The sequence below is a fragment of the Heterodontus francisci genome, chromosome 1 (assembly GCF_036365525.1).
Source record: "Heterodontus francisci isolate sHetFra1 chromosome 1, sHetFra1.hap1, whole genome shotgun sequence".
NCBI classification, from domain to species: Eukaryota; Metazoa; Chordata; class Chondrichthyes; order Heterodontiformes; family Heterodontidae; genus Heterodontus; species Heterodontus francisci.
The window spans coordinates 80,819,183-81,107,540 of NC_090371.1; the positions used below are offsets into that span (position 1 = coordinate 80,819,183).

At 42.9% G+C, this 288,358-nt stretch overlaps 1 protein-coding gene across 4 annotated transcripts; it reads left to right on the forward strand.

Annotated features, from left to right (window-relative positions):
* Positions 1–66,204: 66,204 nt before the first annotated feature.
* On the forward strand, positions 66,205–219,438 carry pik3c3 (phosphatidylinositol 3-kinase, catalytic subunit type 3). Of its 4 annotated transcripts, XM_068032629.1 has the most exons (25): positions 66,205–66,419; positions 76,913–77,101; positions 91,584–91,727; positions 96,128–96,257; positions 111,206–111,292; positions 111,852–111,947; positions 116,772–116,843; positions 137,458–137,562; positions 143,022–143,114; positions 143,726–143,911; positions 149,298–149,455; positions 151,425–151,515; positions 165,556–165,623; positions 171,995–172,100; positions 174,544–174,660; positions 177,420–177,551; positions 183,534–183,662; positions 186,813–186,882; positions 192,189–192,253; positions 197,617–197,701; positions 203,112–203,186; positions 205,740–205,908; positions 214,031–214,121; positions 218,228–218,353; positions 218,886–219,438. In XM_068032629.1, the coding sequence occupies exons 1-25, from the start codon at positions 66,352–66,354 to the stop codon at positions 218,898–218,900; spliced, it is 2,667 nt and encodes an 888-aa protein (XP_067888730.1). In that variant the 5' UTR covers positions 66,205–66,351; the 3' UTR covers positions 218,901–219,438. The 4 variants fall into 4 exon arrangements, with proteins under 4 accessions (XP_067888730.1, XP_067888737.1, XP_067888743.1 ...); XM_068032636.1 differs by lacking the exon at positions 91,584–91,727; XM_068032642.1 differs by lacking the exons at positions 66,205–66,419; positions 76,913–77,101; positions 91,584–91,727; positions 96,128–96,257 and adding an exon at positions 101,518–101,667.
* The last annotated feature ends 68,920 nt before the right edge of the window (positions 219,439–288,358 follow it).

The following is a 288,358-nucleotide window of genomic DNA, read 5'->3' on the forward strand; positions in this document are numbered from 1 at the left end:
ACCAATAAACTTGAGGATAAACTAATAAGAGAAGCAAAACATAAGGAATTAGAGAGCTGCAGAGAGTTTTGAGTTTATTCTGAGGTACCAGATAGGGGACAGCCAGCCTTGTCACACAGATGGATTTGTACTGAAAAAGTCCTTCCTGATGGAGTTTATAAGGCTAAAGCGAGGCTGGTTGCAAGGGGTTTTTAAGAGTGACTGAGTAATACCGATGTTAGATTGGACTCTCCTGCAGCTGGAAAAGTAATCTTGAAAACCTTTTTAGCTCTTTTGGCCACATATTCATGGGAGTGTAAATCCATTGACATAAAAACCGTATTTCTTCAAGGTGATACGTTTCCGAGAGAAATGTTTCTGAAACCACCCAAAGAGGCAACAGATGCAGAAGGAAAACTCTGAAAACTGAACAAATGCATCTATGGCCTTAATGATGCTTCCAGGATGTGGTGTTTCTCAATGAGATCAGTGTTGTTGAAAATTGGTTGTGTTCAACTAAAAGCAGATCCTGCAATGTTTTATTGATATCATAAAAGGAAACTTTCAGGCATCTTCATGATGCACATTGATGATATTTTATGCGGTGGTACTGTGGATTTTGAGAAATATATTATGAATAAGATAGTGCAGAATTTAAGGTTGGGAATCAGGCTTGTGAGGCCTTTAAATATATTGGTTTCGATATTAAGCAGACTAAGTCTGAAATAACTTTAAATCAGCTATCATATTTAGAGAGTGTTACCCTCATCCCAGTTAATCATGTGAGGTCATCACAGAAAGATGATGATATATCTAAAGCAGGGACTGAGAAATTGCAAAGCTTGATTGGTCAATTAAACTGGTTGTGCTCTCAGACTAGGCCTGATGCTAGTTTTGATGTGTTGGAGTTAAGCATGACGATGAAACATCCGAAATATGTTTTAAGGGCAAGTAAAACATTAAAAAAACTAAATCTGGAGAAATGTGTACTGAAGTTTCCATCCTTAAGTGACCCAAAGAACATGAAGCTTGTAATTTTTAGTGATGCTTCACATGCTCATATTGCTGATGGGTATTCGAGTGCAGCTTGTTTCATAATATTTCTGATGGGTGAAAATGGGAAATGTTGTCTTTTAACTTGGGAGGCTAAGAAAATAAAATGGGTCATTAAAAGCACTTAAGCTGCTGAAACACTGGGTCTTGTGGAGGCAGTGGATATGGGGTTCTATTTGTCAAACATTTTGAGTAAAATTCTGAACAAGGGACATACTGAAGATATGATACCCTTTGACTATTACGTGGATAATTGTTCTTTGTGGGATTGGAACAAATGCTGGAGAGAAATGAAATCTCCAAAATTAAATGCAAGTCATCAGCTGTCTGATTGTGTCACAAAAAGAGATGCAAGTACAAAGAAATTGTGAGGGGGACTAGAAGAGGGCATCTCGCAATGTAATACTTTGTACCCAATATGGAATATATTTTGATTTATTTTGAAATGTTCTTTGAGTATGTTAATAATTTGTGCATAATATGGAATTTAATTTGAAACATTGTTTGAGCAAGTTAATCCATGTATTATAAAAGAAAGAAGGGAAGCTGATAATCTTTTAATTATGTATCAATTGATTATATGCAGGTGGAGGGTGTTAATTGGGGGCTTACTTGAGCACTTATAAGCAGACACTTTCTGAGACTGGTGGAGGGTTTGAGTGAGGAGCTACATATTTGTAATCCTTTTACTCTGTACAGTAAATGTGAAACTGAGTAAAGATAGGCTCCAGCATTATCCTTCCATAACAAGCTTTCTGAAGTTTAACACTTGAGGACAGTGAGACCCAGGAAGGAGATAGATTACTGTGGGAGGAGCAGGAGGTGACAGAGAAAGAGAAAGAGGAGGCAGAGGGAGATGACACTGAACAGAGAGGTGCCCCGGCTGCACTAAGAGGTGGTGCGAATGGTGCGTCAGGATACCATGAATGTCAGGGGTCATCTGATTCAGGAGCGTTTCAACTGAGTCCCTCTGAGCCAGATCGAGGGGCATGGTATGGAATTGAGTCTGAGATACCTGTGTTAACACATCCATAGAAGACTCAGCCTGGAACATCCAATCATTTACCACAAATGAAGGAAGCACATCTGCCCAGAGGCTTTGCCCTCACCATGGAGGATCTCATTATTTCTTTCACCACCTCAAGCCACTTTTCCTGTCACAGCAACAAAAGGAGTCCCAGATGTGTGGCTTAAAGTGTCATCATTTACATAGTGCAAAGAGAGGAAAACAATAGACAGAGACAGTAAGAATACACCTCAGTGACTCACTTAGTTTGGCCACTCTTACACTGTACTTGCCTTGTGGCTTTGGAGGAGGTGGACGAAGCTTGCTCACTCCTATCGGCTTGGGCCTGAGATGCATGTGGCAGTTGTCCTTATCATGGAAGTGCCCGTGGGGGCATCTCCAGAGGCTGCTGCATCTGCATCATTGCAGGGGCAGCCTCTGTCACATGGCCCTGCTGCACAGATGGTCACTCATTCAGAGAAGCCAAGGTCCAAGGAGACCGAAGATGATGAGGGCACCCCATGAGAGCTGGCACCCTCATCCTCCTCTGTGACATCCTCAGCCTTTGCCAGCACTCCGGATGCCAAGAGGAGGACACCAATTGGAGCATAGCTGGCATCCCCTCCAAAGATCTCTGCACTATCAGCAACACTGACTGGTCCATGCTACACTACATCCATGCATCCTTTGAGCATCAGTGCACAGTTCCTGTATACCGTCAGAATGACGCCACATATGGCTGTCCAAGAGGTTGGCCACTGTCTCTATGGAGGAGCTCATACACTCATAGCCCTGAGCCATTGTTGTGTACATGAGGTAGATGTACTCCTCCATCTGTAATATTACTTGATCCTTTGGTGTGTGATCTATTGTAAGACTCACAGGACTACAAGTGATAACTAAAGTAAATGTGGGTTTTATTATACTCTAACTGAAACATTTATATACAAACAGTTACCGGATGAGCTACATCTAAACATGTCTTGCTCGGTTGAGCTGCACCCACAACTAACTGGTCATGTGTGACACAACATCACTTCCTCTGGTGATCTTCACTTACAGCCCCTTACAGTGGTTCCTTCTTAAAGTCAGTCCACAATGCCATCCTCTGCCTAAGACCTTGAACTGCCTCAGGGACTCCAACATGTGTGAGCACATCTCCTGCTACTGTTCAAGGTAGAGAATTCTTTCTAGTGACTCCTGAGGTCCTGCATCTGTGCTCAACTGAGTAGGACATTGTCTAACCTCCGTCCACCAAGAGGAACTGACCACAACTTCCTCTACCTCTGGCATCTCCTCCTGTCCACAAGTGCTGTGATCATCACCTTGTGCCACCCTCACTACACATATGTGTGGACTCATCAAGGTGAGTGTACCTGTGCTGGTCGACAGTGTGCTCATAAGGTATGATGGTGCTTCTTCATCTGCTTCTTGCTTCTCTGGGCCTGTGGAGGGAGGGGGTGAGGGTGCCCTGGGTTGGATGTCCGAACCTGTGGGAGACAGAAGATGAGATGATGAGAGCTAGCCTAGGAGACTACACGTCACTACAGTGCTGAGGCTACCCAATGTTGAGCAGTGTGCGACACACTATCGAACAGGGTGGAGTGCACTGTACCCACTTAATGGTCACTTTGCCATCTGTAATCTCCAGGTTCACCAAGAGATCCTTTTTCACCAGGCTCCTCTTAAACTATCCTGGCTTTCTCCATCACGGCCTGCTCCACTGGGGTGATGTGGTAGAAAAACAGCACCCCTCCTCCTGTCTGAGCCCACTCCCAGACATTGTGTGTCCGTTTCTCCTGCAAGGACAAAAGACAGTGAGATAAGGCACTGCTATCCTCTGTGGCCAATGTCATCTGCCCCTATCCATTAGGAGCTGTGTGTCTCAGTGATGGCAACTCCTCAGCAGTACTATGGCTGTAAATCATTCTGAGGGGTCAGAGTTCAGGAGCAGCATGCACCCTGAGGCTCCTCAGGTGGTGTGTCTACTGGAGAGTGCAAGCCCTGAGACTTGTCCTAAGGGTTAGGGGTTGTTCTCACCTTGCAAGAGCTTATGAGTTCATTGAACCTTTTACAGCACTGAATCCATGTTCATCTGGTCTCACTACTGCTGACGGTGGCAGCTATCTGAACCCAGGCCTCTTTAGTTTCAGCTGGTGGTCCCTCCAGGAAGAGGACTTCCCTCCTCTCCCTCACAGCTTCCAACATTAGATCCAGGTTAGCATTGCTGAGGCGAGGGTCAGCCTTACCCCGGGTGCCAGGCCTCTGGCTCTCTTGTGACATCTCGCTTCCATCTGGTGCTGTGGAAGGCTTTGGCACAATCAGCAGATTTTTCCTTTAGGACAACCAGCATCTTCAATGATAGCTGCTGTGGGGAGTCTAAATCAGTCCCACACTTCTTCTGATCTGCTACCGTTCCTTGACCCCACGGGTTCCAGTTGGACAGGGAACCTGTCTCCATATCATTTACAGGCTCATCCCCGTGGAAGAAGTGACATAAGTCAGTTTCCCAATGGAGGTGGGTTCAGGACACAAAAACAGTCCTAGTTTCTGTTTTCTGTCTCTGTAGGAAGAATTCAGCTCTATATGTGGGCTCCACACACCCACTTCCACTGAAGGCGTGGAGTGCTCTGGTTGGCACACAGCCACACCTGATAGGATGGCTCAGGGACTGAAGGAGAAGGTGCACAGGTTCTCCATGTGCCACTGGAGATCCTAGTGGAGGAGTTCAGAGGAGGAGGGATGCCCTGTACCCTCAGTTAGGGAGTAGGGGGAACGCGGAACACCACCTCACCATCCTTGCCCCAACCCCCTACCCCCAGTCCCTCTCTCCTGCAGCATCCGGTGTTGCTCTACCTGTCTCATGTCCTCCTCTCATTTTTTTGTCCAGGCCAAGGGGGACCCTTAGCAAGATGCCCATGACCAAGCACTTCATTTCTCCTGGTGACTCCTATATGCTGCCCAATAGGGTAGAGAAGCACAGCACTTACACTTTTTACATGAAGTCCCCAGAGATTTGTGGAATAAATGTTGCCCAAGTGGTGGTGAAATTTTGGCAAAATGTCCCAGAAAGTCTTTTGATGCGTATGAGGCCAGCTCTCTCCCACCTTCCTTAATTGGCCACCTCCCCTGCCTGATGGCCCTTGATGGCCTCTTCCTGGCAATATCACAGGGGGAGGTTCCACCTCCCTCCTGAGCATGCTGGCTACATGAAAAACTCCCCAATGTCGGAACTTTCACCCTTCGAGGAATATCCCACCCCAGTATGTGAAGGTCCACCGTGGGTACGCTAAACCTCACATACACGTTTGGCGGTATAGACGCTGTATGGCAAAGTATCATATTTTATACTAATTCTGTATCAAACAAGTGTATGCTAAACGTTCTGCATGCTAGTGAAATCTACTGTGTGAATAAATGGACTAGCAGAAAGTTATCTAATTCCAATATTCAGAGCCTAGAAGATTTTGCCAATCCAGATGAGCAAATTAAGGTAACAAGACCCATATGCAATGCAATGTGCAGGATACTGTGCATTATGAGTTTACACTTGCAAGGAGCTAAGGCGTGTCTGCATCAGTGGCCCTTGCTGCTGAATAAGAGAGAAATATCAATTGAACTTTTAAAGTCATAACACATCGCACTGGAGAATATTTGCCCAAATTGGCTATAACCATAACAGTAAACATCTTATTGAGAAATCCTGTTATGTTTGAATTAGGAATGGAAATATAAAAAGCAATGTCTTTGAAAATGCTTTACATTAACCCAGCACATTTTTTGGATTGTTTCTGACAGAGTTTTAAGTTTTTCTCGTGAGAATGCAGACAGTTCTAGCTGTTTGCTTCCTTTTCCTCTTAAAGGATTTTTTAGTGTATTTTCAAGAAACACACAACATTCCAGAGAAAACAAATGTTCATTGCGAAAGATTCTTAGTAATGTTTTCTGAGCCTCTTCTCAGAGTCAGTATTTATTCTTCTTACGACCACATTTCCAGTGGCAATGCTTCCAGTGAGTCAGAGGTTTTGTAAGAGTATCAGTGTTGTGCCAAGTAGTTTTACCAAGGACACTGACTTATCAGCTTTGGCAGAAATCCCAGGACCTTGAAGCACTGGGAAGTTTTTATGTAAAAAATGTTCTTAAACATCAAAATTGCTTCAGAAGGGAGAGATTGAAATAGGGAGCAGTAGTTGAAAAATAAGTATGTTCTCAACAAACAATTTCTTTCCTTTGTCTTCCAGTCATCAACAAAAAAAATTTAAAAGACTACGAGCCACTTTAGTTAAAAAAATACATTTCCATTCCTATTCTCAATAAGACAGTTAAAACTGTATATTTGTACAAAATAAAAAAAGTCTGATCTTTAGATTCAGTCATTGCTTGGCCACCACAAAGAAAGATCACTGGGGTCAAACCTACCAGATAAAAGGAAGGGTGCAAGTAATTTGTGAATGCAGATACCTCTAGCTATAAAGAATGTTGGACAGAGATTGGTGGAGACCATGGTGGGGTCAGCGGTTGCAGGAGCCGGAGGTTGCAGCAGTTGCAGAGGTTGGTGGTGCAGGGAAGCATGCAAATAGGCAAAAAGGGTGAAAAGCCTGAAAAATAGGGTTTTAAGCATGAGTTAAATGGGGAAAATCACCCAAACATTGGGAGTGATAGTCGCTACTCAGTTGGGAGCTAGAACTCAGAAATGGACTCCACTGCATCACGTTGCAACAACATTATAACAGGCAATTGCTGACATGAGAAATTGTAATTTTAATTGTCTGCACTTTGCAAATGTTAACTGGCATAAAAGCATTACTCAAAAATTGTGGCAATAGGAAAGCAAATGTCAGAACAAGAAATGAAAAACATATGCAAGACTTTTAATAATATAAAGATTGATATTTGTTTACAAATGATTAAACTCTGCAACAAAACACTTTTCCACCACTTAGTCCTTAAACATTATTATAAAATGATTCCGAAATAAAATATTCATTAAAAAGCATCAAAGCTAAAATAGCTATAAATTGGAATATTAAGCATATAGGATCTGGAGTAAACCACTTCTCCCCACAAAGTTAGCTTAGCCATTTTGTTAGCCAAGTCAGGTCAATCTTTTGAATCCCAGTTTCTTGGTCTTTTTTCATCCCTTACATGCTGTTACTTCCCAAATAAGTATCTATCTCTCTTCTAAATACTTTCGTTGATTCTGAACTTACGGCTTTCTTGGGCAGTACATTCCATATTCTGGCAACACTTTAGGGTTGATTTGAATTTTTGGGATGGCAGTAACCAGGAGATAACAGATCGACCACACTTTATACAGTCCGCTTGATTTTCCTTTCCACTGATGTCCACTATGACCCAATTTTGCCACTGCTGAAAGTTAAAATCTGCCTTGTTGTGTGAAGAATTTTTTTCTGTATTTGCTGTTTTCAAGGAATTTTCTCAACTTGGACAGTAGGACCGATTTTCAGATCACCAGATTGGGTCCCATTGGTTCAGATCATATTGGAACTCAAAATCTGCAGCCCTTCCAGCACACTCCATACAGAAGGGATGTAACATTAGGCCAAGATATGGCATAACTGGGTTCGAGCCTTATATCGGCAATTCCAGGACATCCTTTTTTTTTATTCACTGTTGGGATGTAGGCTACACCTACAATGGCACATTTATTGCCCATCCCGAATTTTCCTGAGAAAGTGGTGAACATTTCCTTGAACTGCTGCAATTCTTGTGCTGATGGTGCTCTCACAATGGTGTTAGGAAAGGAATTCAAGGGGAGATGGTTGTACTTTCTCTTGTACAAAATGGTCATTACTTATCACATATGTGGCGCAAATGCTACCAGCCATTTGTTAGCCCAAGCCTGTATATTGTTCAAATTCCACAGTAGACTGACATGGGCTGCTTCATTATCGGAGAAATTGTGAAAGGAGCTAAATGCTGTGGACTCATCAGTGAACAATCCCACTCTTGACTGGCAATGAAGAGAGGATCACTGATGGAGCAGCTGCAGGTGGTTAGGCCTGAAGATGTTATCCAGAGGAACTCCTACAATGATATCCTGGGGTTATGATGATTGTTCTTAGACCACCACAACCATAAGAAGAATTCAATTTTCATCTCTAATCAGTCCTACCTGTACTTTAATTATTCTTTTACTCCTTATATGTTTATAAAATTATTTATATTCACCTGTATTACCTTTCTTCATACCTACCCTTAGCCTTTCCAAACTTTTTTTAGTTTCATATTTGGCTTGATTCTCTTATGCATTAATAGCTCTAGATTTGTCATGTGTCTTTTTTAAGTCTTATTTTAGTTAGGGTGGCACAGTGGTTAGCACCGCAGCCTCACAGCTCCAGGGACCCGGGTTCGATTCCGGGTACTGCCTGTGTGGAGTTTGTAAGTTCTCCCTGTGTCTGTGTGGGTTTTCTCTGGGTGCTCCGGTTTCCTCGCACAAGCCAAAAAGACTTGCAGGTTGATAGGTAAATTGGCCATTATAAATTGTCACTAGTATAGGTAGGTGGTAGGGAAATATAGGGACAGGTGGGAATGTTTGGTAGGAATATGGGATTAGTGTAGGATTAGTATAAATGGGTGGTTGATGTTCGGCACAGACTCGGTGGGCCGAAGGGCCTGTTTCAGTGCTGTATATCTAATCTAATCTTATAATTTTTCTAGTCATCCAAGGAAGTTCAACTTCGCTTCTTCACATTTACATCGAATCTGTACACTAATTGCCCCCCCCATTTAAATATTTTCCACTGTTGGCAGGTGAAGGCACAGCTGCCAACAATGGAACTATTAAAATTGGGGGTGTTCAAGAGGAAAAAACTGGAGGAATGCAGATAGCTTAGAGGGTTGTAGGTCTGGAAGAGATTACAGAAATAGGGAGGGGCGAGGCCATGGAGGGTTTGAAAACAAGGATGAGAATTTTAAAATTGAGACATTGCTTAACCAGGGGCCAATGTAGGTCAGCGAGCACAGGGGTGATGGTTGGACAGGACTTAGTGTGAGTTAGGACACAGGCAGCAGAGTTTTGGATGACCTCAAGATTACAGAGGGTAGAATATGAGAGGCCAGACAGGAGTGCTTTGGAATAGTTAAATCTGGAGATAGCAAAGGCATGGCTGAGGGTTTTAGCAGCAGAGGAGCTGAGGAGGGCAGTGTCAGGAGATGTTACAGAGCTGGAAATAGAAGTATTAGTGATGGCGCAGTTATGTGGATGGAAACTCATCTCGGGGTCAAATATGAGACTAAGGTTGCAAGCAGTCTAGTTAAGTTTTAGACAGTTGCCAGGGAGAGGGATGGAGTTAGTGGCTAGTGAACAGAGTTTGTGGTGGGGACTTAAAAAATGGCTTCAGTCTTCCCAATATTTAGTTGGAGGAATTTCTGCTCATCCAGTATTGGATGTCAGAAAAGCAGCCTGACAATTTTGATAGTGGACGGGTCGAGAGGTAAGGTAGAGCTAGTTGTCGTCAGCTTACATGTGTAAACTAATGCCGTGCTTTCGGATGATGTCACTGAGGGGCAGCATGTAGATGAGAAATAGGAGTGGGTCAAGGATAGATCCCTGGGGGACACCAGATGTAATGGTGTGGGAGTGGGAAGAGAAGCCATTGCTGGTCATTCTCTTGCTACAACTGGATAGCTAAGAATGGAACCAAGCAAGTGCAGTTCCACCCAGCAGGACAATGGTAGAGAGGTGTTGGAGGAGGATGGTATGCATAACCTTGTCAAAAGCTACAGACAGGTTGAGAAGGACAAGGAGGGATAGTTTGCCTTTGTCATTATCACATAGGATTTAATTTGTGACATTGGTAAGAGCCATTCTGGTACTGTGGCAGGAGTGGAACACTGATTGGAGGGAAAGATGGGTACTGGTTTGGGAGGCAACAACACATTGAAGGACTTTGGAGAGGAAAGGGAGGTCAGGAATGCAGTGGCAGTTTGCAAGGATGGAAGGATATTTGAGGAGAGAGGCATGACGACAGATTTGAAAGAGAGAGGGACAGTACCCGAAAAGCAGGGAGCATTAATAATATCAGCTAAAATGAGAGCCAGGAGGGGAAGTTGGGTGGTTAGCAGTTTAGTGGGAATAGGGTCAAGCGAGCAGGGTTGGTTCCCATGGGCAAGATGAGCTTGGAGAGGGTATGAGGGGAGAAAGGAGCAAATGAGGCAAAGATCCAAGTTCAAGGCTAGAGCAGTGGGAAGCCTTAAAGTTTATCTGCATGACAGTTTATCTGTGTGAGTTCCCTATTTGGACTGAAATTAGCTTTTTTTTCCCAGTCAAGTTCCCTTAGATTTTATCTGGACCCTCTCCTTTTCAATTTTATATCAAAGTTAATTATCTATGGCCACTTTTTCCTCGGTATTTATATAAGGAACATATCTACAAGGGTCATTTCTCTCAATCTCTGATTTTTCTCGCTATACCAGGCTGATGGGTGTGACTGCATGTTGGGTTCAGCAAGATTTGTGGAATGAATCACTTGCCCACGCTTGGGGAATATTATGGTTTCTGTTTCCTGGATGTTCCCCTAACCTTACATTCCTCATTTGCCCCACATTATAGCCTAGAACTGGATCTAGTACTGCCTCTATCCTTATTGAACTAAAAACTTACTGACCCAAAAGCAGTCCTGGGAATATAAGATCAGAAGAACATAAGAAATAGGAGCAGGAGTAGGCCATTCAGCCCCTCGAGTCTGCTCCGCCATTCAACAAGATCATGGCTAATCTGATTGTGGCCTTATAGAATCACAGAATTGTTACAGTGCGGAAGGAGGCCATTTGACCATCATGTTCGCACCGGCTCTCTGAAAGAGCAACTTCCTCAGTTCCATTCCCCTGCCTTCTCCCCATAAACCTGCACATTCTTTCTTTTCATATAACTGTCGAATTCCCTTTTGAATGCTTCATTTGAACCTCCCTCCACCACACTCTTGCGCAGTGCATTCCAGACCTTAACCACTCGCTGCATGAAAAAGTATTTTCTCATGTCACTTTTGCCATTTCACCTTAACTCCACTTTCCCACCTGCTTGCATAACCCTTGAATCTCTTGTAGATCAAAAATCTGCCTAACTCAGCCTTGAATATATTCAATAAGCGAGCCTCCACTGCTTTCGAGCAAAAAGAATTCCAAAGATTAACAAGCCTCTGAGAGAAGAAATTCCTCCTCATCTCTGTCTTAAATGGGAGAGCCCTTATTTTTAAACTGTGGCCCCCAGTTCTAGAATACCTCATGAGGGGAAACATCCTCTCAACATCTACCCTGTCAAGCCCCCTCAGAATCCTATTTGTTTCAATAAGATCACCTCTTATTCTTCTAAACTCTAATGAATATAAGCCCAACCTGCTCACCCTTTCCTCATTAGAACACCCCTTCATCCCAGGAATCAGCCTCGTGAATCTTTCTCAACTGCCTCCAATTCAAGAATATCCATCCTTAAATAAAGAGACCAAAACTGTACGCAATACTGAACGTGCAGTCTCACCAATGCCTTGTACAGTTGTAGCAAGACTTCTCCACTTTTATACTCCATTCCCCTTTCAATAAAGGCCAACATTCCATTTGCCTTCCTAATTACTTGCTGTACCTGCATGCTAACTTTTTGTGATTCCTGTACAAGGACACACAGAACCTTCTGTACCGTAGCATTCTGCAGTCTCTCTCCATTTAAATTCTTCTGCATTTCTATGCTTCCCACCAAAGTGGTAACCCCACATTTTCCCACATTATACTCCATCTGCCAAATTTTATCCCACTCATTTAACTGATCTATATCCCTTTGCAGATGCCTGGTGTCCTCCTCACATCTTGCTTTCTTACCTATTTTTGTAACGTCAGCAAATTTGGCTGTAATACACTCAGTCCCTTCACCCAAGTCATTAATATAGCTCGTAAATAGTTGAGGTCCCAGCATTGATCCCTGAGGCACTTCACTAATTATAGTTTGCCAACCTGCAAATGACTCATTTATCCCAATTCTGTTTCCTGTCAGTTAACCAATCCTCTATCCAAGCTAATATATTACCCCCAACAACATAAGCTCTTATCTTGGACTAGTAAGTTTTTATGTGTCACCTTACTGAATGCATTCTGTAAATCCAAATACACTACACCTACTGGTTCCCCTTTATACACCCTGCTTATTACATTCTCAAAGAACTTGAATAAATTTGTCAAACACGATTTCCCTTTCATAAAACCATGTTGACTCTGCCTGATTGCATGATGTATTTCTAATGTCCTGCTACTACATCTTTATCAATAGGTTCCAGCATTTTTCCAATGACAGATGTCAGACTAACTGGCCAATAGTTCCCTTCTTTCTGTTTCCCTCCTTTCTTGAATAGCGGAGTTACATTTGCTATTTTCCAATGCACTGGAACCTTTCCAGAATCTAGGGAATTTTTTTTATTTGTTCATGGGATGTGGGCATCGCTGGCTAGGCCAGCATATATTGCCCATCCCTAATTGCACTTGAGAAGGTGGTGGTGAGCTGCCTTCTTGAACCACTGCAGTCCATGTGGGGTAGGTACACCTACAGTGTTGTTAGGAAGGGAACATAGAACATAAGAATATAAGAACTAGGAGCAGGAGTAGGCCGACCGGCCCCTCGAGCCTGCTCCGCCATTCAATAAGATCATGGCTGATCTTTTCGTGGACTCAGATCCACTTACCCGCTCTCTCACCGTATCCCTTAATTCCTTTATTGTTCAAAAAGATACCTACCTTAGCTTTAAAAACGTTTACTGAAGTAGCGTCAACTACTTCACTGGGCAAGGAATTCCATAGATTAACAACCCTCTGGGTGAAGAAGTTCCTTCTCAATTCAGTCCTAAATCTGCTCCCTCTAATCTTGAGGCTATGCCCTCTTGTCCTAGCTTCACCTGCCAGTGGAAACATCCTCTCTACTTGTATCTTATCTATTCCCTTCATAATTTTATATGTTTCTATAAGATCCCCCCTCATTCTTCTGAATTCCAATGAATATAATCCCAATCTACTCAGTCTCTCCTCATAAGCCAACCCCCTCAACTCCGGAATCAACCTAGTGAACCTCCTCTGCACCCCCTCCAGTGCCAGTACATCCTTTCTCAAGTAAGGAGACCAAAACTGCACACGGTACTCCAGGTGCAGCCTCACCAGTACCTTATACAGCTGCAACATAACCTCTCTGCTTTTAAACTCAATCCCTTTAGCAATGAAGGACAAAATTCCATTTGCCTTCCTAATTACTTACTGTACCTGCAGACCAACCTTCTGCGATTCATGCACAAGGACACCCAGGTCCCTCAGGTCCCTTGCAGCATGCTGCAACTTTTTACCATTCAAGTAATAATCCTTTTTACTGTTACTCCTACCGAAATGAATGACTTCACATTTATTAACATTGTATTCCATCTGCCAGACCTTTGCCCACTCACTCAATGTATCTCTGCAAAGTTTCACAGTCATCTGCACACTTTGCTCTGCCACTCATCTTAGTGTCATCTGCAAACTTTGACACCCTACATGTGGTCCCCAACTCCAAATCATCTATATAAATTGTAAATAATTGCGGTCCCAACACCGATCCCTGAGGCACACCACTAGTGACTGATTGCCAGCCAGAATAGCACTCATTTATCCCCACTCTCTGCTTCCTGTTAGTCAACCAATCCTCTATCCATGCTAATACTTTACCCCTAACGCCATGCATCCTTATCTTATGCAGCAGCCTCTTGTGCGGCACCTTGTCGAAGGCCTTTTGGAAATCTAGGTACACCACATCCACTGGGTCCCCATTGTCCACCTTGCTCGTAATGTCTTCATAGAATTCCAGTGACAGAGCAGGAACGGCAATATAGTTCCCAGTCGTGATGGTGTGTGAATTGGAGTGGAACTTGCAGGGGTTGGTGTTTCCATGCATCTGCTGCCCCTCTCCTTCTAGTTGGTAGAGGTCACGGGTATGGAAGGTTCTCTCTCAGGAGCATTGGTGCATTGCTGCAGTGCATCTTGTAGATGGGACACACTGCTGCTACTGTGCGTTTGTGGTAGAGGGAGTGAATGTTTGTGGATGGGTTGCCAATCAAGTGGGCTGCTATGTCCTGAATGGTGTCGAGTTTCTTGAGTGTTGTTGGAACTGCACCCATCTAGACAAGTGGAGAGTATTCCATCACACTCCTGACTTGTGCCTTGTAGATGGTGGAACAGCTTTGGGAACTCAGGAGGTGAGTTACTCGCCACAGGATTCCTAATCACTGACCTGCTGTTGTAGCCACGGTATTTATATGGCTACTCCAGTTCAGTTTCTGGTCAATGGTAAACCCGAGGATGTTGATAGTGGGGGATTCAGCGAACGTAATGCGATTGAATGTCAAGCGGAGATGGTCAGATTCTCTCTTGTTCGAGATGGTCATTGCCTGGCACTTGTGAGGCGCGAATGTTACTTGTTACTTATCAGCCCAAGCCTGGTTATTGTCCAGGTCTTGCTGCATTTTTACACGGACTGCTTCAGTCTCTGAGGAGTTGCAAATGGTGCTGAACATTGTGCAATCATCAGCGAACATCCCCACTTCTGACCTTATGATTGAAGGAAGGTCATTGACAAAGCAGCTGAAGATGGTTGCGCCTAGGACACTACCCTGAGGAACTCCTGCAGTGATGTCCTGGAGCTAAGCTGATTGACCTCCAACAACCACAACCATCTTCCTTTGCGCTAGGTATGATTACAACCAGCGGAGAGTTTTCCCCCTGATTCCCATTGACTCCAGTTTTGCTAGGATTCCATGATGCAATACTCGGTCAAATGCTGCCTTGATGTCAAGTGCAGTCATTCTCACCTTACTTCTTGAGTTCAGCTCTCTTGTCCATGTTTGAACCAAGACTGTAATGAGGTCAGGAGCTGACTGGCCCTGGTGGAACCCAAACCCAGCGTCACTGAGCAGGTGATTGCTAAGCAAGTGCTGCTGGAAAGAACTGTTGATGTCACCTTCCAGTGTCTTCTGTCATTTCTTGATATCACTTGGAGTGAATCGAATTGGCTGAAAATTGGAATCTGTGATGCAGGGGACTTCAGGAGGAGGCCGAGATGGATCGTCCACTCAGCACTTCTGGCTGAAGGTTGTTGCAAATGCTTCAGTCTTATCTTTTGATGATGCTGGGCTCCCCCATCATTGAGGATGGGGATATTTGCGGAGCCACCTCCTCCAGTTAGTTGTTTCATTGTCCACCACTATACACGACTGGATGTGGCAGAACTGCAGAGCTTAGATCTGATCCGTTGGTTGTGGGATTGCTTAGCTCCATCTATCGCCTGCTGCTTATGCTGTTTGGCATGCAAGTAATCCTGTATTGTAGCTTCATCAGGCTGACACCTCAGTTTGAGGTATGCCTGGTGCTGCTCCTGGCACGCTTTCCTGTACTGTTCATTGAACTAGTGTTGATCCCTGGCTTGATGGCAATGGTAGAGTGAGTTATATGCCAGGCCATGAGGTTACAGATTATGGTTGAGTACAATTATGCTGCTGCTGATGGCCCACATCGCCTCATGGATGTCCAATTTTGCGTAGCTAGATCATTTCAAAATCTACCACATTTAGCATGGTGGTAGTGCCACACAACACAATGGTGGGTATGTGAAGATGGGACTTTGTCTCCACAAGGACTGTGCGGTGGTCACTCCTATCAATACTGTCATGGATAGATGCAAATGCGACAGGCAGATCGGTGAGGACAAGGTCAAGTATGTTTTTCCCTCTTGTTGGTTCCCTCACCACCTGCTGTCGACCCAGTCTAGCAGCTATGTCCTTTAGGACTCTGCCAGCTCGGTCAGTAGTGGTGCTACCGAGCCACTCTTGGTGATGGACATTGAAGTCCCCCACCCAGAGTACATTCTGCGCCCTTGCCACCCTCAGTGCTTCCTCCAAATGGTGTTCAACATGGAGGAGTACTGACTCTTCAGCTGAGGAAGGGCAGTAGGTAATCAGCAGGAGGTTTCCTTGCCCATGTTTGACCTGATGCCATGAGACTTCGATGTTAAGGATTCCCAGGGCAACTCCTTCCCGACTATATACCACTGGGCTGCCACCTCTTGTGGGTCTGACCCACCTGTGGGACAGGATATACTCAAGGGATGGTGATGGCGGTGTCTGGGACATTGTCTGTAAGGTATGATTCGGTGAGTACGACTATGTCAGGCTGTTGCTTGACTAGGCTGTGGGACAGCTCTTACAACTTTGGCACAAGCTCCGATGTTAGTGAAGATGACTTTGCAGGATCAACAGGGCTGGGTTTGCCATTTCCGGTGCCTAGGTCAATGCCGGGTGGTCCGGTTTCATTCCTTATCGACTTTGTAGAGGTTTGATCCAACTGAGTGGCTTACTAGGCCATTTCAGAGGGCATTTAAGATTCAACCACATTGCTGTGGGCCTGAAGTCACATGTAGGTCAGACCAAGTAAGGACAGCAGATTTCCTTCCCTAAAGGACATTAGTGAACGAGATGGATCTTTATGACAATCGACAATGGTTTCGTGGCCAGCATTAGACAAGAAAGATTTTGGAAGATTGCAACCAATGCATTCACTATCTCTGCAGGAATTTCTTTTAAGACCCTAGGATACAGGCCATCAGATCCAGGGGACTTGTCAGCCTTTAGTCCCATTAATTTTCCTAGTACATTTTCTCTGGTGATAGTGATTGATTAAGTTCCTCCCTCCCTTTTGCCCCTTGACTTTCTACTATTCTTCGGATGCTTTTTGTGTCTTCTATTGTGAAGACAAATAGAAAATATTTGTTCAAAGTCTCTGCTTTTTCCTTGTTTTCCATTATTAATTCCCCAGTCTCACCCTTGAAGGGACCATTGCTTACATTAGCTACTCTTTTCCTTTTTATATACTTGTACAAGTCCCTCCCCCTCTTTGACACTTATCTTATTCTTACCTCAATCTATGAAACATTTGTTACTCTTCCAATAAGGATAATGGTCTCAGCCTTGTCTCGGTAAAGCTTGTCCCTCTTACCCAATACTTTTCGCAATGTCTGAGGATGCTGAGCCCTTTCCTCCTATACCATTTCACCAGCCATGTTTTTTGCTCCTTTACTTTATGATTCCTATGCTGACTCGACATGACACAGAAAATAATCCTGAGATTATTGCCCTGGAGATCCTGCTCTTTAATTTGTCTCCTAATTGTTGAAACTCCCTTTGCTGAAATTTCATTTCCTCCTATTTCACTAATTTCAACATGGACCACAGTGTTTTGCTGTTCCCTGCTCTCCCCAAACTCTTCTGCTGAGAGGCCTGCAGCAGTGTTAATGATCACTGGTCGCAGGACCTTCTGGCTGCTGTTTAGAAACAGAAATCAGAAAGCTTAGTGTTCAAAGATCTCTCTGGGTCCTGTAAAAGATAAAGTTCTATTTACCTGTATGGGTCTCCATAGACTTGAGGCCTGCTCTTCTAAGATCCTCTCAGGGCTCAAGGTGCTATTCTAGGTTCCCTTTCTAACATACATCTACCTGGTATACTTGCAATAAAGTGAGGTGTAAGATCCTTTTAGTGCCTTTCACCTCACTTGCATAGTTAACTAACGTTTTCTAAACTAATTCAGCAGGGGGATGGGAACCTAAATTGTAGTTCCAGTGTACAGGATGTTGAGAGTAGTGAGGTCAGGGATAAGGTTACAAGGACGCAAGAGGGCACTGGCAAGCAAGAACTTGGTTTAAAATGTGTCTACTTCAATGCCAGGAGCATCCGGAATAAGGTGGGTGAGCTTGCAGCATGGGTTGGTACCTGGGATCTCGATGTTGTGGCCATTTCGGAGACATGGGTAGAGCAGGGACAGGAATGGATGTTGCAGGTTCCGGGATTTAGATGTTTCAGTAAGAACAGAGAAGATGGTAAAAGAGGGGGGGGTGGTGTGGCATTGTTAATCAAGGAGAGTATTACGGCGGCAGAAAGTACGTTTGAGGACTCGTCTACTGAGGTAGCATGGGCCGAGGTTAGAAACAGGAGAGGAGAGGTCACCCTGTTGGGAGTTTTCTATAGACCTCCGAATAGTTCCAGAGATGTAGAGGAAAGGATAGCAAAGATGATTCTCGACAGGAGCGAGAGTAACAGGGACTTTAACTTTCCAAATATTGACTGGAAATACTATAGTTCGAGTACTTTAGCTGGGTCTGTTTTTGTCCAGTGTGTGCAGGAGGGTTTTCTGACACAGTATGTAGACAGGCCAACCAGGGGCGATGCCACATTGGATTTGGTACTGGGTAATGAACTCGGCCAGGTGTTAGATTTAGATGTAGGTGAGCACTTTGGTGATAGTGATCACAATTCGGTTAGGTTTACCTTAGCGGTGGGCAGGGACAGGTATATACCGCAGGGCAAGAATTATAGCTGGGGGAAAGGAAATTATGATGCGATTAGGCAAGATTTAGGATGCGTAGGATGGGGAAGGAAACTGCAGGGGATGGGCACAATCGAAATGTGGAGCTTATTCAAGGAGCAGCTACTGCGTGTCCTTGATAAGTATGTACCTGTCAGGCAGGGAGGAAGTTGTCGAGCGAGGGAGCCATGGTTTACTAAAGAAGTTGAAGCGCTTGTCAAGAGGAAGAAGAAGGCTTATGTTCGGATGAGACGTGAAGGCTCAGTTAGGGCGCTTGAGAGTTACAAGCTAGCCAGGAAGGATCTAAAGGGAGAGCTAAGAAGAGCGAGGAGAGGACACGAGAAGTCATTGGCGGATAGGATCAAGGAAAACCCTAAGGCTTTCTATAGGTATATCAGGAATAAAAGAATGACTAGAGTTAGATTAGGGTCAATCAAGGATAGTAGTGGTAAGTTGTGTGCGGAATCAGAGGAGATAGGGGAAGCGTTAAATGAATATTTTTCGTCAGTATTTACAGTGGAGAAAGAAAATGTTGTCGAGGAGAATACTGAGATACAGACTACTAGGCTAGATGGGATTGAGGTTCACAAGGAGGAGGTGTTAGCAATTTTGGAAAGTGTGAAAATAGATAAGTCCCCTGGGCCAGATGGGATTTATCCTAGGATTCTCTGGGTAGCCAGGGAGGAGATTGCAGAGCTTTTGTCCTTGATCTTTATGTCGTCATTGTCGACAGGAATAGTGTCGGAAGACTGGAGGATAGCAAATGTTGTCCCCTTGTTCAAGAAGGGGAGTAGAGACAGCCCTGGTAATTATAGACCTGTGAGCCTTACTTCGGTTGTGGGAAAAATGTTGGAAAATGTTATAAGAGATAGGATTTATAATCATCTTGAAAAGAATAAGTTCATTAGCGATAGTCAGCACGGTTTTGTGAAGGGTAGGTCGTGCCTCACAAACCTTATTGAGTTTTTCGAGAAGGTGACCAAACAGGTGGATGAGGGTAAAGCCGTGGATGTGGTGTATATGGATTTCAGTAAGGCGTTTGATAAGGTTCCCCACGGTAGGCTATTGCAGAAAATACGGAAGTATGGGATTGAAGGTGATTTAGAGCTTTGGATCAGAAATTGGCTAGCTGAAAGAAGACAGAGGGTGGTGGTTGATGGCAAATGTTCATCCTGGAGTTTAGTTACTAGTGGTGTACCACAAGGATCTGTTTTGGGGCCACTGCTGTTTGTCATTTTTATAAATGACCTGGAAGAGGGTGTAGAAGGGTGGGTTAGTAAATTTGCGGATGACACGAAGGTCGGTGGAGTTGTGGATAGTGCCGAAGGATGTTCTTGGTTACAGAGGGACATAGATAGGCTGCAGAGCTGGGCTGAGTGATGGCAAATGGAGTTTAATGCGGAAAAGTGTGAGGTGATTCACTTTGGAAGGAGTAACAGGAATGCAGAGTACTGGGCTAATGGGAAGATTCTTGGTAGTGTAGATGAGCAGAGAGATCTTGGTGTCCAGGTACGTAAATCCCTGAAAGTTGCCACCCAGGTTAATAGGGCTGTTAAGAAGGCATATGGTGTGTTAGCTTTTATTAGTAGGGGGATCGAGTTTCGGAGCCACGAGGTCATGCTGCAGCTGTACAAAACTCTGGTGAGACCGCACCTGGAGTATTGCGTGCAGTTCTGGTCACCGCATTATAGGAAGGATGTGGAAGCTTTGGAAAAGGTGCAGAGGAGATTTACTAGGATGTTGCCTGGTATGGAGGGAAGGTCTTACGAGGAACGGCTGAGGGACTTGAGGTTGTTTTCATTAGAGAGAAAGAGGAGGAGAGGTGACTTAATAGAGACATATAAGATAATCAGAGGGTTAGATAGGGTGGATAGTGAGAGTCTTTTTCCTCGGATGGTGATGGCAAACACGAGGGGACATAGCTTTAAGTTGAGGGGTGATAGATATAGGACAGATGTTAGAGGTAGTTTCTTTACTGAGAGAGTAGTAGGGGCGTGGAACGCCCTGCCTGCAACAGTAGTAGACTCGCCAACTTTAAGGGCATTTAAGTGGTCATTGGATAGACATATGGATGAAAATGGAATAGTGTAGGTCAGATGGTTTCACAGGTCGGCGCAACATCAAGGGCCCAAGGGCCTGTACTGCGCTGTTATGTTCTATGTTCTATGTTTTCACCCACTCCAGGCATAGGTATTCATCCCCTGCCATCCTGCTCTTGTGATCCCCATAATAAGGAGGAGGATAAGAAAGGAAGGGGGAGTGGCAATTTTGGCCAAAGAAACCTACAGCTGTGAGAGGGATGATATGTTGGAAGGTTCATCAAAAGAGGCCATATGGATTGAGCTAAGGAACAAAAAAGGGGCAATCACACTACTGGGAATATACAATAGACCCCCAAACAGTCAGAGGGAGATAGAAGAGCAGCTTTGTCAGCAAATCTCTGAGAAGTGAAGAACAATAGGGCAGTAATAGTAGGGGATTTTAACTACCCCAATATTAACTGGGATAGTTTTAGTGTGAAAGGAATTGAGGAAGCAGAATTTTTGATGTGCATTCAGGAGAACTTTTTTGGCTAGTTTGTAGCAAGTCCAACAAGAGAGGGTGCAGTTTTAGACTTAGTTTTAGGAAATGAAGATGGGCAGGTGGAAGGAGTGGCAGTGGGAGAGCATTTTGGTGGTCATGATCATAATTCAGTCAGTTTTAACATAATTATGGAAAAGGACAAGGATAGAACAGGAGTTAGAGTTCTCAATTGGGGCAAGGCCAATTTTACTAAACTGAGGAGTGATTTAGCGAAAGTGGACTGGAAACAGTTACTTAAAGGTGTTATGACCAGATGAGAAAGAGGTCTAGGGTTCCCTCTCAGCCTTCACCTGGTCTTACCGTAACAGGGTTTTATGTTAAACACACTGTGTTTTTAGCTCCCCCTTGGTGAATCCTTGTTCACTGCTTTCCATTTATAAGGCAAAGAAACCAGCACAAACAGGTGTTCTTAGGTTTAAAGAAAAAACGTTGAACTTTATTAAACTTAAACTCTAATTCGGTTAACATCTACGGATACACGACGCGCCCACACTAGCATGAATACACGATATACACATGCAGATAGAGACAGAAAAGAGCAGAAGAAATAAAGTGGAAAAGTTTGAGGCAATATCTGAAGATGGTTTTGGTTACTGTTCTTCGGAGCTCTCTGTAGAGTCCTTGACTGTAGGTAGATCTTGCTTTTTGTTGGGGCCCAGTATTCTTCGTAAACCTTGTTTGGTGTAGGAGACTTTTCTCTCTTGAGGTTCACGTCTTCAGTGGATTTGGAATTCCGTGAGAAAGAGATGGGAGCAGACAGGAGAGGCTGTGGCGAGCCAGCCAGGAGAGGTCTTTTCAGTCCAGGAGCAAACAGTATCTCTCTCTCAAACTGTCTGTACAATTCAGAAAAACTCAGGTTGCCAAGCAGGTTAGTCATGTGACTAGCTGGTTTGACCATGTCTCTTTGTGGATTCGGCCATCTTAGCAGTCATCCTGGAATGTCAGTTTCCTCACCTTCAATGTCTTGCGATCAAAGTCCATTGTGGGTTGAACGTGTCAGGGAATGGTCCTTTGTCTCCTCAAGCACTGTCTGTTAGTATGTAAATGTTTTTTCCAGCCACAGCTGATCTTCTTAACAAGTCATTTCCTCGCTCCAGCAACAATTAAAAATCAATGTTCATGTGGCAACATTAATATGCCTCATTCTTGGCAGGTGGGGGTCTTCATGACAAAGGTAAATCAGTGTCAGAGCAGTGGGAGGCACTCAAAGGGGAGATTCAAGGGGTTCAGTGTAAACATGTTCCCACAAAGAAAAAGGGTGGGACAGCCAAATCTAGAGCCCTATAAATGTCAAGCAGCTTACAGTGTAAAATAAGGCAGAAAAGGAAAGCTTATGCCTGACACAGAGAATTCAATACTCCAGAATGCCGAGAGGAGTATAGAAAGTGGAGAGGTGAAATCAAAAAGAAAATTAGGAAAGCAAAGAGAGGGCATGAATGAATATTGGCAAGCAAAATCAAGGTGAACCCAAAGATGTTTTATCAATACATTAAGAGTAAGAGGATAACTAAGAAAAGAGTAGGGCCCATAAAAGACCAAAAAGGTAACCTGCGTGTAGGGGGGTAAGATGTTGGTATGGTTCTTAATGAATACTTTGCGTCTGTCTTCACAGAAGAGGGGGACAATGCAGATATTGTAGTTAAGGAAGAGGGGTGTGAAGTGCTGGATGTGATCAACATCGGGAAAGAGGACGTATTAATGGGATTAGCATCCTTGAAAGCTGATAATCACCAGGGCCAGATGAAATGTACCCCAGGCTGTTAAAACAAGCAAGAGAGGAAATAGCAGAAGGTCTGACCATCATTTTCCAGACCTCACTGGATACAGATGTGGTGCCGAAGGATTGCGAGGAGGATAGCTGTAGGCTGCAAGAAGCTATTGATGGTCTGATCAGATGGGTAGAAAAGTGGCAAATGGAATTCAACCTGGAGAAGTGTGAGGTGATGCATTTGGGGAGGTCAAACAAGGCAATGAAATACACGATTAATGGGAAAATACTGAGAGGTGTAGAGGAGGTTAGGGACCTTGGATTAAATGTCCCCAGATCCCTGAATGTAGCAGGACAGGTTGATAAGGTGGTTAAGAAGATATATGGAATCTTTTCCTTTATTAGCTGAGGTACAGAATATAAGAGCAGGGAGGTTATGCTGGAACTGTATAAATCATTGGTTAGGCCAAAACTGGAGTACTGTGTGAAGTTCTGGATCCCGCATTACAGAAAGGATGTAATTGCACTAGAGAGGGTACAGAGGAGATTTACGAGGATGTTGCCAGGACTGGAAAAATGCAGCTATGAGGAAAGATTGGCTAGGCTGGGGTTGTTCTCCTTGGAACAGAGAAGGCTGAGGGGGGATCTGATTGAAATGTACAAAATTTTGAGGGGCTTGGATACAGTGGAGGTGGAGGACCTATTTATCTTAGCAGAGAGGTCAGTGATGAGGGGGAAAAGATGTAAAGTGATTGGTAGAAAAATTAGAGGGGAGATGAGGAACTGTTTTTCACCCAGAGGATGGTGATGGTCTGGAACTCACTGCCTGAAAGGGTAGTTGAGGCAGAAACCCTCAACGCATTCAAAAGGAGTCTGAATATGCACCTCAAGTGCTGTAATCTGCAGGGCTATGGACCAAATACTGGAAGGTAGGATTAGAATGGATGGAATGTTTTTCAGCTGGTACAAACATGATGGGTCAAGTGGCCTCTTTCTGTGCCGTAAACTTTCTATGATTCTATGATTCTATCCATGGACATCCAAAAGTAGGGGAGATCTGGCATTTCTGGCCTCTTCACTTTATTTGGAATTGCCAGCCTTGGTTCAGTGATATCACTCTTGTCTCAGAATTGGAAAAGTATGGGTTCAAGCCCATAATCTGCACTAACACTTCAGTGTAGCATAGCACGGCTTTGGGTGTCATCTTTTAAATGCAATGGTAAACCAAGGCCCTGTTCCAAGGCACTAAGAGCAAAGAAATTTCTTTGGTGTCCTGACCAACACTTACCCATCAAGTAAACAGATTCTGATAATTTATCTCAAAGCCGTTTATAGAACCTAGCTGACTACTTGATGTACCTTAAAAACAAAAATGGCTAGACTTCGATAGTAATTAATTCATCCTAAAGCACTTGGGGACATTCTGAGGACATGAAAAGTGTTATTTTTAACAGTTTCTTACCAGTTCCGAGCTCTAAAAGGCTAAAATGAAGTATATCAAAGCCAAAATACAACAAATAAGTACAGAATTCAGTACATGCCTTCATCACTCCCAATAAGACTAAACTCATCTCTGCTGATCCTTCACATTCATTTGGTTTCTCGTTGCTAAGTTTTGAAGGTCACATATGTTGGCACCCAACTGCTTCTTCACTGGTGTCTGAGTAAATATGAAACCTACATGGGCTTAGGTTTTGTTGGAAGTTTCCTTGGTTGATAAAATTTTCAGATACAAATGTAGTAGTTTCCGGTTTCAATAGCAGCTACAACGTTTGCCCCACAGCAATATAGACCTCCATGTTATTCTTTGAAAGAGTCGTGTGGTTGTCTGAGTGCTTCTCATGTGGGCTCAGTAACGTGTGCTTGGTTGATGGGAGACTGTTTATGGCATGATTCTTTTGCCTACTTAATTTGTCCAGGGAAATCTGTCTAGTAGTCTAACCTTGTCAGTTTTTCACAGGCTGGCAAACCTTCTCCTCATTTGCTGCCAGTTCTTCTTTATGTTAGAAACTGTGTTCAGACTCTTAGTTGCTTCCCTCCATGCAGTGCAAATGGCTCAGAAAGACTCAAACTTAGTCAGCTTCTTTTCCCCCATTTGCCATGGCAACACTCTAAAACTGCATTTGTCAATACTGCTCTTTGCCTATGTTCTTCCTTATGATACTCAAGGAAATGCTACAATTTCCTCCCAAAAGTTTCTTCCTGCTCCTGAACAATACATTTCCCCTTTAAATAGCAGTTGCCACAGCACAGGAAATCCCATAGCTGCATTAAGTGAGTTCTTAGCACTAGGCCCAATCCATATGACCATACGAATTAGGAACAGAAGTCGGCCATTCGGCCCATCAAGCCAGCTCCACCCTTCAATAAGATCATGGCTGATCTGTTTCTGTCTCGAATTCCACACTCCCATCTACCCCCGATAATCTTTGATTCCCTTGCCTAACAAGAATCTATTGACCCCTGCCTTAAAAATATTCAATGATCCTGCCTCCACTATCTTCTGAGGCAAAGAATTCCAAAGACACATAACCCTCTGAGAGAAAAAATTTCTCCTTGTCTCTGTCCTAAAATGGCAACCCCTAATTTTAAAACAGTGCCCCCTTGTTCTGGACTCACCCACAAGAGGAACCATCCTTTCCACATGCACCTTGTCAAGACTGTTCAGGATCTTATATACTTCAATCAAGTCTCCACTCACAGTTCCAAACTCCAGTGAAAACAAGCCCAGACTGTCCAACCTTCCCTCATAAGACAACCCACTCATTCCAGGTATCAATCTAGTAAACCTCCTCTGAACCGCCTCCAACGCATTTACATCCTTCCTTAAATAAGGAGATCAGAACTGCACACAGTATTCGACATGTGGTCTAACTGAAGCATAACATCCTTACTTTTATTTTCAATTCCTCTCGTAATAAAGAATAGTATTCCATTAGCCTTCTTTATTACTTGCTGTACCTGCATATTAACTTTTTGTGACTCATGCACTAGAACACCTAGATCCCTCTGCACCTCGGAATTCTGCAGTCATTCCCCGTTTAAAAAATATTCTGCTTTTTTACTCTTCCTGCCAAAGTGAACAACTTCACATTATCCCACGTTATACTCCTTCTGCCAGGTTTTTGCCCACGCACTCAACCTATCTATCTGCAACCTCCTTATGTCGTCTTCACAACATACATTCCTACCTATCTTTGTGTGATCTGCAAACTTAGCTACCATGCCATCACTTCCCTCATCTAAGTCATTGATATAAATTGCAAAAAGTTGAGTCCCCAACACAGACCCCTGCGGGACTCCACTCGTCACATCCTGCCAATCAGAAAAGGACCCATTTATGCATACTATCTGTTTTCTACCAGCCAGCCAATCTTCTATCCATGCTAATATGTAACCCCCTACACCATGAGCTCCTCTTTTCCTTCTTCTTCTTCTTTGGCCTCCTTGTCTCGAGAGACAATGGGTAAGCGCCTGGAGGTGGTCAGTGGTTTGTGAAGCAGCGCCTGGAGTGGCTATAAAGGCCAATTCTAGAGTGACGGACTCTTCCACAGGTGCTGCAGATAAAATTGGTTGTTGGGGCTGTTACACAGTTGGCTCTCCCCTTGCGCTTCTGTCTTTTTTCCTGCCAACTGCTAAGTCTCTTCGACCCACCACACTTAAGCCCCGCCTATATGGCTGCCCGCCAGCTCTGACGATCACTGGCAACTGACTCCCACGACTTGAGGTCAATGTCACATTACTTCATGTCATGTTTGCAGACATCTTTAAAGCGGAGACATGGACGGCCGATGGGTCTGATATCAGTGACGAGCTCACTGTACAATGTGTCCTTGGGGGTCCTGCTATCTGCCATGCGGCTCACATGGCCAAGCCATCTCAAGCGCCGCTGACTCAATAGTGTGTAAAAGCTGGGGATGTTGGCCGCCTCGAGGACTTCTGTGTTGGAGATACGGTCCTGCCACCTGATGCCAAGTATTCTCCGGAGGCAGCGAAGATGGAATGAATTGAGACGTCGCTCTTGGCTGACATACATTATCCAGGCCTCGCTGCCATAGAGCAGGGTACTGAGGACACAGGCTTGATACACTCGGACTTTTGTGTTTCGTGTCAGTGCGCCATTTTCCCATACTCTCTTGGCCAGTCTGAACATGGCAGTGGAAGCCTTTCCCATGCACTTGTTGATTTCTGCATCTAGAGACAGGTTACTGGTGATAGTTGAGCCTAGGTAGGTGAACTCTTGAACCACTTCCAGAGCGTGGTCGCCAATATTGATGGATGGAGCATTCCTGACGTCCTGTCCCATGATGTTCATTTTCTTGAGGCTGCTGGTTAGGCCAAATTCGTTGCAAGCAGCCGCAATCCTGTCGATGAGTCTCTGCAGACGCTCTTCAGTGTGACATGTTAATGCAGCATTGTCAGCAGAGAGGAGTTCCCTGATGAGGACTTTCCGTACTTTGATCTTCGCTCTAAGACGGGCAAGGTTGAACAACCTGCCCCCTGATCTTGTGTGGAGGAAAATTCCTTCCTCTGAAAACTTGAACACATGTGATAGCAGCAGGGAGAAGAAGATCCCAAACAGTGCAGGTGAGAGAACACAGCCCTGTTTCACGCCACTCAGGATAGAAAGGGGTCTGATGAGGCACTGCTATGCTGAATTGTGCCTTTCATACTGTCATGGATTGAGGTGATGATACTTAGTAGCTTTGGTGGACATCCGATCTTTGCTAGCAGTTTGAAGAGATCACATCTGCTGACGAGGTCAAAGGCTTTGGTGAGATCTATCAAAGCAACGTAGAGGGGCATCTGTTGTTCGTGGCATTTCTCCTGTAGCTGGCGAAGGGAGAACAGCATGTCAATGGTAGATCCCTCTGCTCGAAAGCCACACTGTGCCTCAGGATAGACACACTCAGCCAGCTTCTGGAGCCTGTTTAAAGCGACTCGAGCGAAGACTTTCCCCACTATGCTGAGCAGGGAGATTCACGGTAGTTGTTGCAGTCACCGCGGTCACCCTTGTTCTTGTAGAGGGTGATGATATTGGCATCGTGCATGTCCTGTGGTACTGCTCCCTTGTCCCAGCACAGGCAAAGCAATTCGTAGAGTGCTGAAAGTATAGCAGGCTTGACACTCTTGATTATTTCAGGGGTAATGTCGTCCTTCCCAGGGGCTTTTCCGCTGGCTAGAAAATCAATGGCATCACTGAGTTCCGATTTTGTTGGCTGTACGTCCAGCTCATCCATGACTGGGAGAGACTGGGCTGCATTGAGGGCGGTCTCAGTGACAACATTTTCCCTGGCGTACAGTTCTAGGTAGTGCTCCACCCAGCGGTCCATTTGCTTGCGTTGGTCAGTGATTGTGTCCCCGATTTAGATTTGAGGGGGGGCGATCTTCCTGATGGTTGGCCCAAAAGCTCTCTTAATGCCATCATACATTCCTCTGCTGTTTCCGGTGTCAGAGGCCAGCTGAATATGACTGCATAGGTGTTGCCAGTAGTCATTTGCGCAGCGCCTGGCTGTTCTTTGTGCAGCGCTTCTGGCTGCTTTAAGTGCGACAGATGTTAACTCGCTGGGGGCTTTCTTGCAGTTCAACAGTGCAATGCGCTTAGCGGCTATGACAGGTTCCATCTCTTCAAAGTGAGATTTAAACCAGTCTGCATTCTGCTTTACACGTTTGCCATAGGTGGTCATTGCTGAGTCATAGATGGCGTCTCTGATGTGGGCCCACTTGGTCTCAGCATCCCCTGTAGGACTGTTTTGAAGGGCTTTTTCAAGTGAATTTAGAAACTTATGTAACAGCTGTGGATAAGAAATTCTGCTAGTGTGATGCACGGGCGGCCCTTCTGCTTGGAGTGATGCAGCTTCTTTGGTTTGAGTCTAACCTTGCTGCACACCAGGGAGTGGTCGGTGTCACAGTCTGCACTGTGGAAGCTGCGTGTGATTTGAACGCTGTTTAAAGAGGCTCACCTTGTGACGATGAGGTCCAGCTGTTGCCAACGGCATGATCCTGGGTGCCTCCAAGAAACCTGGTGACAGGGTTTAGTATGAAAGAACGAGTTGGTGATGCAGAGATTGTGATAGGTACACAACTCAAGCAGTCTCTGTCCATTCTCATTCATCCTTCCAATGCTATAGCATCCAAGGCAGGAGGGCAATGAGTCATGGTTGGCCCCAACCCTGGCATTAAAGTCCCCCAGTAGGAACAGATGTTCGGTATTGGGGATGCTACTAATGATATTATGGAGTTCCTCATAGAACTGGTCTTTAGCTTCAGGTGGGGAGCAGAGTGTTGGAGCATAGATGCTGAGTAGATGTACTGGACCAGAGGCGGTGAGCAGTCGGATGGACAGTATGCGTTCCGAGCCATTTGAAGGTGGCTCTATCATGCTGAGCAAAGAGTTTCTGATGGCGAAGCCCACTCCATGCTGTCTTACAAAAGAACAAAGAACAAAGAAATTTACAGCACAGGAACAGGCCCTTCGGCCCTCCAAGCCTGCGCCGATCCAGATCCTCTATCTAAACATGACGCCTATTTTCTAAGGGTCTGTATCTCTTTACTTCCTGCCCATTCATGTATCTGTCTAGATACATCTTAAAAGATGCTATCGTGCCCGCGTCTACCACCTCCGCTGGCAACGCGTTCCAGGCACCCACCACCCTCTGCGTAAAGAACTTTCCACGCATATCCCCCCTAAACTTTTCCTTAGTTCTTCAGGATCCCTACCCTGCCAGAAGAAGGTGTAGTCTTGCTCTCTTAGAGATCCGCTCACAGGGAGGCGTGTCGCCTGAAGTGCTGAATTGTCTACATTGAGTCTACTGAGCTCGTTGTTAATGATGACGGTCTTCCGAGAATCGTTGATTTGTGTAAGGTCTTCCGACAGCCAGGACACATAGTTCTGATGTTCCAGCTTGCAAACCAAAGGGCTGGTACCTTCTTTCCTTTTTTTATTGTGCTATTTGGTGCGGTGTTACAGTCCACTTGTCGGGCAATGACCCTGAGCTGCAAGCCCCCTTGAAGCAGATGGACTGTGGCAGGACAGAACCTTACTGACCGGGGGCTGCCCGGTTTGAGGCAGGTGGTAGCTGTCCAGTGAGATGCGATGACCTCTCCCACCGACAAAGGCAACCCATAGCACCCAATCTCTACGCCAATTGAGCTGGACTTATAACCTATAACTTCTGCCTTCTGTGTTGTTTTGGTCGCTGTGAGGCGACTATGGAGTGACCTCTCCATGGCGCATGCCTGGGCAGATGTATGGAGGTTGTGAGTTGCCCAAGCGTCAAAACCCCCCTCTCAGTCTTCCTGGTGGGGCCCAAAGGAGTGCAGAGCACTACGTTTGGCACCGGTATGGCTGCATAAGCTCCTACTTTGTGCAATAACCTTGTATGTGGCACTTTGTCAAATATCTTCTGGAAATCCAAGTACAATACGTCAACGGGCTCCCCTTTATCCACAGTGTATGTTACTCCTTCAAAGAACTCTGCTCGATTTATTAAACATGATTTCCCTTTCACAAAATCATGCTGATTGTTCCTGATTACCTTGAGTTTTTCTAGGTGCCCAGCTAGTCTCCTTAATGATCGATTCTAACACCTTCCCCATGACAGGCGTCAAGCTAACTGACCTGTTTTCTGCCTCTCCCCCTTCTTGAATAGAAGGGTTGTATTTGATATTTTCCATTCTGTTGGAACCTTTCCAGAATCTAGTGAATTTTGAAATATTAACACCAGTGCATCTATTACATCACTAGCCACCTCTTTTAAGAACCTAGGATGAAGCTCATCAGGACCCAGGGACTTGTCAGCCCGCAGCTCCATCAGTTTGCTCAGTACCGCTTCCCTGGTGATTGTGATTTCATGAAGCTCTTCTCTACCTTCCACCTCCTGATTTATAGCTATTACTGGAATGTTTTTTGTGTCCTCTATTGTGAAGACAGGTGGAAGCTCACATTAACCTCTAACGAAGTTGACCCTAGACAATCATGCAATGTTAGGTTTGTCAGATACTAAGACCAGACATTTTATTCTAGTTGTTACAACCAGGTGAGAAAGGTGGCTCGGAGTCCCTCTCAGCCTTCACCTGGTCTTACTTGTACAGGGTTTAATTTTAAACATACCATGTTTTTAGCTCCCCCTTGATGAATCCTTGTTCACCGCTTTCCAATTATAAGGCAAAGAAACCAGCACAAACAGGTTTTCTTAGGTTTAAAAAAGAAAAGTTGAAATTTATTAAACTTAAACTTAAACTCTAATTCGGTTAACGCCTATGCATACACGACACACCCATGCTAGCATGCATACGCAATACACACATGCAAAAAGAGACAGAAAAGAGCAGAAGAAAAATAAAGTGGGAAAATTTGAGGCAATATCTGAAGAGTTTTTGTTATGATTCATCGAGCTCACTGTCGAGTTCTTGATTGTAGGTCGATCTTGCTTTTCGTTGGGGCCCTGTGTTCTTCTTAAACCTTGTTGGCTGTAGGAGACTTTTCTTTCTTGGGGTTCATGTGTCTTCAGTGGATTCAGAGACTTATGAGAAAGAGATGGGAGCAGACAGGAGAGATTTTCTCAGTCCAGGAGCAAACAGACACTAGGAGTTCAAACTCTCTGCGGCCAGTTCAAAAGAAAACCCTGGAACAGCCAGTTAGTCATGTGACCAGCTGGTCTAACCAGTCTTGGCCCTTGTAGATTGTATCCTCCTTGTCAGGCCCTGGAATGTGCTTCCTCACCTTCGATGTCTGTTAGTATATAAATGTTTTTTTCCAGCCACGGTTGATCAGTTTAACAAGTATTTCCTCGCTCCAACAACAGTTAAAAATCAATGTTCATGACAAAATTAATGTGCCTCATTCTTGGCAGGTGGGGGCCTAGCATGACATAGTATTCACAACTGCCGTTCCTAAATCCAACGTGTACTGGACTCAGGAGGTGAGGTGAGAGTGACTGCCCTTGACATCAAGGCAGCATTTGACTAAGTATTGCATCAAGGAGTCCCAGCAAAACTGATGTAAATGGGAAACAGGGGGAAAACTCTTCACTGGTTGGAGTCATACCTAGCACAAAGGAAGATTGTTGTGGTTGTTGGAGGTCAATCATTTCAGCTCCAGGACATTACTGTAGGAGTTCCTCAGGGTAGTGTCCCAGGCCCAACCATCTTCAGCTGCTTCATCAATGACCTCCCTTCAATTATAAGGTCAGAAGTGGGGATGCTCGCTGATGATTGCACAGTGTTCAGCACCATTTGCAACTCCTCAGATAGTGAAGCAGTCCATGTAGAAATGCAGCAAGACCTGGACAATATCCAGGCTTGGGCTGATAAGTGGCAAGTAACATTCACGCCTCACAAGTGCCAGGCAATGACCATCTCCAACAAGAGAGAATCTAACCCTCTCCCCCTGACATTTAATGGCATTACCATCGCTGAATCCCCCACTATCAACATCCTAGGGGCTACCATTGAACAGAAACTGAACTGGAGTAGCCATATGAATACCGTGGCTACAAAAGCAGGTTAGAGGCTAGGAATCCTGCGGCGAGTAACTCACCTCCTGACTCCCCAAAGCCTGTCCACCATCTACAAGGCACAAGTCGGGAGTGTGATGGAATACTGTCCACTTGCCTGGATGGGTGCAGCTTCAACAATACTCAAGAAGCTCAACACCATCCAGGACAAAGCAGCCCACTTGAATGGCATCCCATTCACAAACATTCACTCCCTCTACCACCGACACACAGTGGCAGCAGTGTGTACCATCTATAAAATGCACTGCAGCAGTGCACCAAGGCTCCTTAGACAGCACCTTCCACATCCACGACCTCTACCAACTAGAAGAACAAAGGCAGCAAATGCTTGGGAACACCACCACCTGGAATTTCCCCTCCAAGTCACACACTATCCTGACTTGGAACTATATCGCCGTTCCTTCACTGGCGCTGGGTCAAAATCCTGGAATTCCCTTCCTAACAGCACTGTGGTTGTACCTACCTCACATGGACCGCAGCAGTTCAAGAAGACAGCTCACCACCACCTTCTCAAGGGCAATTAGGGATGGGCAATAAATGCTGGCTTAGCCAGCGACGTCCACATCCCATGAATGAATAAAAAAAAACTAGCTCCACATCTTGTGTTTTTGTTCTGCTTGGTCATGTAGTCTACATCTGGCAACTCCAAAAAAAGTCTGGAACATATTCAGGTGAATGTTTATGTGACCAAAAGAGCATTCTTGCTCCTCCTGGCTCCATAGAACTACTCTGACTCCTTGATGGCTGCTGGGTCAGCCCTTTCCATTTTACTGCTGCCTTATACCTCATTTCATCAATGTAGCTGCTGGACTTTCTTCCCCACACATAGTTTGACAGGCTGTCCACTGAGTGAGTGCTGTGCAGATTGCCAAGTGGAAGTTCAAAACTTCCCATTCTGTTTTTAATCCTGTTGATTGAGGGATCAATGTTGTCCAGGGGACCAGGAAAACTGCTCTTGGTCAAATAGTGCCATGGGGTCTGCCTTAGTTTAATGTCTCATCTGGATGATGGCACTGCTGGCAGTGCAGCACTCCCTCCGTACTGCAATGAAAGAGGGTGGGCGGAAATTTTCCCAGACTGTTTGAAGCAGGTTTGGAGGTGGTGGGGGGACTGGGAAAATCAGGCAAAAGACTTTGGGCCAGTATCCTGAGGTCTTCCCGCCTCCTTCCATCTTTTCCAGGGGCGTGTTGTGGCTCAAGTTGGCAACCTGCGTAGCAGCAGTTTGAAGGCATTAATGTATTTAAGGAGGCAATTGAAATTTTGTCCCTGCAATGGCTATTTGCCAACAGCAGACGGGTCACATGGAGCATCTGGAACACGGCATCGTCGAGGAGGCCACTGATATGCACTCACCACAATAAAGGGGGAATGTGGCAAGCCTGAGGTCAGCCATAGGTAGTGGCTTACAATGACAAGAGCAGGTCATTGAGGCTGATGTTAATGATAGTAGTTTTGGTAAGGATATTGCTGGCAGTATAGCAGGAGACTTTCACAATTCAACAGGGCTATAGACCTTCCACGACTCCCTTCTATTTTCTTCAGAAGTAGCTCCTCCAACTCACCACAACACAGATCTCTATGCAGCCACTGTGAAGGCTGCTGGTGGCCATTTAAATCCTGTGCATTCAATCTCCATCCTGACTTGTCATCCTGCCTGTTATTACCAATTGGATCATGATCCCGGAGGTGGGTTCCTAATTGGACGCCACCTGGAAAGTTCAACTGGAAGGCCCACTTCTCATGGGTCCGGGATGCCAGAAATGAAATCACCCTGCCGTTGATGCAAAAGTTAAGGTGCCAAGATTCTGCCCTAAGTGCCAAGTTACTGGAGTGGAACTTGAACCCACAACTTTTTGATGCAACAATACCAACAACTTGTTTTTATATAGCATTTTTAACATAGTAAAATGTCCTAAAGCGCTTCACAGGTACATTATTAAAAACAGTTTGACACCAAACCAGATAAAAGAGATATTAGAGCAGAAAAAGAGGTAGGTTTTAAGGAATGTCATAAAGGAGGAGTAAAGAGAGGAAGAGAGGTTTGGAAAGGGAATTCCAGAGTTTAGGTCTGTGGCAGCTGAAAGCACGACCGCCAGTGGTAGAGCAACTAAAATTGGGGATGCGCAAGAGGTGAGAATTGGAAGACATAGATATCGCTGACGGCTGTAGGGCTGGTTGAGGTTATGGGGTGAGACCATGGAGGGATTTGAAAACAAGGATGAGAGTGTTGAAATTGAGGTGTTGCTCAACGGGAGCCAATACTGGTCAGCGAGCACAGGGGCAATGGTTGAATGGGACTTGGTGTGAGTTAGGACACAGGCAGCAGAAGTTTGGATCAGCTTAAGTTTATGGAGGGTGGAAGATGGGAATCCAACCAGAATGCATTGGAATGGTCATGTCTCGAGGTAAGGAAAGCATGATGGAGGGTTTCAGCAGTAAATGAGCTGAGGAAGTGGGGTTAGTTGGGCGATATTACTTAGGTGGAAGAAGGTGGACTTAGTGATGTTGCAGTTAAATATGACAGCATGGTTGAGAACAATCTGGTTCAATCTCAGAAAGTTGCCAAGGTGAGGGATAGAGTTGGTGACTAGGAAATGGAGTTTGTGGTGGGGATCAAAGACAATGGCTTTGGTCTTCCAATATTTAACTGGAGGAAATTTCTGCTCATCGAGTGTTGGATGTTGGACAAGCAGTCTGACAATTTAGAGACAATGGAGGGGTTGAGATAGGTGGTGGTGAGTTAAAGCTGGATGTTGTCAATGTGCATGTAGAACCTGACATTGATGTAGAAGCAAGAGTGGAACCAATGAGCCAGTATGGACACCTAGTATTCGGCACACAGATCATGTGGGTTTAACTAAAATTAAAGTTGAACAAAAGTTACTGCTTGTGCAGACAATTGGGAAACTTGATAAGTACATAAGGGAGAAAGGAATAGAAAGGTATGTTGATAGAGTGAGCTGAAGAAAGGTAGAAAGAGACTTGTATGGAGTATAAACACCGGCATCAACCTGTTGAGCTGAATGGCCTGTTTCTGTGCTTTAGATTTTATGTCATTGTTCTTTGCAAATGCCTTTGATCAGGCAGTATGAATGGGGAGCGCCATAAAATTAAACAGACTAAGTTGGAATCTCCATCCCAAAGATGCCACTCTATTATTAAGATTCTTCATGTTATTTATAAATTCTCAAACTTCTCCCCTACACAGTGAATGCCAGCATTGTGAAGGGTTCAGTGACGCAAATAAAATTACCAGTACCAATAAATTAGAAGTTCTTCTTCCAAAAATGTTTTTATAGTTAGTTTAAACAACCATTTCTTCAAATGAGTTAAATTTCCTTAATTGCTTGATCAATTGCGAGTTACAGTAGATAGTGGTTACACTGGTATTCAAAAAAGGGCAATTGGGAATTTAGAATTCCCTTGGTGGCTTCCTTTAGATAGTTGTTCCATATCTCTAATCTAAACATTAGAGCCAGGAATTGAGAAGTCCTTTGAGAGCTCTTCTCAGCTGTGAATCCTGTGTTGAAATTGAGAAAGTAAAAAACAAAAATATAAACTTTTTTTAACCTTTTCATTGTTGAATACTTGAGGAGAAGATACCAACTCACCTTCATTGCTCAACTTATTTACCTGTTAGGCATGATGATTAAAACAACTTTGAAAATGAGTACTGTTAGATCTGCTTTTTTGAAAACATAAGATTAAATATTCTGTTTCTGGCACACGGCCTCTGGACCAAATGCTTACACTTGCACCGTGTGCATTGTGGCTGATAAGCTGAAGTTGTGTGTATTTGCAAAGTCATCTCAAGTATTGCTCCATTCTTAGCTTCTAACCTCCTTTCCTGCAGATTCACTGAAGTAACAGGGGTCACAGAAGGAGGATGATGATGATGTTAGGCCAATGTGTTTTGTTGAATGATAATTTTCGTTAGTCCACTGACTGGAGATCTGATTTTTCTTTTTAATGCAATTTAAGAAGAACATTTAAAAAAGGATGACTGCTGGCAGCTTAAGGTGATCACCAAGTCTGCAACATTGTATCCTACACTACTTTAAAAGGTATGACAGTAAACAGACAATGGATAGTCTTTAAATAATTATTACATAGTTTACAGCAACTATATATTCCTTCAAGGCACAAAAACCCCAAAAGTAAAGGCAGTAAACTGTGGTTAACAAAGGAAGGTAAGGATTGCATAAGATTAAAAGAAATAGCCTATAAAGTTGCCAGAAATAGTAGTAAACCTGAGGATTGGGAGGATTTTAAAACACAACAAAGGAGGACCAAGAAAATGATAAAGAAAGGGAGAATTGAATATGAATGTAAACTAGCAAAAAACATAAAAATGGACTGTGAAAGCTTCTATAGGTACGTAAAAAGGAAATGATTGGCTAAGACAAATGTGGGTCCATTATAGGCAGAGTGAGGAAAATTTATAATGGGGAATACAGGAATGGCAGAGAAGCTAAATGATTACTTTGTGTCTGTCTTCACTGAAGAAGATACAAGAAATCTCCCAGAATTAGAGATCCAAGGGACTAGGGAGAATGAAGAATTGAAGGAAATTAGTCGTAGAGTCATTGAGTTATACAGCACAGGAACAGGCACTTCAGCCCATCGTGTCTGTGCCGGCCATCAAGCACCTAATATTAGTAAGAAGGTTGTATTGGAGAAATTAATGGGACTGAAGGTTGATAAGTCCCCAGTACCTGAAATTCTACATCCCAGAGTGTTGAAACGGGTAGCTATGGAGGTAGTGGATGCATTGGTGATCAACTTCCAAAATACTATAGATTCTGGAATGATTCCTGCAGATTGGAAGGTGGCAAATGTCACCCCACAACTTAAGAAGAGAGGGAGAGAGAAAACAAGGAACTACAGACCTGTTAGCCTTACATCAATAGTAAATGTTAGAAAATGTTAGAATCTATTCTAAAGGATGTGATAAATGGACACTTGGATGATAATGATCTGATTGGGCATAGTCAACATGGATTTATGAATGGGGAAATCATGTTTGACAAACCAGATGGAGTTTTTTGAGGATGTGATGAACAGAATTGATAAAGGGGAGTTGGTGGACGTAGTATACTTGTATTTTCAGAAGGCTTTTCATAAAGACCCCCACAGGGAGTTGGTTAGCAAAATTAAAGCACATGGGATAGGAGGTAATATACGGGCATGGATTATGGATTGGTTAAAAGGTAGAAAACAGATAGTAGGAATAAATGGGTCATTTTTGCATTGGCAGGCTGTGACTCATGGGGTAATGCAAGGATCATACTCGGGCCCCAGCTGTTCACAATATACATCAATAATTTGGATGTGGGGAATGAATGTAATATTTCCAAGTTCATGGATGACACAAAACTAGGAGGGAATATGCGTTGTGAGTAAGATGCAAAGCAGCTTCAAGGGGATTTGGACAGACTTACTGAATAGGCAAGAATGTGGCAGATGGAATATAATGTGGAAAAATGTGAGGTTATCCACTTTGGTAGGAGGACTAAATGTGCAGAGTATTTCTTAAATGGTAAGAGATTAGGAAGTGTATATGTACAAACAGGCCTGAATGTCCTTGTCAATAAGCCACTGAAAGCTACCATGTAGGTGCAGCAAGCAATTAATAAGGCTAATGGTATGTTAGCCTTTATCGCAGGTGGATTTGAGTACAGGAGTAGTGAAGCCTTGTTTCAATTGTATAGAACCTTGGTTAGATCACCCCTGGAGTACTGTTTGAAGCTTGGTCACTTTACCTTAGGAAGGATATTACTGTCATAGATGGAGTGCAACAAAGGTGCACCAGAGTTGTTCCCGGGATGGCAGGACTGTCCTATGAAGAGAGATTGTGGAAACTGGGCTTGTATTCTCTAGAGTTTCGAAGAATGAGAGATGATCTCATTGAAACCTACAAAATACTTCAAGGGAACAACAGGGTAGATGCAGGTCAGATGTTTTCCCTGAAAGGGGAGTCTAGAACCGGGGACACAATTTCAAAATAAGGGGGAAGCCACTTAGGACAGAAATGAGGAGAAATGTCTTTACTCAGAGAGTTGTGAATCTTTGTGAGCTGGGGAAGCTCAGTCATTGAATATGTTTAAAGTAGAGATTGGCAGATTTCTAAATACCAATGACTTAAAGGGATACAGGGATAGTGTGGGAAAAAGGCATTGAAGTGGATGATCAGCCATGATCGTATTGAATGGTGGAGTAGGCTTGATGGGCTGAATGGCCTACTCCTGCTCCTATGTTCCTATGCAATGCTTGTGAGGAGGGAACGAAATGTCTGTGCATTTCCCAGCAAGAACCAAGACCTAGGAAGTTTAAAGGAACAACCTGTTCTTCCAGCAAGCAGAGAGATACTGCTATCTGCTATGTTTGAATGACTGACTGAGTAACTGTCATGTGACAAGCCCCTCCCCATCTTGGTTTTAAGCTAGTATTTTCTCAGCAAAAATGAAGCAACTGAACTCTGACATGAGCAGACCCTAAGTGGGGGTCCCTCTCTCTCTCCTTTCCAGCTTGAAAGCTTTCAAAACCTGCCTGTTGACTGACCACCTTTGCACACTCTGGCTACAATCAGAAACACCATTGAAGGAAATCATCCACATCGCTATTTTCACGAAACCCACCGAACCAGTCATCTACTTCTTCAAACTGAAAGCCGCAGGACCACTGAGTTCAGCTACAAACCAGCCAATTCGCCAAACTTCACAGACTGTATACTTTTTATGGACTCTAACTCAACCAATCCACCTTTTCCCACTCTGTAACCTATATGTATATGCGTAAACCTCTAGTGTGTGTCTCTGAGTTAAAGTTGGCACGATGTTTATTATTTTTATTAGTTCGGTTTAGGTACAATAAAGTTAACCATTTCATTGTTAACTCAAGAAAACCTGTCCAGTTGGTTCTTGTTATGATCATAGCAAGTTAAGTAATTAAACACCTACTGAATTGGCCAGTACATTCACTTTAAGAAAGAATTAAGCCTGTTGTGGTCAAACAAGAAGAGCGAAAAGAGGGAAGCCCTTTGACTCACTTGACCATAGCAATGATGATGATGAGAAAGAGAAACAGGAACACAGAGACAACTTCATCTTGTGATGATAATGATGATGAAAGTGAGGAGGATCACAATAGAGGGGATGATGAAGGATATTAAGTCAAACTCATACCCACCCAAGAGCTACTGAAGAGACCTCCTTCATTGTGTCCTCTTTCCCAGACTCCTCAATATTCACTCCTGTGCCATTTGCTTTTTCATTCTTACACAGCAGCTCAAATACTTTCATCTGGTGGGAATTAGGGCCTGTTAATGAAGAAGTAGCACGCAGAGCACAAGGGAGCTGGAGGAGTGGAGAGTTGATGAGCTTGTGGGGAAGGGTGCTCATGGATTTGGAGTCATGAGACCCAGAATTGATGGGTGTTCAACAGAATAGAAGAATGTTCAATGCAGGTCTCGGGGTCTTACCGCTCAACAAACTGGTGGAATGTGGGAGGTGCCACCAGATTGCCCAGGAACTAGCTCTAGAATACAATCAACAGTAAATCCCTTCCAGAAACAAGCTGATATGAGAGGAAAGCCACAGCAGTGCCATTATCCTCTTATAGAAATGAATAGAAGCCAACCACTTCTCACAATAAGCACTCAAACAAATGAATTGAAGGCACATTTAGCCACCAAGGAATCACAATGTTCAAAAAGAGTAGGTTGGCTTGTCTTCACTTAATACTTTGTTGCATGAAAGTGGTATGTACACTTATGCCAAGCTTTGTTATTCATGCAGGTTAGAAACATGCAGGAAACTGTGCACTTACTTGATGTTGAGTTAATGTTTGTTAGCGTGGTCAGGTAGGGGAAAAAGGGCTGATGTGTTGTCATATTCCAGAATGGATTTTGGATTGAAGGATTGGTCACTTGTTTGAAGGTGGGGTAAGATCATATAAACAGCATTGAAATCTCTCTTGGTGGTAATGAGACAGAAGCATTGGCCAAGGCACCGGGAGAACTTTCTATTCTACTTCAGAAAGTGCTATTCAGAAAGTGGATTTTACATCCACTTGATCGGGCGAATTAAGCCTCAGTTTAATATCTCATTCTAAAAACAGTGGGGTGAAATCAGTCTTCAGTTGTAGTGCAAAATGAGCGATAGTAAATTGGCAACTATTTTACACCCTGCCCTAATGAAGTCAATGGAAAAAACAGCACAGTTTTAAATGGGTTGCTGATTTGTTATTTCCCATTTTACATTACTGCCAAAGATCAATTTCACCTCTAGCATGTCTGATAATGCAACGCATACTCAGTACTGTACTTAACTAACTGTTGACATTAATATGCTTATTTCCTGGACTGAAGTTTTTAACCCACAGTACTCTGGCTCAGAAGCAAGAGCTAAACTGGTTCTGAAGTTACATAAACTCACCTTTCTGCAGTCTGATCCAGTATACCAGTAAACATGGGGTAGAATGCAGATAGACTGGAATCACTTTCACATCTATCACACCAGCTAACCTAAAGGGAGGTTAAGATACTGTTACGTTCAAGGTGGGAGGAGTGCACTGTTTATTCTAGTTCCACTTCTCCATGGGTCTCAACATATATTGATTTTTTTTTCCACTTACCAATAAGGTCAATCATAGACTCTATTCTTTTAATCCCAGAATAAAATACTCCAACCAGGTTTCTTTAATAAACAACACCATTATCTGTTTATTATAAAACAGATAAGTCTTAACCAGTAATGAAATATTAAAGCTCCCGTTTTACCTTAGCTCCTCACAGTCACAGACATACACCGTTAACTGGAAAAAATAAAGGGATTTGCATTTTCAAGCTGTATTACAAAAAAAAACACTTGGGTTAAATACTTGCTAATTATTGAAGAAGAAAGAGAAGGTATGGATAGGTGTCCTTTGTTTTAGTTTGGTGTCCCAAATGTGTATAGAAGTCTGTCTCTGGGATCTTCCTAGAACAGATCTTTCCAGGCAATGTTGAAGATCAGTTTGGATAGGCTTTCCCAGAAATGCAGCTACAGAGTATTCAGATAGAGCTTACAGCAGAAATGCGTCAACAGGGGTTTCAGTTCTCTCAAATTCGATAAGCAGGGTTTCTTCCGATACAGGAGGACAGAGGAGACTGACACATTGGATATGCAGGGTTTCTTTCCAAGAGAGAGAGATGAACTGGGTTTTTCTTGGCAGGCATAAACCAATGTCTTTTGTAACAATTCAAAGTGAAAACAAAAACATTGCAGAAGTCAAGCCTCCTGACCTCTATAAATCTTGACCTGTCACTACTTTGTAAACATCTCCCCAAATCAGGATTTTATCTGAAAACAGGTGCCTTCCAGTAAGGGCTTGATAACAAGCCAAGTCTAGGAAACTTCATGCGACTTCTTTCAAAAAAACACAAGGTTCAGCATCTCTTCAAGCTTCCAGATGAATCAATGTCCATAATTCAACTATAAGTCCTTAAAAACATATTTCACAAAAAAAAAGAAACACTCTCGTAACAATACTTAGACTCCAATTATCTCAATATAAAATTTTAACTGAATATCTATTTTTCAAAACCAGAATTTTTTTATTCATTTGTGGGATGTGGGTGCCATGGCTATCTTAATAAGTAATGTTAAGTTTATATTTTTAGTTGCATACAGTTTATTTCTGCTGTATGTCATTTATCTCTCAGTATGGCAAACAATTTATTTAATGCAAATCAGAAAGTTGGGTTTTCTCTATTAAATTAAAAGCAAAATACTGCAGATGCTGGAAATCTGAAATGAAAACAAGAAATGCTGGAAATACTCAGCAGGTCTGGCAGCATCTGTAGAGAGAGAAGCAGAGTCAATGTTTCGGGTCAGTGACCCTTCTTCGGAACTGGCAAATATTAGAAATGTCAAAGGTTGTAAGCCCCACCCCCGCTTTACTGACCTGAAACGCTAACTCTGCTCCTCTCTCCACAGATGCTGCCAGACCTGTTGAGTATTTCCAGCATTTCTTGTTTTTCTCTGTATTAGCCTAACATGATTCTGTATTTCCTATCATTTATTTGCCTGTATTGTAGGCATTTTTATTTTTATATTTTATACTACCAATTTCTTTTACTCCAAATGTATCAGCCAAAATACTGAATTGTTCATCTGTTTTCATGGTTGTATAACCCTCTAATGTTCTTTAAATATTGTAATTTTTGTTCCTGTAATGCTATTCTGATAGGCTTACTGACATTATATCCACAGTGCGTTGTGAAATATTGTTTTGATACTCAGCCTTCATAGCAGTTGCTAAGGATACAGTGGTATGATTTCATGAAAGGTGATTTAGTAATTTCAACAAACTTGGTGTCATTAGCTGATTCAGATACACTAATCAAAGAGGCAGTTTCTCATATGAATTTTAAAACCCCAAAGACAAGCAACCTAGATACAGATCAAATGCCTGCTGTCAGAAATTGATGCTGCTGCACCAATTGTGGAGCTCCAATTTAGGGAAACTGAGCTCAGTCTTGTCCAAAAGGAGAAGATGGTGAAGTGACCTAATGGAGGTTTTTAAAATTATGAAGGGCAGTAATGAAGTTGATCGAGAGAAATTGTTCACACGAAAGAGGCAATCTTTATTTTCACTGTATGGATGGTAACTTGGTGGAGCGGATCACTCAGCCGAACCCACTAGACTTTTGTTCCATTGAAATCGTACGGTGAAGATGAGAATTTGCCCCTAAGTATTTAAAAATGAGGGGGTACAAAGGTTGATTTTACAAATGCCTACTGCTGGGGTAACCTTGGCCATCCAGAAGACATATCGGGAATATATTAGTGAGCTCCCCTGATTCCCCCTCCCCCAAAACCCCCATTATAATTAATTCATGCAAAATCATACATAGCAGGTGTATAATTTCCCAATTAAGTGCTGTCAATGGGTGGAGCACCATGTTGCGAGCACAGTTTCAGAAAAACATCTCTATATTTTAAAAATGAGGATCAAATAGGAAGCAATCATATAAGGGAGAATAGAAAGAGAAAACGATTGAAGCAAATGGTGTTTTCTCTTCTGAAGTAAAATGGGATCAAGGGATATAATGAGACAGAAAGAAGGCAATGTTGAGATCATTCAAAAAAGAGCTTACTGAGTCAATCAGCTTTTTCACCTTTGGTGTAGGGAGGATTGTTAGCCTATGTTAAGGAAACAGTTATTAGTGGTTTAGGAAAGGGTGAGGTGAATGACTTCAGCAGCTATCAAGGTATCAAGGTGGTTTGTGTTTGTTTTTCTTTGCTTGTCTCCATATAAACCATGGGCTGGATTATAAGCGGCAGTGGTTGGAAAAAATGGCAGCCCGCACCACAGAGTTGCCACGATCTCCCACGCGACAGCTCATTTAAATAGCTGGAGTGGCCCGCACCCCCCGCCCCCAATCATGTGGAGGGGGCAGGCTGTCCGACGCCAGCAATGGCATCAGCTGCCTGTGAGCAAGCATTCGCACTATTTTTAAAGTGCAGCCAGCACTGCCAGTCAATTTGAATTTTTAAAGTGGTATCCCTCCCGCAAAATCTACCAAATAAAATTTTAATGCCCCTTTCCCCCCAAAAAACACTTATCTTTGAAATCTGACCTTCCCCCCCTCCCAAACTGTACAAACTTTAAAAGTTCACCCCTTCCCACCATCTCCTATACTCATTACGTTTATTTGACCCCAGTCTCCTACCGCACCAAAAATTTTAACTCCTCCCCATCTCCGCCCCCCCTTACCAGTGTCACACTAGTTTTCTCCAGACGGGGAATTGAAGGCACGGGAGTGCCGGCCGCCGCTCTGAAGGTCGTAGCAGGCACAGAAGATTGGAGGCGAGTGCATTTAAATTATTCATTTTATTGATTTACAGATTGAAATTCAGATCCCATCGCCCAACGGCAGTGGAGGGGGGCCGATACGGCACCTCACCGCCACTGGGAGGGTCAGGCCAGGCCTTCCTGGTGTCAAGTTCCATCGTGGGCCTCTGCCAGAACCAGCTTCCGGCCTCCCTTGCCACGAAGCCCGAATTTGGTGGCCCGGTAAAATCCAGCCCCATGTCACAAAAAGGGAGCATGGCGCTGCCTCAATCATTGACTCTGTAAGATTAGCAACATTCAGCAACAAATTCTGAAGCAGCAAAACCATTTTTTATTCAAAAGGCCTAAAATAAACTCCTTTCTTGACAGTACGAGCCTATTCCTTTGTGACTGATAGCACTTACGTAGTAGCTCTGGAAGCAGTAGCACTAGGTTTTTCTTCAGCGTAGTTTTCTCCTGATTTTAATTGAGAAATAATTTATTGCAGAAATGCACCTCTCCCTGAATGATCACTGTTGGTAAAGCTATCTTACATTCATTAACAAGTAACTTACATTGCTGCACACACTTCAGGCTTTTGGTTATCTGACCCGGTGTCCTTTTGCGGCTCGGTGTCATACTTCGTTTTATAATAATCCTGTAAAGCGCCTTGAGACATTTTATTACATTAAAGGCGCTATATAAATGTAATTTGTTGTTGTTGTTGCAGACTTGAAGAGTCAAATAATCATTCTAGATATTAAGCTGCTGTGTGAAAATATTTCTAATTACCACCCTAAATCCTTCTGGTCATAATCCTCAGTCTACAGCCCCTCATTACCAACTTTTGGAAATAATGGGCTGAATTTTACCAGCCCCTCGACATCAAGGGTCGTGGTGGGGGGGCCTGTAAAATACTTGCGGCCCGCCATGACCCTCGATGCCGAGAAGGCCCCGCCGCATTTTACCAGCGGCGGCAAGGCCTCGGTGCAGCCCCCCCACTGTAAAACAAATGCAAATCCACTTACCTGGTCCTGGCGGCCTTCCCACGCCGATATTACCGCCGCCCGCCACAACTCACGCACCCTCAGAACTCCATATGGAGTTCCGAGGTGAGACACTGGTGGGGAGGGGGACGTACTGAAGTTATCAGGGCAGGGGCGGGAGCGGGGAAAACGTTTTGTATTGGCTGTGGGGATGGTGGGAATGGGTTGAAGGGCAAAAGTGACGAGGATGGGGGGCAACGTTCAGGGTGGGAATAAAATTAATGCTTGTCATATTGACATATAAAACAACCATTGGGGGGGTTGGGAAAGAGCCTCCAGCTTGTGATTTTTATTTTCAAAAATTAACAATGTACTTTATCGTTAAACATTCAAATTTTTGTTAATGGCTTGAAGCCCTTTAAAAATGGCACCGGCGGCTGCGCGGTGGCGCCGGACACCGTTGCCGGAGATGGGGTGGCCACACCCGATTACATAGAAGGGCCGGCCGCTCCACCCCCTCCATTTAAATGAGCCCTCACGCATAATATCGCGAGGGCCGTGCGGCGGCACCTTCGTCGGAAGGCCACCGACTTCACAGCAGGCTGCCGCGGAGCATGGCACGCTGATAAAATTTAGCCCAATCTGTCACTATCTGTCCTCTCTAAACCTTTCATAATTTAGAAAAAACTCTCTTATGTCTCCTATTGTAAGTGGAAAAACTTCCAATCTTTTAAGCTTTTTTTCATAATGATAATCTCTCATCCCTCATATAATTCCAGTGAATCTTCACTGTATCCTTTCCATGGCTTTACCCTTCCTAGAAGGAGGTACGGAGAATGATAGGTGCAACTGTGTCCTAATCAATTTATTTTACCAGCTGAACATTCATTTTCCTGCTTTTCTGTTCAATATACATTTCTATAAAATCCAGAATCCTGTTTCCTGAAGTATGCCTACGGATATGGGAAACCTGTTACTTGACCATAGATAAGGTAATACAATAGTTCCTGTATTTCAGTGTTTCCTCCATTTAGAGCAACATCTACAAGGTATCTCATTTTAGTTTTATTCTGTTGTTAGCTTATTAATAGAACAAAAAAACCCTAGTCCTTCAATAATACATGCTAGATTTTGCTAGTCCACAGAGCACTGAGAATTCTGTCATTGATTAGTAGGAGGTATTTTAATGACTGTTAGTTTTGGCATTTCTGTTTAAAATTTCAATGAAAGGAATTTTAACTGAATTCGTTAGTATCAGTACTGTGGCAGAAAACACATTACAGTCATCTGTACAGTACAAAATGTTGATGAGTTAAACCTTTGGCAAATAGAAAACACAGCCACGAAAGATAGAGTTGCAGCATTGGTATGAGTGTTTGTGGTTTCACATTAGAGTGTTTGGAATTTATACTGTATGATTAGAATACCATGTGCACAAGCCCACCGATCAAAGTGTGGTAAAGTATTCAAAAGAGTTTGCTTAAAGGAAATGAAACCATAAGGTCTAACATTTGAATAGATAAAATATGAATTATGATGTATTGATTACGCCAATGTCTATAAAACTTTGGAATGCTATCAAATAAAGGCAACTTCTATTACATTTGATGAATAATCTGTTAAAAGTTAATGCTTCTCACACATAGATACATTGAACTTCACTACCAGAACTTAAATTGCACTTGATTTTATTTGAAGATATCAAAAGGAAACACTATTTTGACAGAAAATATTTTACATCTAGAATTTACTATCTATTTTAACATTTAAAAAGAATCACAATTTTGACAGAACATGTTTGACATCTAGAATTTACTATCTATTTTAAAATAATCGAGTCGGACTGATTTCTTGCTATATTATGACATCTGGTGGCCAATTTTAGAAATGTTTTAATCTTACACAAAACAAGTTGGACATAGCGCCATCTGAATGCTAGCTCGTGGGTGGATTGAAAGGGGGCTGAAATGGGGTGGGGTGGGGTGGTTGGAGGAAGCATCTGGGAGAGTGGCTCTTGAGACCGGGAATGCCCACCTGACACAGGTATCCTGCACTCTGGAGGTGGGTCCTCCAGCGAAGAGGAGCACCTGAAAAGAGGGAGCTGCAGCCACAGGGTTCCAAACAGCAGCAACCTCATGGCCACCTGAAGAGGCAGCCTCGGGGTGGGGAAGTGGGCAAAGGCTGCAGAGGGGACCACGAGCAAAGAAGAAGATACCCTGTAGTAAGGGTCCACAGACAGCGGATGAGCTACCTTCAAATGACAAAGTGGCTGTGTCTCCTAAGAGGCCGTCACAGATCTTTACACGATCATGACAGATAAACGAGTGCCATTGGTATTGGTGGTCACCTGTTGCCAGTGCTGGTGAAGATCACCGTGGCCCTTAACCTCTACGCCTCCATTTCATTCTAGGGGCCCACTGGAGACATGTATGGCATCTCCCAACCAGTGGTACATCATTGCATCAAGGTGGAAGGCCTGCTAATACATACATTATCGCACTGATCTGGACAGTCAGTCTGTGAGAGCCATCAGTTTTGACGTCGTCGCTGGATTCCCCCAGGTGCAGGGTGTGATCGATTTGGCTATCAAGGCTCCCACAGGCTAGCCAGCTGCCTTCATTAACAGGAAGGGATTTCATTCCATCAACATCCAACCGGTCTGCAACCACACCCAACGGATCGTACAGGTGTGTGCTTGGTACCCTGGAAGCTGCTACGACACCTACAGACTCAGGCACTCCCAGGTTCCCGAGCTTTTCTGTTCCCCGCATGCCTTCAAAATGGACTCCTGGTGACAAAGGCTACCCATTAAAGAAATAGCTACTAACTTGGGTCCCAATTAACAGGGTCCCGGAATGTGGCGGTCTGCTGCACTTTGCACAACTTGGTGCTGCAGACGGGGGAGACCCTGGCCAATGAGAATATAGTGGAGTGCAAGACATCCTCAGATGAGAAGGCTGATGAAGAAGCTGATGACCAGCCACAGCATCCTGAAAGACATGAGGGACCACATGGAAGGCACAATGACATAAGCACATATACATACACATTTCACAAGATCCTCCCAATTTCTTCGTTCCAATCAAATAAAGGTCCACCTTAAACTTCCACTGTTGCCGTTTACTTCAGTTAAAAGCCCAGGCTCCTGTGCCCAGTGACAGCTTGTGCTTCTGCATGGTCAATTTGATGACCACAAGCACTATTGGTCCCTTCGAAACCGCCCTTGGGGCGAGCCAATAATAGATGGAAATGTTAACATAAGGTAGAACACATTTATTACAAACATAGCAGACACAAGCAGTAACTGCTTAACATTGGGCAGCACAGTGACGCAATGGTTAGCACCGCAGCCTCACAGCTCCAGCGACCTGGGTTCAATTCTAGGTACTTCTTGTGCAGAGTTTGCAAGTTCTCCCTGTGACCGTGTGAGTTTTCGCCGGGTGCTCCGGTTTCCTCCCACAGCCAAAGACTTGCAGGTTGATAGGTAAATTGGCCATTATAAATTGCTCCTAGTATAGATAGGTGGTAGGGGAAAGGTGGGGATGGGGTAGGAATATGGGATTAATGTAGGATTAGTATAAATGGGTGGTTGATGGTCGGCACAGACTCGGTGGGCCGAAGGGCCTGTTTCAGTGCTGTATCTCTAAATAAAATAAATAAATCTATACACCTGTGAAGCCCAAGTGCAACTAGTGGGCTCTGTTAAGTCTTTTATGACTGCTCCTACTTGATGCTCCCCCTCACTGCCAGCTGAGGTTGAGGCAGGCTGCTGACTTTGCTGCTCCATGGCTTGGGATGACCTTGGCAGTCATTCTCTGATTGCCTGAGGCCTGGAGGACCCCAGCATGCTGAGGGGGTTGCTGCACAGGTGCAGGACCCTTCTCTGTCTGCGCAGCAATTTGAGGTGCTGGTGTCACTGGCAGAAGGGCTGAGGAGCCACTGTCCACACTCAAAGCGCCACAAGGGGAACTCCCAGATGTGGAATGCAGCCTCTCTTGCTCACAAGACACACTTGTACCTCCCTGCTGACCCAGGATGGACGAGGACCTGGTGGAGACTCCAGACGCCTCATCCACCTCTCAGTTTGCCACTGCTCCAGTGAGCTCACGGACAAGGCGATGGCTTCAGGTCTGTGCGCATCTCCTGCATCCACTGACCAACCTGCTAGATCTGGCTCTTCATGAGAGTCCTCAATCTCTCGATGGAGGAGGCCATGCGCACAGGTGAGAGAGAAATAGCAGCACTCATGGCCTGGATGGACTCCACTGTCCGATCAGAGTGAGCATACCCTCTGGAATCTCCGCCAGACCTTCACGCACTTCATGCTGTGGGTCCAGCAACTGCCGTCTTACTGTTGACTGTAAAAGCTTGTCATCAGTCTGGGTCTCAACACTGGCCTGGCCTCCCACATGCCTCTGAGTGTCAGTGGCCTCGGTTGTCATAGCCTTGGACAGCTACTCAGGCACATGTGTGGTGCTCTCACCAGGTTATGACCCCGAATCTAAGCGCGAAGGCATACCCACCGATGTTAGAGTTTCTGCGCGGGTCAAGGGTGTGGGGGAATGATGTGACACGGCACCCTGTGAGGCACCCTCCTCCTTCTCAGAGGTGGCTGTCCGCCAAGATGGCAGCGCTCTGTTCTTGTGGATGACCTGCATGAAAGAACGTAAAGATCAAAAGGTTTTGCCCTTCCAAACATGAGCCTGAAGAATCGGCTGGTGTTCAGATCAATGTGTGTACAGTGAAGGACATAGAAGCACCATCACTCGTGCTCGCCTAAGGCTCCCTTGTGCCTGGTCATGAGGTTACTCACTCTCTTGCACCCGCACTCCTGTCTCACCATCCTCGATGGAGCGGTTGCCATGCTGCCCTGCCAGTCCCAGTGACTCCTCTTTCATGGGTGTGAGGATGGTGAGGAATGGCACTTTGGGCTTTCCCTCCCCAACAAACACATCCTCACACGCATCCATTTGTAAACCCCTAAGGGAACCAATGTGTGAGGTACTCACCTTTGCTTCTCTGGACTATCCCACTGCTGTTGACCTCCTCTGCAACCTCATTATTGGCTTGCTTGGTTAGGCAGGGAGGTCATCTCCTCCTGTCCTATGGAAGAGGACCTCCCACCTTCCCAGGGGTCACCTGGGATCTTCCCTCTGCCATGCCAACAAGTTTCATTCCTCCGGCCTTCACAATACCTGCTTCACTGAACAATAGACCTTCTTACACTGGCAGGCCTTCAGGGCAGAATGGGCCTTTAGTGAAGTCTTCAGCTACAATTCAGGAGTGTTGGCAGCTCTTTAAAAATGGCGCCAACACCTTCAGTGACATCAACTGACACCGTGGCCATTGCCTCAATGCCCACTTCCATCCCTGGAATGGTTGGCTCACAGCGCCACCCCACGCCTCCACCCCCAGCACACTGGCTGCCAGCAGTTATTTGGTCAACTGGTACAGGATAGTGGTGCAATCAGGAATCGGGTCAGGCGTGCACTTGCAGCACCTGGTTTCGGTCCTGGCAGCCGCTCATCGGCTCGATGCCAAAATTCCCGGCTAGTGCATTCACAATTGTGATTCTGCAAGCCAATATGGTTGGGGACCTCAGATGGTTCAATAGAAATTGACAACAGTTAAAGTTTGTAAAGTCAGTAGTTACTGGTAACTAATTTTCTGTGTGCTATAAAATGTCGGCCACACATTTTAATGTCTGGTATTGCAAAAGTAGGAACATTGCCTTTGTTAGCAGAGGAGCAGGAAGTACTGCAGGGTACGCAGAATAAAATGGAAGGTAATCATTTCAAAATACTAATCATGGTTTGGAATATTACAAAAACATAGAAGCATAGAAAATTTATAGAAGGAAGCCATTTGTCCCATTGTGTCTGTGCCAGCCAAAAAAGAACCATCTCGCCTAATCCCACTTTCCAGCTCTTGATCCGTAGCCCTAAATGCGAGGAGGGTTTCGGCCTCCACCACCCTTTCAGGTAGTGAGTTCCAGACCACCCCCCCCCCCCACCCTGCCCCCACTGCCCTCCATGTGAAAAAAATCTCTCAGACACTCCCCAGTAATCCTTCTACCAATTACATTAAGTCTATGCCCCTGGTTATTGACATCTTTGCGAAGGGAAATAGGTCCTTCCTATCAACTGTATCTAGCCCCCTCAAGATTTTATACATCATAAATAAATGTCCCCTCAGCCTCCTCTGTTCCGAAGAAAACAACCCCAGCCTATCCAATCTTTCCTCATAGCTGAAATAATGATTTATACTGTCCCGTAAAATTTTATCTAATAATTTGCCCATCACCAAGGTTAGGCTAATTAGCCTGTAATTACTCAGTCTATCCCTTCCTCCCTTTTTAAACAATGATACCATGTTAGCAGTCCTCCAGCCCTCTGGCACCATGCCTGTAGTGAAAGAGAATTTGAAAACGACGGTCAGAGCCTTTGCTATTTGCTCCCTTGCTTCTTTCGGTAGATTGGGATATATTTCACCTGGGCCTGGCAGTTTATCCACCTTCAAAGATGCTAAACCCCTTAATATTTCCTCTCTCACGGGGCTGGATTTTACCAAGCCTATGACATCGGGCTCCGTGGCGGGGAGGCGGGGGGGCGGATGGGGTGGGGTGGTGCCGGAAGATTGTTCCAGCGGAGGCTCGCCATGGAGACCGACGCCAGGAAGGCCCAGCCCGATCCTCCCGGTGGCAGGGAGGCTCCGTGGCGGCCCCCACAGCTGGGCAACAGGACCTCAATTTCAATATTTAAATCAATGATACAAATAAATTTAAATGAACTTACCCGTAATCTGTCGGGCCCGCCACGATCCTCAGTACGGCAGCTGGCACTCCCGTCTGGGGAAAGCCGGTGTGACACTGGTGGGGAGGGGTGAGGAGTTAAGATGTCTAGTGACCGGGGTAGGGGGTGGGTGGGATTTGGGGTCAAATAAACATAATGAGTGTAGGGGATGGTGGGAAGGAGTGAACTTTAAACTTTGTGCAGTCTGTGGGGGTTGCGGGGGGGAAGGTCAGATTTATAAGGTTTTTTTTGGGGAGAAGGGGCAAAAGGATAATGTAATCATTATTGGGGGTGGGGAAGGGGCATTAGAATTTTATCGGATAAATGTTTTGGGGAGTGTATCTTTAAAAATTTAAAAGAAGCACCAGCGCCTGCGCACAGGCAGCTGGCGCCATTTCTGGCGTCGGACAGCCCGCCCCTTCTATGTGATTGGAGGGGGGGGGCGAGCCGCCCCAACTATTTAAATGAGCCGCCACGCGAGAGATCGCGGTGGCTCTAAAGCATGGGCCACCATTTTTTGAACCCGCCACTGCGCCAGCCCACTATCTTTATCCATTCAATGTCACATTCCTTCTCCTTAGCTACAATGTCTGCATATTATCCTTCTTTATCAGAATTTTTCAAGTGAAATCAAGTTTTTCTTTCCCACAGGGTTACCTCAACTAAAATCTAGTTTTATACTCTAATTGATAAAACACAAAAGTGTTTTGTCTTTAAAAAACACCACAGTGAAGAGTTTGCACAATAATGTTTTCAGAACTCATGCAAGTTTTTTTTAATTGCTCACATTCAAATTGGACACATGGGGGTTGGTTAGCTTAGATGGCTAGAGTGTGGTGCAGAATAATGCTAACAGTGTGGGTTCAATCCCCATACCGGCTGAGGTAGTTCTTGGGGCCTGCCTCCTTACCTTGCTCCATAGTGATATCATGATTAGCAACCTTGGACAATGAGGATGCTACATAGAGAGAAATAACACATACAATTTCACAGCTTCTTTTTAAATTATCACTCACTATTCAAAACTATGCAGTGGGATCTAGCAAAATAGTAAGTGGAGATTTGAGGGAGCAGTGAACCACTACAAAACATTGCAGGGTAACAAGACTCATAAATCAGGTGATAGCAAAGTGAAAGGCCCGGAAATAGGCCAGGACTTTCCCCCTTCCTCCTCCCACCCCTAGCTCCCATCTCTTTACACTCACGTCAAGGGAACCTTGTACAGGGAGGTGGGGCTCTCAGGTTCCTTAACCAGGGGCCATTGAGTGAGAAGCATTTCCTGTTGTATGGTCATCAGCTTTCTTTGGTAGTCTGGGCCTTCAAAGTCAATATCTGAGTCCTCTGCAGTTGGGCTAGGGTGCAATTACACCCTCAGGTGAGCTGGATTCTATCCCCCTACCCTAGCTTCTGCATTCCTGTGATCAATGATCAACCACATGACGACTCTTCTTGAAGCCTTCCCTCTGAAGTACGTGGTGGCAGTCTCTAAGCTGGTGCTTGCTGGGGTCACATTGAGTGATGCTGCATCTTCAGGGAGGCTGCTCTTCTCTTTCTGAAGTGCCAGAGAGGCCTCTACATTTTCTGAACCTGAAATGAAAGAGAAAGACAAGAACTAGCTTTTAGAGCTAAGGGTAATCAGAGAGAGAGATGAGTGGCTGCTGCCACTTAGACTGAACCAGAACTGAGCTGCTGACCTACAGCAACATGGTTTATTGTTCCAAGATCGCTTTCCCTTAAACATAGATGTCTTTTTACTGAGCTTTGCCAATTTACTTAGCTAAGATTTCCTGTTAAATGGAATTCTATTTTTGAAAGACATTTAACATTTGATTCAATTCACTGATCTATGGTCCATTCATAACATCAGTGTCTAATTTTAACTTGGAATATCGGACAAATACAAGTTTCTTTGAGAGCTCATTGATAAATAAATTCAATTCCAGACCAACAGGATACTGCATTGGTAAAGATTTTGTTGAGGGAACAGATGTGAAATTGGTCTATTTAAAGAGTGAAGGCAACAATTGTAGGCCATGCAACCACAGGTGTTCTCAATTTAAAGCAGTGATACCTGAGATATTATTTATTAAATAATTGCTTCCTATTAATCTTACATTGGGTGTTTAATATATTTCCCATGCAAAACACAGCATGCACACAATGAAATGAATTTGCCCAACATCTGAAAACAATTACAGTTTAGAAACCTTCAATTAGTTCAGGTGCCTGCAGCCACACATACTGCCGAGTAATATATAAACCAAGTAATTATAGTTCCAGAACTTCACAATACAAAATAAATAACCTTATTGACAGATTTGAGGTAACTTCTTAAAACGAAATTCACTGTCAAATACGTGATGCCTTATTCAGGACTATGGGGAAAGAACAGGGAAGTGGGACTATTTGGATAGTTCCTACAAAGAGCCAATGCAAGCAAAGTGGGCCAAATAGCCTGCTTCTGTGCAGTATGATTCTATAAACCAGAATAAGAGTGGATAATTCATACAATACTGTTCAGGTATTCAAAATTGGAATGACCATTAGTTTCACTGCTTCTGAAGCGCCACTACTCTCTCTGTGGTGTATTCTAATGAGTTCTCCAGCAAATTCACCACTAGAGGATGGGGATGCACAATGCTCTTGTGATGTTTGGGATTAAATGCTCTATTACAGGGAATTATGGGTCTGTAATGAGAGAACAGTTAAATAGGACTTTTTTTCTGATCTTTCATTTTTAAATAGTAGCCAATGGGGAAAGTACCACTAAAAGGGCTGTGAATTAACAGTACCCTGTCTGCCACATTTGTGAATACTTAATTGGAGAACAAAATATTAGGCAGGTTTTGTTGCTTCTGTTCAACAATGATAATAATGAGGAGATCAGGCATTCCAGGCTTCAGGAATGTTTGTTGTTTTGACATTGTTTAATCCTTGCTCTGATAATTTCAGCTTACAGAGCCAATTAGCTAGTTATATTAAAAAATAAATATAAACATGTATTGGTAGTTATGTAACATGAGACCTTTTGCTGTAATGTACATCTTGGCATAGAAATATTCCATGTCATGCAGTGTTACTGGCTTTTCCAATGTAGAATGTCAGCACACTATAAGGGAATGAGTTGTACAATGACTTTTTCCAAGGTGAATTTATGTAGCCTTGAATAACTCCGGTTTGACTAAATATAGAAACCGCCTGGGAGATATTTATTGCTAAATTCACTTAGGTAGTTGGAAATGTTTTGTTATTCTATTAATGGTTGAGATTTTTAATTGACAGCCTGGACAAGCAATGCCTCATTTGTGAATACCCAGAGTGATTCTCCCTTTAGACAGTTTTACCTCATGAACAACAGCACCATCTGTCTTCCTGTCAGCCTTCCTCTCTTCCTTCCCTCAAGACATTCCCACTTTCAACAGTGTTTTAAGTGCGTCTGCTACAGGTGTAAGGGCTATCATCAATGCCATTTTTGTGTTACAATAGCATAATCCACTGGAAAATGGACAATAAACTAAGGAAATCCATACTGGAGAGACTGAAGCACTTCAACAAGAACACAGCAACCATTTGAGAAAATAGCACCATCTGCTGATTAAAGTGTGCATGGCTTTATCCAGTAATATAGCACTGGATTTTTCAAAGCTAAATAAATAACCTTAAAGTTAAAGTTTATAAAATAATATTTATATTTTCTATCATTACAGAATTTGTCAAAAATATTCTAATCAATAAATCATATTTAATAATATAGGGCTAAAAATCCAACAATGATAATTTTTGGTCATGGGGATGATGAGGCAAGATGTACCCTGCACCCGGTTGAGGTGATACAGGCAGTATGCAAACTTCAGCTTCATTGTAGCCTGCACACTAAGCAGGGAGGCCAGGCACTGGTGTGGCTAGCACAAGTTACAACTAGCTTGCACTTCTTAAATTACGTTCTCAAATCGGGTAGTTTACCCAGGCTGTTAATTAAAAATCTCAGTCATATGGTAGAATAGCAAAACATTTATGACTCCCTATGCAAATTTAGCAATAAATATCTCCCAGGCAGTTTCTGTATTTACTCAAAGAATGGGAGTTGTTCAATGCTACATAACATCACCTTGGAAAAACTCATCGTGCAACTGATTACTTTATAGTGTGCTGAAATTCCATATTAGAAAAGCCAGTAAAAGGCAGTTCTTAAAAGCAGCCTTAAAGTGGGGGAGCGGCGGGACATTCAGGCTGCAGCAACCAGTGGAACTGTATCAAAAAGTGTTTCAGATGAGAAAACTCTGTACAAAACTCTGGTGAGACCGCACCTGGAGTATTGCGTGCAGTTCTGGTCACCACATTATAGGAAGGATGTGGAAGCTATGGAAAGGGTGCAGAGGAGATTTACTAGGATGTTGCCTGGTATGGAGGGAAGGTCTTACGAGGAAAGGCTGAGGGACTTGAGGTTGTTTTCGTTGGAGAGAAGGAGGAGGAGAGGTGACTTAATAGAGACATATAAGATAATCAGAGGGTTAGATAGGGTGGATAGTGAGCGTCTTTTTCCTCGGATGGTGATGGCAAACACGAGGGGACATAGCTTCAAGTTGAGGGGTGATAGATATAGGACAGATGTCAGAGGTAGTTTCTTTACTCAGAGAGTAGTAAGGGCGTGGAACGCCCTGCCTGCAGCAGTAGTAGACTCGCCAACTTTAAGGGCATTTAAGTGGTCATTGTATAGACATATGGATGAAAATGGAATAGTGTAGGTCAGATGGTTTCACAGGTCAGCGCAATATCGAGGGCCGAAGGGCCTGTACTGCGCTGTAATGTTCTAATTCCAATTCTAATTCTAAAAAATAAGGGTACCAATTGAAGAGCAGGCCAGAGAGACGTTTTCCAGGTTCCCTAATGTGGCACTGGAGGCCTTAGTCCAGGAACTTGAAAGGAGGACAGAGTTCCTGTTTCCACAGGGGGCTTAGAGGCCCTCCAGGCATACAGAGGTGACGTGAGAGTGACTGCCCTTGACATCAAGATAGCATTTGACTGAGTATGGCTTCAATGGGAATCAGGGGAAAAACTCTCCACTGGCTAGAGTAATATCGAGCACAAAGGGAGATGGTTGTGATTGTTGGAGGTCAATCATTTCAGTCCCAGAAAATCGCTGTAGGAGTTCCTCAGGGTAGTGTCCAGAGCCCAACAATCTTGATCTGCTTCCTCAATGACCTTCCCTCCAACATAAGATCAGAGGTGAGGATGTTCACTCATGATTGCACAGTGTTCAGTGCCATTTGCAAATTGTCAGATAATAAAGCAGTCTGTGTCCATATGCAGCAAGACCTGGACAACATTTAGGCTTGGGCCGATAAGTGGCAAGTAACATTCATGCCACAGTGCCAGGCATAGGCAAAGACGATCTCCAACAAGAGAGAATCTAACTATCTCCTCTTGATGTTCAACTGCATTACCATTACTGAATCCCCCACCATCAACATCCTGGGGGTTACCATTGACCAGAAACTTAACTGGACCAATCATATAAATACTGTGGTTACAACAGCAGGTCAGAGGCTGGAAATTTCTGCGGCGAGTAACTCACCTCCTGACTCCCCACAGCCTGTCCACCATCTACAAGGCACAAGTCAGGGGTGTGATGGAATACTCTTCACTTGCCTGGATGAGTACAGCTCCAACAACACTCAAAAAGCCCGATATCATCCAAGACAAAGCAGCCCATTTGATTGGTACCCCATACACCAACTTAAACATTCACTCCCTCCATCACAAATGCACAATGGCAGCAGTGTGTACCATATGCAAGGTGCACTGCAGCAACTCACCAAGCCTCCTTGGACAGCACCTTCCAAACCCCTGACCTTTATCACCTAGAAGGAAAAGGGCAGCAGACGCATGGGAACACCAGCACCTGCAAGTTCCTCTCCAAGCCACATGCTATCCTGATTTGGAACTATATCACCATTCCTTCTCAAGTGCAATTAGGGATGGGAAACAAATGTTGGCCTTACCACCGATGCTCACATCCCATGAACGAATAAAAAAGTGTACCTGCCCATTATCCCAACCCTGTCTCCTGCCACTCAACCAATTTCCTAACTTGGTCAATGATTTTCCTTCAATTTCATGAGCTTCAACTTTAGCTAACAATCTCTTATGAGGGACTTTATCAGATGCTTTCTGGAATATAAATAATATTCAAAGACTTTCCACTGTCCACTACGTTACTAACCTCTTCAAAAAATTCAATCAGGTTCGTCAGGCAAATTCATGCTGCTTCTCTGATCAGCTGAAAATTTTTAAGGTGTTCAGTCAGATTACCTTTCATTATAGACTCCAGCAATTTCCCAACAACAGATATTAAGCTAACGGGTCTAAAATTTCCTTGTTTCCCTCTCTCAATTTCCCTCAATAGCAGAGTGACATGTAATTTTCCCTATTTAAAGTAAAAGTTCCTGAATTGAGAGCATTTTGAAAGATCATAGTCAGGGCATCTTCAGTGTTCTCACCTACTTTCTTTAAAAGTATGGGATGCAAACCATCTGGTCCTGGGGATTTGTTACTGTTTGGTGCCATTATTTTCTTCATCATTGTAAATTTGCTAACGTTAATTTTGGTGAATCCATGTCCCTGATTTAATATTATTTTCCATGCGATGTCTGGCATGCTATCCTCTTCCTCTACTGTAAATACGGATGTTTAGTTTAGTTTACTTTAGAGATACAGCACTGAAACAGGCCCTTCGGCCCACAGAGTCTGTGCCGACCATCAACCACCCATCTATACTAATCCTACTCTAATTCCATATTCCTACCACATCCCCACCTATCCCTATATTTCCCTACCACCTACCTATACTAGGGGCAATTGCTAATGGCCAATTTGCCTATCAACCTGCAAGTCTTTGGCAAAACACGATTGAACATGTCCATCATATTATACTCCAGAAAGCTTGTTGTTGTAGGATTATGCTGGAGCCAATCTTTACACAGTCTTGCATTTATTTTACAAAGTAAAAAGATTGCAGATATGCAGCTTCTCACTCAAATTTTCACCCAGTTTTGGTAAGTGTCTACTTACATACAGTCAAGTAAGGCCCTAATTAACACCCTGCATATGATTAAACACAATTAATAGATTCCGATCTTTTTCTGTTAAATAAAACTTAGAGTTTAACATTCACAAACATTTCAAAACAAATCAAAATAAATTCCATATTATGTACAAAGCATTACATTGTGAGATGCCGCTCCTCTAGGATTCCTAACAATTTCTTTCTACAAGCATTTCTTTTCATAAAACAATCAGATAGTTGATGATTTGCATGTACACATTTAATTTTGGAGATTTACTTTCCCTCCAGCATTCGTTTCAATCCAGCAAGGTCAATCTTTAACCTTTATTCGCTCACACTTTTTGTAGAGTGTACATTATCCCACAAGGAATGATTATCTACATATCCCCAAAGCCTGTCTAACATCTACAAGGCACAAGTCAAGAGTGTGATGGAATACTCTACACTTGCTTGGATGACTGGGGCTCCAAGAACACTTAACACCATCCAGGACAAAGCAGCCCGCTTGAACAGAACCCCATCCACCAACTTAAGCATTCACTCCCTCCAACATCGATGCACAGTGGCAGCAGTGTGTACCATATGCAAGATGCACTGCAGCAACTCACCACGCCTCCTTCAACAGCACCTTCCAAACTCGCGACCTTTACCATCTAGAAGAAGGGCAGCAGATTCATGGGTACACCACTATCTGCAAGTTGCCCTCCAAGACAAAAACCATCCTGACTTGGAAATATATCACCATTCCTCACTGTCATTGGATCAAAATCCTGTAACTCCCTCCCTAACAGCACTGTGGGTGTACCCGCTCCAAATGGAATGTAGCAGTTCAAGAAGGCAGCTTGCCACCATTTTCTCAAGGGCAATTAAGGATGGGCAACAAATGCTGGCCTTGCCAGTGAAGCCCACATCTCATGAAAATTAATAACAAAAATAAAGCAGATAATCTGGCCATTTATCTCTGCTGACTGTGGGCCTTGCTGTGCACTAACTGGCTGCTGTGCTTGTTTCAATTATAACAGTGATGGCACTTAAAAAGCACTTTGCAGACAATGAAGTACCTTGGGACATCCTGAGGAAATGAATGGAAATATATAAATGCAATTTTTTTTTGATTGGATAGCTCCCATGGTCAACATGATGGGAAATAAATTTAATTACAACTCCTTCTCCCAGTAATAGATTATCTGCTGTTACCAGGAGAACAAATTTTTCAGGTTAAACATCATTGCCTAATTGCAAATAAAATTCAGAAAATGTTTGCTTCTATTTTGGCACAAAAACACACAGAATTGTTGTATTCACTATAGATTCCAAAATGCTGGAAAATGCACCAAACAGTATCAAATATCAGAATTTACTTGAGTGGGAGATGCCTCTAGATCTCCATATAGAAAATGAATATTGTGCCTTAAAGTCTTGTATCTCTCTTCAGGTTTTCATGTACTTATGTATTTTCCTTCCAATAAGAGTGACATAGGGTATGCCTCCACTTAGGTTATAAGCTATGGGCAGTGCTAATTCTTCAGCTTTCTGCTTTTTAAGATTTTCAATTAACTTTTGCTGGTTTGGCATGTATGCACACTGGTATCAAAAGTGGATGTTGCAATTATGGTGTAAAAATAGCTAAAATTTAAAGGGATCTAAGTGCGATAGATTTGGCAGTTAACATGTGAAATACTTATGGAGTATAAGTTAACAAAACAAACAATTTTTAATTATTGATAAATTAATTAATTGATTATAAATCAGATGATGTTGGAGAAAAAGGATGTGCAAGAGGGGTCAAGGACAGAATCTATTTGGCTAGAGCTAAGGAACAAAAAAGGTGCAATTACATTGGTCGGTGCAGTCTATAGGGCACCAACTAGTGGGAAAGAGGCGGAGGAACAAATTTGCAAGGAAATTACGAGAGGTGCAAGAATTATCATTTCCTTTTGGCCTCCTTGTCTTGAGAGACAATGGGTAAGCACCTAGAAGTGGTCAGTAGTTTGTGGAGCAGTGCCTGGAGTGGCTATAAAGGCCAATTCTACAGTGACAGACTCTTCCAAAGGCGCTGCAGGTAAAGGTGGTTGTCGGGGCTGTTACACAGTTGACTCTCTCCTTACACTGCTGTCTCTTTTCCTGCCAACTACTGAATCTCTTCGACTCGCCTCTCTTCAGCCCTGCTTTTATAGCTGTCCGCCAGCTCTGGTGATCACTGGCAACTGGCTCCCACGACTTGTGGTCAGTATCGCAAGACTTCATGTCGCATTTGCAAACGTCTTTAAAACGGAGACATGGACGGCCGGTGGGTCTGATACCAGTGATGAGCTGGCTGGACAATACGTCCTTGCAAGAATTATAATGTAGTTATAATGGGGGACTTTAATTACCTGAATATGAACTGGGCTAGTAGTAGTATAAAGGACAAAGAGAGGCAAAAATTCCTAGAGTGTGTTCAGGAAAATTTTCTACAGCAGTATGTTTCCTGTTCAAGGAGAAAGGAGGCACTGCTAGACCTGGTTCTTAGGAATAAGGTAGGCCAAGTGGACCAAGTGGGCAGTAGGAGTCAGTAGAGGGACAGTGATCATTGTATCATAAAGTTTAGGTTGACAATGTAAAAGGACAAAGAACAACCCAGAGTAAGAATAATTAGAACACAAGAACACAAAAATGCAAGCAATTAACGGGGGGAAAGCAAACTTCAATGGGAAAAGAATGGATCTGGGCCAGATAAATTGGAATCAAGGGGTGGCAAGGAGAATGGTACCTGTTCAATGGACTGCCTTAAAAGAAGAGATATTTTGGGCACAGTCAAGATATATTCCCATGAAAGGGAAAGTTAGGACTAACAAATCCAGAGCTCCCTGGATAATGAAAGAGATGGAGATTAAGATAAAGAAGAAGAAATGCGCTATGATGGAAGTCAGGTAGATAAAACAATGGAGAAGCTGGCTGAATATAGAAGGTTCCGAGGGGAAGTGAAAAAGCAAATAAGAGAAACAAAGATACAGTATGAAAAAAGACTGGCAGCTAATATAAATAGGAATCCCAAAGTCTTCGATAGGCATATAAATGGTAAAAGGGTGGTAAAAGAAGAAGTGGGGCCAATTAGGGACCAAAAAGGGGATCTACGCATGAAAGTAGGGGCCATAGCTGAGGTATTAAATGAATGCTTTACCCAGGAAGAATATGCAACCCAGGCCACAGTGAAAAAGGAGGTAATTAATACACTAGAAGGATGAAAAAATTGATAAGGAGGAAACAATGATTTCAAGAGGAAGTTGGATAGCCATTTGAGCGAAATAGACTTGCAGTGGTACAGAGATCAAGCTGGGGAGTGGGACTAAATGGATAGTTCTGTGGAGAGCCGGTATGGACTCGATGGATCAAATGGCCTCCTTCTGTGCCGCAAATAACTCTAAAAAAAAAAGGAATCTGCGTAACAGAGAGGGTTGTTGAGGGAATGCTGTTGCTGTGGTGTACATGGACTTCCTAAAGTTATTTGATACAGTGCTGCACAACAGACTTGTGAGCAAAGTTATAGCTCATGGAATAAAAGGGATAGTAGCAACATGGATACAAAATTGGCTGAGTGACAGGGAACAGACAGTAGTGGTTAATGGATGTATTTCAGACTTGAAGGTTTGTCGTGGTGTTCCCCAGGGGACATGTTGGGACCCTTGCTCTTCCTCATGTATATTAGTAACCTAGATCTTGGTATACAAGGCACAATTTCAAAATTGGCAGATGATACGAAACTTGGAAGCATTGTAAACTGTGAAAAAGATAGTGTGGAACTTGCAAAGGATATAAACAAGTTGGTGGATTGGGGATACAAGTGGCAGATGAAGTTCAATGTGGAGAAACGTGAAGTGATTCATTTTGGTAGGAAGAACATGGAGAGACAATATAAAATAAAGGGTACAACTCTAAAGGGGTTGCAGGAGCAAAGGTGTTAGAATTAGAATTAGAATTAGAACATTACAGCGCAGTACAGGCCCTTCGGCCCTCGATGTTGCGCCGACCTGTGAAACCATCTGACCTACACTATTCCATTTTCATCCATATGTCTATCCAATGACCACTTAAATGCCCTTAAAGTTGGCGAATGTTGAATGTGCCCAATCAGATCATTATTATCCAAGTATCCATTTATCACATCCTTTTGAATAGATGCTAACATTTTCCCAACGACTGATGTGAAAGTTGGTGTATATGTACATAAGTCATTGAAGGTGACAGGACAGGTTGAGAATGTGGTTAAAAAAGCATACAGTATCCTAGGCTTTATTAATAGGGACATACAGTAAAAGAGCAAGGAGGTTATGTTAAACTTGTCCAGGGCGCTACATTTAGGAAAGATGTGAAGGCATTGGAGAGAGTGGAGGAAAGATTCACGTGAATGGTTCCGGGGTGAGGAACTTCATTAACAACGATACATTGGAGAAGTTGGGACTGTTTTCCTTGGAGAAGAAAAGGCTGAGAGGTGATCTGATAGAGGTATTCAAAACCATGAGGAGTCTGGACAGAAAAACTGTTCCCATTTGTGAAAGGATCAAGAACGAGAAGGCATATATTTAAGGTAATTGGCAAAAGAAGCAATGGTGACATGAGAACTAACTTTTTCATGCAGCGAGTGGTTAGGATCTGGAATGCACTGCCAGAAAGTGTGATGGAGCCAGGTTCAATTGAAGCATTCAGAAGGGAATTAGATAGTTATCTGAAAAGGAAGAATGTACAGGGCTACAGGGAGAAGGCAGGGGAACGGCACAAAGTGAATTGCTCACTCAGAGTGCCGGTGCAGACACGATGGGCGGAATGCTTCCTTCTGTGCTGTAACAGTTCTGTTATAAAACTGTACGTAATTGAATAGACTTCACCTTGAGGACGGTATTCACTTTTGGTTGTTGTAACATAAGGGCAATAGTCAAGCCATGCAGGCGGTAAAGGCAGTCAACCGTCGCTAACAAAGGTAGTTAAGGATTGTATAACATTAAAAGAAAAGGCCTATAAAGTTGCCAGAAATAGTAGTAAACCTGAGGATTTGGAGGATTTTAGAATACAGCAAAGGAGGGCCAAGAAACTGATAAAGAGAGAATTGAATATGAATGTAAACTAGCAAAAACATAAAAACGGACTGTAAATGCTTCTATAGGTATGTAAAAAGGAAACGTTTGGCTATGACCAATGTGGATCCATTATAGGCAGAGTCAGGAGAACTTATGATGGGGAATAGAGAAATGGCAAAGAAGCTAAATGATTACTTTGTGTCTGTCTTCACTGAGGAAGATGCAAGAAATCTCCCAGAATAAGAGATCCAAGGGACTAGGGGGAATGAGGAATTGAAGGAAATTAGCATTAGTAAGAAGGTTGTACTGGAGAAATTAATGGGGCTGAAGGTTGATGAGTCCCCAGGACCTGATATTCTACATCCCAGAGTGTTGAAAGAGGTAGCTATGGAGAATGTGGATGCATTGGTGATCATCTTCCAAAATTCTATAGATTCTGGAATGGTTCCTGCAGATTGGAAGGTCACAAATATCACTCCACTATTTAAGAAGGGAGGGAGAGAGAAAACAAGGAATTACAGCCCTATTAGCCTCACATCAGTCGTTGGGAAAATGTTAGCATCTATTCTAAAGGATGTGATAAATGGATACTTGGATAATAATGATCTGATTGGGCATATTCAACATGGATTGATGAATGGGAAATCATGTTTTACGAACCTGTTGGGGTTTTTTTGAGGATGTTACTAACAGAATTGATAAAGGGGAGTAAGTGGATGTAGTATACTTGGATTTTCAGAAGACTTTTGATAAAGTCACCCAGGAGTTTGGTTAGCAAAATTAAAGCACATGGAATTGGAGGTAATATACTGGCATGGATTAAGGATTGGTTAACAAGCAAAAAACAGAGAGTAGGAATAAACGGGTCATTCTCACGTTGGCAGGCTGTGACTAGTGGGGTACCGCAAGGATCAGTACTTGGGCCCAGCTGTTCACAATATATATCAATGATTTGGATGTGGGACCACATGTAATAATTCCAAGTTCGCGGATGACACAAAACTAGGTGGAATATGTGTTGTGAGGATGCAAAGCAGCTTCAAGGGAATTTGGACAGAGTTATTGAGTGAGCAAGAATGTGGCTGATGGAATATAACATGGAAAAATGTGAGGTTATCCATTTGGTATGAGGACAGATGTGCAGAGTATTTCTTAAATGGTAGGAGATTAGAAAGTGTAAATGTACAAAGGGACCTGGGTGTCCTTCTCAATAAGTCACTTAAAGCTAACATGCAGGTGCAGCAAGCAATTAAGATGGCTAATGGTATGTTGGCCTTTACCACAAGAGCATTTGAGTACAGGAGCAGCGAAGTCTTGTTTCAATTATATAGAACCTTTTTAGACCGCACTTGGAGTACTGTGCACAGTTTTGGTCCCCTTACCTTAGGAAGGATATTATTGCCATAGACGGAGTGCAACAAAGGTTCATCAGACTTGTTCCCGGGATGGTGGACTCTCCTATGAAGAGAGTTTGGGGAAACTGGGCTTGTATGCTCTAGAGTTTCAAGGAATGAGGGGTGATCTCATTGAAACTTACAAAATACTGAAAGAGATAGGGTAGATGCAGATGTTTTCCTTGGTTGGACAATCTCTCACCAGTGGGCACAATTTCAAAATAAGGGGGAAGCCATTTAGGACAGAGAAGAGGAAAAATATCTTCACTCAGAGGGTTGTGAATCCTTGGAATTCTCTATCCCAGAAGGCTGTGGAAGCTCAGTCATTGAGTATGTTTAAAGTAGAGATTGACTGATTTCTAAATACCAATGACATAAAGGGATACAGGGATAGTGTGGGGAAAAAGGCATTGAAGTGGATGATCAGCCATGATCGTATTGAATGGCGGAGCAGGCTCGATGGGCTGAATGGCCTATTCCTGCTCCAATGTTCCTAAAACAAATATGAGGCGGATCCCTCAAGTCAAATGATTGAATTCTGTGGAAAAGCTATCTTGACTAAGAAGCGATCTTGTAAAGGTTGACGACAATTTAAAAGGCATATCTGGTGTAAATCCAGAGTATGGCTTCAAAGTACCACAGCAAACTAGCAAAGGGAGCATTTAGGGGAGATGTCAGGAAGCAGATCTTGATGTTGCTGCAATCGTCCAGTTAGTACAAGTGTAAACTGTAGATTAATTTAAGAGATAATTAGAAGTGATTGTTTTTGGGGTTGTAAGTGTTTCACTCTGCTGCATAACCCTCCCTCCACAGAGTGAACACAAACAGGAAAGAAAGCCAGAGCTTCCGGGATGACCTTTCACCTGCGAACCGGATGTAAACAATGAAGCCAGTGAAGTAGATGGCGGCGGCGTAGACTTGGAATGGTTTGAATTCTTTCTTGTGTCTGAATAAGCAGCATCGGGGACCTGGCTAGTGTTGGGCCGGTAAAGGACTTCCTTTGGCTGCTGCTCGCCTGAGTGATGGGGGATACGGAGAAGTTTTGTTATGTTTACAGCTGCGACCTGGACATTAATGTCCAGCTGAAGATGTGAGTTGGGGGAGCGGGGCATTGGGGCTAAGGGGAGGGGGCTGGGGACGTGGCTGGGACTGAGTGGTGTGTACCTGCCCAGGTCCCCTCTGTCCTGTCCAGCCCTCACACTGGGCAGACAGAACCCAGAGCGGGACCTGTTTCGTCATCCCAATGGGTGAGATCTGGCGACTCTGTAATAAAAGAAGAAAATGGTGGAAATACTCAGCAGGTCTGGTAGCATTTGTGTTGAGAGAAACATTAACTTTTTACTTTGATGACCTTTCATCAGATTTGGGAAAAGTTAGAAATGTAAGTTGCAAGTGATAGTAAGAGTTTCTTTAGATATTAAAAGAGGGTTAACAAAAAGTGACCATTGCTCCTATAGGGAGTGAGGATGGGGAATTAATAATGGAAAATAAGGGGATGGCAGATGAATTTAACAGGTATTTTGCATCGGTCTTCACTACAAGAGGATACAAGTAACATCCCAGAAATAGCTGTAAATCAGGAAATGGAAGAGTGGGAGGAACTCAAAATTATAATCATCAGGGAAGTGGTACTGAGCAAATTGTTGGAACTGTGGACTGACCTGGGTCCTGATGGACTTCATCCTAGGGTCTAAAAAGAAGTGGCTAGTGAGATAGTTGATGTGTTGATTTAAATTTTCCAACATTCCCTAGATTCAGGGAAGGTTCCATTAGATTGGAAAATAGCAAATATAACTCCTTTATTCAAAAAGGGATGGAGACAGAAAGCAGGAAACTGCAGGTCAGTTAGCATAACACCTGTCATATGGAAAATGTTAGAAGCTGTTATTAAAGACGTTAGAGCAGGGCACTTCGAAAAATTCAAGGTAATTGGGTAGAGTCAACATGGGTTTGTGAAAGAGAAATCATGTGCAACCAATTTATTAAGTTCTTTGAAGAAGTAGCAAGTGCTATGGATAAAGGGGAACTGGTGGATGTACTGTACTTAGATTTCCAGAAGGCATTTGATAAGTTGCCACATCAAAGGTTATTGCAGAAAATAAAAGCTCACGGTGTAGAGGGTGACATATTGGCATGGATAGAAGATTGTCGAGCTAACAGGAAAGGGAGAGTAAGCATAAATCGGTCATTTTCTGTTTGGCAAGATGTAACGAGTGGTGTGTCGCAGGGATTAATGCTGGGACCTCAACTTTTTACAATTTATATAAATGACTTGGATGAAGGGACCGAAGATATAGTTGCAAAATTTTCTGATGACACAAAGATAGGTAGGAAAGTAATTTGTGAAGAGGACATAAGCAGGCTACAAAGGGGTATAGATAGGTTAAGTGAGTGGGCAAAGATCCGGCAAAAGGAACATAATGTGGGAAAGTGTGAAATTGTCCATGTTGGCAGGAAGAATAAAAAAAAAAGCATATTATCTAAATGGTGAGAGATTGGAGAGCTCTGAGATGCAGAGGGATCTGGGTGTCGTAGTGCATGAATCACAAAAGGTTAGTCTGCAGGTACAGCAAGTAATTAGGAAAGCTAATAAAATGTTGTCGTTTATTGCAAGGGGAATTGAATACAGAAGTAGGGAGGTTATGTTTCAATTAGACAGGGCATTGGTGAGACCACATCTGGAGTACTGTGTGCAGTATAGGAACATAGGAGTAAGAGTAGGCAATTCAGCCCATCGAGCCTGCTCCGCCATTCAAAACGATCATCGCTGATCGTCCACTTCAAAGCCTTTTTCCCACACTATCCTCATATCCCCTTTGTCATTTGTATTTAGAAATCTGTCAACCTCTGCTTTAAACATACTCAATGACTGAGCTTCCACAGCCCTCTGGGGTAGAGAATTCCAAACATTCACAACCCTCTGAGTAAAGAAATTTCTCCTCATCTCTGTCCTAAGTGGCTTCCCCCTTATTTTGAAATTGTGTCCCCTGGTTCTAAACACTCTAAACAGGGGAAACATCTTGCCTGCATCTACCCTGTCTATCCCTTTTCAGTATTTTGTAGGTTTCAATGAGACCACCTCTCATTCCTCGAAACTCTAGTGAATACAGGCCCAGATTCCCAATCTCTCTTCATAGGAGAGTCCCACCATCCTGGAAACAAGTCTGGTGAATCTTTTGCACTCCCTCTATGGCAATAATATCCTTCCTAAGGTAAGGGGACCAAAATTGCACACAGTGTCCATCTACACTTTCTAATCTCTTACCATTTAAGAAATACTCTGCACATCTGTTCCTCCTACCAAAATGGATAACCTCACACTTTTCCACATTATTTTCCATCTGCCACATTCTTGCCCACTCACTAACTCTTTCCAAATTCCCTTGATGGTGCTTTGCATCTTCCCCACAACACACATTCCCACCTAGTTTTGTGTCATCCACAAACTTGGAAATCTTACATTTGGTCCCCACATTCAAATCATTGATATATATTGCGAACAGCTGGGGCCCAAGTACTAATCCCTGTGGTACCCCACTAGTCACACAGCCTGCCAACGCGAGGATGACCCATTTATTCCTACTCTCTGTCTTCTGCCTGTTAATCAATCCTTAATTCATGCCAGTATATTACATCCTATCCCATGTGCTTTAATTTTGCTAACCAAGCTCCTGTGGGGGACTTTATCAAAAGCCTTCTGAAAATCCAAGTATACTTAGTCCACCAACTCCCCATTTATCAATTCCGTTAGTAACATTCTCAAAAAACTCCAACAGGTTCATCAAACATAATTTCCCATTCATCAATCCATGTTGACTTTGCCCAATTAGATCATTATTATTCAAGTGTCCATTTATCACATCCTTTTAGGATAGATTCTAGCATTTTTCCAAGTACTGATGTAAGGCTAATAGGTCTGTAATTCCCTGTTTTCTCTCTCCCTCCCTTCTTAAATAGTGGGGTGACATTTGCGACCTTCCAATCTGCAGGAACTGCTACAGAATTTTGGAAGATTATCACCAATGCATCCACTATCTCCATAGCTACCTCTTTCAACACTCTGGGATGTAGAATATCAGGTCCTGGGGACTTATCTACCTTCAACCCCATTAATTTTTCCAGTACAATCTTGACATCCTTATTTAAGGAAGCAGTTCAGAGGAGGGTTACTAGACTAATACTTGGAATGCGTGGGTTGTCTTATGAGGAAATGTTGGACAGACTAGGCTTGTATTTGCTGGAAATTAGAAGAGTAAGAGGCGACTTGATTGAAACATAAGATCCTGAGGGGTCTTGACAGGGTGGATGTGGAAAGGGTGTTTCCTCTTATGGGAAAATCTAGAACTAGGAGTCACTGTTTTTAAAAAAAAAATAAGGGACCACCCTTTGAAGACAGAGATGAGATGAAATGTTTTCTTTGAGGTTCGTGAGTCTCTTCCTCAAAAGGCAGTGGACGCAGAGCCTTTGAAATTTTTAAGGCAGAGGTAGATAGATTCTTGATAAGCAAGGGGGTGAAAGTTTATCGGGGGTAGATGGGAATGTGTAGTTGAGGTTACAATCAGATCAGCCATGATCTTGTTGAATGGCGGAACAAGCTCGAGAGGCCATTTGGCCTACTCCTGCTCCTAATTCGTATGTTCGTAGAGAAATCAAAGATGCCTCTTGATGAGGTGTGAAAGGCAGAATGATGAACAGCTGCCATTTGGAAACAAAAAGAGAAAAACTGAAACCTGCAAAGAAAAAGTAAACAGAATTGGGGGCAGAGGTTATGGCCTGAAATCATTGAACTCAATGTTGAGTCCAGAAGGCTGTCAAGTGCCTACTTGAAAGATGAGGGACTGTTCCTCGAGCTTACGTTGAGCTTCATCGAACACTGTAGGAGGCTGAAGACTGAGAGGTCAGCGTGAGAGCAAGGTGGTGAATTAAAATGATAGGCGGCCAGAACTCGGGTTCCACTTGCAGACTAAACGGAGGTGTTCTGCATAGTGGTCACCCAATCTGGTTTTATCTCCCCATTGTAGAACAGACCACATTGTGAGCAGCGAGTACGGTATACAAACTTGAAAGAAGTACATGCAAATCACCTAGTGTTTGGGTCCTTGGATGTTGAGAAGAGAGCAGCTAAAAGGATGCCTGCATCGAAAGGTGCTGTGGGAAGAAGGGGAGGGGGTTTAGGGACTGAGGGGTGGACCAGGGTATCATGGAGGAAACAGTCCTTTTGGAATGCTGGGAGGGGAGGGAAAGATGTGGTTGGTGATAACATCATGCTGGATTTGATGGAAATGGCGGAGGAAGTATGCTGGCTTGGTGTGGTGACAGCAGAAGTGTGAAAAATGGGACAGACACGGTTGAGGATGCTGTCTACTGTGGTAGGGGGTTGGGGGTGGAATCCTTGGTTGGGGAAAGAGGAAGACATCAGAAGTCCTGGTATGGAAGGTTGCATCATCCGAACAAATGAGATGGAGAAACTTGGAGAATGGAATCGAGATCTTACAGGAAGCGGGGTGAAAGGAAGTGTAGTCAAAATAACTGTGGGCGCCTGTGGGTTTATAGTGAAAATTGGTTGATAGCCTATCCCCAGAAATGGAGACGAAGAGTCGAAATGGACCATGTGAAGGTGAGAGGGGTGAAAATTGGAAGCGAAGTTGATGAAATTTTCCATTTCAGGGCAAGAGCAGGCAACAGCACCAATACAGTTATCAATGAACCAGAAAAAGAGGTGAGGCAAGGGCCTGAGTATGACTGACTGGAACAAGGAATGTTCCACCTGCCAGTACCTATGGCAACACCTTTTCTTTGGAAGAAATGCATGGAGTTGAAGGAGAAGTTGTTCAATGTGAGAACAAGTTCATCCAGGCAGAGGAGGGTGTTGGTGGATGGGAACTGGGTTGTGCCTCCATTCAAGGAAGAAGCGGAGAGCCCTCAAACTGTCCTGTTATAGGATGGAGGTGCACAGAGATTGGACGTACGTGGTGAAGAGGAGACAGTTAGGACCAGAAAATTGGAAACTTAAAGTGTCGGAGTGCATCGGAAGAGACATGGACGTTGGTGGGAAGAGACTGGACAAGGGCAGAAAAAAATAGTGTTGGCTCTGTGTTTTATTGTTTCACATTTATTGAGACTTCCCAGGTGGTGACACAGAAAATATAAACATTTTACTTAGACTATGGGAATGGGATAAATGCAGATGACACATTTGGCCAGTTTAATTCACCCACCTAGATAGATCCTAATGTTCCCATTCAGCCTCCTGTTGTTGACCAGGGTTTTTGCCTTCAGTATTCTCTCTGGAATTTATTCCACATGTTGATCATTTGTATTAAAAAATACACCTGGTATCAGTCTTAAGTTTATCTTTTACTGGTTTAACTGCATGTCCCTTTGTTCTCATCCCATACTTATAGATGTCTTCTTTCCTGGCTGAAAAGGCCAAGTCTATCCAGTCTTTTCTCATAACTCAGACCCCTGACATTGGAGGTTAACCCATGGCTCTTCTCCACAGTGTTTGAGTTTCTGTTTCTTGGTAATTAGGACTAGATGCAGTGTTCAAGGTGCAGTCTGTCTAGATGGAAAGGTGTTTCAGGTGCCGCATTTGTAATTTAAAGATAGTAGTTTGAAAAACAGTTTTTCGAAAGCAGTAAGACTACTTTGATATGACAAGAAAAGCTTCTAATGGAATGACTAGTTTGGCTATCCATTCGATGGTGAGTGGAGAAATGAGGTGCCTCCTGCAGCAGAACTTAGTGGGAAAGCTGATGTGATGTGCTCCATGATCTGGGACTCATAGCTACAATTGCGCTTTTGGACATCTGTCATCTTCCACTTATGGAGCAGATGGCTGCGTCCTCCATGCCCTGTGTAAATTTGTTTGTGTATTGTCCACTGTCTTCGAGAGAGGTTGAAGCCAGGAACGTCTGTTGTTGGATCATTGATATGGTGTTGGTTCTTTTATGCTGCGCCCCACTATTCTGTCCATCTTGATGTTGGATTGATAACAGCTACATGAATATTAGCTACTAATTGTGCCAGCTATTGTGGACAATTTTAAATTCCTTCGTGGTGTATTTTTCAAGTCCTCATGAATGGGAAGATCCATGTTGCTGAAGAACTTTTCCATCTCATGGAGCAGAATGGTGTCAAAGATAAATGGGAAATGTGGGACAGCACCAGGAGCCACTCAGTTGAAGTGAATATGAGCATCCCTGACATCGTTCTCATAGTGGCATTTTGCTGCACATCCACGGTCTTTATCGGGGGGCTACAAAGCAGTATTCTGCAGCAGAGTAGACTGGCCGTTGTTTTGGTGCTAAGTATTCTGGCTGTGTCCCCATGATGTTCCACTGACTTTTCTGACTGGGTTCACCCTAGTTTTTACTTCTTGGCTGCTGTTAATGGGATGAGGCTGATCGGTGAGAGTCCTATCCGGGGTGACACCAGGTCTTTTGGGTGGGAGTCATGGGTAAATAGCCTGCGCAGAAGGAAATGTTGAGTCCTTTTCTGGCAGCATTGTTGTTCAGATGGAACACCAATATAACTGTCTTCTCTGAATTGCGGCGGAGGCAACAGATTGGGAAGTAGCATTCCAGTAGGCCCAGGTCGCTTGTGAGCATCCTATTTGCTGCCTGATGCCTGAATCAGCCATGCTACGTCAGTAGTATAGAACAAAGAACAGTACAGCACAGGAATAGGCCATTCGGCCCTCCAAGCCTGCGCCGATCTTGATGCCTGCCTAAACTAACACCTTCTGTACTTCCGGGGCCCATATCCTTCTATTCCCTTCCTATTCATGTATTTGTCAAGATGTCTCTTAAACGTCGCTATCGTATCTGCTTCCACCACCTCCCCTGGCAGCAAGTTCCAGGCACTCACCACCCTCTGTGTAAAAAAAAACTTGCCTCGCACATCCCCTCTAAACGTTGCCCCTCGCACCTTAAACCTATGTCCCCTAGTAACTGACTCTTCCACCCTGGGAAAAAGCTCTGACTATCCACTCTGTCCATGCCACTCATAAATTTGTAAACCTCTATCATGTCGCCCCTCCACCTCCGTCGTTCCAGTGAAAACAATCCGAGTTTATCCAACCTCTCCTCATAGCTAATGCCCTCCAGACCAGGCAACATCCTGGTAAACCTCTTCTGTACCCTCTCCAAAGCCTCCACGTCCTTCTGCACGCAATATTCTAAGTGTGGCCTAACTAAGGTTCTGTACAGCTGCGACATGACTTGCCAATTTTTTACTCTATGCCCCGACCGATGAAGGCAAGCATGAACTTCTAAGACTTAGTGCAGGACATGCTCACAGTATAGATGTGGAACAAGGTTGGTAAGTGCACTGCCTCCTGTGACAGATGCTATTGAACCTCTATGTTCAGCTGGTCTTCTCACCAAGATAAACATGGAACTTTGGGTTGCTCATTGGGGTGTTAAGTTTAAGAGTTTTGTGGCATTGAATGATTTTTGAAAGCTTCAGTAGTAGGCCTTTGCACCAGACAGTGTTGTATGCTGATGACAAGTCTATGAAGACAGCTGTAGTCTTCAGCTGCTTCTGGAACCCTGTCTCAACATTGATATTGAGTGCAAGGTCCTGGTCAGAGCAACTTCAGCATGTGGCTGCTAGGCTAGTGCAGGAGCCAGTTAATTCACATTATTGGGGTATTGGATTAAATTCTGGAACAAGGAAATGTTGTGAGAATTAAATGGTTATCATTCGAACCAAACAAACGCTAATGTCCCAGTGGAGTTGATCTGAATCCAAGGCACAGTTGGTTGCTTTTTGCTACCTTGTCAAGTGGCTGTTATTCATATGTGAACCTAGACAGTAAGTTTTGGCAGGCTATATGATTTTGGGGGCATCATAGTTCATGTGCCGAACCTGTGTCCCCGCACACTTCTGGCAGAGGAATCAGAAGCAGGCTGCCTGGACTGCATGCCCAACTACTCATTAACAGCAACTTGCATTTATAAAGTTCCTTTAATATAAAAAACCTATCCCAAGGTGCTTCATAGAGATGTAAGGAAAATATGAACATGGAGGTAAAGGTGGAGATGCAGAGTGGTCAAAAGCTTGGTTGCGGAAGTGCATTTTAAAGAGGGGCTTAAAGGAGGAGGGAGAGATAGAGGGGATTTATGGAAAGAATTCCAACATAGGTGGCTGAAAGCACAACTGTCAACAATGAACTGAAGGGAGGGAGGGATATACAAGTAGCAGAGTCAGGAACCGCTCCGGTTAGAGGAGATGGGGGGTTGGTGGGTGAGGCCAGGAAGGAATTTAAACATAAGGATGATTTTAAATTTGAGGCATTGGGAAACCAGGAGCCAATGTAGGTCAATGAGGAATGTTTGAATATGTACTCTGTTATCAATATGCATCTCCGTTAGTATAGAGTTGTAGTGATGGGAGTGGCATAAATTGTGTTAAGGTAGCAGTTGTAAAAATCATTGTAAATTTGAGTTGTGAACACATTGGGGAAAAAAAAATCTGGATTCAAAGCCTTCCTCGTGGATTTGTCAAAATTAGGCCATATGTTACATGAAGCAAGTCGTTTTTGCAATATAACCTTTGCAATGCTCAGATAACATTCAGGTGCAATAATCAAATTACTGATAGTTCTGCTTTGCTTTTACAATTGTTAAGAACAAAATGCTTCACCAATTGCTTTAAAATAGAACAATTGATAGTGAACTCTGTAATTGCAATTGTTTTTGCAGCCTGAGAATGTTGCAGATTTACGTTGTGTGCTATGTGCACTGATAACACTCGTCAATGTGTAAATGATTGCACCCATTTTAAGAGATCTATGTGTATAGTGACATCTTCATGGTGCATGTATAAGGCCTTGTATTTCAATCCCATAAAGTGATGTACTAGCTTCTGTATGGAATTGAGCAGTTATATCATAGCTTCTGTGTCAGTACAATGTGGCTTATGTATCACGTTGATATAGGAACAGCAGTGTAATTCCAGTTTAATGTCATTGATCAGAGTGCAGTCTGAATTTTATCCAGTATTATAAGATCATCTAGAAGAGGCAGCTTCACATTGTTAGGGCTTCACATCAGCTGTAGTAATGTTAATAAAAAGTCAGTTTCAGTAACGTGAGAACTTCACTGGCATTCAAATTTCAATGAATGTTTGAATATGTAAATCTTTACTTTGGCTGACAATAAGAACCACCTGTATTGCAAGTAAAGATGCTCAACTCCCGACTGATAGTAGAAAGACAGCATTTGCAAATCTGCAGTGCAATTGGATCACTCCTAAACAAATGTAAAGACAAGCTTATAATTAAAGTTTTGCATTTTTATAATGAAGGACTAAATTATGATCAAACTTTTTTTGTAATGTTCAGTTCAAATTGGCCATTATAAATTGCCCCTAGTATAGGTAGGTGGTAGGAGAATATAGGGACAGGTGAGGATGTGGTAGGAATATAGGATTAGTGTAGGATTAGTATAAATGGGTGGTTAATGGTCGGCACAGACTCGGTGGGCCGAAGGGCTTGTTTCAGTGCTGTATCTCTAAATAAAACAAAATAAATAAAATATTTAGGATATGTAAACTATAAAATTAATTGTTAGAGGCAGACTCATTTATTTAATCAGATCAAATTATTACCTACATATTTTGTAACCATTTGTGTTGATATTCAGGATATATTCCCCATAGCTACTGTATAGTGGTGAGCTATAGAAGCATGAACTAGAGTGAAGGAAAATGTATTTACTGCACATTATTCTTGAAGCTCTGTAGCTTCTTATGTACATGCTATGAGAGAGAGTACAGAGCATCATAAGTCTTAATTATCAGCAATTCTTTGGGGAATGTGAAAACTCCTTTCCCATAGCTAGATACTTTCTCATCAGCAAAACCAATTAAGAGGCTGGTTGAGTGACCTGTTTGTTGTTACACGGGTGAGAAAGTAGAATTGAAGCCTAAGATCAGCCATGATTGTATTGAGGCAGAGCAGACTCGATGGGCCATATGGTCTACTCCTATTTCTTGTGTGCACAATTGTAATGTGACTTTATTTATCTATAAATTGCAGCTGATATTTTAAAGTTGTGCTGATGGAAGTGTCACACCTGTGTATCAATAATAGTCATCTTGCTGCACCACTGATTTTAACATAACCGTTATGAGGTTCAAAAATGTCATTATTTTCCATTGGTCAGTAACCATTAGCAATGTAAAACTAATAGAGAACTATTTGGAGTTAGCCCAACTGGAAGATGTAGTGCAGCTTCTTTTTCACTTTGAAATTCATGAATATTAGCGGAGCCTGTGGGGAATTTCTAAATGTGCAAAAATGTTGCTCTAATTTGCTGACTATATATTCAGTTGTAATCAATGCTTAGAGTGTAAATTTGTGCATTGTGAAAGCTTTTTAAATTTGCAACTCAAAAAATTCATGTTTGAGCACTGAAGATTGTTATTGTACATGTATAGTATAGCTATTAAAATAACCAATCTTTTGTTTTAAATAAGAGCGTGCACGTTATTTTCTGCTTTTCTAGGCTTTGTGTGTGAATGCAGCATGATATGCACACCCTAGATATTTTATCTTGTGTTCTTCTACATATACAGCGGAAGCTTGGAAGGAAAACGGGAGCAAAAAAGCTACAAAGCTCTTCTGGAGGATCCATTGCTGAAATTTTCAGGCTTGTATCAGGAAACCTGTTCAGATCTCTATGTGACAGGCCAAGTGTTTGCAGAAGGAAAACCTTTAGCTCTTCCTGTTCGGACTTCTTACAAAGCTTTCAGTACTAGATGGAAGTAAGTATGTCTTGCTGCTAAGATTTGTGTTTTGAGTTGGGTTTTGTTTTGGAAGAGATTTGGATGTCTTGACAAATAAAAGACGTTAAATCTGTACATAAAACATTTCATATAAAACATCTGAAACTTTTAATTATGAATTATAATTTTAACCCTAAATCTTGATTAACTTATTACTGTTTATTTTTAAGAAGAAAAGCTGCAGTATTCAGACTGTAATAGATAGCTTAGCAAGTCTTAAGTAATTTTAATCTTTTCAAATAAGTATATACTCTAGGGATTGTTTCAAATTATTTTGAGTTTTTAAAACTCCAAGTTCTGTAAGACATACAAACAGAATCTGGAAGAAAGTACTTTCAATCAGAAAACCTTCAGTAGGAAGACTTATTGTGCATGACTTTACAAATCCTTTTTAAAACAAAGTAGTTCGGATATTCCAAATTTTAATCAAAGGGGTTAATAGTCTGTTCTCATTTCTGTACTCTAGCTTGGAAGAAGTGCTCAAATAATAGGTCGGGGCAATTGAAATGACATCAAAAATGTCAGTTTTGAAATCGAGACCCACCATTTATCAGATTATTTCAAAGCACTGAATGTATTTGGGGGAGTGGGGGAGAAAGGAAGAAGAGCAGCAAATGAATTGCACCTTTGATGACCCCCTAATAACATCGGCAATTCAAGAAGAAAGCTCTTCATAACCTTCTTAAGGGCAACTAAAGATGGACAATAAATGCTCGTGCTAATGGCCTTGCTAGTGATGTCCATATCCCAAGAATGAATTTCAAAGGGCAGGTGTAAGAATATCAAGTTTATCAAAAGAGGGGGGGGTGTGGCATTGTTAATCAAGGAAAGTATTACAGCGGCAGAAAGGACGTTTGAGGACTCGTCTACTGAGGTAGTATGGGCCGAGGTTAGAAACAGGAGAGGAGAGGTCACCCTGTTGGCAGTTTTCTATAGACCTCCGAATAGTTCCAGAGATGTAGAGGAAAGGATAGCGAAGATGATTCTCGACAGGAGCGAGAGTAACAGGGTAGTGGTTATGGGGGACTTTAACTTTCCAAATATTGACTGGAAATACTATAGTTCGAGTACTTTAGATGGGTCTGTTTTTGTCCAGTGTGTGCAGGAGGGTTTTCTGACACAGTATGTGGACAGGCCAACCAGGGGCGATGCCACATTGGATTTGGTACTGGGTAATGAACCCGGCCAGGTGTTCGATTTAGATGTAGGTGAGCACTTTGGCGATAGTGATCACAATTCGGTTAGGTTTACCTTAGCGATGGGCAGGGACAGGTATATACCGCAGGGCAAGAATTATAGCTGGGGGAAAGGAAATTATGACGCGATTAGGCAAGATTTAGGATGTGTAGGATGGGGAAGGAAACTGCAGGGGATGGGCACAAACGAAATGTGGAGCTTATTCAAGGAGCAGCTAATGCGTGTCCTTGATAAGTATGTACCTGTCAGGCAGGGAGGAAGTTGTCGAGCAAGGGAGCCGTGGTTTACTCAAGAAGTTGAAGCGCTTGTCAAGAGGAAGAGGGCGGCTTATGTTAGGATGAGACGTGAAGGCTCAGTTAGGGCGCTTGAGAGTTACAAGCTAGCCAGGAAGGATCTAAAGGGAGGGCTAAGAAGAGCAAGGAGAGGACACGAGAAGTCATTGGCGGATAGGATCAAAGAAAACCCTAAGGCTTTCTATAGGTATATCAGGAATAAACGAATGATAAGAGTTAGAACAGGGCCAATCAAGGATAGTAGTGGGAAGTTGTGTGCGGAATCAGAGGAGATAGGGGAAGCGTTAAATGAATATTTTTCGTCAGTATTTACAGTAGAGAAAGAAAATGTTGCCGAGGAGATTACTGAGATACAGCCTACTAGGCTAGATGGGATTGAGATTCACAAGGAGGAGGTGTTAGCAATTTTGGAAAGAGTGAAAATAGATAAGTCCCCTGGGCCAGATGGGATTTATCCTAGGATTCTCTGGGAAGCCAGGGAGGAGATTGCAGAGCCGTTGTTGTTGATCTTCAAGTCGTCATTGTCGACAGGAGTAGTGCCGGAGGACTGGAGGATAGCAAATGTTGTCCCCTTGTTCAAGAAGGGGAGTAGAGACAGCCCTGGTAATTATAGACCTGTGAGCCTTACTTCGGTTGTGGGTAAAATGTTGGAAAAGGTTATAAGAGACAGGATTTATAATCATCTTGAAAAGAATAAGTTCATTTGCGATAGTCAGCACGGTTTTGTGAAAGGTAGGTCGTGCCTCACAAACCTTATTGAGTTTTTCGAGAAGGTGACCAAACAGGTGGATGAGGGTAAAGCCGTGGATGTGGTGTATATGGATTTCAGTAAGGCGTTTGATAAGGTTCCCCACGGTAGGCTATTGCAGAAAATACGCAAGTATGGGGTTGAAGGTGATTTAGAGCTTTGGATCAGAAATTGGCTAGCTGAAAGAAGACAGAGGGTGGTGGTTGATGGCAAATGTTCATCCTGGAGTTTAGTTACTAGTGGTGTACCGCAAGGTTCTGTTTTGGGGCCACTGCTGTTTGTCATTTTTATAAACGACCTGGATGAGGGTGTAGAAGGGTGGGTTAGTAAATTTGCGGATGACACGAAGGTCGGTGGAGTTGTGGATAGTGTCGAAGGGTGTTGTAGGGTACAGAGGGACATAGATAGGCTGCAGAGCTGGGCTGAGAGATGGCAAATGGAGTTTAATGCGGAGAAGTGTGAGGTGATTCACTTTGGAAGGAGTAACAGCAATGCAGAGTACTGGGCTAATGGGAAGATTCTTGGTAGTGTAGATGAGCAGAGAGATCTTGGTATCCAGGTACATAAATCCCTGAAAGTTGCTACCCAGGTTAATAGGGCTGTTAAGAAGGCATATGGTGTGTTAGCCTTTATTAGTAGGGGGATCGAGTTTCAGAGCCACGAGGTCATGATGCAGCTGTACAAAACTCTGGTGAGGCCGCACCTGGAGTATTGCGTGCAGTTCTGGTCACCGCATTATAGGAAGGATGTCGAAGCTTTGGAAAGGATGCAGAGGAGCTTTACTAGGATGTTGCCTGGTATGGAAGGAAGGTCTTACGAGGAAAGGCTGAGGGACTTGGGGTTGTTTTCGTTAGAGAGAAGGAGGAGGAGAGGTGACTTAATAGAGACATACAAGATAATCAGAGGGTTAGATAGGGTGGATAGTGAGAGTCTTTTTCCTCGGATGAGGATGGCAAACACGAGGGGACATAGCTTTAAGTTGAGGGGTGAAAGATATAGGACAGATGTCAGAGGTAGTTTCTTTACGCAGAGAGTAGTAGGGGCGTGGAACGCCCTGCCTGCAACAGTAGTAGACTCGCCAACTTTAAGGGCATTTAAGTGGTCATTGGATAGACATATGGATGTAAATGGAATAGTGTAGGTCAGATGATCGGCGCAACATCGAGGGCCGAAGGGCCTGTACTGCGCTGTAATATTCTAATTCTAAAAAAAAATATATTTAGTTTATGCGGTTATATACTGTTGTGTGTGTATATCTTACTGCTTTGTAGTTATAGGATTCTATATAGTTTATAGATGCCAATGAACGACCCAGTGAAGAGCTGGAGAGGTACCTGATGCATAATCAAATTCTAAATTGCATTTCTGCACTGGGCTTGACCTCCTGGGTATGGAAAAGTTGGGGATTTTTTTCTTGCTGCTCAGCTTTGGCAGCTGGTAGGACATGGACACGTCAGCCAAGTTAGTGTGAGCCTTGTTAAGCAGTAGGTTTTGTAATGGACCATGTAAGACTTTTTAATGTATAATTTTCTTGTGGGGGTGGTGACAATTTGATTTTTTTTTTCTACAATATTTTTAGAGAATGCTCTTTTCCCTTTTTTTCTTTTCTCCTCTCCCACCCCTCTCCTTTAGTAGTTGCATGATGCATGCCAAAAAATAGTTTTAAGATAATTTTAGCACGTCACTTCAAGTTATGTGTCTTTAATGTTTAATATACATGACTGTCATTCCTGAATTTGGGTAAGTGCTGAATGACTGTCACCAGAGATCAACCAAATTGAACATAATGCAAAAAGTTACTTGTGAAATTTATATTGAATTCAATAAATATGAATATAAAATTATACCAGATTAATAGGAAACTAGCCCTCATGATAAATTTGGACTGGTAAATTTTGGTAATGGTAAATTACAAGAATTTATACATGGCTGTAGTCACAAGACCCCCTCCCACCCCCCACGCTCCCACTAGCAGCTACAGGCTCCTTACTTCCGGCGACATAGTACTCTGCATCCGACTGGAGCCAAGCCTGTCAATCGGGCTGATGTCCGGGATGCATCTAGTTTTATATGTTTTAAAAAATGCAAGCTATAGCGTTAGAACTCCACAGTGCCTGTCCAAATGTCCACTCCCCCCGGAGCTTGGAAAACCAAACTCAGTCAATATCAGGACCAAACTTTCTGCTTTTTTCAGAAATGCTGTTGATTATGCAGTACACAGAGATCCTATGCTGTAGTACTTAGTTCTGCCACTTGAAGCACAAACAAATATTCCTGCAGTTGTACTCAGACAACTTATAACACTTTTTATAGTGTAAAATACTATCCTAGTTGCTTTTCAAATAAACTTCAATTTCATTATTAACCAATCTGTGTGACGCATTAGTTCGCCACTGTTAATGTCAATCACCTCAATTAGCCTTATTAGTATCAATGATAACCTCCGGTTAACAAAGCATTAGAATCCAGAGGTACAGGTAGCACTTTTACTCCCCTAAATTCTTCACTTTTTAACAGAGCCATCCTTTCATTCCGATAGGGAGTGACATTTATTCGTCTAGCAAGTTATTTGAGACTGTGCCATTAATGGCTTATACCTCCCACTTCTTGTTGAAAAAAAACCTTTTGTTTCAAATGGTTTTAATTAGCATTAGTTATTTTTTCAGTTCAGTCTGATTGGCTCTATTTTGAGGGCAATTTCAAGGTGATTTTCTTTTTTACAAAAAGGTGCTAGACAGCTTCCTAAATGACCAGATATTACAAAATTATTGACCATTGATGGGATGTATATAATATCCTACATTTAAACTTCTTTTTGTTTATGGATGACTAACTCATCATGGGACCTTTTTAGAGTGCTAACCACTTAAAGTCAAGCTTCTGCTGAAAATGTATTTTAAGATGGCTTGTCGTTATTGGGGGAAATGGGCATAATCTAAACAGTGACAGGAAGAAAAGTGTAAGGTTACTGATCAAATTTGCTGAATACTATATACTACATGAAGAAGCTGCTCTTTGGTTCAAAAGCATGGGAATAGACTTGAAAAGGAGAGAAAAGTGCTGTACGATATACAAACTTTATTGTGTAGCCTTTATATTGTGGAGAACAAGTACAGATTGGATGACTACTTTGCCAAACATCGAATTGTCTGAAAGCATGATTACTGTAGTTTTCCACTTAATTTTTTCTCCCCTACCTTCCATTCCAACTACACTGTTCCAACCAAGCTCAGTACAGTCTTCAGTGTTCTATATTGTCTGTGTGCTATTAGTATAGAATGAGGATAGTAGACTTTGGTCAAAGTAACAGGAGTTTACAGGGGTCTTCTCACTAGGGTATCTGCATGAACACTGAGCAACTTGAGGTACAGACTCGTCATCCTTTGATGATGCTTAAGGTCTGTATACAAAATCTACCCAGCAACAGGTTTATACACATTATACTACATCTCCCCCCCAAGTCTCTGACTTCATCATCAGGTCTGTAATGCAATGGGGTTATCACGACTCTGCCATAGCGCGTTCTTCTTTCAATTGTTTGGGGTATTGAGTCTTTCAGTTGTTCCTGGCTTTCCTGTGTGAGTGTGGAACTGTTCGATGACTCATGTTCTCTGTCTTCACTGTCGTCTGGGTGATCTTTTGTGGGTTGTATCACCAGTTCATCAGCTCTCTGGTAGCTGATTCTCTTGATCTTTCATCAATTATTCTTTTGGAGATGCCAGAACAAAAGATTTTTTCTCTCCTTATCCATCCCTGGTGTGTCTGCATTTTGTAGGATGGAGGATATGGAGACTTGACCATCACTTCCCCATATCAACCCTGATCTTTAATCCAAACCAAATCTCCAGCTCGCGCGCTCTCACCCTTTCCCAGTCCTCACCACTGACCCCTGGCTGAAGGGTGCTTGGGACTGTGGGTTGTTGTGTCCTCAATCTATACTGATGACCAACTCACATGGAGCCAGCCCATTCTGGAATGGCATTGATCGGTCGTTTAATAGTGCTAGCTGAAAATCCTCATTCTTTTTCAGTAGCATCTTCATGGTTCGAACACCTCTCTCTGCTTCTCCATGGCCCTGGGGGTACCTCAGTGAACTTGCACCATGGCCTACTCCTGCTCCTAATTCGTATGTTGGTATATGTTTCCGCGAAATGCTGGAAGCCTTCATTTGCCAATTGTGGACCATTATCAGAGATCACTAGGGCTGGAATGCAATATGTGGTGAAAATCTTTTTTTTTCCTTTAGTAGTTTGATTACAGTTTCAGAACTCTGGCCATGTATTGATTTGACTTCAACCCATCTAGAGTAATAATCAATGACAATAAGGAAAATCCTCCCTGTATGTTCAAACAGGTCCATTCCCAGGCGCTCCCATGGCCTGGAGGGAAACAAAGAATACATCAGTGGCTCTCTAGAGTCCTGTCTGCTGGTAGCACATGTAATGCAATTGGAGATCATGTCTTCAATTTCCTTGGAAACCCCTGGCCACCATACCGAGTTCCTAGCTCTTGCTCAACACTTGGTAATTCCTAAGTGCCCTTAGTGTAGTCTCCCTAGGACATTTAATCTTAAAACCCGAGGAATAACTAGTCTTTCATCGTAGATAGTAAGACGGCAACAATAGTGAGATGGCTTTGTTGCTTATAATACTTTGTCAGGATTGGGTTATTCGACATGTATTCTGGCTAAATTGGCAGAACTGTCTTACTTTTTCAAAGGTTTTGTCCTTTTTCTGTAGGTTTCTAATTTGGCACAACTTTTGAGCAGTTGTTGGCAAATCCTCGCTTATAGCTAAAGCAAAGACTTCCAGTTCCTCCAGGAATGAGACATCTCCCAGTTCAGGTGTTCTTGAAAATGCAGCAGCTGTCACCTGATGCTTCCCTGGGACATATTCTTTTGTTGTGTCATATCTCATTAGTTGTAGTCGAAATCTCTTCAGCCTTGGGGGTAATTTTGCTAACTCCTTGGAATTAAGCGTTACTAGTAGCTTGTGGTCAATTTCGATCTTGACCTTGAGGCTCAGTACGTCGTCTGAAATTTTATTGCATGCCTGTGTTGCTGCTAATGCTACCTTTTCATCACTGCGTATTTTTGTTCTGTCTCTGACAGCGAACGAGAGGCAAAGTACATCGGCCTGTGTTATCCATCTTTTTGAATCTGAAACAAAACTGCACCTAATCCTGTAGACGATGTGTCTGCTGCAGTAATAGTCACCAGTTCTGGATTGTAATGCGTCAAAACATCTGGTGAAGTCAAAAATGTCTTGATTTTCTCAGAAGAATTTTTCTGACTTCCCAGTGCTAGTCATTGCTGTTCTACTTTAGCAGTTGTCATAGAAGCTCATCAATAATTGCTAAATTTGGTAGGAATTTCCCTACCTGGTTAACCATACCCATGAACTCTAAGTCTGTTATATTCCTTAGCTCTGTGAAATCTTTTATTGCCTTCATCCTCTATGAATCTATCATGCTTCCAGATCCATCAATTATGTGGCCAAGGAACTTCACTGTCAACTGTGAGAATACGCCCTTGCCATTTATTCGGAGCCCTACCTCCTGTAATCTGTGTAATCTCACTGTTACCCTTGCGTCGTGTTCTTCTTGGTTTGCTCCATGAATCAGAACATGATCCATGTGGCAGATGATTCCCTCCAAGCCTTCTAGGATTGTTGTCATCGTCCACTGGAATATCTCTGATGCCGATGCAATACCGAGTGGCAATCTGTTGAAGCAGAATTTGCCGAAGGGTGTGATAAAGTGGTTAACAAATAGACTCCTCATCTAAAAGCAACTGCCAGAACCCCCTATTTGCATACAACTTCATGAATAAGGAGCTTTTTCCCAATTTGGCAAGGCTGTCATCGACTGATGCCACCGGGTGAATCTGTCTACTGCTTTATTAAGCTGTGTAAGGTCCACACAAATACTAATAGATCCTGTTTGGTTTCCTTACTGGGACCCGGGCTGGGCAGGTTTCCCACTAGTGCTGCTGTTGGCCACACTGACTGCAATTCAGTGTTGCTGCCTGTAGGTATTGTCATGCTAGGCCCCCACCTGCCACGAATGAGGCACATTAATTTTGTCACGAACATTGATTTTAAATTGTTGCTGGAGCGAGGAAATGACTTGTTAAACAGATCAGCTGTGGCGGAAAAGATATTTGCATATTAACAGGCAGTGCTTGGAAGGACAAAGGACCATTCCCTGATTCATTCAACCCACAATGGACTTTGATTGCCAGGTACTGTGTGTAAGAGGAGCATTCCAGAGATTGCTAAGGTGATACAATCCAGGACTGGTTAGACCAGCTAGTTACATGACTAACTGGCTGTTCCAAGGTCTTTTGAACTAGTCAGAGAGAGTTTGAACTCAGTGTTTGCTCCAAAACTGACAAGATCTCTGCTGTCTGCTCCCATCTCTTTCTCACAAGCCTCTGAATCCACTGAAGACTCATGAACCCCAAGAGAGAAAAGTCTCCGACAGCCATCAAGGTTTAAGAAGAATACTGAACCCCAATGCAAAGCAAGATCTACTTACAATCAAGGACTCTACAGTGAGCTCAAAGAACCGTAACAAAAACTCTTCAGATATTGCCTCAAACTTTTCCACCTTATTTTTTCTTCTCTTTTCTGTCTATTTGCATGTGTGTATCATGTATGCATGCTAGCGTGGGCACGTTGTGTATCCGTAGGCGTTAACCAAATTAGAGTTTAAGTTTAATACACTTCAACTTTTCTTCTTTAAACCTAAGAAAACCTGTTTGTGCTGGTTTCTTTGCCTTATAATTGGAAAGCAATGAACAAGGATTCACCAAGGGGGAGCTAAAAACACGGTGTGTTTAAAATTAAACTCTTACGGTAAGACCGGGTGAAGGCTGAGAGGGACCCCTAGACCCCTTTCTCACCTGGTCCTAACTATGTCTTTCCTGCCTCTCTCGGACTTTCTGGCGCCGTTATTCTCTGTCTTCTCAATGGATTCAACTGATTCCACAATTTTTTCAGACTGGACTCTCCTGATTTTGCCAAAACGCACCCCCCCCCACTCCCGCTGAATTAGTAGTCAATTACTCTTTCATACTTCTACCTGCTCAATAATATGGCTTTTTTCAAAGTCAAATCCTCTTTCGACTGAACCTGGTCTGTCTGTGCTTTGTCTACTACTATTCTGTCCTGAATAAGGTCCTCTCATAAACTCCTGTTCTCAGTTCTCAGCTACTTTATACAGATCATTAATAAATGAATTGATGCTTTCACCAACTGCGCTTGTTGAACTTAACCCTTTCCACAATTATATTCTTCCTGATCTGAAAGTATCCCTCCAGTGTATTAATCACTTTGTCATACTGAGTTCCTTTTTCATCGATCCCCAGGATAGTCAGAATGTCGTCTGCGCTGTCTCCCACAGTGTAAAGCAAAACACTGACCTGTTCTCTGTCTGTTCGTGCGGTTAAACCAGTTGAATCTTCAAATCCATCTTTGCCATGCTTCAACCTGGTTGGGCCCCATCGCACGCTCAAATCTCTCTGGTAATGGTATTGACTTTTCCATTCCTCCTCAATGTTTTCTACCGCTTCTGTTTTCTTATGCTGCATAAATCTTTCTTACCACTGCCACTGTGTACTATATTGTCAGTGTGCTCTTGGGATAGAATGAGGATAGTGGAATTTGGATAAAAGTAACAAGAGTTTATTTGCAGGGGTCTTCTTACTAGGGTTTCTACATGAACACTGAGCAACATGAGGTACAGACTCATGACATCACATCCTGTGATGATGCTCAAGATACATGTCGTATACATAATCTACCCAGCAGTGGCTTATGTAAATGATACTACATTCAGGGGAAAAAAAATCTCCCGTTTCTTCCTGGGCACTTGCAACACTGCTCTGAGCATTGATTTCAGTAACCTCACCATTATTTTTCTCTTTGTGTCCCCCTCTGTTTTCCCCCTTTTGCCAGTTTCTCCCATTCAAATTTTGTTCCTTTCCATCGGGAATAGTTTAACTGGTCTTGCTGTGTTCACAACATGACTAAGTTGATCTCGGTATCATCCAGCACCTTTGAATTTTTAAAAATCTAGTCCCAGATTATTGAACCCCTTGTCAGTTCCTATTTATACTAATGCTTGCAATATTTGATCAGTTTTTTTTTCTTCTCACTTTGTTTTGGCCAGTTCTTTTTTCATTTTATTGCAGAAGATCGCCCACCTTCCCTTTCTAGTTCGAAGGTTCAGAGCTCCAGGTGTTGATGGGCTTGCTGAGTATTTCTAGTCTTTTACATCTTTATTTCAGATTTTCAGTAGGTGCAATTTTTTTTCTTCAAAATATAAGTTATTTTTTGTTTTTGTATGACAGTAATGGCTGTTAAATCTTGTGCCCTTGATCCTTGGCCACACTTATACAGAAAAATTATTGATGATTCCATGACAGATTACTTTCTTGGTAACATTACTGTCATTCATTGGTGTGAAATTCTTTGGTTGGTTATAAATTGGTACATTTTTAAACTTGATAAATGTTGCTGCAGGTCAAAACATTTTATTGTTCAACATTTCATGTTGTTGACGATCATCTGCAAAAAAGTGATCTAAAAGAACAAACTTCCACAAAATTTTAAACACAGTTGTGCCAGCAGTTCAAGGCTATTACACCATTTGCTGAATTTATATTTTTTTACTTCATGCTTTCATCTTAAATCTGGAATTTTTTTTAAAAAGCTAGTCTCAGTAATGATCATGAAACCATTGCCAATTGTCGTAAAAACCCATCTGGTTCATGAATGCCCTTTTAGGGAAGGAAATCTGCTGTCGTTATCTCTTCTGGCCTACATGTGACTCCAGACCCAAAGCAATGTGGTTCTCTCTGAAGTGGCCTAGCAAGCCACTCAGTTGTATCAAACCACTTTGAAGTCTAAGAAAAGGAATGAAACCGGACAGACCACCCGGCATCGATGTAGGCATTGGAAATGACAACGGCAAACCCAGCCCTGTCAACCCTGCAAAGACCCTAACATCTGGGGACTCATGCCAAAATTGGGAGAGCTGTCCCACAGACTAGTCAAGCAACAGCCAGACACAGTCATACTCACCAAATCATACCTTACAATGTCCCAGAAACCGCCATCACCATCCCTGGGTATGTCCTGTCCCACAGGCAGGATTGACCCAGCAGAGGTGGAAGCACAGTGGTATATAGTTAGGAAGGAGTTCCCCTGGGAGTCCTCAACATTGCCCCGGTGCCATGAAGTCTCATGGCATCAGGTGAAACATGGGCAAGGAAATCCCCTGCTGATTACCACCACCATCCCCCTCCCCCCACCCCTCAGCTGATGTATCAGTGCTTCTCCATGTTGAACACCAATTGGAAGAAGCACTGAGGTTACCAAGGGCACAGAATGTTCTCTGGCTGGAGGACTTCAATGTCCATCACCAAGAGTGGCTCGGTAGCATCATTACTGCCGCGCTGGCCGAATCCTAAAGGATATAGCTACTAGACTGGGTCTGTGGCAGATGGTGAGGGAAAAACCTACTTCACCTCATCCTTACCAATCTACCTATCGCAGATGCATCTGTCCATGACAGTATTGATCGGATTGACCACCACACAGTCCTTGTGAAGACGAAGTCTCGTCTTCACACTGAGGGTGCCCAACATTGTGTTGTGTGGCACTACCACTGTGCTAAACGGGATAGATTTCAAACAGATTTAGCAATGCAAAACTGGGCATCCATGAGGTGGTGTGGGCCATCAGCAGCAGTAGAACTGTATTCAACCACAATCTGTAACCTCATGGCCCGGCATATCTCCCACTCTACCATTACCATCAAGTCGGGGACCAACCTTGTTTCAATGAAAAGTGCAGGAGGCCATGCCAGAAGCAACACAAGCATGCTTAAAAATGAGGTGTCAACCTGGTGAAGCTACAACACAGGATTGCTTGCATGCCAAACAGCAGAAGCAGCATGTGATGGACAGGACTAAGCGCTCCTACAACCAATGGATCAAATCTAAGCTCTGCAGTCCTGCCACATCCAGTCGTAAATGGTGGTGGACAATGAAACAACTAACTGGAGAAAGTGGCTCCACAAACATCCCCCCCCTCAATGATGGGGGACACAGCAGATCAGTGCAAAAGACGAGGCGGAAGCATTTGCATCCATCTTCAGCCGGAAATACCGAGTTGATGGTCTGTCTTGGCCTCCTGCTGAGGTCCCCAGCATCACAGATGCCAGTCTTCAGCAAATGCAATTCACTTCATGTGATATCAAGAAATGGCTGAAGGCACTGGATACTGCAAATGCTTTGGACTCCGGCAGTAGTACTGAAGGTGTGCTCCAGAACTAGCCGTCCCCTAGCCCCTGTTCCAGTACAGGTACAACGGCATCTACTCGGCAATGTGGAAAATTGCCTAGGTATGTTCTGTACACAAAAAGCAGGACAAGCCCGGCCAATTACTGCCTTATTAGTCTACTGCTGATCATCAGCAAAGTGATGGAAGGGGTCGTCAACAGTGCTGTCAAGAGACACTTGCTCAGCAATGACCTGCTCACTGATGCTCAGATTGGGTTCTGCTAGGGCCACTCAGCTCCTGACCACATTACAGCCTTGGTCCAAATATGAACAAAAGAGCTGAACTCCAGAGGTGAGGTGAGAGTGACTGCTTTTGACATCAAGGCAGCATTTGACCGAGTATTGCAGCAAGGAGCCCTAGCAAAACTGGAGTTGATGGGAATCGGGAATACTCTCCACTGGTTGGAAGCATACCTAGCATAAAGGAGGATGGTTGTAGTTGAGGAGGCCAATCATCTTAGTCCCATGTCATTACTGCAGGAGTTCCTCAGGGTAGTGTCCTAGGCCCAACCATCTTCAGCTGCTTCATCACTGGCCTTCCCTCCGTCATCAGGTCAGAAGTGGGGATGTGCAGTCATCAGCGAACAGTGTTCACCATTTGTGACTCCTCAGATACTGAAAAAGCCTGTGTCCATATGCAGCAAGACCTGGACAACATCCAGGCTTCAGCTGATACCAGTGGCAAGTAATATTCATGCCACGTAGGTGCCAGGCAATGGCCATCTCAAACAAGAGAGAATCTAACCATCTCCTCTGAATGTTCAATAGCATTACCATTGCTGAATTCCCCACTATCAACCTCCTAGGGGTTGTCATTGACCAGAAACTGAACTGGACCAGCCACATAACTGCTGTGGCTACAAGAGCAGGTCAGAGGCTGGGAATTCTGTGGCAAGTAACTCACCGCCTGTCTCCCCAATGTCTGTCCACTGTCTACAAGGCACAAGTCAGGAATGCGATGGAATACTCTCCATTTGCCTGGATGGGTGCAGCTCCAACAATACTCATGAAGCTCGACACCATCCAGGACAAAGCAGCCCACTTGATTGGCACCACCACCTTCAACATTCACTCCCTCCACCACCGACGTACAGTGGCAGCAGTGTGTACCATCTGCAAGATACATTGCAGCAACTCACCAAGACTCCTTTGACAGCACCTTCCAAACCCGCGACCTCTACCACCTAGAAGGACAAGGGTAGCAGATGCATGGGAGCACCACCACCTGCAAGTTTCCCTCCAAGTCAGACACCACCCTGACTTGGAACTATATTGCTGTTCCTTCAGTGTCGCTGGGCCAAAATCCTGGAACTCCCTTCCCACCAGCCCTGTTGGTCTACCTACACCCCAAGAATTGCGGCAGTTCAAGAAGGTAGCTCACCATCACCTTCTGAAGGGCAATTGGGGATGGGCAATAAATGCTGGCATTGCCAGCGACGCCCACATCTCTCAAATGAATTAGAAAAAATAATGTAACTTTTAAAAAAAAATAACTAAATACCATTATGGAAACAAATTAGTCATGAGACAATAGGTTAAGATCAAAAGGACCAAATGATCTTTGTTTAAATTTACCAGGCCTATCTGCAATTTAGGATCTTCTTTCTTTTGGGCCTCCTTATCTCGAGAGACAATGGATACGCGCCTGGAGGTGGTCAGTGGTGGCATTGCCAGCGACGCCCACATCTCTCAAATGAATTAGAAAAAATAATGTAACTTTTTTTAAAAAATAACTAAATACCATTATGGAAACAAATTAGTCATGAGACAATAGGTTAAGATCAAAAGGACCAAATGATCTTTGTTTAAATTTACCAGGCCTATCTGCAATTTAGGATCTAGGGGGAAACAATAATGTCCATTTCTGTTTTGCAGCTGGAATGAATGGTTAAAATTACCTGTGAAGTATCCAGATTTACCACGAAATGCTCAAGTTGCTCTCACAATCTGGGATGTTTATGGACCTGGAAAAGCTGTCCCTATTGGAGGAACTACTGTTACCCTTTTTGGAAAGTATGGGTAAGATGAGCTCTTCATCAGTTGTGGCTTCTGCGCTTAGTTAAAAGATGGTCTGAAATTTACTGCAGTGGTTTTGTGGAGAAAGGTAACCTGACCATTTCTTGTGCATTGTTTATGTGAAGGCTGTGTTTGCTGACAACGCAACCACTATGTGGTGCAGTACTTGCGCATGAGCAAATACAGGCTGTTCAACTGGAACGTCAGTCTCTGCGACGTTCAGGGAACTGCCAGGATTAAAGATGGTGCTGCTCAATTTATCACAGGAAATGCTTATGGTTAGATCATTCTAGCAAACTAACCTTCCATTAAGTTGGATGGAAGCCCAGTAATATACCATGTAGTTACAGGATACTAACTGTAACTCTCAGATCCATTTAAAATTCAAAAGGAATTTTATGATTGCATTTCCATTGGAAGACAATGAATTGGCACCCTGATGGATGGAAAGGAAAATCGGGCAGAGTATAAAATGTGCTGCCAATTCTTCATTGTGATTCGTTTATATGACTGACCAGGACTGATTTCACTGGAACGCAGCCTCTCGCTCCCACCCCAACGGCCGCTCTTTTTATTTCTCCACCCCCACCCCGCCCCCCGGCAACTCACCTCCCCCCACTCAGCCACTCACTCCAGACCTCACTGCTCCCCCGACTCCCTTACCCGATTGTTCCCCTCTCCTTGGCAGCCCACTCTCTGGTCGCTCGCTCCATGCCGCGTCGCTTTCCTCTTGGCCATTCGCTCCCACGTTTGATCGGTCTCAACGCGCCGCCTGAAGCAAGGGGTGATGTAGGAGCGAGTGACCAAGAGGAGGGAAGCGGTGCGGTATAGAGCTAGCGGCTGGAGGGGATGGGGATGGAAGCGGGGAGTGAGCGGCTGGAGAGCGGGGTGGCTGGATACCCGATGACGCTGTATTGTGCCCGCGTGAAAATGGACCATACACTGATACGCGATGACATTGGCATGGCATGGTGACGTCATGTTGCACTTATGCCACTTAGTCCAGGCAAGATGGAGCTGCGCATATGCGAAGCTTGGCGCACTCTGACGTCAGTGGGCTGCTGCGTTGTTACGCGAATGCCACATGAGCTGTATTGTGCCCCAGAACGATGCCTAATTATACTCTGTACTTCTTTGTCCCATCCTCCTCCTAAACGCAAACTTTAAGTGATACAGCTAGATGATAACATTATTTCAATGTACAGAAGTCACCAAGGAGCACTTTTATTTTCTTGTATATTAGCGGAAAATTTCAATAACTCAAATATTTAAATGCCAAGTGTCAGGCAAGCCCCCCCACCTGCCAAGACTGGGGCACACATTGCGCCACATGAACAGTAAAACTTAAAATTGCAAGCCCCTGACTGGAAAGATATTTGCATAGTAACAGACAGTGTTGGTACAATGGGGTCCCAGTCATTGCTTCCCCAGTACACAGAAGAAATAGTCAGACCAGTTTTAGTCACGTGACTAACTGGCTGTTGCAGAGGTTGGAACTGAGAGAGTTTTAAATTGGAGAAAACAGTTTTTGAAGTCAGAAAGCTCCTGGTTTGAGAACATCTCTCTTCTGTCTGCTCCCATCTCTTTCTCACGGAACTGAAGAACCATTGAAGACCCGTAAGCTCAAAGGGAGAAAAGTCTCCTACGTGAACAAGGTTCAAGAAGAATACTGGGCCCCAACGAAAAGTAAGAGCTGTCTACAATCAAGGACTCTACGGCGAGCTGGAACCACAGAAACCGTAACAAGAAACCCCCTTTTATAGACTGCCTCAAACTTCTCCATTTTATTTTTCTTCTCTTTTCTGTCCCTATTTGCATGTGTGTATCGCGTGTGCATGCTAGCGTAGGCGCGTCGTATATCCGTAGGAAAATAAAACCCTGTTTAAAATAAGACCAGGTGAAGACAGCAAAAGACCCCGAGACACCTTTCTCACCTGATCGTAACACTAGCTTTACAAAAAGGTGGCAGACAAAATTAATGACAACTTCGGTTGCAAGTTCTAGATTGGAGTGAGATGTGCCTGGCTTGCAGAATGTTTTAGATAATTTATATAGCATATGTTGACTAGCTTGTCAATTGTACCTTTTATTCAATTTTTTTGTGATTCAGAAATGTAGCAATCAATGGTTTAGTTTTAGTACAAGTATCCATATGTAATCATTAGAACTGTAAACAGATGCATTTTGATACTGGCAGCGGTGGGGTTAATTGTACATTATCCACTATTTAAAAAGAAAATTGGGACGTTTCATTGGCTACAAGGAACGTATTTGTGGGAGGTCTTTCAAAATGCATATTTTAATAAGAAACAGTTTGTTACACATGGTGAGCAGATTTATTAAGGAACCTTGTAATCTAAAGCTAAGACATGACTCAGCATCATGTGAGTTGTCATGTGTGTGACCTCCACTGCTTGACACTAAATTCGTCTCTAGCCTGCACTGTAGCCTGTTTGTTGCTGTATAGTTCAGACCACTGCATTTCAATACTACTGATCTGCAGCAAATGCAATTCAGACTAGCAATTCACAGCTCTCATGAACTTTAATGTGCTTGTGAGTTTGTTGAAGCTGCAAATTGACTACCATAAAATGAAACGTTCACTATTTTCAAATCTTTATCTTGACTCTTGGTTTCCCCTGTCCTCAGATTAATATATGATAGTGGTTGGTGCCTTGAAGAAAACATTTCTTATAACCTTTTTCTTAAATTGAAGAGTAAATATTACATTTAATACTGCAAAATGTTTGTCACATGGATAAATGCACAAGAATATGACTAGAGGGTAGCAAATCCCTGCTGAAGAAGAAAGTGATTAGTCTTACCTTGGTTAATATGAGATAAATTATTTAATACTTGGAGAGCTATTGGCTTAATGGTGACAATGAGCATGCATTTAGAAAGGACATGAGTGAATTTTTTTTTGAGGACGTTGTTTGCGTATATGACTTTTTAAAAGGTGTTTGGAAGCACTTGAAACTTTTTATGAAAATGAAGGCACATATTAATGTAAAAATCACTGTTTTTATGATTGGTGGGATCTGGGTAGTTGCACTTCGCAGGGATTGGTGCTGTGAACACACAGATTTCATTTATACAAAATGATTTGGACTTGAATGATACTGAAGTCTGCTGATACCAATTTAGGCATGGCCAGTTGACAGAGGAGCAGATAGGTTAGTGGAATGGATGGCAGGCGAAATTCAATGCAGAGAAATGAGAAGTACATTTGCGGAAAGAAAAGCATGGTAATAGGAAGTATACTTTAAATGGGAAGGTGCTTAATAAGAGTGGAGGAACAGATGCTGTGGGGGAGTAGGAGAGGATAGAGTTGGATGGGTTGAATTTTTTCTGGCCAGTTCTATTTCTTATGATATTATCTAGTGGTACAAATATATAGACCTTTTTTTTTAAAAAAGGTGTACAGGTAGAAAAAAACATGTAGGCAAATGGGATTCTGGGTTTTACACATAGGGACTTTATGTACATAAAACTAATGGTGATTAAATTTGTATTAGGTTAATTAGGCTGCAGTTGTAGTATTGCATGTAGTTCTGGGCACTCAGCTGTGGGAAGGAAATCAAAACCATTAACTGAAGCCTTATAAACTATCAACTGAAAATTCCCCAAGAGTACAAAGAATTAGAAGTTATGGTTGTAATGTAAATCTCAACATTGTGGTATTTTTACCCTGCAACTAGGAAGGTTGAAGGGGGAATATCATAAATGTTAAAAAAATAAGTTTTGAGGAAACAAAGAATTGATTTATGTTTGCTTGTGGGTGAATTGGTAAAAGGAGATATTCCTCAGCCTATCAAAGTATGGAGGGAGACCTTTTTCAAAAGTAATAATCTGTATTAAACAAAATCTTGGCTAATTGTCTCATCAGGTGGTTGCAGAGAGCACAAGTCAGGAAGTGGTGGTCCTGCAGCCTGTGATTTTCCATCCACTGAAGTTAATCGTAGGATCAACCCACTTCTCTTTTTTCCAACAATACTTTATCTGCTGCATAAAGTAGCCAGAGGGGAATTTTTTAAGTTTCTACTTAATTCGTCAGAAGTTATTGACTTGTGACTTTGCTATTAGTAATTAATTTTCTTATTTTTGAATATATGGATATTGAAGTCACCACATCCATCCTCTAACAGTTTTTAGTTGCTTTTTGGTTACTTATGTTGGCTATTTCCTGTTTTTTATGCATTTTGTTAAGTACTAATGTAACTGGTTACCTAATTGATTCTTTCAAGATTCAGTGGTCATGAGAAAATCTATCAATGGGTATCTTTGTGAGTTTAATAATCAGACATTCCTGTTTTGTTTGCTTGATTTATGCGCTATGGATGACCAGCTAATTCAGTTAAATTTTCCAGTAATATTCTTCCTCTTATGCTTTTAATTTTCAGCATGTTTCGACAGGGCATGCATGACTTGAAGGTTTGGCCAAATGTGGAAGCGGATGGGGCTGAACCGACTAAAACAGCAGGCAGGACGAGCAGCAATGTCTCTGAAGATCAGATGAGCCGTCTAGCAAAGGTAGGATTATTGCATTCCTTAGAAGTGTTTAAGTTGCATTCATCGGTGAAGAAGTAAGCCTTTTTTATTACTTATCTAGCCGAGAGGCTGAAAGACTTTTTATTTTGGGGTTTTCTCCTGTGCTCTTGAGAATTTAGTGGAAAGTCATTCCCTGGGGTAAAAGCAATTGTGTGTGTCGCATATTGCAAACTTTTTATGCTTGAGTTCTTTTTTTTGGAAATGCATTTTCCTTTATGGTTTTTAAAAGGAAGGTATTTATCAATAATTGCAATAAGCAAAACTATGCCAAATCAGACGTAAATTTCCAAAGTGGTCCCGAGAGCTTCTAGTTGATATTGGACCTCTTGACCTTTCCCTGGTGAACCTCATTAAAAAAAAAGTTTGTCTAAGGCATTCAGTGAGAAAGATAATGATTGTTAGTCAAATCTTCGAGTTTACAGATGCTGAAAGATATTGAATATGATGGAAAAGCAAGAATTGGAGAAAGCGTAATGTTGTAAGTTGAAAGCAGTATAAATTTGATTAAGAAAGGAAATGGCATTAAGGAGGTGTGGCTGGCTTGCATTTTATCAAGAAAAAATGAAACATTTAGAGCAGGATGCAGAGCATGAGGCTGGTGAGATTTAGAAAATGTAGTTTGGAATTTCTTTAGTAAGGTGATGGTCTCTGATAGGGTGGCAACTTTTATGCTGTTACAAACTAAATTTGAAGGTTATAATGGGGCACAGGTTGTTCAGGTATTGCCTGCAGAAATAGGGATCAAGACTCCATGCAGCTAAGATATCTTAGCATGCACTTAGAATGCACACCGACCTGGAATCTGTTTACTGATTAGTTACATTGCTGGAAGCGAAGGATCCTGCTGATAGGATTAACCTGAGTTTTACAATGAGATTTTTCTCAAGCCCCAACTCAATTAATTCTACAGCTAAAAGCAATCAGTTTAATAGCTGGTACTTCAGGCATTTTGTCCTATCTTCACCCTCCAATGCTTCATTTCCTCAACCCATACTCTGACTTTAGCCTTTTATGCATGCTCTTACTGCTGTTCAGAGCCTGGCCCTGCCCTCGATTAATTTCCTCCCTAAACTTTCCACCTCTTACTTCTCTTTCCACTTTTTAAATCCATTTTACCCCATCTTTTCGTCGTTCTAATCTTGGCTTAGCAGTTGTTCCTTTATTTTCTTTGTTTTACCCCACCCCCAATCATTTTAAAACCACAGAACAAAATACTTTTAAAATTGTAGCTATAGTGGCGCAGTGGTTAGCACTGCAGCCTCACAGCTCCAGCGACCCGGGTTCAATTCTGGGTACTGCCTGTGTGGAGTTTGCAAGTTCTCCCTGTGTCTGCGTGGGTTATCCCCGGGTGCTCTGGTTTCCTCCCACAAGCCAAAAGACTTGCAGGTTGGTAGGTAAATTGGCCATTATAAATTGTCCCTAGTATAGGTAGGTGGTAGGGAAATATAGGGACAGGTGGGGATGTGGTAGGAATATGGGATTGGTGTCGGATTAGTATAAATGGGTGGTTGATGGTCGGCACAGACTCGGTGGGCCGAAGGGCCTGTTTCAGTGCTGTATCTCTAAACTAAACTAAAATTACCAAATGGATAAGAGAACTGATAAAGCTACTGTGCATTACATAGCAGCATCAGGAACCGAAGCATGACGAGTTTGATTTAATATCAATGAATTGTGTAGTCTCATCTGTGCCATTATGCAGGTGTGCTCATTGGAGGGAACAGCGATGTCCTGGAGCATATAAACATTACAAAGGAGGAGGTGTTGGAGGTGGATAAATCCCCAGGGCCTGACCTGGTGTATCCTAGGATGCTATGGGAAGCAAGGGAGGAGATTGCTGGGGCCCTGGCAGAGATTTTTGTATCATTGTTAGCCACAGGTGAGCTACCGGAAGACTGGAGGATAGCTAATGTTGTGCCTTTATTTAAGAAGGGCAGCGGGGATAAGCCAGGGAACTACAGGCCAGTGAGCCTTACATCAGTGGTGGGAAAGTTATTGGAAGGGATTCTGAGAGACAGGATTTATATGCATTTGGAAAGGCAAGGTCTGATTAGGGATAATCAGCATGGCTTTGTGCGTGGGAAATCATGTCTCTCGAATTTGATTTGAGTTTTTTGAGGAGGTGACCAAGAGGATTGACGAGGGCAGGGCGATGGACGTTGTCTACATGGACTTTAGCAAGGCCTTTGACAAGGTCTCGCATGGTAGGCTGGTCCAGAAGGTTCAAACACATGGTATCCAGGGTGAGCTAGCCAACTGGATACAAAATTAGCTTGGTCACAGGATGCAGAGGGTGGTAGTGGAGGGTTGTTTTTCAGATTGGAGGCCGGTAACCGATGGTGTGCCGCAAGGATCGGTGCTGGGCCCTCTGTTTCTCATATATATTAATGACTTGGATGTGAATGTAGGGGGCATGATTAAGTTTGCAGATGGTATAGTGGACAGTGAAGAAGGTTGTCTCAGGTTACAACAGGATATAGATAAACTGGGAAAGTGGGCAAGGGATTGGCAAGTGGAATTTAATACAGACAAGAGCGAAGTGATTCATTTTGGGAAGTTAAACCAGGGCAGGACATATGCAGTGAATGGCAGGGCTCTGGGAAGTGTTGTTGAGTAGAGAGACCTTAGGGTGCAAATACATAGTTCCCTGAAAGTGGCAACACAGGTAGACAGGGTGGTGAAGAAGGTGTATGGCATGCTTGCCTTCATCGGCAGGGGAATTGAGTACAAGAGTTGGGACGTCATGTTACAGTTGTACATAACGTTGGTTAGGCTGCATTTGAAATACTGTGTGCAGTTCTGGTCGCCGCACTACATGAAAGATGTGATTAAGCTGGTGCAGAAAAGATTCACAAGGATGCCTGGTTTGGAGGGCTTGAATTATAAAGAGAGATTGGATAGGCTGGGTCTGTTTTCCCTGGAGCGAAGGAGGCTGAGAGGGGACATGATAGAGGTATATAAAATTATGAGAGGCATAGATAGGTTAGATAGCCAGAGTCTGTTTCCCATGGTAGGGGTGACTAAAACTAGAGGGCATAGATTTAGGGTGAGAGGGAGGAGGTTTAAAGGGGATCAAAGGGGTAAATATTTCACACAAAGAATAGTGGGTATCTGGAATGAGCTGCCAGAGGAGGTGGTGGAGGCAGGCACAGTAGCAACTTTTGAGAGGCATCTGGACAGGTACTTGAATGAGCAAGGCATAGAGAGATATGGAATTAATGCAGGCAGGTGAGATTAGTATAGATATGCATTATTGTCAGCATGGACGCGGTGGGCCGAAGGGCCTGTTTCTATGCTGTACGACTCTATGACTCTATAGTTCGAAACTGGGTGAAGGCACAGAGAGAGTTGGGGGGGGGGGGGTGATGTATGTGCACAAATTGTTGAAGGTGGCAGGGCAGGTTGATAAAGTGGCTAATAAGGCATACGGGATTCTGGGCTTTATAAATAGTGGCATAGGATACAAAAGAAAGGAAGTCATAGTCAACCTTTATAAAACTCTGGTTCAGCCTCAGCTGGAGTATTATGTCCAATTCTGGGCAGTGCTGTTTAGGAAAGATGAGAGGGAGCAGAAAAGATATGAGAATGGTTCCATGGATGAGGGAATTCAGATACGTGGATAGATTGGCGCAGAGGGCGGCACAGTGGTTTGCACCGCAGCCTCACAGCTCCAGCGACCCGGGTTCAATTCTGGGTTCTCCCTGTGTCTGTGTGGGTTTTCTCCGGGTGCTCTGGTTTCCTCCCACAAGCCAAAAGACTTGCAGGTTGGTAGGTAAATTGGCCATTATAAATTGCCCCTAGTATAGGTAGGTGGTAGGGAAATATAGGAACAGGTGGGGATGTGGTAGGAATATGGGATTAGTGTAGGATTAGTATAAATGGGTGGTTGATGGTCGGCACAGACTCGGTGGGCTGAAGGGCCTGTTTCAGTGCTGTATCTCTAAACTAAACTAAAAACTAAACTAACTGGTGGTGTTCTATCAAATCTTCTCCTCTTAAGAGGTGTTCAGAATCATATGGGGTCTAGACAGAGTAGATGGAGAGAAGCTGTTCCCATTGGCAGAAGGGTCGAGAACCAGAAAACACTGCTTTAAGGTGATTTGCGAAAAGAAGTAACAGTGACATGAGGAAGAACATTTGTACACAGCATGTGGTTAGGATCTGGAAGCACTACATGAGAGTGTGGTGGAGGCAAATAGATTTGGTGCTTTCAAAAGGGAATTGAGAAACAATTGCAGGGCTACAGGGGAGTGGGACTAGCTGAGTTGCTGTTGCAGAGAGCTGGCACAGCACAGCAGGTTGAATGGCTTCCAGTGATTCCCATTCATGATTGCATTCAGTAATTGAGCAAAGTGGACAGGGGTGGTGGAAGCTAAATAAAAGAAACGGTAAAGAAAAGCTTTCTGTAAAACAATTGTTTTTGAAGCTTTTTCCTGTTAGTGTTTGGAGCTTCCAGTCAAGGAATTTAGTGCACAAATTTCCTGCAGAAAAAAAATAGGTGTAGCTAATTAATTTAAATGGAACTCAGTCTGCCTTTTCATGCTAAGGATAGTTAATTTTATTGTTTTACTTCTTTTACATCTCATTATACTGGAAGTTTTGCATTAGGTGATCTGCATTTACAGCAGTGCTTGGATGATTAGTTGCAAATGCTAGTCATTCAGAACAAAAATTGAGCATTGACTGCAATATATTACTTCTAAAAGTTAAGCACAAGAATTTAAATTGCCTTTTGAGTGACATGCTGCAGTTTATTTTTTGCAGTTGTAATCATTGAAGACATGGGAGAAATGCTCAATCACCAGAAATTTTATTGGCAGCTGAACACAGTTTGATGCAAATTTTCTTAAATATGCCGCTGCTTCTCCCTTCTCAATTCTACAGAAGCATGATCTGGCAATATAATCTTGGCTGTTGACTTGCACTACTGCTAAATGTGCTGTTGATATGAAAGCCATCATAGGTTGGAGAAAACTGGGTCAATAAGAACGAATTGAATGATCTGGCCTCATTCTCTGCACTGCATAATGTTTGCTTTTTCTGCAGTCATTAACATTTCTACAGCTGTTACTAAGTAACTGATTGCTAGATGCTAATTCAGGCCTAAGCAGCTAGATATCAATTGGTGATTACATAACTCTGCTGACTGGTGTGAGGGAGGGGTTAAGGGAAACCAACAGTTTGCTCACTTCAAACGGCTTTATAAAGCTAGCATTGCAGTGAGTCAGAAACTGAATTAAGAGTTTGAGGTTAAGGGAGTTCAGGCTCAAAATCTGGGTCAAATAAGGTGGTTTAATCACATTCAGAAGGGATAGCATCCAGATGGAAGGATGATGGGGACATCTAGTAATATGTACAGCATGCATGATATGGATCATCCTGGATCTACAAGGTATCTCGGGTGGTGGGGGGAGAAAATACACTTTCATGAAGTGCCAAAGGATTGTGACTGACACAAAATATTGCTGATCTTGTTTTAGCTGTTTCTACTGTGCAATATAAGGAATCAAGTAAGTTAAGCTAAACCTTTATAACTAACTGGCATACTGTCCTGTTCGGGATACCGCACTTTAGGGGTGTGTCAAGGCTTTGGAGAGGATACAGAAGATAACAGGGATGAGGGAATTTTAGTTATGTGCAGAGACTAAGGAAGCTGGGCCTGTTCTCTTTGGAGCAAGACCTACTGAGGAAAGGCTGAATAGGAAAAGAGAATGGTGTTAGTTTTGGGGACTTAATATCTTGAGGTTTGGTGGGTTTTTTTTTCTATGGTGGCGTAGAGTCCCAAATATTATGTTGCCTGCCAGGTGCAAGTATATGGGGCATAATGAAGTATTTCCTGGAAAGGGAAGGTGAACAGCTGAACATGATTCACATTGGAACCCAGAACATCGGAAAGAGCAAATTCAAGGGAATGGAATAAGGTGCAAGATCTCTGTGACTAATTATACTTTGGTCTGCCAGCTGTAATTTGTGTTCCTCAAACTTTATAATTAGAGTTTTAATCTTGCATCAGATTTCTGACTTGAACAGAAAAGAAAAAGTTGCAGAAGTTGAGTGTTGGACAGGAAAATGTCTGACACTTGAATGGCGGTTACTATATATGCATGTTGAGTCCTGGAAATAACATCTGAGTGATTGCAGGAAAAATTGCCCATGACAGATGATGCTGACTATCATTGGTTTCAGGTGACTTCATTGCATTTTCTTAAGCAGTGTTTTTTTTTCTCAGTCAAGAACCTTTGTCAACAAATGTTGCTATTGTCTCATCTTGAGAGAGTACAGAGGAGATTTACAAGAATGTTGCCAGGGCTTGAAAATTGCAGCTATGAGGAAAGATTGGATAGGCTTGGGTTGTTTTCCTTCGAAGAGGAGGCTGAGGGATGACTTAATTGAGGTGTACAAAATTATGAGGGGCCTAGATAGAGCAGACAGGAACAACCTCTTTCCCCCTAGCAGAGAGGTAGTTAACAGGGGGCACAGATTTAAGGCGATTGGCAAAAGGGTTAGAGGGGATGTGAGGAAAAGCTTTTTCACTGAGAGGGTGGTGGGTATCTGGAATTCACTGCCCAAATTGGTGGTGGAGGCAGAAACCTTCAACTTATTTAAAAGATACCTGCACCTGAAGTGCTGTAACCTACAAGGCTATGGACCAGGTGCTGGAAGGTGTAATTAGAGTGGGCGGCTAGTATCTTTAGCTGGCGCAGACGCAATGGGCTGAATGGCCTCTTTCTGTGCCATCACTTTTCTATGGTTCTATCCTTTTGGATGAATGCGTTAAGCTGCTGCTAATATCACTTAGAACAACAAATATATATTTCATATGGGTTTCTTGTATTCGTTTGTGGGATGTGGGCATCGCTGGCTAGGCCAGCATTTATTGCCTATCCCTAATTGCCATTCAGAAGGTGACCGTAAGCTGCTGCCTTGAACTGCTGCAGTCCTTGGGATGTAGTTACACCAACGGTGCTGTTAGGAAGGGAGTTGCAGGATTTTAACCCAGTGACAGTGAAGGAATGGCGATGTAGTTCCAAGTTAGGATGGTGTGTGCTTTGGAGGGGTACTTGCAGGTGGTGGTGTTTCTATGCATCTGCTGCCTTTGTCCTTCTAGGTGGTAGAGGTCACAGACTTAGAAGGTGCTGTTGAAGGAGCCTTGCTGTTGATGTTGCACATTGCTGCTACTGTGCGTCAGTGGTGAAAGGAGTGAATGTTGAAGGTGGTAAGCAGACACCATGATTCCTGAAAGTTCCATCAATGGCATTTATAACTTTTGTTTCTTCTAAAGCACTTTTCCATGTAATAAATATTGATTGAAGAATGAGGTGCGATAGTGTTTTTAAAAAAAAAAACACCATTTAGGCATCTGTGAAAGTAACTGTGAAGCAGTTGATTGTCATCAAAGCCCCACTGGTTATGTCTTTTAGAGAGGGAAATATCCTGCCCTTATCCAGCCTGGCCAAATGTGATTCAATTCCCACACCAACGTGATTGATTCTTAACTGCCCTTTGAAGTAGCCTAACGAGGCCTGCGACCACATTTTGGAAATTGGTGACGAGCAGTAAGTGTCAGTCTTAGCAGCAACACCCCCATTCCAAGAATGAATAAAAAGTTGTAGCACGTGGGCCATTGCAAATCTGAGTCTTGGCAATTGACCCTCAACCCAGGTGACTCAGTCCTACTTGTACTTTGTGCATATTACTCGCTAGTTTATTCAGCTTAAATTTTTGAGCTGGGAGTTTGGAAAGAGCTATTTTTGCCTGACCGTATACTGTTGCCTCATTGGTGAATAAATCCAAAACTGGAACACCCAAACCTGTTGATATTACCAACTTAACATTCATATTAATTAAGACTTTACCTAAAGTTCCTCATGCTTCAGAGTATACATCAATCTCCAAAGACAAACATTTGGATTCCTCTGCTGTAATCTTACAGAAATTTAACCCTGTCAAAGAGCTGAGATTACAGATGGTACAGTCAAGAATCTTCAACATTTGACGAAGGAAGAGTTTTTATTTTGGATTAATAGGGCAGAAAGGGCTGAGACACATTTTGGCTGCCATTACTTTTCTCTCTTTACACCCCTGCGACTCCATACTCCTAAAGATTTAGACCCAGATATAAATATCTCTGGAAATGGGAAGTTAGGAGCAGACAAGAATCTGTTCATTTAATGTATGCTGTAGGTCTGTCTGCTTTTGCTGCCATTGTTGAGCAGAGATCAGCATCCTCTTATTGTGAAGTCCAGCCAATATTGAACTCTTTAATAGTGTATGTGAAATACTGGGATAGGTATTAATAGAAAGCATGATTATTTGTCCAAAAACAGATTACAAAGCATGCAAACTGAAGATCAATCTATTGTATAACCAAATGGATCTCCTCTGTTATATATCTATAGAAGGCTGTTTTTCTCTGCTATTTCTTTCTCCTTTCTGGTGGTGGTAATTCAAAAATTTTTAAATAATGGAGGGGAGGGAGAATATATTGAAGTACATCCTTTCCTCCTCTCAGTCCGCCTCCCCTACTTCCCAGAAAATGATGGCAAGTTGTTTTCAGGTTTTAAGTCAACTCCAAACGAAGTGGATATTTTTAAGAATCATGTTGCTCTGAGTTTAGTACATTTTTTTTTTGATGAGCAACAACAATTTTCATTTATTTAGCACTTTTAATGGAGCAAAATGCTCCAAGTCACTTAAGCAGTACTCATTCTAACTAATGGTGGCCACACAAACAACTCCTAATGCATATTTCCTTTTTTCCAGTATCAGGCTCCAAGTCCCAGTTTTGTGCTCCTCTCACTTCATTGTTAAGTACAACTGGCAGCTATAACAGCAGGTCCAGCACCCTGATTAATGGAGATAGGAATTTTTAATAGAAAAAGTTAACACATGTATGTAGACATAAATAAATGAGGATAGCATTGATGTTGAGATACAACTGTGCTGTCTACACTCAACTAGCACTAGAAATTAACCTGTTGGCACTGTATAAGCAAGCGCAGTTAACTGAGTTTAATGCAAGACAAAGGTAGCATAATAACTCAAGTTTGCAGGCTGCACAATGTAATCTACAGATCTCAAAACAAAATCTGTAATACTATGATACTGTCTCCCCCATATTTGCAATAAGTGACTCACTTTGAGCCTTTATTGATAAATCCTGAAACGCCTACGAAGGGACCACATGTCTGCATCACTAAGACCAGCTATTTCCGCCTCTAACGTCGCTCAACTCTGCCGCTGCCTCAGCTCATCTGTTGCTGAAACCCTCATCCACGCCTTTGTTACTTCTAGACTTGACTATTCCAATGCACGTCTGGCCAGCTGCCCACGTTCCACCGTCCATAAACTTGAGGCTATGCAAAGCTCTGCTCCCCCTTTCCTAACTCGCGTAAAGTCCTGTTCATCCATCACCCCTCTGCTCATTGACCTACATTGGCTCCCGTTTAAGCAACTCCTTGATTTCAAAATTCTCCGTTTCAAATCCCTCCATGGCCTCGCCCCATCCTTCCCCCTCATCTCCTGCAGCCTCGCAGCCATCTTAGATGTATGTGCTCATCTAATTCTGACCTCTTCAGCATCCCCAATTTTAATCGCTTCACCATTTGAGGACATGCCTTTAGCTGCCTGGACTCTAAGCTCTGAAACTTCCTACCAAAACATTTCTACATTTCAGTACACCATTAACATATTTGCCTTTGCTCCACAAACTTCTGGTCAGCTATTCTGTGACCTTGTCCTATCTACACCTTCTCCTTTGTTATCTCTTGCCCCACCCCCACTTTACTTGCTTATAACCTTTCACATTTCTAATATTTGCCAGTTCTGAAGAAGGGTCACTGACCTGAAACGTTAACTCTGCTTCTCTCTCCACAGATGCTGCCAGACCTGCTGAGTATTTCCAGCATTTCTTGTTTTTATTTCAGATTTCCAGCATCCGCAGTATTTTGCTTTTATTCTAATACCTCCTTATGTGGCTCGGTGTTTTGTCATTCCTCTGTGAACATAAGAGCATAACATAAGAAATAGGAGCAGGAGTGGGCCATTTGAGCCTTCAAGCCTACTCCACCATTCAGTAAGATCATGGCTGATTTGATAGTGGCCACTTTCCTGCCTGCACCAACCCGCCCCCTCTTTCCCACCCCCCCCCAACCAACCTTCCATTAACCCTTGACTGTCTTGTCAACCAAAAATCTGTCTGAACAGCCTGAAATATATTCAATGACCCAGCCTCCACTGATCGCTGGGGAAGAGAATTCCAAACATTAATGACCCTCTGAGAGAAGAAATTCCTCCTCATATCCGTGTTAAATGGGTGACCCCTTAATTTAAAACTGTGCTCCCTAGTTATAGATTCCCTCATGAGGGGAAACATCCTCTCAGCATCTACCCTGTCAAGCCACCTCAGAATCTTATGTTTCAATAAGATCACTTCTCAGTCTTCTAAACTCCAATGAGTATAGACCCAACCTGCTCAGCCTTTCTTCAAGACAAACCTCTCACCCCAGGAATCAGTCGAGTGAACCTTCTCCGAACGGCTTCCAATGCAAGTATGTCTTTCCTTAAATAAGGTGACCGAAACTGTACACAGTACTCTAGGTACGGTCTTAGCAATATCCTGTACAGGTGTAGCAAGACTTCACTACTTTTATATTCCATCCCTCTTGCAATAAAGGCCAACATTCCACTTGCCTTCCCAATTACTTGCTGTTCCTGCAGGCTAAAAGCCTGCTACCCGACCTGGACCCGACGACGTGTCTGGTTCGGGTTGGGTTGCACTTCCGGGTCTGGCATTCGGGCTGTGGTCGGACACACTCTATCACAGGTAAGTGGCTTCAATGTTAATTTAACTTTTGGACTAGAAAGGTGGTTTTGTTATTTTAAGCTTGCACAGATTATCAACGAAGTGAAAAATGGAAGGTAAGTTAATTGATGGTTGGTTCGGGCGTGGGGGAAAAAAATTGAAGGACTCTGACTGGGTCGGGCTCGGGTCTTTTTTTTTTTTGCAGACCTGAGCAGGCCTTTACTGCTTGCTGACATTTTGAGATTCATGTACAAGGACACCCAAGTCCCCCTCTACCACAGTTTCTGCAGTCTTGCTCCATTTAAATAATCTTTTCTGTTCTTGTCATAATTGAACAACCTCAGATTTTCCCACATTATACTCCATCTGCCAAATTTTTGCCCACTCACTTAACCTATCTATATCCTTTTCCAGACTCTTTGTTATCCTCCTCGCAACTTGCTTTCCTATCTACAGAAAGTGCTGGAAATACTCAGCAGGTCAGGCAGCATCTGTGGAGAGTGAAGCAGAGTTAACGTTTTAGGTCTGTGACCTTTTCATCAGTTAGCCAATTCTCTATCCATGCTAATATGTCACCCCCAACACCATGAGCTCATATCTTGTATAGTACCCTTTTATGTGGCACCTCATGGAATGCCTTTTGGAAATCCAAATACACTACATCTACTGGTTCCCGTTTATCCACCCTACTTGTTACTACTTTAATGAACTCTAATAAATTTTTCAAACACTATTTCCCTTTCACAAAACCATGTTGACTCCGTCTCATTGTATTGTGATTTTCTAGATGTCCTGTCATTACCTCTAATAATGGATTCTAGCATTTTCCCAATGCCTGCTAGCTGGTCTAGTTTCCTGCTTTCTGTCTCCCTACTTTCGAGAATAGAGGTGTTACATTTGCAGTTTTCCAATCTGCTGGGACCTTTCCAGAATCTAGGGAGTTTTGGAAGATTACAACCAATAGAGCCACTTTCTTTAAGTCCCTCGGGTGCAGGCCATGAGGTCCAGGGGACTTGTCGGCCTTTAGTCCATTAGTACTCCCATTACCTTTTCTCTAATAGTGATTCTTTTAAGTTCCTCCATCCCTTTTGCCTCCTGATTTTCTTGGGAAGCTTTTTGTGTCTTCTACTGTGAAGATGGATACAATAGTTTTTCAAAACCTCTGCCATTTCCTCGTTCCCATTATTAATTTGCCAGTCACACCCTCTAAGGGAACTATGCTCACTTTAGCTACCCTTTTCCTTATTTACATATTTGTAGAAGCTTTTACTGTCTTTTATATTTCTTGCTATTTTTCTCTCATACTCCAATTTCTCCCTTTTTTAAGTCATCCTTTGCTGTTTTCTAAAATTTTCCCAATCTTCTAGCCTACCACTAATCTTTGCAGCATTGTGTGCCTTTTCTTTCAATTTGATACCACCCTTAACTTCCTTAGTTAGCCCTGGATGGTGCATCCTTCTGGTAGAGTCTTCAATGGAATATATTTGTTGAGAATTGTGGACTATCTCCTTAAATGTCTGCCACTGCTTCTCTACTGTCTTACCTTTTAACCTATTTTCCCAGCCCTCTTTAGCTAACTCTATCTTCATACCCTTGTAATTGCCTTGATTTAAGTTTATGACACTAGTTTCAGACCCACATTTCTCATCCTCAAACCAAATGTGAAATTCTGTCATGTTTTGTGATCACTCTTGCCTAGACCATCCTTTAAGATAAGGTCTTTAATCACGTCTCATTACACATTACCAGGTCCAAAATAGCCTGGTCCCTGGTAGGTTCCAAAAATTATTGTTCTAAGAGACTGTCCCGCATGCACTCTATGAACTCATCCTGCAGGCTACCTTTGCCAGTTTGATTTGTCCAATCGATGTGGAGATTAAAATCAGCCATGATTATTGCTGTAATAAAAGCAAAATACTGCAGATGCTGGAAATCTGAAATAAAAACAAGAAATGCTGGAAATACTCAGGTCTGGCACCATCTGTGGAGAGAGAAGCAGAATTAACATTTCAGGTCAGTGACCTTTCATCAGAACTGGCAAATATTAGAAATGTAAAAGGTGTAAAATGATTATTGCTGTACCTTTCTTGTCAGCCCTAATAATACTTGATGTACACTCTGGCCTACTTTTGTAGCTACTGTTTGGGGGCCTATAAACTACCCCCAACCAGTGACTTCTTTCCTTTCGCTATTTCTTATCTCTACCCAATCTAATTCTACAGCTTGATCTTCTGAACCAAGATCAGTTCTCACTAATGTACTGATTGCATCCTTTATTAACAGAGCTGCCCCACCTACTTTTCCTTTCCTTCTGTCCTTCTGAAATGTCTGAAAGGTGCCTTGGTCACCTTGCAATCATGTCTCTGTAATGACATATACATACTCATTTATTTCTATTTGTGCTTTCAAATCATTCTTCATGTTACGAATGTTACAAGCATTCAGATAAAGAGCCTTTAATGCTGTTGTCTTACCATTTTTCCCGACTGTGACCTTATTTGCTGGTACACTCTTATGGTTGTACACTCTCCCTTCCTGTCGCACTCTGGTTCTCATAACCCTTAGCATTACCTCACACTGTCTCCTTGTCCTTTCTCTTTAACTTTCCAAATCTCACCTCACATGGACCCTCCTGCCCTGCATCGCCCCTCCGTTATTTAGTTTAAAACCTTCTCTACTGCCCTAGTTAAAGAATTCACCAGGACACTTGTCCCAGCTTTGGTTCAGATTGAGGCCATTACAACAATACAACTCCCTCTTTCCCTAGTATTGGTGCCTGTGCCCCATGAATCTAAAGCCACTTCTTCCACACCAATCTGAGTTACGCATTGAACTCTTTGATCTTATTTACTCTATCCCAATTTGCTCCTGGCTCCGGTAGTAATCCAGAGATTATTACCTTTATGGTTCTGATTTTTAATTTAGCCTCTAGCTGTTCATACTCCCTCAGCAGAACCCCTTTCTTAGTCCTACCTATGTTGTTGGCACCCATGTGGGCATTGAAAACTGGACCCTTCCCCTCCCACTCCAAGTTCCTGTCCAGAGCCCTGAGGAGATGTCCTTAACTGTGGCACCGGACAGGTAACACAGCCTAAGGGACCCACGCTCTCGTCTGCAGAGAACCTTATCTATCTCCCTAACTATACTGTCCCCGACTACAACTCCATTCCTTTTAACACTTCCCCCCCCCCCCCCCCCCCACCACCCCCTGGTGCAAGGGGGCTGTGGTCAGTTTGCTCATCCTGCCTGCAGTCCCTGCTCTCATGCACACAAGCTGCAAGAACATCAAACCTATTGGACAATTGAAAGGGCTGAGGCTCCTCCAGTGCTACCTTCTGGTTCCGCATACCTGCTTCTCTTGCAGTCATACCTTCTCTCCCTGAGGGCCAAATCAGAAGTACCTAGCCTCAAGGGTGTGACTGTGACCCAGGACTAAGTTCTAGGTAACTTTCCCCCTCCCTGATGCATCACAGTGTCTGAAGCTCGGACTCCAACTCAACAACTCTGAGCTGAAGTTCATCAAACTGCAGACACTTAATGCAGTTGTGGATACTGTGGATCACACAGGTGTCCAGCAACTCCCATATGCTGCAACATGGCACCTGCCCTGCCTATTTTGCTGTGTTTTATTTAATAAATTAGGTTTAGAAATATCACCTAACAATTATCTGTAGTTGGTTTAACTAGCTAGTTAAGCTTCTGAGCTTCAGCTCTCGCATCTTGCTGCTGGTTTCTGGCTCCCTTTTTCAGACCACTCCTTTTTTTTTATTGTAAAAGGTCAGAACAGCACTTACTCCCTCACTCCACAGTTGCCAAATTCCCAAGCTCTCATCCTGTCTCTAGCTGTGCTCAGTCAGGAGCTGCTACCTTTGTGCCTTGGGATGCTTTATTACCTTTAAAGATATATAAATACAAGTTGTTGGATCTTTCGCAAGCTGTGATTCTGGAGTCACCTTTAAAATGGTTACTAAGAACTCTGCTGTGCACAGCTGAACAGTCATTTGCAACCACTTTGCTCACTTCTAGCTTCCCATGTTGAACTGTTTTAAATTGTCTGACATCATTAGTTGAAATGAACATGCCAAGATTGAGACATGGCTGATTTTAGTATATTTTTTACTTCAAGCTCACCAAAGCACATCGTCAAGGTCACATGGTGAAGGTTGATTGGTTGGACCGGCTTACTTTTAGAGAGATAGAGATGATAAATGAGGTAAGCTGGATCTGAAGGAGCAGTGCTTTAGTAATATCAATATTGCCCTGCTTTTTTCTATATTCTGTGTTGCCGGTCTATGTTATAGAGTCATAGAGAGATACAGCACTGAAACAGGCCCTTTGGCCCACCGAGTCTGTGCCGACCAACAACCACCCATTTATACTAATCCTACATTAATCCCATATCCCTTACCACATCCCCACCATTCTCCTACCACCTACCTACACTAGGGGCAGTTTTCAATGGCCAATTTACCTATCAACCTGCAAGTCTTTGGCTGTGGAAGGAAACCGGAGCACCGGCGGAAACCCACACGGTCACAGGGAGAACTTGCAAACTCCGCACAGGCAGTACCCAGAACTGAACCCAGGTCGCTGGAGCTGAGAGGCTGCGGTGCTAACCACTGCCGCCCCACTGTGTTCTTGGGGGTCTGAATGCCCATTTTTATTTACTCAACTTGGAATAAAAGCTTCATAGTTCTCATGAAAGTGGCGTTACTTTCATTTCAATAAAATGCACAACCTTTGTTATTTCATAAATCCCTTTTTTGTTGCAGAGTGAAAAAAGAAGTTCTAATTTTATGTATCTCATGGTTGAATTTCCACGTGTTAAATCTGAAGACAAAGAATACGGTATTGTTTATTATGAAAAGGTTTGTTAATGTTTCCTGTTAGAAATAATTTATAGTCAAAATGTAATTGTGTAAAAATGCTATTTTACAAAACAATTTCAGTCTTCATATATGTAAGATTGTGGGGTTTTTTTTATTTTATGAAGGTTGCTAAACTTGTGAATTTACATGCTAAGTGTTATCGTTTTTCCCAACCGTGTGCACAAAAATATATTTTTTTCCTTTGCATTAATCCCTTGCGTTTTTGGTCCTCTGGAGGTACAGACACTTGGGGGAATTTTATGCTCTCCCTGTGGTGACTTTGGAGGTGGGAAGAACATAAAATCGGGCATAATGGTGGTGCGGGGACCCCGCCACCTTCCTGCCTCCACACAAATTAAGTCTGGGGCGGGAAGGCCATCAGCAGATGCACAAGGTTGCTTGTTCGCTCTGGCATGAGTCCCCTTGTTCAAAGGCACAGTCCCTAATCGAGGGACCCAGCATTGGGAAGGGGGCCCTGTTGAGAGCCACCCCTTGCTGCCAATCCCTGCAAAACTCTGTCACCCTGACTCACCTATGGCATGGAGTATATGACATTCAAGAAGAGGAAGCGAGGTAAAGGTGGAGGGCTAGCACTGTTGATCAAAGATGACATTGGTTCAGGAAATCGGAATGTAGAATCCGTTTGGGTGGAGATGAGGAATAGTTGGAAAAAGAAGTCACTAGTGAGAGTGGTCTACAAGCCCCCTAATAGGAACCACAATGTAGGACGAAGTATGCAAGAAGAAATATTGGGAGCTTGTGATAAAGGGACGGCAATAATCATGGGTGATTTTATTCGACATATAAAATGAAAAAATCAGATTGGCAGTAGTAGCCTACTTGGAAATGAGGAGTTCATAGAATGCTTTCGAGAGAGTTTCTTAGAGCGGCACATTCTAGAACCGACCTGAGAGTAGGTTATGTTAGACTTGATATTGTATAACGTGACAGGATTAATGACCTCAGTAAAGGCACCTGTAGGTAGCAGCGACCACAGTATGATTTGAATTTTACATCCAGTTTGAACGCGAAGAGTAGGTCTAAGACTAGTATTTTAAACTTAAATAAGGGCAACTATGTGGGCACGAAAGCTGAGCTAGCTGAAGTGAACTGGGTTATTCGGCTAGGAGATAGATCAATAGAGAAGCAGTGGCAGACATTCAAGGGGATATTTCAGAATATATATATTCCTACTATAAAGAAGGGGAGGACCCACCATCCGTGGTTAACTAAAGAAGTTAAGGAAAAAGCATATAATTGCGCAAAGATGAGTGGCAGTTCAGATGATTGGTCAGAATATAAAGAACAGCAGAGAAGGACTAAAAGGTTAATCAGGAGAAAGAAATTTAGAATATTGGAGGAAGCTAGCTAGAAATATAAAAACATAGCAAGAGTTTCTACAGGTATTTAAAAAAGAAAAGACTAAGTAAAGTGAGCGTTGGTCCTCTAGAGAGTGAGAATCGGGAGTTAATAGTGGATAATAAGGAAATGGCGGATGAAATGAACATATATTTTGCTTCTGTCTTCACTATATAGAGGATACAAAAAACATTCCACTAATAGCTGTAAATCAGGAGGTGGAAGGAAGAGAGGAACTTGGTGAAATTACAATCACCAGGAAAGCAGTACTGAGCAAACTGATGGAGCTGTGGGCTGACAGGTTCCTGGGTCCTGATGGACTTCATTCTAGGGTCTTAAAAGAGGTGGCTAATGAGGTAGTAGAAGCATTGGTGTTAATTTTTCAAAATTTGCTGGATTCGGGAAAGGTTCCATCGGACTGGAAAGTAGCACATATAACCCCTCTATTCAATAAGGTGGGGGGGGGGCGGTGCGGGGAGGCTGAAAACTGGTAACTATAGGCCAGTTAGCTTGATGTCTATTGTGGGGAAGGTGTTAGAATCGAGCATTAAGGAGGTTATAGCTGGGCGCTTCGAAAAACTCAAGGACGGCGCAGTGGCTAGCACCGCAGCCTTTCAGCTCCAGCGACCTGGGTTCGGTTCTGGGTACTGCCTGTGTGGAGTTTGCAAGTTCTCCCTGTGGGTTTCCGCCGGGTGCTCCGGTTTCCTCCCACAGCCAAAGACTTGCAGGTTGATGGATAAATTGGCCATTGTAAATTGCCCCAAGTGTAGGTAGGTGGTAGGAGAATGTTGGGGATGTGGTAGGGAATATGGGATTAATGTAGGATTAGTATAAATGGGTGGTTGTTGGTCGGCACAGACTCGGTGGGCTGAAGGGCCTGTTTCAGTGCTGTATCTCTCTATGACTCTGTAATTGGGAATAGTCAGCATGGCTTTGTGAAAGAGAAATCGTGTTTAACCAATTTATTGGAGTTCTTTGAAGGTGTAACATGCGTTGTGGCTAAAGAGGAGCCCGTTGACATACTGTACTTGGATTTCCAGAAGGTGTTTGACAAGGTGCCGCATAAAGGCTATTGCTCAAAGTAAGAGCTCATAGTGTAGGGGGTAACATATTAACGTGGATAGAAGATTAGCTGGCTGGCAGAAAACAGAGTATGCATAAATGGGCCCTTTTCTGATTGTGCAGTCCTGCAGGGGCCTGTGCTGGGGCCTCAACTTTTTATAATTTATATCAATGACTTAGATGAGGGGAGCGATGGCATGGTAGCTAAATTTGCACATAATACAAAGATAGGTAGGAAAGTATGTTGTGAAGAGGACCGATAGAGGTAGATTGAGTGGGCAAAAATCTGGCAGATGGAGTATAATGTGGGAAAATGTGAAGTTGTTCACTTTGGCAGGAAGAATAAAAAGGCAGAGTATTACTTAAACAGAGAACGACTGCAGAATTCCAAGGTGTAGAGGGATCTAGGTGTTCTAGTGCATAAGTCACAAAATGTTAGTAAGCAGATACAGCAAGTAATAAAGAAGGCTAATGGAATGCTATCCTTTATTTCAAGAGGAATATAAAATAAAAGTAAGGATGTTGTGCTTCAGTTATGCAGGGCATTGGTGAGACCACATGTCGAACACTGTGCAGTTTTGGTCTCCTTATTTAAGGAAGGATGTAAATGCATTGGAGGCGGTTCAGAGGAGGTTGACTAAACATAAGCCATTGAAGGTGGCAGGACAGGTTGAGAGAGCAGTTAATAAAGCATACGGTATCATGGGCTTTATTAATAGGGGCATAGAGTACAGGAGCAAGGAAGTTATGTTGAACTCGTATAGGACACTAGTTCAACCTCAGCTGGAGTATTGTGTCCAATTCTAGGCGCTGCACTTGAGGAAAGACATGAGGACATTGGAGAAAGTACAGAAAAGATTTACGAGAATGGTTCTAGGGATGAGGACTTTCAGTTATGAAGATAGATTAGAGACGTTAGGACTGTTTCCTTGGAGAAGAGAAGGCTGAGAGGTGATTTGATAGAGGTATTCAAAATCCTGAGGGGTGTGGACAGAAACTGTTCCCACTTGTGAAAGGAACGAGAGGGCACAGATTTAAAGTATTTGGTAAGAGAAGCAAAAGTGACATGAGGAAGAACGTTTTTACGCAGCAAGTTAAGGTCTGGAATGCGCTGCCTGAGACCGTGATGGAGGCAGGTTCAATTGAAGCATTCAAAAGGGAATTGGACAGATATATGACAAGGAAGAATGGGTGGGGTTATGGGGAGAAGGCAGGGGAATGCAACTGAGGGAGTTGCTCTTTCGGAGAGCCAGTGCAGACACAATGGGCCGTATGGCCTCCTCCTGCGCTGTAACGATTCTATGATACTAAATTGTGACCTGGAATGAGTGGGTTGTGTTCTGAAGAAAGGTTGGATAGACTTAGCTTGTTTTCACTAGAATTTACAAGGGAGACTTGATTGAAGTATATAAGGTCCTGAACAGTCTTGATCGGGTGGATGCGGAAAGGATGTTTCCTCTTGAGTCCAGAACTAGGAGGCCCTGTTTTAAAATTAGGGGTTGCCTTTTTAGGACAGAAATTAGAAATTTTTTTTTTCTCTGAGGGTTGTGCGACTTTGGAACTCTCTGCCTCAAAAGGTGGTGGAGGTGGGGCCATTGAATATTTTGAAGGCAGAGATAGATTCTTGTTAGGCAAGGGAATCAAAGATTGTCAGGGATAGATGGGAGTGTAGAATTCGGAACACAAACAGATCAGCCAAGATCTTATTGAATGGCGGAGCAGGCTCGAGGGGCCGAAAGGTCTACTTCTGCTCCTAATTTGTATGTTCGTACGAGCAGCAGCCACCAGCTGTTAAAGAGCCGGCACCTGTGAGGGCAGGGCTTCTGTTGCCAGAGTCTTTGATCCCAGGGAATGTCTGCCACATCCTCTGAAGTGCCTACTTGGTACCTGATTTGGCAGGCCTTCCCCAGAGGAGGCGACGCAGGGCTCCCGCTGGTGCTTTATCCAGTGCTCGAGACGCCCGTTGCCCAGATAAAATCCCGACTTTAGTGTCTCTGTTTAAGTGCGTTATACATGAATTGTTCCTACAAGTCCAGAGTATACACTCCTTGGAAATGCACCTTGTCTGTGTTTTTACAAGTTTGACCTGTGAAAAGCTCTTGCTGCTGAAAAACCTTGGGCACGTGAAGCAACTTAATGTGGAATGCTAGTAGAACTTCTAAAAGTTGGTATCTAAAACATGTAAATTCTTTTTTATATAAGTATACTTTTAGTTGGTGTATTGATTTCAGTTTATCAACCTCTTATCCAAGAAAGCAACTTTATTTTCTGTTTCAAGTCTGTGTTGCCCCATATGGATACCATTGCTAATACTCGTGATATTTAAAGAAATTCAATTTGACCATTTCCTTTGATACTAATAAGACCAATTGACTTCTGCCTCTTCAAATCAATTTTAACCAGGATGGTGATGAGTCATCTCCAAACCTAACAAGCTCAGAGATTGTCAAAGTGCCAGACCCTCAGATGTCAATGGTACGTATTACTTAAATACATTTTTCCTATGAAAATTGTCTTTCCTTTTTGTTTAAAGGGCTTTCAATCTGGCTACAACATACTGTGCAAGTTGGTCAGAAGTTGGAATGCTTGACTGACAAAAATATTTGACAAGCCTGCACCTATTGCATAGTGCATTTAAAAATAAATTTAAAGTTCTGTCAATCAGTTGCACAAGAGCATGCAAGTTTTTTTGCGCTAGGTTGTGACTAACGTTGCGTTTTGAAACATTGCTTTGGCATCCAAAAACATGCCGTCGCATTTCCCGTGTTCACTGGCGACACCCTGCTCTACCACACTACCACCTCTTTCTCTCTCCACTGCCTCTGATTTGTCATGATGCGTGTCCAACATCCAGTATGTATGAGCAGAAATTTCCTCCAGTTAAACATTGGGAAGATTGAAGCCATTGTGTTTGGTCCCCATCACAAACTATCCCGCTCCCTGAGTATTGCTGTGGTTGAACCAGACTGTTTGCAACCATGATCTATTTGATCCTGAGCTGAGCTTCCAACCCCAAGTCAATCCCAGTGCCAAGATCATCTGCCACCTCCATAACATCACCCATCTCTGCCCCAGCATAAGATGCTGAAACCCTTATAGAGTCATAGTTATACAGCACAGAAACAGGCCCTTCGGCCCATCATGTCCGTGCCGGCCATCAAGTACCTAACTATTCTAATCCCATTTTCCAGCACTTGGCCCGTAGCCTTGTATTGCGTTTCAAGTGCTCATCTAAATACTAAAATGTTGTGAGGGTTCCTGCCTCTACCACCTCTTCAGGCAGGGCGTTCCAGATTCCAACCACCCTGTGGGTGAAAATTTTTTTCCTCAAATCCACTCTAAACCTCCTGCACCTTACCTTATGCCTCCTGGTTATTGACCCCTCTGCTAAGGGAAAAAGTTTCTTCCTATCTAACCTATCAATGCCCCTCATAATTTTGTATACCTCAATCATATCTCCCCTCAGCCTTCTCTGCCACAAGGAAAGCAACCCTAGCCTTTTCAGTCTCTCTTAGCTGAAATGCTCCAGCCCAGGCAACATCCTGGTGAATCTCCTCTGCACCCTCTCCAGTGCAATCACATCCTTCCTACAGTGTGGTGCCCAGAACTGTACGCAGTACTGCAGTTGTGGCCTAACTAGCATTTTATACAGCTCCATCATAACCTCCCTGCTCTTGTATTCTGTGCCTCAGCTAATAAAGGCAAGTATCCCAGATGCTTTCCTAACCACCTTATCTACCTGTGCTGCTGCCTTCAGTGATCTATGGACAAGTACACCAAGGTCCTTCTGACCCTCTGTACTTCCTAGGGTCCTACCATCCATTGTATATTCCCTTGCCTTGTTAGTCCTCCCAAAATGCATTACCTCACACTTCTCAGGATTAAATTCCATTTGCCACAAGCTGCCCATCTATATCGTCCTGTAATCTAAGGCTTTCCTCCTCACTATACGGCACCAACAATTTTCGTGTCATCTGCGAACTTACTGATCATACCTCCTATATTCATGTCTAAATTATTAATGTACACTACAAACAGCAAGGGTCCCAGCACCGATCCCTGTGGTACACCACTGGTCACAGGCTTCCACTTGGAAAAACAACCCTTGACCATTACCCTCTGCCTCCTGCCACTAAGCCAATTTTGGATCCAATTTGCCAAATTGCCTTTGATCCCATGAGCTCTTACCACCTTAACCAATCTCCCATGCGGGACCTCATCAAAAGCCTGAGTGAAGTCCATATAGACTACATCAACTGCCTTACCCTCATCTACACATTTTGTCACCGTCTCAAAAAATTCAATCAAGTTAGTCAGACACGATCTCCCCCTGATAAAGCCGTGCTTACTATCCCTGGTTAATCCCTGCCTCTCCAAGTGGAGATTAATCCTGTCCCTCAGAATTTTTTCCAACAGTTTTCCAACCACTGATGTTAGACTCAACCGCCTGTAATTACCTGGTTTATCCCTGCTACCCTTCTTGAATAATGGTATCACATTCACTGTCCTCCAATCCTCTGGTACCTCTCCTGTGGCCAGAGGGGATTTGAAAATTTGTGTCAAAGCCCCTGCTATCTCCTCCCTTGCCTCACATAACAGCCTGGGATACGTATCATCGGCCTGGGGATTTATCCACTTCTAAGCCCAGTAAAATAGCTAATACTTCCTCCCTTTCAACGCTAGTATGTTGAAGTATATCTCGATCCCCCTCCCTGATGCCTACACCTACATCGTCCTTCTCCATAGTGAACACAGATGAAAAGTAATCATTTAAAACCTCACCGATGTCCTCTGGCTCCACACACAGATTGCCACTTTGTTCCCTAATGGGCCCTACTCTTTCCCTGGTTATCCTCTTGCCCTTAAAATACTTATAAAATGCCTTAGGATTTTTCTTTATCTTTCCCGCCAGTGTTTTTTCATGTCCCCTCTTGGCTCTCCTATTTACTTTTTTAAGTACCCCGCTACACTTTCTATACTCGTCTAGTGCCGCCACTGTTTTCAGCGCTCTGAATCTGCCATAAGCCTCTTTTTTTTTTTACTGGTCCAGTCCTCTATTTCCGTTGACATCCAGGGTTCCCTGGACTTGTTGGTCCTACCCTTCACCTTAATGGGTACATGTTGGCTCTGAACTCTCCCTCTTTCCTCTTTGACTCCCACTGATCTGATATTGACTTTCCTACAAGTAGCTGCTCCCAGTCCACTTTGGCCAGATCCTGTTTTATCATCTTAAAATTGGCCTTCCCCCAATTCATACCTTTATTTTTGGTCCATCTTTGTCCTTTTCCATAACTACCTTAAATCTTAGAGTTATGGTCACTATCCCCGAAATGTTCCCCCACAATGAGAAGGATGATGAGGGGAGGTGGTGGCGTAGTGGTATTGTCACTAGACTAGTAAACCAGAGACCCAAAGTATTACTCTCGGGACATGGGTTCGAATCCCACCACGGCAGAAGGCGGAATTTAAATTTCATTACTTAAAAATCTGGAATTAAAAAGCTAGTCTAATGATGGCCATGAAATCATTGTTATAAAAACCCATCTGGTTCACTAATGTCCTTTAGGGAAGGAAATCTGCTGTCCTTACCTGGTCTGGCCTACATGTGACTCCAGACCACAGCATGCCCTCTGAAATGGGCTAGCAAGCCACTCAGTTGTATCTAACCACTACGAAGTCAGTAAAATGGAATGAAACTGGATGGACCACCAGGCATCGACCTAGGCACCGGAAACTACTACGGCAAACCCAACCCTGTCGACCCTGCAAAGTCCACCTTACTAACATCTGAGGGCTTATGCCAAAGTTGGGAGAGCTGTCCACAGACTAGTCAAGCAACAGCCTGACTTAGTCATACTCATGGAATCATACCTTACAGACAGTGTCCCAGACACAGCTATCACCATCCCCGGGTATGTCCTGTCCCACCGGCAGGACAGACCCAGCAGAGATGGCGGCACAGTGGTATTCAGTAGGGAGGGAGTTGCACTGGGAGTTCTCAACATTGACTCCGGACCCCAAGAAGTCTCATGGCATCAGGTCAAACATGGGCAAGAAAACCTCCTGCTGATTACCACCTACTGCCTCCCTCAGCTGATGAATCAGTACTCTTCCATGTTGAACACGCCTTGGAAGCACTGAGGTTGGCAAGGACACAGAAGGTACTCTGGGTGGGGGACTTCAATGTCCATCAGCAAGAGTGGCTCGGTAGCACCACTACTGACTCAGCTGGCCGAGGCCTAAAGGACATAGCTGCTAGACTGGGTCTGCGGCAGGTGGTGAGGGAACCAACAAGAGGGAAAAACATACTTGACCTCGTCCTCACCAATCTGCCTGCCGCAGATGCATCTGTCCATGACAGTATTGGTAGCAGAGACCATCGCACAGTCCTGGAGTGGAAGTCCCGTCTTCACATTGAGGATACCGTCCATTGTGTTGTGTGGCACTATCACCGTGCGAAATGGGATAGATTTCCAACTGATCGAGCAGTGTAAAACTGGGCATGCATGAGGCGTTGTGGGCCATCAGCAGCAGCAGAATTGTACTGAGCCACAATCTGTGACCTCATGGCCCGGCATGTCCCCCGCTCTACCATTACCATCAAGCCAGGAGACCAACCCTGGTTCAATGAAGAGTGCAGGAGGGCATGCCAGGGAGCAGCACCAGGCATACCTCAAAATGAGGTATCAACCTGGTGAAGCTACAGCAGAGGACTACTTGCGTGCCAACTGCATAAGCAGCATGCGAGATACAGAGCTAAGCGATCCTATAACCAACGGATCATAGAACATAGAACATTACAGCGCAGTACAGGCCCTTCAGCCCTCGATGTTGCGCCGACCTGTGAAACCATCTGACCTACACTATTCCATTTTCATCCATATGTCTAGCCAATGACCACTTAAATGCCCTTAAAGTTGGCGAGTCTACTACTGTTGCAGGCAGGGCGTTCCACGCCCCTACTACTCTCTGAGTCAAGAAACTACCTCTGACATCTGTCCTATATCTATCACCCATCAACTTAAAGCTATGTCCCCTTGTGTTTGCCATCACCATCCGAGGAAAAAGGCTCTCACTATCCACCCTGTCCAACCCTCTGATTATCTTATATGTCTCTATTAAGTCACCTCTTCTCCTCCTCCTCTCTAACGAAAACAACCTCAAGTCCCTCAGCCTTTCCTCGTAAGACCTTCCCTCCATACCAGGCAACATCCTAGTAAATCTCCTCTGCACCTTTTCCAAAGCTTCCACATCCTTCCTATAATGCGGTGACCAGAACTGCACGCAATACTCCAGGTGCGGCAGCACCAGAGTTCTGTACAGCTGCAGCATGACCTCGTGGCTCCTAAACTCGATCCCCCTACTAATAAAAGCTAACACACCATGTGCCTTCTTAACAGCTCTATTAACCTGGGTGGCAACTTTCAGGGATTTATGTACCTGGACACCAAGATCTCTCTGCTCATCTACACTACCAAGAATCTTCCCATCAGCCCAGTATTCTGCATTCCTGTTATTCCTTCCGAAGTGAATCACCTCAGACTTTTCCGCATTAAACTCCATTTGCCATCTCTCAGCCCAGCTCTGCAGCTTATCTATGTCCCTCTGTAACCTACAACATCCTTCGGCACTATCCACAACTCCACCGACCTTCGTGTCATCTGCAAATATACTAACCCACCCTTCTACACCCTCATCCAGGTCATTTATAAAAATGACAAACAGCAGTGGCCCCAAAACAGATCCTTGCGGTACACCACTAGAAACTATACTCCAGGATGAACATTTACCATCAACCACCACCCTCTGTCTTCTTTCAGCTAGCCAATTTCTGATCCAAAGCACTAATTCACCTTCAATCCCATAATTCTGTATTTTTTGCAATAGCCTACCGTGGGGAACTTTATCAAACGCCTTACTGAAATCCATATAGACCACATCCACGGCTTTACCCTCATCCACCTGTTTGGTCACCTTGTCAAAAAACTCAATAAGGTTTGTGAGGCACGACCTACCCTTCACAAAACCGTGCTGACTATCTCTAATGAACTTATTATTTTCAAGATGATTATAAATCCTATCTCTATAACCTTTTCCAACATTTTACCCACAACCGAAGTAAGGCTCACAGGTCTATAATTACCAGGGCTGTCTCTGCTCCCCTTCTTGAACAAGGGGACAACATTTCCTATCCTCCAGTCTTCCGGCACTATTCCTGTCGACAATGACGACATAAAGATCAAGGACAAAGGCTCTGCAATCTCCTCCCTGGCTTCCCAGAGAATCCTAGGATAAATCCCATCTGGCCCAGGGGACTTATCTATTTTCACACTTTCCAAAATTGCTAACACCTCCTCCTTGTGAACCTCAATCCCATCTAGCCTAGTAGTCTGTATCCCAGTATTCTCCTCGACAACATTTTCTTTCTCCATTGTAAATACTGACGAAAAATATTCATTTAACACTTCCCTTATCTCCTCCGATTCCACACACAACTTCCCACTACTATCCTTGATTGGCCCGAACCTATCTCTAGTCATTCTTTTATTCCTGATATACCTATAGAAAGCCTTGGGGTTTTCCCTTATCCTATCCGCCAATGACTTCTCGTGTCCTCTCCTTGCTCTTCTTTATCTCTCCCTTTAGATCCTTCCTGGCTAGCTTGTAACTCTCAAGCGCCCTAACTGAGCCTTCACGTCTCATCCTAACATAAGCCGCCTTCTTCCTCTTGACAAGCTCTTCAACTTCTTTAGTAAACCACGGCTCCCTCGCTCGACAACTTCCTCCCTGCCTGACAGATACATACTTATCAAGGACACGCAGTAGCTGCTCCTTGAATAAGCTCCACATTTCGATTGTGCCCATCCCCTGCAGTTTCCTTCCCCATCCTACGCATCCTAAATCTTGCCTAATCGCATCATAATTTCCTTTCCCCCAGCTATAATTCTTGCCCTGCTGTATATACCTGTCCCTGCCCATCGCTAAGGTAAACCTAACCGAATTGTGATCACTATCACCAAAGTGCTCACCAACTTCTAAATCTAACACCTGGCCGGGTTCATTACCCAGTACCAAATCCAATGTGGCATCGCCCCTGGTTGGCCTGTCTACATACTGTGTCAGAAAACCCTCCTGCACACACTGGACAAAAACAGACCCATCTAAAGTACTCGAACTATAGTATTTCCAGTCAATATTTGGAAAGTTAAAGTCCCCCATAACCACTACCCTGTTACTCTCGCTCCTGTCAAGAATCATCTTTGCTATCCTTTCCTCTGCATCTCTGGAACTATTTGGATGTCTATAGAAAACTCCCAACAGGGTGACCTCTCCTCTCCTGTTTCTAACCTTGGCCCATACTACCTCAGTAGACGAGTCCTCAAACGTCCTTTCTGCTGCTGTAATACTTTCCTTGATTAACAATGCCACACCCCCCCCTCTTTTACCATCCTGCCACGTCCAGCCGTGAATGGTGATGGACAATTAAACAACTAACTACAGGAGGTGGCTCCACAAATATCCCCATCCTTAATGATGGGGGAACCCAGCACATCAGTGCGAAAGTTGAGGCAAAAGCATTTGCAGCAATCTTCAGCCAGAAGTGCCGAGTTGATGATCCATCTCTGCCCCCTCCTGAAGTCCCCAGCATTGCAGATGCCAGACGTCAGCCAATTCGATTCACTCCACGCGATATCAAGAAACAGATGAAGGCACTGGATACTGCAAAGGCTATGCGCCCTGACAATATTCCAGCAATAGTACTGAAGACCTGTGCTCCAGAACTTGCCGCGCCCCTAGCCAAATTGTTCCAGTACAGCTACAACACTGGCATCTACCTGGCAATGTGGAAAATTGCCCAGGTATGTCCTGTATGCAAAAAGCAGGACAAGTCTAACCCGGCCAATTACCGCCCCATCATTCTACTCTCGATCATCAGTAAAGTGATGGACGGTGTCATCAACAGTGCCATCAAGCAACACTTGCTTAGCAATAACCAGCTCAGTGATACTCAGTTTGGGTTTCACCAGGACCACTCAGCTCCTGACCTCATTACAACCTTGGTTCAAACATGGACAAAAGAGTTGAACTCAAGCGGTGAGGTGAGAGTGACTGCCGTTCACATCAAGGCAGCATTTGACTGAGTATGGCATCAAGGAGCCCTTGCAAAACTCAAGTCAATGGGAATCGAGGAAAACTCTCTGCTGGTTGGAGTCATACCTAGCACAAAGGAAGATGGTTGTTGGAGGTCAATCTTCTGAGCTCCAGGACATCACTGCAGGAGTTCCTCAGGGTAGTGTCTTCGGCCCAACCATCTTCAGCTGTTTCATCAATGACCTTCCTTCAATCATAAGGTCAGAAGTGGAGATGTTCGCTGATGATTGCACAATGTTCAGCACCATTCGTGACTCCTCAAATACTGAAGCAGTGCCTGTAGAAATGCAGCAAGACCTGGACAATATCCAGGTTTGGGCTGATAAGTGGCAAGTAACATTTGTGCCACACAAGTGCCTGGCAATGACAATCTCCAACAAGAGAGAATCTAACCATCTCCCCTTGACATTCAATGGCATTACCATCACTGAATCCCCCACTATCAACATCCTGGGGGCTACCATTGACCAGAAACTGAACTGGAGTAGCCATATAAATACTGTGGCTACAGGAGCAGGTCAGAGGCTAGGATTCCTGCGGCGAGTAACTCACCACCTGACTTCCCCCAAAGCCCCTCCACCACTTACAAGGCACAAGTCAGGAGTGTGATGGAATACTGTCCACTTGCCTGGATGGGTGCAGTTCCAACAACACTCAAGAAGCTCAACTCCATCCAAGACAAAGCAGCCCACTTGATTAGCTCCCTATCCACTACCTTCGACATTCACTCCCTCCACCACCAACGCACAGTGGCAGCACTGTGTACCATCTGCAAGATGCACTGCAGCAACGGACCAAGGATCCTTCAACAGCAGCTTCCAGACCCGCGACCTCTACCAACTAGAAGGACAAGGGCAGCAAATGCATGGTAATGCCACCACCTGCAAGTTCCCCTCCAAGTACACCATCCTGACTTGGAACTATATTGCCGTTCCTTCACTGTCGCTGGGTCAAAATCCTGGAACACCCTTCCTAACAGCACTCTGGGTGTGCCTACCTCCCATGGACTGCAGCAGTTGAAGAAGGCAGCTCACCACCACCTTCTCCAGGGCAATTAGGGATGGGCAATAAATGCTGGCCTAGATACCGATGCACACATCCCATGAATGGATGAATAAAAAAAACTCATCTATGCCTTTGTTATCTATGGACTCAGCTATTCCAACACACTACTTGCTAGCCTCTCACTTTCCTTAAACTTGAACTCCTCCAAAACTCTGCTGCCTGTATCCTTAGTCACACCAACTCCTTTTTACCCATCACCCATGTGCTGACTGACCTACATTGCCTCCTGGTCTGTCAATATGTCTTTTTTTAAATTTTCATGCTTATTTTCAAATCTCTGCCAAGCTCTGTAGCTACCCCGCCTAGCCCCCCCCCAAAATCCCAAACGACCCTCTAAGGTCTCTGCGCTCCTTCAATTCTGCGCTCTCATGTATCCCCGACTTTCTTTGTTCCACCATTCATGCCTGTGCCTTCAGTTGTTAAGGCCCTCAGCTCCAGAATGTCATCCCTATCTTTTTACCTTTCTTTCCTCCTTTTCAAGACACTCCTTAAAACCTACCTTTTTGAATAAACTTTTGGTCACCACGTCTTATATCTCCTTATGTGGCTTGGGGGGAAATTTGAATTGCTTCTGTGAAGTGCTTTGGGAATTTTACTAAGCAAGAAAGATCCATCCGTGACTTACCAAGGATGTTAAGGATAGCATTAGATTAAAAGAAGAGGCTTATGTTACAACTGACTGCTCAAGACAAAGCCCCCAATCAAAATATATGATTCTGATTGCGGTGGGAGAAATGCACTGTCAATTCAGTCCCGTCCCTCCATAGATTGCCGAACATATCACTTTAAACTTTCCAAATTAAAGAAAACCACAGCCGAATTGACCATCTATTGACCCCTGAGGCTAACCAAACCAGGTGTCTTTAGATCAACAACTTAGCTGTTTAATTAGAATAACTAAACTCTTAAACACTACTAAGATCTCAACAACATTTAAAATAGAAAAATTAGTGTCCTTATAGATTTATGCTCCTGCCGAAGTGGAATCTTCCAATGTAGAACAGTCCAAGGTTGCTTGAAGTCCTCACAGCCATCCGATGGGGGAATAAAGGTTCTTTAACAGTAGGACAGTCAGCAGTCTAGTTCCAGTTGAAGTGATGCTCTTCCAGCAATGAATTCAGCAATCAGTAACTTGCAGACACTTTTCAATGAATCAATTTGGCTTTAGAATTGTTTTGAGGGGTGAAAAAGTGATCAGTTTAAAATTCAGCTTCCTTCAGTTTAAATTATCAGAGATCTCTCTTCCCTTCATGCTGGTCCACCTGTATGTGTGTCTGTTAACTGTCTCTCAAAAGCCAGTTCAAAAATGTAATTGCAACATTGTATATTTTGTCCTTGTTCTCCGGCTGTTGCCGGGTAACCAAAAAATGCACTCGTTCACTTTGTCCCTGGAGCTTGCTGCCTTAATGCACTACTGATTCTTTTCCAGCCTTAAAGACATACCGCATACTTCCCGGAAAAATAAATACAGGATCATAATACCTCAGCCCCTGGCGGAACAAAACGCCATTCCTGGAATGCATTTCATTGCAATGTGTTTTAAAAAAAAAAAAAAATTGGAAAAAAGCTAACACACTTTTCCTGCATTTACTAATATATTCTATTGATAATTTACAGCATTCTTTTATTCCATCGCCATCCACATACATTAACATGGCTAAATCCATGACAAAACGTCGGTGATATTATTTTTCCCCGAAATGTGTACAACCCCTGGATAATAAGGCTGTAATAAAAGACTCCAATAATGATTCTAGAAATTTGGATTTTAAACTTTTCCACAGATGTTAATGAGTTATCGTCAGTGTATATTAATATCTCTTTATAGTCCTGGCGGATATATACCTCAATGTTTGAGAGCCAGTAAAAGTCCCAATGTTTTTCCACAGTGGAATATTTTTTCTGATGACCATTTAGTTTTCTGGAAAAATACCCTACTGGCTTCTCTATGCCCAATTTGTCATCTTACAGTAGAACTGCAGCAAGCCCCAGGTCGCTAGCATCCATTGCTAATTTAAAGGGTTTAGCGAAATTTGGAGCAGCCAACACTGATTCATTAGTTAGGATTGCCTTTAGCTTTTCAAAAGCTGCCTGGCATTCATCTGACCATACCACTTTTTCTTTTGTCGCAAGTCGGTTAATGGAGCAGCCACAGTACTAAAGTCTCGTACAAATTTCCGGTAAAACCCGCACACCTCTAAGAATCTCATTATTTCCCGTTTCAATTTAGGGATAGGGAACCCCATTAAGATTTGCATCCTTGCCGTTTTTGGTAATACCTGACCTTGCCCCAATATTTGTCTGAGGTAAGTTACTTTTGCCTTTCCAAATTTACCACCAAGTCTGCGGCTTGTAACTTTTTGAACAAAAGTTCTAATTGGTTTAAGTGTTCTTGCCACATGTTACTATATATTAGTACATCATCGAGATATACTACACAGTTGGGAACACTGGCTACCACCTGATTCATTAATCTTTGAAAAGTTGCTGGGGCATTTTTTAGCCCGAATGGCGTCACCCTGCACTGATAAAGACTGTCAGGTTTTACAAAAGCTGATATCTCTTTGGCTCGAGGAATCAAAGGAACTTGCCAGTATCCCTATAACAAGTCAATCTTGATAAGGAACTTAGCGCTGCCTACTCTGTTGATACAGTCTTCTAAACGTGGAATTGGGTAGGAGTCTGCATTTGTTATAGCATTGACTTTTCTATACAAAATCGGGTTGACCCTTCAGGTTTAGGTACTAAAGCTACTGGCAAACTCCAGCTACTTTGACTAGGTTCAATCAAATTGCAGGAGAATCATTAAAAGCAAAGTTCAGTGGCTAAGGTTGTACATCCTGGCTTATCCCTACAAACTTTTGAAACGTTGTGAAAAGCCTGGTTAGGTTTCAAGTTGTTCTGCCTCTAAGCGTAAAAGCATATTGTCTAATTTTCCTCGCCATTCTGTATTCGCTAATCTGAGAATTTCCTCGGCCTGTTTCTGCCTTATCCTCACTCCTTTTCCTTCTCAAATGTCCTGATTACCTGATATACCTGTACTGGCCTATCCTCCTCCCTGCGGTAATATTGTTTGAGTATATTAATATGACACAACTGGTTCTTCCGGCGATCGGGTGTCAGTCAAGTCTACCTTAACTACTCTTTTGATCACTCTGTATGGGCCGCTGAACTGTGCTTTTAATGGTTCTCCTGCAATGTTAACAACACTAATACTACATCCCCTGGTTGAAAATCACAGGTTTTTGCATTCTTGTCTGCCCATTTTTTCATATTGGCTTGGGATGCTTCAAAGTGTTCCTGAGCCACACCACAAGCTTTTGTGAGCCTTTCCCGGAACACAAATACATAGTCTAGTAGCGAGGATTCATTCTTTTGTTCCAAGAATCTGTCTTTTTGTAGAGGACCTCTTACCATAAACCAATTCGAAAGGACTGAAGCCTGTAGACTCATTTGGTGAGTCTCTGGTGGCAAATAAAAGAAAATCTAGTCCTTTATCCCAGTCATGTGGATATTTGTGACTCTGTGTTCTAATCATCGTTTTGAGAGTCTGATGAAATCTCTGTAAAAGCTCCCTGTGACTGTGGGTGATGCGCTGAAGATTTCAACTGTCTAATCCCCAAATTGTTCATGACTTCTTGAAATATCCTAGACATGAAATTAGAACCTTGATCTGATTGAACTTTAAGTGGCAACCCATGTCTTGTAAAGAATTGGGTTAACTTTTCTACCACTACTCTCGCAGTAATTATCCTCAAAGGAATAGCCTCTGGAAATCGAGTAGCCATATCCATGATAGTAAGTATGTATTGATGCCCTGCTTTTTTCGGCAAGGGTCCTACACAGTCTACTAATACCCTGCTAAATGGTTCCTCAATCACTGGTATGGGGACTAGTGGTGCTGGTTTTATGGTAGGTTATGGTTTTCCCACCATTTGACGGGTATGGGTTGTCCTACAAAATTGTGTCTCATCCTTTGTAAGACCTGGCCAGTAGTAATGTTGGCTTATGTGTGATTTGGTCTTCCGAATTCCCCTGTGTCCTGCAAAAGGAATGTCGTGTGCTAACCTTAATAATCCTTGTTGATATTTAGGTGGTACCACTATCTGTTCAACAACTGTCCAGTCTTCGTCGGCAGGTCTATGAGGCGGTCTCCATTTCCTCCCCAAAACCCATTTGCCTTCCGGTACACCTTTCACCTCTGCTTCTGACAGCTGTCTGTGCTTTTCGATATATCTCCGGATCATCTTGTTGTGCTGTAATGATGCTTTTGATCCAGCTAAATCATTTCCTTGGAGTAGATCAATTCCCTTTATTGGCAAACTGTGGACAACACCTAAAGTTACTTTCCCAGATATTAACTCAATCTCTAGGCGTGCTTTATGCAAAGGTGCGGGAATATACTCCCCGCTAATTCCATTAACTGAAACTTTAGCGTTCAAAGCGCTGTCTGGTGGAAATGTTATATCTTTCCCCAACAAGAGTGTTTGGGTTGCTCCTGTGTCCCTGAATATAACAAGTTTTCCTACATCACTTGGAGGATATAGAGTTACTTTCCCCTTTGGAAAAAAAATCATTATAACTCTTGGGTATTATTCTTAACCTCTACACTCCTTTTAGTTTTAGTATCTGGTTTCACAGTTGTCATTAAAGATATAGCTGGTCTGCTGTATTCTCAGTCAGCCTTTTTCTCTGCATTATCTTTGCGTACCCCAACAAGTCCTATGGGTTTACCCCACAATTTCAGCACTCTGAATGAAAATGACCCATTTTGTTGCAATGAACTCTGCCTACCAGCCTGCCCTTCATAAGCAGTGTCCAGCTTTCTTTCGGCCATTTCATCTGCTTGGCAATTTTTTTTTTTTAAGATATGAAAAATGCCTTTAGGTCCCTTACCTCAAACTTGGGAAGAGCCTATATAAATTTAAACAACTTTTCACTGGGTCCTGTGCTATTCAGATTTTTCCTGACCTGAATTTTCCCTGGATTTAAGACTACCCTTTAGTCTTAGTTCCATCTCCTTTAACTTAAATTCCTTCTCTTTCGCTTTCTCTCCGAAATGCTCTTTTTTTTCCCCTTTCCTCCAATTCAGTTTTTCTTATTGCTATTGCTTTTTCTTTTTCGATTTCAAGTTTTTTTTCATTTCTAACTGAATACTAGCCAATACCACTGCATCACTCTCAGACCTAATACTTTCTTGTTCCTAGTATTGCCCATCATTTTCCTCTAATTCCAGATGTTTAGTTATTATGTCAATTATCTCTGCTTTTTGGGCACCTAATTTCAATTCCAACTCCAATTTTGCTGCCAATTCTTTTAATTTGTTCTTAAAGTTATCAAGTCACTCGGAAACATTTCTGCTTTCCCAAAAGTGCTGCTGCAACCACTAATGCCATTACAATGTTTAAAGACTGTACCTTATACAAGAGACCTGGTTCTTTTATTTTCTTTGTAATTGGCATTAGATTTAGATCCCAGCAATTGAGTTTCCAATTGCTATGATCACAGACTCGAGAGAAATTTAAATATGTTATCCCAGAGATGAGTAATTAATATGGTTCCAAATGTGAGCCCTCCAAATTAGTCTTGATTCTGATCCCAGACAGGAGCTGCTTAATTAAATATGATGCAATCCTGAATGAGCCCCCAATTAATATGTTACGACTGACTGCTCAAGACACAGCCCCCAATCAAAATATATGATTCTGATTGCAGTGGAACACAGTCAATTCAGTCCCGTCCCTGCACAGATCGCTCAACATTATCACTTTAAACTTTCTAAATTCAAGAAAACCACAGCCGAATTGACCATCTATTAACCCCTGAATGAGGCTAACCAAACCAGGTGTCGTTAGATGAACAAATTAGCTGTTTAATTCGAAAAACTAAATTCTTAAACACTACTAAGATATAAACAACATTTAAAATCAAAAAATTAGTGCCCTTGCAGATTTACGCTCCTGCCGAAGTGGAATCTTCCAATGTGGAACAGTCCAAGGTTGCTTGAAGTCCTCGCAGCTGTCCAATGGGGGAAAAATGGTTCTTCAACAGTAGGACAGTCAGTAGTCAGGTTCCAGTTAAAGTGATGCTCTTCCAGCGATTAATTCAGCAATCAACAACTTACAGACACTTTTCAATGAATCAATTTGGCTTTAGAATTGTTTTGAGGGATGAAAAAGTGATCAGTTTAAAATTCAGCTTCCTTCAGTTTAAATTATCAGAGATCTCTTCCATGCATGCTGGTCTGTGTCTGTTAACTGTCTCTCAAAAGCCAGTTCAAAAATGTAATTGCAACATTGTATATTTTGTCCTTGTTCTCTGAATGTCTGTGGCCTGGTAACTTAAAAAATGCACTCTTTGACTCTCAGTCCCTGGAGCTTGCTGCCTTAAAGCAGTGCTGATCCTTTTCCAGCCTTAAAGACACACTGCATACTTACTGGGGAAAAAAAATACAGGATCATAACACTTGTAATGTTGCAAAGAATAGTAGTAAGTCTGAGGATTGGGAGCATTTTAAAAACCAATCAAGGAAAAAATAAAATGAGAATAAACTAGCCAGGGATATAAAAACAGATTGTAAGAGCCTTTACAAGTAGATAAAAAGGAAAAGAGTAGCTAAAGTAGGTGTTGCTCCCTTAGCAGAGACAGGAGAAATTATGGAGAATGAGGAAATGGCAGAGACATTGAACAAATAGTTAGTCTGTCTTCTCAGTAGAAGACACATGCTACATACTAAAAAAAAGAGGGTAATCTCTCGGCTAACAAGAGTGAGGAAATTAAAGTAATATCAGCAGAGAAAAGGTACTGGTGAAATCAAGGGACTAAAATCTGACATCCCCAGGACCTGCTGGCCTACATCCTGGGGCTCTAAACGAGGTAGCTGCAGAGATAGTACATGTGCTGGCTATGGTTTTCCAAAATTCCATAGATTATGGAACGATCCTAGCAGATTGGAAGTTGGCAAATGTAACACTGCTATTCAAGAAAGGAGGGAGAGAGAAAACACGGCACTACAGGCCAGTAAGCCTGACAGATTCCAGCACTCCCCTGACAACTATTATTAAGGAAGTCTTAACAGTTTATTTAGAAAATCATAGTATGATCTGAACAAATAACATGGTTTTACGGAAGGGAAATAGTGTTTGACAAAGATAGTTTTTTGAGGATGTAACTCGAAGGGTAGATAAAGGGGAACCAGTGAATGTTGTATACTTGATTTCCAAAAGGCATTCGTTGAGGTACCACATAAAAAATTAATATACAAGTTAAGGGATCATGGAGCTGGGGGTAATATACAGCATGGATGGAGGATTGGTTAATGGACAGAAAGCAGAGAGTAGGGATAAAAATGGGGCATTTTTCAAGTTGGCAGGCTGTGACTAGTGGAGTGCCACGAGGATCAATGCTGGGGCCTCAGCTCTTTGTAATCTATATTATGACTTGGACGAAGAGACAGAGAATAATGTATCTAAGTTTGCTGACAATACAAAGCTAGCTGGGAATGCAATCTGTGAGGAGGACGCAAAGAGCTATAGACAGGTTTAGTGAGTGGGCAACAATGTGGCAGATGGAGTATAGTGTGGGGAAGTATGAGGTTATTCACTTTGGTCATAAGAATAGAAAAACTGAATATTTTTTAAAAGGCGTGAAACTTGTAAATGTTCTTTGGAGAGATTTGGGTGTACAAGGAATGCAAAAAGTTAGCATGCAGATACAGCAAGCAATTGGCAAAGCAAATGGCATGGTGGCGTTTATTGCAAGGGGATTGGAGGATAAGAATTAAGAAATCTTGTTACAGTTGTATGAGGCTTTGGTGAGACCACACATGGAATTCTGTGTGCAATTTTGGTCTCCATATTTAAGGAGCAATATATTTGCTTTGGAGGCAGTGCAGCGAAGGCTCACTAGATTGGTACCAGGGATGAGAGGGTTGTCCTATGATAGGCTGAGTAAATTGGGTCTGTGTTCTCTGGCGCTTAGAAGAATGAGAGGGGATCTCATTGAAACATCCAAGTTTATGAAGGGGCTTGAGAGGGTAGATACTGAGCTTTTGTTTCCCCTGGCTGGGGAATCTGGAACAAGGGAGCACAGTTTCAGGATAAGAGACTGATCATTTAGCACTGAGATGAGGAGAAATTTTTTTTCACTCAAAGGGTTGCGAATCATTGGAAGTCTTTACCATAGAGGGTTGTGGATGCGCCATTATTGAGTATATTTAAGGCTGAGATACAGATTTCTGGTGTCTTGGGAGTGGGTGGGAAAGTGGAGTTGAAGTCCAAGATCAGCCATGATCATATTGAATGGTGGAGTTGGCTCGATGGGCTGTGTGGTCTACTCCTCCTATTTCTTATGTTTTTGATCTGTTAAAAATGCTATATAAATGCAAGTTGTTGATTTGGGTAAATCCACTGTAATTAGCACTGCAGTGTGGTAGATGGCAAGTTGACTTTGAAAGAACTGAATTTGAGTTATTGTTTGAGCTGCTATCACAACAGTTAACTGACAGATGTTGGATCTGTAATGATGTGAGAATTTAAGACTTTGTGCACTGCAGAGCCACTTCTGTAGTTGGGGATGTTCACGTTTGAACATATTTGAGTGAACTTCATAGAGTCGTACAGCATAGAAACAGGCCCTTCGGCCCACCGCGTCCATGCCGACCATAATGCCTAGCTATACTAATCCCACCTGCCTGCATTAATTCCATATCCCTCTATGCCTTTCTCATTCAAGTACCTGTCCGGATACCCCTTAAATGTTGCTACTGTTCCTGCCTCCATTGCTCATTCCAGATACCCACTGTGAAAAATTTACCCCTTTGATCCCCTTTAAGCCTCCTCCCTCTCACCTTAAATCTATGCCCTCTAGTTTTAGTCACCCCTACCATGGGAAACAGACTCTGGCTAGCTATCTTATCTGTGCCTCTCATAATTTTATATACCTCTATCATGTCCCTTCTCAGCCTCCTTCACTCCAGGGAAAACAGACCCAGCCTATCCAATCTCTCTTTATAATTCAAGCCCTCCAAACCAGGCAACATCCTTCTGAATCTTTTCTGCACCCTCTCTAGCTCAACCACATCTTTCCTGTAGTGCGGCGACCAGCACTGCACACCGTATTCCAAATGCGGCTGAACCAACATTATGTACAACTGTAACATGACGTCCCAACTCTTGTACTCAGTGCCTCGGCCGATGAAGGCAAACATGCCTTACGTCGCCTTCACCACCCTGTCTACCTGTGTTGCCACTTTCAGGGAACTATGTACTTGCACCCCAAGGTCTCTGCTCAACAACACTCCCCAGGGCCCTGCCATTCACTGTATATGTCCTGCCCTGGTTTAACTTCCCAAAATGCGTCACTTCGCACATGTCTACGTTACATTCCATTTGCCCACTTTCCCAGTTTATCCATATCCTGTTGTAACCTTAGACAACCTTCTTCACTGTCCACTATACCATCAATTTTGGTGTGATCTGCGAACTTACTAATTATGCCCCCTACAGTCACATCCAAGTCATTAATATATATGAGAAACAACAGAGGGCCCAGCACCGATCCCTGCGGCACACCATCGGTTACCGGCCTCCAATCTGAAAAACAACCCTCCACTACCACCCTCTGCATCCTGTGACCAAGCCAATTTTGTATCCAGTTGGCTAGCTCACCCTGGATACCATGTGTTTGAACCTTCTGGACTAGCCTACCATGCGAGACCTTGTCAAAGGCCTTGCTAAAGTCAAAGAACAGTACAGCACAGGAACAGGCCATTGGCCCTCCAAGCCTGCGCCGATCTTGATGCCTGCCTAAACTAAAACCTTCTGCACTTCCGGGGTCCGTATCCCTCTATTCCCATCCTATTCATGTATTTGTCAAAATGCCTCTTAAACATCTCTATGGTACCTGCTTCCACCACCTCCCCCGGCAACAAGTTCCAGGCACTCACCACCCTCTGTGTAAAGAACTTGCCTTGCACATCCCCTCTAAACTTTGCCCCTCTCACCTTAAACCTATGTCCCCTCGTAAATGACTCTTGTACCCTGGGAAAAAGCTTCTGACTATCCACTCTGTCCATGCCGCTTATAACTTTGTAAACCTCTATCATGTCGCCCCTCCACCTCCATCGTTCCAGTGAATACAATCCGAGTTTATCCAACCTCTCTTCCTAGCTAATGCCCTCCAGACCAGGCAACATCCTGGTAAATAAAAGCAAAATACTGCGGATGCTGGAAATCTGAAATAAAAACAAGAAATGCTGGAACCACTCAGCAGGTCTGGCAGCATCTGTGAAAAGAGAAGCAGAGTTAACGTTTCGGGTCAGTGACCCTTCTTCGGAACTGACAAATATTAGAAAAGTCACAGGTTATAAGTAGGTGAGGTGGGGGTGGGGCAAGAGATAACAAAGGAGGTCGAGATTGGACCAGGCCACATAGCTGACTAAAAGGTCACGGAGCAAAGGCAAACAATATGTTAATGGTGTGTTGAAAGACAAAGCATTAGTACAGATTAGGTGTTAATACACTGAACAGGTGTTAACATCCTGGTAAACCTCTTCTATACCCTCTCCAAAGCCTCCACGTCCTTCTGGTAGTGTGGCGACCAGAATTGCACGCAATATTCTAAGTGTGGCCCAACTAAAGTTCTGTACAGCTGCAGCATAACTTATCTCTTTTTATACTCTATGCCCCGACCGATGAAGGCAAGCATGCCGTATGCCTTCTTGACTACCTTATCCACCTGCGTTGCCACTTTCAGTGATCTGTGGACCTGTAAGCCCAGATCTCTTTGCCTGTCAATACTCCTAAGGGTTCTGCCATTTACTGTATACTTCCCACCTGCATTAGACCTTCCAAAATGCATTACCTCACATTTGTCTGAATTAAACTCCATCTGCCATTTCTCCGCCGAAGTCTCCAACCGATCTATATCCTGCTGTATCCTCTGACAATCCTCATCACTGTCCGCAACTCCACCAACCTTTGTGTCGTCCGCAAACTTACTAATCAGACCAGCTACATTTTCCTCCAAATCATTTATATATACTACAAACAGCAAAGGTCCCAGCACTGATCCCTGCGGAACACCACTAGTCACATTCCTCCATTCAGAAAAACACCCTTCCACTGCTACCCTCTGTCTTCTATGACTGAGCCAGTTCTGTATCCATCTTGCCAGCTCCCCTCTGATCCCATGTGACTTCACCTTTTGTAGCAGTCTGCCATGAGGGACCTTGTCAAAGTCCATGGAGACAACGTCCATCGCCCTGCCCTCGTCAATCCTCTTGGTCACCTCCTCAAAAAACTCAATCAAATTCATGAGACATGATTTCCCACGCACAAAGCCATGCTGATTATCCCTAATCAGACCTTGCATTTCCAAATGCATATAAATCCTGTCTCTCAGAATCCCTTCCAATAACTTTCCCACCACTGATGTCAGGCTCACCCACCTGTAGTTCCCTGGCTTATCCCTGCTGCCCTTCTTAAATAAAGGCACAACATTAGCTCTCCTCTAGTCTTCTGGTACCTCACCCGTGGCTAACGATGATACAAAAATCTCTGCCAGGGCCCCAGCAATCTCCTCCCTTACTTCCCATTGCATCCTAGGATACACCTGGTCAGGCCCTGGGGATTTATCCACCTTAATGCGCTTCAAAACCTAAAACCTATATATAAACCTATTCTCTATAGATCAAACTTGCAATTACTGTCCCTGTCTTGGGGCTACTTCCTGCTTGTGTTCAGTCCCCTGCATTAATACCACAACTTGAACACAAAGTTCACAAAAAGATTTTAAAAGCTTTAAATGAGCCCAATTTGTTGCATATTGGCCTGTTTAAGTTTGGAACCTGAGTGATTGTTTTTAATCATAGGAGAATTTAGTCGAAAGCAAGCATCATAAACTTGCTCGAAGTTTGAGAAGTGGACCTTCTGATCATGACCTGAAGCCAAATGCTGCTACCCGTGACCAGCTTAATGTAAGTGCAAATACTGAACATTTTATCTAGAAAAGTCATCTAAAAATATTGAAATTTGCTTTGTAAATATCGTTTGGTAACTTGATTATATTTCGTGGAACATTAGTTCTTATCTTAAACCTGTGCCTTTCCTGCATTTTAGCTAAGGACAAATTACCTTTTTAACGACCTTTTTGTTTACTCTTGACTTTTGTACTGTAGCTTGTTTTCCAATATGTTGAAATATACAAACTGAAATCATGAAAGATCTTTGTTTTGTATTTCTAAGAGTGTTGTCTTAGGAATTGGTTCCTAGCAATTCAAACTAAATTTTGTTCTTTTTTAAAAATAAATTCAGCCACTGAAGATTGCTTAAGATGTGACACTTGTTTCCCAAAAACAAAATATTTACTAAAAGCGTGGCTGTGATATGCACAGATAAATTCTCTTCAATGTTTTTTGGAAGTTAGATATCAGCCAAATGGCTTCCTTCTGATGTTTGACAAAACTGAAATTTCTGTTTGTCTAATAGAATGTCTAGGAATATGATCCATTTCCTAAAGCCTTACTTGGGACTATGTATCATAAGTTCAAGATCTGTATTTGTCTTCTAATTTATGGAAGCTTAGTGAGGCATGAGAATTGCTCCAATTAATTAAGGATATCAATGGGTCCGTGAGAAGCTTTGGGGAAATGAAAATGAGAATATCAGCTCAGACTGGGATTAAAAGATTCACATGATCAATCAATGGCAGCATAAAGCACTGGTGTGCACCATGGACAGCAGCTCAGCATCTCCGGAAATCATTTTAGCTTCTGGGATTTCTTTGTGTTGCAAGGGCCCCTGACATATTTGGTATTCAAATCCAAATTAAGTCTTGTCATAGGTCGGCAGAGACTGGTGCTTGTGGACAGTGATAAGTATGCAATCCTTCCATCTCGAGAATGTGCATTTGAATTAGGCCAAAACTATCAGGAAAAAAATCTACCTTGAGAAGAATCAACATCTCAAGTTTGAACAAATGCAACCTGTCCTTCGGGGCAGGGAAGGAAACAAAACAACCATTGAACCCTCCATCCTTGCAAAATGCCTTCTCCTCTTCAATCTCCCTTTCCTTTCCAAAGTCCTTAAATGTGCTATTGCCTCCCAAATGCTCTTCTCTTTTTTCCTAGAGCTCTGTGTTTGAATCCCTCCAATCAGGTTTCCACCCTTGTCACTGTACCAAAACAACTCTTATCAAAGTCACAAATGATATCCTATGTGACTGACAAAGTTAAACTACCCCTCCACATCCTTCTCGACCTATCTGTAGTCTTTGAAGCAGTTGATCACACCATCCTCCTCCAACGTTTCTCCGTTGTTGAACGGCAGGGTGGAACCACATTCGCCAGATTTTATCCGTACCTATCTGACGTATTGTCATATACAGAGAATTATCTGCAGTGGCTTCTCTTTATGCTCCTGCACCTCTGCTCACTTCTCGTCCACATACTGCCCCTCAGTGACATTATCTGAAAACTCAGCGTCAATTTCCACATGCACGCTGACAATACCCAGCTCTACCTCACCATCACCTCTCTCGACTTCTCCATTGTCTCTAAATTATCAGACTGCTTGTTGACATCCAGTACTAAGATGAGCAGAAAGTTCCTGCAACTAAATATTGGGAAGACTGAAGCCGTCGTCTTTGGTCCCACCACTAACTCAGTTCCCAGGCAACTGTCTGAAGCTGAACCAGACTGTTCGCAACCTTGGTGACATATTTGACCACAAGTTGAGCTTTTGACCACATGTCAGCACAATCACTAAGGCTCCCCATTTCCACCTCTGCAACTTCTCTTGACTTCAAACCTGCCTCAGCTCATCTGCTTCTGAAACACTCATATATTCCTTTGTTACCTGTTGACTTGACTGTTCCAACCCACTCTTAGCCATCCTCCCACATTCTGCCCTCCTAAACTTAAGATTGTCCAAAACACTGCCTCCTATGTCCTAACTCTCACCAAGTCCTGTTTCCCTATCATCCCTGTGCTTGTTGAGCTACTTTGCCTCCTTGTTAAGCAATGCCTCAATATTAAATTTATAATTCTTATCCCTCTATGGCCTCATCCCTCCCTATCTCTGTAATCTCCTCTAGCCCTACAACCCTCTGAGATATCTGCACTACTCTAATTCTGGTTTCTTACCCTCCTGATTTTTAATTGTACCATCATTGATGACTATGTCTTCAGCTGCCCAGACCCTAAGCTTTGGAATTCCTTCTCTACCCCTCTTTCCTCCTTTTTTGGATGCTGCTTAAAACCTACCTCTTTGGCCAGGCTTTTGTTCATCTGCCATAATATTTCCTTAAGTGGCTTTGTCAAATTTTGTTTACACTCCTGTGATGTGCCTTAGCATGCTTCACTACATTAACGACACCATATAAATAAAAATTGTTACAGTGCATAAGATTAGTGTGGGTAGTTTTTCTATTCTCAGGGTGTCTACTATAGGAAATTGAAAAGGTCTGGTGCAGTATGGAGGCATAATAAATGGAAGTTTACTGTGTTTCTGGGTGAGCTGCAAATACTCAGTGCAGAGATTGAGTGAAATTGTTCTTGACTGGGACCGACCTGACTCTGGTAGCACCCTGATGTCTGTACTAAGCTAATACTTAGTTTAGTTTAGTTCAGAGATACAGCACTGAAACAGGCCCTTCGGCCCACCGAGTCTGTGCCGACCATCAACCACCCATTTATACTAATCCTGCACTAATCCCATATTCCTACCACATCCCCACCTGTCCCTATATTTCCCCATCACCTACCTATACTAGGGGCAATTTATAATGGCCAATTTACCTACCAACCTGCAAGTCTTTTGGTTTGTGGGAGGAAACTGGAGCACCCGGAGAAAACCCACGCAGACACAGGGAGAACTTGCAAACTCCACACAGGCAGTACCCAGAATTGAACCCGGGTCGCTGGAGCTGTGAGGCTGCGGTGCTAACCACTGCGCCACTGTGCCGCCCTTAACTTGCAACACTGAGGGAGTGCTGCATTGTCATAAGTGTCATCTTTTGGATGAGATTGGTACTGAAGCCCTGTTTGCCTGTTTCGAAGAAGATACCACAAATTAACTAGTCAGATGTTTATTTGCTGTTTGTGGAATCTTGCTATGCATAAATTGACATTGACCTTTACCTACGCTGCAATAGTAATTCATTGGTTGTGAAATGCTTTGGTTTCTCCTGAGAAACTGAAGCTCATTATATAATTGCAGGTTGACTTCTCGTCTATGCCCAGCTAGAAATTTTTTTTCTCCACTTTTTTGGGTGCATTTTCTAATTAATTTAATTAAAGAAATTTTCGGTTTGTGGATGTTGCTTGGAAGGCTAGCATTTATTGCCTATCCATAGTTGCCCTATGCTGGTGTGGTTGAGTTGCATTTAGATCAGGCCGTGCAAGGACAGCAAATTTCCTTCCTTACAGACTGTTAGTGAGCTAGTTTGGCTTTTTTGATGATCTGATAGCTTCTGGTCACCTAAAGATTTGTTTTAATCTGAATGCTAATTCTTAAATGGCATGGCAGGGTGTGCACTCACCACATTCTCTGGATTATTATTCCAGGCCACTGGATCACAGTTGCCTAATACAGTAGATTTTAGATTTAGAGATACAGCACTGAAACAGGCCCTTCAACCCACCGAGTCTGTGCCGACCATCAACCACCCATTTGTACTAATCCTAACCATATTCCTACCACATCCTACCTGTCCCTATATTTCCCTACCACCTACCTATATTAGTGGATATTTATAATGGCCAATTTACCTATCAACATGCAAGTCTTTGGCGTGTGGGAGGAAACCGGAGCACCTGGAGTAAACCCACACAGACACAGGGAGAACTTGCAAACTCCACAGACAGTACCCAGAATTGAACCCGGGTCGCTGGAGCTGTGAGGCTGCGGTGCTAACCACTGCGCCACTGTGCTGCCCTAAATAAGTAATGGTGCAGTTATTTCATATCCGTCTGTGGTAGCTGCAAAGTTTGTTCTAGTCAAATGGACTGTGTTTTATACTACCTAGCTGTTTCAGAATTATGCTATCCAGGCAAGTGCTTTGAGTGTAAATAGAGTTTGAGAATGTGTCATTTGTGGCTTCCCCCTCGCTTGCTCCAAATGAGCTTTTGAGTACTTTAGAATGTGGTTTTGACACTGCATTGGAATTTTACTCCATACAATGTCAGCTCCTGCTATAGTGTCTTTCCTTTTTCTAGATTAATATTACAAGCTTGGCAGTCACTTTGCAATAGCACTAGTAATAGTATAAATGTAACCTGTAACTTATTGGAATGTTCAAATTTACTCTGCTAGAAGCTTGGGTACTTTTTTTTTAACAATTGAATGGCCAATGGGAAAAGTATTTAAAACAATCTGCTGAACTAGCTTTTTAACTGAAATAAATAGCGCACTTTGGGCCACTCCAACTATGGAGTGTGCAATTTCTACAAATGCTTGAATGGCCAAATGGATGCAGTAAATGGTGCTTTGCACCTTGGCAATACCAGGCTCTAACAATGAACTTTCCCTGCTTGTGGTTGCTGACACTATAACATTCACTAGTATGTTGAAACAACTTTGGCCTGGATAATGTAGTGATGAACTGACTGGTACTCATTTTTTATTTTGAAGAGAGTAATCTCTCTCCATAGCTGTGCTATTGTCACTCTTGCCAGTACTGGCGGCAGGGTGCTGATGTCGCTGCTTTGGTTCTAGGGGATGGTCCAGTTAATTTATCACTTCCTTACACATTGATGCTTGGTGAAGTTGATGTAGCTCTGTTGTGAACAATAGGTATGCCTGAGGTACAGATCCATCCAGATGTTTTCTGTTATAGCCTTGGAACACAAGGATCTACACTTGGCCTGGCACTCTTGCTTTTTGCCCTGTTATCCAAAGTGGGTTTCTTAAAGCATCCATGCTGTTGTGTGGACTGAAACAATTAAGTTGTACTTTATTTTGAGCATGCAATACAGCTGGTTTTTCGATGTTGGATCACTGTAGAGTGTCAATGTCACCTTTTTGTAAAGTGTGTTATTAACCCAATGTGGGATTGAAGACCAGCGAGGGCAAAATTGCATATTTGTCTTTAATTGACAAGAGTTGGGTTTGTGTGGTGATATGGTTCAGTCTCAGTAGGAATCTTGGCAGCATTTGGTGGGGGTGGGGATGAGGGTTGGGGACAACTCGCTATTCATGCTTACACTGTAATTACAGCCCTTTATAATGTCTAAAGTAGAAAAGTAGCCTGTCTCCTTGTATGAACAGCTCTCACAGCAAAATTAATTTTTCTGCATCTTAAGGAGCATGATAATGTTCTTCATTTACACATCTGTTCCATACAATTAACTTTTATTCACAATTTGTGTAACATAGACCATATTCTATAATGTACTTTGCAGTGTTTCTTAAAAAGTTGCAAAATGTTCTTTTCCAGATTATTTTAAATTATCCTCCCACTAAATTGCTGTCCTCTGAAGAACAAGATCTAGTTTGGAAATTTAGATACTATCTCACCAACCAAGAGAAGGTGAGTTTTTTTTTTTTATAATGTACTTGTTGCGGAAGCTTCAGAAGTCACTATCATTTCATGTAATTGTGTAAATTCATGACTCTAATTCAGATTATTGGATAATTTGTTTTAAGTGCGATGATTTCAAATTATCAGTTGTAGACTGTAATTTTAATACCATTATAATTTGTGCTTTGGCAAAATTGTCCAAAATAGCGCATTTATGAATCACATGATGCTACAATAATTTTCTGCTTGAAATCGGGCATGTACAATATACAGTCGATACAATAATGTCTAATGCTACTGTATTTAAACGATTTCTAGAACATCCACATCAATTTTTGGAGCATGTGTGTGACGACGGCCTAGCCCCAGTTCATCAGTCATTTATGGCACAGAAGGAGGCCATTCGGCCTATTGAGTCCATGCCGGCGCTCCACAGAGCTATTTAGTCAGTCCCACTTCCCCGCTCGATTCTCGTAGTTGTATAATACTGTTCGTACTTGGGTGACTTGGGGTATTGAGGATATTTACTTGCAGTAGCAGTTTGTAAAGCAAATTGACGGGTAAGGAAATGCAAAACTAACTTGCAAAAGTGTTTTACTAAATGTAGTTATCTTCTGTAGGCATTAACTAAATTTTTAAAGTGTGTGAACTGGGACTTGGCCCAAGAAGCTAAGCAAGCCTTGGAGTTGCTGGGAAAGTGGAAACCAATGGATGTGGAGGATGGTCTTGAGTTGCTTTCCTCGCAATTCACTAATCCAACTGTAAGGAGATATGCTGTTGCTAGGTTGCAACAAGCTGATGATGAGGTAAGAATGTTGTAGATTGAGTCTAAACTCTTATGAGATCTATTGTGAATCCAAAGCATCAGCTACAGCCATATGCTTTCCTAGCTTAGTGCACTTGGTGCTGGTAGGAGGCTTTGGAGCTCATGCTAAAAAGATATGTAGCAATGAAGCCTGCATTGGAAGTTCTAATTTCTAATGCATTTTCTATATTTGTGATATTTTTGAGGTGGGTTTTATTAACTGAGGTCGTTAATTAATCCTATCTCGTTGCATGATACCAGGTCTAATATAGCCTGCTCTCTGGTTGGCTCCAGAACGTATTGTTCCAATAAATTATCCTGAAAACATTCCATGTACTCCTCATGTAGACTACCTCTGCCCATCTGACTTTTCCAGTCTATATGTAGGTTAAAATCCCCCATAATTATCGCTGTACCTTTCTGACAAGCTGCCATTATTTCTTCCTTTTATACCCTGTCCGACAGTGTGGTTAATGTTAGGTGACCTGTACTCCACTCCCACGAGTGACTTTTTGCCTTTATGATTTCTCATCTCTACCCAAACTCCTTCTACATCCTGATCTCCTGAACTTCAGTCATCCCTCTCTATTTTACTAATACCATAATTAATGAACAGAGCTACCCCTCCACTTTTTCCTAGCTTCCTGTCCTTCCTAAATGCCATGTACCCTTCAATATTCAGGTTTCAATCTGTCATCCTGCAGCTATTTCTGTAATGGCTATCTGATTGTACTTATTTATTTCTATTTGTGCTCGCAGTTCATCTGTTTTGTTTTGAATGTTATGTGCATTCGGATACCGAGCTTTTAGTTTTGTCTTTATTTTTGTAACCTCTAGCCTTATCTGTTGAATTACTCTTAGATGTGTATTCTCTGTCCCTTCTTGTCACATCTATCATTTCCCACATTAATACCGTTCTCTCTTGCCTTGTCTCTACTCCTTGATTTACCATATATACCCAAATTTGATACCTTGCCCCCACTATTCAGTTTAAAACCCTCTCTGCTTCCCTGGTTATGCGGCTCGCGAGAACACCGGCCCTAGCACGGTTCAGGTGTAGAGCGTCCCAACGGTACAGCCAATGCTTTTCCCAGTACTGGTGCCAGTGCCCCACGAACTGGAACCCACTTCTACCACACCATTCTTTGAGCCACACCTTAATTTCTCTAATCTTATTTGCCCTATGTCAGTTTGCATGTGGCTCAGGTAATAATTCAGAGATTATTACCTTTGAACTTCTGCTTAATTTGGTGCCTAGTTCCTCACACTTACTATGCAGAACCTCTTTCCTTGTCCTGCCTATGTGGTTGGTGCCTACATGGACCATAACCACTGGATCCTCCCCATCCCACTGTAAGTTCCTCTCCAGCCATGAGCAGATGTCCCAAACCCTGGCACTGGGCAGGCAACACAGCCGTTTGGACTCTCGTTCTTTGCTGCAGAGAACAATGTCAATCCCCCTAACTATACTGTCCCCTACTACCACTACATTCCTTTTTTCTCCCTCCACTTGAATGGCTTCTTGTGCCATGGGCAGGTTGCTCATCCACCCTGCAGCCCCATTCTCATCCAAACAAGCTGAAAGAACCTCAAACCTGTTAGATAATCGCAACGGCTGAGGCTCCTGCCCTCTGGGCCTCCTTACCTCTCTCAGCTGCAGCCAACCACTCCTGTCCCTGACCACTGACCTAATCAGAAGACCCTATCCTAAGGGGTGTGACTGCCTCCTGGTACAAAGTGTCCAGGTAACTTTTCCTCTCCCTGATGTGTCGCAATGTCTGCAGCTCGACTTCCAGTTCAATAGCTCTGAGCCGAAGCTCTTTGAGCCGCAAACACTTACTGCAGACATGTTTGCCCTGGGTCACTCTGGCATCCAGGAGCTCCCTGTTGCAACTGTGAGACATCACCTTTCCTGCCATTCTTTATGTGTTTTAATGAGCTACTTAATTATTTTGTTAAATTTATATGTTTTCTTTTTATATATTTTATTAAGCTTACCACTAGTTCCTTTACTACTTTAAATGTTAGAATGGACCTTAATCAGTTACCAGATACTCACCAAGTAGGTAGTTTCTTCCCAAACCAATCACCTACCTGCTTGCCTGTGATGTCACAGCTTACCAGGTACTCACCAAACAGCTCCTTCCACTGCACCGAAGCAAGAACCAAATACTGGAGGGTTAAAAGAGTACAAGAAAAATGGAGCATCTCTGCCCCCTTCACAAACTCACCACCCACCAAGCTCGAATCTCCACACTCTGCTTTTAATCTGCACTCCGTGGGTCTAATGGACATTACCAATGATAAAGCTTTGCCAATACTAATAAACTTTACTACTATTAGTAAACCTTACAAATACTGAAAAGCTGCATTAAGTATCATTAGGGTTTATGTACTAATTTGTCCTAATTTCAACTAATGCACTTGCTACTCGTTTCTCACTGTTATAAATGATAAAATTTTCTTTAGTTTATATACTAATAAATTGATCAAGTGTTATGCTATGTTCATTTGATTTAAATTAAAAGCTTGCCTGTATACTCACCCTGGCAGCGCTCTGTTTCCTTGCTCTCGCTGTCGATTGTGACATCACTCTGTCCCTTTTCAATTTTTTTTACCCTGCTCCACTTCCGCCGTGCTCCTCTCTGTAGCTTTGTCTGTCTCTGATCTCCGACCGTTGGCTTTTGGCGTGCTTTATAAAGCTCTGCTCTCGCTCTGACTCTGGGCTTTTGGCTTGCTTTTTAAACCGCCGCTGCCGCCGTGCTCCCCTCTCGCTCGTGCAGGCCTTCACCAATGCGTGAATGCGTACAGGCCTTCACCAATGGCTTGTTCACAGTGCAGCTAGAATGCCTGCTAGTATATCACATGTACCAGAAGTATCCTCTTCGTCAGTGGCCCTTGAGGTTCAGCACCTGCGTCCAACTGAGCAGAACTTGGAGCATCCCATGGTGCCTCTGCTGTCTCTTTCTACAACATCTCATGTTCACTTGTGGTGTGAGACTCACCAATTGAGAATCCAACTACGTATTTTACCAGTCCCACCGAAGTGTGAGCACCTGAGCTGTCTGCACGAGTCGTGTGATTTGTGCACATTGAGTGACCACCTCTGAGGAGTTATTGTCCTCTTGTGGGAGATTAAAGAATGAGTTAAAACTGTTGAGCGTTTTAAGCAACCATTATGCACATGATCGTATTTCACTCACTGCTGACATCAACATGCATGTTGTATGCCCTGTGGCTATCTTGTATTTAATTCTGTGACCAGGTAACTGGGAGGCTCCCATTTCCCACCAAGTACGCTTTGACTCTGCTGATGTCCAACTCGCTGTCTCCACAGCTATCGATTTGAGAGATGGCTGGAGGGCTACCTCTGGTTCACTGCCTCTCCTATGTGTTCTGTGCTCTCCTCCTGCGAGAAAGGAAAGAGACCCAAGTCAGAGTAATGACGTGTTAGATTGAGGCATTTGTTGAGGGTGATGAGGGAGAGCGTGACATTGCAGAAAGATGAGGGTGTTAGTGGTGGAAGTGCATAGGCAGAGAGGAGTGGGTGCACCTGCAAGGTGAGTTGATGTGAGTGTTTTGTGCTGGAGTAGGTTTGAGAAAACACAGTGATGCCCACATCCTGGAGTGAGAGTGTTGGCGTGATACCCTCATTGGGATGTAGTTGGATGTGCTATTGTACTCCCTTTCCTGCCCAACTTGGGTCATTTAACCACTTTCGGTATCAAATCCAGGCGCATGGCAGCGTCCTCCTGTTGGTCACCTCTGATACCTCCAGTCATGCCGCCTTGATTTCACTGGCAGGCTTCTTCCTGCCATTAGGGAACATTATCCAGTTGCAAGTCTTTACAGCCCCCAGTATCGCAGCCAGGGAGGTGTCCGTAAAACGAGACACAGCCTATAAGCATGTGCATTTATTCTGTGACTCGTTCTGCTCCCAACTAATTTCAAGTTTGTAATGTCCCTTTTTAAAATACTGGAGTTGAAATTGACTCATGCAGGCCATCATGCCTGTGCAGCCTAATTGGTCAAGTAATCTGTAATTACATTAATGCAGTGCGCTGCACTCCCAGATTTCCCATGTGCTACCTGATCCTCTATCCCACCATATCAACAATTTTTGAAGTCCAGCCCAGTGAGTCTCGCTATTCTTAAGTCACATTGTAGCATTTGCTTTTATAAATCAAAATTCACCATAATAACTCACTCGGTGGCCTAATGGATAAAGGCATATCTCACTATGAACATGACACCTAGACCAAAAGGATAGATATTTTTCTGCCAATAGCTATTGTGAGACACTGTAGTTTCCCTCTGAACCCCTGATTTACAGAGGAGGAGGGAAATCAATTTTCCTGATTGCTGCCTAATCTGCTAGAAAATTAATGTAGTTTCTAGAAATAGTTGGCTATGTTTTCCTTAGTTTAAATAGTCTCCATGTCTAGGTTCACAAGTGAAGAATGGCCATTTGAATGAGGTACCAGAGGGCTACTGATGCCTGTGCCACCATATCCTAGAAAACTCTGACTTTGGGGCGAGGGAAGGGCTGACCAATACTGAAAGGGAGACTTGAGATAAATGTATGCAATCAAGCCAGTTTAAACTTTGGTGCAGAAAATGCTGGAAATACTCAGCAGGTCTGGCAGCATCTGTCGAGAGAGAAACAGTTAACTTTTCAGGTCTGTGACCTTCCATCAGCACCTCTGTACACTTGATAAGGTTCTGTGATGTAACATAGCTGAAATGGAGGGAGCCAATGTTGTTGAAGACAAATAGAATTTTGCACTTTACAGTACAGTGCTCTCACCTGCAAGCAGGATTTCTGGCCCAGTGGTGTATGTGAAACATGTGACTAATGCACAGCTTTCGTTTGTACTCAAAGTGAGGCTGTTTGCAAATTAAACAGTCCCAAAATGCTTCCAGTTTATTCCAGCAAACTAATTAGCTAAGAAATAGCCATACGTGGCAGAAAGTTTCCAAAATATTGGTGAGGAATCAAAACCAGGAATGCAGTAATATTGCAAAACCTCAAAGAATATTTGAATTGCAAAATGACTATTGCCAAGAGTTGCTCATCTAAATCCAACTTGATTGTTATAGTTTTATTGCTAATACTATAATTAAGCTATTGTCACTATTTTAAGCAGCATAAGTTGGCAGTGCAGAATGTTTTAATATTTTCTTTGTCTACATTTTTGTTTCAGTTGCATAATTTTATATTCTTGATCTGAACTATTTGATTAATTGATATGCTGAATGGCAGAGTGTTAGAGTATCGATTTGTAGCCGTGCAAGTGCAAATCCTTGCAATTTAGTATGTTTTAAAAATTTGGTCCATGCAAATTTTTCTTAAACTGAATTTCCTGAAAGCTCTTTATCCTTCATAGGATTTGCTCATGTACCTGCTTCAGCTTGTCCAGGCTCTAAAGTATGAAAACTTCAATGACATAAAAGTTGGATTAGAACCAAATAAAAGAGATAGCAGTCAAACTGCAATGTCTGAAAGTATGTCTAGCTCATTAACTGGTGCTTCAGAAATGGAGAGGTAAGGGTATTTTTGCTCTAATTTTAAAACCAAGGCTATTCGCGATTATCTACTGTGAAGTTCCTTAGTACAAAGGCATTATATAAACACAAGTTGTGTTCTGTCATACAGCATGACAGCAAAATGAACAGTGATGAATCCATAATTTGACTTGTGTATTTAACCTGCAAATAAATCTGACTAGCAAGTTTTAATCTGGACACATTGATCTGGTGCTGTGGTGGTCCAACTTCAGAAAGGATGGAAAACCTGGGGGTAGGAGGGCAATGCACATTTGGGACTGAGACAAAGAGAAATTTCTGTACTGAGGGTTGTGAACCTTTGGAATTATCTATCCCAGAGGGCTGAGGATGCTGAGTTGAGATCAATAGATTTTTGGGCACTAAAGGAATCGAGGGATAGGCCGGGAAGGCAGAATAGATATAGAAGTTCAGCCATGATTTTATTGAATGGCGCAGCAGACTCAAGGTGCCTTTTGACCGACTCCTATTTATGTTCTTAAGCCACATATTCTCCATCAACAATATACAGTGATTGGGACTTAACTGTTAAATCTGGACATATGGCACATAAATAGGTTTAAATTAGAGACTGCTTCTGGAAACTGCCAGACATCTGTGAAAAGACAAAAGCTTGAGGGTCTGAACTATTCAAAGGAACTTTGCCTCAATTAGGTTTTTTCAATTAAAATCTTATAAAATGCCTCTTTACAAGGTTTAATTTTCAGAACCTAATATAATTTATAATGTGACTCCGTGCTCCTGGACTAAAGATGGCAAATCAACCAGAATTCCTCTTTCTGAATATTATGCCATATTTCTGCAACAAATGTGACCAAAGAAGTAGGCAATGGTCATTTGGGCAAAGCACCAGCAGAGGGAACCGGAAACCCATGTTATAGCCTAAGCTTTCCAAACTCATCCTGACAGATCTGAGGATGACCGGGCCAGAGATGTGCTACAATTCCCCCTCTTACTTTTATTTTATTCACCCCCTCCAAGAGGACGGGTTAAGTGGTATAAATTGATGATTACATGCAAATTAAATTGTAGTGAGAAAACAAAATTGGCCTTTGCTGTGTTTTTGCCATTTGTCTTGTTTTAAGGCTGACCACCAGGGCTGTCTCTTCAGCCCCAGCATCTAGCGTTCAAATGTCAGTGAACAGGAGTAAGCTGCAACTCTTTTCCAAAATGCAACAATTTGGAGCAGTTTTTAAAGTTTTGCTATTCTGTCAGGCCTCAGTGCTCAGATTAGTGTTTGCCTTCGCCTCTCAAACTGGCAGAGACCTGAGACTTTGCCTCCAGCATGCAAATGACCCCAGGCCTGGAATGTTAGGGTAGCATCCCTTGAAGAGTGGAAGTCTGCCAAAGATGCTCTCAGTTGGAAAGCCTAGACTAATCTCTCATCATTCTGATTTTTTGTTTTGCCCCCTCCCCCACACCCTCCCAAATTGGTTTCTCACCTCCTCAGGAGATCATATGGCTTTTGGGTGGGGTGGGAAGTGTACACATTGTGATGCACCAGGCATCGCAGATGGCGGACCAGAGGATTTTTTACTTATTGTTCTTTTGACAGTTGATGAAAAGTATAGGAAAAAAGTAATGTTCTGTAAGTTAGTAGTTTACATTTTCATGAGATGTTCTGAAGTATTTGGACGTTACTGCTGTGTAACTATGTTCAAGTGCAACATTTGGCAATTCCCTGCCTTTTCAAAGCACAACTTAAATTGCTGAAGATTTTCAAGCACCCGCACATATTCAGTGCTGATACTCTGGACAATTAAAACCAGTAATTACCTGAATAAGTTTAATAAATCCGCATAACTCGCAATATTCACAATTAGCAATACGTGTTAAATCTAAAAGTACAGATAGTAGATCTGTCCGTGTTCACTCTTCGTAATTTTTAATACTATGGTGTTGGATGATTTTTTAAAAAACTGATTTATACTCTGAACATTTTCTTGTAGCTCCCAAATAATCACCAGTCCGTTACCTCCAGTATCACCGCCTCCTCCAGTTTCTAAGGCAAAAGAGGCAACAGATGGAGAAAACCTAGAGGTAAAATCAGTTGATACAAATTGTTACTTCCATGAACTTTTAGCTACTTGTTTTTGTTTTAATAGAAATATCTCTTTATTGAAGATTAGCAATCTGTTGCAATTAATTTTCCCAACATGCAAGAAATTATAACTGAAGCATGGAATTGCCTTCACGTACTTTGAGGACTAATCAACATTTGCAAGAAAAATGTGATTATTAAACTATAAGGTGAAGTTAATGAAGGTTTACAATACACAAATCTATTCATATTTTTGCAGTCTGCTTACCATTTTTGTTTAAAAAAAAAAGTCTTCACAGCTACAGCACCATCTCTTTCATAGCCTGTCCTCCTAGAATATTATTCAGAATGCTCATTATTCTGTCCTTGGAGGGAATCTATTGCTAGAATTATTCAGCTATTTTATTGTTGTGGCATCTTATATATAAAAAAAAAGACTACTGAGGAAATCCAGTTCCAATCATAAATACAGTGCAGTTTCAAAAATAGATTCTAGAATTTCTGCTTGTGCTGAAATACTAAGCTCCATCAGTGAGGCAGGTTATTGATGACTTCTCTGGATGCAGGCTTCTATTTGGCCTTAACCTTATTAAAGGTAAGATGCCATTAATGATGCATTTCTTCCTGGTGAACCAAGAATTCAAACTAGACAAACATTTCTCATTTTGGTTGAATTTTTGTTTAAACAATGTTAGTAACTTGATAACATGAGCTGTTTTTGATATGCTATCGGAGGGTTCCAAATTATTAGCATAAGTTTAGACCAAAATCCCAGCTATTAACTTCATCTTTACTGATCTCTTTTATATTGGCACTTGTTTTGCTCAGATCTTTGGAGATCAGTGACTGAAAACAAGCTACTTAATCATTTCCTTACCCAGTGGCAGATTCGTGGGCTCACTTTTTCATAAGTATATGGTTTTGCAGGCGATAAGAATCTGATTTGCCACGTCAAAGACACCAGCATATTCTCCATATTCTGAATGTAGCTGATATTAACTTTTTCTTTGTAATCTATCAACTGATCAACAATCTCTACATTTCCCTCCAGAATGTTCAACTTACTTAAAGTCAACGCTCTAACCAATCACAACCTAATTGTAAATCATATTTATATCCTTGCTTTGACTTAAACTTGCCTCATGGGTGGCAACACCTTGCCCCTCATTGAAATCTCATTACCTGCCTTACTCAAATCACATGATTATGATAGAACTCATCACCAAGGTACATTTTGACCTCTTCCTCCTTTCTCTTGATGCATGTCACCCTGTTCCAAACCATTGCTTAAAATCCTCTGTCAACTGCCAGCCAAGTTTTCTGCCTCCAGTTTCTCCAAAATATCTTTCCCCTCAGCGTCTGCACTGAGTGACTCTCCATCCTTGATTGTCTCTCTTGACCACAACTCCATTGGTCTCTCTCTTCTCTGAAAACACTGCTTCCCTGTCCTGCCTCCATATAACTCCTCCCATATTTGTGGTCATCTGCTCAACCATGCCATCTCCCATGTCCCTTCTACTCTCATCATTTCATCTCTAACCTCCTCTTCCATGTATTCAACTGCACTTCATTGTGCAGCCACCCTTGTGGAGAAAAAGGCTCCCATTCAGTTTGTTTACACGGCACTCTGAAGCTCCCAACTATCTAGCTTTTGGCCCTCCAATCATCATGATATCTCTCCATCTGTTGCTTTTGCTCATCTTTACCTTTTTATGTGTTTTTGCCCAACAAAACCTTCATTGCCTCCCATCCATTTTGTTCCCTCTGCTATTGTCCTCCTCACTTCCTCCCTCAAAGGGTGCAAACTTGAAACTTGAGTTTACCTGACACGCAACTGACTTGGCCAACCATCATCAATTCTGCCTGGACCATATCAGACTCTCATCAGACTCTGTTGGGCCTTGCTTTCCTGCCCAAATCACCCATAACTCTACAGGCATCCTGGAAGGAAAATGTAACTTCAGGTTCCTTATTATCAGCTAAAATAAAAGCAAAATACTGCGGATGCTGGAAATCTGAAACAAAAACAAGAAATGCTGGATTCACTCAGCAGGTCTGGCAGCATCTGTGGAAAGAGAAGCAGAGTTAACGTTTCGGGTCAGTGACCCTTCTTCGGAAGAAGGGTTCCGAAGAAGGGTCACTGACCCGAAACGTTAACTCTGCTTCTCTTTCCACAGATGCTGCCAGACCTGCTGAGTGAATCCAGCATTTCTTGTTTTTGTTCCTTATTATCAGCTGCCTCCTTCAGCTCTTCTCCTCTCTGCCCCTCCAGCTATAACTAGTTTCAGGCGCCTCCAGTTTGTGCTTTCGTGCTTTCGGATTGCTTGTTTGACATCGTGTTGGATGAACCGCGTTATTCTCCAGCTAAATATTGGAGTTACGGTCACGTGAGGAGGGGTTGAAGGGCTTCCCTCTTTTCCCTCTCCTTGATTGACCACAACAGGTTTAATTCTTAAAGTGGATGGACTGGCCAATTCACTAAGTATTTGGTTCTTCTTATAATCATAGCAAGTAATCAACCAATCGGACAGGTTTTTTTGAGTTAACAAATAAAGAGGTTAACTTTATTGTACCTAAACCAAGCTAATAAAAATAATCAATCAACTACGTGCTAACTTTCACTCATGCACACACAGAAGAGCTTTACACACACAATTAGGTTGCAAAGTGGGGAAAGGTAATTCGGTTGAGTTGAACCCATAAATAAAAAGAGTTTGTGGCATTTGGTGATTCGGCTGGCTTCTAGCTGAATTTGGTGGTCCTGAGGCTTTTCATTTAAATGTAGATGACTGGTTCGGTGGGTTGCTTGGAGACGGTGATGCAGATGATTTCTTCCAATGGGGTTTCTGATTGTAGCTGGAGTATGGAAAGGTGGTTAGCCAACAGGAAGGATTCGAGAGCTTTGAAGCTGGAATGGAGAGAGAGACACCCCCGCTTGGGTCTGCACCTGGTAGAATCCAGTGGCTTCTCTCTCTGCTACAGAAAAACACAAGCTTAAAACCACAGATGACAGTCATTCAAACATAGCAGCTAGCAGTATTTCTCTCTTGCTAAAAAGAACAGATAGTTCCTTTAAACTTCCTGGGGCATGAACAGACATTTTGTCTCCCTCCTCACAAGCATTGTAGTGTAGGATACAGTGTTGCAAATTAGGTAGCCATCTTAAGCTGTCCGCAAAGTCATCCTTTTAACTGGTCTTTTTAAAATGTCTTAAGAAAAAAATCAAATCTGCAGTCAGTGGATTAAAGAAAATTATCATTCAACAAAGCACATTGGCGTAACACCTCCCCACCACATCAAATGAAGTGACATTTCATTGAGGCCACAAAATAAAACCGTATACATGAAAAAGAAAACTCATCAGTCTATCATAGCCATGCTCTGGTTTAATAGTTATTTTATCTGGGATGGTTCTGTGCTGAGCTATTCCCTAGATAAAGTGGTAGCTATCACATTGTTTTTCCCTGCAATGTCGATAATCTTTAGTTGGTAAGGTTACAGAAGCAGGCTCAAACGAAAAAGCCTTGCATTATAGATTTTGAATTTCTCTATGAAGGTTGTCAAAGGATTATAGTCGTTATAAGTTGCAGTGTCACTATATCCATTTTGGACATTTACCTCAACATTTTTGAGAGCCAGCAACAGCCCCAGGGCTTCCTTTTCCACAGTAGAGTATCTCCTTTGATTGTTTAATTTTTTGGAGAAGTACCCAACTGGTGTCTCAATGCCTAACTCATTATCTTGGAGCAGGGCGGCACCTACCCTTAGGTCATTAGCATCCATTGCTACTTTAAATGGTTTGTCAAAGTTTAATGTTTGCAGCTGCCAGCACTGTTTCATTGGTTAAGATGGCTTTCAGCCTTTCGAAAGCTGTTTGGCACCTCCCTGACCGCACTAACTTTGCTTTCTGGAATAAGCCTGTCTGGGGTGGCTATAGTGCAGAAGTTTGGGGCAAACTTGCGGTAAAATACACCTCCCAAAAATCGCATTATTTCCTGTTTGGTCGTGAGGACAGGAAAATCTGTCAGCACCTGTACCTTTGCTTCTCTGGGCAACACTGTCCTTGACCCACAGTATGTCCTCGGTAGGTTACTTGAGCTTTAGCAAGCTCACTGTTTGCAAGATTTACCACAAGGTCAGCTGACTGTGACCTTCGGCAGAGGGCTTCCAACTGGTCTAGGTGCCCCACCCTCCAGTTGTCACTTTAGTGTAACTGGATGATCTGTTAGTGTAAACAGTTGGGCAGGCCAGCCACTACCTGGTTCATCTGCCTTTTGGAAGGTGGCTGGGGCATTTCTTAATCCAAAGGGCATCACTCGACACTGGAATAAGCCATCCGGGGTGACAAAAGCCAAGATCTCTTCAGCTCGGGGGTTAAGGGAACCTGCCAGTACCATTGTAATAAGTCTCTAGTTTGGTTATGTAAGTGACCTTTTCTACTCTATCAGTGCAGTCTTCCAGGTGGGGAATTGAGTAGGAATCAGCTCTGGTCACTGTATTAATCTTTCTGTAATCAGTGCAGAGTCTTGTTGAGCTATCGGGTTTGGTCACCAGCATAACTGGGGAACTCCAACTGCTCTGACTGGGCTCAATTAGCTTGTGCTCCATCATATACTGAATTTCCTCCTGAACTTGGGTCCATTCCCTGGGACATAGGCGATAGGGATTATGTTTTTTGGGAGGGTTCTTTCTCACATCCATTGAACCTGGCTTTCAATGGTTCTCCTTGTATTGATAACAGCACTAATACATGGTCTGTGGTGTTGAAATGTTCTGGCTTTGACATGTTTATCCACCTGCCTTTTCATAGTTGTCTGGGAGGTTTTTAAGTGTTCCTGAGCCACCGCACAGGTTCCCGTGAACCGATCTCAGAACGTGGAGATGTAGTGTAACGGGGAAGATTCGTCCCTGGATCCTAAAAACCTCGCCTTGATTAGTTTTAGAGGACCTCTCACCTCATGTCCATAAACTAATTCAAAGGGACTAAAGCCAGTGGACTCATTGGGTGAGTCCCTGGTAGCAAACAAAAGAATTCCTAGCCCTTTGTCCCAGTCATGTGGGTACTCCTAGCAGTATGCCCTGATCATTGTCTTTAGAATCTGGTGGTACTACTCCAAAGCCCCTTGTGACTGTTGGTAGTAGGCTGAGGACTTTAGCTGGGTTATGCCTAGATTAGCCATGACCTTTTGAAAAATACTGGACATACAATTGTGCCCTGATTTGACTGGATCTCAGCAGGCAGCCCATATCTGGTGAAAAATTGGGTTAGCCCCTCTACCACTTAGAGGGCTAACCTCTGGAAATCAAGTAGCCACATCCCTAATGGTGAGAAGATGCTGGTAGCCTCCTTTTCTTTTCAGTAGGGGCCCAACACAATCTACCAGCACTCTGCTGGATGGTTCACCAAAAGCCGGTATGGAAATTAGGGGTGCAGGTTTTATTGCAGGTTGAGGCGTCCCCACAACTTGACACATATGGCAAGTCTTACAGAACTCCACCACGTCCTTGTGGAGTTGTAACCAGTGAAAATGCTGTCTGATGCAGGCTTTTTCTGATACTGAAATGTCCAGCCATTGGAATCTCGTAGGCTATTCTCAATATTTCCCTATGGTGCCTCGGCAGTACCACTACCTGGTGAACCACTGTCCACTCTTTGCAGGTCTATGAGGAGGATTACACTTTCTCATCGCCTCATCCTTTAAATAGTAGCACTCTGGGACTCCCTCTGCTTCAGTTTCAGTTTGGGCAGTCTGTGCTAACTTTTTTAACTCTGGGTCAGCTTGCTTCAACTGAAAGTTTAACCCATCCTTTGGATCCTCTAATTTCCCAAAGAAGGCTTCAGATAACCAGACAGTAGGGTCATCTGTCTGCAGTGCAAGTTCAACCTCCTCTGATGGAGCTTGTTTGGCCATGGACCGGGTCACCACACAGTCAAGAAAAATGCCAAAGACTTTTCCTTGTAACTGCTATCTCTCCCTGACCTCTTTCAGTCTTTCTAAAACCAGTGGGGAAGCGACCACCTTCACCCCCGTCAGATCATTACCCAGCAGCAGGTTGATCCTGTCCACAGGTAAACTAGGGACACTCCCCACTGTTGCCAGTCCTGATACAAAGTCACATTCCAGGTGCACCCAGTAGAAAGGTATGGGCATATACTTTCCTCCGATACCGTTTACTTGCACTCTGGCATTCAGTGCACTCTCTGGGGGAAAGGTCATGCTTTTTCCCAGCAGAAGGCTCCTGTATCCCTAAGTATGACTATGGGGATACTTGCCTCACTTAACAGGTATGGGGTCAATTTTCCTCTGGACACAAAATCCTGGTAACAAGGATTTTAATTTTTCCTGCACTCAGTGGTAGGTTTACTGGGTTTTACTACCACAGTTAAAGCCACAGCCTGGTCTGCTGTGCTTTCATAGAAACATAGAAAATAGGAGCAGGAGTAGGCCATTTGGCCCTTTGAGCCTGCTCCGCCATTCATTATGATCATGGCTGATCATTCAACTCATTAGCCTGTTCCCGCTTTCGTCCCATACCCTTTGATCCCTTTAGACCCAAGAGCTATATCTAACTCCTTCTTGAAAACATACAATGTTTTGGCCTCAATTGTTTTCTGTGGTAGCGAACTCCACAGGCTCACCACTCTCTGGGTGAAGAAATTTCTCCTCATCTCAGTCTTGAAAGGTTTACCCTGTATTCTTAGACTATGACCCCTTTTTCTGCACTGGTGTGGTGTAGCCTGACTAATGGATTTTCCCCATAACTTCAAGCAGCCAGCTTGAAGGTGGCCTGCCTTGTTACAATGGAAACATGCAGGTTTCCAGGCATCACTCCTGTTCTCAGCACCTTCCATTTTGGCCTGAGGAGGGCCCCCTGTGTCCAGCTCTCCCTTCTCACTCATGGCTGTTAATCCTCCTATCACCTTCCACCTATTCTTTTCAGGTTTTTGGAGGCGACTAGGGAAGGGTTCCCCTTGCAGCAAGGGCTTGTGAATAAATGTATAATCATCAGCCAGGATTGCTGCTTGCCTGGCTCTTGGAACCTTTTGTTCATCCACATGGTTTCTTATGGAAAGGGGAGGTGAGTTTTTGAACTTCTCAAAACCAGTTTGAGGTTTGCATAGGTGGACTTTATCTTAAGTGCCGGTATCCACTGGTCGAAAGCAAGCTGCTTAGCTCTTTCAAACTGTAGGTAAATTTTCGGAGGGTTCAGAATTATATGCCTCCGATACTAGCTCATCTGCACCCAGGATACCATTTAGTTATTTCATAGTCTGATGAACTCTCGTCAGTCAACAGTGAATAAATCTCATGGGCTTTTCCTGTTGGTTTGCTTTGCAATAACAGTGTCCAGCTCTCAGCCGGCCACTTCAGCTGTTTTACCAGCTTTTCAAGAGATGAAAAATACTTCCACGTCCCTCTCATTGTACTTTGGTATCAACAGCGCCTGGTCCTGAGCTAGGGGTAGCTCCCTCACTAGAGGTGCCATCATTGGTTGTATTGGGTCTTCCCCTAGTTAGTTTGAACTGCCTTAACTCCCTTCCTCCTCCTTTTGGAAAGCTCTTTTTACCTTTCCTCGCTCTTTCTCCCTTTCCAGCAGAGCTCGCTTGCTCTTTCTCCCTTTCCTAGACTTCAAATTCTAGTCGCCTCTGTTCTAGTTGTACCTTAGCTTATGTTACCTTGTCTGTTTCAGATTCTCCGCCTGTCTCCGCTGCTTCAGTGTTAAATTTTAAATGGTTGGCCACAGGTTTTAGGATTTCAGGCTTCCTAGCTTTTGGACGGATGGTAATCTCTAACTGCCCAGCTACATTCCTCAACTTTTCAACAGGGCTTTTAACCTGTCCCAAGTTACTTCACTCTGTTTTAGGAAGGTACTGGCCTTGAATATGGTCATTTTAGTACAGTAGCATTGAAAACCACAAGAAAACCTGTATTAAAGTTTTTAAATTATTGCTAGGGATCTGTTTGGTTTCCCGCTTGTCTTTGGGTTTGAACCCAGATTTGAACCTCCTTTATTTCTGTTAGTCAATTGAGGAGGGGTCCAAGAGCTTCCCTCCTTTCCCTCTCCTTGTTTGACCACAACAGGTTTAATTTCTTAAAGTGGATGTAATGGCCAATTCAGTAGGTGTTTGGTTCTTGTTCTGTTCATAGCAAGTAAATAATTAATCAGACTGGTTTTCTTGAGTTAGCAAAGGAAGAGGTTAACTTTATTGTACCGAAACCAAACTATGTGCCAACTTTCATTTGTGAGCACACACATTAGAGGTTTACACACACACACACACACACACACACACACACACACACACACACACAAGTTAGAGTGGGATACGGTAATTCTGTTGCGTTGAGCCCATAGAAAAAAGGGGTATACAGTCTGTGGCGTTTGGTGATTCGGCTGGCTTCTGGCTGAATTCAGTGGTCCTGAGTCTTCGTTTAAAGAGGTAGATGACTGGTTCGGTGGGTCTTTAGATTAGATTAGAGATACAGCACTGAAACAGGCCCTTCGGCCCACCGAGTCTGTGCCGACCATCAACCACCCATTTATACTAATCCTATATTCCTACCAAACATCCCCACCTGTCCCTATATTTCCCTACCACCTACCTACCTATACTAGTGACAATTTATAATGGCCAATTTACCTACCAACCTGCAAGTCTTTGGCTTGTGGGAGGAAACCGGAGCACCCGGAGAAAACCCACACAGACACAGGGAGAACTTGCAAACTCCACACAGGCAGTACCCAGAATCGAACCCGGGTCCCTGCAGCTGTGAGGCTGCAGTGCTAACCACTCTCTTGGAGACAGTGATGTGGATAATTTCCTCCAACAGGGTTTCTGATTGTAGCTGGAGTATACAAAGGTGGTCAGCCAACAGACAGGATTTGAAAGCTTTCAAGCTGGAATGGAGACAGAGAGAGACCCCCAGGTGGGTCTGCATGTGTCAGGGTTCAGTTGCTTCCCTCTCTGCTGCAGAAAGATACGAGCTTAAAACGACAGATAGGGAGGGGCTTGTCACATGACAGTCACTCAGTCATTCAAACATAAGTTAGTAGTATTTCTCTCTTGCTAAAAAGAACAGGTAGTTTCTTTAAACTTCCTGGGTCTTGGTTCTTGCTGGGGCATGAGCAGACATTTTGTTCCCCTCCTCCACAAGCATTGCATTGTAGGATACAGAGTTGTAAATTAGGTAGCCATCTTAAGCTGTCAGCCAAATCATCCTTTTAGCTGGTCTTTTTAAAAAAAAAAATTCAGATCTCCAGTCAGTGAATTGAAGAACATTATCATTCAACAAAGCACATTGGTGTAATAATTGGGAGGACTTCAACCATAATCTTTGGACCCATCACAATCTCTATACCCTCAGCACTAGCTCCAGCCCCTTCCCCGACTGCTATCTCAGCTCAAATTGGACTGTTAACATCCTTAGGGTCCTATTTGAGCCTGTGTCAAGCTTCTGATTCCATATTCTCTGTCACTATGACGACCAGCTCTACCCTTCCTTTACCCATGTGTCACTGAAACCCTCATCCATGCATCAACACTATTTACTCTCATGGTTTCCTGGTCTAGCCTCTCACTTATCACCCTTCAGGAACTTCAACTCCTCCAAAATTTTGCTGCCCCTATCTCATTCCACACCAAATCGCTCACCCTCTGTCCTTGCACAATTACATTGACTTATTCTGTTCTCAATGCTGGCTATTATTGCCCATCCCTAGTTGCTCTGAACAGGTGGGGTTGGGCAACCAAGAAACTACTGCAGTCTTCTTCATAGTGGTGCTTCCACAATAGCTTAAGTAAAGAATTCTAGAGTATTGGTATATATCCAAACCTTCTTGGTATGTAATTTACTAGCGGTCCCACAATTTTTCCAGAGAGTCAGAGAAAGAAATTGTGTTTGAAGTAACATTTGAGTTGCCGCAATGCATTGTGCATAATGCAGCCCCAGTGCAGACTTACTTTGGCTTTCTGTTTTTGATGTTGATTAGACTTTATAATTTGCCATTCCTGGTTGATCTGAGAAGATGGTGCACTGGTGCTGAAGGACATGAATGTTGAGTTCAGTGGTTTGGTTACCAAGTGAACTGCTCTGTCCTGAACAATGCCCAGTCTCTTGAGCTCCTGGTTCCCCAGTGTCTCAATTTTAAAATTCTCATTCTTGTATTTAAATATCTTTTTTTTTTAATGGCTTTGCTGCTCACTACCTTTCAAGCTGCACAATTCCCATCTCCCAAGAATTCTCCTTTCCTTTTACTCTAGCTCCTCTTAATGTTCCTCTATCACCTTCCCCATTTTCAGGCCCACCTCTTTTGACCCAAATTCAGCTGAACATCTGAAATAAAAACAAGAAATGCTGGAACCACTCAGCAGGTCTGGCAGCATCTGTGGAATGAGAAGCAGAGTTAACGTTTCGGGTCAGTGACCCTTCTTCGGAACTCTGAACATCTGATGTTTTTCTTTCACTTCTGAAATGTCTGGAGTATCAAAGCGGTGCAGTGGTTAGCACCGCAGCCTAACAGCTCCAGCGACCCGGGTGCGGTTCTGGGTACTGCCTGTGCGGAGTTTGCAAGTTCTCCCTGTGAGTGCATGGGTTTCCTCGGGTGCTCCGGTTTCCCCTCTCATGCCAAAGACTTGCGGGTTGATAGGTAAATTGGCCATTGTACAAAATTGTCCCTAGCATAGGTAGGTGGTAGGAGAATTGAGGGAAGGTGGGGATGTGAGAGGGAAAAATGGGATTAATGTAGGATTATTATAAATGGGTGGTTGATGGTGCGGGCTCGGTGAGCCGAAGGGCCTGTTTCGGTACTGTATCTCTCTCTGGCTCTCAGTATTTGAAAATTTCCCTTCTCTGCCCCACTCACCCTCCCATATGCCTTTTTTCTCTCCTCCGGTCTATAAACCAGTTATCCCCAAAATTGCTCCCCTGGTGTCCATCAGAGATTAATGACCAACTGTGCAGTAAAGGATAGAGATTTTGTTAGAAAGTCAGAAACCTTGGGCAGGCATAAGCTGAAACAGTTATTACTGGAGTATTGCAGGACTTAATTTCGAGAGGTTGCTCATGGAAGATTATTAATTGTCGATAAACTTGGGAACGACAATAATAGGAATAATGTGCCCAGGTACAGAAGAATTTTGGTAGATTTATTAGGAAATTGTTCCTATTTTGTCCCAATTGTTTTTAAATGTATTTACTTGTAGAGAGGTAATGAACACAATAGTGAGTGTTGAGAGGGTCAGATATGCAGAGTCATAGTCATACAGCACAGAAACAGGCCCATCGTGTCCGCGCGGCCATCAAGCACCAAACTATTCTAATCCCATTTTCCAGCACTTGGCCCGTTGTCTTGTATGCTATGGTGTTTCAAGTGCTCATCTAAATACTACTTAAATGTTGAGGGTTTCAGCCTCTACCACCTCTTCAGGCGGTGCATTCCAGATTCCAACCACACTCTAGGTGAAAAAATGTTTCCTCAAATCCCCTCTGAACCTCCTGCCCTTTACCTTAAATCTATGTGGTGAAGAGAAGATAGATTTGGGGCTATTGTAAAATCAATAGCCCAGTGCAGGACTCCAGAAGAAAGATCGTATCACTTTGCTCAGCTGGTAGCTCTGGCACACTCTCCTTTGGGTTTTAATTTAGGTTGACTATTCATTGCAGTACTGAAGGAGGTACTATTTTTGGATGAGTTGTTGAACTGACGTTCTGCATGTCTGTTCAGGTAATTTTTTTTTAAATCCCATGGCATTGTTGAAGGAAGAACAAGGCACTCTTTTGCCTTGATCAGATGCAGTTCTGATGAAAGGTCACAGACCTGAAACATTAACTCTGCTTTTCTCTCCATAGATGCTGCCTGACCTGCTTAGTATTTCCAGCATTTTTTGTTTTTATTTCAGATTTCCAGCATTTGCTGTATTTTGCTTTTATTATATTATTGCATTCTTTTGCTGTCCTAACCAAACATTGCTCAATCAATCAATGCCCTGAAAATGCTGGAAATGCTCAGCAGGTCTTGTAGCATCCGTGGAGAGAGAGAGAAACAGAGTTGACCTTTCAGGTGCGATCATCTTTTGTCAGAACTTGGAAAAAGTTAGAGGTAATAGGTTTTAAGCAAGTACGGAGGCAGTGAAAGAGAGGGAAGGAAAGAATAAAAGGGAATGTCATAGTGTGGAAGGCAGGTGAGATTAAATGACAGAAGTAAAAGCAAAATACTGCGGATGCTGGAAATCTGAAATAAAAACAAGAAATGCTGGAACCACTCAGCAAGTCTGGCAGCATCTGTGAAAAGAGAAGTAGAGTTAACGTTTCGGGTCAGTGACTTCTTCAGAACGACAAAAGGTTTGATTGTGCAGGGCAAAAGGAGATGGTAATGGAACAAGTAAACAAGGCTCTGGATGAGGTGTAAATGGGAAATTACAGAATCAGCACAAACAGCTGCCATCTGGAAAAAACAATGGGGCTAGAGATTATGATCTGAACTTATTGAATTCTACGTTGAAAGGCTGTAAACTGCCTAGTCGAAAGATGAGTTGCTGCTCAAGCTTGCGTTGAGCTTTATTGAAACAGCATAGGAGGCTGAGGTTAGAATGGAAGAGTTAAAATGACAGGCAGCCGGGAGCTCGGGGTCATGCTTGCAGACTGAATTGAGGTGTTACGCAAAGCAGTTGCCTAATCTGCATTGTGAGAAGCGATTACAGTATATTAAGTTGAAAGAAGTATAAGTAAATTGCTGTTTCACCTGGAATGAGTGCTTAGGGTCCTGGAAGAGAGAGAAAAAAATCAGCAACTTATGAAAATATGAATTGATGCCGAAAATGCACAGCAGACCAATCAGCATCTTAAAAGAAAAAGTTGATATGTCAATGACCTGGCTTTCCTCTACGGATGCTGACTGACTTGATATTTTCTGCGTTTATTACAGCTTCTTTGGACATTCTTCTCATTTTCTGCTTGTTGGGCCTTACTGTATACAGATTGACTCCACTTCAGAAATAATTCAGCAAAAAAGACCACAAAGTTGGCATATTGTCTGCAACTCAATTGATAACCTAATGTCCTTCAGGGAAGGAAATCTGCCACTACTTCAATATCTAGCCTACATAAGTTCTATGCAGAATGGTTGGCTCCTAGTGCTCTCTGTAGTGGCTCACAAAGCAAGTTAATAAACGTAGCTTTTGCCAGTATTGCCTATGTCTTGAACAATTTAAAAAGAAACACTAGACAGATCAAATGCCAATCAAATGAAGTAATGGTATATAAGACTCTGATTAAATCTCAACATAGAATAATGTGTGGAGCACTTACCACTTTCCCTGGGAAGGATATTATTCCTCATTGAATTAAAGATGAATAGAACAATGCAGATGATGCTCGGCTAAGTGGGAAATTTAAGGAAGTTTTATATTCTTGCAGGAAATCGAGCACATTTTGAGATGGAGTAATGTATTTCGAAGTTCACAAAAGATTGGTTAAAATTAGTTTTTGACACTGGTGAAGGTTTGAAACTAGGACATTTAAAATTCAGAAGTAGATTTGGAATTTGAACAGAACTATTTCTCAATACAAAAGCAAAATACTGCAGATGCTGGAAATCTCAAATAAAAATAAAATGATGGAAGTACTCCGTAGGTCTGGCAGCATCTGTGGTGAGAGATGATGAAAGGTCACAGACTTGAAACACTAACTTTCTCTCTCTCCACAGATGCTGCCAGACCTGCTGAGTATTTCCATCATTTTCTGTTTTTATTTCACCCAGTGGCTTATACAAATTAGCAGAAAAGTGACTGAAGGAACTGTCTGGCAGTTGATTTAAGAGATTGACGTCTGTTTGGACAAAAAATGTTTCTAAAGTGCTTGGAATATGAGGGAGAAATCCAACGTAATAGGATGATTTGTTGAAACAAACTGAAACTGGCCCAAATACCAGTTAGAACTAACTATTGATGTAGTGATCAAATTATCATCTATTTTGTCTTGTACTTTCTGGAATTAATAATTCAACTGTGATTTGACTTTTCTTCCCTCCTCCTCCAGCAAGACCTTTGTGCGTTCCTAATATCAAGAGCTTGCAGGAATTCTACTCTGGCAAACTATTTATACTGGTAAGTTTTTTTTTATTTTGCCAAGGGTTTTCTTGGGGGTCACTACATAGAGTCATAGAATGGTTACAGAACAAAAGGAGGCAATTTGGGGCATTGTGTCCATGCTGGCTCTCTAATAACTTAGCGAGTTCCACTCCCCTGCCCCTTCCCCTTAGCCCTACAAATTTCTTCCCCTTCAGGTGCTTATCCAATTCCCATTTGAAAGCGGAAATTGAATCTGCCTCCACCACCCTCTCGGGCAATGCATTCCAGATTCTAACCACTTGCTGCAGCAAAAAAAAAAATGTCCTTCTGTCACCATTTATTCTTTTGCCAATCACTTTAAATCTGTCTCTTCTGGTTCTCGACCCTTCGCCGCACTTTATCTCTATCTACTCTGTTTAGATCCCTCCAGTCTGCCTTCTCTAAGGAGAACAGCCCCAGCTTCTCCAAACTATGCACATAACTGAAGTCCCTCATCCCTGAAACCATTCTCTTAAATCTTTCTGCACCATCTAAAGCCTTCACATCCTTCCTAAAGTGTGCTGCCAAAAATCAGGCAGAATACTCCAGTTGAGGCCAAACCAGTGTTTTATAAAGGTTCAAAAGCAAGTTGTAGGAGGTGTCCAATATAATGAGGGCAAAGTGGCTGGAAATGGGATACTTTCTTGAATTCCATTGTTACAAGGTGCTGTTATGTCTTGGCTGGTCTGGTGAGGTCGTTGAATCTTTCTGGCACTGAGTTGGTTTGTGCCTGCCAAGGCCTCATCCAGCTGTTGCGAGTGGGACATTTCTCTCTCCAGTCTCCTTCGGTATTCCATAACTGCTCTCCTCTTTTCCTTATTTGAGGCAATGAAAACTCTGTCTCAGTTTTAAATCTGTGGCCTGTCCCTTTAAAACTTATGCTGTCAGTTAAACATGGCAGTACTGCTGGTTTCCCATCCCCTAAAGATGAGCACCTAATAGTTGGTGCTGTTTCTGCTGGAAAGAGAGATATGTATCTAGAGGGAGAGAGGAATGGGGAGGTATCCTTAGAGTGGGTGAAGTTACACAGTTGGTGTGATCATATTTGTTTTACCAGATCACATTAGATCATTGACTCAAAGAATCATAATGACACAGAAGGAGGACATTTGGCCCATAGAGTCCATGCTGGTGCTCTGTAGAGCAATCCAATTAGTCCCATTTCCCCATCTGTATCGCTGTAGCCCTGTAAGTTTATTCCATGCAAGTGCCCATCCAATTTCCTTTTGAACTCATTCTTCTCCACTTCCACCACCCTTGTAGGCAGTGAGTTCCAGGTCATTACCACTTAATGCATAAAATAAGTTCTTCACATTCCCCCATGTAGCTTTTGCCAAAATCTTAAGTCTGTGGCCCCTAGTAAAGCACTGCAATGCCCTGTTGGATAGCCTTAAATGTGAGGTAAAGGTCTGCAAAGGAAACCGACCAGCCCAAATGCTGGACCTGGAAGTGCGACCCGACCCAAACCAGGTAGCAGGCCTTTACCCATGTACTGATGTAAGGGCTTGCTACGGGACCCAACGGGTTTCCTTTGCAGACCTTTAGCCTCTAGTCCTTGTACCATCAGCTAATGGGAACAGCTTTTCTTTGTCGACCCTATGCAAGCCTGTCATAATCTTGTACCTCTATCAAACTGCCCCTCTATCTCCTTTGTTCTAAGGAGAACAACTCCAGCTTCTCCGACCTAACCTTGTAACTAAAATCCCTCACCGGTGGAACCATTCTGGTTAATGATCTCTGCACTCTATCGGACCCTGACATCTTTCCTAACGTGACCATAACTGGATGCAATACTTCAGTTGTGGCCGAACCAGAGCTTTATGAAGGCTCAGCATAACTCACCTGCTTTTTTACTTAATGCTTCCATTTATGCTTTGCTAATTACTCTTCCAACATGTTCTACCACCTTCAAAGATCTATGCGCATGAACCCCTAGGTCCCTCTGTCCCTGTACACTCTTTAGAACTGTGCGATTTAGTCTGTATTGCCTCTCCTTATCCCTTCTGCCAAAATGCATCACCTCATACTCCTTTGTATTAAATTCCATTTGCCTTGTGTCTGCCCATTCTGCTAGCCTATTTATGTCTTGTTGCAGTCGATTGATATCATCCTCACTGTCTGCCACACCTCCAGATTTGGTGTCATTGGCAAATTTTGAACTTTTACTCTATATTCCAATATCCAGGTTATTTATTACATAGCAAAAAAAAAAGTGGCCCTGGCACTGAACCTTGGGGAACACCACTGTCTACCATCTTCCAGACTGAAAAACAATCGTTCACCGTGACTCGCTGCTTTCTGTCCTTAAGCCAGTTTTTTTTTAATCCAAGCTGACCCTGATCCTCCTATCCTATGAGCCTCAATTTTGTTAACCAGCCTTTTATGTGGTACTTTCTTAAAATTCATGTAGGCAACATTTGGTGCGTTCCTTTTGGCAATCTTCTCAATCAGACCACAGTAAAAGACCAAATTTTAAATTGGATGGAAGTTTAAGCAGAAATTGAGCAGTTCCAAAAGCCCTGATTTTCACATGGTACACTCTTCCAGAATATCTGATCATATGGATGAGAGATTTTAGTGCCAACTGGTCCAGCTGCTTAGTTTAGCAAATGTCTGCACCCAAGTATAAATAACCAGTTGCATTTATGAATGTAGAAAAACATCCCAAGGTGCTTCACAGAAGCATAATCAGAAGGAAGTGGGTGCCCAGCCAAAGAATGTATGTTAGGAGGGATAAAAGTTTTGGTTAACGAGGTAAGTTTTGAGGCGAGTCTTGAAGGAGGGGAGATGAGATGAAGAGGCAGAGGGGATTCCAGAGTGTTTCTTTGAGGTGATTGAGTATATGGGTGCCGGTGGTGAAGAAAGAATGATTATTAGCTGGAGTCAAAGGAATGGAGTTTAGAGGGGACCTTGTAGGGCTGGAGAAGGTTGGAAATGGTGAGGGGTGAGGCCATGAAGGGATTTCAGCACATGTGTGAATTTTGGTAGTCTGTTTTGTCTGAGACTTCATTCTGGTTGTTATCTTTATGGGCTCAAGTAAATTCCAGTTTGCAGCCTGCTGAGGCTGTCGTGTGCTTCCCATTTTGGTCCATTGCCTCACTCCTGATTTATTTCTTTTGAGTTTTGGTTTTACTGCACCACAAGATATTGGTTGTCTTTGTGCAAAATCTAACAAGGTTTTTTAATGTGATTTCTTGAAGCTTCAGAGTTTGTAGCTCTAGTTGGTTGAATTTATATTGATGGATGCAATGTCAGTACGTATTTTGACCAATTTGTACTTCGGAAAGATTGAATACTTAATAGTTCAAATCTTGCAATACATTTTAATAAACATTTGAAAGTGTTTCTTGGCATTTAGAACTTCAACAGTGGTTTAAATTTACTTGGTAAATTTTGGTTTGGTGTTTAGCATAATGTGCTATAAATTCACCAATTTTAGTGTTAAAAATGGTGCAGTAGATAGTTAAATTGTTTATTCTAGAGCAACTGATTCTGCTTTTGGAAAATGAATTTCATATTCCGGTTGACTGACTTTTGGAATCTGGCTGCTTTTAGATGATGGAGAATTTTAGTTTCAACATGGTCTGCAGTGAGGAGGGAAGTTTGACTAGATAGGGAAATTCTTTCTCTCCCCCCAACTTTACATCTCCCTTCATGCAAATACTCCCCATTTGCTCAGTTTTCAGTGAACCAATGTTTGAGTTGCATTTGTGTCAGTCAGTTAAGTTACTGAATCTGAAGATTGTCGTCTGCTGCTCCAGTGATTTCAACAAGTAGTTAGTTTAGCCATATAGACAGGAAGATCCCAAGTTTGATCTTCTATGCTGAGTTTAGTTTATCTGAGCTGGGGTATTATTAAAGGTACTGTGGGTGTTCTCTGTGCTCCTGCAGTAGGAAGAAAATAGACCATGATGCTTGCAACTGATCTGGTTTAGCTGTACTACTTTCACACCCATTTCTTCCTTCCCATCCAAACATGCTGTCAAATGGTCTCGCCACTTCCTGTTGAGATCGTGCATAAATAATGGCCATCTGTCACCCCTGAAACCATGCCCTAGCAAGGCAGTATCACCTTAGGGAGGGGAAAATATTGGCAGGTGTTACGACCAGGTGAGGAAGGGGTTTCAGGCTCCCCTCTGGCCCCTTTCATGGTTTGGTCGTAACAGGGTTTAACTTTTTAAAGTGTTTTTAGCTTCACCTCAGTGAGTCTTTGCTCACTGCCCTCTAACTGTAGTTGTAAATGACCCAATCAGACCGGCTTTGTCCGGTTTAAACAAGAAAGGTGTAAGCTTATTAACCCTAACGCTCTAACTCAGCTTAAGTTACTCAAAGTATGTGACGCAATCACGCTAGCATGGATACGCGATAAACACACGCACAAATAGATGCAGAGGAGGAGAAAGAATTAAGAGGCGGGGGTTTGGAATAGTAAATGGAATTCAGTTACTATCTTTAGTTTGGATGTAAAGACCTTGGTTGAAGTCAAGTCTTGCAGTTCTTGTTGGGGCCCAGTGCACACTTCCAAACTTGTTACGCTGGTACCAGAAGGCTGCAGGGGTCTTCTGTCTTGAGGCTTAAGTTGCTTCCGTGGGTCCCTGGAACTTTGAGAGAGACAGGGAGAGAGCACAGTGGTGCAGTGGTTAGCACCGCAGCCTCACAACTCCAGCGACCCGGGTTCAATTCTGGGTACTACCTGTGTGGAGTTTGCAAGTTCTCCCTATGTCTGCGTGGGTTTCCTCCGGGTGCTCCGGTTTCCTCCCACATGCCAAAGACTTGCAGGTTGATAGGTTAATTGGCTATTATAAATTGCCCCTAGTATAGGTAGGTGGTAGGGAAATATAGGGACAGGTGGGGATGTGGTAGGAATATGGGATTAGTGTAGGATTACTATAAATGGGTGGCTGATGGTCGGCACAGACTCGGTGGGCCGAAGGGCCTGTTTCAGTGCTGTATCTCTAAAACTAAAAACTAAGCAGTGCTTTCTTTTTGAAGTTCAACTGCAGTCTGCCTCAAATCTTTCTGTGAGGCACAATTCAATCAATTCCCAGGTTGACCAGGTTAGTCATGTATCCAGCTCTTCGTTTGAAACAGCATCGCCTGCGAGGGTTGTTGATTCTTCAAAGCTTACCAGACACACTTGGTGGGGGGGCAGTGGGGGTGGTGTTGGTGATGGAGGGGCTGGAGTGTTGAAAATGGCTCTCAGTATATTTTGATCATCACTCTTGCCCAGCCCAATCTTGCTAATTGTATCAGGGAGTACTTCCATTGTCTCTGTATTCAACTGTCTCTCAGAATGCAAATGTGCAGCCATGTTTTCAGCTGTTCAGCTCTGGTCTTTTTGAACAAGTTATGTTCAATGTCCAGTAAAAGTTTAAATAGTGTCCCATATGACGAAATTAATATGTTTCCATTTGGCAAGTGTGGTTTCCGTCACACAGGTCAAAATATAGAAACAATTGTCCTCTGAAGATGTGTGAAAGGGAATACGACTCTGTGCACTTTGCATGAACTATCCAAAATATGCAGGTATGTTTGCTGCCTAAATTTTTATGATCAAGTTATGGCCAGAAGAAATATAAATGAGCTTCAGTGTACCAGCTTTTTCTTGATTGTGGTACAAAGGATTACTTTGCTGAAAGAAAATACTTTGATCAGCTTTTTGTCATGTCATATATGTGTTGGCTTTCATTAACAGGGGGATTGAGTTTAAGAGCCGCGAGGTTATGCTGCAGCTCTATAAGGCCCTGGTTCGACCACACTTGGAATATTGTGTTCAGTTCTGGTCGCCTCATTATAGAAAGGATGTGGAAGCTTTACAGAGGGTGCAGAGGAGATTTACCAGGATGCTGCCTGGACTGGAGGGCATGTCTTACGAAGAAAGATTGAGGGAGCTAGGGCTTTTCTCATTGGAGCGAAGAAGGATGAGAGGTGACTTGATAGAGGGGTACAAGATGATGAGAGGCATAGATAGAGTGGATAGCCAGAGACTTTTTCCCAGGGTGGAAAGGGCTATCACCAGGGGGCATAATTTTAAGGTGATTGGAGGAAGGTTTCGGAGAGATGTCAGAGGTAGATTCTTTACACAGAGTGGTGGGTGCGTGGAATGCACTGCCAGCGGTGGTAGTAGAAGCAGATACATTAGGGACATTTAAGCGACTCTTGGATAGGTACATGGATGATAGTAGAATGAAGGGTAGGTAGTTAGTTTGATCTTAGAGTAGGTTAAAGGTTCGGCACAACATCGTGGGCCGAAGGGCCTGTACTGTGCTGTACTGTTCTATGTTCTATATTCCATTTTTGCATATTTTGGATCTAGTATTTATATAGTGTATTTCTCAAGCTGTGTTGCTTTTTTCCTGTTTCCAAAGGTATGTTATTGTAGAATGTGAAGATCAGGATACTCAACAACGTGACCCAAAAACTCATGAGATGTATTTGAATGTGATGAGGAGGTTTAGTCAAGCCTTGCTAAAGGTATTTAGAATGGTTGTTTTCAATTTTCTTCCATTTTTGTATTGGCTACTATTACTAATTAAATGTCCAGGTATCCAGATTGTACTATCATATAATGGCAAGGGTAGGTTTGTTTTCTTGTGTCTTGGTATTTGATTTTAGTCAAAATAGCTGCAAAAGTTAGATTTTTTGCAGTCCAGTTGAGCCAACAATGTATCTGCTATTCTGGTTGTTTTTTTTGTAAATAATTCCAGTTGTACTAATTGCCTGCTCATCTTTCACATCTTTGCTTGCTAGTAGACAATTTTTGCTCCTTCCGAATAAGGACTGGAGAATGCAGGAACAGGAAATCCCACTTGCCATCTTTGTCACTTTGGTCCCTTTAAAGGATAGTTCCCATTTTATGAGAATAACAGCAACTTGTATTTATATAGCGCCTTTAATGTAATGAAACATCTAAAGGCACTTTACAGGAGCATTATAAAACAAAGTATGACACCAAGCCACAAAAGGAGATATTGGGTCAGATGACCAAAAGTTTGGTCAAAGAAGTAGGTTTTAAGATGCCTCTCAAAGGAGGAAAACGAGGTGGAGAGAGGATATTCCAAAGCTTGGGGCATAGGCAACTGAGAGCGTGGCCACCAACGATGGAGGGATTAAAATCAGGAATGCTCGAGGCCAGAATTAGTGGAGTGCTGATATCTCAGAGGGTTGTGAGGCTGAAGGAGATTAGAGATATGGAGGTGCAAGACCATGGAAGGACTTGAAAATGAGAATTTTAAAATCAAGATGTTGCTTGACCGGGAGCCAATGTAGGTCAGCGAGCAGAGGGTTGATAGGGGAACAAGACTTGGTGCAAGTTAAGCCACGGGCAGCAGAGTATTGGATAACCTCCAGTTTACAGAGAGTAGGATGATGGAGACCACCCAGGAATGCATTGGAATAGTCAAGTCTAGAGGTAAAGAAGGCATGAAGGTTTCAGCAGCAGATGTGCTGAGATAGGTGAAATCAGGCAATGTTAGAGGTGGAAATAAGCAGTCTTTGTGATGGCACGGCTATGAGATTGGAAGCTGATCTCAGGGTCCGATGTGACACCAAGGTTGTGAACAGACTGACTTAATCTCAGACTGTTGCCAGGGAGAGGAATGGAGTTTGGAGTGAGGACCGAAAATGATGGCTTCAGTTTTCCCAATATTAAATTGGATGAGAGATCAGCTCATTAGTACTGGATGTTGCATAAGCAGTCTGATAGGTTAGCAACAGTGGAGGAGTCAAGAGAAGTGGTGGTGAGGTAGAGCTGTGTGTCGCCAGCATACATGTGAAAACTAATGCCATGCTTTCAGATGTCGCCGAGGGGCAACATGTAGACCAGAAATAGGGGGCCAAGGATAGATCCTCGGGGAAACACCAGCAGTAATGGAGCAGGAAGAGAAGCCATTGCAAGTGATTCTCTGGCTACAATTGGATAGATAAGAATGGAACCAGCAGTGCTATCCAGCTGGGGAAGAGTGGAGAGGCATTGGAAGAGGATGGTATAGTCAACTGTGTGAAAGGCCGCACACACGTCGAAGGAAGAGGAGGGAAAGTTTACTTTTGTCACAGTCACACAAGATGTAATTTGTGACTTTGATAAGAGTTGTTTCCGGGGCAGAAACCTGATTAGAGGGATTTAAACATGGAGTTCTGGGTAAGATGGGAACGGGTTTGGAAGGTGACAACATGGTCAAGGACTTTGGAGAGGAAAGACAGGTTGGAGATGGGATAGTAGTTTGCAAGGACGGTGGGTTCGAGGGTTATTTTTTTGAGGCGAGGTGTGGTGATGGCAGATTTAAAGGAGAGAAGCACAACACCTGAAGAGAGAATGGTTTACAATATTTGCTAACATGGGGACCAGGAGGGAAAGTTGGGTGATCAGTTTAATGGGAATAGCATACACAGTTAATAAATTATGGCAGTTTTGTGACCCTTTTAATATAGGGTGAAAGGATATTAAATTTTGTATGAAAGACCTCAACCTGTTACTAAGTTTGTACATTAGTGTGTACCGGGTAATTTGTAATAAACCATGAGATATCTGCTAAAGTTCAAAAAAAAAAAAATCTGATCTGGATTCTAACTCCAAATTTGTCATTGATTTCTTCATAAAATAATGAATTTGATGCAGGATGTAAATAGTCTGGATCATTGCAAATTTTGTGACCAATTAACATAATTTGTTTCTGTGAACATTATTTTAGTTATACTGAATGGCCCTCTGGGTGCCCCCCCCCCGCCCCCGCCCCTAACCGTGTCCCTACTACTTCACACTAATTCAGTAACTTTTCTGTACTGAATGGGTCTTTTTTTTTTTAAGGGATATTAATTTCCTGCTAGAAAATTACGATCATGATCACGAAGCTGCTTGTGGGGTAACTGCACTGCACAGAAAGGTATTAACTGACTTTTTAATAACCGCATATTTTAGGGAGACAAAAATGTGAGGGTCATGCGCTCTCTTCTAGCTGCTCAACAAACATTTGTGGATCGACTAGTGCACCTTATGAAAGCTGTTCAGCGCGAAAGTGGGAATCGGAAGAAAAAGGTATTTTCACAAATGGCTAGTTCATTTACTAAATTAAATTTGAATAACATTGGAAATTTATGTAATGTTCCCACATCTTTTAAACTGTTTATTACAACTACATGATTTGTGGCTAGGAAGAATACTTATTGTCAGCATTTTTGTATCAGTATATATTGATGGAGTTCAACACAGCTGTCAAAGTTGTGATTTCTTAAGACTGGTTTTGTGCAAAAGATATATTATGACTGGATAAAAATTCAGACTAGAGACTTGTTTCTGTTTCAGGATGCTTATAAGATTCATAACATTATTATGCAAAATTCCCACTGTAAAACTATTTAAATAATCCACAGTCTAGTGTCCAGCCAGCACACTTTGAAACTCGTGATACTGTGCTTAAAACATTTCATTTTTGTAACCAGGTTATCTTGCGTTGAGATATCTCCTGCATCCCTAGATTTTTGTGGATGCTGATTGTTTTAGTACAAATACTATTCTTAAAGCTGTCTGTGGTTTATACAGGTATTTGCCCAGAACAACGACTTAATGAATGAAACTATGTGGACTACATATGCAAATTGTTTATTCATGAATGTTTAATCTTGTAGATCAGCGATGCTGATCTCTAGCGATTCCATGCTTTTTTTTAAAAAAACATTTAAACTAGGTATTGATCAAGTAATGCACCAATTTCCTGTCTATCCAAATAAATTGATTCCTCTTTTCTTCCTAATTTTGAAAGACAGTCCACACAGTCCTATACCTCTCATTCGTTTTGCTGGTTTGGATTTTGAAGTAATTTTAAGTAGTTCTAATATCTTTATAAAAATGAGAGGGGAGACAAGTCCCATTACTTTATAACTATACTCTTCGTATTTCATTGCCTTTTATAAGAAGGCTAAACTTATTAGCATCTTTACTGATGCATTGAGACCAAATAACAAAGCTTTCCAAAATTCTTAGAAGGAATCTGGATAAGGACTCGTAACCTGTGTCTTCAGAAATTCACACCATCTTGGCATAGAACTATATCACCATTCCTTCACTGTCACTGGATCCAAATTCTGGAACTCTTTCCCGAACAGCACTGTGGGTGTACCTTCACCACATGGACTGCAGCAGTTCACCACCTTTTCAAGGGTAATTGCGGATGGGCAATCAATTTTGGTCTTGCCGACGATGCCTATATGCCATGAAAAGATTTTTTAAGAAGAATTCTGGGGATACATCAAGCTCCATGTAGTTCAGCCTCACAACAGAAACTGCAACAGTAGTTTCCACTTTCTAAAAGAAATACTACCCTGGCCTCATTGCAATCAAATGAGAAATTCCCTATATTACATTCATTCATTTAAAGGCTATATGGATCTTTGTTTGTCAGTTATCTCCTCTGTATGGGGAGACAAATAGTTTGTGGTGCCACGTTAACGTTGTTCTGGTGAAAACGATTGCTGGTGCCCTGCTCAGTATAGTGCTCCCAAGTGTCTTCCTCTCCTCCCCCTCCCCCCTTTCCCTCATTGAATTGGCAGCTCTGGCCTGTGACAGTGGCTAAACACCTTGCAAAACATTTGCAGTTACGTATAGTGCCTGACTGAAATAATTCTGCCCTTCCTTCACTGGAATAGTTTAAGTACCTGATAAAAATTTAATTGGTTGTGGAACCTGTTACGACCAGGTGAGAAAGGTATCTAGGAGTTTCTTAGCCTTCACCTGGTCTTACCGTAACAGGGTTTAATTTTAAACACACTGTTTTTATCTCCCCCTTGGTGAATCCTTGTTCACTGCTTTCCAATTATAAGGCAAAGAAACCAGCACAAACGAACTTTCTTGGTTTAAAGAAGAAAAGTTGGAAATTTATTAAGCTTAAACTCTAATTCGGTTAACGCCTACAGATACACGATCACCCATGCTAGCATGCATATGTGATACACACATGCAAATAGAGACAGAAAAGAGCAGAAGAAAAATAAAGTGGAAAAGATGAGGCAATATCTGAAGAGTTTTTGTTACAGTTCTTCGAGCTCACTGTAGAGTCCTTGATTGTATGTAGTTCTTGGCTGGAGGAGACTTTTCTCTCTTGGGCTTCATGTGGATTCAGAGGCTTGTGAGAGATGGAAGCAGACAGGAAAGGTCTTCTCAGTTCAGGAGCAAACAGTCTTTGAGTTCAAACTGTTTGGCAACCTGGCTTTTTCTGAATTGTACAAACAGGTTAGTCATGTGACTAACTGGTCTGACCATGTCTTGGATTACAGCAGTCTCTGGAATGCTCCCCTTACACCCACTACCTGGTGATCAAGGTCTATTGTGGGTTGAATGTGTCAGGGAATGGTCCTTTGTCCTTCCAATCACCGTATGCTAAAATGCAAATGTCTTTTTCAGCCATGGCTGGTCTGTTTAACGAGTCCTTTCTTCACTCCAGTAACAGTTAAGAATCAATGTTCATGATAAAATTGATGTGCTTCATTCTTGGCAGGTGAGGCTTAGCATGATTAACCTATTTCCTGGAAAAATAACATTAAATTTATATAGTGTCTTTCATGACCTCAGGGTGTCCAGAAGTGCTTCTTAGTCAGTGAAGTAGTCACTGTTGTAATTTGGGGAAATAAATGTGCCCATTTGTACACCGCAAGGTCCTAGAAACAGCAGTGAGAAAAATGACTCGATAATTTTTAATACCTTTTTTTCCATCTTGCCTTTCCATTCACCTTGTACTTTTTGTTGACTCCAAGAATTGCCCCATTTTTTTTTTAAATAAGATTTTTGTTCTCTCCTTCTAGATTGAAAGGTTGCAGACATTATTGGCAGACAATGAAAAAGTGAATTTATCAGAGATTGAACCTATACCTTTACCTTTAGAGCCACAAGTTAAAATCAGGGGTATCATCCCAGAAAAAGCAACGTTATTTAAGGTAAATGGGATTTGAGATTTTGTGTGTGAAATATTAAATAATTTTAATTTGCAGTTTGATTCAACGAACCTTTTGGTTCACAATGTTTCTGATGTAATTTTTAGTTTTCTTTCAATATTCTGATGGTTTTTTTTCAGGTTTGTTTTTAAGCTTGGTTTGCATTAGAATAGTGTGCTCAGACAGTGGGAAGGGGGTTTGTTTAATTTCTGACAAATATTCTGTCTCATTTTGACCAAGTAGAAATTTGGGTTCAATTTACAATCTCTTTTCATCAGTTTGTAATATCTACCGTGTAAAAATAGTTCCACAGCCATAACATTTGCTGGTCAGGACCATTATTATTACTATTTGGCAGCCCCAATCGACTACAGAGGTGAAAAAGAAACAAATTGTAAACTTGTAAAATTGTAGACTGGAAGTTGGATGTGCAGTCTTATTGCTTAGTGGCAGTGCAGAAGTCAAAAGGTAATGGAGAGGTAGAAATGAGCATTGTCAGCACCTAAGTTAAAGCTGATCACATGGGGTAGTTTTAACACTCAAAGACGGGTGCGAAGTTAAAATTTCAAACTAGAACCCGCTCGCTTCAGGTGTGAAGGAAAGCAAGATGGGTATGCAACCAATCTGCTCTTAGAAGGTGTGTCGGTGGTTGAAGTTTTTTATGGCAGCTTTTAACAAGGTTTCTATTTTTATCTGCTGTGGGCTAGGCTTCCCTGGCCTCTGGGAAAGCTGGCAGGTAAGAGGAGACAACAAGGGCTGGATCTATAAGTGAAGTGCCTTTTACAATCCGACTTGAACAAGAATGTTTCCTGCAGGCCCACCAAACTGACCCCGACCCCATTGCTTTCTCCCCCACCACAGCTAAGGCTATCTGTGCCACAGCTTTCACTGGCCAACAGACAGTTGGCCTGTCAATCAGGCTGGCTGTCAGCCAAGAAGTCTGGGCGGTTGGTGAGGGGCGGGTGGGGGGGGGGGAAAAGAAGTCCACGTGTCTGGAGTGAAAAATAAACCGGGTGGACTTCTGGTTTTCTGTCCACAAGCCTCCCCCTGCTCTGAAAGCATGCCACAGTAAATATCAAAGCCCATGTCTCTAGCTGATGTCACCAAGGACAAACATTTAAATGTGAAGGAGAATGGGGGCCAAAAGTGAATCCTTCAGTGAACTATTAGTGAAAGGAGTAAGGGCTGAGGGGGATGTGTGACTAGGATAGACTGTATAGAGTACCCTGTTGACTACAGACAGGAGAGAATTTGGTTGAGAAAAAAGGGCATCAGTGGGCAGAAAGTGATATTGTCATATTTGCTATATTTACTCTGAATAAATTGAAAGTGAAGTGGCTCACTACTAACAGCTAAGCCTGTTGAATCTAATTGCTTTAACTGTTTAAGTACTTTTCCTCCCACAGGCCTTATTTGCTGTGTGAAGTCCAGTGAAATTAATCTGGTGTCAGTTTTTCACATAGATTTTCAGAAGATATTAAATTTCTCTGTCACCCCAGCTATGTAGAGCTTCAGGGACTGTGCAATTAGCACAGCTTGTGAGATACAAGCAGCTGTGATTTGAAGACCAATTTTACTTAGGCCTGCCTGTGATGCTGGTCACACCTATTTGTTGTCTAGCTAGGCAATATGATGAGCAGAGTTCTACCCCAGCCACCAACTGTCTTCAGAAGCAACGGCAACAACTACTACTCATATTTATGTACCACCTTTAATGTAATAAAACATCACACAGTACTTCACAAAAGCATTATAAAACAATTTGACAGTTACATGCAATCTTAGGCTAGATGGACAAAAGCTTGACCAAAGAGGTAGGTTTTAAGTGTCTTAAAGGAGGAAAAAGAGGTAGAAAGGCAGAGAGATTTAAGGAGGGATTTCCAGAGCTTAGGGCCTAGGCAGCTAAATCCTTGTTGTCATGGTGAAGCATTTGAAATCAGGGATGCTGAAGAGGCCAAATGTAGCCAGATATCTGAGGGCTATGGGGTTGGAGGAGATTACAGAGATAGGGAGGCTGCGAGGCCATGGAGGGAACTGCACTGTCTGCAAGTCCAGCCCATAAAAACAGATTGACACAAACTTTAATAAAATTTTAAAAATTATTCATTGTCCCTTTACTGAATTATATATTTGAATACTACAATTTATGTATGCTATTCATCAATATTAGTTTTATTCCAATGACCTTTTTGTCAGAACTGATAGATCATTGACCTGAAATGTTAACTGTTTCTCTCTTCACAGATGCTGCCAAACCTGCTGAGTATTTCTAGCACTTTATTTTTATTTCAGATTTCCCGCATCTGCAGTATTTTGCTTTTATACTAAAATATCAATAGTTAATTTGTCAACAGTACAAGAGTCTCATAGCTGTGGTAGATATCAAACTGACAGGATGGTGAATATCTAATAACCATACAATGTACTAAGCGGGTGGTACATTTTTAGCCAGTATCAAATGAGTTCTAAAAAAAGATTGCATTCATATAACACCTTTCACTACCATGTCCCAAAGTATTTTACAGCCAGTTAAATACTTCTGAAGGGTAGTTGCTGTTGTAATGTATGAAATGTGGCAGCCAATTTACACACAGTAAGATCCCACATACAGCATTGTGATAATGTCCATGAGCAAATTTTTTTCTGAAATAAAAGCAAAATACTGCGGATGCTGGAAATTTCAAATAAAAACAAGAAGTGCTGGAAATACTCAGCAGGTCTGGCAGCATCGGTGGAGAGAGAAGCAGAGATAACGTTTCAGGTCAGTGACCTTTCATCAGAACTGTAATAGGTTTTAAGCAAATAAAGCAGGGGTGGGGGAAAAGAGAACAAAAGGGAGGTGTTAATAGCACAGAGGGTCAGAGCGATTAACTGACCAGGAGAATTATTGTGCATTAAATTTAGTACTGTAAGCTCTAAACTGTTTGATCTTGATAGAGCTGAATATGTTGCAGATGCTTCTGTCCATGACTGTGTTGGTAGGAGTGATCACCGCACAGTCCTTGCGGAGACGAAGTCCCGCCTTCACATTGACGATACCATCCATCGTGTTGTGTGGCACTATCACCGTGCTAAATGGGATAGATTTCGAACAGATATAGCAATGCAAAACTGGGCATCCATGAGGCGCTGTGGGCCATCAGCAGCAGCGGAATTGTACTCGACCACAATCTGTAACCTCATGGCCCAACATATCCCCTACTGTCCCATTACCATCAAGCCAGGAAGACCAACCTTGGTTCAATGAAGAGTGCAGGTGGGCATGCCAGGAGCAGCACCAGGCATACCTCAAAATGAGGTGTCAACCTGGTGAAGCTACAACCCAGGACTACTTGCATGCCAAACTGCATAAGCAGCATGCGAGATACAGAGCTAAGCGATCCCATAACCAACGGATCAGATCTAAGCTCTGCAGTCCTGCCACATCCAGTCGTGAATGCTGGTGGACAATTAAACAACTAACTGGAGGAGGTGGCTCCACAAATATGCCCATCCTCAATGATGGGGGAGCCCAGCACATTAGTGCGAAAGATAAGGCTGAAGCATTTGCAACAATCTTCATCCAGAAGTGCCGAGTTGATGATCCATCTCGGCCCCCTCCTGAAGTTCCCAGCATTGCAGATGCCAGACTTCAGCCAATTTGATTCACTCTGTGTGGTATCAAGAAACGACTGAAGGCACTGGATATTGCATAGGCTATGGGTCCTGACAATATTCCAGCAATAGTACTGAAGAGCTGTAGTCCAGAACTTGCCTCACCCCTAGCCAAGCTGTTCCAGTATAGCTACAACACTGGCATTTACCCGGCAATGTGGAAAATTGCCCAGGTATGTCCTGTACACAAAAAGCAGGGCAAGTCCAACCCGACCAATTACCGCCCCATCATTCTACTCTCAATCATCAGTAAAGTGATGGAAGGTGTCATCAACAGTGCCATCAAGCAGCACTTGCTTGTCAATAACCTGCTCAGTGATGCTCTGTTTGGGTTCTGCCAGGGCCACTCAGCTCCTGACCTCATTACAGCCTTGGTTCAAACGTGGACAAAAGAGCTAAACTCAAGAGATGAGGTGAGAGTGACTGCCCTTGACATCAAGGCAGCATTTGACTGAGTATGGCATCAAGGAGCCCTAGCAAAACTGGAGTCAGTGGGAATTAGGGGGAAAACGCTCTGCTGGTTGAAGTCATACCTAGCGCAAAGGAAGATGGCTGTGGTCGTTGGAGGTCGATCATCTGAGCTCCAGGACATCACTGCAGGAGTTCCTCAGGGTAGTGTCCTCGGCCCAACCATCTTCTGCTGCTTCATAAATGACCTTGCTTCAATCATAAGGTCAGAAGTGGGGATGTTCGCTGATGATTGCACAATATTCACCATTCGCAACTCAAATACTGAAGCAGTCTGTGCAGAAATGCAGCAAGACCTGGACAATATCCAAGCTTGGGCTGATAAGTGGCAAGTAACATTCGTGCCACACAAGTGCCAGGCAATGACCATCTCCAACAAGAGAGAATCTAACCATCTCCTCTTGACATTCAATGGCATTGCCATCGCTGAATCCACCACTATCAACATCCTACGGACTACCATTGACCAGAAACTGAACTGGAGTAGCCATATAAATACCGTGGCTACAAGAGCAGGTCAGAGGCTAGGAATTCTGCGGCGAGTAACTCACCTCCTGACTCCCCAAAGCCTGTCCACCATCTCCAAGGCACAAGTCAGGAGTGTGATGGAATACTCTCCACTTGCCTGGATGGGTGCAGCTCCAACAACATTCAAGAAGCTCGACACCATCCAGAACAAAGCAGCCCGCTTGATTGACACACCATGCACAAACGTTCACTCCCTCCACCATTGATGCACAGTGGCAGCAGTGTGTACCATCTACAAGATGCACTGCAGCAACGCACCAAGGCTCCTTCGACAGCAGCTTCCAAACCCGCAATCTCTACCACTTTGAAGAGCAGCAGATGTATGGGAACATCACCACCTGCAAGTTCCCGTCCAAGTCGCACACCATCCTGACTTGGAATTATATCGCCGTTCCTTCACTATCGCTGAGTCAAAATCCTGGAGCTCCCTAACAGCACGGTGGGTGTACCTACCTCACATGGACTGCAGCAGTTCACGAAGGCAGCTCACCACCACCTTTTCAAGGGCAATTAGGGATGGGCAATAAATGCTGGCATAGCCAGTGATGCCTACATCTAATGAATAAAAAAAAAAGTGCATGTTCTATTTGAGAATAAATGTTTAAATTATTAATTTTGTTAATAGTACTTGAAAATATTATCTGTTCATTTGTGTTTAAAGCATTGACGTTTCCGGGGAGAAATTCATTCACGTAGCACCGCTTCTATGCAGACTTAGCTCAATTTCACTGAGGGCTACCTGCACTGCGTTCTTCAATGCTATCACCTAATCATTTAGACTTTAACTATAGTTTAGACATAGATTGGAATTCGGGCAAATTTATGCACGTGCTCTAATTCTAACTTCTGATCGTGATACTGAACATGTATAAATATTGGCGAGAAGGAATTTCAAGAGAAAGTTTACTTTTGGACTAACACGTCCTGTCCAAAGTAAACACCCCCCTCCGCCCGCTTCATTTTTTTGGAAGAGAAAAATTGCTGAAGCACTTCATTGGGTGTTTTTGTAACGTGCTTCTCTGGGGTTCCGTAGTTCCAGATTGACTTTCCAGCTGCTCTGAAGTTACTGTCTTGGTTTGCTGTGAAGCCATGTTTGAATGCAGGGGGTACTCTCCATTAGTAACAACAGCAAAGTAGTGTAACAGGAGGAAAAATCTAACTTTAGTCTCCTGTCAGGTGAAAAAGTTTTTTTTTTGTTTCAACCTTAATCTAAATTCTGGGTGGACATGAGCTTGAAAATGTTTCAAACCAAAATAATCTCATTGTCTTTCTCCTTTTTCAAACCCCACTCCCCACACTTTCCTTCCTACCTAATGTATTCTAATTTTTTTACAGAGTGCACTAATGCCAGCAAAGTTAATATTTAAAACTGAAGATGGAGGTAAATACCCTGTTATATTCAAGCATGGTGATGATCTCCGACAGGATCAGCTTATCCTCCAGATCATCTCACTTATGGACAAGGTAGTAAGCAAGCTAAATGCCTAGTAGATTCCTATCAAATTATATTTTTTCTGCATGTATGTAAATTTATTGGAAAATCTGAAATCATTTGTGTCATTATTGATTAGAAATCAGCATTAATAAGATTTCTATTGGAATTTACTCGTTAACATAATCGTTTGGTAGTAAAGAACTTGAGTATTGCTGAAAATATGGGACATGTTGAAGCTCTTCATCTTGCACTCATCAGGACAATCCACACGAATACCAATATAAGGGAAAGCAACAACTTTATACTGTATGAGAAGAGTGCTGATTGGTTGGCAAGTGAACTCTGGTAGAGGTGTTGCCATGGAGAATGCACCAGTTTACGGTGACTGACAGTTAATTGCCAAGCTTTGTTTGAAATTTAAACCAGGCAACTTGTCAGCATAATTCTTCGCACACTGCAGATTATTTAGCAAATGTTGTCCAATCGCGGAATCACATCTAATGTTGGACACTGTTTTGAGTTTTGCAAGCACGGGCTGGTTGGGTACGGCCTGTACCTTGCCCGTTGCGAACAGCAGAAGGGACATGTTTGATACGATCTGTCAGTCTTTGGGACATACGGCCTATATACCTCGCATCTCACTGACCTTGAAATTCATCTATCACTTTACTCATTTGTGTGACAGGCAGGACGTCTTTTTGGCCAGTCTACCTCAAATTACCCTGGAAAGGTAATGTATCCCAAATATTTGACAACAGTTGAAGCAGGCCGTTTCAGCTGCTTCTATGCAGTAGCAACACGTTTGATGTTCGCCACTAACAAGATGCTGCCGTCAAGCCAAATAGACATCCTGCCTATCTCTCAAATGAGTAATGTGATATATGAATTTCAATGCCAATTCTCATCCTTGTTTTCAAATCCCTCCGTGGCCTGGACCCTCCCTATCTCTGTAATCTTCTGTAGATATTTGCACTCCTTTAATTCCAGCTTCTTGAGCATTACTGATTTCAATCGCTCCACCATTGGTGACTGTGCCTTCAGCTTCCTAGGCCCTAAGCTCTAGAGTTCCCTCTCTAAACCTCTGCCTCTCTACCTTGCTTTCCTCTTTTAAGACACTTCTTTAAAACTGACCTCTTTCACCAAGCTTTTGGTCATCTGACTAATATCTCGTGGCTTGCTGTCATATTTTTGTTTTATAATGCCTCTGGGTAGCATCTTGGGACATTTTATTATGTTAAAGGCACTATATAAGTAGCTATGTAAAAATCCTGGAACTCCCTTCCTAACAGTACTGTGGGTGTAGCTACATCACATGGACTGTAGAGGTTTAAGGTGGTTTACCATACAGATTAGGAGTGGGCAAAAAATGCTTGCCTTGCCAATGATGCCCACAAACACAAAAAAAACTTGCATACTGCCTTGTATCCTTTTTTTATTCTGAGATTGTTTTTACTGAAGTTGTTTGTTGCATTACGAGTGCTGTTCGAAACCTGAATTGCTAGACCTAAATAAGATAGATGCTTTATTTCCTTGTTATGCTGAGCATATATGTATCTAAAATAATACACCCTTTTGTAGTCCAAACATTCCTTTTCCCCACCCAACTTAGTTTTTTTTTAATTGACTGCATTAGGCTTGCGAGTGGGCAGATTATTTTTTAATGGTCCAATCTGTTTTTTGGAATTGCTGCAAGTTCAGTTACAACTCGACGGCAATACAATAACTTGAAAAACTGCTAATATATTGCTTTTTAAAACTGTTGGTAAAATGGCAACAATTTCAAAAGCTCACCTAGGCTGTGGGTAAAACTGTCCAGTGATACTACAGTAGACTACATATTTGACCATTTTCCATTTTATAAATTAGTTTTGTGTTGAACAGTACTATGGACTTGCTTCTGTTATCAAACACTTGTGTGCATGCTGCGAACTGTGGTAATGATCACTCCCATTTTCAGTTTATATCATGGAGTAACTATGTACTGAGTTGCAGATGTGAGTCAGAGGACGCTGCATGGCTAGAGGGAGAAAGCAGGGCAGTATGATTGATTTTAGCTTTAGATTGCTCAAGAAGCCAGCGCAGATACTATGGAATGAATGGCTGTCTTTTGTGCTGTAAACATCTGTGATACTTATGGTTCTATCATTGACTCCTTGACCCAATACCCTGATACTATCTGTGTATTTATTTAGCCAAGTTTCATTTTGAAAAGGTGCTGGCTGGAATGGAATCAAATTTCATGTTTTGTTAACTCATCGAGTCTTTGCCAGCTCTCCATAGAGCAGTCCAGTCAGTCCCATACCCCCGCTCTATCCCCATAGCCCTACAAGTTTATTTTCTTCAATGGCCCATCCAGTTTCTTTTTGAACTCATTGTCTCTGCTTCTACCACCCTCATAGGCAGCGAGTTCCATGTCGCTACCACTTGCTGCGTTTTTAAAAAAAAAAAAGTTCTTCCTCTCATTCCCCCCCTGTATCTCTTGCCCAAAATCTTAAATATGTGTCCCCCTAGTCCTGTACCATAAGCTAATAGGAACAACTTTCCTTTGTCTACCCTATCCAAACCTGTTATAATATTGTACACCCCTCTCAAATCTTCCCTCAATCTCCTTTTCTCGCAGGAGAACAATCCCAGCTTCTCCAACCAACTTTGTAGCTAAAATCCTTCATCCCCGGAGCCATTCCAGGAAATATCTTCTGCGCCCTCTCAAGGTCCCTCCCATCCTTCCTAAAATGGAGTGGCCAGAACTGGTTTATAAAGATTTCTACCCTTTTTCAGTGACTAATTTATAGTTCTGCTGATGGTATTTTTCCTCCTCCCTCCTCTCTCTCTATTCTCCATCCCATCCCAGGGCTACGGCAGATTGCCTGAAATATTTAAAATTCATTGACCCAAGGATTTCCATTGGGATTAGTCAGTGGGTGAAAGTCCTTCCCTATCACACTTTTGGTGGTGCAGTGGCTCACCAGGAATTCTGGGCTTTATGAATAATCATTTTATAATGGCAAACAAATGAACTTGGATTGAACCATGAAAAAATGATGATGGTAAATATTGGCATTTTTTGCTTGCAAGTGTGGATCTGTATGTCACTAATATTGGTGTCCAATGTTCTAAGTACTGCAGTAAAGGAGTAATTTTTAAGTGCCTTTTTAAACTTGTACGATCTTTTATTGCAGCTTTTGCGGAAAGAAAACCTTGATTTAAAATTGACGCCCTACAAGGTGTTGGCAACCAGTACCAAACATGGTAAAATATTTTTCCTAATTGAGATGTGTGCATGTATGTGTAAGAGAATTGTTGGACTTAGAGGGGAATGGTTTTTTTTATATAATACTTTCATTTTATGAGTTAGATATTGAAATCTATTTGGCTTACAACATGCCATTACAAAATGTATTTAAAATGTTCTGTCAGAGGAAATCCATTATGTACCTGGAATACCTGTTGCGGCTGTAGCTGGTGCTGTAATCAGACTATACTGTAATAAATATCATATTACATCTGAAAATCATGGCTGACGGATTATACACTGGTGTCAGTCTGGATGCATTTCTATACCAAAGCAACTGGTTATCCTTGCAACATAGTGATTGTTAGAACTTTACTAAGTGACCAACAGAATGATTGATTTTAAAACAGTTTTAAACCATAAATATTTTGAGCATTGAGTGAAAGATGATGTGCATTTTTTTTTAAAACCCTTAACTTTAGTGTTTACAAATCTTCTCGATCACTCACTCTCGTTTTCTGCAGCCGGGAGTCCTGAAAAATCACCAAATGACCCGTACCCAGTGAGGTAGTTCCCTGACTTTATCCTTGTCCTGCCCTTGTCCCATTTATTTCCACACCACCCCTCCCCACAACCGTCTTGGCCTGAGTCGTCCACTTAATTTTAAGTCTCGTGTGCAACACCATGAAGATGACTGGTATTTTTTATAGTTGAATAAAATTGGCAATTTTTGAAGCAGGGAAATGGAGTTGATTGACGCATAGGATCTTTCTGTAATAAAAGCTGGGAGTTGCAATCTGGTGTGCTGCAATGCCATCACTTGTGGGATGATGTAATTACAGCATGACAATTGCACATAGGGAGTTCCTTTTCTAAATGCAAATGTAAGTACAGTCCCTGCCACTTGTAGAAGGTACGTTGGTGCTACAAGTATTGGATGATATATCCTCTTTGACGGGGTTAAGACCTTCCTCACTAATGGAAGACTGAGAGCAATGAACATATGCTAATTCAATCGGCCAGGCTCCACTTCATGCCCCTTTTCAGCTGCTTCTGTTCACAAGGCGAAATTGTGTTTGACTACTGATCACTCTGTTCATTTCCAACATCAGGGAAAACACCTTCTGCATCTACTGAAATAAAAACTCAGCAGGTCTGGCAGCATCTGTGGAGAGAGAAACAGAGTTAACGTTTCAGGTCAGTGACCCTTTTTCAGAACTGGCAGATATAAGAAATGTAAAAGATTTTAAGCAAGTAAAGCGGGGGTGAGGCAAGAGATAACAAAAGAGAAGGTATTGATAGGACAAGGTCACAGAATAGCTTACCAGAAAGGTCATGAAGCAAAGGCAAACAATTTTTTTTTCATGTTTGTGCTTGTGACTGTTTAGTTTTCAGTCCATTAACACCCTATCTGTACTAATGCTTTGTCTTTCAGCATGCCATTTACATATTGTTTGCCTTTTCTCCATGACCTTCTGGTCAGCTATTCTGTGACCTTGTCCTATCAATACCTTCTCTATTGTTATTTCTTGCCCCACCCCCACTTTACTTCCTTAAAATCTTTTACATTTCTTGTATCTGCCAGTTCTGAAGAAGGGTCACTGACCTGAAACATTAACTCTGTTTCTCTCTCCACAGATGCTGCCAGACCTGCTGAATATTTCCAGCACTTTGTTTTTATTTCAGATTTCCAGCATCTGCAGTATTTTGCTTTTATTCTGCATCTACTGGTTGATAGAACTCTACAACCCTGATGACAACCTAATCTAACTTAATAAAAATAAGTTTGAAAAATAACTCTGCTGAAACTGGTTAAAACAAAAAAAAAAAATCTTTATGCAGCATACTAATAGATATTGGGCAGAATTTTTATTTGCCTGAGAAGCATGGTCTCCTGCCATGGTCCCACCTCCGAGTCATTTTTTTTTCAGGCAGTATTGGTGGGGTGGGGTGGCGGTGTTGACAGCTACCTATGAATGGCAGGTTGCCCATTAGGCTAATTAAAGGAATTCCCCAGTTGACATGGGGATCCCCGAGGCCGAAACAAGGCCAAGTATAAAGGCAGCCTCCTGGTGGCAGATCAGGTGATGGGGCCTGGCTCCATTCTGCTAGGAGACCCTGCACCCCACCCCCACCCCATGGCCATAGGACTGCTGCTGTTTGCTGTCCAGTGGAGTGGTTGCCCTCTATATTGATGACCTGGCAGCTGTGGCCTTTTTGAATTCAAAAGTTTTTTACGCCCTCTTTAGAGGGAGCCGTCATCTTGAGGTGCACTCTCTCTTGCCTACCTACATCGGTAGCGTCTACCTCTGACCATGGGCCTTTAACTGGCTGTCCAGCCTCAGGAGCCCGCCCTCTTAAGTTGGACAGCGAGCACGCACCCTGGGCGCGAATTGGCCTGCTAATTAAAAATTGCATCTGGCATCAGATGCTGTCGCAACTTGGGGTTGGAACTTGGAAATGGACCCAAAGTCAATGTCCCGACCTCAATAAAAATTCAGCCCATTAATTCTAAGTTCAGATTTTTAGGAGAGGCTCCAATCTTCCAGTGAAAACTTCCTAATTATTCATTAAAAGATACAAGCCAATTGAATAAACACAAATAATTTTTTTTTAAATGCATCTTGTTTTAGCTTTTTGATATGAGACATTTGATAGTTTAATTAGAATTTAAGAAAATTGTGGCTATACATTAAAAAAAATTCAGAAAATATTGAGCAAGGTTGTATAATTACAGGACGATAAGCTTACCTAGACAAAACCCATTTTGAATGTGGGTGTGGGCATAGCAATTTATAATGTCAGACAAGAGTGACGTGTAAGAAGTTTAGACAGGATGTGCCAAAGAACAGTACAGCACAGGAACAGGCCATTTAGCCCTCCAAGCCTGCGCCGATCTTGATGCCTGCCTAAACTAACACCTTCTGCACTTCCGGGGCCCATATCCCTCTATTCCCTTCCTATTCATGTATTTGTCAAGATGTCTCTTAAACGTCGCTATCGTATCTGCTTCCACCACCTCCCCTGGCAGCAAGTTCCAGGCACTCACCACCCTCTGTGTAAAGAACTTGCCTCGCACATCCCCTCTAAACTTTGCCCCTCGCACTTTAAACCTATGTCCCCTAGTAACTGACTCTTCCACCCTGGGAAAAAGCTTCTGACTATCCACTCTGTCCATGCCGCTCATAACTTTGTAAACCTCTATCATGTCGCCCCTCCACCTCCGTCGTTCCAGTGAAAACAATCCGAGTTTTTCCAACCTCTCCTCATAGCTAATGCCCTCCAGACCAGGCAACAACCTAGTAAACCTCCTCTGTACCCTCTCCAAAGCCTCCACGTCCTTCTGGTAGTGTGGCGACCAGAATTGCACGCAATATTCTAAGTGCGGCCTAACTAAATGACTTTTTAAAAGATAGTCAATCTTGTAATGAGTATTTGAAATTGGGACCAAGTGAAATAGCCTTAGTGTGCAGGGTATAATTGGACCATGGCTGACAATGTAATTGATTCCCTGCTTTTTTTTGTTGTTGAACTCTTTATTAAATATCATTTAATATTGGCATGAAATGTTAATTAACTCTAAGGTTTGAAGCACCATATTTCTGTTCGTTATATTCCATTATGAATTCATAGGTCCACATTTATAGTGAAACTGCCTATGCAAGCTCGTCACCCTGTAATTATACTCAATTGCCATTAGTAGTGCTGCAACATCTCCATTGGATGAATTTAATTCCGGCATAACTAGTTTTCATCATATAGATCTTTAATAGAAACTGCCTATGGTGGTAATGACCTACATTTTTGTCAGTTTAGAGCAGATGTTTTTAGTAAATTGACTTTTGTGATGCAGGTTTTAACAGGAAAGGATGCTATAGTGTGACCCTTAAACTATCTTGCTCCTCAAGAGTCTTTGTGCCATTTTTGCACCATGTGCAATTACAGTAGTGTAATCTTAATTGGGCACAGAAAACTTCAGCATTTAATTCTTAAAATACCATTGTTTTATGAAATGCATTTGAATTATGATCATTTGGAAAGTTGATATATTTTTCACCATCCCATCCTTGTTAGGTTATCTATTGTTTCAATGGTCACTGTTGCAGATCCTTAAATATTAATGTAATAGTTATATTCATTCTTCAAGGTGGCCCTTAGAATGTGGGACTCTCAAAGTGAGGCCACATGCAATACTGGTTTAAAAAAAAATGAAATAAATCATAGGAATGCAGTAAGCTTGGTTTAAGAGACCCTTGTATACTAGATACCAAAAGTGGAAAATTACCCTACGGCCGAGCACTAATGCCCCTTCCCTTTAGGTCCCATGCTCTAAAAGTTCCTCCTTAAACTTCTCTGTCTCTCCACCACTTTATCCCCCTTTAAGAGGCCCCATAAAAGCTACCTCTCTGACCAAGCTTTCAGTCACCTGTCTTAATATCTCCATCTTTTGCTTGGTCTCAATTTTTATCATATGCTCCTGTGAAGTGCCTTGGGACATTTTACTGTGTTAAAGGTGCTGTATAAATGTAAAATGTTGTTTTAATTATTAGTGTCATGCAAAATTGTTCAAAACTGCACTGTAGCAATAATGGAGTCTCAAAGACTGAAAAACTGTTGATTGTTTTCTATTGGTGTAATTTTTGTCTTAAGTAGAATTTTAGTCTGTTTTACCGCTGGTAAAATTCCAATCTAGCTCACCATTCCATCAGTGCTCTTGTGAAGTAAACAGGCTAGTGACCAGAACTAGAGATATTAAAATTGTTGCTGTGCTTTGCTAACTTTTATATTTTAAAGAATAATGTGGGAAGTTTTAGCAATGCTAACGGTTTACGCCAAGCTCAGGAAGGATCTCGATACAGTGTTGGGACCTAATGAAACAAAAATAAATGAGAACTGTCGCACTTGGCAGATTTTAAGCACATTCGTATTGAATTTTGGCATGTTCTTACATAAACATTTTATGTTAAGGGTAAAAAGTTCTCAAATGGTCCAGCAGAATGACTCGGTACTTTTAAACTTGGTTTTGTCCTGAACTAGTGATGCTTCAGCTGAAGTAAAGCCCAAATGATGAAACCCCCTACCAGAAGTCTTGTCTTGATTTTGTGTGCTGAGGAGTCAGAGTGCTGAGCTGAATCTTGGGTTGTATTGATGCTTAATCAAAACTGCATTGCATGAATAAATTAGTATAATGGCATTGGTTGTTAAATACCCAAATTGAGACTGTTGGCTGGATGGGTATGGTTAGTTTATTTGCTATCTAATGCACTGTAGCAATATGTCTGCCTCATTTTTATTCTACAGTAATTTAATTTTTTTTCTTCAGGCTTTATGCAGTTCATTCAGTCTGTGCCTGTTGCTGAAGTATTGGCGACAGAAGGAAGTATACAGGTGAAGTAAATAACTTGTAATGATCAGGTCTCTGTTCTCAATCTGCTGTCTTTCCAGAAGTAATATTTTTTATTCATTCATGGGATGTGGGCGTCGCTGGCTAGGCCAGTATTTATTGCCCATCCCTAATTGCCCTTGAGAAGGTGGTGGTGAGCTGCTGCCTTGAACTGCTGCAGTCCATGTGGAGTAGGTACATCCACAATGCTGTTAGAGAGTAAGACAGCCAACAGTTGAATTTCAGTTGATAGTTCTATGTTGCCTAAAAATTGTATTCATGCAGACTAAGCGACATTCCAGATCTAATTTATGCAATATTTGACTATCTTAACAGTCTATATCCCATAATAGCAATTTCAAATCTAAATACTTAATGTAAAATGTACAGGTCTTGAAAAATTTGCTGCTGCAACAGATCTGCCACACCTCTACAGATTTCATCTGTCAAGCCTTTCCTGAATTGGCTGCATTCCAGTCTATGTAAACTGACTCCGCTCATGTACTGTTTAAACCTGGTTAGATTCTGTTTAAGTTTGTACTTTTCCCTAGAACTTGAAATGAGATGAAGGAAAGAATTGTCTTCTAATATATTCTGTTGATTGTGGATGATTATACATTTCAGAACACTAGAGTAATGTTAATATCACTTGATCTCGTATGTTGCTGAAGGCAGGATAAATTGTATGACTGTCCATGAACACTAACTTGCCAAATAACTCCTGGCTTCTGTCAACTGCTTATTCATAAGGAAATTAACCTCCTAAAGCTGTAAATGTATTTATTTTTGCATCTACAAATTGATGTGTTACCTACTGGTTTAAGAGAAGTATAATGGGCAGAGAGACCCCTTTATGTGGAAAGATCCTGTTCTGTTTTCTTCCCCCACCCACTTTTCAAAAAGGAGCATAAGATGAGTGCCAGCTTTGTACATTGCAGTGCCCCAAGAATTACTTAAGTGCAAAGCTAAACTACTAAAGTGTCAAGTAATCTTTCTATAGTACCTTTCAACAGTGAGAAGGTAAAGAAAACCTTCAAATAAATTTACCAGATTAATTTTCAAATTCACAAGAATGTACATCATTGCTATGGCAGCAGAGTGATAACTTTACTGGACTAGTAATGCAAAGGCCTGGACTAATACTCCAGAACATGACTTCAAATCCCATCATGGTTGCTGGGGGATTTTAAATTCAATTACTAAATCTATAGAAAGCTAGTCTCAGTAATGGTGAAACTACTGGATTGTTGTAAAAACCCATCTGGTTCACTAATGCCCTTTAGGGAAGGAAATCTGCCATGCTTACCCAATCTGGCCTACATGTGGCTCCAGACCCACGGCAATGTAGTTGATTCTTAACGGCCCTCTGAAATGGCCTAGCAAGCTACTCAGTTGTATCAAACTGCTACAGAAAAGTTGAAAAAGGATAAAACCGGATGGACCATCCAGCATCGATCTAGGCGCCGGAAACAACATCAGGAGACTTGTGCTGAAATTGGGAGAGCTGTCCAACAGATGAGTCAAGCAACTGCCTGACATAGTCATACTCACTAAATCGTGCCAGTGTCCCAGATTGCTCCATCAACATCCCTGGTTATTTCCTGTTCCACCGGCAGGACTGACCCACCAGTGATGACAGCACAGTGGTATACAGCCAGGAGGGAATGGCTCTGGGAGTCCTTAACATGAACTCCAGACCCCATGCATTAGGTCAAACATAGGCAAGAAAACCTCTTGCTGATTACCACCTACCGTCACCTTCAGCTGCTGGATCAGTGCTCCTCCATGTTGAACAGCACTTGGAAGAAACACTGAGGGTAGCAAGGGCACAGAATATACTGAGTGGGGGACTTTTCAATGTCAGTCACCAAGATTGGCTCGGTAGCACCACTACTGACTAAGCTGGTCAAGTCCTGAAGGACATATCTGCCAGACTAGGCTTTTGACAGGTGGTGAGAGAACTAGTCACCCTCACCAATCTGTCACAGATGCATCTGTCCATGACAGTGTTGGTAGGAGTGACCACTACACAGTGCTTAAGGAGAAGAAGTTCCATCTTCACACTGAGGATACCCTCCATTGTGTTGTGTGGCGTGACCACTGTGCTAAATGGGATAGATTTAGAACAAATCTAGCAGTTCAAAACTGGGCATTCATGAGGCGCTGTGGGCCATCAGCAGCAGCAGAATTGTATTCAACCACAATCTGTAACCTCATGTCCTAGCATATCCCTCACTCTACTATGACCATCAAGTCAGGGGACAAACCCTGGTTCAATGAGGACTGTAGGAGAGCATGCCAGGAGCAGCACCAGGCATATCTAAAAATGAGTTGACAAACTGGTGAAGTTACAACACAGGACTGTGTGCATGCTAAACAGCAGAAGCAGCATGCTATAGAGTCTAAGCGATCCCACAACCAATGGATCAAATCAAAGCTATGTAGTCCTGCTACATCCATTCGTGAATGGTGGACAATTAAACAACCAACTGGAGGAGGAGGCTCCAGAAACTTCCCCTTTCTCAATGCTGGGGGAGCCCAGCACATCAGTGCAAAAGAGAAGGCTGAAGCATTTGCAACTGTCTTCACCCAGAAGTGCCAAGTGGATGATCCCTCTCAGCCTCCTCCTGAGATCCCCAGCACCACAGATGCCAGTCTTCAGTTCAATTTACTCTGCGTGATATCAAGAAACAGCTGCACTGGATGCAGCAAAGGCTGTGGGCCTTGACAATATCCTGGCTGTAGTGCTGAAGACTTGTGCTCCAGAACTAGCTGAGCTGTTCCAGTACAGCTGCAACACTGGCATCTACCCGGCAATGTGGAAAATTGCCCAACTATGTCCTGTATTTTTAAAAAAAAAAAGCAGGACAAGTCCAACCCGAACAATTACCGCCCCATCAGTCTACTCTCAATGATCAGCAAGGTGTTGTTGACAGCACAATCAAACAACACTTAATCACCAATATCCTGTTCACTGATGCAGAGTTTCACCAGGGGCATTCAGCTCCTGATCTCATGGCAGCTTTGGTCCATTCATGCTGAACTCGTGAGGTGAGAGTGACTGCCCTTGATATCAAGGCAGCATTTGATCGAGTGTGGTATCAAGGAGCCTGAGCAAAATTGAAGTCGTTGGGAATCCGGGGGAGAAAACTCCAACTGGTTGGAGTCCTATGGAGCACAAAAGAAGATGGTTGTGGTTGTTGGAGGCCGATCACTTAAGCCCCAGGACATTGTTGCAGGAATTCTTCAGGGTAGTGTCTGAGGCCTAGCCATCAGCCGCTGAAAAGTGGCAAGTAACATTCATGTCAGGCATTGACCATCTCCAACAAGAGATAATCTAGCCATTTGCCTTTGACGTTCAACAGCATTATCGTCGCTGAATTCTCCAGCATCAACATCCTGGAGGTTACAGTTGATCATAAACTTAACTGGACCAGCCATATAAATGCTGTCTACAAGAGCAGGTCAGAGGTTGGGAATTCTGCAGCGAGTAACTCACCACCCGACTCCCCAAAGCCTGTCCACCATCTACAAGGCACAAGTCAGGAGTGTGATGAATACTCTCCACTTGCCTGGATGCGTGCAGCTCCAACAATACTCTAAGCTCGACACCATCCAGGACAAAGCAGCCTCTTGATCGGCACCCCATTCACCACCTTAAACATTCACACTCTCCAACACTGGCACACAGGTATAATGTGTACCATTTACAAGATGCACTGCAGCAACTCACCAAGGCTACTTCAGCAGCACCTGCCAAACCTGCAACCTCTACACTAGAAGGGCAAAAGCATCAGATGCATGGGAACACCACCACCTGCAAGCTCTCCTCCAAGCCACACACCATCCTGACTTGAAACTATATCACTGTTCCTTCACTATCGCTGGGTCAAAATCCTGGAACTCCCTTCCTAACAGCACAGTGGGTGTACCCACACCACATGATCTGCAGCGGTTCAGGAAGGCAGATCAGCACCACCTTCTTGAGGGCAATTGGGAATGGGCAACAAAGGCTGCAGTGCCCACATGCCAAGAACGAATTGATTTTTATAAACTTGAATACCGTGCAAGTTGCCATGAAAAGTTAGGGCTAACATAAACCTGCAATTACAAATATAAGCAGGCATGTATCATGGCTGCAACTGATTCACAATGTAATTGCATTTATTTCTAACCAGATTTTTTCCAGAAGACCAAATGTAATACTTCCAAATTTGCTGATGACAAAACTAGGTGGGAATGAGTTGTGAGGAGAATGCAAAGAGGCTTCGAGGGGATTTAGGCAGGTTAAGTGAGTGGGCAAGAACATGGCAGATGGACTATAATGTGGAAAAATGTGAGGTGCAACAAGCAATTAGGAAGGCAATTGGTACGTTGGCCTTTAGTGCAAGAGGATTTGAATACAGGAGTAAGGAAGCCTTGCTGCAATTATATAGAGCCTTGGTGAGACCACACCTGGAGTATTGTATACAGTTCTGTTCTCCTTACCTAAGGAAGGATATACTTGCCATGGAGGGTGTGCAATTAAGGTTCACCAGTCTGATTCCTGGGATGGCGGGATTGTCCTATGAGGAGAGATTGAGGAGATGGGACTTATATTCTCTGGAGTTTAGAAGAATGAGGGGTAATCTCATTGAAAGATACAAAATTCTTGCAGGGTTCAACAGGGCTGGTGCAGGAAGGATGTTTCCCCTGGCTAAGGGAAGTCTAGAACCAGGGAACACAGTCTCAGAATAAGAGCTAGGCCATTTAGGACTGAGATGAGACATTTCTTCACTCAGGGTGGTGAATCTAGAATTCTGTGCCCCAGAGGGCTGTGGAGGTTCCGTGATTGAGTGTGTTCAAGACAGAGATCGATAGATTTCTAGATATTAAGGATATCAAAGGATATGGTAATAGTGTCGGAAAATGGCATTGAGGTAAATCAGCCATGATCTAGTTGAATTCCGGAGCATCCTCGAGGGGCCGGATGGCCTACTCCTGCTCCTATGTCCTTTGCTCCTAAGAGGTTTTTAATTGTATGTTGTTATCTTTAATTTTTTTATATCAGGAGCTGTCCACACTTGGATTGCACAGGGGCATTTATGAGAAGTGCATTGCTACATCCACGTTTCTTGCCTGTGCTGGGAGCAGTGTAGGTAAAGGAGCTGAAACAGTTTGTTGTCTTTGATTCAGTTAATGTTGTAAAGTTGATTGAAAAAAAATAAACCAAAGCCCAATCAACTTTACAACATTAACTGATTGTGTTAATTTGTGCTGAGGAATTTAAATACAATGCCAAAACTCTTGAATTTTGAGAGCTCTTACTCCAAAAAAACACACCCTAGAAATCCTTGTAGTCTAATGCCTTCAATTGTACAATTTCTAGAACTTTTTCAGAAAACATGCACCCAGTGAAAAAGGGCCCTCTGGTATCAGTACTGAAGTTATGGACACATATGTTAAAAGCTGTGGTAAGTAATTATGATGAACAGAAAACTAATTATTTTATTAGACTGTTACCTCTGTTGTGGTACCTTGTGGTAAAGGGAAAATCTCTTCATTCAGGGCTGGATCCAAAACTCATACCTAAGCAGTAACTAATGTATAACCCATTCAATAGTATATTACATGGAGTCCTTTTCAAGAAATTAGTTTATTGATAGAGATGCAGTGGTGGTTGTGGTTGTTACGACCAAGGTGGGAGGAATGCACTGTCTTTTCTAGTTCCACTTCTCCACAAGTCGCAATATATATTTAATGTTTACCCAGTTACCAATACAGTCAATCATATACTCTACTCTTTGCCCCAGAATAAAATGTACCAACCAGGTTTCTTTAATAAACAACAAAGCTATCAGTTTATTATAAAGCAAGTCTTGTCCAGTAACAAAGCAAAGCATAAACACACATTGAAATATGAAAGTTCCCTTTTTAAATACCCAAAGTGCACACTCTGGTTAAAGGGAAAAAATAAATTTTCTCTACAGAGCTCTTTTGCAAAAAAACAAACCAAAAAAAAAAAGTCTTCTTTGGCCAAATACTTGTTAATTCTTGAAGAAAATGAATACGCTAGGTTGTGTCCCAAAATGGCATACAGTCTGGTGTCCGAGAACACGTAGACAGGTCGCTGGGATCTTTTCTGGAGCAGTTCTTTTCAGGCGGTGTCAAGAATTAATCTGGCAGGTTTTTCCTGCTTCCCAGGAGAAATGCAGCATCGTGGAATACGCAGGGTTTCAAAGAGACAAGAGGAAAGAGATGAGCTGGGTGTTGCGCTCTTGGCAGGTTGATCTCCAATTACTTTCAACAACAGTCCGCACCCTAACTGAACCAAAGCAACATTTCAGAAATGAAACCAATTCCTGACCCTCATAAATCGTGACATGTCACTTCTCGGTAAACAACATCTCCAAATCACCAAGGTTTCTGTTTATTGAGTTTAAGGCAAGTGATATCCAGTAAAGGTTTGTTTTCAAACAAGACCTCTATGACCCTTGTTAAAGAAAAATAAAATCCATGGAGTCTTTTCAGTTTTCCCAAATAAATCAATGTCTGTGCTTCTAAAATACGAATCCTCAAAAAAATTTAAAAAATAGAAGCACTTTCATAATAGGTATATATGGATTTTCAATAGACATTTGATATTCCACATAAAGACGCGACACAGTTTAAGACACACAGCATTCAAAGAGAATGTAGATAGGAAGTTTGTTAAGACAAAGTAGGAGCAACTGACAAATATTTTTGTTCTGGAAGATATGAACAGTAACATTCCCAGAAATCCGCTTTGGGACTGTTATGCTTGTAAACGATCTGAATTTAACAATAACTTGTATTTATACAGAGCCTAAAACATAATAAAACATCCCAAGGAATTTGACAGGAACATTATAAAGCAAAATTTGATACCAAGCCATTTAAGATGATATTGGGGCAGATGGCTGAAAGCTTGATCAAAGAGGTAGTTTTTAGGGAGCTTCTCAAAGGAGGAAAGTGAGGTAGAGAGAAGGAGAGATTTAGGGAGGGAATTCCAGCACTTCAGCCCTAGGCAGCTGAAGAAATGGTCACCATTGGAGCAATTAAAGTCAGGGATGCTCAAGAGGCTAGGACTAAATGAACGCAGATGTCTCTGAGGGTTGTTGGGCTAGAGGAGATTATAGAGATAGGAGTGGCAATGCCATGGAATGACTTGAAAACAAGGATGAGAATTATAAACAATTGAGGCATTGTTTAACCAGAAGCTAATGTAGGTCAGTGAGCACAGGGGTGATGGGTGAACAGGACTTGGTGCAAGTAAGGAGACAGGCAGCAGCGTTTTGAATGATCTCAAGTTTACAGAAGGTAGAATGTGGGAGGCCGGCCATGTGTGTATTGGAATAGTCAAGCCTAGAGGTAACAAAGGCTTGGAGGGTTTCAGCAGATTGTGACGGAAACCACAACTGCCAGATGGAAATATATTAATTTCGTCATATGGAACATGCCGCTTACTGGACATTGAGCATATCTTGTCTTAAAAAGACCACAGAACAGTGGCTGAAAACATGGCTGCACATTTGCATTCTAAAAGACAGTGGCATGGCGAGACAATGGGAGTACCCCCAATTCAAAGCCAGATGGGTTTTGTCATTAGTGATCAAGCGACATTGAGAGTTTGAATGTGTAAGAGCCAGCATTCCATCTCCCCCAGCCCCCCCCCACTGAGATTGTCTGGTAAGCTTGGAGGAATCTACAAACCTCACAGACGAGGTGGTTTCAAACAAGAAGTTAGTCACATATCTACCCTGCTGGTCAACCTAGAGTTAATTGAATTGTGCTCACAAAACAGTTTTTGGAAGAGACTGCAATTGAACTTCAAGAAGAGAGCACTCCCCCTCTCTGTTTCTCCCCCTCTCTCTGTTTCTCCCCCTCTCTCTGTTTCTCCCCCTCTCTCTGTTTCTCCCCCTCTCTCTGTTTCTCCCCCTCTCTCTGTTTCTCCCCCTCTCTCTGTTTCTCCCCCTCTCTCTGTTTCTCCCCCTCTCTCTGTTTCTCCCCCTCTCTCTGTTTCTCCCCCTCTCTCTGTTTCTCCCCCTCTCTCTGTTTCTCCCCCTCTCTCTGTTTCTCCCCCTCTCTCTGTTTCTCCCCCTCTCTCTGTTTCTCCCCCTCTCTCTGTTTCTCCCCCTCTCTCTGTTTCTCCCCCTCTCTCTGTTTCTCCCCCTCTCTCTGTCTCTCCCCCTCTCTCTGTCTCTCCCCCCCCTCTCTCTGTCTCTCCCCCCCCTCTCTCTGTCTCTCCCCCCCCTCTCTCTGTCTCTCCCCCCCCTCTCTCTGTCTCTCCCCCCCCTCTCTCTGTCTCTCCCCCCCCTCTCTCTGTCTCTCCCCCCCCTCTCTCTGTCTCTCCCCCCCCTCTCTCTGTCTCTCCCCCCCCTCTCTCTGTCTCTCCCCCCCCTCTCTCTGTCTCTCCCCCCCCTCTCTCTGTCTCTCCCCCCCCTCTCTCTGTCTCTCCCCCCCCTCTCTCTGTCTCATATGCAAAGTTCCAGGGACTCACGGAAGCAACTCAAGACAGAAGACTCTTGCAGCCTTCTGGTAGCAGCTAAACAAGTTTGAAAGTATGCACTGGGCCCCAACGAGAACTGCAAGACTTGACTTCAATCCAAGACTTTACATCCAACCCAGAACCAGTAACTGAATTCCAGCTATTACTTAAAACCTTTCCCCCTTAATTCTTCCTCTTCCTTTGTCTCTATTTGTGTGTGTATCGCGTATGCATCCTAGCGTGGTCGTGTCGCGTATTCTTAGTAGTTTTAACTGAGTTAGAGTTTTAAGGTTAATAATATTGCACCTTGTTTAAATCTGAGAAAACCTGTCTGGTTGATTTCTTTGCAATTACTGTTAGAGAGCAGTGAGCAAGGACTCCGAGGGAGTCTCTAAACTAAACTAAACTAAACTAAACTAAAGCTAAAAACACAGTGTTTTAAAAGTTAAAACTGTTCGGGCCAAACCAGGAAAAGGCTGAGGGGGGAGCCTGGGAGCCCTAGACTCCTTCCTCACCTGGTCGTAACAAGATGATGCACTGAACAGAGGCAGCACTGGGCAACGTTACGGAGATGGAAACAGGCATTCTTCGTGATGGCAGGGATATGTGGACACAAGCTCATCTCTGGATCAAATGTGACACCAAGCTTGTAAACTGTCTGGTTCAGCCTTGGACAGTTACTAGGGAGAGGGATGGAGTCTTGAAAAGTAAATCTAGGTGGGTACAGAGAATAGAGCGAGGGAATGGGACTCTGTGCATAGCAAAAAAAGCCATTTGTCCCATTGAAGCTGTTCTGTAAAATTCTAATTTTATTTTGAATGTTTGCAAAAAGTATTTTAAAAATAGCTTTTCTGTAAAGTAAATCAATAACACTATATATTGAGTAACCCTGGGAATGAGGGGGCCAAATACTCAACCAAATAGCACTTGTTCCTAGTGTTCACAGTAGTGTCCTTTTCATAGTTTTTAAAAGCCATACAATGTTTGAAGTTGATATTAAGTATTTCTGACTTGTACAATAAATCAAAGGTGGTTACCCATATCCAAAAGGCTAACTGGTATCTTGCCAGGTAAATGGATTAAAGCTGTTTTGTACAGAATCATAATGACCCAATGGACTAAAGTAAAAGAATGGTCTCTATACATCTAGTAAAAGAAGGTGGGACCAGTATGACGTTGCTGGAGAATTAGATTTTTTTTGACAATTTCCTCTCTGCTTCCCTTTTTCCTGTATTCACTCATCAACGCCATACTTAATGCTCCAGAAATGTTGTATGGTCTGATGGTATGGAAAGGTCTTTAACTTATATTCAGCTTTCCATCTAATTCTGACCAGACTTTTTATATTAGTTTTAATTGTCCTCCACGTTTTGGTGAAATGTGGTTGACCTATTCTCGAGGTAGGGGCAGTCTCTCTGCTAAACAATTTGAACGGTTAACTTAAAAAAAAAAAAGTAGTGTGGGTTTACGATTTTCCCAAATAGCAGTTTCTTGCATTCCCGAATGTTTACCTTTAATATTTTAATCCATATATTGAATAGTTCTTGATCATTTTAGCAGATCTACAAATACTAAATATTCTCTGAAAAATCTAACTTTTTAAAAAAATTCCATCTGCCAGGAGCATCCATCAAAAATTCAAGTGTGACTCGCACTATATTCCTTGCATTGTATTGAAAGAGATAATCAGCCAAATTCCTGATTGGCAGGTGAAGCTCCATGCAGGAATTATGAATTTGTTAAATAAAATTTCTAATAAAACCAGCTCTTAACTAAACTTTTGAGTCTTGTGGGCCCACCTGGACACTGTCTTAGTGCAGGGACTGCCAGCAGATATTTTTGTTGGAACCCCCTTCCTGCAATTGCTGCAGAAAAGAAAATATCTGATTGACTAGGTCACCTTTTAAGGTGTGACCTGTCAATCTTCAGTTGGGTGGAAAATATACCTTTTGATTCCTAGCCAGTCATATGGCAGTTTTGTTTTAATTGGGCAGTAGGAGCACAGAGGCAGAAGCAAAAAGTTAAATGAAAGATTGAAGGTAGAACAGACAGGAAGGCATTGAGTAGGAGTAGAATAGAATGCATTGAGAGGAATTTCAGATGAAGCGTTAAGCATTTGTATGCTAGTATTCCTGTGGTGTAATTTCAAGGATGGTCACTGGGCAAGTTGATACAAATTTTTTTAGCCTCAAAATTCTTGCTAGGGTAAGGGTAATATTACAGTAATTATTATATTTGAGTGGACTTTGTTACTATAAAATGAGTTTTATTGGTTTTGGCTGAAAAATATAAGCTTGGAGAGATGGGAGTTTCCATGAATTTCACCTGTCTGAAGTTTAAAATATTTTTATTAAGCCATTTAATTTTGTTGACAGCTGGATATTGTGTGATTACATACATACTTGGAGTTGGAGACAGACATTTGGATAACCTGCTGCTGACAAAGACTGGTAAGTTTCCAAGAAATGTACCACTTTTGTCACTCTAGTCCAGAGCCTTTTATCATTTTTGTAATTACTTGAGTCCATTCTCTTTCACATTTCTAAAACTGACATTGAGATGTACTGAAGGTGATTTTGGTTTAAGATTTGTTAAGATGTTATTTGTTAATAGTCTCAGTTTGAGTAAAAATTCAGCAGATGGCACTGCGTATCTATTTTGTAACACTGCCTTTAGGACATCAGTCGAAGGTACAGTGTAGCATATTGCTGCATGCCATTTTTATATGGCTCCAAATTGCATGTTTGTACAGGCCTAAAATCATAAGTCTTTGGATTTTTGCTCTGGGCTGTTGCAGTGTGTTTGTGTGTGTGTATGCGCGCGCACATGTGTGTCAGAATAGTACTTAATATTGCTTCATGATCTTGATTGTCAATGTGCAACTGTTACATTGCATTAACAACCATTTTGTTTAATCTTCAGGGCCTTTTTTCCCCTCCCTTTCAAGACATGACCATGTTAACTCTAATTGCCTAAACATGTTGTCAAATGAGTTTTCCTTGAATTGGGAAAACTAGGTATAAACAAAATTAGTATATATTTTAGTGGAGAATTTCAGTAATCTTGTTCTTTATAGCTCTTGTGATTTTCTTTCAATCTGTAATTACATTTTTTTTTTCATTTTCAGAAAGGGATAACATTAGAAAATATAAAATTATCATGAATATATTTTATTTTCTTCTCCTGCACTATAGATACTCAGTTGTTCTGTCTATTGGTATTCTCGAATTTAAATGATTGATCTCAGCCACTGCAATCCATCAGCTCTGTGCGATATGTTTGTCAGCATTTATAGTAAATCACTTCGTTTGGAAGATCTTCTATGAACACTCTGATAGTAAACTGACAGCACTGACTAGAAATCACAAGGGGCCATGTTTTCATTCAGTCCCCCTTCAAGTTTTGAAAACCACCTTATGCTAAATAATTAAATGAGTTAGACATATTTTAAAGAATTGTGTTGTATTCTTGCATAGCTCACTCCCCCTGGATTTGGTTAGATTTGCCAGTTGAATACTGTCCTTTTTTTTGATTTGTCCTCAGAAGTACTTTGGTATATTAATTCAACATTAAAGGTTTGTATATATAAATAGACCTTTCCTTATTTGTGCTGGCACTAACCAGGTTGATGTATAGAGTGAAATATGGAACAATCAATTGATTGCAAACATTTCAAAAATTACATTTTCAAAACATTCCAATTTTTAAAAATTCTTGTCCATGTATTTTTCTCACTTGCTCTACTTTCCTTCCAGCTGCAAAAATAATATATTGAATGAAGCGAGTCAGTGGGTCACCAGGAACTCAGTTGACTGGAATACTGACAGTTAACATTGAATTTTCTGCAACCATTTTTTGCGTAGCTGGTGTTAAATTGGTACCCAAGGGAAATGTGCAGTACTATTGGGCAGCACTCATTTATAGATGGATTCTTGCATGAGTACTTAGAATGAGCCTATCATTCAAGATTGGCAAAAGCAGGGACAATGTAATGGAGAAAATACTTGACTGCACAAAGGAAACATTACTGGTTGGGTGATCAAATCTATACCTGATCTGTTCTTTTGGGCCTCCTTATCTCGAGAGACAATGGATACGCGCCTGGAGGTGGTCAGTGGTTTGTGAAGCAGCGCCTGGAGTGGCTATAAAGGCCAATTTTGGAGTGACAGGCTCTTCCACAGGTGCTGCAGAGAAATTTGTTTGTTGGGGCTGTTGCACAGTTGGCTCTCCCCTTGCGCCTCTGTCTTTTTTCCTGCCAACTACTAAGTCTCTTCGACTCGCCACAATTTAGCCCTGTCTTTATGGCTGCCCGCCAGCTCTGGCGAATGCTGGCAACTGACTCCCACGACTTGTGATCAATGTCACCTGATCTGTAAAGTACAAATAAATCAACATTCCAGTGTTTTATATTTTGCATGCTATAGGTTAAGATGAATCATTCTGCTTTGTGGCAACAGTTCTTATGTAGTTTGGAGAGAAATTGATTTCTTAAAAACAAGAGGGAGATGAAACCTGTCTAGAAAATATAATTTTCCCACTTTGCTGGAGGGTTTGCTGAATTGAATAAGGGACAGAATTGATTGCAAGTGTAGACTATCTCAGCCTGCTCATAAATTTGAGTTGAGGAAAAGGGAGTTTTTATAAATGTATACATGATCATCTTGCATGCACAATGAAAAATTCTTGTATATAACTCAAGGGTAGAAATTGGCCCTCTAGGTGGAAAAGGCCTCAAAACAGGCCTAAAGGAATTCCAATCCCAAAATGTTACAACATCCAGGCTTGCATTCCAGAAAGAACTATTTATGCAGTGTGAGTTATAAATGTAAAACCAGCTTGTTTAGCGTTATGTTGAAGATTGGCTATGCTGAAGGTTTGATGAGCCATTATGCTTGCCAATTTTCTTCAGCCAGTAATCACTCAATTTTGAAGTTATGCTGTTTTTTAAAATGCAAAGTACTAAGATGATTAATCTGTGATTACTTTGCTTTGTGCTGCTGCAGGGAAATTGTTTCACATAGACTTTGGATATATTTTGGGTCGTGACCCTAAGCCTCTGCCACCCCCCATGAAGCTGAGTAAGGAGATGGTGGAAGGAATGGGTGGAATGCAGAGTGAACAGTACCAAGAATTCCGTAAACAGTGTTACACTGCTTTTCTCCACCTGAGAAGGTAATCTGTGTCACAATTTCCATTTCACGACATCACTCTAAGGAGAGCTTGTTTTTGAGCAAAAGCCTTTGAAAAAAGTACCTGTTCCAAGTTTTAAAACTCTCTGGTTTGCAAACATAGCACAGACGAGCCTCAAATTGGAGAGCAAAATGTTACATTTATAGAACAATGTTTACATCCTCCTGATGTCCCAAAAGTGCTTCACACCTAATAAAGTACTTTTGAAGTGTAGTCACTTTTATTTAGGTAAAAGTGGCAGCCAATTTGCACGCAGCAAGGTCCCACCAACACCAATGATTTAACGGGGCAGATAATCTGCTTTGGTGGTTCTATATGGAGTATCTTTTACATCCAACTGAGAGGGAAGATGGGGCCTCGGTTTAATGTCTCCTCTGAAAGACACGATCTCCTCCAATGCAGCAATTCCTCAGTACTGCATTAAAGTGTCAGCCTAGATCATGTGCCCGAGTGTCTGGAGTGAGGCTTGAACCCATGAGCTTTTGAGGCCACCACTGAACCAGGTTGACGCTTTTCTGTTAGTTTAAAAAAAATCTTTTGAGCGGAAATTATTTCAGTTAACAAGAGTGAAATGTATCCTGCAATAGTGCTGTTGCAAATTAGTAACCTCATAGTTTATTCTTTTAAAAAATGCTAATTTCAGTTTTCATGTCTCTTGCTGTCCATGCCTGCACATTTTCAGATAGTTAACCTACTTCAGAGTAAATATCATACACTGATACATTAGAACATGAAATGTTCTCCATCCTCTTCCTCCTTGCATTTCTTTGTCATTGCCGTAAGAATGCATTGCTACATTTACAAAATAAAACTATCTACATTTTAATGCTATTTTGATAAATATTTTAATCTGTTAGAGCATAACAGCAGGTTGAGCAAATGTAGTCCAAAAAGCGGCATCTATCAAAGATACCAGTGCCCAATTCTTGTGCAGTATTAGCAGCATCCCCAACACCGAACACCTATTCCTGCTGGGGGACTTTAATGCCAGGGTTGGGGCCGACCATGACTCATGGCCCTCCTGCCTTGGGCGCTATGGCGTTGGAAGGATGAATGAGAACGGGCAGAGACTGCTTGAGTTGTGTACCTATCATAACCTCTGCATCACCAACTCGTTCTTTCACACTAAACCCTGTCACCAGGTTTCATGGAGGCACCCAAGATCACGTCGTTGGCACCAGCCAGACCTCATTGTCACAAGGCGAGCCGCCTTAAACAGTGTTCAAATCACACGCAGCTTCCACAGTGCGGACTGCAACACAAACCACTCCCTGGTGTGCAGCAAGGTTAGGCTCAGACCAAAGAAGTTGCATCATTCCAAGCAGAAGGGCCACCCGCGCATCAACACGAGCAGAATTTCTCACCCACAGCTGTTACAAGTAAATTTAGAAATTTTTGTAACAGCCCTTCAAAACACTCCCACAGGAAGTGGGCCCACATCAGAGACGCCATCTATGAGTCAGCTTTGACCACCTACGGCAAAAGTGCGAAGAGAAATGCAGACTGGTTTCAATCTCATAATGAAGAGCTGGAACCTGTCATAGCCGCTAAGCGCATTGCACTTTTGAACTACAAGAAAGCCCCCAGCGATTTAACATCCGCAGCACTTAAAGCAGCCAGAAGTACTGCACAAAGAACAGCTAGGCGTTGCGCAAACGACTACTGGCAACACCTATGCAGTCATATTCAGCTGGCCTCAGACACCGGAAACATCAGAGGAAGGTATGATGGCATGAAGAGAGCTCTTGGGCCAACCATCAAGAAGATCGCCCCCCCCCCTCAAATCTAAATCGAGGGACATAATCACTGACCAACGCGAACAAATGGACCGCTGGGTTGAGCACTACCTAGAACTGTACTCCAAGGAGAATGCTGTCACTGAGACTGCCCTCAATGCAGCCCAGCCTCTACCAGTCATGGATGAGCTGGACATAGAGCCAACCAAATCGGAACTCAGTGATGCCATTGATTCTCTAGCCAGCGGAAAAGCCCCTGGGAAGGACAGCATTACCCCTGAAATAATCAAGAGTGCCAAGCCTGCTATACTGTCAGCACTACATGAACTGCTTTGCCTGTGCTGGGACAAGGGAGCAGTACCACAGGACATGCGCGATGCCAATATCATCACCCTCTATAAAAACAAAGGTGACCGCGGTGACTGCAACAACGACCTTGGAATCTCTCTGCTCAGCATAGTCGGGAAAGTCTTTGCTAGAGTCGCGCTGAACAGGCTCCAGAAGCTGGCCGAGCACGTCTACCCTGAGGCACAGTGTGGCTTTCGTGCGGAGAGATCGACCGTTGACATGCTGTTCTCCCTTCGTCAGATACAGGATAAATGCCGTGAACAACAGATGCCCCTCTACATTGCTTTCATTGATCTCACCAAAGCCTTTGACCTCGTCAGCAGACGTGGTCTCTTCAGACTACTAGAAAAGATCAGATGTCCACCAAAGCTACTAAGTATCATCACCTCATTCCATGACAATATGAAAGGCACAATTCAACATGGTGGCTCCTCATCAGAGCCCTTTCCTATCCTGAGTGGCGTGAAACAGGGCTGTGTTCTCGCACCCACACTTTCTGGGATTTTCTTCTCCCTGCTGCTTTCACATGCGTTCAAGTCCTCTGAAGAAGGAATTTTCCTCCACACAAGATCAGGGGGCAGGTTGTTCAACCTTGCCCGTCTAAGAGGGAAGTCCAAAGTATGGAAAGTCCTCATCAGGGAACTCCTCTTTGCTGACGATGCTGCTTTAACATCTCACACTGAGGAGTGCCTGCAGAGTCTCATCGACAGGTTTGCGGCTGCCTGCAATGAATTTGACCTAACCATCAGCCTCAAGAAAACGAAGATCATAGGACAGGACGTCAGAAATGCTCCATCCATCAATATTGGCGACCACGCTCTGGAAGTGGTTCGAGAGTTCACCTACCTAGGCTCAACTATCACCAGTAACCTGTCTCTAGATGCAGAAATCAACAAGCGCATGGGTAAGGCTTCCACTGCTATGTCCAGACTGACCAAGAGAGTGTGGGAAAATGACGCACTGATACGGAACACAAAAGTCCGAGTGTATCAGGCCTGTGTCCTCAGTACCTTGCTTTATGGCAGCGAGGCCTGGACAACGTATGCCAGCCAAGAGCGACGTCTCAATTCATTCCATCTTCGCTGCCTCCGGAGAATACTTGGCATCAGGTGGCAGGACCATATCTCCAACACAGCAGTCCTCGAGGCAGCCAACATCCCCAGCTTGTACACACTACTGAGTCAGCGGCACTTGAGATGGCTTGGCCATGTGAGCCGCATGGAAGATGGCAGGATCCCCAAAGACACATTGTACAGCGAGCTCGCCACTGGTATCAGATCCACCGGTCGTCCACGTCTCCGCTTTAAAGACGTCTGCAAACGCGACATGAAATCCTGTGACATTGATCACAAGTCGTGGGAGTCAGTTGCCAGCGTTCGCCAGAGCTGGCGGGCAGCCATAAAGACAGGGCTAAAATGTGGCGAGTCGAAGAGACTTAATAGTTGGCAGGAAAAAAGACAGAGGCGCAAGGGGAGAGCCAACTGTGTATCAGCCCCGACAAACAAATTTCTCTGCAGCACCTGTGGAAGAGTCTGTCACTCTAGAATTGGCCTTTATAGCCACTCCAGGCGCTGCTTCACAAACCACTGACCACCTCCAGGCGCGTATCCATTGTCTCTCGAGATAAGGAGGCCCAAAATAATTATCTGGACGGTACAGAGATTTTTTACAATTATTTGCAAACTTTTTATTCTGTTGCCTCCATAAAACTATAATTCAGGTGAGTAGATTTAATATGGCAGAAAATAGAGTAGAAGCTAGAGATGACTTAAGTCCTCGCACCCCTGCCCCCCCACCCCTTCCCCACATGAAATTCTAAAGCCATCCCCGATATAGATGGAGTAGCTTTGAGTCAGGCATTTGATTATTCTCATGACCTATTGGGAGTAAACTGTGTACTGAAGTAACTTGATTCTGGTATTCAACTGAATCCTACTGTTTGGCTCACGAAATACACTTTAACCCCATAGCTTTTTCCTTTAAAATATTCTGGGTTAAATCATAACAGCGCTAACAATAGATTAAAAAGGAAACCCTGTAAATTCTAGAAATCTGAAATAAAAACAAAATGCTGGAAGCAAAGCAGGTCAATCAGCATCGGTAAAGAGAAAAAGCTGGCAAGGATGATTCGGCTACTAACGTTCACTGGGATAGAAGAAAGGCCATTTTAGTAAGGTTGGAAGAAAAGAAGGAATCAACAACATCAGTTGCTAAGAGGGAGTTAATGGGTTAAATGGCCTGCAAACTCCCTAGGGCACTGTAGACTGCAAAGGAGAATGCTCAAGTATGAGGGAGGAGAGGAAGAAACAAAGGACAACATTAATGGAGAAACAAAAATAGAGACAAAGGCAAAGTATTTGTACACGAATGTCATGAGCATATGAAATAAATGTGTAAAGAATTACTTTGTAACAAATAATTAATTGATGGCTGGTAAATCAAGACAATGACAGATAAAATGCCTGATTATTGTTACGACCGACCGCTCAAGTCAAAGCCCCCAATCAAAATATGATTCCGATTGTAGTGGGAGAAATGCACTGTCAATTCAGTCCCGTCTCTCCACAGATCGCCTAACATATCACTTTAAATTTTCCAAATTAAAGAAAACTACAGCCAAATTGAACCATCTATTAACCCCTGAATGAGGCTAACCAAACCACATGTCTTTTGATCAACTAATTAACTGTTTATTAGAAAAACTAAACTCTTCAACTCTAAGATATAAACAACATATGTAAAAAAAAAAGTCCTTGCAGATTTAGACTCCTGCCGAAGTGGAATCTTCAAATGTGGAACAGTCCAGGGTTGCTTGAAGTCCTCGCAGCCGTCCGATGGGGGGAAAAAAGGTTCAACGGTAGGATAGTAAGTAGTGTAGTTCAGCAGCCGAAGTGATGCTCCTGTTCTTTTCCAGCGATGAATTCAGCAATTACAGTTCAGTAGTTAAAGTAATTGGTTAATTTCTTTTAAGAAATTAATCGAGCTTGACTTTTCAGATTTCTGAGTATATAATAAATAGGGTATAAACAGACCGAGGGAGAGTGCTCCTATTTCCTTCAGTACTTGCTGGCAGACAGTCAGTGTCTGTCTCAACTGTCTCTGCAAAAGCCAGTTTTTGAACTAGTTTCAAAATTAAACGGCATGATTGTATATCCTGTCCTTGGTCTCCGAATGGCTGTATCCAGGGCAACCAAGATGCATTTTCCTTGGTAACGTCTGAGGCTGACTTGTTCTTCCTCTCTGCATGGCTGTATTCAACGGCAATCAGAATACACCTTCTCTAACTCCTGAGGCTTGCTTGTTCTTAATGCAATGCTGATCCTTTGCTGTCTTAAAGGCACACTGCAGATTCCCCCCACCATCTCCCCCCCCCCAAAAAAATTAGGATCATAGGTGTTGGATGTCTTGCAAAGCATTAAGGTAGATAAGTCCCCAGGGCCTGATGGAATCTACCCCAGAATACTAAGGGAGGCAAGGGAAGAAATTGCTGGGGCCTTGACAGAAATCTTTGCATCCTCATTGGCTACAGGTGAGGTCCCAGAGGACTGGAGAATAGCCAATGTTGTTCCTTTGTTTAAGAAGGGTAGCAAGGATAATCCAGGAAATTATAGGCCGGTGAGCCTTACGTCAGTGGTAGGGAAATTATTAGAGAGGATTCTTCGGGGCAGGATTTACTCCCATTTGGAAACAAACGAACTTATTAGCGAGAGGCAGCATGGTTTTGTGAAGGGGAGGTCGTGTCTCACTAATTGAGTTTTTTGAGGAAGTGACGAAGATGATTGATGAAGGAAGGGCAGTGGATGTTATCTATATGGACTTCAGTAAAGCCTTTGACAAGGTCCCTCATGGCAGACTGCTACAAAAGGTGAAGTCACATGGGATCAGAGGTGAGCTGGCAAGATGGATACAGATCTGGCTCAGTCATAGAAGACAGAGGGTAGCAGTGGAAGGGTGCTTTTCTGAATGGAGGGCTGTGACTAGTGGTGTTCCGCAGGGATCAGTGCTGGGACCTTTGCTGTTTGTAGTATATATAAATGATTTGGAGGAAAATGTAGCTGGTCTGATTAGTAAGTTTGCGGACGACACAAAGGTTGGTGGAGTTGCGGATCGTGATGAGGATTGTCAGAGGATACAGCAGGATATCGATCAGTTGGAGACTTGGGCGGAGAAATGGCAGATGGTGTTTAATCCGGACAAATGTGAGATAATGCATTTTGGAAGGTCTAATGCAGGTGGGAAGTATACAGTAAATGGCTGAACCCTTCGGAGTATTGACAGGCAGAGAGATCTGGGCGTACAGGTCCACAGGTCACTGAAAGTGGCAACGCAGGTGGATATGGTAGTCAAGAAGGCATACAGCATGCTTGCCCTCATCGGTCGGGGCATAGAGTATAAAAATTGGCAAATCATGCTGCAGCTGTACAGAACTTTAGTTAGGCCACACTTAGAATATTGCGTGCAATTCTGGATGCCACACTACCAGAAGGACGTGGAGGCTTTGGAGAGGGTACAGAAGAGGTTTGCCAGGATGTTGCCTGGTCTGGAGGGCATTAGCTATGAGGAGAGGTTGGATAAACTCGGATTGTTTTCACTGGAACGACGGAGGTGGAGGGGTGACATGATAGAGGTTTACAAAGTTATGAGCGGCATGGACAGAGTGGATAGTCAGAAGCTTTTTCCCAGGGTGGAAGAGTCAGTGACTAGGGGACATAGGTTTAAGGTTAGAGGGGATATGCGAGGCAAGTTCTTTACACAGAGGGTAGTGAGTGCCTGGAACTTGCTGCCGGGGGAGGTGGTGGAAGCAGGTACAATAGCGACGTTTAAGAGGCATCTTGACAAATACAAGAATAGGATGGGAATAGAGGGATACGGTCCCCGGAAGTGCAGAAGGTTTTAGTTTAGGCAGGCATCAAGATCGATGCAGGCTTGGAGGGCCGAATGGCCTGTTCCTGTGCTGTACTGTTCTTATAACACTTATAAGGAGTGCATGTTTCTGGAGGGGAAACTCAACAAACTCGGCTTGAAAAGTGCAGTGAACCAAATGGTCATTTCCTATACTACCAAATTCCAGTGGATGAAAGGCATAATTGGTTACATATTGGTCATTTAACATCCAGGGAGAAAGGTGTTTTTTAACTACAGCTTGAGTTTTTCAAAGATGTTATTTGACTTGAAGAGGGAATGTGCTGCGAATACATAGATTTTGATAAAGTTTTACATCAGCAAATCACAGATATAGTAAGAAGTCAGGATGTAAATTTATTGGTTGGAGAATTGGCTTTACTTAGAAGTGGTAGGTAGCCATAAATTAGGTCTTTTTAGGGAAGAAACATTGCCAGCGAGATAACAAAGGTTTATCTTCAGACCCATGCTGCTGCTACTGACTTGGAATGGGTACATAAAAGCACAATTCTTAAGTCTGCAGGTTATCCAAAAACAGGCAGGGCATATAATGAACAATTCAAGCCAGTTCAGAACAAAATGGATCTTTTACATAATTGGACTAGTTGGTGTCAAATGCAATTAATAGAGAAAGGTTTAGTCAATAGAGGTGATATTGTTGCTGTATTGTGTTCACTGGATGTATCGGAAATACTGCAGTTCTAGTCACCCGAATTGGACCTTGCAGTCATTAAACAACTTGTTTAAATGTCTCTGCACAATAAAAACAGGAGGCATGATGGTGGCTATTTTTAGGGAAAAAAAATCCCTGCATGATGTGAAGCTTTTCATTATTTATAACTCATACATAACTGTCATTGAATGTAATGTTTTTTTTAAAGATTTCTACTTTGATCCTGTAATTTGGCCTCTGAACTTTGATATTGTTTTATCCACGAATCATATATCTAAAATCTTATACAGAATCCTTTTTGCTCAATACTGTGCAAAGTCACAAATACTTAAATTAATTTCTCTCCAATAGTAGCAATTTTCAGCTTGAAATACATATTTGTAAATGTGAATGCAAAGCAGACCATTCAATATCCACATCACCAAAATATTTACTCCTTTTCCAGATATTCTAATCTAATTCTGAATCTTTTCTCACTAATGGTGGATGCCAATATTCCAGATATTGCTCTGGAGCCTGACAAGACTGTGAAAAAGGTAATCTTAAAACAAGTCACTTAATTTGCTTCCTGGTGTATAATGTTTAAAATAAAACTTGACACTCAATTTTAGATAATACAATTATTCTAATACAATAAAATCGAATTTTTTGGATCCAAATCAAAATTGGTGTTTATTGGTGCCTTTTTAAGTGCGGTTGATTTTACACCTTATAAAAAATGTAGCCCTTTCGAGTTGAAGACTTTTCATGTTCTTATATTTTGCATATCTTGTACGGCATGAGGTAGGGGAGCTCCTAATGCCATTTTAATATATTAGACCCATGCAATCTTCCAACATGTGTTTTTCACACACTCCCAAAAAACATCTCTTTTATCCTCCCAGTCATTACTGGTTACTACACTGTAAGCGAGAGTTATTAGATTTAAATTGAAACTACTCTTGCCAAATAGAGAGGTGTAACAGCCCTGGCAGCATGAAGGTGCAGTTAAGCAATCGATAACTGCCACTTGTACTTCATGAAAGCTTGTAGGAGAGAGCAGTGTCCAGTCACTTTTACCAAGGAGAAAAGACAGGAATTGAGAGCAAGTTGGCATTTTTTTTTAAAGTTCTCTGGATATGGGTACACTGGCAAAACTGCAATTATTGCCCATCCTAGGTTGCCCTGAGAAGGTGGTGGTGGACCACCTTGAATCACCAGCCTATGTGATGTTTGAGAGAATTTCATGATTTTTGACTCAGCGATGATCAAGTCATTAAGTCAGGGTGATGAGATTTGGAGAATATTGCTGCTTTTGTCCTTCATGTTTAGGGATTATAAGGCAGGGAGATGCTGTTGCTACAAGTTTGATAAGTTGCTGCAATGCATACTGCAGCCACAGATTGAGTCCAGTGACAGGATTGTGGTCAAACATGTAGCTTTAATTTGGACTCTGCAGAACGAGTTTTTGTCTTCCTCTTATACCCACAGTGTTGATGTGGTAAATTCACTGACGCTTCTGGTAATTGGTAATCCCTAAGAGATTGATGGTGAAATCAACGATGGAGGTGTAATTGAAGACCAGGAGTAGGCAATTGAATTATTTATTGTTGGAGATGGCCTTGCCTGGAACTCGTGGTGAGGATATTAGCTGCTACTTGTGAAGCAGCCTGGATGTTGTCTCAAGTCCTGCTATTTCATCAGAGGAGCTGAGAATGAAGTTTATTATCGAATTGTCAGTGAAAACTCCTATTCCTATCCTTTTATGATGGAGAGAAGTTCATTAATAAAGCAACTGAAGATGGTTAGGCTGAGGATACTTTCCTGAGGAATTCTGCAGTGATGTCCCAGGACAGCAGTGATTTTGGCCTTGGACAACGCTGTCCATATTCTGTTGGGAATGACTAACGCCACTGGAGCATCATTTCCATTTGAACCCCATCCCAATCCACCAGAAGTCAGAGATTTTCCAGGGCTTCTAGTTTCCGGACTCGAGGCTGCTTTGCTACCTTCACATCAGAGATGGCTACTGTTGCCTCTCCTGATGTTCTGCACTTCAGAGTCTAGATCAAAGCTGTGAATCATCTGGAGTCAGGTAACTCTTGGAACCTGAACTGAATGTGTAGCTTTTGCTTGATGGCAGTATTGATGCATTCTTTTGCTGATAATTAATAGGGTGGTAATTGTGGTAGATTTTTTTTTATGGATAGGACATACTTGAACAATATTTTCGTTTGGGTAATGTCCTAGCTGCATTGGAGCAGTTTGGGTCTGTGGCAGCCAGATTTAGCATGCAGGTCTTCAGTCCTACTGTCGAGATATTGTTAGTGCTCCTGTGGAATGAACCAAAGCGTCTTGATACTGGCACCTATCATGTCGACTTCAGGAGGAGGCCAAGTAAGATTGTCCACTCTGCATTTTTGGCTGACGATAAATATAAGCATTTCAGCTTTCTTTTGTCCTCGAGTGCTGGATTCCAGCATTGTTGTGGATGAGAGATTCCATCTCCAACTTAAAATGACAAAGGATTTTTTTTGTTTAATTTTTTAAAGATATAACCTTTGTGGTTAGATATTCTTGTACAAATGAAGGTGACTTTGGTGGTGTTCATCGTGAGAAAATTCTGATTAAGCTTTGTTTATGTTGTAGGACAGATGTAAGAGGTAATCACTGTACCAGGATACTTTCATTAGTCTAGTACAGACATCTGGCATGTTAAAAATTTAAACCTTGATTTAGGTGAGCTGAATGAAAAATGGAAAAGCAGAAGTGCTAGCAAGGTAATTATGTGTAGGACACGAATTAAAATTTCAATATGTTCTGTTTTGTCGCAGCATAACAGGGATAAAAAGGGCAGCTTGTAACATCTAATTTTTGTATGTATAAAAGTGTATACAGATGGGACAGAGGAGGCACTTTTTCTGAACTTAACTTTTGGGATATTGGGCAGTAACCTAATTACAATAAGATCTTTTTTAAATGATTTCACTTTTGAGCACCTACCTAATGTTTTCTCTTCAGGATGTTTGAAGTGAAAAGCATACTATCGTGTGGTGGGGGGAAGGGAAGTAATGCTTTCCAATTACAAGTTCTTTCTCATCACGTCTGAAATCTAAAATACTAGTATAAAAATCTCCTTGTCTGCTATGGGATTTTCCTCTTTAGCTTTTACAACCTTGTGAATATCTGTCATTGTGGAACTACTCTGCAGTGGCACATAGAACTAATCTAAATTCTAATTCGGGGGTGCCTCAGAGCTTCCTGTTCCAGCTGATAATTTTTTTCCTCGCTTCAATGCCCCTGGATACTCTTATATGCCACTTCTTTTGGAGTTCCTTCCTGATGTAAGGAAAGATTGAAAAGTGAACCTCGACAGAACTGTAAGAAAATCATAAAAAGGAGAACTCTTACCAAGCACAGTTTTATAAATAAACGTTTTCCCAACATGATGGAACATGTTGTTTAATTCACTCAACTATGAAGTAATAAAGCTTCCTTGCAACAGTGGAAGGTGCCATAGTAGAAGACATCCCATCACTGTCATAATGATTATCTGTGCAGACATTTTAGGCCACTTTAGATTCGCATTTTTTGTAATTGATATGCCTTGTTAGCCACTAAGTTTTATTACTTGATGGAACACATTAAGCACTACATTTTTATCTTTCTAGAAAATATTTTTCCAACTTTTTTTCTGGTGTTATATTAGCGCACATGCTGATGAAATAATGATGCAACGTGTCTGTTTTTAATAATCAACCCTCTGGGTCTTGTTTTGTGGCACACATAACTGTTAACCTTCCATATATTGCCTTGAACTTGTCAGAAGAGCAATTTCAGGCTGAACAAGAATAATTTTCTGTCATTTTTACTGAGGTCTTCTGGCATAATTCCAATCCCATATACGTTCTGAGTAGAATTAATTGTCATCTTTGTTTGCAACTTATCTCTGTCCTTTTTTATAGCAAGCAGCTGACATATTGGCAACTTCCAGTAATGCTGAGTGATGCAATTTTAAATCTGGGCAAATTTTCCAGTTTAAAAAATTAAAAGATTTTGTGCTAACATGTTGTAAGATATTACTGTCACAAAAGTCGTCTTTTTTGCACAGAGGTTATTTCAAAAATTTCAGGTATAACCAAAGAATAACATTTCTTTCAAATTTGTGTTTGCCTCTGCCTCAAATGTATGCACAATTACAAACTTTTGTTTACATGTGAAGAAATGGTGAAGCTCTTTGTCATCTTTGGAGTAATCTACTGTAGATGTCACTTTCTTAAACATAACATCTTGCATAACTATTGACTTCATTTGGAGAACAAGAATTATCAAATTGTAATTTGAAAAAGATCTGAGCTCAATAGAGCTTGATGCACCTGACCCCCTTGGGATTGGTGCAGGTACCTGGTGGGTGAGCTAATTTTGGTCTTGGACTTATACCCATGGTTCAAGATATCCGAGAAAACACAAACCAGATCCTGCAGTGACTAGAGCCCTTACATTTGTTTCCTTATTATACTGTACTTTACAAAGCGAGAGCTAAACTTCTTCGTACTTGATTTATTGTTATCTGCAATTAATTGTGAAAATAAGTTTGAAAGTTGTTGTTATAAGTTACACATTTGTTTGTGTATTTAATTTATATGCACTCCTCTACATACAGGTGCAGGACAAATTCCGCCTGGATCTTTCTGATGAAGAGGCAGTTCATTACATGCAGAGTTTGATCGATGAAAGTGTGGGTGCCTTGTTTGCTGCAGTGGTGGAACAAATACACAAATTTGCTCAGGTTGGTACCAAATAAAACTTGCCTCTTTTTTAGCTTTAAAAATTGGACTCTCTCAACTTTATTATCAGCGAATACATCATCTAATCCACCTAGAAACATTATCCTATTAAAAGTCTTGCAGCATATGTAGTTCCATGATCTGCTGACTTTCCCTGTTCTTTCATATATAAGGCCATCTTTTTGCAAATGTTCTCATTTACAATAGAACCATATAAATTTGCAGCTATTTGGCTGTGTTTATGACAACTGAGGAAATGTTTCATTGTCAGCTCTTTTGGTTTTGTTAAAATTGCAACGATGTAATTAATCGAGAGACGCTATTTCCAGCATCAGTTTGAGCGCATTTCAAGTAAGCCATCTCTGTGTCAGTTCATAGACACAGTGAGCATAGGTGTGCTATAAAAGTTAATTTACACTATTTTCAGGTTTTAATTGGCTTGAATAATATAGCTATAAGGAAAGCAATTATAATGCAGAAGCTAGTTGTGAATTTCTAGATGACTAAGCACTCAATTTTCTTTTTTCTCTTTAGTACTGGAGAAGATGACTTCTGTCTTTCTGTAGAAACTGAATATGACATGACCACTGAAAAGGAACCTCATCTGTTGCAAGATTTGAGGTTTACTGCACAAGAACAAATTAAAACAGTTCTTTTCGTAAAATAATTTAACTGTAAGGAAAAGTTCTGTATTAAATTTGCACAGCAAAATATTTGAATATATGTTCATAGTGCTAACTGTTTCAGTGACCAATAGTGAGAGAAAACTGAACTAAGTGTTTAACAGCATCCCAGTGAAAACTTCTGCAAAGTTATTTTCTGATGGGTCTTGGAGTTCTCCAAATGAACATGCTGTATATTGTAGTAAATTTGTATCTTTGTGACTTTTGCCATTCAATTACAGTGAAAATACCAAAAAGCAGGTTTATTTTTTGCAGTTGAACTGTCATCATGAAAATGCTTGAACTATGTTGTAAATTGTATCTAATGCTGTTACTGCCTAAAATGCCATCTTTCAATTTTGGTGCAAACTGTTTTGCACAAGATATTAACAACTTTTGTTGAGAAGCTGTCAGCTACATGCACGCACCTAAGCTAAGACCTATGTAAACTATAGAGAAAAAATGCATATTGAGCTTTAGAGCAGTTTTTATGAATAAATTTAGTAATTTCAACAGTGCTGTATATAGAGCAATAAAATGATTTGAGTGGTCTTTTTTCCATCCAGATTTTATCTAGGGCCTGTGTATGTAGTCTTAGGATATTACTGCAAGAGTTTCTCCGGGTCGTATGCCAGTCATCTTCAGCTGATTCTTCAATGATGTCCACTCTATCATAAGGGCAGGAGAAGAACTATTTGCTGATAATTAGTATTCATGCCGTTGAAATAATGCTGTATGAGGGTATGGATGCATGCAAGAGCTGGATGACAGCCAGGCTTGGACTTAATAGTGGTAATGCAAGTGGCAGGCAACAACAATCTCCAACAAGACAGAATCTACCATTGCTCTTTGACATTCAATGGCATTGTCAGCAACTGAATTCCCCACCAATGTCCTGATCACCAATCACATAAATGCCATGGCTACTGACACAGGTCAGACGTTGGATATTTTGCAACAAATAGTACACTTATCTCCCCATTGCCTACAAGGCCCAAATCAGCAGTATGATGGAATACTCCCCAATTACCTAAATTTGTGCAGCTATCACACTCAAGAAGGTTGACATCATTCAGGACACTGCAATCAGCACTTCATCCCCATGATCACACCTCTGGCCCTTGGGCCATTTTACTATGTTATGCACTAGATAAATGAGTGATGGTGGTGTAGCCTAGACAGCCACCACAGGGCTACTGTGGCTGCAATATTTACTAATTGCAGTGCAGAAAGTCATTGAAGCTTATTCAGCTGCTCCTACAACCTCAACCACCCAGAAAGATGAGGGCTACAGGTGCATGGAATATGACCACCTTCAAATTATCCTGCAAGCCTTTTTTTTTAAATGAGTGGAAAGTATTGGGAATATACGCTAATTTCATTACTGGTAGGTATGCTCCACACAGTTCAATTTTGTAAAATTGCCCCTATGTAGATGCCGCTATAAAAAATGTTAACAGAAGTTCTATTAAAGTAAATTATAAACTGATCAGACTACCCTTAGAGTAATGGTGTCCACATCAGCAATCTGTATGTAATGCAAAGGATGCAAACATCCGCAACACCAAAAATTCCAACTTTGATGGGGGTGTGCAATGAGAAGTGATAAGCTTGAGCTTTACAATGGAAGAAGGTGGTTCAATGGGATGGTAAAGTATATAAAATAATCAGTTTGCTTCACCTATATTTCTGTGTATGCTTAAAAAGTAATCCCTAGCACTGTAGCCTTAAAAAAACATGCTAAACACACAAGACACTATAGGGCCATGCCATTCATTGTCCCTGATAGACTTTTTATGGGTTTTGCATAAAGTTCCTGTCAGCCAACTATCAAAAAAAAACAGTGGTCTCTATGCAGTATCTGGAACATGTGTGAACAGTGCAAGCAGCTGTATATCCCCATAATTGATCAGGTTCAAGAATTGTTACATGAGCTGTGCAGAATCTGCACTGGGAAAATAGTTAAGATAGTTACTTCAATGTCAACTCTGGCAAAACAGTGAGGGAAGGACAGATTGGATTGGGAGAGGTAGGACACTAGGGAAAAGTTAAGAAACTGGTCATGTGATACATCATGCTGGCCAATACACTACATTGCCAGTTTTTAAAACAATATTTCAATCAGCATTCCTGCATTGAAATATGCCTAAAGCTTCGGATTCTGTGAAAAGTGCACTAAGCATCTGCTGTTCATCTGTACCATCATCCCATTCTGACAAAGGATTGTGCCTGAAATGAATGTTTTTTTTCCTTTCTTCACAGATGTTGCCTGTTGAGCTGTATTTCCAGCATTTCTATTTTGAGCAATTTGTGATTTGCTACATTTTCCAAAAAGCATTACATATATAAACCGGCACTTGGAGAGGTTTGAGTTATTTAAGGAAAGCCAGCACTGATTTGTAAAAGGCAGATTGTGCTCTAATCTAATTGAATTTTTTTGAAGTAACAAGGAAGGTTAATGAAGGAAATGCAGTGGTTGTTGTCTAAATGTATTTTAAGAAAGTGTTTGACAATGAACCACATAAAGGCTGGTTAACAAAATTGAGGCTCATGGAATAGGAGGGTTCGTGTCAACTTGGATGAAAGAAAAAATTGACAAGGATCAAAAATAGCGAGTCGTGGTGAATGGTTGTTTTCATACTGAAGGACGATAGATAGTGTTGCCCAAGAGTCAGTGTGAGGGCTACTACTTTTTTGATGTATGTAAATAAATGTCTTGGATATTGGAATTATTATGGCCATGTGGTGTGATGTGGGTGGTTTGACTCCTGTTTGACTCCCCACTTGACCGCAGCAAGTGTTTTTGTATGAAGAGTTTAGCACCTTGGTCGTTTTTATTTTTCAAATAAACAGACGGTGACGGGTTTTCTTGTAGACTTTAAAAAACAAAGTCAATTGGTTATTGATCAATGCACCTTATCCCGCAATTGTCACATCCACATTCACTCATGCATTGGTGCACGCGTGCACTTGCACACAAGCAGAAACAGATAGAGAAGAAAAAGAGGGTAGGTGGATTTTAGTGGGGAAGAAGGATTATGATAAACTTGTTGAATTCGCTTGTGACTCAAGTTTTAGATACTTGCAGGCCTGAGCTGATTGTAGATTTCTCTCTTGATTGAAGGTTCTGTTGAAGATGGTGGGTTACTTCCAGCACACACTGCTGTATGATGTAGATGTCATTTTTTTCAGCAGGGCATATGCTTGCTGGAATGCCAGCTGTTACAAGTAGCTTCACCTTCTGAGTCAATCTCTCTCTCTGGCTGTCTGTTTAAGGTAAAACTGTCACCTCTCACTTCCTGTTGGGCGACACACTGATTTCTCCCCATGGTGATCGCACAATGACCCAGGATGTGGCTACTTCACACCTCCTTTGTTTCAGAAGAAGGCATTCAATTCTGGAATTTTTTAGGATAGGTGTGCAATGGGTTTCATGAACACTTTTTGGCTTTGAAGATTTGTCCTTTGTCTTTGTCGGATTGTTTACACAAAAGGCTAATTCACTTTTTCTTCAGTGGCCATTTTGGACCATTGATCACTTAAAAGTAAAGGTTTTTTTTTTAAAGACAAAGTTAATTTTTTCATAACTCTTCAGAGTTAATCAGTGAATGTTGCATCATCACACTTCTATGCATGAGAGAATACAGAGTAAAATTTTAAAATGTGCTGATGATGCCAAACTTGGAGGTATGGCAAACAGTGAGGATGTCACTAATCAACTGCAATGGGCTAGCAGTATGGGCAGACAGAATTTAAACAGAAAAATGTGAGATCTTGCATTTTGGCAGAAGGGATAGGGAAGGGGTTTAATGGCACAGTGCAAGGGCACTGGGACCTGGGGGTACATGTGCATAGAGCTTGAAGATGACTGGACATAGAGTCATTAGCAATAGAGGTTTTGAGTACAAAAGCAGGGAAGTTGTGGCCTAACCAGGGGTTTATAAAATATTATGTCCAGTTCTGGTCACCATACTTTAGGAAGGAGGGTCCTTTAGAGGGTGTAGTGGAGATTTAGCAGAATAGTTCCAGGGATGAGGGATTTTGGTAGAAGGTTTGGTTACAGAAGCTAGGGTTCTTGGAGCAAAGGGGGTTGAAGGGAGATTTGATAGAGGTGCAAGATTGACAGGACAAACTAAGGTAATCAAAAGCTGTTCTCATTACTTAATGGTACAAGGACTAGGGGACATAAATATAATGTTTTGGGTAAAAGGTGCAGGGGAGATGTGAGGAAGAACTTTTTTACGCAGCAAGTGGTAATGATCTGGAACTATGGGGGTTGTGGAAACAGTGAAATCAATGATTTCAAAAGGAAATTAGATGAGGGAAACAAACATGGCAGGGCTATGGAGGTAGAGTGGGGGAATGGGACGTACTGGATTGCTCTACGGAAAGCCAGCATAGATTTGATGGGCTGAATGCTCTCCTTCTGTGCCATAATGACTGACTACTGCATCTTGCCATAATTAATTGTTTTTGACTCATGGAATGGAGCTGTAAGGCAGGATGGCACTGTCACATTTACTGGGCTGGATTTTGTAGTCCCGCCGCCGGGACCTGAAGCAGACACAGAAAATGGCGACCATCCCCCGCTGGACCTGCGTTGCCGCATCACCGCGATTCTACGGCAGGCAGCCACTTTACATATTCACAGCTGACACCATTCACCCTCGCGCCCAATCACAAGGCGGGTCGGCGTTGGCAATGCCAGTCACAGCATCACCCATGCGGAAGCTGGTGCAATTTTTAAAAGGCTATCAGCCCTGCAGACAGTTTAACAAAGTGCAGAGTTGCCCCCTTCTCCCCCTCCCTATACACAAAGTGCTGAGTTGCCCCTTCCTATACGCAAAATGCAGAGTTGCCCCTTCCTATACACAAAGTGCAGAGTTGCCCCCTTCCTACACACACAGTGCAGAGTTGCATCCTTTCCCCCTTCCTATACACAAAGTGCAGAGTTGCATCCTTTCACCCTTCCTGTACACACAGTGCAGAGTTGCCTCCTTTCCCCCTTCCTATACACACAGTGCAGAGTTGCCCCCGTTCCCCTCCCCTTCCTATACACAAAGTGCAGAGTTGCCCCCTTCCTATACACACAGTGCAGAGTTGCCCCCGTTCCCCTCCCCTTCCTATACACAAAGTGCAGAGTTGCCCCCTTCCTATACACACAGTGCAGAGTTGCCTCATTCCCCCCTTCCTATACACACAGTGCAGAGTTGCCCCCTTTCCCCTCCCCTTCCTATACACAAAATGCAGAGTTGCCCCCTACCTATACACACAGTGCAGAGTTGCCTCATTTCCTCCTTCCTATACACACAGTGCAGAGTTGCCCCCTTTCCCCTCCCCTTCCTATACACAAAATGCAGAGTTGCCCCCTACCTATACACACAGTGCAGAGTTGCCTCATTTCCCCCTTCCCATACACAAAGTGCAGAGTTGCCTCCTTTCCCCTCCCCTTCCCATACACAAAGTGCAGAGTTGCCCCCTTTCCCCTCCCCTTCCTATACACAAAATGCAGAGTTGCCCCCTTCCCCCCCCCCCACCCGCTTCCTATACACAAAGTTCTCAGTAAATCGCTAGACTCTGTGGATGGTGCTCCAAAGATTTGGATCTCCAAGAAACTTTATCACAGTCCTGCAATTGCTTCATGATGATATGACTGCAACTGTCCTGACGGAGATCTGAACAGTTGCCTTCAACATCTGGACTGGGGTCAAGCAAGTCTTCTGATAGCCCCCATACTATTTACAATCTACCTGACAGTGGCTATTCACCTTGTGAAAGATCCACTGCCCTCTGGTATGAGTATTAAATACTGCCTGGATGCAAAACTCTTTAACCTCATTCGCCTCCATGCCAAAACTAAACTGACCACCATAGACATACATGATCTACAGTTTGCAGATGACTGCAGTGTTATTGCCCACTCTGCACCATATTTACAAGCTGCTCTCGATCTCTTCAATTCTGCATACAAGAGACTCGGCCTGTCCTTGAATTTTGCCAAAACAAAACTCATATCAACCCACACCTGGTCAGCCAAATATTCCACCACCCACATATGTTGAAGGAGAGATTCAGTAATATGTTGAGCACTTCCCATATCTTGGCTGCCACCTCTCTCAAAAGGCCACCATTGACAATGTGATCCAACACCAGATCGGCTGCACCAGCTCAGCCTTGGACAAACTACGGCAGTGAGTGTTTGACAACAAAGACCTCCACAAGTCATCAAACGTCCTAGTGTTCAGAACAGTTATCACCACACTCCTATACTGCATGAGACCTGGACTATGCCTCCACCGCATCCTTCGGATTCAATGGGAAGAGCATCAAACAAACACTAGTGTCCTCGAAGCCAGCTCCACAAGCATTCATGCAAAACCAACCTCGACGGATTGGACGCTGCGGATGGCCGAAAACCGCCCCTCCTGACAGGTCCTGTTTTCTCAACTCTCGAATGGCTAGCGTTCCAGGGGAGGACAAAAAAAACACATCAAAGACTCTGTGAAGTTCTCTCTGAAGCACTGCAGCATTGAAATTGATGACTGGGATGAGTTTGCTACCAATCCTTCAAAATGGTGACAACTTGTCCATCAAGCTGCATTGTACTTTGAGTCCAAATGCCTTAATGATGAGGCAGAAAAAGAAGTAAATCCTGCATTCCAAATCCCACTACCTCATGGGACGTCCTGCCCCATGTGCCCAAAGATTGAGAATCGGCCTGTTCAGTCACCTGAAGACCCATGGCAGAAACTAGCGACCTTGAGTATATGTCGTCCTCAAATCGAGGGACAGTGGAGGTGCAAAGAGATTTAGGGGGCTATCATTAAAATGTAGTAGTTGGGTAAAAAAAAAATCAAAAAGGCTAATGGAATGCTAGCCTTTAAGTTAGAGGGCTAGAATATAAAGGGGAGGAAAATTTGCTGCAGGTACACAAAATGCTGGTTAGACTACATCTGGAGTACTGCAGTTCTTGGCACAGACCCTTAGAAAGGATATATTGGCACTGGAAGGAGTAAAGCACAGATTCACCAGAATGTTTCCAGGTCCCCATGGATTAGATTTTGAGGAGCGTTTAATAAAATAGGGTTGTATTCCCAAAATGTAGATGGATACGAGGTGATTTGATTGAAGTTTTTAGGATACTGAAAGGAATTCTTGGGATAGATAGGGAAAAAATTCTGCTAGTAGGGGAGTTTAGGACAAGGAGGCATAAACTTAAAATAAGAGGCAGGGCATTCTGGAGAAGAGTTAGGAAACATTTCTTCCCACTAATGTTGGTACTGTGGAAACTCAATAACTTTAAATCTGAGAATGATACATTTTTGCAAGTAAAGGCCGGGATTTTACGTAGGGCAGGAGGCCCTGCCCACTGGCTGAAAAGTTGGCGGCATCCTGCCTCCGGCAGGCCTGGGGAGCTACGCTGGGATTTTTCACTCCGCAGGCCCTTAATTGGCCTTGGGTGGGACTTCCGCCCTTCTGAGGCAGGAAGTCCTGCCTAATAGAGCTGACGGCCAATCAGCTGGCCAGTAGCTCCTAGTCCCAGCAGCATCACTGGGAGCGGTGGCCACTGCTGGAACTGCACCAGCAAATGGCAGCAAGAGGGACGACAGCCCCAGAAAGAAGGTAAGTCTTTGGGGCCTCACTTTGGACAATCGGCCAGGCCCCGGTGAGGCAAAGGAGAGTTAGGAGAGGGGGGAGTGTTGTGCGGTGGGGGCCTTTGGGCCGCAGAGGGGCCCCCGTGCGGCACAGGGTGCCCAATCAGTGGGCCCCCCTACCCCCAGCCCGCAAGAAGGCTGCCAGGTTTTACCTGGCGGCGTTCTGGGAGCCTTTGCCATCCATCTGCCGTGCATAAAATACGGGAGGTGGCGGAGGAGGCCCTTAAGTGGCAGTTACTTGGCCACTTTAGGGCCTTGATTGGCCTGGGGTGGGCGGGCCGTTTCTCGTTGCCGCCGCTCCAAGTTAAATTGCAGCGGGGACGGCAAGGCGTCGGGAAGGGCAGCCCCCGCCTCCCACTCAATTTTATGGAACGCCCCTACCACCACCCACCCCCCCCGCCCCCAGCCTGCTCTTTGGAGGGGGCCGTAAAATTCCGGCCAAAGAGTCAAGGTGGATGTATGAAGTTGGATATAGATCAGTTATGATGTCACTGAATAATGCAACAGGCTTAAGGAGCTGAATTCGCTACCCTTCTTCCTATATTCTTAAAAGCCATAATATAGTAACTATTAGCAGTCTCTCAGCTCCTCCTTCAGATCTTTCCAGGACCATACCATGTACTTTTGATGGGATTCCTCATAGTTACATCCTCACCTACTGATCGTAAAAGTTTAAGCCAACAACCATGAACTAGATTGAAGATATCACACTGGAAATTCCTGGTGGTGCATCACTTGCAAAGGATGGGGGGTGGGGAAAGGAAGAAGCAAGGGATGGGACTTGAGGCAGAATCTGGTTTTGCCCTATTTAACTTCTGCTCTAAAATTTGGACAATATGTTGAAAACCACTTGGAAGAGGCACTAAGGGTAGTAAGAGCACATAATTTACTCTGGGTGGGGGATTTCAATGTCCATCATGTAAAATGGCTCAGTAGCACCTCCACTGACCGAGCTGACCAAGTCCTGAAGGACATCACTGCCAGACTGGGCTTGCAGCAGGTAGTGAGAGTACCAACATGAGGAAAAAGCCTACTTGACCTTGTCCTCACCAAACTACCTGCTTCAGAAGCATCTGTCCATGACAATATTGGTAGGAGTGACCACCACACATTCCTTGTGGAAACAAAGTTAGAATTAGAATTAGAATTAGAACATTACAGCGCAGTACAGGCCCTTCGGCCCTCGATGTTGCGCCGACCTGTGAAACCATCTGACCTACACTATTCCATTTTCATCCATATGTCTATCCAATGACCACTTAAATGCCCTTAAAGTTGGCGAGTCTACTACTGCTGCAGGCAGGGCGTTCCACGCCCCTACTACTCTCTGAGTAAAGAAACTACCTCTGACATCTGTCCTATATCTATCACCCCTCAACTTAAAGTTATGTCCCCTCGTGTTTGCCATCACCTTCCGAGGAAAAAGACTCTCACTATCCACCCTATCTAACCCTCTGATTATCTTATATGTCTCTATTAAGTCACCTCTCCTCCTCCTTCTCTCCAACGAAAACAACCTCAAGTCCCTCAGCCTTTCCTCGTAAGACCTTCCCTCCATACCAGGCAACATCCTAGTAAATCTCCTCGGCACCCTTTCCATAGCTTCCACATCCTTCCTATAATGCGGTGACCAGAACCGCATGCAATACTCCAGGTGCGGTCTCACCAGAGTTTTGTACAGCTGCAGCATGACCTCGTGGCTCCGAAACTCGATCCCCCTACTAATAAAAGCTAACACACCATATGCCTTCTTAACAGCCCTATTAACCTGGGTAGCAACCTTCAGGGATTTATGCACCTGGACACCAAGATCTCTCTGCTCATCTACACTACCAAGAATCTTCCCATTAGCCCAGTACTCTGCATTCCTGTTACTCCTTCCAAAGTGAATCACCTCACACTTTTCCGCATTAAACTCCATTTGCCATCTCTCAGCCCAGCTCTGCAGCCTATCTATGTCCCTCTGTACCCTACAACATCCTTTGGCACTATCCACAACTCCACCGACCTTCGTGTCATCCGCAAATTTACTAACCCACCATTCTACACCCTCTTCCAGGTCATTTATAAAAATGACAAACAGCAGTGGCCCCAAAACAGATCCTTGCGGTACACCACTAGTAACTAAACTCCAGGATGAACATTTGCCATCAACCACCACCTTCTTTCAGCTATCCAATTTCTGATCCAAAGCTCTAAATCACCTTCAACCCCATACTTCCGTATTTTCTGCAATAGCCTACAGTGGGGAACCTTATCAAATGCCTTACTGAAATCCATATACACCACATCCACTGCTTTCCCCTCATCCACCTGTTTGGTCACCTTCTCGAAAAACTCAATAAGGTTTGTGAGGCACAACCTACCCTTCACAAAACTGTGCTGACTATCGCTAATGAACTTATTCTTTTCAAGATGATTATAAATCCTGTCTCTTATAACATTTTCCAACATTTTACCCACAACCGAAGTAAGGCTCACAGGTCTATAATTACCAGGGCTGTCTCTACTCCCCTTCTTGAACAAGGGGACAACATTTCCTATCCTCCAGTCTTCCGGCACTATTCCTGTCGACAATGACGACATAAAGATCAAGGACAAAGGCTCTGCAATCTCCTCCCTAGCTTCCCAGAGAATCCTAGGATAAATCCCATCTGGCCCAGGGGACTTATCTATTTTCACACTTTCCAAAATTGCTAACACCTCCTCCTTGTGAACCTCAATCCCATCTCGCCTAGTAGCCTGAATCTCAGTATTCTCCTCGACAACATTTTCTTTCTCTACTGTAAACACTGACGCAAAATATTCATTTAACACTTCCCCTATCTCCTCTGATTCCACACAACTTCCCACTACTATCCTTGATTGGCCCTAATTTAACTCTAGTCATTCTTTTATTCCTGATATACCTATAGAAAGCCTTAGGGTTTTCCCTTATCCTATCCGCCAATGACTTCTCGTGTCCTCTCCTTGCTCTTCTTAGCTCTCCCTTTAGATCCTTCCTGGCTAGCTTGTAACTCTCAAGCGCCCTAACTGAGCCTTCACGTCTCATCCTAACATAAGCCTTCTTCTTCCTCTTGACAAGCGCTTCAACTTCTTTAGTAAACCATGGCTCCCTCGCTCGACAACTTCCTCCCTGCCTCACAGGTACATACTTATCAAGGACACGCAGTAGCTGCTCCTTGAATAAGCTCCACATTTCGATTGTTCCCATCCCCTGCAGTTTCCTTCCCCATCCTACGCATCCTAAATCTTGCCTAATCGCATCATAATTTTCTGTCCCCCAGCTATAATTTTTGCCTTGCAGTATATACCTGTCCCTGCCCATCGCTAAGGTAAACCTAACCGAATTGTGATCACTATCACCAAAGTGCTCACCTATATCTAAATCTAACACCTGGCCGGGTTCATTACCCAGTACCAAATCCAATGTGGCATCGCCCCTGGTTGGCCTGTCTACATACTGTGTCAGAAAACCCTCCTGCACACACTGGACAAAAACTGACCCATCTAAAGTACTCGAACTATAGTATTTCCAGTCGATATTTGGAAAGTTAAAGTCCCCCATAACAACTACCGTGTTACTCTCGCCCCTGTTGAGAATCATCTTCGCTATCCTTTCCTCTACATCTCTGGAACTATTTGGAGGTCTATAAAAGACTCCCAACAGGGTGACCTCACCTCTCCTGTTTCTAACCTCGGCCCATACTACCTCAGTAGACGAGTCCTCAAACGTCCTTTCTGTCGCTGTAATACTCTCCTTGATTAACAATGCCACACCCCCCCCCCCTCTTTTACCATCTTCTCTGTTCTTACTGAAACATCTAAATCCCGGAACCTGCAACATCCATTCCTGCCCCTGCTCTACCCATGTCTCCGAAATGACCACTACATCGAGATCCCAGGTACCAACCCATGCTGCAAGCTCACCCACCTTATTCCGGATGCTCCTGGCGTTGAAGTAGACACACTTTAAACCAGGTTCTTGCTTGCCAGTGCCCTCTTGCGTCCTTGTAACCTTATCCCTGACCTCACTACTCTCAACATCCTGTACACTGGCACTACATTTTAGGTTCCCATTCCCCTGCTGAATTAGTTTAAACCCCCCCGAAGAGCACTAGCAAATCTCCCCCCGAGGATATTGGTACCCCTCTGGTTCAGGTGAAGACCATCCTGTTTGTAGAGGTCCCACCTACCCCAGAAAGAGCCCCAATTATCCAGGAAACCAAAACCCTCCCTCCTGCACCATCCCTGCAGCCACGTGTTCAACTCCTCTCTCTCCCTATTCCTTGCTTCGCTATCACGTGGCACGGGCAACAACCCAGAGATAACAACTCTGTTTGTTCTCTCTCTAAGCTTCCACCCTAGCTCCCTGAATTTCTGTCTTAAATCCCCATCTCTCTTCCTACCTATGTCATTGGTGCCTATGTGGACCACGACTTGGGGCTGCTCCCCCTCCCCCTTAAGGATCCCAAAAAAACACGATCCGAGACATCACGAACCCTGGCACCTGGGAGGCAACATACCAACCGTGAGTCTCTCTCGTTCCCACAGTTCCGTCTTCACACTGAGAACAGTCTCCATCATGTTGTGTGGCTACTACCACTATGCTAAATGGGATAGATTCAGATCAGATCTATCAGCTCAAAACTGGGTATCCAAGAGGTGCTGTGGGCCATCAGCAGCAGGAGAATTGTATTTAACCACAACCTATAACCTCATTGCTCGGCATATCCCTCACTCTACCATTACCATCAAGCCAGGAGACCAACCCTGGTTCAATGAGAAGTGTAGGACAGTATGCCCAGGAGTAGCACTGGTATACCTAAAAATGAGGTACCAACCTGGTGAAGCTACAACACAGGATTGCTAAACAGCGGAAGCACCATGTTATAGTCTAAGCCAAGTGATCCCACATCCAACGGATCAGATCAAAGCTTTGCAGTCCTCCACATCTAATCATTAATGGTGGACAATTAAACAGCTAACAGGAGGAGAAGGCTTCATGAACATCCCCATCCTGAATGATGGCAGCGCCCAGCACATCAGTGCAAAAGACAAGGCTGAAGTATTTCGAACCATTTTCAGCCAGAAGTGCCAAGTGGATGATCATCTCAGCCTCCTCCACAGCTCCTCCAGCATCACAGATGCCAGTCTTCAGCCAATCCAATTCACTCCACGTGATATCAAGAAGTGGCTGAAAGTACTGGATAGAGCTAAGGCTACAGGCCCAGATAATATCCCAGCTGTAGTGCTGAAAACTTGAGCAACAGGACTAGCCGCGCCCTTAGCCAAGCTGTTCCAGTACAGCTACAACACTGGCATCGACCCGGCAATGTGGAAAATTGCCCTGGTAGATCCTGTTCACAAAAAACAGGACAAATCCAATCTGACCAACTACTGGCGGATCAGCCTACTCTCAATCATCAGCATAGTGATGAAAGGTGTCATCGACAGTGCTATTAAGTGGCACTCACTCAACAATAAACTGCTCACCGATGCTCTGTTTGGGTTTCACTCAGCTCCAGACCTCATTACAGTGTTGGTCCAAACATGGACAAAAGAATCGAATTCCAGAGGTGAAGTGAGAGTGACTGCCCTCAACATCAAGGCAGCATTTGACCGAGTATGGCATCAAGGAGCCCTAGTAGAATTGGAGTCAATGGGAACTAAGGGGAAAACTTTCCGCTGGTTGGAGTCAGACCTAGCACAAAGGAAGATGGCTGTAGTTGTCTTTAGTTGTTTCATCAATGACTTTCCCTCCATCAGAAGGTTAGAAGTGGGGATGTTGGCTGATGATTCCTCAGATAATGAACCAGTCCATTGTTGCATGTAGCAAGACCTGGACAGGGAGTTCCAGGATTTTGACCCAGCAACAGTGAAGGAATGGCGATATAGTTCCAAGTCAGGAAGGTGTGTGATTTCGAAACATAGGAGTAGGCCATTCGACCCTTCTCCGCCATTTAATATGATCATAGCTGATCATCCAAACTCAGTACCCTGTTCCCACTTTTCCCCCGTATCCTTTGATCCCATTAGCCCTAAGAACTATATCTAAAAATGGTTTTATGATCACCAATAAGCTAGCCTTTTAATTCTAGATTTATTAATTGAATGCAAATTCCACCATCTGCGGTGGTGGGATTTGAACTCAGATCTCCTGGACATTAACCTGAAGATTTAGGGTTGCTATTCTAGTGACATTACCACTACACCACCACTTTCCCTGGGGGTCCTGTTGGTGGTAGTGTTCACACACATCTGATGCCCTTCTTCTAAGTGGTAGAGCTTGAGCTGATCAGTAGCAAGTACGATTTGTGCCAAACAAGTGCCAGGCAATGACCATTTCCAACAAGAGAGAATTTCCCCTTGACATTCAACATGATTATCATCGCTGAATCCCCCACTGTCAACATCCTGGGCATTACCATTGAACAGAAACTTATCTGGACCAGCCACATAAATACCGTGGCTATAAGAGCAGGTCAGAGGCTGGGAATTCTGCGGCAAGTAACTCACCTCCTGACTCCCCAAAGCCTGTTCACCATCTACAAGGCACAAGTCAGGAGTGTGATGGAATACTGTCCACTTGCCTGGATGGTTGCAGCTCCAACAACACTCAAGAGGCTCGGCACCATCCAGGACAAAGCAGCCCGCTTGATTGACACCTATCCACCACCTTCAACATTCACTCCCTCCATCACCAGTGCACAGTGGCAGCAGTGTGTACCATCTACAGGAAACACTGCAGCAACTCGCCAAAGCTGCTTTGCCAACACCTCCCAAACCCACGACCTCTACCACCTAGAAGAACAAGGGCATTAGATGCATGGGAACACTAGCACCTGCAAGATCCCCAAGTTACACACCATCCTGACTATATCACCATTCCTTCACTGTCGCTGGGTCAAAATCCTGGAACTCCCTCCCTAACAGCACTGCGGGTGTACCTACACCCCAAGGACTGCCACGGTTCAAGAAGGTGCGTCACCAGCATCTTCTCAAGGCCATTTAGGGACGGGCAATAAGTACTGTCCTTGCCAGCAATGTCTACATTCCATGAAGGAATAAAAAATACTTCCCTCTCCCCATGTCAGAGTTTTAACAAAACCCCCAGAAGTTAATGGTTCTGCATAACTACCAGATGCCAACTTGATTATTATCTTGGCCCATTATCCTGCGTCCTATCACGATTTTGGGCCCATTATATTGAAAGAAATAAGACATCAGGCACCAATCGCATATGCTGCATTTTCAGCAAAATCTAAAGCACAGTCCATTAAATAGTATACTGACATTAAACCCTAAAACAACCTGGAATTGAACAACTTTAGCCATTTCATTAGTTTCAACAGAAGTGCAAATCCACAAGCCATTATAAGTAAAATAAAAGCACAAAGCTCAATTATATGAGATGAAACCACATCCTAATTCTATAGTATATATTTATACATGACTAGGGTATCTTTTATGATGTTACCAGCATCCACTATCAGACAAAATCTTCTCCTTTCAGCGTTCCAAAGGGACCAGTCCTTCCGTGACACCCTGGTCCACTCTCTCATCAAACCTACTCTTCTTACCATGGCCAACTTCCCATATGAGTGCAGTAGATGCAATACCTGACCACGCATCTCCTCCCACACCAACGTTTCAGTCCTGACAAATATTTTCCTGAAATCATGAACCCTTTTTCTCCTTCCTTTACAAATCATAGCAAAGACCAGCTTGACTGTACCATTTGGTTTGTCTGCCTGGGGTTTCTGGCTTCATACCTCAGAGGGGCTCCCTGCTTTCGAGCAATGGCTGTGGTGAGGGATTACAACTGGGAGCATCCTGGGGACTCCCTCACTTATCACCTCACTTCACTGACTCACTAGACACTCCCCATTCAATTGGACATGGGTAGGGGTCTGCCTGCAGAAACTCCTTGCCTTAGCAGGAAAGACTGCAACCAATAATGGGTCCTGGAGGCTTTAAGGAAGAGCTACACCTTTTATTTTATGGATCTTCATATCCTGACTGAGGAAGGACAGACTATCCAACTTCTGACCAGCAGACTCTATCATTAGTAATATCTTTGTTAGTGAAGAATGGTTCACTAAAATTCAGGCTCCTTATCAGATTGCTAAAGCAATAACAATTCAAGATGGTTGCACTGCCACAGATTATCCAGGTAGTATGCCCAGCATAACAGCTATAGAATTAAAAGGGGAATTATTCCAATAAACCATATAGAATCCCAATACAAATGCAAGAACTGTCAAGGGACAGATCACAGTACAGAGAACTTCCCTTTGGTCTCTCTTCAGGTGCAAAAAGTGCCTGTCAGTGGTTACAGCACACCGTATTTCTGTGGGTAAACATTTGGTTCATGAAAGATCAATGCCTGAGTTCTGCTAGCACTCTTGTGTGACAGAAAATCAATGAGATTCATATTTTTGAGGAGGCCCAGCTGCAGTCCCTACCGGGGGAACTAACAATGTTAGAAGCGTAATTTCAGACAACCCAGTCGAAGGATTTCCTGCGCGCAGACCAATTGACACGGCTGAAACATCTGACATCCCGATGTTGGTTCTCGGAAAATGTTACATATGAAAGTACAGCACTGGAAAACACTATGCATTCCATCTGGCTGGTCCCCCCCTTCCCAAAATACCTCGATCTCCCATTTTTATGGTTGCAGAAATTGGAACTTGTGCTCAGTTTTTGGATGTACAACAGGCATAATGGAGCGGGGCAGATGCCTGCACAGCACTGATTCTTGGCCCAAAAATGCACCCAGATGAATTTTTACCCCATTGGCTTTTGCTGAGACATTAAACTCCAGGCTCCATCTGCCTATTTCAATTTAAGCAAAAGATCCCATGGCACAATTCAAAGAACAGCAGGGTCTTTATGGCGTCCTGGCCAACATTCTGTCTTATCCAAAATCAGAAATTTGCCGTTTATGGGATCTTGATGAATGCAATTTGGCTGCAGTTTTTGCTTACATAGCAACAAGGCGTACACTTCAAGAGTAATTCAGTGAATGAAAGGCTGCCATGTGGAAAGATCCTCATACATTTACGAAGCACTAATGTCTAGATTTAGCTGCAGCATATGACAATGTCTTTGACAGTTTTGAGCTAATAGGTAGTGTTATGTCTCCTACACAGGGACCCCGTTCCCCTAATTTTGTGCTCCTGCACATTGAAGGAGAAGAATTAAGAAAGACATTAAATGATCTATTTGACAGATACATTTTTATTCTTTGAACGATGTGCAACCTCTTTACCATATTCCTACTCATTCACTTCCCGCAGGCCCTACAGGTTTTTTTCAGGCGCAGCTATTGTTTCATTTTTGAACTTAGCTTCAGGTCATAATGAGCTGGTGCAATTGACCTGGACATTATATCTGTAGTGTCATGACAATGTTTTCATGATGTCGCTCTGCATTACAACAGTGATTACACTTCAAAATACTTCATTGGGTCCTGAGATCATGAGAGACTAAATAAAATGCAAATTCTTTCTTTCTCATACTTAGCATGTGATTTCTCCATATCCTAAAAGGCTAGGTTATACTTCTTCAATGTTTGGAGAATGCTCGTCAGTCAAAGATGAATACAACGTACCAAATAGGTATTCTATTTTTACCTATGTGCCAATTTTTTGGAGTAATGTACCTAGAAAAGTAATAGAGGTTAAAAATCAGGAATAAAAACAGTAAATGCTGGAATTACTTGGCAGGTCTGGCAGCATCTGTGGAAAGAGAAACAGAGTTAAAGTTTCAAGTCTGTGACCTTTCATCAGACCTTTTGGTCACAGACCTGAAACTTTAACTCTGTTTCTCTCTCCACAGATGCTGCCAGACCTGCCGAGTAAGTACAGCACTTACTCATTTTATTTCAGATTTCCAGCATCTGCAGTATTTTGCTTTTATTTTAGTATAAAAATCAGGGTTCAGCAAAATATAATTAGATGCTTTGATGGGAAATTTAGTGTACTAGAGAAATAAACTTTTTTTTTAACTGAATGACCTTTTCGCATATTTGAGTTTTTTTTTGTAGATTAAGCTTTTGAAGCAGATATTTAACTTATACATGACGATCATGGTAGTCTGCTTTAGAATGCAATCAAATTAGCTTGTCATGCTCAAGGCCACAAAATTGCCCTGTCTTTAAAAAGTCTACTGCCACATTCTACAGATAGCCAATAAAAAACTTAAAATGTCAGATTCAATTGTTGACATCCGTATTAATTTACAAAAGCTGAATTACAGTTCCCAGGGAAATGTTGACATTTTACCTTGTATGTCAAAGCTCATTCTGAAGCTACAAACATTTTATGTTAATCATTTCCCCATACAGTCACAAACTGCACGTTAACGTACAAAGGTCATCTGTCTTATTAAACTTGATCTTCACATTTTCTGCCTTCAGCATATTTCAGCTGGAACAATTTCAGTCAGACTTTGACGTCCCATCAAGGTTACCTACTATGCAGACAGAAATAGTGTCTTAAATTTATTAAGTAACTGGATTATATGAGTTCCCTTTATTCCCTTGTCAGTCAAAAAATTGTGAGCGAAAATTGACAGCTTTAATATAAAACTGCAAGTTGTATTTTGATGTAGAAGCTGAAGATGAATGCTTCTTAATCTAAAGTTAAAATTAATAAAAGAAAAAAACAATTTCAACTGCTGCCAAATATATATATAAATATTTCTTAATATGCACTCTTTAATATACACACTTGAGCTACCATATTGGTACAGGGCAAATTATTCACTTTCCACAAAATAATCTTGCATTTACTGGAAAAATATATAAAGTAAGTTTTATACCTGTGGAGAGATTTTTTAAAAACTGGGCTTTTTCTCCATAGAGCAAAGAAAGTTAATGAGATTTAATAGAGATGTTCAAAATTGTGAAGTGTTTTGATAGAGTAGGGAGAAACTGTTTTCACTGGCAGAATGGTCAGTAACCAGAGGACATCCAGGGGGGAGATGTGGAGAATATTTTATGCAGCGAGTTGTTCTGATCAGGAATGCATTCCTTGAAGGGGTGATGGCAGCAGATTCGAACATATGAATTAGGAGGAGGAGTAGGCCACTCGGCCCTTCGAGCCTGCTCCACCATTCAATAAGATCATGGCTGAACTGATTACTCCACATTTCCAACTCCCGCCACTTACCTTCCATCCCCTTGCTTATCAAGAATTTATCTACCTGTGCCTTAATAATATTCAAAGACTCTGTTTCCACCGCCTTTTAGAGTCATAGAGTCACAGAGTTATACAGCACAGAAACAGGCCCTTCGGCCCATCGTGTCTGTGCCGGCCATCAAGCCTATCTATTCTAATCCCATTTTCCAGCACTTGGCCCATAGCCTTGTATGCTATGGCTTGCAAGTGCTCATCTAAATACGCCTTAAATGTTGTGAGGGTTCCTGCCTCCACCAACCCTTCAGGCAGTGTGTTCCAGATTCCAACCACCCTCTGGGTGAAAATTCTTTTTCCTCAAATCCCTTCTAAACCTCCTGCCCCTTACCTTAAATCTATGCCCCCTGATTATTGACACCTCCACTAAGGGAAAAAGTTTCTTCTTCTCTATCCTATCTATGCTTCTTATAATTTTGTATACCTCTATCAGGTCTCCATTCAGCCTTCTCTGCTCTAAGGGAAACAGCCCTAGCCTATGCAGTCTCTCCTCATAGCTGAAATGGTCCAGCCTGGGCAACATCCTGGTGAATCTCCTCTGCACCCTCTCCGGTGTGGCGATCAGAACTGTACACAATACTGCAGCTGTGGCCTAAGTAGCGTTTTATACAGCTCCATCGTAACCTCCCTGCTCTTATATTCTATGCCTCGGCTAATAAAGGCAAGTATCCTGTATGCCTTTCTAACCACCTTCCCTCTGACCCTCTGTACTTCCTAGGGTCCTACCATCTATTGTATATTCCCTTGCCTTGTTAGTCCTCCCAAAATGCATCACCTCACATTTCTCAGGATTAAATTCCATTTCCCACTGCTCTGCCCATTTTACCAGTCCATCTATATCATCCTGTAATCTAAGGCTTTCCTCCTCACTATTTATGACACCACCAATTTTCATGTCATCTGCGAACTTATTGATCATGCCTCCTATATTCACGTTTAAATCATTAATTTGAGGAAGAGAATTCCAAAGACTCACGACTCTCTGAGAGAAAAAAATTTCTCCTCATCTCTGTCTTAAACAGGCGACCCCTTATTTTTAAATAGTGACCCCTAATTCTAGATTCTTCCACAAGGGGAAACATCCTTTCCACATTTCTCCTAATTCACATGTTCGTATGTTCAATTGTAACTTTCAAAATGGAATTTGATATATACTTTTAAAAGAAAAATTTGCAGTACTTTGGGGAAAGTGCAGGGGAGTGGAACCCATCGCATCTTCAACCACTTTTGAAAAGGTGCACAGACACAATGGGACAAATGGCCTCCTTCTATGTTCTATGATTCTATGATTTCCAAAGATTAATCCACCAAATCATTCTAAAAACATTTCAAGTATATTGCTCAACCAAAATTGAAATTAATATCCATTTTATCTCCAATTAATCCACCAGTTTCAAACAAGAGATTTGTGTGTATATCTCAAAAGTTCTTTGAACTATTTTTGTCCACTGTTGAGTGGCCTACTTTTTAAAAAATATTTTTTTAGAAAGCCTCAGAAAGAGATGTAAATCTTATATGTGAAATAAAAATTGTGTTGTCATGAATATTTTAAAGCTGCTTATCCCTTAGAGGAAGGCAGTTACAAAATCAACTTAATTCAGCGTGATTAATACTTCCCTATAAGCTAATACAGCTCTTCAGTGCAGTTGTCTGAATACAGATTTTCAACAGTCATTACTTATATATTCCTATTTATTTTCAAATTTTTGTATGAAATATGAGTGGTCAAATTTAGTCAGTTTTGATCTTCAATGTTTATAGTTTTGAATTATAATATAGGTACCAATAAATCCAATAGGGGATTCTGGAGAAACAGCATTATCCAGAGAGTGCTTAGAATGTGGGATTCACTACCACAAGGAGTACTTGAGATGAACAGCAAAAATGCATTTAAGGGGAAGCTAGGTAAACATTTGAGAGAGAAAGGAGTAGAAGGACATGTTAATGGAATTGGATGAAGAAAGGTGGGTGGATGATGTGGAGCATAAACACTGGCAAGAACCTTTGCGTCTAATGGCCTGTTTCTGTGCCGTAAATACAATGTAATACAATATAATGACAACTAAGACATTGCAGCAGGGATTAACTTTCTGCAACATTATATGGAAGACATCATTTTTTAAATTCATTATCAGGATGTGAGCATCACTGATACGGCCTGTATATTGCCCATTTGTAGTTGCCTTTGGCATGGTGTAGGTGGGGCATCATGAAGTGCTGCAGTCTCTGTGGTGAAGGTAATCTCAAAATGCTCTCACAATAATCTCACAATATAGAGTTTCATTATTCTGATTCAGCAGCGATGAAGGATCAGAGATATGTGCCAATAAGGATGGTACATGAATTGGAGGGGAACTTTGAGGTGATGATGTTTCAGTGTTGCTGCTCTCTTTGTCCTTCTAGGTGGTAGAGGTTGCAGGTTTGGGAGGGGTTGCCAAAGAAGCCTTCGCAGATTGCTGTGGTGCATCTTGCATCCACAGTATGTTGGATGTGGAGGGGGTTGGTGTCATTAGTCTAGCTAGGAGTGATTGCTGAATCTTCAGTAAGTTTAACATTAACTAGTTTATTATTTTTTAACTATATACAGCTTTACATTCTCTGGTGCCATGCTACTTCTTCTTCAAGTCTCTCTCACATGTGATCTCTTACATCATCATAGTGGGAGGTGTTACTCACACTGTCCCAAACATTAATCCTTTCAAAACCTTATACTACATCTCCATCCAAATCTTTGTCCATATATATTTTTACATTCATTTTTACTTTTATGTGTCTCTGACATCACAGATTCAATCTGTCAGGAGGCTTCACAACTCTCCCTGACCGTGTTGTTGTCAGATGCAGAAGATTGGTCGTCTTTCTCTGAACTCTTGTTTCTTGACTTGGACGGCCTTCATTGAGGTTTGTAGTATCTGGTGCTTTCTGAATTTTAGATTCAATATCTGTTTCATCCAAATGTATTACTGATTGACGTCTTTGATGAATAGAAGTAAGGGGCTAAATTTTATTAGTACGCCACACATCGCTGCGGCGAGCTTTGAACTCAGCAGCCTTCAGACACGGAAGTGCCGCTGCTGAGCCCCCACAATATTTCGCGCAGGAGTTATGAGCCCCTGCGTGAAATATTGTGGGGGCTCAGCGGCGGCACTTCTGTGTCTGAAGGCCGCTGAGTTCAAAGCTCGCCGCAGCAATGTGCAGTGTGCTATTAAAATTCAGCCCCTTACTTCTGGCGCCAATGTGCAGGCGCCATTTCTAAAGGGCTTCAGGCCCTTCACTTTCCTTTGCATCTTTAAAGGTGCCGTTTTAGTAGAAAGTACATAAAATTGTAAATTATCTTTGATTACCCTCTTCCCCCCCACCCCCTGACTGAGTTCACATTTCATAAATTTACAGTTGCCCCCCAAAGACCACTTTGGAAAATGACGACCTTTAAACCTCCACCTTCAGAATCTTTGACCCTCAACCTCTTCCCATCATCCTCACAAGTAATAAAACAGGTTTTCCCTGCTTCCCCCTTCCAGCCCTGATAATTTCACTCCTCCCTCCTCCTCACTAGTGTCTTGCCTTGGAACTCCATACGGAGTTCTGAAAGCGCGCAAGTTGCAGCCGGCGGCTGTAAAATTGGAGTGGGACAGCTGCCGGGACAAGGTAAGTATATGTAAATTTATTGCATTGATTTTACTATTTAAACGAAGGCCTTGCCACCGAGCGGCAGTGGGGCCTCACTGAGGTCTCGCTGCTGCCGGTAAAGACCCCTTCTCGGCATCAGGGGTCGTGATGCACCGCTTCTGTAAGTATTTTACGGGACCCCTGCCACGACCACCATGTTGAGGGCCTGATAAAATTCAGCTCAAGATTTCTCCTGTTTCTTCTTATAGTACCTTCTGAAGTATGTACTAAATAAGATCTGTATTGATGATCATTTCTTTGGATGATTACTCCTTGTCTGCCTTTGTCTCATACTCAAACCTTTTCTTCTTCCATAAACTTGGGTAGGTTCCTGGTACGATATCTCCTGTTATACCTATAAGCTTGTTGTTTTTGATAAGACTTTGGTTTGTGCACTGCACATACCTGGCAATTCAAAATCATTTCTTCTATATCTCTCAATATTCCTGGCCCCCACACAGATGACTGAACCCGTGCTCTGCATTTTGGTGTATTTTTTCCAAGATGTCTGCCTGTGTGTGTCCGGAATCACCAGCCTTTTGTCATATACCAGCAAATCATCCACAATAGAAAGTTCTTTCTGTGCTCAAAGAAGATTTTCATCATCTTACCACTGGACATTGCTGCGGCCAGCCTTGCGTGCGATAGTGGCAGATACGGATGCATTCCTCATCTTGTATCTGAGCATGACAATTTTCTTGGAGCTTTTTTGAGCTTGCTGACCATTGTGATGCAGTGAATTGAAAATGTGACTCAATTTCATTTATGAAGCTAACATCCTGTTATGTAGGATGGTCAACAGTAGCTCTGGAGAATGTATCTGCTGTTGTTTGCTGCTTGCCCTGTTTCTTTCTTTCTTTTTTTCTTTTGGGCCTCCTTATCTCGAGAGACAATGGATATGCGCCTGGAGGTGGTCAGTGGTTTGTGAAGCAGCGCCTGGAGTGGCTATAAAGGCCAATTCTGGAGTGACAGGCTCTTCCACAGGTGCTGCAGAGAAATTTGTTTGTTGGGGCTGTTGCACAGTTGGCTCTCCCCTTGCGCCTCTGTCTTTTTTCCTGCCAACTACTAAGTCTCTTCGACTCGCCACAATTTAGCCCTGTCTTTATGGCTGCCCGCCAGCTCTGGCGAATGCTGGCAACTGACTCCCACGACTTGTGATCAATGTCACACGATTTCATGTCGCGTTTGCAGACGTCTTTATAACGGAGACATGGACGGCCGGTGGGTCTGATACCAGTGGCGAGCTCGCTGTACAATGTGTCTTTGGGGATCCTGCCATCTTCCATGCGGCTCACATGGCCAAGCCATCTCAAGCGCCGCTGACTTGCCCTGTACATATACCGTTTCATACGTGAATCTGATTAGCCTCGAACGCAATCATTGGATTCTGGGAGGCATCCTAGCAAGTTCTTTTTCATCAAGTAAGGAAACTATGTGTTTGTGGTCTGTCTCTATGACAACCTTTAAGCCGATAATATAATCTGAGAATTTTTCACAAGCCGACCTAACTGTGAGAGCTTCTTTCTCTATGATGATGTACCTCATCTCAATCACAGACAATGCATAATAAACAGGTCTTCGACATCCATCAGGCTGTTCTTGAAAAAGGACAGCCCCTACCCCTGTAGGTTTTTAAAAATTAATTCATGGGATGTGGGCGTCGCTGGCTAATTATTGCTGTTAGGAAGGATTTTGACCCAGAGACAGTGAAGTTCCAAGTCAGGAATGGTGTGTGACTTGGAGGAGAACCTGCAGGTGGTGGTGTTCCGATGCATTTGCTGCCCTTGTCCTTCCAGGTGGTATAGGTCATGGGTTTGGAAGGTGCTGTCTAAGGAACTGCAGAGCATCTTGTGGTTGGTACACACTGCTGCCACTGTGCGTTGGTGGTGGAGGGAGTGAATGTTTGTGGATGGGATGCCACTCAAGCAGACTGCTTTGTCCTGATGGGTGTTGTTGGAGCTGCACCCATCCAAGCAAGTGGAGAGTATTCCATCACACTCCTGACTTGTGCCTTGTAGATGGTGGACAGGCTTTGGGGAGTCAGGAGGTGAGTTACTCGCCACAGGATTCCTAGCCTCTGACCTGGTCTTGAAGCCATGCTATTTATGTGGCTCTTCCAGTTCAGTTTCTGGTCAATGGTAAACCCCAAGATGCTGATAGTGGGGGATTCAGCGATGGTAATGCCATTGAATGTCAAGGGGAGATGGTTAGATTCTCTCTTGTTGGAGACGGTCATTGCCTGGCACTTATGTGGTGCAAATGTTACTTGCTGCTTATTAGCCCAAGCCTGGATATTGTCCAGGACTTGCTGCATTTCCACACGGACTGCTTCCATTTCTGAGGAGTCGCGAATGGTGCTGAACATTGTGCAATCATCAGTGAACATCCCCACTTCTGAACTTATGATTAAAGGAAGGTCATTGATGAAGCAGCTGAAGATGGTTGGGCCTAGGACACTACCCTGAGGAACTCCTGCAGTGATGTCCTGGTGCTCAGATGATTGACCTCCAACAACCACAACCATCTTCCTTTGTGCTAGGTATGACACCAACCAGCGGAGAAATTTTCCCCTTATTTCCATTGACTCCAGTTTTGCTAGGGTTCCTTGATGCCATACTCGGTCAAATGCTACCTTGATGTTAAGGGCAGTCACTCTCACCTCACCGCTTGAGTTCAGCTCTTTTGTCCATGTTTGAACCAATGCTGTAATGAGGTCAGAAGCTAAGTGGCCCTGGCGGAACCCAAACTGAGCATCAGTGAGCAGGTTATTGCTAAACAAGGGCAACTTGATAGCACTGTTGATGACACCTTTCATCACTTTGCTGATGATTGAGAACAGACTGATGGGGTGGTAACTGGCTTGGTTGGACTTGTCCTGCTTTTTGTGGACAGGGCATACCTGAGCAATTTTCCACATTGCCGGGTAGATGCCAGTGTTGTAGCTGTACTGGAACAGCTTGGCTAGGGTCGTGGCAAGTTCTGGAACACAGGTCTTCAGTACTATTGCTGGAACTTTGTCAGGGCCCTAGCCTTTGCAGCATCCAGTGCCTTCAGTCGTTGCTTGATATCACGCAAAGTGACTTGAACTGGCTGTAGACTGACATCTGTGATGCTGGGGACTTCAGGAGGAGACTGAGATGGATCATCAACTCGATAATTCTTCCTGAAGATTGTTGTCTGAAGATGAGGCGTCTGCTGCAATTGTTTATTGTTTGTTTAGAGTTACAGCACTGAAACAGGCCCTTCGGCCCACCGAGTCTGTGCCGACCATCAACCACCCATTTATACTAATCCTACACTAATGCCGTATTCCGACCACATCCCTACCTGTCCCTATATTTCCTACCACCTACCTATACTAGGGGCAATTTATAATGGCCAATTTACCTACCAACCTGCAAGTCTTTTGGCTTGTGGGAGGAAACCGGAGCACCCGGAGGAAACCCACGCAGACACAGGGAGAACTTGCAAACTCCACACAGGCAGTACCCAGAATTGTACCCGGGTCGCTGGAGCTGTGAGGCTGCAGTGCTAACCACTGCGCCACTGTGCCGCCCGTAATGTGGTCGATAATGAGAAGTTGCAAAGCGCAAAGAGGTCTGGTGAAATCAGCATTTCCTTAATCCTTTGAAATATTTGCTCCTGATGTACCATGCTGAGCTTTCCTTAACAGTTGTCTTAAGGTTTCAGTAACTTGGGATAGATTGGGCAGAAATTTTGCCAACTGATTAACCATTTGAAAGAATTGTTGAAGATCTAGGCTCAGATCTGGTCATCTCTTCTAGCTGATGTTGGACTTCCTTCATTAATGGATGTGCTATCATCTAAGGAGTCCAAAGTCATACAGGTTTAGCATCTTTTCACAAAATAATACTGTATTCATTCTTATGTCTTCCTAGACCAGTGAATAATTTTGGAATAAAAGCAAAATACTGCGGATGCTGGAAATCTGAAATAAAAACAAGAAATACTGTAAATACTCTGCAGGTCTGGCAGCATCTGTGGACAGAAAAGCAGAGTTAACATTTCAGGTCAGTGACCCTTCTTCAGAACTCGCAAATATTAGAAATGTAAAAGGTTATAAGCAAGTAAAGCGGGGGTGGGGCAAGAGATAACAAAGGAGAAGGTGTAAATAGGACAAGGTCACAGAATAGCCGACCAGAAGGTCATGGAGTAAAGGCAAACAATATGTTAATAGGGTATTGAAAGACAAAGCATTAGTACAGATAGGGTGTTAACGGACTGAAAATTGAACAGCCGCAAGTACAAACATGAAAAAAAACAGTGGGTAAGCAAGCTGAACAAACAGATGAAATAAAATAAAATAAACACAGAAAAAAAATTTTTTAAAGGAAAAAGAAAAAAATAACTAAAAATAAAAGTAAAATGGGGGGCCCGTCATGCTCTGAAATTATTGAACTCAATGTTCAGTCCGGCAGGCTGTAGTGTGCCTAATTGGTAAATGAGATGCTGTTCCTCGAGCTTGCATTGATGTTCACTGGAACACTGCAGCAATCCCAGGACAGAGATGTGAGCATGAGAGCAGGGGGAAGTGTTGAAATGACAAGCAAGCGGAAGCTTGGGTCCTGCTTGCAGACTGAGCGAAGGTGTTCCGTAAAGTGGTCACCCAGTCTGCGTTTGGTCTCCCCAATGTAGAGGAGATCACACTGTGAGCAGCGAATACAGTATACTACATTGAAAGAAGTACAAGTAAATCGCTGCCTCACCTGAAAGGAGTGTTTGGGGCCTGGGATAGTGAGGAGAGAGGAGGTAAATGGGCAGGTATTACACCTCCTGCGATTGCAGGGGAAGGTGCCATTGGAAGGGGACGAAGTGGTAGGGGGAATGGAGGAGTGGACCAGAGTGCCACGGAGGGAATGATCCCTTCGGAATGCTGACAGGGGAAGGGAGGGGAAGATGCGTTTGGTAGTGGCATCACGTTGGAGGTGGCGGAAATGGCGGAGGATGATCCTTTGGATATGGAGAGTGATGGGGTAGAAAGTGAGGACAAGGGGAACTCTGTCACGGTTCTGGGAGGGAGGAGAAGGGGTGAGGGTAGAGGTGTGGGAAATGGGCCAGACACGGTTGAGGGCCCTGTCAACCACAGTGGGGGGGAATCCTCGGTTGAGGAAAAAGGAGGTCATATCAGAAGCACCGTCATGGAAGGTAGCATCATCAGAGCAGATGCATCAGAGACAGTGAAACTGGGAGAATGGAATGGAGTCCTTACAGGAGGCAGGGTGTGAAGAAGTGTAGTCGAGGTAGCTGTGGGAGTCAGTGGGCTTATAATGGATATTGGAAGACAGCCTATCACCAGAGATGGAGACAGAGAAGTCGAGGAAGGGAAGGGAAGTGTCGGAGATGGACCATGTAAAGGTGAGAGAAGGGTGGAAATTAGAAGCAAAGTTGATAAAGTTTCCCAGGTCGGGCCGGGAGCAGGAGAGATTGGACGTCCATAGTGAAGAGGAGGTGGTTGGGGCCAGGAAACTGGAAATTGTCGAAATGACGTAGGGCATCAGAAGAGTGACAGATGTAGGTGGGAAGAGACTGGACCAGCAGAGAAAAGATAGAGTCAAGATAGGAAGAAATAAGTTCAGTGGGGCAGGAGCAGGCTGACACAATGGGTCTGCCGGGACAGTCCTGTTCGTGGATTTTGGAAAGGAGGTAGAAGCGGGCTGTCCGGGATTGTGGGACTATGAGGTTGGAAGCTGTAGAGGGAAGATCTCCAGAGGAGATGAGGTCAGTGACAGTCCTGTGGACAGTAGCTTGATGTTCGGTGGTGGGGTCATGGTCCAAAGGGAGGTAGGAAGAAGTGTATGAGAGTTGGCGCTGAGCCTCTACAAGGTAGAGTATGCCATACAACAACAGCATCACCCTTGTCTGCAGGTTTGATGACCATGTCGAGGTTAGACCTGAGAGAACGGAGTGCCTCAAGTTCAGAGGGGGACAGGTTAGACTGAGTGAGGGGGGCAGAGAAATTGAGATGACTAATAATTTTGGAAAGTCTTTTTGAAAGTGACTCCTGGATTCTTGCTGCTTAATTTCTTCCACTTTCCTAAGAAGGTGAAGGTCTATACAAGCTCTTCTACTTAAAAGAGAAAATTCTTGATTCTGTAGAACATAGAGTGGTTCCAATATCTGCTTTCCCTTATACTGGAATGTTGCTTGTAGCTTTCCCTTGACTTTCAGATCAATCCCTCCTGGGCCATGTAATGGAGTTTCTGTTACACTTGCTCCAGTGTCTCGTTTAAAGTTGGTGATATTTCTGTTGACATATATATCTATAGACCAGAATGCTCGATTAAGGTCATTGATCTCACCAAGGAAGTTTTCTGATTTCTCTCTGATGGAGATTGTTTAACTTCATTGATGCTTAAAGACTTTCCTTTAGAACCTGTGAAAGTAAAGGCTTTACTTGGCACATCTTCCCAAAATGCCCAATTTTCTTGCAGTGAAAGTATTCTGCTTTGATTGCAAGGCACTGTTCGTGCCTATGGGTCTTTTTGGTGCCACAGAGCTGGCAGGGTTTCATGGCATCTTGCACTTTTCCTCCCACGTGTACCTTCTTTTCTGGTGCTTCTTTTACAGTCCTGTGCTTAAGGAACTGTATGGTTGCTGGGGGTTTCCTGAACCAAGGTTTTTCTTCACCTCTCAGGATTACTCTGTTCTGCTTGTCTGATGAGCTATATTGCTTTGTCTAGGGTGAGGGCTTCCTTAGACTGCAATAAATCTGAAAGGGATTTGTCAGCAGTACCTGCTACAATGTGGTCTTGTATTAATTCTGCTTTTAGGTCTCTATATTCGCATCCTTCAGCTAGCCTCTAAAGATCATTAATAATCTAGCAGTTCACCTGGTTTCTATACCCTTCTGTTGAATTTGGCCCTTTCTGGAATCTTGTTGTTCCTCAGGTTGAAATAATTATCAAAGGCTTTTAAAACTTCTTCAAATTTATCTGAGGTCTCATTAATGTCTTGTCTTGCAATAGCATCATCTGTCATTACTCCTATAGAATAAAATAATGTGTTGACTTGTTCTGTCTAATTTTGAAGCAATTTTGTACCTCAAGAATCTTTTTCACCAAAGTGACCAGTTTTGACTTTGATTTGGTCCTTCCATGTGTCTAAATCTCTCTGGTAGTGTAAATTTAAGATCCATGGCTTTCTAAGCTCTCTAGGTAGTTTACTTTCTTTTTATAAAATATTTCCTCCGGTATCAGAAATTTCCCATGCTTCACAGCCTTGCACTGACCGCCACTAGGGTCACTGTCTTTCCCTGGGAAATTTCTCCGCTAGACTATATATTTCTTTTTTTCTTAAGCACAATTTTTCAGTGTTGTTTCGATAATCTCTTAACTCCCTTCACCTGGAGTATCAAGCATTTTTTCATGGGATGTTGGCGTCACTCGCCAGGCCAGCATTTATTGCCTATCCCTAATTGCCCTTGAGAAGGTGGTGGTGAGCTGCCTTCTTGAACTACTGCAGTTCTTGGGGTGTAGGTACACCCATTGTGCTGTTAGGAAGGGAGTTTCAGGATTTTGACCCAGTGACAGTGAAGGAACGGTGATATATTTCCAAGTAAGGATGCTGTATGGCTTGGAGGGGAACTTGCAGGTGGTGGTGTTCCCATGCATCTGCTTCCCTTGTCCTTCTAGGTGGTAGAGGTCACGGGTTTGGAAGGTGTTATCAAAGGAGCCTTGGTGAGTTGCTGCAGTGCATCTTGTAGATGGTACACACTGCTGCCACTGTGTGTCAGTGGTGGAGGCAGTGAATGTTGAAGGTAATGGATGGGGTGCCAATCAAGCGGGTTGCTTTGTCATGGATGGTGTCGAGCTTCTAGAGTAAAAGCAAAGTACTGTGGATGCTGGAAATCTGAAATAAAAAGAGAAAGTGCTGGAAATACTCAGCAAGTCTGGCAGCATCTGTGGAGAGAGAAGCAGAGTTAATGTTTCAGGTCTGTGAACTTTCATCAGAAAACATTGTTGGATCTGCACTCATCCAGTCAAATGGAGAGTATTCCCTCACACTCCTGACTTGTGCCTTGTAGATTGGGGACAGGCTTTGGGGAATCAGGAGGTAGTTACTCACTGCAGAATTCCCAGCCTTTGACCCACTGTTGTAAGCCACAGAACTTATATGCCTGGTCCAGTTCAGTTTCAGGTCAATGGTAACCCCTGGGATGTTGATGCTGGGGGAATCAGTGATGGCAATGCCATTGAAAATCAAGGAGAGATGGTTGGATTCTCTCTTATTGGAGCTGGTCATTGCCTGGCACTTGTGGGGCACGATTGTAACCTGCCACTTATCAGCCCAAGCCTGAATGTTGTCCAGGACTTGCTGCATAGGGACACAGGCTGCTTCATTATCTGAGGAGCTCATAAAAGGTGCTAAATATTGTGCAATCATCAGTGAACATCCCTACTTCTGACCTTATGATGGAGAGGAGGTCATTGATGAAGCAGCTGAAGATGGTTGGGCTGAGGTCACTACACTGAGGAACTCCTGCAGTGATGTCCTGGGACTGAGATGATTGACCTCCAACAATCACAACCATCTTCCTTTGTGCTAGGTATGACTCCAACTAATGGAGAGTTTTTCCCTGATTCCCATTGACCTCAGTTTTGCTAGGGCTCCTTGATGTCACACTTGGTCAAATGCTGCCTTGAAGTCAAGGGCAGTCACTCTCACCTCACCTCGTGAGTTCAGCTCTTTAGTGCATGTTTGAACTAAGCCTGTAATGAGGTCAGGAACAGAACCCAAACTGAGTGTCAGTGAGCAGGTTATTACTATGTAAGTGCTGCTTGATAGCACTATTGATGTCATCTTCCATCACTTTGCAAATTGTTGGAGCTGCGGGCTGACAAGTCCCCAGGTCCTGATGGACTTCATCCTAGGATCCTAAAAGAAGTGGCTAGTGCGATAATTGATGCATTGGTTTTGATTTTTTAGAATTCCCTAGATTCCAGAAAGGTTCCATTAGATTGGAAAATAGTGAATTATTCAAAAAGGGAGGGATGCAGAAAGCAGGAAACTACGGGCCAGTTAGCTTAACACTGGGAAAGTGTTAGAAACTATTATTAAAGGCATTATCACAGGGCACTTCAAAAAATTCAGGGTAATCAGCAGAGTCAGCGTGGTTTTGTGAAAGGGAAATCATGTTTAACCAATTTATTGGAGTTCTTTGAAGAAGTAACATGTGCTGTGGATAAAGGGGAACTGGTGGATGTACTGTACTTAGATTTCCAGAAGGCATTTGATAAGGTTCCACATCAAAGGTTATTGCAGAAAATAAAAGCTCATGGTGTAGGGGCTAACATATTGGCATGGATAAAAGATTGGCTAGCTAACAGGAAACAGAGAGTAGGAATAAATAGGTCATTTTCTGGTTGACAAGATGTAACGAGTGGTGTACCACAGGGATCAGTGCTGGGGCCTCAACTTTTTACAATTTGTATAAATGACTTGGGTGAAGGGATCAAAGGTACGGTTGCTAAATTTGTTGATGACACAAAAATAGGTAGGAAAGTAAATTGGGAAGAGGAAATAAGAAGGCTACCAAGGGATATAGATAGGTTCAGTGAGTGTGGAAATGGAGCACAATGTGGGAAAATGTGAAATTGTCCATTTTGTCAGGAATAATAAAAGAGAAGTATATTATCTAAATGGTGAGAGATTGCAGAGTTCTCAGAGGGATCTGGGTGTCCCAGTGCATGAATCGCAAAAGGTTAGTATGCAGGTTCAGCAAGTAATTAGGAAAGCTAATAGAATGCAATCTTTTATTGTGAGGGGAATTGAATACAAAAGTAGAGAGGTTATGCTTCAGTTATGCAAGGCATTGGTGATACCACATCTGCAGTACTGTATACAGTATTGGTCTCTTTATTTAAGGAAGGATGGAAATGCATTAGAAGCAGTTCAGATAAGGTTTACTGGACTAATACCTGGAATGGGTGGGTTGTCTTATGAGGAAAAGTTGGACAGGCTAGGGATAATCCAGGTAATTATAGACCGGTGAGCCTGACGTCAGTGGTAGGGAAGCTGCTGGAGAAGATACTGAGGGATAGGATCTATTCCCATTTGGAAGAAAATGGGCTTATCAGTGATAGGCAACATGGTTTTGTGCAGGGAAGGTCATGTCTTACCAACTTAATAGAATTCTTTGAGGAAGTGACAAAGTTGATTGATGAGGGAAGGGCTGCAGATGTCATATATATGGACTTCAGTAAGGCGTTTGATAAGGTTCCCCATGGTAGGCTGATGGAGAAAGTGAAGTCGCATGGGGTCCAGGGTGTACTAGCTAGATGGATAAAGAACTGGCTGGGCAACAGGAGACAGAGAGTAGCAGTGGAAGGGAGTTTCTCAAAATGGAGACGTGTGACCAGTGGTGTTCCACAGGGATCTGTGCTGGGACCACTGTTGTTTGTGATATACATAAATGATTTGGAGGAAAGTATAGGTGGTCTGATTAGCAAGTTTGCAGATGACACTAAGATTGGTGGAGTAGCAGATAGTGAAGGGGACTGTCAGAGAATACAGCAGAATATAGATAGATTGGAGAGTTGGGCAGAGAAATGGCAGATGGAGTTCAATCAGGGCAATTGCGAGGTGATGCATTTTGGAAGATCCAATTCAAGAGTGAACTATACAGTAAGTGGAAAAGTCCTGGGGAAAATTGATGTGCAGAGAGATTTGGATGTTCAGATCCATTGTTCCCTGAAGGTGGCAACACAGGTCAATAGAGTGGTCAAGAAGGCATACGGCATGCTTTCCTTCTTCGGACGGGGTATTGAGTACAAGAGTTGGCAGGTCATGTTACAGTTGTATAAGACTTTGGTTCGGCCACATTTGGAATACTGCGTGCAGTTCTGGTCGCCACATTACCAAAAGGATGTAGATGCTTTGGAGAGGGTGCAGAGGAGGTTCACCAGGATGTTGCCTGGTATGGAGGGCGCTAGCTATGAAGAGAGGTTGAGTAGATTAGGATTATTTTCATTAGGAAGACGGAGGTTGAGGGGGGACCTGACTGAGGTGTACAAAATCATGAGAGGTATAGACAGGGTGGATAGCAAGAAGCTTTTTCCCAGAGTGGGGGATTCAATTACTAGGGGTCACGAATTCAAAGTGAGAGGGGAAAAGTTTAGGGGGGATATGCGTGGAAAGTTCTTTATGCAGAGGGTGGTGGGTGCCTGGAACGCGTTGCCAGCGGAGGTGGTAGACGCGGGCACGATAGCGTCTTTTAAGATGTATCTAGACAGATACATGAATGGGCAGGAAGCAAAGAGATACAGACCCTTAGAAAATAGGCGACATGTTTAGATAGAGGATCTGGATCGGCGCAGGCTTGGAGGGCCGAAGGGCCTGTTCCTGTGCTGTAATTTTCTTTGTTCTTTGCTTATATCTGCTGGAGTTTAGAAGAGTAAGAGGCAACTTAGAGTCATAGAGAGATACAGCACTGAAACAGGCCCTTTGACCTACTAAGTCTGTGCTGACCATCAACCACCTGTTTATACTAATCCTACATTAATCCCATAGTCCCTACCACATCCCCATAATTCTCCTACCACCTACCTATACTAGGGGAAATTTACAATGGCCAATTCACCTACCTGCAAGTCTTTGGCTGCGGGAGGAAACCAGAGCACCCAGTGGAAACCCACATGGTCACAGGGAGAATTTGCAAACTCCACACAAGCAGTACCCAGAGCTGAACCTAGGTCACTGGAGCTATGAGGCTGCGGTGTTAACCACTGCACCACCAAACGAGACTTGATTGTAACATATAAGATCCTGAAGGATCTTTGGGGGTGGATGTGGAAAGGATATTTCCCCTTGTGGGAGAATCTGGAACTGTGGGTCACTATTTAAAAATAAGGGATCATCCATTTAATACAGAGATGAGAATTTATTTCTCTCAGAGGGTCGTGAGTCTTTGGAATTCTCTTCCTCAAAAGACAGTGGAAGCAGAGTCTTTAAATATTTTTAAGGCAGAGGTAGATAGATTCTTGATAAGTGGACGGTGCGGTGGCTAGCACCGCAGCCTCACAGCTCCAGCGACCCGGGTTCGATTCTGGGTACTGCCTGTACAGAGTTTGCAAGTTCTCCCTGTGACCACGTGGGTTTTCGTCGGGTGCTCCGGTTTCCTCCTACAGCCAAAAACTTGCAGGTTGATAGGTAAATTGGCCATTATAAATTGCCCCTAGTGTAGGTAGGGAATATGGGATTACTATAGGGTTAGTATAAATGGGTGGTTGTTGGTCAGCACAGACTCCAGCACTGGACCACTAATTACAGCCTGCCAACTTGAAAGTACCCCATTTATCCTTACTCTCTGCTTCCTGTCTGTTAACCAATCCTCCATCCATGACCTCATTATCCCCAACTCCATGGGCTCTTATCTTGCATACTAACCTTTTTGTGCAGCACCTTATCAAAAGTCTTTTGGAAATCCATGTATACTGCATCTATGCACTCCCCTTTATCTACACTAAACTAATAGTTGTATTCTCAAAAAAACTATTAAATTTGTCAAACACAATTTCCCTTTCATAAAACCATGCTGACTTTGTCTGATCATACTATGATTTTCTAAGTGAATTGTTAAGACTTCCTTAATAAAAGCTTCCAATATTTTTCTGATGACTGATGTCAGGCTAACTCAGGGTTGTCCAACATTTTCGAGCGGAGGACCGCATTATGATTTTTTGCTTGGCCCGGGGACTGGTGAGCAAATTTCTAAAGATAAAGGATTAAAAATTTATCTTATTAATGAAAACAACAAATGTGCATTTTTGAGATGAAGCTTTTAATGAGAAGACTAATTTATTGGCTTACTTTCTCATCACTATATTGAAAATTGATTTAGTGACATACCTGGCATTGTTTTTGTAGTCAATCTCTGCCTGCACACTTAATGTAGCATTCCAGAGTATTATGGTTAGATATCAATCTGTCAGGAGTGGTCCTGATCTTTCTCTCTGTCTCTCAATCTCTCTGTCTTTCTCTCTCCCTATGTTACCTCCTCTCTGTGTTGTTTCCCCCTCTCTGTGTTCTCCCCCCTTACCCCTGTCACTTTCCTCCCTCTCTCTCTGTCTCCTTTCTCTCTGTTCCCCCTCTCTCTTTGTTTCCCTCTGTCTCTATGTTCCCCCCTCTCTCTGTTTCCCCCTCTCTGTTCTCCCTCCTCACTCTCTCTCTCTATTCCTCTCTCTCTGTTCCCCTCTCTCTCCTTGTTTCCCTTCTCTCTCTCTGTTCCCACCCCTCTCTGTTTTCCCCTTCTCTCTCTCTGTCCCTCCTCTCTTTCTCTGTCCCCCCCCCCCCCCTCTCTCTGTCACTCCTCTCTCTCTGTCACTCCTCTCACTCTATTCCCTCTTTCTGTATTGCCCCTCTCTCTCTCTGTTCCCCCCCATTCTCTCTCTCTCTCTCTGTCTGTTCCCCCCCTCCTCTGTTCTCGCTGTCTCTGTTTCCCCTGCCCCCCTACCCCATCTCTCTCTCTCCCTCTTTTATGAAAGTTGCACTGAGTGGGAGCGCTCAGCACAGCAGCTTTGTGCTCGGTCAGTTTGTTTAAAAACATTGCGCTAAGTTTCACGGCTCAGCTTCCTAACATTGGACAGATTCGGGGTTTCTGGTGGGCTTTTAAAAAAAAGTCGGAAAACACCAAATCTGTCAAAGCTGAGAAGTGCGTTGCTGCTTTCAGCAGCTGAGCTGTGAAACTCAGCGAAATATTTTTTAAAAGGTCACTCTGCAAGAAGAAGACAAAGGGAAGTTTCCCATCTGCAGTCACGGAGCCCTGCGAGGATGAGGAACATCCATGAATACAGCTTGCATCCGCTGGCTGGATGGAAACCTTTGGCAGGCCTGATCCTGGCCCAGGGGCTGTATGTTGGACAACCCTGGGCTAGCTGCACTGTAATTCCTTGTTTTCTCTCTCCCTCCTTTCTTGAATAGCTGTGTTATATTTGCTGACTTCCAATCTGCTGGAGCCATTTTAGAATCGAGGGAATTTTGGAAAAACATAACCAGTGCATGCACTATAACTACAGCCACCTCTTTTAGAACTCTAGGATGTAGGCCATCAGACCCCAGTGATTCATCAGCTTTTAGTCGCTTAAGTTTCTCCAAAACCTTTTCTCAGCTGAAATTAATTACTTTAAGTTCCTCACTCTTATTAGTCCCTTGGCTCCCCTCTATTTCTGCTATGTAATTTGTGTCTTCTACTGTGAAGACAGACAAAACATTTTTTCAATCTTTCTGCTAACTTTTACTTTAGTCAGTCCTTTTTTTCATATACTTGTGAAAGTTCATACAATCCGTATTTATATTCCTGGCTAGTTTGCTCAAATATTCTATTGTTTCCCTTTCAATCAACTTTTTGGTTGCCCTTTGCTATTTCTAAAATTCTCCCAGTTCTCAGGATTGCTACTATTCTTTGCTTTTTCGAAAATTCTTTGAATCTAATACTATCCTCAACTTCCCTAGTAAGCCAGAGTTTTTGATTTTAATGGAATGTATTTTTGTTGGAAACTTTGAATTGTTTCTTTAAATGTTTCCCACTGTTTACCTTGTTTTTACCTTCCAAACCTTCCAGTCTATTTACCCAATCAACTTTAGCCAGCTCTCCCCTCATACTTATCTAATTGGCTTTGTTTAAGATTCTTGTTTAGGACTGGAGTATGTCACTCTCAAACTTAATATGGAGTTCAATTGTATTATGATCACTTTTTCCCAGAGGATCTTTTTACTATGAGAATACTAATTAGCCTTTTCTCATTGCACAATTCTATATCTAAAATTGCTTTATCACTAGTTGGTTCCACAACGTATTGTTCCAAACAACTGTCATGAAAGCATTCTACAAACTCATCTTCCAGTCTATCTTTGCCAATTTGATTTGATTGAAGTCCCCTATGATTGTTACATTGCCTTTGTTACAAGCTCCTATTATTTCTTGTTTAATGCTCTGCCCAACAGTATACTAATTATTAGAGGGCCTATAAGCTACTTCCACCAGTATTTTCCAACCCGTGTTATTCCTAATCTCCACCTATACTGATTCTACTTCTTCATCTTCTGCGTCAAGGTCCTTTCTCACGACTGTCTTTACATCATCCTTTACTATTCTTCTTCCTTTTCCATTGTGTCTGTCTTTTTGAAATATTGTATACCCTGGAATATTTATTTCCCAAACTCAGTCTCCTTGTAACCTTGTCTATGTAATGGTGATTAGATCTAAACCATTTATTTGCATTTGTTCCACTAGTTCATCTATTTTATTATGAATGCTTCGTGCATTCAGTTAAAGAGCCTTTAATTTTTTTTCTACTACTGTTTTTTTGCATGGACCTTATTCGCTGAGACACTATTACCTTAAACTCTCTGTCCCTTCCTGACCCACTCTGCTTGTATTTACCCAAATCACTACACTGCTCCACTGCCTCAACTTTTCTCTTGATGTTTCTAAATCTCCCTTTACCTGATCCCTCCTCCTGCTTTTAGTTTAAAGTCCTATTCACACCCCTAGCTATACAATTTGGCAGGATGCTGATAAGTGAAGCCCATCCTAATGGAACAGCTCCAAGTCCCACTCCAGGACTTGAGCACAAAATTTTAGTTTGAATGCTGGCATAGCCAGTGATGCCCATATCCCCCGAACAAATAAAAAAAATATACCTAAGATGTTGTCACACCCTATTTGCTGTCCCCTCATTAACTTGTGTTCCTCGTCTAAACTATGCAGTGCTATTGGATGCCCAAACAATTTCCTTATCCCTGCTCACTGATGCTCAGTTTGGTTTCGATCAGGACCACTTGGCTCCTGACCTCGTTACAGCATTGGTCCAAACATGGACAAAAGAGCTGAACTCCAGAGGTGAGGTGAGAGTGACTACTCTTGATATCAAGGCAGCATTTGACCAAGTATGGCATCAAGGAACCCTAGCAAAAGTGGAGTCAATGGGAATCAGGGGGAAAACTCTCTGCTGGTTGAGTCATACCTAGCACAAAGGAAGATGGTTATGGTTGTTGGAGGTCAATTATCTAAGCTCCAGGATATCACTGCAGGAGTTCCTCAGGGTAGTGTCCTTGGCCCAACCATCTTCAGTTGATACTTCAATGAACTTGCCTCCATCATTAGGTCAGAAGTGGGGATGTTCATGGATGATTGTTCGATATTCAGTACCATTCACAACACCTCAGATACTGAAGCAGTCCATGTCCATATGCAGCAAGACCTGGACAACATTCAGGCTTGGGCTGATAAGTGGCAAGTAACATTTGCGTCACACAATTGCCAGGCAATGACGATCTCCAACACAAGAGAATCTAACCATCTCCCCTTGAAATTCAGCCCCATTACCATTACTAAATCGCAACTATCAACATCCAGGGGATTACCATCGACCAGAAACTGAATTGGAGTAGTCACATAATTTCTGTGGCTACAGGAGCAGGTCAGAGGCTGGGAATTCTAGGGTGGGTAACCCACCTTTGAACTGCCCGAAGCCTGCCCACCATCTGCAAGACACAAATCAGGAATGTGATGGAATACTCTCCACTTGCCTGGATGGGTGCAGTTCCAACAACACTCAGGAAGCGCAACACCATTCAGGACAAATCAGCCCACTTGGTTGGCACCCCATCCACCACCTTCAATCTTCACTCCCTCCACCACCAACACACAGTGGCAGCAGTGTGTATGATATACAAGATGCACAGGTTAACTCACCACGCCTCTTTTGACAGCATCTTCCAAACCCATGACCTCTACCATCGAGAAGGACAAGGGCAACAGATGCATGGGAACACTACCACCTGCAAGTTCCCCTTCAAGCCATGCATCATCCTGACTTGGAACTATATCACAGTTCCTTCACTCTCGCTGGGCCAAAATCCTGGAAATTCCTCCTTAACAGCACCGTGGATGTACACGCACCAGATTAACTGCAGTGGTTCAAGAGGGTGGGTCACAGCCAACGTCTCTAGGGCACTTAGGGATGGGCAACAAATGCTGGCCTTGTCGGTGATACCCACATCCCATGAATGAATATTAAAAAAGAAACAGAAAATGTTGGAAATAAATACTCAACAGGTCAGGTCAGGCAGTATCTATGGAGAGAGAAACAGTTAACAACACCAACAACAACTTGCATTTATATCATGCCTTTAACACAATAAATCATCCCAAGGTGTTTTACAGAAACATTATGGAACAAAATTTGACATTGAGCTACATCAGGTGTTACTCGGCCACATTTTCTTTTTTATTCGCTTATGGGGATGTGGGCGTCGCTGGCCAGGCCGGCATTTATTGCCCATCCCTAATTTCCCATGAGAAGTTGGTGGTGAGAGCTGCCTTCTTGAACCGCTGCTGTCTATGTGGGGTAGATACACCCACAGCTCTGTTAGGAAGGGAGTTCCAGGATTTTGACCCAGAGACAGTGAAGGAACGGCGATATAGTTCCAAGTCAGGATGGTGTGTGGCTTGAAGGGGAACTTGCAGATGGTGGTGTTCCCATGCATCTGCTGCCCTTGTCCTTCTAATTGGTAGAGTGGTAGAGGTCGCGGATTTGGAAGGTGCTGTCCAAGGAGCCTTGGTGTATTGTTGCAGTGTATCTTGTAGATAGTACACACTGCTGCCACTGTGCATCGGTGGTGGAGAGAGTGAATGTTTGTGGATGGGGTGCCAATCAAGCAGGCTGTTTTGTCCTGGATGATGTTGAGCTTCTTGATTGTTGTTGGAACTACACCCATCCAGGCAAGTGGAGAGTATTCCATTACATTCCTGACTTGTGCCTTGTAGATGGTGGATGGGCTTTGGGGAGTCAGGAGGCGAGATACTTGCCGCAGGATTCCTTGTCTTTGACCTGCTCTTGTAGCCATGGTATTTATATGGCTACTCCAGTTCAGTTTCTGGTCAATGGTAACCCTCAGGATGTTGATAGTGGGGGATTCAGCAATCGTAATGCCATTGAATGTCAAGGAGAGATGGTTAGATTCTCTCTTGTTGGAGATGACCAAAAGCTTGGTCAAAGAGGTAGGTTTTAAAGAGCATCTTAAAGGAGGAATGAGAGGAAAAGAGATGGAGAACAATAGAGAAGGAATTCCAGTGTTTAGGGACTAGGCAGCTGATGGCCTGGCCACCTATTGTGGAGTGATTAAAATTGGGAATGATCACGACACCAGAATTGGTGGAGTGCAGAAATCTAGGGGGGTTGTAGGGATGAAAGTGATTACAGAGATAGGTAGGAACGAGACCATGGAGTGATTTGAAAACAAGGATGAGAATTTTAAAATCGAGGTGTTGCTTAACCGTGGGCCAATGTAGGTCAGTGAGGAATGGAGAGATGGTTGGGTGGAACTTGGTGTGATTTAGGTCACAGGTAGTAGTGTTTTGAATGACTTCAAGTTTACAAAGGGTAGAGCATAAGAGACTTGCCAGGAGTGCATTGGAATAGTGAAGTCGATGGAGTGTAATTGCGCCATCTTCTGACCATTCATGTGTATAAGAAAAAACAGATTAAACCAGTCTCTATTACCCCACCTCCATGTTGTATACACAAGTGATGTTTGTCAGGGAAGATATAACAGTTTGCGATGAGGATTGAATACGGATTCCCTTGCTGAAAAATTTTGTGTTCAAGGAATTCCCAGCTAATCAACCAAGGGAATTGTGAGTGTTCTTTGTTTGAGAAAAAGGCTAAAATTCCTGTCTAAAAAAATTGTGTTGTACATGGGTGTGGACTGACCTTCCAAGATGGCTGCACCAATGAGAATTAGAGGGTAACTGGGGGAGTATGAATGCCACCGAGAGTCTTTTGGAGCATGTGTGGAGAGGCTAGAGAGGTTTTTCACCAATAACAATATCCTCAAAGATTCTGATAATCCAACTGTCAAGCAGCCGGTGTGGGAAAGGAAAAGGGTGATATTTTTCACTGAGCAAGCCTGTAAGTATATGAGGCAAAGCCAAAGGACATGCCGCTGAAGGACATTTTGATTAAGCTTGAGCAGCGCTACAATCCCAAGACTTTGCAGACTGCAGAAAGCTATCGTTTTGGAATAAGGAATTAGCTGCCCAATGAGGACATTGGGGAGTTTATGGTGGCTTTGAAAAAGCTGTTAATTCTTGTAATTTTGGAGAATTTCAGGAGAAAGCTTTGCATAACACATTTGTTAGCAGTTTAAAAAGTGGGTGCATTTGCAGTGAGTTGAAGACATTCCCAAAGTTGACTTTTGATATAGCTTGTCAAATAGCATTGTCTATGGATATGGCTGAACGTGACTCAAGAGAAGTGAAAGTTAACAACCGTCAGTCATTTGCTGAAGTAAATAAGCTGCAGATGAGGAAGCAGAAGGTTCCCAATGATGGTAGCTGGTGGTGGTTATGCAGGTGTTACTTGTGTATGTAGGTTTGAGTAGCTAGAGTTTAGTATAACTTGACCATTTTCACACTGTATTCTCTGTAATAACTAACAAGGTCAAGTAAGCCATCTTAATACTAACACGTGACAAAAGTCGTCATTTTTGTGTCTTGTATCAGCAAATGCATTAATCAAATTAATGTATTAAGTAGTAACCTGTCACGATACAATGATTACAAAGAAACGGACCTTGATTGAGTTGTAATTAATGAATTAAGAATCATGCTAGAAAGAATAGGCTTTAATTTAAAAGTATTAAGTTTAAAAACTAAGCTTGTAAGAAAGTCAGTAGGATTTTGTAAGTCACTGTAACACAAAGTCAGCAGAAAAAGTGTTGTGACCCTGATAACATTCAATAACTTGGCTAAAAAGGAATCAATTTCTGTACAAATTCATACTGTCCAAGGAGGTCACAACCATAGTGAATAGAACTCTTCACAGGTTTTTATCTCAATTATTGGCAAAATGTTTTATTGATTAAGCCCCAATTATAATAAGGTAGTAACTAACATCACAGGGCCTGGACCAACCATTGGGCAAACTACAAGGTGGTCTGATGGCCAAAAAGGGTATAGAAGAACAGCTATTGAATATGAGAAGCAGCACAAAAAATCCAGAGGAAGAAAGAAGAGAATCGTCAGCCAACAGAACACAGAGAAAGAGGGACCACGCCACAGCTAATCGAAGGGCTTACACCAAGGTTCTGAGGAACAGACTGTGACTATTGTCTTTGTTAAGTGTTACTTCTTTGCATGTAAACTACTTAATAAATCTGCTGTACTTATAACCAACATATACCTGCACCCATAGTGGTTTGTTGTAGTCACGGACAAGTCATTCTTCTTGGATTAAATTGAACCCTGAAAGCAGCAGGAAAGCTACACTAGTAAGAGGTTGGGAGGAGGCCATCAGTGTAGTAGCAGTGGTACCAACAAAGTCCTGTTACCGGTGCTTAGGCCAACATTGGGCACAGAATTGTCCATTTTCGCCACGTCCAGCGTGATGCCACTATTCCCCTCCCTCCCCTGTCAGCATTCCGAAGGGATTGTTCCCTCCGTGACACCCTTGTCCACTCCTCCATTATCCCCAACACCTTGTCCCCTTCCCATGCAATCACAGGATGTGTAATACCTGCCCTTTTACCTCCTTTCTCCTCGCTATCCAAGGCCTCAAACGCTCCTTTCAGGTGAAGCAGCGATTTACGTGTACTTCTTTCAATTCAGTATACTGTATTTGCTGCTCACAATGTGGTCTGCTGTACAATGGGGAGACCAAACGCAGATTGGGTGACCGCTTTGCAGAACACCTCCGCTCAGTCCGAAAGCATGACCCCGAGCTTCTGGTTGTTTGCCATTTCAACACACCTCCCTGCTCTCATGTCCACATATCTGTCCTGGGCTTACTGCAGTGCTGTGGTGAACATTAACGCAAGCTCAAGGAAAAGCATCTCATTTACCGATTAGGCACACTACAGTCTACCGGATTGAACATTGAGTTCAATAATTTCAGAGCATGGCGGGCCCCCCTTTTTTATTTTTAGTAATATTTTTTTCTTTTTTATTTTTGCTTACTATTTTATTTTAGTTTGTTTCATCATTAATTTTTTTACCATGTGCCTGCCCACTTTTTTTTTATGTTTGTGCTTTTGGCCAGGGCTGTTCATTTTTCTGTCAATTAACACCCTCTCAGCCTTGTCTTTCAGCACACCATTGACACACCCTTTGCCTTTGCTCCATGACTTTCTTGTCAGTTATTCTCTGTGGCCCTCTGTTCCATCAACACCTTCTCTTTTGTTATTTCTTGCCCCGCACCCACTTAATTTGCTTAAAACCTATTACATTTCTAACATTTTCCAGTTCTGATGAAAGGTCACTGACCTGAAACATTAACTCTGCTTCACTCTCCACAGATGCTGCCAGACCTGCTGAATATTTCCAGCATTTTTTTATTTTTATTTCCGATTTCCAGCATTTGCAGTATTTTGCTTTTATTTTTGTTAATGAGGGGTTCTTGAGATCCATACGATCAGAAGCACCAGGATGTTGTGTGAAAATTTGCATGGCCTCGTGGTCCAAGTTGCATTGAATGGAGCTCCGGTAAACATGGAGGTTGACATGGGTGCATTAGTTAGCGTGATTTCTGAGTCGCTGTATCGCAAAAAATTGAGTCAACATCAGCTGGAAAAATCAGGAGTAGAGTTACGCAGTTATGGAAGTGTGTCGGTTCCAGTCACACAAAATGGGCAATGTGCAAAATTGCCCATCATTGTTGTGAAAGTTGAAAAACCAGCCATGTTAGGAAGAAACTGCTTAGCAGAACTTAAGTTAAATTGGAGCGAGCTTTATCGTATTGAAGCAAAATTAATTTCACAAGATGACGTGTTCGACAAGTACCCTAAGCTGTTCAGTGAAACCAACAAACCGATTCAAGGGTACAAGGCTAACAAGTTCAGAGGAACACAAGGCCAGTACATTGCGGGTTGCATCCAGTACCCTAAGCTCTAAGAGAGAAGGTAGAGCAAGAACTGAAAATACTTGAGACTGAGAACATTATCTGCAAGGTAGAGCAGAGTAATTGGGCTACTCCCATTGTGGTAGCACCATAGTCAGATGGTAGTGTAAGAGTATGTGGCGATTATAAGGTAACCATAAATCAGATACTGGCGGATAATCCACCTTTCCAAACATGGAGGATTTGTTCACAATGTTGTTAGGAGGCCAGATTTTTTCAAAATTAAATTTGAGAAGTACCTATCTGCAACTTGAGTTAGACCATAAGTCTAAGTCATACTTTACTATCAATACACACATGGATCTATTTCAGTTTCATCAGCTGCCATTTGGTGTTTCTTCAGCCCCCAGAATTTTCCAACAGGTGATGAACCAAATTTTGGGAGGAATGGAGGGAGCAGTGTGCTATTTGGATGACATACTTATTTCAGCTTCAAACAAGCAGACCCATGATGACAGACTGAAAGAGGTGCTCCAATGTTTGCAAAAGCATGGAGTTCGGGTGAAAGCACACAAATGTGTAATTTTTCAAAACTCTGTGGCGTATTTGGGTCACAAGGTAGACAAGAATGGGTTACATCCTACCAAGAGTAAAGTTCAAACAATTAGCAATGCGCCACACCCTCAGAACATCTCTGAGCTCAGAACTTTTTTGGACCTCCTGAATTACGACAGTAAATTCATACCAAATTTGGCATTATTATTGCATCCATTGAATGAACTCTTGAGGAAGGGTGTTCTGTGGAATTGGACAAAGGAGTGTGACAAGGTATTCAAATTGTGTAAAAGTCAACTTGTAGAGGGTATGATGCTTGTACATTACGACATGTCCAAAGAGATTAAGCCAACTTGTGATGCCTCTCCATATGGAGTAGGTGCTGTGATCTCTCATATGTTGGATAGTGGTGAGGAGAGACCAATTGCACTGGCCTCTCACACCCTCAGTACCAGTGAGTGAAATTATGCCTGGATAGAACGTGAAGCATTGTCCTTGATTTTTGGAGTAAGAAGATTTCATAAGTACTTGTACAGTTGTAGTTTCACAATTGTATCTGACCGAAAGCCACTGACGGCTTTTCTGAATTCAAAGTCTCCAGTACCCACTTTAGCTGCAGCCCGAATGCAGAGATTGGCTTTGATTTTGCCTGCTTATAAGTATGACATTAAATACAGACGATCAGAAGATCATTGTAATGCCAAAGAGATGTCTAGATTACCATCCCCATCACAGGTAGAGCCCAACAGGGAAGATGTATTTTTCTTTTCGTACATAGACCAGTTGCCAGTCACAGCAGATGACTTTAGTAGAACAACTCATCGGGACCCTGTATTGACAGAGTGCATGACTATATCACAAATGGGTGGCCAACACAAATACTGAATTTAGAAATCTGGTCATTTTTTTATGCGTAGGAATGAGCTTTCAGTTGATAAAATTTGTGTCATGTGAGGACACAGATTTGTAATCCCTGGAAATTACAGATTGCAGTTGCTATGTGATCTTCATGATCAATACTTAGAAATGTGTTTGACAAAGAGTCTAGCGAGGAGTTACTTTTGATGGCCAGGGTTAGATAAGGACCATCGAAAACACAGTGAATAGTGTAGAGCATGTCAAGCAGTAGGAAAGAAGCCGCCATCGATACCTTTGCAGACGTGGAACTGGACAGCTAGAGTATGGCAGAGGCTGCACATAGATTTCACAGAATTAGAAAGGCAACAGCTATTCATTGTGATAGATAGCTATTCAATGTGGGCTGAGGGGCTTCTGATGAATCGGACAACAATGGACCAAACTTTAGATATTTTGCATAGTTTATTTGCTGCTTATGGATTCCCAGAGGAAATTGTGGCAACGAACTTCAGTTTTGTTCAGAAGAGTTTGCACAATTCATGAGAACGAATGGTATAAAACACACTAGAATTCCACCGTATCATTGTGCTTCCAATGGAGCAGCCGAGCACAGTGCAAATTGTTAACCATGCTTTTGTCAAGCAAATGCTAGATACAAATCTGAAGAAGTGTCAGTTTTCATTGGATCACCGACTGGCGAACTTTATGTTTACCTTTCATAACACCCCTTACACTACTAAAGGCAGAATGTCAGCTGAATTATTTCTTATTTGGTCAAGATGTTTGGTGGTGGAAAGGGGTTATGCATATAGATCATGCTTTTACCTTCAGAGGTTCACAAAAAAGAAGGAAGTTGGAAAGAATCAAATGAGTCTGATGAATCAGGTAGTTTGGATATGAGTTGAGTACCAACAGTTATTCCAACACACGTCATGCCAGAAACTTGTGCAAGAGAAAGTCAGAGTTCAGATCCAAGTAAGAGTCAGACAGACATGTATGATGAAGTGGAAATTTCAAAATCAGCCTTTGTTGGCGAAAACATCTCCTCAGGCTCAGTCCAAGATGGGTCAAGGTTTTTTTCACAAATTCTAAACATTTCAGTCAGGAAAGAAGGTATCCTCTTAGGAATAGAAAACCAGCAGCTAAGTTTGATTTGTATTAAGATTATGGAAATTGAACATATTGGTGATGTGGTATGTGTATTTTAAAAAAAACAAAGACAAATGAAACAGTTTTACACTAAAAGTATTGTCATAAAACAAAATTATCATATTTCACATCTAGACCAGACGTATTCTAACTTTTTCATTATTTCATTTTATTTATTTATTTCATTTAGAGATACAGCACTGAAACAGGCCCTTCGGCCCACCGAGTCTGTGCCGACCATCAACCACCCATTTATACTAATCCTACATTAATCCCATATTCCTACCACATCCCCACCTTCCCTCAATTCCCCTACCACCTACCTATACTAGGGGCAATTGATAATGGCCAATTAAGGAGGGAGGATGTAATATCGCCATCTTGTGACCATTCATGTGTATTCATGTGTATAAGAAAAATCAGATTCACCCAGTCCCTTCACCCGCCTCCATGTTGTACACGCAAGTGATGTTTGTCAGAGAAGATATGACATGGATCAAAGTTTCAACAGCAGATGAGCTGAGACAGGTCGATGCCAGGCAATGTTATGAAGGTGGAAATAGGAGGCCTTAGTGATGGTGTGGACATGTGTTAGGAAGCTTATCTTGGGATCAAATATGTCACCAAGGTTATGAGCAGACTAGTTCAGCCCCAGACAGTTGACACAAGAGGGATAGGCGAGGGATATGAGCTTGTGATAGGGACCAAAGACAATGGCTTCAGTGCACCAATATTTACTTGGAAGAAATTTCTGCTCGTTGTTACGATCAGGTGAGGAGGGGTCAAAAGGCACCCCCTCTTGTCCCTCTCCTTGTTTGACCGCAACAGGGTTTATTTTTTTTAAACGGTGAATGTGCTAACCAATTCAGTGAGCGTTTAACCCTTTATGTGCTATGGTCATTAAAAAACCATCGGACTGTTTTTCTTGAACTTAAACAAGAAAGAGGTTAGTTTATTGTACTTAAAATCAAATCCTGATCTGAGAAAATTAAAAAATAAGCTCCAACTTTCACACATACACACACACACACACATGAGAATCACACTCACACAAATAGGTTACAGAGTGATGAAGAATAGTTTGATTGGATTACAGTTCAGAACAAATAAAAATAATATACAGTCTGTTGGGTCTGGTAATTCAGTTGTCTTCTGGATGAATTCATGGTTCTGAAATTTCTGGCTTTTAGAAGTGCACTTGCAGCTGGTCCACCTGGTTCAGGGTTTTCTTGGTGACAGTGATGTAGGTGGCTTTCCACCCCAGGGTGTCTGTAGCGATGAAAGGCTAGGACAGGATTTGAAGCTTGCAGTATACCTGGAGAGAGAGAGAGAGAGAGACAGCCCCACTGGGATCCTGCACTGATTAGCTCTCAAAACTTGTCTGCTGTGTGTAACAGAAACTCCAAGTTTTCACACAGACTGGGGATATTTTCTTTTCATGCATTCTTTTGTTCACTTTAATGAGATCCAAAGTCTAAGAATCCCAAATCTTTCTTAGGTATTATCATTTCACTGTTTATTCCTGGAGGTACGTCTCCACTAGTGTGAAGGCTCCAAAATGGCTTTGAATGTCTTGCTAATGAGGATGATACCAAATAATTTACTCAACTCTTCAAGCCATTGTTCTGGATGCGAGCTATTTAGACATGCATCTCCATTTCGACGTGTTGGAATGTAAGGTATTTCAATGCAAATTGTGGTGGCCATCTTAGCTGCCAGCTTTTTAAAAGTTGAATGTCGGCTTCCAACCAATGAATTAAAAATCATCATTCAGCATAGCATGTATTCATGACATCTTCCAATACTGGATTTTGGACAAACAGTTAAAGAATTTAGGTACAAAGGAGGGGTCAAGAAAGGTGGAGGAGAGGTAGAGCTGAGTGTCATCAGCGTACATATGGAAATTGACACCATGATTTCAGATGATGTTACCGAGGGGCAAAAAGTAGGGGTCCAAGGATAGATCCTTGGGGGAAACCAGTGGTAACAGTATGGGAGTGAGACGAGAAGCCATTGCAAGTGATTCTTTGGCTACATATGTTTGAAACCAGACAAGTGCAGTCTCACGCGACTGAATGGCAAGGGAGAGGCACTGGAGCAGAACTTTGTGGTCAGTTGTGTCGAAGGCTGCAGACAGGTTGAGGAGGATGTAGATGGATAATTTACCTTTGTCACAGTCAACAGGATGTCATTTGTGAATTTGATAAATGCCCTTTCAGGACTATGACGGGGATGGAAACCTGATTGGAGGGATTCAAACCATGATTTATGAGAAAGATGGGCACGGATGTTGGAGGTGACAACACGCTCAAGAACTTTAGAGAGGAAGGAAAGGTATGAGATGCGGCAGTAGTTTGCAAGGACAATGGGGTCAAGTGTTGGAGTTTTGAGAAGAAGGGTGATGATGGCAAATTTTAAGGTGAGGGGTATAGTACCTGAAAAGAGAAAACCGCTAATAAAATCACCTAAGATAGGAGCCAGGAAGGGGAAATTGCATGGTCAGCAGAGAGAAACTAGAGAAAGATGCAAAAACAGGGTTACGGCAAAGGGGAACCATACAGGAAGTTAGGGCTGGTAGACTCGGGGAAGGGAGGGATGCAGCAGAGACAGTTGATCGGATGGTCTTGATCTTTGTCACAGAAAAGCCCATGAGCTCATCACAATTATTATTGGATTTGAGGGTTGAGGAGGCAGGGAGGGTGGCTTAAGAAGAGGGTTGGGGGTGGAGAAGGGCACCTGAGTGTTAACTTTGCCTTGCAGGATGAGCTTTGAATCATGGACAGTTTGGGTGATGGACAGAATAGCGTGATACTACTTTAAGCAGTCTAACCAGATCAGTTGTTCGCCAAAGATGTTCAAGTCTGCATCCCTTGGACTTAAGGTATACAGGGGGAACAATTAGAGTGGGAAAAAGTAATAGTTCTCATGGGGACAATGGCATCAAAGTTGGTGGAGAGTATGTGATTTAACGAATCAATAGCTACCAAAATATCATGCTGAATTAAAGACAAAGGCGAGGGAGTTGAAAATTGAAAGTGCTGTACTAGGTTTCCTGGAGGAGAGTTTTTTCCAGAGTTGGAAACAGAAAGAAGTGAGCTTGGGAGGGGGGAGAGGAATGTAGGTAGAGAGTGATGCAAGGAAATGATCAGAGATTGCTTTATCAGTTAAAGTTACAATAGGGATCGCGGATTTTTTTTAGATCTGCCTGACCTGCTCAATATTTCCAGAATTTTCTGTTTTCCTTTCCTCAGCCCTTTGCTTGAAGCTCACAATTTCCAGAGTCCATTTATCTGAACATACAAACCTTGTAAATATCTCTGCGGGTTAGACTTTTTGAGCTGTCAACTACCTCCATCAATATGAACTGCTCTGAAAATAGTTTAAGGGAATTTGTGTTTGGAAACTATGGTTGCTTGAGAGGTTTTAAAATTTCTGTTTAATAATAAAGGAGTCATCATTTACCTTGCTTACCTAAAGCATAAATGGTATTGCAGGCCCAAATAATGGGATATTTTCTATTTTTAGAGAGGGAGTCCACAAAGCTTGATACATGTGAAGTAAAGTATTTGTAGGGCACCCTGTTGATGAGGATAACCTCCTTTATCAGGTTCATTGGGTTAACTCTGTATAAAATCAACCTAAATCATTTCTCCACCGGCTACCATCAAGCCTCATCTTCTAAAAATCTCAACACTATCTTCTTGCCTAATCAAATACTCGACTGCTTGACTGTCCCACATTGTGTGAATTGCCTCCAAATTTAGAATCTTTCTCTCAAAAAACATTTCTTTTCAGCCTAGTTATACCATTTGCTTCAACGGGATGTCTAAAAATAGTGTTCATAAGAATGTAACATGGCGCATTCAGCATTTATATTGCTGATATCATTTCTCGATTGCTCTTTGTGTCCTATTTTGTCAGTTCCCTGTTTACTCCTGTTGTGGAAAATTCTAACCACTCTCAAGTCCACGGAATTAAAGCAAATAAAGACTTTATTTCAAGCATATGCAAGGGAGAAGCTTCTGGTAACTCAAAGAACTACTCAGTGATACAGAGTTTACAGTACACATTTATAGGATACAATAGTCATTAGTGTTTCTTCTAAGCTTATTAATACATTCTAATACTAAATCTACTCATGTTGCCTGCCGACAGGAAGCAGATGACCAACTTAGCCAATTTTTAAAGGCCCAAGGCTGCCGACATTTTGCTGGTGGTGGAATGGGCCCCCTCCACATGGAAAGACTGCTAGCTGTATGGATGTAGCTTCCATACGGCCTCCTGGGGGAGGGGGAGCCATCGAAATTGGGCTCCGAAGCCCAAGATAGTGGCCACCAGTGGCAATGGCTGCCCCCGTAGTCTCAACGCCACCACTGGAGGAGATCCCCATCTGAACTCTGGGGCTTGACCACTCCCCTGTGAGGGCACTTCATGATGGAGGCTCCCTCTTGTTATCCTTGCTGCCTCAGCAGTCGCCACCTCTCTAGGTGGCACTGCTGAGGCTTCTGAGCTGCTGGCCCTCTGATTGGGCCGGCCAGCAGTGTGGAGCACCAGACCACTGCCCATAATTGGATGGTAGTTCCGGAAGCAACTAATTAGCAGGCTGTAACCAGAAAAATTGCCAAGCTGTTCCCACCACCCACCCATGCTGGCTTGGGATCCCCAATATCTTTCTTAATCTTGTGAATTTACATTGCAAATCTCATCTCAATTGAGAATAAGCTTAATTTCTTCAACTCTGTGTCATAACTTAGGTTCTTGTGGCCTGTGCTGCACTCCCTCAAGGACAACAGTACCTTAAACAATAAAATCCTCCCATTACAAACAGATAATTATAAAATTGTGCAGGAAGTATTGATGTACTATCACTAAAACAGGAAAATTTGCTACAGACAGCATAATTAAGTAAAAAATGTGTAACTTTTTAAAATATTATGGCTCACAAACAGTTAAAAGTTAAGTCTGAGAGGAACTGTCTCCGAGGGTGAGGTGATAAGTGCAATTGTTAGCATATATGCAGTCTTAGTGTGTCTAATGGCATAATTGGTGATAGATGGATTGCCCAAGTGACTTCCCATTATCCTGGCACCACTTTGTCTCAGAACTGTTCCTGGAACTGACTGCTCCTGGTCACCATGGTGATGGACTTTGTAAAAGTATATTATAGGAGGAAGGGCCATCATTCTAGGGTGTCTCAATTTTATTGGACAGTAGATTAGGAAAAAAAGTTGCTGGTTGGAATTTGAAAAGCTTGCGCTTTTTTGTTTTTTTCGCTACTTCTTTTCTCTCTTTCACTGTTTTAGCCCCAAGGGTAACATATAGCATCTGTAACAAGGTCACGTAGCATGTGTATGGAACAGAAGTATTCATTTGAATAAAACTATTGTGCTTAACAGTATACGGAGCAGAGCCTGCTGAAACAGGCAGGATTGCATATATTGTTGAGAATACAATCACATCAACTTGTACATTGATGGAATGAAATCCTTTTCATTTAATGATGGTTGCTGGCATACTCCATGCATGCAATTGATAATACCTTGCATGTGGGGCTGTCCAGCAACGGCAGCAAAGCCAGTGACTCTCTCGGCCTGACTGTCAGAGTCGGTCCAGTACCGCACATAGTCGCCAACCCTCTTGAACAAGGCGCTGGTCACCTCCTTGATGCAGCAGTGGGCTGATGCCTGGGAGAGCCCACATATGCTCAGTGGATCCCTGGAAATTTCCAGAGGCATAGGAGTTGAGTGCCATGGTGATCTTCAGGCACACAGACATTGGGTGTCCAACAAAACCCATGGATCGCAGCTCATCCTGTAGGATGGCGCATAAGTCAGTAACAGCCTCCCTGGAGGTCTGCAATCTTTGCTGACACTGCCGCTCGGATATGTGGACGTAGTTGAATCGAGTCCAGCACACTCTCTGCTATGGATAGGCCCTTTTTGGCACAGCAGGCTGCTGTGGATCTCCTAGTCAATCTTCACCAGCTGGCCCCCACCTCCCTCTGCTGTGCTGCACGGGGCCTATAAATACTGGGTGTATGACACCCATTCCAACTGGCTGCCTGCCCTCCTGTGTACTGTCTCTGGAGAGTGGACCTTGCCTTTGGAACCTTTCCCTTGCCACTCTCCTCTGAACACAGGCTAATGTTGCAGTGCTCCCCCTTGCCATAAGGGCTGCAACCCCTCTGTGCCCACTCTTGCCTCAAGGGCTGTAACCTCTCCACACCCACCCTTGCATTGAGGGCTGCACCAGTGTCAGGCAATGGCTGCAGCACACCCCTTTTCCTCATCCTTCAATCATCCAACTTCCCCATGGCTACTTTCCACGAGCAGGACTGAGGCCTCACCTCGGTACCACCACATTTAACCAGATTAGAAGGCACGTGATATCCGTGCGCCATTGATTAAATTCAAAACTCTTCATAAAGTTGGAGTGAGGTCCATGCAAATGCATATTAACTACCTGCTCAGCAATTCATCTTGCAGTCCCGCCGTGTCATGACACCAACACCGCCTTGGACCTTTCCTGACACTGACAAAATCCGGAACCAACGTCACATTGTTGGATTTCCAGGGGAACGTGTCCCCTCTCAATTTTTCGCCCCCCTACCTCCCAATTCACAATCCTGCTGGCTGGAAAGAAATTCAGCCCTTAGTGTAGCCTGGTGAAAGCCTCTCTGTTCTTTATTCTGAGTCTGATGAACCATTACTGCAATGTGGCTGCTTTAAATCACAGATACTTTTTCAGATATGGTTAGAGCACTGAGTTGTCTCACCTGCCACCTACAGGAAGAAGCACTTACAGCCAATCAGCTATGAGAAACCATTTAGAAGAAAGAGGTAATCTCACATGGGCATTGACTGAAGTACAAAACCAGATTGTGCAAAGTCTTTTTTTTAAATTTATTCATGGGATGTGGGCATCGTTGGCTAGGCCAGCATTTATTGCCCATCTCTAATTGGCATTGAGAAAGTGGTGGTGAGCTGCCTTCTTGAACCACTGCAGTCCATGTGGGGTAGGTGCACCCACAGTGCTATTAGGAAGGGAGTTCCAGGAATTTCACCCAGTGACAGTGAAGGAACGGCAATATAGTTCCAAGTCAGGATGGTGTGTAGCTTGAAGGGAAACTTGCAGGTGGTGATATTCCCATGCATCTGCTGCCCTTATACTTCTAGGTGGTAGAGGTTGCGGGTTTGGAAGATGCTGTCTAAGGAGCCTTGGTGCGTTGCTGCAGTGCAGCTTGTAGATTGTACATACAGCTGCCACTGTGTGTCGGTGGTGGAGGGAGTGAATGGTTGTGGAAGGAGTGCCAATCAAGCAGGCTGCTTTGCCCTGGATGATGTTAAGCCTCTTGAGTGTTGTTGGAACTACACCCATCCAAGAAAGTGGATAGTATTTCATCACACTCCTAATTTGTGCCTTGTAGATGGTGGACAGGCTTTGGAGAGTCAGGAGGCGAGTTACTCACCGGATTCCTAGCCTATGACCTGCTCTTGTAGCCTACTCCAGCTCAGTTTCTGGTCAGTGGTAATCCCCAGCATGTTGATAATGGGGGATTCAGCGATTGTAATACCATTGAATGTCAAGGGGAGAAGGTTAGATTCTCTCTTGGAGATGGCCATTGCCTGGCACTTGTGTGGCACGAATGTTACTTGCCACTTATCAGCCCAAGCCTGGATATTGTCCAGGTCTTGCAGCATTTCTACACGGACTGCTTCAGTATATGAGGAGTCGCGAATGGTGCTGAACATTGTGCAATCATCAGCGAACATCCCCACTTCTGACCTTATGATTGAAGGAAGGTCATTGGTGAAGCAGCTGAAGATGGTTGGGCCTAGGACACTACCCTGAGGAACTCCGACAGTGATATCCTGGAGCTCAGATGATTGACCTCCAACAACCACAACCATCTCCCTTTGTGCTAGGTACAACCCCAACCAGCGGAGAGTTTCCCCCCGATTCCCATTGACTCCAGTTTTGCTAGGGCTCCTTAATGCCATACTCAGTAAAATGCTGCCTTGATGTCCAGGGCAGTCACTCTCACCTAATCTCTTGTGTTCAGTTCTTTTGTCCATGTTTGGACTAAGGCTGTAATGAGGTCAGGAGTTAAGTGGCCCTGGTGGAACCCAAACTGCGTGAGCAGGTTATTGCTGAGCAAGTGCCACTTGATAGCACTGTTGATTACACCTTCCATCACTTTACTGATAATGCGGAGTAGACTGATAGGGTGGTAATTGTTTGGGTTGGACTTGTCCTGCTTTTTGTGTACAGGACATACCTGGGCAATTTTCTGCATTGCCGGGTAGATGCCAGTGTTGTAGCTGTACTGGAACAGCTTGGCTAGGGGTGAGGCATGTTCTGGAGCACAGATCTTCAGTACTATTGCTGGAATGTTGTCAGGGCCCAAAAATAATGTCAAATTACAGGAAAGTTTGATGATATGTTGCAAGCACTTTTTACATTTTAGTAGTTAGTTCTTTTCAATCATTCAAATTAGACAGCTGGTTGGAGGTGGTGAGCAGCATTTTAATCCTCAGTTTGAGCACCATGTATGGAGTCTTATCTTCTCAACTGCACAATGACACACGCAGCTCATGGAAATATTGTTAAAATAGAGGTAATGCTGTGTGCTTTATTCATGTATTATCTCCCATTCTCTCACTGAATTTGTATATAAAACATTGATAAAAATTGATTAAAACCCTGATTAACTAATTAATAAGTCGAGTAACTAAACCAGAGGGAGGAGATTACTGTATTTAGTTAGCATTTAATATTTATAGTAGGAATCTAGCACTAGGGACCATTTAGTTATTATAACAATTTAGTAAGGATTTAATAAGTATTTATTTATCTTAAATTAATTTATTAATTAGTGCTAGAAATGTCAGTTAGAGGGGTGAAGTGCTTCACCTGTGAGATGTGGGAAGTCCGTGACGCTTCCAGCGTTCCAGACGACTACATCTGCAGGAAGTGTACCCAGTTGCAGCTCCTCACAGACCGCAAGGATCGGTTGGAGCGGCAACTGGATGCACTTAGGAGCATGCAGGTGGAAGAAAGCGTCATGGACAGGAGTTTTAGAGAAGTGGTTACACCCAAGGTGCAGGCAGATAGATGGGTGACCGCTAGAAAGGGCAGGCAGTCAGTGCAGGAATCCCCTGTGGCTATCCCCCTCTCTAACAAGATGGCCTATCAGGGGAAAACAGCAGCAGCTATAGCAGTGGCACCACGGCTAGCACTGCTGTTCAGCAGGGAGGGACAAAGCGCAGAAGAGCAATAGTTATAGGGGACTCTATACTCAGGGGCACAGATAAGCGCTTCTGTGGACGTGAAAGAGACTCCAGGATGGTATGTTGCCTCCCTAGTGCCAGGGTCAAGGATGTCTCTGAACGGACAGGGGGCATTCTGAAGGGGGAGGGTGAACAGCCAGAGGTTGTGGTACACATCGGTACCAACGACATAGGCAGGAAGAGTGACGAGGTCCTGCAGGGGGAGTTTAGGGAGTTAGGTAGAAAGTTAAAAAACAGGACCTCGAGGGTTGTAATCTCGGGATTACTCCCTGTGCCACGTGCCAGTGAGGCTAGAAATAGGAAGATAGTGCAGCTAAATACGTGGCTGAACAGCTGGTGTAGAAGGGAGGGTTTCAGATATCTGGACCATTGGGATCTCTTCAGGGACAGATGGGACCTGTACAAGAAGGACGGGTTGCATCTAAATTGGAGGGGCACAAATATCCTGGCTGCGAGGTTTGCTAGCGTCACTCGGGAGGGATTAAACTAGTGTGGCAGGTGGGTGGGAACCAGAGCAGTAGGACAGCAAGTTAAATAAATGAGGGGAAACTAGTAAATAAGGCCAGTAAGACTAAGAGAAAGAGCAGGCAGGGAGATGTTGCGGAGCACAGTGGGACTGGTGGTCTGAAGTGCATTTGTTTCAATATGAGAAGTATAACAGGTAAGGCAGATGAACTTAGAGCTTGGATTAGTACTTGGAACTATGATGTTGTTGCTATTAAAAAGACTTGGTTGAGGGAAGGACAGGATTTGCAGCTAAATGTTCCAGGCTTTAGAAAATTCAGGCGGGATAGAGGGGGATGTAAAAGGGGTGGGGGAGTTGCATTACTTGTTAAGGAGAATATCACAGCTGTACTGCGGGAGGACACCTCGGAGGGGTCGTGCAGCAAGGCAATATGTGTGGAGCTCAGGAATAGAAAGGGTGCAGTCACGATGTTGGGGGTTTACTACAGGCCTCCCAACAGCTAGCGTGAGGTAGAGGAGCAGATATGTAGACAGATTTTGGAAAGATGTAAAGGTAACAGGGTTGTAGTGGTGGGTGATTTTAACTTCCCCTATATTGACTGGGACTCACTTAGTGCTAGGGGATTGGATGGGGCAGAATTTGTAAGGAGCATCCAGGAGGGCTTCTTGAAACAATATGTAGATAGTCCAACTAGGGATGGGGCCATACTGGACTTGGTATTGGGGAATGAGCCCGACCAGGTGGTCGAAGTTTCAGTAGGGGAACATTTCGGGAACAGTGACCATAATTCCATAAGTTTTAAGGTACTTGTGGAGAAGGATAAGAGTAGTCCTTGGGTGAAGGTGCTAAATTAGGGGAAGGCTAATTATAACAATATTAGGCAGGAACTGAAGAATTTAGATTGGGGGCGGCTGTTTGAGGGTAAATCAACATCTGACATGTGGGAGTCTTTCAAATGTCAGTTGATTAGAATCCAGGACCGGCATGTTCCTGTGAGGAAGAAGGATAAGTTTGGCAAGTTTCAGGAACCTTGGATAATGCGGGATATTGTGAGCCTCATTAAAAAGAAAAAGGAAGCATTTGGAAGGGCTGGAAGGCTAGGAACAGACGAATCCCTTGAGGAATATAAAGACAGTAGGAAGGAACTTAAGCAAGGAGTCAGGAGGGCTAAAAGGGGTCATGAAAAGTCATTGGCAAACAGGATTAAGGATAATCCCAAGGCTTTTTATATGTATATAAAGAGCAAGAGGGTAACTAGGGAAAGGGTTGGCCCACTCAAGGACAGAGAAGGGAATTTATGTGTGGACCCAGAGGAAATGGGCGAGGTACTAAATGAGTACTTTGCATCAGTATTCACTAAAGAGAAGGGCTTGGTGGATGATGAGCCTAGGGAAGGGAGTGCAGATAGTCTCAGCCATCTCATTATCAAAAAGGAGGAGGTGTTGGGTGTCTTGCAAAGCATTAAGGTAGATAAGTCCCCAGGGCCTGATGGGATCTACCCCAGAATACTAAGGGAGGCAAGGGAAGAAATTGCTGGGGTCTTGACAGAAATCTTTGCATCCTCATTGGCTACAGGTGAGGTCCCAGAGGACTGGAGAATAGCCAATGTTGTTCCTTTGTTTAAGAAGGGTAGCAAGGATAATCCAGGAAATTATGGGCCGGTGAGCCTTATATCAGTGGTAGGGAAATTATTAGAGAGGATTCTTTGGGACAGGATTTACTCCCATTTGGAAACAAACAAACTTATTAGCGAGAGGCAGCATGGTTTTGTGAAGGGGAGGTCGTGTCTCACTAATTTGATTGAGTTTTTTGAGGAAGTAACAAAGATGATTGATGAAGGAAGGGCAGTGGATGTTATCTATATGGACTTCAGTAAAGCCTTTGACAAGTCCCTCATGGCAGACTGGTACAAAAGGTGAAGTCACACAAGATCAGAGGTGAGCTGGCAAGATGGATACAGAACTGGCTCAGTCATAGAAGACAGAGGGTAGCAGTGGAAGGGTGCTTTTCTGAATGGAGGGATGTGACTAGTGGTGTTCCGCAGGGATCAGTGCTGGGACCTTTGCTGTTTGTAGTATATATAAATGATTTGGAGGAAAATGTAGCTGGTCTGATTAGTAAGTTTGCGGACGACACAAAGATTGGTGGAGTTGCGGATAGTGATGAGGATTGTCAGAGGATACAGCAGGATATAGATCGGTTGGAGACTTGGGCGGAGAAATGGCAGATGGAGTTTAATCCGAACAAATGTGAGGTAATGCATTTTGGAAGGTCTAATGCAGGTGGGAAGTATACAGTAAATGGCAGAACCCTTAGGAGTATTGACAGGCAGAGAGATCTGGGCATACAGGTCCACAGGTCACTGAAAGTGGCAACGCAGGTGGATAAGGTAGTCAAGAAGGCATACGGCATGCTTGCCTTCATCGGTCGGGGCATAGAGTGTAAAAATTGGCAAGTCATGCTGCAGCTGTACAGAACTTTAGTTAGGCCACACTTAGAATATTGCGTGCAATTCTAGTCGCCACACTACCAGAAGGACGTGGAGGCTTTGGAGAGGGTACAGAAGAGGTTTACCAGGATGTTGCCTGGTCTGGAGGGCATTAGCTATGAGGAGAGGTTGTATAAACTCGGATTGTTTTCACTGGAACGACGGAGGTGGAGGGGCGACATGATAGAGGTTTACAAAGTTATTAGTGGCATGGACAGAGTGGATAGTCAGAAGCTTTTTCCCAGGGTGGAAGAGTCAGTTACTAGGGAACATAGGTTTAAGGTGCGAGGAGCAAAGTTTAGAGGGGATGGTGCGAGGCAAGTTCTTTACACAGAGGGTGGTGAGTGCCTGGAACTTGCTGCCGGGGGAGGTGGTGGAAGCAGGTATGATAGCAACGTTTAAGAGGCATCTTGACAAATACATGAATAGGATGGGAATAGAGGGATACGGTCCCCGGAAGTGCAGAAGGTTTTAGTTTTGGCAGGCGTCAAGTTCGTCGCAGGCTTGGAGGGCCGAATGGCCTGTTCCTGTGCTGTACTGTTCTTTGTTCTTTGTTCTCTTCTTTCTTTTTTCCATTTCATTGTAGATGTCAGCCTTGGATTTGTTGTAGCATTCTCACCTCTGTGTCTGATAGTTGTGTGTTCAAATCCCATTCCAGAGAGTTGAGCACTTAATCTTGGCTAAAATGTTAGGAGAGTGCTGTGCTGTCCTTTGAATGAGATGTTAAGCTGATAGGAGTATAATGTCAATAGCTCCATTTTCATCGTATCCTAGCTATTAGGAAGGCAAAAGACAAACCAAATGGACCTTGGTTGTTTTTCATTAACAATTTGGACAAGATCCTATCACATGATTTGGAAGAAAAGGGATTTCTTCTGGTGTTCAGGCCAGTGTTTATCCTTTAACCAACACTATTAAAACAAACTGGTTTGTTATTATCTCATTGGTGCTTGTGCGACCGTGCTGTATCTAAATTGGCTGCCACAGTTCCTTACTTTGCAACAGTCGCTACATTTCAGAAAAAGTACTTCATTGATGTAAAGTGTTTTGGAACATCCTGAGGTTGTAAAAGGCACTATATAAATATAAGTACTTGCTTTTATTGTCTTTTTTCTTGTGTTTTTGCCCATTCTTATATCTCCTCAGCTTTTTGGCTTTTTATTTCTTATTTCCTTCTCTGTCGTCATGGATGAAATGCTGTTGCTGTAGTTTTCTTTTCCTTTTTCTGGGTGGAAAATGAGAAAGGTGTTGAGGTGTGGCTATTAGAGAATCCTTAGCATCTGCTGAGCTGGTATTTTAATGACTGATCAAAATCTATTCACACTTTAAACAAGGAGGATAAATACTGACTGTTTACCATACTTATGAGCAGAAATAACATTGGAATTCTAGTAACAGACACAGTAACTTAGAATTCCTTTGCTCTTATTTGCTAAAATCAGAGGAATCTTATGCAAAAACATCAATGTGTTCATTGAACAGCAACTAATAATTTCAAACCATTAAAGTTTTCTGTTTGTTTCTATTGGTTCCGCCCCTGAAGAATTTTAATCCAAAAATGGGAGATGTTACTGGTTTTCATTCTTATGTTTTTACGGAGCTAGTGACAGACTGACTCAGGTCATGAGCTATAAAGGCAATAGCTCTGAAATTGTGTTGGGCTCCCGAGGGAAATTGGGAAAACCCCTGTGGAATTTCATGGCCAATATGAAATGAGTGAGTTTTGCGAGACTCTGCTCTCAACTGGTTGGGGGTGTCAGGCGTGAAATCTGATGCCCCAAATTAGTGATGAAAATACTTTCAATGTTTTTTGTTGCATTGCCAACCAGTGCAAGTCTCATTTATAACTGAAAATACCATGCAATTGGATGGTTATTAGCCCCTTGCAGAGTCCATACTTTGGAAGAGGCCTCAACACCTTTGTGCTGCTCACTGTTTAGATTCCCTGACCCTTAGAGTTGGTTTCTTAAAGGTGACTACAAATTTCAAGATTTGAAAGCCTGCTTTTTCGCTTCATTATATTTTCTTTCTTGCATTGAATGAATTTTATTTACATCTCCTTTTCCTACAACACTCTTGGTTCCAGCTGTCACTTCACTTGCACCAATGTGATCAGGCCTTTGGGGATTCCAATGGGTCTCCAATATTTGGAGGAGGAAGATCACTTCATAAGGGAGAGGAAAGGCGGGTGTGGTTACAACTCAAGCCTTATTACTGCCATTCGTTATGCAAGGCCAGTACTTATAGATTCAAACTGGTCCACATGGGCATGCCAGTACACACCAGTTTTTGTTATCTCTACCTCACAAAGGATATCAATGCCATCTCCTCAAGGTCAGCCTGTAGATAACTTCTACCATAGGGCAGGCTCCCCCCATGGCACTGAAGGCCACCATTGCATTAAACTGCCACGTCACAGAATCCTTCCGAGCCACCACTGGTGATGTAAGCCAAATCAGTCAATTGGCTGTCCACAGAGGCATTAAACAAATGACATAAACCTTGTTTGTAATGGGAAAAGCTTACTCTGTGGAAAGAATGCAGCAACATGATAGGAAACAAAATTTTCACTGTGTGGCACAGTTCTCAAAAGTATAGGGTATTGTTTAAAAAAAAAAGAAGCCATGTGGCCACCTGGCCAGCAAGTTTCTGCTCCTCTTCTGCTAGCACTTCTTTATCCTGCTCAATTCCTGCTACCTCCTCATGCTGACTAACTGCTTTGGGATGTGTTGGTGCTGACAAACATTCCCACTGCTCTGTTGTGCATCTTTATGTTGGATTTCCTTTTGTTATTTTCCATTACTTCTTTTCCCATGTACAGTCTTTGTGAAAGCTGAGAACTTTTCAAAAGATCTTTTTGCATATTTAGATAGACGCCAATAATTTTTATCTCAAAATGTGGCCATTCCCTTTCAATGATATTTATGCTAGAATGCAATGCAAATTTTATTGCATATTGATAAAGTGTCTAAAAATAATATAGCTTACTGAAACAGCACCAAGTAATTCTAGGTGATTGCTGAGTTCTAGAGGTTGATCATAGCTTCACTTCCTGCTTAGTCTTTGTATAGAGAAGTCAAAAGGAAGTTTTGTTCCTCTGGTTTGGTCCCATATTTTGTATTCAACTTGACTATAGCATCAGTAATTTGTTAATGTGAATGTTAATTTGTGCTCAAAATATTCCAACAAGATTTTGTAAGGAAAGCTGGTTCTTCATAAACTTTGATGCTATCATAAAGACACTTGACATTAAATTTAAACCTAAAAGAATTCTTTTCTCTGCAAAATGGCCAGCTTTGTGAGGATGATACAATGAAGGCACACTACCATTTAGTGAAGGATATGAAGCTCACTATATATTTTTTGTAGCCTCACAAATAAAATTAATATTTTATTGTCCACTTTACTGCCTATACAAAATTTTATCCTTGAGCAGCTTGGAGGCAATGGACCTATTTAAATCACAGTCAGTGGGTTGTAAGTGCCTCCAGTGTTATTAAACATATGGCTGTTTCACGGGCAGAATCCCAACAGAACACTTAAATCCTTGACTTGGCAGCTATGCTGCACCACTAAATATTTTTGAAAGGACAGAAAGGATAATGTTCCTTAATAACATTCGAGTTATAAAAACAACACAAAATAATAAAATGTTTTTAATTAGAGATAGGAACTATGGGATACCCAGATGTGCCAGCACTGTGCAGGGAAATGACAGCAGCCTTGCACTGAAGTACAATTATATTAGATTTCTATCTAAACATAAGATAAAAGCCCAGAATTTCTTGGAGTGAGGCATCTGCCCTCATTAGTTCAACATTTTCCCTCACTCTTCAGCTTGAAATTTCTTTGTGCTACATGTTGCTGGAAGTGGGAGCAGGTAATGGTGTGGCCAGGACAATGGGGCACCTGAGGCCTTAATGAATGACAGGGCCAACAGTCTATCTCCTTAACCAATGAGATTTAAGGATTGAGAAAGAAACAGATTGACAACGGAGAAGAAAATAGGATGAACTAGAGTCAAATCAGATACAGAAAGAAAAGGAAATATTGGATAAAGAAATAGAGAAAAAAAGAAAACGAGAAGATATAAAATTTTTTTAATTTTATAAGTCTCTATTACAATTTACTATCTGTAGGAATGAGTCTACATGGTTTCAATTCTTCCCTTTCTAGGCTGGAGAGCTCGAGTGGCATTGCAGGAACAAAAATCTTTTCATTAAAAATATAGTTACGCTTACCAGCCCTAAGTTTCTGTGGCATGTTTTGTGGTAACGAGTACACAAATGTAGTAATTTTTCTGAAATTCATGGGGAGATTTGACGACAAGCTGCTGTTTCCATGCGGCTAGTGGCGGAGTGCTGCAAATTGCCCAACAACTTGAGCTGATGCACAATTCATGGAGGGATAGATTTTAAGAGCTCACCACCGATCTCAGGGGCAAGCTCAGAAAATGGCTCAAAAAATCGCATCTCCCCCATGGCGGCTCATTTAAATGGCCGGGGAAGCCTTCCCCGCAAATCACGTGGAGGAGCTGGGCTGTCCGTCACTGGCAATGGCGTTAGCTGCCTGTGCGCAGGCGCAGGTGCCATTTTTAAAGGGCAGCCAGCCCTGCTGGCACATCTAAATTTTTAAAGCAGCAACTCCCCAAAATTAAATAAATAAATTTATAATTCCCCTTTACTATCCCCCTCCAATAACAATTACATTAACAATTTGCCCATCCCCCCCAAAACAGTTAGATTTTACATCTGACCTTCCCCCACCCCGCAAACTGCACAAAGTTTAAAGTTCAACCCTTCCCACCATCCACTACACCCATTGCGTTTATTTGACTCTGTTCCCCCACCCCCCCACACTGAAAATCTTACCTCCTCCCCCCTCCCCACCAGTGTGGCACCACGTTTTCCAGGACGGGGATTTGAAGGCGCTGAATGCTGGCCGCTGCACTGAAAATCGCAGTGGGCCCTCAGGATCGCAGGTAAGTCAATTTAAATGTATTCATTTTAATGATTTGAATATTTTAATTGAGCTCCCGTGGCTGGCCTCATCCGGAGCCATCTTCAGGCCCCCCCACCGCCCACCCGCCACAGAAACTGACACCTCGGGGTAAACAATACCCAGCCTGGGGTATTTCTTCTTTGCCACAAGCTGTTGAACGATTTATACACTGATCTGTAAAATCCAGTAAAATCCTGCTCAATCAACTGAGTAATTATCCAGAATGCACAATTTGTACACCATTAATAGAAAATATAAAATAGCACTTTCTCTGATTGAATTGAAAATATTTCTCACTCACAGTAATTGAATGAGTTGGCTGTGGTGAGATCACAAAAATGGCTGAAATAGCCTTATTCAAACGCTGCAGGATTCCTCAGGCTAGATTTTCATTCTGCAAAGGCGACAGGTTTGGAGATGAATGTGCCGGCAATTTTGCGCTACTGGCCGGTGTGGCAGTCTGCCAGCATGTTTCCGCCTTTGGCCCATTTTTGCAGAGGCTGCTTCAGGGGCTTGATGGCTACCTGCCAGCAACCGGCAGGTAGTCATTAAGGTCAATTAAAGTGCCAATGAGGGCACTCATCACACGCCATCTGGAATTTTCCAGACGGCAGATGAGCCCTCCAATGAGGCTGAAACCCAGCCGATGGATAGAGGCAGCCTCCCAGTGGCATGCCGGAGGACCAGCAAGGTCTCCTTTATTTCCCCCCCACGTGCCCTTCCTGGCATCGTGGGTGACAGAGGGGCCACAGCTGTGGCTACAGGCCATCCTGTGGGAGGGCTCCCCATCTACAATGATGGCCTGGCAGCCATGGCCAGATTTTGCTTTTAAAATTTCTAATGTTTGCAGAGGGCACCTGCATCTTGAGGCATCCTCTCGGTCTCTCATCTGCAGTGGCAGTGCCCATCTCTCTCGGTGGGTCTGCCGTCAGCCAGAGCCTCAGGCACTCCCATTGACCCTCCTGACTGTGGAGCTCACCTGCCATCCTTAAATGGATGGGGCTCCCAAAGCTGGCCCATTAGTTGGCTGCTGCCTCGAAAATCTCCTCCAGAGTCCTGCCACGGACACATCTGGGTTCCCAACATGGAATTCGGCCCAACATTGGGATTGGGACACTGGAACTAAAATCCAGCCCCCTATCTAACAATTACCATGTTAACTGTGAGACAGGGTGAGTGAAATTGCACGAAACTGTCTGCTATCTCTGTGCACCTAGGCTGACTTTGGACCTATAGCAGCACAAAATGTTTGATTCGAGTATAAACAAGAAATGTGCACTTTATCCCATGACTGAACATGATCATCTAACTAGTGAGTGACCGTTTCAAATGGATCATGAAGGATTTCACTGTTGAATCATTCCCACCAATTAAAATGTGTGTGTAATACTACGAAATAACACAATAAGTTCAAAGAGTACTTTTTGCCAAATTCTTGTATTGCAATATTTACAAGTGGGAATGCTATAAAAGCTGATAAAGATATCAATTCTTGAATTTACAGAATCTGCATTGGACAGTGAAACCTGGATGCGATAATGATGACTTGTTGAAGTGTCTACGTTAATAAGCCAAGTTATATTTGAGATCATGGTTATACAGGAGAATGTTAAATGTGAGTATGGGGATATATGTAAGATGTATCAACAATAAAATTATGTTTGTTCCTGTTTATATTTCCAAAATTTTTGAAATTTCAAAGGAAAAGCATGCAGGATAGCCCAATTATACAGCCTAATAAGCAGTAATTACATTTTATTTATCAGTAGAGCTGAAATTGCCAAATTCTAGAAAACAACAAATTTGACAAATTGCACACTGCTCCACAATAGAATTTAATTTTACTCTTGATGCCTTTTTATTTTAGTGAATTATTCACAAATGCAGACATTGCAAGTGGCTGTGTGAATTTTAATATGAATTAAGGTAAAATTTCCAATTGACTACATCTGCTTAATAGGCATTAAACAGGTATAATAGGATGAGTCAAATTTAGCGCCCCATTCAGTTTTCAGGCCAAATTTTGAGCTGGCACCAGAAATGTGCATGAGTTTGCAATTAATTGTATTGAAATGAGTCCCCAATGACATTATTTAGGCCTCCACACAATTTCCTAGCATTTATGCCTGTATAGCCCTCAGTCACTTAGCTGCTCATAAAAAAATCAGTATCCAAAGATTCCTGGGTGTGTTGGGACATAAGTAAAATGGTAAGATTTATGGAATAGGGAGATTTATGGTATAATGAGGCCCACATCAGAGACGCCATCTATGAGTCAGCTTTGACCACCTACGGCAAACGTGCGAAGAGGAATGCAGACTGGTTTCAATCTCATATTGAAGAGCTGGAACCTGTCATAGCCGCTAAGCGCATTGCACTGTTGAACTACAAGAAAGCCCCCAGCGAGTTAACATCCGTAGCACTTAAAGCAGCCAGAAGCACTGCACAAAGAACAGCCAGGCGCTGCGCAAATGACTACTGGCAACACCTATGCAGTCATATTCAGAGGGCCTCAGACACCGGAAACATCAGAGGAACGTATGATGGCATTAAGAGAGCTTTTGGGCCAACCATCAAGAAGATCGCCCCCCTCAAATCTAAATCAGGGGACATAATCACAGACCAACGCAAGCTGGGTTGACCACTACCTAGAACTGTACTCCAGGGAGAATGTTGTCACTGAGGCTGCCCTCAATGCAGCCCAGCCTCTACCAGTCATGGATGAGCTGGACGTACAGCCAACAAAATCGGAACTCAGTGATGCCATTGATTCTCCAGCCAGCAGAAAAGGCCCTGGGAAGGACAGCATTACCCCTGAAATAATCAAGAGTGCCAAGCCTGCTATACTCTCAGCACTACATAAACTGCTTTGCCTGTGCTAGGACGAGGGAGCAGTACCTCAGGACATGCGCGATGCCAATATCATCACCCTCTATAAAAACAAAGGTGACCGCGGTGACTGCAACAACTACCGTGGAATCTCCCTGCTCAGCATAGTGGGGAAAGTCTTTGCTCGAGTCGCTTTAAACAGGCTCCAGAAGCTGGCCGAGCGCGTCTACCCTGAGGCACAGTGTGGCTTTCGTGCAGAGAGATCGACCGTTGACATGCTGTTCTCCCTTCGTCAGATACAGGAGAAATGCCGCGAACAACAGATGCCCCTCTACATTGCTTTCAATGATCTCACCAAAGCCTTTGACCTCGTCAGCAGACGTGGTCTCTTCAGACTACTAGAAAAGATTGGATGTCCACCAAAGCTGCTAAGTATCATCACCTCATTCCATGACAATATGAAAAACACAATTCAACATGGTGGCTCCTCATCAGAGCCCTTTCCTATCCTGAGTGGCGTGAAACAGGGCTGTGTTCTCGCACCCACACTTTTTGGGATTTTCTTCTCCCTGCTGCTCTCACATGCGTTCAAGTCTTCAGAAGAAGGAATTTTCCTCCACACAAGATCAGGGGGCAGGTTGTTCAACCTTGCCCGTCTAAGAGCGAAGTCCAATGTACGGAAAGTCCTCATCAGGGAACTCCTCTTTGCTGACGATGCTGCTTTAACATTTCACACTGAAGAGTGTCTGCAGAGTCTCATCGACAGGTTTGCGGCTGCCTGCAACGAATTTGGCCTAACCATCAGCCTCAAGAAAACAAACATCATAGGACAGGACGTCAGAAATGCTCCATCCATCAATATTGGCGACCACGCTCTGGAAGTGGTTCAAGAGTTCACCTACCTAGGCTCAACTATCACCAGTAACCTGTCTCTAGATGCAGAAATCAACAAGTGCATGGGAAAGGCTTCCATTGCCATGTTCAGACTGGCCAAGAGAGTGTGGGAAAATGGCGCACTGACACGAAACACAAAGGTCCGAGTGTATCAAGCCTGTGTCCTCAGTACCCTGCTCTATGGCAGCGAGGCCTGGATAATGTATGTCAGCCAAGAGCGACGTCTCAATTCATTCCATCTTCGCTGCCTCCGGAGAATACTTGGCATCAGGTGGCAGGACCGTATCTCCAACACAGAAGTCCTCGAGGCGGCCAACATCCCCAGCTTATACACACTATTGAGTCAGCGGCGCTTGAGATGGCTTGGCCATGTGAGCCGCATGGAAGATGGCAGGATCCCCAAAGACACATTGAACAGCGAGCTCGCCACTGGTATCAGACCCACCGGCCGTCCATGTCTCCGCTTTAAAGATGTCTGCAAATGCGACATGAAGTCCTGTGACATTGATCACAAGTCGTGGGAGTCAGTTGCCAGCATTCGCCAGAGCTGGCGGGCAGCCATAAAGGTGGGGCTAAAGTGTGGCGAGTCGAAGAGACTTAGCAGTTGGCAGGAAAAAAGACAGAAGCTCAAGGGGAGAGCCAACTGTGTAACAGCCCCGACAAACAAATTTTTCTGCGGCACCTGTGGAAGAGCCTGTCACTCTAGAATTGACCTTTATAGCCACTCCAGACCCTGCTCCACACACCACTGGCCACCTCCAGGCGCTTACCCATTGTCTCTCGAGATAAGGAGGCCAAAAAAGAAGAATGAGGCTCCTGATTCCTTTTCCTTGCTGTCTTTTCATTTAATTTTATGTTCCTGCTGAATTAATTGGGAGGCTTTGTGCAAGGTGTTCCAACCCTGTCATAAGAACATAAGAAGCAGGAACAGGAGTAGACTATATGGCCCCTTTTCATCTGTGTTCACAATGGAGAAGGCCAATGTAGGTGTAGAGATCAGGGAGGGGGATTGTGATATACTTGAGCATATTAGCATTGAAAGGGAGGAAGTATTTGCTGTTTTAGTGGGCTTAAAAGTGAATAAATCCCCAGGCCCAGATGAGATGTTTCCCAGACTGTTATGTGAGGCAAGGAAGGAGATTGCAGGGGCCCTGAAACAAATTTTCAAATCCTCTCTGGCCACAGGAGAAGTACCAGAGGACTGGAGGACAGTGAATGTGGTACCATTATTTAAGAAGGGTAGCAGGGATAAACCAGGTAATTACAGGCTGGTAAGTCTAACATCAATGGTTGGGAAACTATTGGAAAAAATTCTGAGGGACAGGATTAATCTCCACTTGGAGAGGCAGGGATTAATCAGGGATAGTCAGCAGGGCTTTGGCAGGGGGAGATCGTGTCTGGCTAACTTGATTGAATTTTCCAAGGCGGTG

What these genes read in the sequence shown, in the direction of transcription:
- pik3c3 (XM_068032629.1), top strand. Translation starts at nt 66,352, where the DNA reads ATGGGGGATACGGAGAAGTTTTGTTATGTTTACAGCTGCGACCTGGAC. An exon ending in AGATGAGCCGTCTAGCAAAG is followed by an intron (nt 96,258 to 111,205) that starts GTAGGATTATTG and finishes TTTTACTTCAAG; the next exon opens with CTCACCAAAGCACATCGTCA. An exon ending in CAGATGGAGAAAACCTAGAG is followed by an intron (nt 151,516 to 165,555) that starts GTAAAATCAGTT and finishes CTCCTCCTCCAG; the next exon opens with CAAGACCTTTGTGCGTTCCT.